We start from the raw sequence: 270118 nt of genomic DNA, 5'->3' as shown, positions 1-270118 counted from the left end.
CCTGGCTCTAATTTCTCTTCCACAACCGAATGAAGTCATTTGAAAACATGAGTTATATCTTCTTTTGTTAGTTTGAAAATTAATTGCATCAGGAGAATCGGTCGAGAAAAGCATGAGGAATGGTTCTAGCGGTGTTTGTAGCAAAGGAACTTGAATTTTACCATCATTACAGCACATTCTATTGGATTCGCCTTTCCATTTAAGATCTTTGCAGAAACTGCATTCAATAACCATTCAACCAATTAGAGGATCACATTAATAAGCAATATTGGAATTATATGCAAATGCAGAATTTTCTTTTTGTCTCCAGATTTTATTTCTTGTGTTTGACATCCTCATCGCGTTATTTAATTGCCTTAATTGGCGATGATCAATAAATAGTTCCCGATGCTCTTAAAGTGGACATTCTTAGCCTGTTAGATGCTTGTCTATTGCGTCTTTCCTCCTCCGTTTCCGATGCCCTTAAATTAGCCATCCTTTGTCTATTAGACATTTGTCGTTGTTGATGAAATTCTTGATTTTCGTTTTCCTGAGAAGTCGCAATTCTTTTCCTTTCTCGGTTTTGAATTGACCTTAAACATTTCTTTTTCCTTGAGGGGGACATACGTTTTATATAGAAAATATAAATTATTTTTTTCTTTAAAATCAGTACCAAATTTACGACATAGTTAAAGCTTTTAGGTTCAGTTAAAATTTGATTATCTGATTTGAAAAATCTTTTTGAGATTTATGTTCAATTCTTTTTCTCAAACTGTTTAACGGTACGTTGCCAAAATATTAAATATGTTTTTTAACGCAATAAAAAAAAGGGAAAAAATTATTCTAAGAATTTGTGTAAAGCAGGGGTTCTGTCTTAGAAACACCTTTTCCCTTTCCAGCTGTGTTGCCATGGAGACAGGCGCATGTGCAGTTTGTCTAGAATTTTGATGTGTTTCTTTTTTATGTTTAGATGTTTTTTAAAGCAAACGGAAAAGGGAAAAATTATTCTAAAAAATTGGGTAAAGCAGGTGTTCTGTCTTAGAAACACCTTTTCCCTTTCCAGCTCTGTTGCCATGGAGACAGGCGCATGTGCAGTTTGTCTAGAATTTTGATGCGTTTCTTTTTTATGTTTAGATGTTTTTTAAAGCAAACGGAAAAGGAAAAAATTATTCTAAAAAATTGCGTAAAGCAGGTGTTCTTATTAAATATATATTTTTTAAATGAAGCGAAAAAGGGGAAAAGTTATTCTATAAAATCACGGCCACAGAAATTCTGGGAACAAGGAATCCTTCGGCTCGTTAATCAATAGGATCGTTGTGCTCAGGCATATGGTGTATACTTTGAATAAAGTCTTCATTTATACCCACAGTGTCGTTTCTTACCTTTTGATTTGAACAACCAATGATTTTTGGCTAAACGATTAGTTTCTGTCGTAGTAATACCAGATAAAAAAAACCCAATTGTCCCTGTTAACACAATATAACCAACAATATTTTTACGAAGTTGTCCGGCATTCAAATTATGGAACATCATCGTGGAGATATCACATAGTAATTTGTGGTAATACGGGTTAATTGAAAAATAATTTTGAAAAAAAAATGAAATCTGAAATATTTACCATATTTTTATTAATTCCATGAAACACCATATTTTAATTACAAATCAGAAAGCATTCTGTCGTATCGTGAAATTTTAATGAAGGGTGAAGTCTTTATCGTTTTACTTGAAAGGAGCTATCGATTAAAATGGCTTGTTGGAGAAATTTCGGATATTTTGGGGCAGAGGGTTTCGAGTTCGAAACTTGTCTATCACAGGAGAAATATGTTTTAAATTAATCCTCGCATTACTTAAAAATGGAGTTTAAATATAAACAATCCAAGCAATTAAATGCTGTAACTTAACACTTAAATGAACCATTTGTTTGCACCTATAAAATCAAATAAAATAATCCTTTTCAACAGAATGATGGAATTTTTTATATATTTTAATTGACTTGATAAATATGAAATGCATTTCTAACGATACAATATATTGATAGAATAGCGATTTTTTTAAAAAAAATAACAATCCACTAATTCTAATCTTCTCTTATAGATGGCTTTGTAAAAATATTTTGTTAAGATAAAACGCGTGCGATATCTCCTGTCATCTGTCATTACACTTCTTACTTGCGTCCATTATGTTCATCATATTAAATTTTAAAACTTTATTACTTCGAATTTGTCGTCATAAACTAATAAATTAGACTTTCTAATACAATAGGCTACTAGTAGTTATTATTTAATGACCGCAGGTGTACTTTATAGCTTTATTCTTACTCGTGATTTCGAAGGATTATGAGATTCAAAATAAATAAGCAAAATCGTTTGTTACTTTACTCACTTAACATAATCGTGTCGCGCGTACTTCGTTGTATAAATTAGAAGAAAATTTTTGGGATGGAAAGAGGTCGCAGTAATGAAAGCAGAAATACAATCATGTGTTTCTGGGTTTCATTAATTATCATTGTACCATAACGTGTAATGCTTTTCAGTATTGATGAACCTCTTTTTTGTGCATATGCTCAGCTGAATATTGGCTATAGACAAGAGAGAAAAAGAGGGAAACTTGTTATTTATATTGCCTTGAATATTTGACTATTTTATTTGAATATTGATTTTGAATCATTGTATTTGTAATATACCGTGCACATTATGAATTAAGAAAAATGCTCAGTATTTCTGATTGTATATTCTGAGGTTTGAAAATACAATCTGAAATCTTCCAAAATTCAAACAAATCAAATATCCTGAAAGATGCAAGATTAAATTGAACATTTAAAATAATATTAGCAGATCCCAATGAAAGCTCGTTTTGAAAACAACGATATCTCTAATTCTAAATTCATGAAGATTCTATCATATGGATTTAATATTCTTTCAAGGTATGTTAATAATATTTTTAGAGTTTATTATCAAAGGATTAATAATATCACAGTTTTTGTTCTGTTTCTTAAATATGCAGAAATGGGAAAATAAAGAAAAATCGGTCCTTTGTTTGTCCCTATTTTTTGTCGAATCATTTATTAAACTAGCTCTATTTTCAGCTAGTCGCATTTTTCTGTAACATCAACATCATAAACAAGGGTTTAACACATTCTTATTTACACATTGCTTACAGTGCTCTGCGCAGTGAATTTGCTTCCAGGGCCAGCACATTTTTGAACATGCTTGGCAAGAAATAGGATGCGTATATGCACATTTTTAATTTGCATTTGGTATTGTATTTACATAAAGTATTCTTAAATATTACTATATATTTTATACATGTATTTATTATTTGAGTTTTTTTACATTTTAACGATTATTTATTTCATTAACTTGAATAATGCTTTAGAATGTGATATTTGATGAAGCATATTTACTTGTGCAATGGTGTTGACCACGATTTGCAGTATTATCTTGTTTTAAGACATTAAAGACCGCTCACGAATTTTCTGGTGTTTCGCGTCCCGTCTGTTACGGATTGCTCACTTGTTTAATCGTGTTGCGTGTCCCGTCTATCACTGCTTCATAAATAACAAAGTTATGATGATTTTAGAACGTATAAGTTTGCCCAAATACGTGTTGTCCCGGACGTATGTCTTAAAGATTAAAGGAAACTTAAAGCTTCACTAGAGCTGGGTGATAATATATTGTCTCGCTTTATCACGTCTTCTTTTATTTGTACAAATATTATCATCGGGTGTAGTTCATTAGGAGGTTCGTTTGAAATTCATTGCAAAATTTCACTCACATAAAACTAAAAAGCATAAAAAAAGTTTTGAAATAAATATATTACTATACCACTTTTTAAAAATGGACTAAAAGGTATAAAATAATTTTTCCAGGTTTCATACAGATTTTTAACCTTACACAAAATTGTGATTACAAATTTTTAAAATTCACAATCACAAATTTTCAGGACAACTTGTAGGACAAGAAAAATTGCTCTATAATTTTTAGGAATCTTCAAAAAACGTGGCATATTATAATCATTTTTATTTAAATATTTATTTGTAATAATCATCATTGATGGTATGCATATTTTTTTTCTCAATGTTATTGATTATTAATAATAATCGCAATTTTTATTAATAATAACAATATTTATATCAAATATTAAAATTTAACTTTCTTTATATTTTATCTTTTAAACAGATATGCAGTTTGTTTATTATAATCACCTAGGCTTTAAAATTCTAAAAATAGATCCTTTATTTCTTCAAGCAGCAAATTAAGAACGAAAATTGCAAATGACTGATTTGATGCCATTTTATTCGAATTATAGATTGTCCGGCTGTTCGAATATAATTTAGCGCAACTACAAAACTCAGAGAGCAGGAGAAATAAAATTCGTTACATAAATTTAACAATTATAATGTAGAAAGCTCTCAAATTTTGAGCTAAATCTATTTATGGTATGTACTTTTAGAAACATGCAAAAGCGATAGTTGAAAACTCAATGACTTAATTATATCAAATTTGATTTGGGATTTTGTACCTACAAATTTAGTTGTGTGTCAGATTTTTGTTTCAATGACTTTAGAAAAGCGTGTTTAAAACACGAATTCAATTTTTGGATACTATTAATGCATACCTAGGATTAATTGCCAAAACTCTTGCCAAAATCACACTATAGATTCAGTAAAAGTGATGAATTCACGCCAAAAGTTTATATTTCGTAACTATTGTACGCGAATACCATATAAGGCGTTCTCCGGCATGACAGGTTTAAAAGAGAATATGCGAGAAAGTTTTGGGGTGATCACTTCCGCTGATTCATTTAGAAAATGTGCTAATTTTATAACTGGAATATAAGAATACCTTAGCATTTAAATGTAGTGACAGCAATACACAGTAATACTTGTATTTTAAAATTCGAGGTCGTTTAGGATCTGCTTAGTGGTGCTACTCAAAGTTATTGAGCGTATCAAAATTCAGGATAATAATATTAATCATAATTTTTATAACATGATTATCCTGGATAAGTAATCCCCTCAGGGGCTCACCTTCTTTAGGTGAGTACGGGCTTCCCAATCCCGAGGTACCGAAGGATCTTTACGTCCCTTATGTTTATTCTCATCTACGCCTCCTGCTGTCTGCTTTTTTCTTCCATCCCTCGACGGCAAGCGAGGGAGCTCTCCATGAGAAGCTGTCGCCGATCTGTTTGCTTCCTGCTTCTCATGGACAGCCAAAAACCCCACGTGTTGGCCGTGCGTGGCGACCTATTAGATGGGTCGTGGATTTTAGTCTCCGGTGTATCAATCGGCCGGTATCTCAGGCACTTGACTGGGCTGCTCAAGGGAATCAAGCGAAGGGTTCACTCCTTGGGCTTGGCGTTAAGGATGGTCACTGTCCCCGGGGGTCACTCCCAGCGTATAGGTACCAGTTAGCATTATGGTAAGTGCTGAGGCTAGGAATATCTAGAGCCAGTTACTGCCATCCCTAATAGGGCTCCTTGATGGGCGATGCCGCTGGGCCTGAATCTTCATAAATATCATATGGGCCGCAAAAACCTTTCTCTCTTCAGTGGGCATCTCACATCACCGAAACAATTTGAAAAACCATTCGACACTTTTTTTTATTGTCAAGCGAGTTTCAACTGATAAAGAAACTTTCCATTCCTTTTCACCATTTTTGGTAGAAAAATCTTTAACTGGAAGCATTGGAGAAATTGCATCTTCGAAAGCTTCGATCGGGTGATTTACTCGTCGAAGTGTCATCGCGACAACAATCTAACAAAATTCTAAAATTAAAATCTTTTGTACCAATACCGGTTTCTGTTACCCCTCATAGCTCTATGAATTCCTCGAAAGGTGTTATTACCTTCGGGGAGTTATTTAATGTTCCTTTGGAGGAGATTACCGAGAAACTAAAATATCAGGCAGTGACACATGTCCGTCGCATAGCAATCCGGCGTGATGGACAGCTACTCAATACGAAGTACCTAATTCTAACGTTTAACTCGCAAAAATTGCCAGATTCAATAAAGGCCGGCTACATGAAATTGCCCGTAAGACCTTACATACCAAATCCATTAAGATGCTTCAAGCGTTTTTGCCACTCAAAAACTAACTGCCACGGGACTTGCGCCCGTTGCGCAGTAGCTGTCCACGAGAGCACTGATTGTAAATCAAAAGCAGCATGTGTGAATTGTAAAGGGGAACATACATCTTTCTCACGATCCTGTCCTAAATGGAAAGTTGAGAAAGAAATTATAACAGCTAAAGTGAAAAAAGATATAACGTATTAGGACAAATGCCTAAGGAAGGTTGAATGTATGCTTCTGTGACAAAGACATCCTTTGCAACTTCTTGTACACAAACAAAACGTGTTGTCATAGTCTCTACTGACTCTGATTCGGATCAACTCTCCAGTCCTCTAAAAGAAAATTCTGCCACAAAATTAAAGAAGAAAAAAAAAAGTATCCAAATCACAAAAAGCTTTAACTTTGAAGCTTTGTAAGGAAGGCAACCAGCTCGGGACATTAAAATCAAGGCGTTCTTTTGCTCTTGATCTAGGAAAAGCTGGTCTTGCTACCAAAGATTTACCCTCGTTGTTTGGAAATCCATCAACCTCCGAGCTTTTGAAAATTCACCCTTCTGATGATGATGAGGATTTCCGTATGAGTTGCGAATTATCAGCAACTTCCTCTAGTAGTGTTGACAAGACCCCCTCCTCCTTTTAATTAATGGTTTTTTTCGCTTCGTGGAATTGTCGCGGCATTAGGACAAATCTCTTTGATATCAAAGCTCTGATTAATAAATCAAATCTTGTTTGCGTTGCTCTTCAAGAGACATTTTTGAAACCAAATATTCACTTCAAGTTGCGTGGTTATAATTGTGTAAGGAAGGATAACGAAACTGGTGCATCATTCTCTGGTGGAGTGTGCATTTTAACCTCCAACCTTTATCCCAGTACTATCCTTAATCTACGCACTAATTTAGAAGCTGTGGCTGTGCAGATTCATGTCAAATCCTTAGTCACGGTATGTTGCCTTTACTTGCCTCCAAATGAAGTTATTTCGCAGGACGATTTGAATATTTTGGTTGATCAGCTTCCAACTCTTTTCATTTTGCTGGGTGATTTTAACGGACATAGTACTTTGGGGGTTCGGATAGTACTAATTCCCGTGGGCGACATATAGAACAATTCATTTCTGATAACTGTCTCTGTCTGCTCACTAATAACGAAAAGACATATTTGCATGAACCCACTGGTACTTTCCATTTCCTTGACCTCGCTATTTGCTCTCCGGTAATTCTCCCATTATTGAATTTGGCAGTTGAAAGTGATTTACATAATAGCGATAATTTTCCTCTTGTTATCTCTCATAATAGTAATTTGGTGCAAAGCCCACCTACATTCATTTTCCAAAAAGCATATTGGGCTACATTTACTAAGCGTGCATCGATTACACAGGCAATGATTACATCTGCCGATATTAGTGAGGATGTCCGAAATGTCACTGATTGTATTATTTAGGCCGCAGACGCTTCAATTCCAAAGAGTACCCCTCTTCCACGCAAATTTCGCAAACCATGGTGGAATGGTGCATGTCGTAATGCCTATAAAAAACAAAGAAAATGTTGGGGTATTTTCCGAAGGTATCCGAACACGGAAAATCTGATGGAATTTAAAAAAGGAAGAGCAAATGCTCATCGGATCCGACGCCGCAGTCAAAAAGAATCTTGGCAAAGTTTATATCCACCATAACTTCCAGTACATCTAGTGCACAGTTATGGAAGAAAGTTAAAGCGACAAACTGAATTTACAAAGAAATCGCTTTCCCTATCTTAAATACAGAAAAAACTTCATATTCCTCGCCACTTGATATTGCAAACATTATCGGCGAAACCTTCGCTGACGTTTCAAGCTCTGTTTCGAATAATCCGGTGTTTCGTGCGGTTAAGAGACAAGCTGAGCAAGTGCCATTGAAATTTCGAACCCGCAGGGTCCTATCTTATAACTGTACCTTTAAGATCTTAGAATTAAGGAAAGTTCTTTCTCAGACTCGAGATATTAGCCCAGATGTCGATGGGGTTACCTACAATATACTTCGCCATTTAGACGAAACATCTCTTTTGTACTTCCTGCACTTGTTTAACAGAATTTGGAGTGAGCAAACTTTTCCTGAACAATGGTATGAAGCCATTGTGATACCTAGGAAGGTTCCTACCAATCCCTCAAACTATAGGCCAATTGCTTTAACTATTTGTCTTTGGAAAACGCTTGAACGCATGGTAAATGCTCGTTTACTCCATGAACTGGAGAAAAACGGGTATATTTCACCCTTCCAAAGTGGTTTCCGTCGAGTACGTTCTACTAATGAGAAAGTTATGCTTGAATCTCAAATCCGCAATGTATTCATCCGGAGAAACCATCTAGTTTCTATATTCTTCGATATAGAAAAGGCGTACATCATACGTGGCGGTATGGTTTTTCTCCGTGCTTTAGGTGATTTTAGTTTTAAAGGTAACTTTCCAATTTTTATTCAAAATTTTTTAAAATTTCGTACCTTTCGAGTTCGTATTGGTAATACATTTTCTCACCATATTATTCAAAGTGAGGGTGTTCCTCAGGGAAGTGTTTTGAGTGTCACCCTTTTTATTCTCCATATAAGCCAAATTCTTCATGTGTTCCACAAACAGATGACGGTAAAACTATATGTGGATGATCTCCAAGTCTCCTGCCAGGGGTCTAATATGGTTTTAATAGAGTGACAACTTCAGAGGCCTGTTACAAACTTATCTCATGTGGTGATGAGAATGGACACACGCTCTAACCTGAAAAGAGCCGTTGTGTACACTTTTGTCGGAAACGGAGTCTCCACCCTGATGCTGTGATACGAATTCGAGGTGTTGATATTCCAGTCGTTGAGGAGGTACGTTTCCTAGGGGTCATATTTGACCGGAAACTCACTTTCCTTTCGCATGTTCTTCATCTGCGAAAGAAGTGTGAAAAATCCCTCAATATCCTAAAAGTCCTCTCGACTACAAGATGGGGGGAAGGGGCAGATCGAACATCGTTACTTCGTATCTATCAGTCTGTTATGCTGTCGAGAATTGATTATGGATGCGAAATATATGTACAGCTCGTTCTAGTGTTCTCCGAAATTTAGACACAGTACAGAACAGTGCCTTGCGTATATGTTCTGGAGCCTTTAGTACATCACCAGTTAATAGCTTGTGTGTGATTTGTCATCAACTTCCACTTTAACTGAGACGAAAAAAATTATCTGAACTATATATTTTTCCGTATTGAATCTTCTATCAATCACTCTGTTCGTAGAGTGATTTTACCCATTGGCCTGGGACGATTATATAATGCACGTTTTTCTAATATCCTACCTTTTCGTGAAAAGATAAAAATGACTTTTGATGAAGTAAGTATTTTAAGTCTGCAGATTCATAATACTACTGCTCTTACTTTGCCACCCTGGGATGTCCCAGAAATATATCTTAACCCTTTTCTCACCTATAACAAGTCTACCACTTCATCTATTGTGTTTCAATAACTTTTTCTATATCACCGCAATTAATAATCTACTCACATTCCTGTTTTTACGGATGGCCCAAAGACAGCTTATCATGTGGGTTGTGCTGTCGTCATTTCTCAGCACACAAGCAGCTTTCAGTTAAGTACTTTGTGCTCGGTTTAACTGCTGAACTAATGGCAAGTATGATTGCTCTTGAAAAAATTTCTAATCTTATTGACCATAAATTCTGCATTTATTCTGATAGTATGAATGCTCTGGAGGCCCTCAGACATCCTCATAATAAAACAATCCACTAGCTGTAGTTATTCTTTATCTTTGGAGAAATTTGCAAACTCGGAACTACCAAATTTTATTTTGTTGGTTACCTGGCCACGATGGCATTGTTGCCGCATTGAATCTGCCGAAGCTGCAGCAAAGGCAGCATCCACTTCTCTACAACGAGCTATTCCGCACACTGATTTCAAAAAATATATTTCGCAGCGTATTTTTTATTTATGGAAAGAATCATGAGATTTGCAGATTAGTAATAAACTGCATTCTCTTCATCCTGACTCTGTGGCCTGTTGTTCCACTGCGCGAGTTCGACGTCAAATTGACTCGGCTTCGCATTGGCCATACTCGTCTCACACATAAACATCTTCTGTTAAGTGAGCGATGCCCAGTCTGCATTGCATGCCATGTTAATTTGACTGTCATTCATACTTAATCTAAATGTTCAATTTTTAATCCCCATCTATTACATTTATTTGGTAAATCATCTTCAAACATTCGTGACTTGGTGGGAGAACATCCCCATCCAAATATTTTTACTTACTTGAAAGAAGTTGTTTTTTTCCATTTTATTTAGCTAGAAATAATTTTATCTCAACATTTCTAGGTTTTGCAAATTTTACTTTAACTTTTTAGAACTTCACTGTATATTTTTTATCTTCAAACATATGTTTGGCGCAGCATAGCCGGATATGGCTCTTGCGCCACAAAATCCGATATATTTAACTCTGGACAAGTAATATACTCGGTCTTGGAAGTTTCCACATTTATAGCGCGTATCAAATTCTTTTGAGATATGGTGTTTTTCTTTTCCATTTAGAATATGTACTAATTTTGTAAGTGGAATATGAGAATACCTTAACATTTAAAAGTAGTTGGCAGCAATATGCAATTATACTTGTATTTTAGAATTCGAGGTCGCTTGGGATCAACTGCGTGTTGTTATTGAAGCTCATTGAGCATGTTAGGATAATATTACTGATAGTTTTAATTATATGAATTTCATTTGCAAAAATATATTGTGTCATAAACATAAAATGATAATTCAAATATAATACAATAAGATTTAATCAACGAATATCTTTAAAAGATAATGAGTCGGAACTTTGATAAAAGAGATAACAAACAAAAGAAAAAAACTGAAACAAAAGAAATAGAAGCCTATTTCCTCGTTTTATATTAAAACTTTGACGTAGGTGACTGCTTTTGTTTAAAGCCTTTATTGTTGAATTCCACCGAAAAATTTCGTCCTCCAGACTATACAAAAACAGAAGCTTCATTTTTTTAAAAATTGATGAATTGAACAAAATGATTACATTGCCTCATCATGCTTTGTTTTTGAGCTTTACTTTTTCCAGACGCCCACGATAGGTATTCAAAAATTTAAACCATTTCGACTCGGTTTCTTTATAACAATTCATGCAATTTCATATTTCCTTTGAAATTAAATTATTATCTATATTACATTATATTAAACTGCATGAAATGGCGTAGTCAAAAGAAATGAAATGTCAACAAGGCCGTTTATTTTTTGATTAAAATAAGAGAATAGAAAATTTTAAAAAAAATTGGAAATATTTATTATCTAGAAATATAGATTACTACTAATTAAATTTCATTTTGTGAGGGGGGGAGGCTAAAGCGTGAATAACTAAAGATAAAACCAGATGTTTGAGCAATATAAAAATATGATAAATCAAATTTGGTTTTGACAACTTTTTATTACTAGGCTCCTGCAGAGTTAATTTTTTTAGAAATTGCTGTCAATATTTGAGTGCTGAAAGTGATAAAGTACAAACTAAAATTAAATTTAAAAAAAATTGTTCTCGGCAAAGCTGGAAGACAAAGGTAGATTCTTTCACGTCTAAGTTACTATCAGGCAACATAAATTGTTGCTGTTAGAAACAATCAAAATGAGGGCTTGAAAATCACTTTTCAGCCCCTGACTTCCAAGATATTGCAATCATAGGAATACTTTAGATGCAAAAGTAGTTCGTCTTAATGATGCGCTAATTGGATTTATTTTTCTATTTTAAATATAAAAAAAATTATAATGAAATGAAAATGTCTACTCCCTTCACCCCCCCCCCCTTTGAGCTAGGCGGACCATTTATGAAATCGTCCGAGATTTTTATATTTCTAATAACATATTTCAGGCCAGTTAAAATCCAAGCAAAATTATTGTGGTTATTCTGTTCATAAGATAACATGTGTAAAGGGTTATACGTATATATAAATTTAATATAAACTTTTGAACGAAGGGTGGTTTTGGGTTCTAAGTAGGGATTGCAATATCGGACCAAAAGTTCAATACCGGTATTCGGTATTTTTCAGATCTTAATACCGGGATACCGGTTTTAATACCGGTTGTAGAAATTTTAGAAAAAAAAAGAAAGAAAACACAGGTGTTTTTTGTTTTAATTGCCAGTTTTATTAGAGAGTGTAAGTCCTATATTCCCTTTTTTAATGAATATTTTTATTTAAATAGCGTCTATTTCTTACACTTCTCCATTCATCAAATATATAACTAAATTTTTCACCATTTACTTTTAACTGTATTAGCTCATGTTTCAAAGAATTGCGAAGTAGTTTATAACAGTTCTTCTTACAGTGTTAATCGATGTTGGTCGAATTTCTTAAAATCTCCAGAGGATAGCGATTTTCTTAATACAGTAGAAGTGCAAAACAATCGAAATGACAAACCATCTAATGCTGTCATTTTACTTATAATTTCATCCAAATTATCTTTTTTTTCTTCAAAATATTCTAAAATCCCTGATGGCTTGGGCTTAGAAACTGTGCTTAAATTTGTATCTTTATCGCAATTAGATTCTTTCCTCTTTAACAAATTTGAATCATGTTTCGTTTTCAAATGTGTATGGAGTCCACTTGTAGTTCCTCTGTTCACTTTAATAACTCTTGAACATTATATTTTTTTTACACTATGCCACCATATTGTTTTCATCATATGAATAATGAAACCAAACCGAAGTATTATCAACTGATTTTTTATGTTCTTTAAAGTTATTCTTATTCATTATTATGGGTTATTATTTATGAGTATATATATAATAAATCTGAAATATATTTTGAACCCTACAGTATGATATGTAAATACAACGTGAATAACAAACTCACCAATTTAAAAAGTATCGAAATATTACGCACTTTCTGCACTACTACAACCTTGTTTTCACAGATACGAATATCAGACTACGAATCCTGCACGTGTGCAGTATCGCTCGGAGCTGTAATAGGATAGTTTTGTCCCGCCTCCTTGGATGATTCACAACCAGTATTTTATCACTTCTCTTAATTGTACGATGCAACTTTGTATTCACAGCCTAATTAATTTCGCCTATTAGGGAAACATAAAAACAAAAACGTATACTATTTTGCTATGTTGGCGATCCCTGAACATATAGTAGACACAATTTAAAAAAATTCTAGTAAATACCGAAAAAACGGCATTTAGACTTCGAATACCGGTATTACAAAACTGTACAAATGGCTCAAAATACCGGTATTCGGTATCCCAGTACACCGGTATTGCTATCCCTAATTCTAAGTAATCATGATCGGTGAAGAACTGCAGAAATTTTCCGGGGGTCCTTGTCATGAAAACCATTGCAATAGGTAGTCTTCCTATAGGAATCTACCTAAAAAAATTACAATAAACTAATTTTAGTACTATGGCTGTATATCTATCTTCACCGTAAGTGCACATCTATCTTCCTGCACCATCTTAATTTCAGAAAGGTGATATCAAAAGTTAAGAAAGCTGTGTCCAGGTAAAGTGAAATGGTGTTTCGCCTCACCATAAGTTACTCACAGGGCTACTTAGTAACTTTCGGAATTTTTTTTGTCTTGACAGATTGCCCAACATCTGTATTAATTAGAACACATTAAAGAAAAATTTGGAATTTTTTTCTAATTCCAAAATTTTCAAGTCATGAAATGAGAAAAAGAAAGAGAATGTATTGAATTATTCTTTCTGGAAGTGCTTTGTATCAGCCAAAATCGACAACTTTCAAGGATCTATACTTCTAATGTGCAACGCTAAACAGGCTCTGTACATAATCTCTCAAAAAGTAGAAAAATGGAACCAAGCAGAAGCACTTGTCAGTAATTTTCCTTTTGACATTAATTTGCTTAAGATTCTTTTTTCATAGTAAATCAATGATGCTTTATAATAGTGTTCGCTATTTTTCTCGTATGATATGTATCCTTGAATTTTGGAGAGAGAGCGCCCAGATGCCCATCGTATAATGTTGATTTTACTGCCGCGCGTATTCTAGCTGAGTGTCCCAAGTTAAATTCTCCCAATCCCGAGGTACCCAGGGACCTTTACTCCCTTTAGGTTTACTCTCCTCTGCCCCTTCTGCTGTCGTCTTTTTTTTAATTTCCCTCGTGGGTAGGCGAGGGAGCTCTCCATGAGAAGCTGTCGCCGCTCTGTTTGCTTCCTGCTTCTCATGGACAGAAAATACCCCCTCGTGTTTGCCATGCGTGGCGACCCATTAGACGGGCGGTGCACTGTGGTCCCCGGTGTATCAATCGGCCGGTAGCTAGCAACCTGAGTTACTAGTCTGCTAGGGATCAAGCGAAGGGGTTACTCCTTGGGCTTGGCGTTAAGGGTGGTCACTGTCCCCGGGTGTAACTCCGAGCGTATAGGTACCGATTAGCGCTTGGGTAAGCGCCGAGGCTGGGAATGGCCAGAGCCGGTGGCTCCCTTCCCTTGTTGGGCTCCGTGGTGGGCGGTGCCGTCGGGACCCGTAACCATATTCATATCGCATGGGGCCTAAAAACTTTCAGCAACGAACGAAAATCAAAAAAACTAAACAAATCTATTTTGATCATTTTTTTGTCATCAAGCGTTTGTCTGACACAAAGGAAACATTTCATACGGTTTCGCCATTCCTTGTCGAGAAAGCTATTGTGAGCGTAATTGGAGAAGTACCATCCATCAGTAAACTTCGTTCAGGTGACCTACTTGTGGAAGTTGGTACTCAAAAACAATCCCATCAAATTTTAAAAATGAAAGCTTAGGATACAATTCCTATTGACGTGAGCACTCATTCTTCCCTTAATTCCTCAAAGGGTGTTATAACCTGTTTGGAGTTGTATCATTCTACGATTGAAGAAATTACGGAAGACCTGAAATCTGACGGAGTAACTCATGTGCGTCGTATCTTTATCCGACGAGATGGACAACTCCTCCCCACAAAACACCTTGTTCTCACTTTCCAATCTCCAACTTTGCCAGAAAAGGTTAAAGCAGGCTACATGAAATTGGCTGTGCGACCCTTTATTCCTAATCCTCTGCGATGTTATCAGTGCCAGCGATTTGGACATTCTAAAATTTCCTGCCGCGGGACACCCACTTGCGCCCGTTGTGCAGAGAAAGGACACGACAGCCAGCAGTGTACGGCTCAAGAAAAATGTGTTAACTGCAGCGGCGATCACACATCCTTTTCTAGATCTTGTCCGCGTTGGCAGTTGGAGAAAGATATCATTGCACTAAGGAACAAATATCATATGTAGAGGCAAAAAGAAAGATCATCGCTCAAACACCTAAGCCAGGTCTAAGTTATGCTACAGCTGCAAAAGTTCCAGTTCCGGGAATTTCTGTACAAACTGCTCCTGCATGAATTGTATTAAGTTTACCACTAAAACAAAAATTGTTGAAAAAACATCAGAATCAGAAACATCCATCCTCAAATAGTGTTCCAGACACAGATAAACCCACAAAACGCAAAACATCATCGGAATCGCAGAGATCACTTAAACTGAAACTTTCGAAATCTAACATTCCAGAAAAAATGATTTCAGAAAAATTAAAGGCAAAATTAAGAAAATCAAAAATTCTGTTGCTCTGGGGCTTGCAAATCAGGGTGTGGTCCATAGAGACCTTGCGTCTGTTTTTGGTGGCATGTCCAAGAGCCCCGACCTTATAACGCTACATCCGTCTGAGGAGAATGATGAAGAACTTCAAACTCACTCTCACGATGCCACTCACTCTCCAACTACCGTCTCAAATACCTCTCCCCAAAATAAACTTTCTTAATGGGTACTTTTCTTTCGTGGAATTGTCGCGGCATTCGTTCAAAACTTCACGATATCAAGTCCATGTTCAATCAGTTTCATCCTATTTGTTTCGGTGTTCAGGAAACTTTCTTGTCACCTAACATTCCCATCAAATTGCGCGGGTATAACTGCGGTCGGAAAGATGCAGACACTGGATCTCGCAGTTCTGGAGGAGTCTGTATCTTCACATCTAATATTTATCCGAGCACAACTGTCACATTACATACATCTCTGCAGGCTGTGGCTGTACAAATTCACATACGAACATTGGTCACAGTCTGTTGCATATATTTACCACCTCATGATGTCATTCTTCAACATGATCTGGACAGCCAACTTCCTCCGCCTTTTATTATGCTTGGTGACTTTAATGGGCATAGTACTTTGTGGGGTTCGGTGAATGCTAATTCTAGAGGAAGACAGATTGAACAGTTAATTTCAAATAACAATCTCTGTCTACTTAATAATGATGAAACAACATACTTCCACGAACCCACACGCACCTTCCATAGTCTCGATCTTGTTATATGTTCTCCAGAATTGTTGCCATTCTTAACCTTCGAAGTTTGCGAAGAATTATATGATAGTGATTATTTCTCAGTTATTGTTAACCATGCTGATAGAGGCGGTGTGGTTCATCAGCCTTCGCGTTTCTTATTTTAGCGGGCAAACTGGCATAATTTCTCGAAACTAGCAGTTATCACTCAGGAAATGGTTAGTTCCGAAGACATTTCGGAGGCCGTTTAACATGTAATTCATGTCATAATGAATGCCGCTAATAATAGTATCCCTAAGAGTTCATCACGTCCAAGAAAATTCCGAAGGCCATGGTGGAATGATGCTTGTCGAAATAGCTATAAAAACCAGAAAAAGCGATGGAATATTTTCAGGAGATATCCTACAACAGAAAACCTTGTAGCCTTTAAACGAGCGAAAGCCATAGCCCGTCGCATGCGGCGTAATAGTCAAAGGGAATGTTGGATAAAATTTGTATCGTCTATTACATCCTCTACTTGCAGTAAACATCTATGGAAGAAGGTGAAGGCCGTAAATGGGATTTATACTGAATTTTCTATTCCTGTTTTGAAATCGGGAAATATGATGCATAGTGCCCCATTAGACGTAGCCAGTATACTCGGACAAACGTTCGCACGAGTTTCCGCAGTTGATTCTTACAGCTCTGATTTTCTAGCAATTAAGAATCGTGCGGAACAGTTGCCGTTAATTTTCAATGACCAAAGTACCTCTCCATACAATTGCGAGTTTAGGATGTTTGAATTGGAAAGGGCCTTATCTCAAACTCACGATACCAGTCCCGGCCCAGATGGAATCACGTACAGCATGCTTCACCATTTGAATAAAACTCCACTTTCCAATCTACTGTTGTTATTCAACAGAATCTGGATAGAGCTGAAGTACCCAATATAATGGCGCGAAGCTATTGTGATTCCGATCTTAAAACCGGATAAAGACTCATTCAACCCTCTTAACTATCGGCCAATAGCTTTGACGAGTTGCCTCTGTAAGACTTTAGAACGTATGGTCAATGCTCGCTTTATATATGAATTAGAGAAACAAGGATGCATCTCTCCGCTGCAGAGTGGTTTCCGTAGATGTCGGTCAACGTTTGACAATCTCATACTTCTCGAAACCCAAATCCGCAACGCATTTGTTAGGAGAAACCACCTTGTTTCTATATTTTTTGACATAGAAAAAGCTTACGACCGCACATGGCGTTACGGCATACTTTCAACACTTTTCAATCTTGGTTTTAGGGGAAATTTACCTATGTTTTTAAAAAACTTTTTATCTTGTCGAACATTTAAAGTTCGCATAGGAAACGTTTATTCTAATAATTTTATCCAAGCTGAGGGTGTTTCACAGGGAAGTATCCTTAGTGTTACCCTTTTTATTCTACATTTTAGTCAGATACTAAACGTATTATCTCCACCCATTCAAGGCACTTTATATGTAGACGATCTTTAAATATCTTACCAAGGGAGCAATATGCACTTGATTGAGCGGGAATTGCAAGTTACTGTTAATAAACTCGTAGATTGGTGCAATGAGAACGGACATACGATTTCCCCAGAGAAAAGTCACTGCGTTCACTTTTGTAGAAAGTGGGGTATTCATTTGGATCCTATAATCCGTATTCGAAACGCTCAAACTAAATTTCAGGGTATAATATTCGACCATAAGCTCACTTTCCTTCCACACGTTTTACATCTGCGGAAGAAGTGTGACAGGTCATTAAATATCCTCAAGGTACTTTCTAGAACCACCTGGGGAGCAGATTGTACTTCCATGCTCCGAATTTATAAAGCAGTTGTTTTATCTCGTATTGATTACGGATGTATGGTGTATGGCACTGCGCATTCTACCATCTTACGCAGACTTGACACTATACACCATTCTGCTTTGAGAATTTGTTCAGGAGCATTTCGCACCTCACCAGTGAATAGTTTGTATGTTCTCTGTCACCAATTACCACAGCAGTTTTTTATGCTCTTAGAGGATTTCACTCTCTCCTGAGCGTAAATTCTGCATTTATACTGACAGCATGAGTTCATTGAAAATGATTTCTAATCTCCAAAATCAGGTTCATCCAGTTGCCTTGGAAATCCTGAGACTCTTAAGGACTCTATAAGACAGGGATTTTCAAATACTTTTTTGCTGGATTCCTAGGCATGTTGGAATAATAGGTAATGAGATGGCGGATAGTGCAGCAAAAAATGCGTCTTTGGTTTTGCAGCAAGATATTCCGTACAACGATGCAAAAAATGCCTTTACGCGTCGTGTATACTCATTATGGAAAGAGTCATGGAATAATCAGACGAATAATAAACTCCATTCTGTAAAACCGATTATTTCTTCCTGGCCTTGTTTACCAGTGCGAGAGTTAGATGTCAAATTGGCTAGACTCCGCATTGGCCACACACGTTTCAGCCACAAACATCTTTTATTCGGCGAACGGGCTCCTTTCTGCTCGAAATGCCAAGTGTTTTTAACAGTTTTTCATCTTTTAATTGAATGTCCTAATTTTAATCATCATCGTTTGAGATTTTTTAATGCTTCATCTGTGGATATGCAAATGCTTGTGGGGGAACATCAACACAAAAACCTTTTTAAATTTTTAAAAGCAACTGGATTTTACCATACTATTTAACATTTAACTTTGTTCTTACTTTGTTTACAATTTTAAGACGTACTGCTTTGAAATTTTATCAGTGTTCTATCCAGTTTTTACAATTATTTAAATAAAGGCAAAGACTACCTTTTTACCATGTGTCTGGCGCAGTATAGTCAGATATGGCTTTTGCGCCAATAAACGCCAAATTCTACTCCACTCCACTCCACTCCCAAGTTAAATTCTCATCGCATGACATATTTTAACTCATCTCCACTTAACATACTGAAATTAGTGGGAGAACCTCCCCATCAGTATATTTTTAACTTTTTAAATGCTATTGGGTGTATATCATTTTATATATAGATTTTTTTCGACAATTCACTTGTTTATCTAACTTACCTTTCAAGGTTTCATCACTGCTGTTTTAGCGAACTATTTTTTAATATACTTTATCTAGTTAAACTTTTAACTCCTCACGTGTTATCATCTCAAACGATATGATTGGCGCTGTATAACCTATTTTTGACTCTAGTGCCAAACCAACCAAATAACCTTGAATTTTTGCTACTAGTTGACTTAATAAGCAGTCTTATCGCATAGAATAAAGCCCTTTTATGACTGTATCCAATGCATTTAGACTATAGAAGGCACTTTGAATTTATTATTTAATATAGAAATTAAAAATTTTGACTTTTGAAGATTTTGAATATTTTTTCCCCTTTAGGATATTGATTAGTGAATAATCGATATTGTATAATTTGTTTTTAGCGTTTGAACATTAGGAGTTATAAAATGCAATTTAAAATAAAAAAAAATTTCATATTAATTTATAAGAAAACAATTATTTGCATCACATAAATGTTTGTAGATTTTGGAGAAGGAATATCGGTTCAAGTGTTGTCCTATATTATTTGATTAATGCTCAAATTTAAGACGTTCCTCTTCAAATAGAGCTAGTGCTGCTTCTCAATAAATAAAATAAATTTATAAAGATATGTGAAACTTTTTTAAGTTGATAGAAAGTAGCCATTCAGCCCTTGTCGGACACATTCACTCAGAAAATATATATAAAAAAATTATTACACCCTGCAAATCAAAAATGTATATTAATACATGTCAATTTTAATTCATATAATATTTAAATTAAATCGAGTTTTTCAACTGCATGGGAAAAGTAACCATTCTCAAATTAATATACAAAATTGGTATCAATACCTTGCTGAAGTACATAATTCATTTGCACAAAAATTTTAACCAAAGGAAAGTATTTGCAGTTAATTAAATAAAATTTTAAATTAAAAATGATTTAAATTGTAAAATAATATTGTAGTTTTATCAAGACAATATTTTCCGTATAATTTCTATGATTCAAACAAAAATTTGACATTAAAAATTACATATATTGCAATAATAAACTTCTCTGCTATTAAAGAAAACGTTCAATTTTTGATTAAATTTTAATCGATTAATTAATCAATGATTTTTTCATGAAAATTCTAATTTAAAATTGAAAACCTTTTCTTACTAATGCACTTATTGCAAGTAACTAAATCTTGAAGTCAAAAATTACTCATGTATTTCGTACATAAAAAGTATAATTTAATTAGTTAATTAATTAATTGCTTTATTAATTCGTACAGCAATCGAAATACATAATAGCGTAATATTTTTAAGAAAAAAACATGCATTTTTGATGAACCAAGTATTAATACTCGCTTCTGTTTTACGATTCTTTTTTCTAACTTGAAGCGAAATTATCAGTTTTAAATTTGCTTCAGTTTTTAATTATTTATGGAAAACATGGAATTTAAAGAGAAACTCTTAACTGTGAGAGAAGTACAGTTTAGTAAAAACAATTACTTAATTTAAAGAATATTTTCAACCAATTTATAGAAAATTTTTCTTTGCTTTTTGCAAACGAACATACATTTTTTTGAATACATTGTAAGACCATTTGCAATTATATATTTTTTCTACGTTGGCAAAAATAAATTTGGGAGTTCAATTTTTTTTAAATTTTCTTATGACCTAAAAATTAATTATATATACAAGGATTTAAATAGAGAATATATGAAAAATATGCATTTTCAATTTTTGTGCATAGAAGTTTTTCTGTGAACCTTTAATATAAAAATATTTTACATATTTTTCAAAAATGTCAGCCAAAGAAAAAATTAGAATTTTGAAATAGATTTCAACTTAATATGCCTTTCAATACGCCTTTTTTGCTTGTCGGGATAGCCTAGTTGGTAGGGCGTTGGATTCGCGTCCCTTGGATTGCGAGTTCGATCCCCGCCGGTCGAAGACTCTCCGTGTGTGTGTTGGCTGGCGCACATATAAATCTGTCGTGGTGACAAAGTCCTCCATGTCGAGAGCCATACCACTGGGGGTACTGGATCAGGAATTTTCAGATTCAGGTCTAAATACGATCTGTGGATGAATGAATGAAATGCATGAATCAAGTCCGCCCTGTAAAAAGGGTTGTGACGTATGTGTAGTTAAGTCGTTCTCTTGGCCCTATATGTCGCTACTGTAAAAACAAGAGACGCACCCTTGGCTTAAAATCACTGATTTCTAAAGTCATTTGACTTGTCTATTACAAGTGCCACTAGAAAAAACAGCAACGTCTTTTTTGCAAAATTACTTATTACTCTGTTTTTTCAACATATAAATTAAAATGTTAAGTAAATATAACTTACTTTTTTTCTATAAATGCATCGGGCAAATCTGATCTTCAATTATATTTTTTTCTCAAAATATCCAATCTTCTATCAAAAATCTCTAAAAGCTCTCTGAAACGCAATAAGATCAATAAATTCATTTCATAAGGTCCTAGAAATAGATAGCAGATATTCCAAAGGTGGCCAATACGATTATTTTTTTTTTTTGTAGAAAGGTCTCAAAAATACGAAATAATCGAAAGTTTCCTTCTTTGAAAAGTCTTCAAAGGAAAATTTTGAAACACGAAGAAAAATGTCAAAGATTATTTTTATTATTTTTATTTTTTATTTATTTATTGCTTCATGACCTGACAGTCGCTTAATACGTCATATGAAACGTAACCTTAAGAAATCACATTCAAAAATAAAATAATTTCTTAAAGTAAGAATCATTAAAGTGTTCTTTACATTTTACTTAAATTATGAATTTATGCATAATCATTTATTACTTTTCTGGCCAAAATAACTAATGTTACTCGGAATGAAACTATTTTCATGAAAATTTAAAATTTTTATTCATTTTAATTTAAAATTATGTTTATTTTAATTTTCATGAAATGGTAATTTTTTATTAGTTTTTATCTATCTCTTTAATTACAAAATTTTCACTAGAATCTTTCTTTAACAGCCTAATTTGAAGGGCGTACAATACAATAAATTTGTTGTTCTCGCATATAGAATTACATCTGATGTATATAATAAGAAATACATTTCACCAATTATTAACATTTTGTCTACTTCCACGTATATCAGATCTGTAACTCGAGAAAAAAATGAAATTTGGTATAAAATTTTGATGCAGAAGTTTTAAATTTGCGTGAAGTTTAGATTTCAAATGGAAAAAGGACAGAAGCTCAAAGTGAATCCCGGATTCCCTTTATTATTCGGTGTAGTGTAAATACTTCCACGAATCTGTAATATTGCTTTCTTGAGAGAAGAGTTTCACTGTAGTTTCTCTTAGATTGAGGCCAATGGCTAGCGACCATGGCAACAAACAAGTGACAAAGATGGAGATTCTCGAAAATACAAGAATTATGATGATAGCTTTATGTCACGGCACTTACAGAATTTTCTATATCTTATCAGATAACCCATATAAATTCGAACTGATGAATCGAGTCTGTTGAGTTGATTCTTGTTTTAGAGTGTTGATCGCAAAATTGTCTCGTATCCCTAATTGTTTGTGCTCAGCATTTTCTGTTCAATGATCAGTTATTTGCGCGTATGTTTTTGATTTCTACAAGTGTCTGGGCTCTTGGACTATGTTTTTCTACCCGTATTTTATTCTTGTATAAAGTGACGTTAATTGTCTTTTTTAGACTCCTTATCGTGCATTGGACGATTTCCTTAATAAGGCATAATGCACTATTTCCTAGAAAGGTGTGAAAAAATTGTAGGGAGAATACTTCCTCTGATTTTTTTTATGCTTTTACTCGACTTGTTCAATGTATGTTATAATAATTCTTATAAATATATTAAAATATTATTTAGACATTTTCGTTCAAGTTTTAAAAAAAAGTGTTGCATCTGTATACCATATGCAGCGATTCTGAAAACGTTAAGTAAAATAAGCTTTAGTTTGAGCATATTTGACTGAATAATAAAAATGCCAGCATTGTACTGTAAAAAAAATACAATTGAAACATTTGTACTGTGCATTAGTTGTCTATGTAGTTTCCTAACTTTTGAATTTATTTTCAAACTGAAACATTATACTCCATTTATTCAGTCTGACATGCGATGAGTTTTCTTTCCTGTGTCAACCGAAGTTAATACAAGATAGAAAACAAAATTAAGGAAATGTTTTCATGTTACAACAATTTAAACAACTGAAAAAGAAAAGGAAAGGAGTCTTGGATCCATGTTTTTGCTGGAAACAAAAAAGTATGCAGTTACAAACACAAAACAGTGATACTTAATATTAAGAAGTACATTAGCTAACGATACAGTCTCCTAAATTTTGATTTTGCTCCCGGATAGAAACAGTATACTCCATTTATTTAGTCTGAGTTACAAAGAGATCCGACGCGTTTTCTTTTTTTCTTAAATTGGTCGAAGTAATATAAGTTAGCAAATAAAATTAAGAAATTGTTTCCTGTATTATAGTTATTTAAACATTAGTAGGGAAAAAAAACTAAATCTTGAAATCTGCCTTTGTTGGCATGAAAAAAAAAAAATATAACTGCTTAAAATATAGTGTTTGTTAACATTCTCGACGTCTTTTATTTCCACTTTCTTTTATTTTCTAGCAGCAATTAGTTGATATTAGTTGAAAATAATGCCACTTACTTACTTATTTTTGATTTCAAAGAAAGTTTATGATGAACCATTTCTTAATGTAATAGCATATTTCACATAGTATATCTCTATTGCAGTAATTTTTAAGTTTAATCTTTTTACTAATTTAATTTTTTTTTCTATTTAAGCAAACATATGTAAAATGAGTATCAGTTTTACATTATATCTTTTCTCCATGCTCGACTTTGTTAAATTTTTATTGTTTTGATTTTGTTTAGCTTGACTTGTTTCAAATTGGTAATTATCTATATTGTGAAATTTTGTTTCTCTGAATTGATCGAAACTGAGTTTTGATTCCATATAAGAAGTTGGTAAGTTGGTTTTACCTTGTTGTATCTCATTTTTATATTCCTCTTTGTATTTCAAATGTTAAGGCTTTTTTAACAGTAACAAACTATAAACTGGACTCCATCACAGTCTGAGCCTTTCAAAGTATGCATATATTTTCATTTGCACATATATTTATGTATATATTTTCTCTTTGCTTTTAATTTTTTTAAGTTATTTTTCTATTTATTTTTCTTTAATTCAATTAGCTGCCTATCTGATAAATTTTATTATTCATTAATTACGTTTAAATGATACTGTTACTGTGCAATATTATGTAAGCTCTACTACTTGAGTCATTCAGACCTTCTTCATATTTTTCTTTTATGTATGCCCCTTTATTTTTTGTTTAATCTTTTTAATTGTCTTTGGCTTCCTTTGCACCTACTTCACATGCGTCTGAAAGTTTTTTTTTGATTGGCTACTCCTTTGACATCCATTTTTTTTTTTTTAAATTTTAATCATGAGCTCTTTACCAGAGTAACACTATTTTTGACACATACTTAATCGTCATTAGAATGCATCAGAATACCAAATAAAGAATTTGAAAAAAAGGATTAAAATATTATATATAATTCAAGATTAAAAGATTTTAAACACTAAAATGTAAAGAAGAAAAAAATAGAAGTTTTAAAATACTTCTTTATTGTTTTATTAAAAAGGAGAAAATAATTTTTTGATGAAAAGTTTGGGAGTAAGAAATAAATTGATAAAATTGTTCCAAAAATAATTTATTAAGAAAAGTAAGCTAAAATATTGCTATGAATTTGCGGTATTGCTTTCTTGTAGCTACTTGCATGGTAAGGATCATAGTTTTATAGATAGTTATAACGTATACTCAAGGAATGCAATAATAGTTACCCCCGACTTCGGCGACAAACTTGGAGATTTTGACGACAATAACGAAGGACCCAGAATATTCAAGAATTTTGGCGATAGCTCCATTAGATCTTGTTTCTGGTTGAGATATTTGAGTAGTTGAGCGAAGTCTTTCTTTGGAACATTGTTATCTGCCAAGTTCTCTTGAAGTGATTTGTACTATTGCAGTTGTTTATTATAGATTTCCAATGTTTATTACAAGTGCTGTTTTTTATCTAGGCTACATCTATGTTTAAAACTGAGTGTTTGTGGAATATTAAAGGGCCGTTGTCTGTTTTTGAGCCAGTTGGACTTTTCAATGCACATCACTTAACGGATTTTTTTTATGAAGATGCATGGTAACTTATTTCATTAAGATAGAAAATTTCTAAAATTTCATTAAAAGGTAAATGATTTTAAAAATATAATCGAAAATTATATTTATTTAGATTATTACAATCAGAGAAATACGAATTTATAATCTCACGGATTTTTGAGAAAAAAATCTTTCTACTTTTTTCACATTAATAAAAACTATATTTGAAACTTCTCATAGTCTTTATTTTTGTGGCATTAATTTATGGAAACAAAATTAAATGTGACCTTTTCTTATTTATTTTATAGTAAAATAAAAAAATGCGATGACGCATTTCATGATATAATGACATATTTAGTAATATATGTCTTTATCACCTTATCTTTTAAAGTTTAATCCATTTTACTCTGTGAACAGTTTCTAATTATCTTTGCTCTACGCTTATATGATTTTTAGTTAATTAACATCACTAATCGATCATTCTCTAATTAGTTACTCGTTTATTTTCAATTTTTTTTCGTAATAGTTAATTCTTGACTACCCAGTTTGCAAATAAAAATGACTTGATAGTTGTGAAAAATTGTTTCAAAGGGATTAAAATTTCGTAGTATGTAAAAATTGAAATTATACTGTTATATAAGAAAAGAATCAAAAGTGAATAAAAAGAATGAACTGATTAATTTTTCAGGGGAAAAAAGATATAAAAATTTTGAACTTGTCCGAAATATCGCTACATGATATCGTTACACTGCTTGATTTGTATATTTCTTATTTTTAAAATTAACGTTTAATTATACGACAATGATAATATTCGCAGAAAATGCATTTATTATTGTCGCAGTAAATCAAACAATGAAAAGTATTATTGTAAAATATATATTTACAATATGTATTATTTATTTACAATGTATATTTATGAATCCCATTTTTTAGTCCCTTTTTCAACATTAATTTTATCTTATTAAAAATCCAGAAATTTCAGGTCATTTAATGCAAACTAGTGGAAGTGGTATCCCTGATACTTTCTCACATAACTTTAATAAATGCATTGATGTATTATTAATCGCATCCATTGGCGAACAGTAGTTAGGAAACAGACTTAGAGTGCCATTTTTGGCGACTTTTTGGCTATTAATCGCAAGCATACGGTTAATACCCAAGTGTCGGAAAGCTGAATGCATGTTTTGAACTTATTTTTTTCTATCGATAAATTTAATATTTGACAAAGAATGATAATTATAATCACAAAATCATAGGCCAAATTTCATATTTTTACGTCTTTGCATTTTTGAGTTATCGTGTTTAAATTTTAACAAAAATTAAGAGCACGATTCTTTACGATTTTCTGGTTATCAGTCGCTGAAATATGTTTAATACCTTTGTGTATTAACTTGTTTATCGGTGAATGCACATAGGTATTAACCGTATGTATGACCTGTGTATGAAAACCGAATGCGTGTTTTGAATTTCTTTTTTCCCGATGAATTAAAACCAATATTTGCGAAATAATGATGACCAAAATCATATATCAAACTTCATATATTTTAGACTTAGTTTTTGAGTTGTGAAAATTCCAACCGAAAGACGTACAATCCTTTGACTGTTTTTATTTAAAATTTGATATATATATATATCTACACTTTAGACGTTAAATCTGTGTATCTAATTTTATACATCCATTACTTTTCGTTTTGCAATTATCGAGTTAATTTATATTCGGAGAGCTGGACAGGCAGATTTTATCTGAATGGATTCTATTGAAAACTTGATAGAAATATACTAATTTAGCGTTCAGTCCTTATATTATTTTCATTTGCTTAGTTCGAAGTACTTTTGTTTCATCTTGTTCACAGACATAATTTCAAAAATGTGTATCTTGGACTTGGGCATGTCTGTAATGTTAAGATATCATCAAAATCTCAACTTGCATTTTTTGATTATTTCATTCTTTTTATTTCTATATAAGAATGTAAAAATATAAAATATTCTTATTACAGAAAATTAACGGCTGTCTAATTATCAAAACATTTTTTTTGTTGAGAATATTTATAGGCTGGCATACTATATGTAAATTCTGGCATTCATGATGAAAAATATCATTCAAAATTTTTTATTATAAGCATTAGGTTACTAAATTTATTTATTTGCAATAGGTGCACAATAAAGAAAAGGTTTTCAAATTTAAATTAGAACTTTGATTAAAAATTATTGAAACTCTTAACGCCTTTCCTGAATAATATTGGAGGTTATTATTGCACAAAAATATCTTTGCATCTCCTTTATAATTAGACTATAAGCATTTTAATTATATTAATCTTATTTTCATACAATAAAGGAATGTTTTTCATAGTTTCATGTTTTACAGCAATAATTCTCACAGTTTTAGGGATTTAGTTTATATTCACATGCATTGCGATTGTGTTAAATGTTTTTTTATTTATGTGTGAACATATCTCCCGTTGTTACATAAGTCAGAGCATATTTTAAAGATCAAATAAATTTGAATGTGTTTAGAATAGTTTCAGGATCTAATATTCAATTATGAAGAATTTTTGCCATATCTTCAAGGTTATGTATTATATCTGAATAATTACTTTCTTAAAAATGGCTATTCATTAACGTTTATAAATATATGAGTGTTCTTTTTTTGAATTTTCATGGTGCTGCAGTTTTAAAAATGTCTACCAAATAAATGCACGTTTCATATTTTTATTCTAGTTATTAATTTAAATTAAGTATGTTCTTATTTAGTCAAAGATGCAATTCAACTTTGACTCGGATTTTTTAAAAATATATTGTCTTTTTTTCAGTATGAAAGTTAACTGAATCTTTGTTGCTAGGTCGTGAAGGAAATTATCTCATTGCGTAGCGAATAGTTTTCTTGACACCATCTTTATGACTCTAGCTGTCGTCGTTCTGAGATTAAGGATCTGGGAAAGGTTCAGTGGTTAAGTGAGTACTTTGTTTGAATTGTAATTATTATTCGGTTTTTTTTTTAGTCGCAGATAGTATTGCTAAGTCATTTGTTACTATAATTAATGTATAAAATGACTATAAATTTTATGAACTGTAAAATAACTGCATTAATAAGTAATAATAGGAATTTTTACTGTTAAATCTTTTGAATATTTGTTCTAAAATTTAGATATTCTCTTACAGAATTATTTGAAGAATTTATGATTTAAATTTTGTTGAACTTGCAATCAAATAAAGTAGAGTATTTTTTTATTTCATACGTAAAATTAAATGGATTTCAAAATTCTGTTTATTTTCAGAAGTCAAAATGAAGCAACGGAATAGTTAAATGAATGTTACATTTATATAAAAAATGCAATTTAGAATTTTTAAAAACGAAGCAAATAATAATAAATGCTTAGGCATAAACAAGGAAAGAGCACTTTTTAAAACTTGAACTTATATTATTGAAAATTATTGTCTTATATTTTTTAAATTAACGTTATGAAAATATATTTATTTTGTAAATTTTAAGCAACTACGCTCATAAATTTGTTTTTGAAATCATGAATACAATTGATAATTTGCTGGAAAAAAATCGCATTTATAAAAATGAACAATCGTTATGAAGAGCAATTTTAAGTAGAAACCGGGGAGAAATATTTTATAAAAAATAAGAATGATGGCGATGTACTATGGTTTATATAGACCGCTTAAACTCCACTTTTCTTAACCTCTAGACGTTAATATAACTGAAAAAGTAACTAGCATTTAAAATGCACGTCATTTATCATAATATTAATATATTTTAATTAAGATTTTTTTTAAATTTTTTCAAATAATTTATTCTAGTAATTTTGGTCTGTAAAAACTTAAGATATATTTAATGATTTAGTGTATATAATACGAATTTAAGCATATATTTAATTATTTTTGTTTTTCGCTTACATGATGTTCCTAATTTTTTTTAATTACTTGCGTTTATCTTTGTAATTGATTTCAATAAATGTATAACATGCCTATGAAGGAATATGTAGACTCATATTTTCAAATGAAGCAATATAATTTAGTTTTATATATATAATATTTTTTTTTCAATTTTGAACAATCTTTATCATTGACAGAAACTTTTATAGTAACATGTATACATATTAAAATCAATTAGATACCATATTAATTTTTTCAGTAATTTATCATTGCTTCACTGAATTCTCACTTATACTTTTTCTTCTGTATTAGATTATACTCTTGTGAGTTAAGTGAAAATTTTTAATTAATTCCCAAAATAATTTAAAAAAAAAAATAAATTCTTATCCTTTTAAAAATAATTAAATATACTACTTAAAAGAATAAATTACTGTGTCTATCGAATTCTGCATAGAGTCACTAAAACGATGATGCATTTTTAAAATGCCGAAATGGCAGCATTTAAAATTTTTTATGCGTATATTATATTACAATGTCATTTTGCGTTAAAAAGGTTTTATCTCACACTTAAATGAGTAAGAATAGCAGAGAGCAAGGATCCACGCCAAACGATTTTTTGAAATATGCTCTTTAATATTATCTTATATCTAATAGCAACAGTGTAATAAATATTTAATCTATTGAATTCGCATTATTGTAATAGAAATGTGAAATGTTAAAAAAAAATACATTATGGAGATTTTTTTACCATTTAATTACTTTATTTCTTTAAATTTGCTATTATTGCCATGAATATAATTTAATTTTCTTCTGATTTAAATTACTTTATATTTATTTTCGAAGATGATTGTCGTTTAAATGCACGGTTGTTTAATTTAACAATTCGTTACTAGTAATAATAGTAACTTATATAATCTTACGTTACATCAATTAATGAATTCTAACGTAGTGTTATTTGCTTTATATTGTTGAATCTTGTTTGTTTCTCTGATTTTTTATTTTTCGGTTAGTTCAATGTGTGAGAAATATTTTTGATTTAAATGATTATTTGATTTTTTTTGTTTATTATTCCTTAATTTGTGTTTCATTTTTGCATGTTGATTTGTTTTCTGGTACCTGTTTTAGATTTAATGCACGGTAAAACTAGAAAATAGAACTGTGTTTGTGCACAACTTGAAAACGGAAATAATATATATATATATTTCGCAATAATTATATTTCAAAAGTTGATTTAATGCCTTGGGAAATTGTTTTTATTTTGTTAAGATGAATGTTTTTTCAGACTTTAAGTTATTTCAAGATCTGTTCATTTCAAGAACGAAGATGAAATTTAGGATTTATAGAATTTATGTAACACAATAAATTTATATTCGATTATTGCAACTTTCGATTACAAATAAAAGATTTCATCATATTTCTGATTTTATTATCAAATATTCTTATAACCTTTACAAACCATGATAATGAGTTAATTAATTTGGATTTAAGAATCTATGGATAAATTTCAAGTTCGAACATATTAAAGATTATATATAAAATTAAGTAATTGATTAAAAACTGGTTAAACCTATCATTATTAATTTTCCCTTACACCAAGTTTTTGGATAATAGAATTTTTCTCTCTTTTTTGTCAACTTTGAATTAGCCAAGCTTCAATATAATATAAATAACAAACTTTTAAAGTAGTAAAATAGGTTTAATACCCGTTTAAAACTTATTAATAGCTTAAGGATATGCTGTGTTAAGTTTTAAAATTAAATTGAATCTTCCACTCATTTTTAAACGTTTGTTTGAAAAATTGTCTGTTATATAAAGCCCTGATTGCTTAAAAAAATAAAAGAATACGAATATTATTTAAATATATTATGTTAATTATACCGTTTTAATTTTTCATATCAATATTTTATACACTGTTTAGATTAAAGGTAGTAAAAATACATTAAAAAATAATAGCAGCAATGCTATATGTTAGACTGTATGATATATGTCTAATATACAATCTATTTGTTAGAAATCCAATATACCTATACTTTACTATATATCCAATTTACTAATAAAATTTACTCCTACTATTCAAATAAATCATCAATGAAATAATTCACTTGAAATCTGATCTAAGAATGCGTAAAAAAGTCTTTTCTTGGAGTGTAAATATGACATTAAAGAGTCAAATTAAGGCGAATTTTCAATCTTTGGAATAAATGGCGGAAAAATATTTCATCCTAATCAGTAGAAGATAAAACGATCAGTAAATAAATGGTTGAAGACACTGAATTAAGCAATATTTTATTCTATCAGGAATAAAATTAAAAGTCCTCGGATTCATTATTCATTTGAGAGATTTTGTAGACATTAATGATAGAGAAAAAATTGTAGAATCATTAGTTTTCCGTAACAAATGAAATATTTATCTTAATTTGTTAAAAGTTTTTCTTCCTTTTAATCTTTTTATTATAGAGTGAAATGTTATTGTTCTTTTCATTTGATCAGCCCTATTTTGTAAAGCTGGCAGGTAATTCTGCTCGTAATGTATTATTTACTTGTAAGAATTTTATTTTAGTTTTGGCTTCTCGTTTGTAGTAATGTTTAATTTAAAACCTTTGTTTCGGAAGAATTAGACTATGCAAATTTTCTTGAATGTATAAATATAACATTAATCTTATTTTATTGTTTGTATATTATTTTGATTAAGTTATACATATTAGAACAGAAATGTTATAACAGTATAAGATTTCAAAGTTTTTATTTAACGGAGAATACCTTTTAATATAGTAAATAAAAAAAAATCAGAAGCATTTATCTTGATCATCTTTCTGAATTCAGTATCCAGTGTTGTAGAATTTTCTGGAACTCTCGGGACTCCAATATGTCAATCTCTCTCTCTACAAAGTTTCAGATTCGAATTCTTCCCTCCTTCACTTTATGAACTTTAGAGATACCCTGGGGAACACAAATTCTCCGCTTACTTCACCAGTCAAGAATGTCGATCGTTGTTATTGATTGGAGGGTAAGGATTAGTGGGACGTAAGGGGATAAAAGAAGAACACATACGCACACCACACACACACACACACAATGATATTTTTAAATCTTCATTAATTTCTTTTATCTTAATTTACCCCTTATTAATTTTATTCTAAAATATGCTTTTATTTCCTGGTCCAATTTGCAATTTATTTCATTATTTCTATACGTGCACTTAAAACTGCTCACCTCAGCTGGTTCTCACGTTCCGAGTGAGGGAATATAAAACACTAATGCTTCCAACACTCTTCTAAAGGTACCTAAGATTCCGTTTCTTAAGTCTACACGCGTTATTATCAAAATCTCATTGTAAAATCACTGAAGGGAAAAATGTCTCTCTCTTTTGCTCTTGTGTCATGATGTAGACTGATGCATCTTTTATGATCATTTGTTTCTTGTACAAATTATGCTTTCAGGAGGAAATAAAGCGAAATTAAAATCTCAAAAATCTCTTCTATTTGGCCAAGCAACTGCTAAAACGTGTGTACATACACAGACTGATGTAATATAATAGGTATATGGAGAGGGAATGAGACAGAAGAAAAATTAGAATTTGATTGGTAAAGAAAAAGATGCTAGCGAATCTTCAGTTTCACTAGCATCGGGTAAAATTTTCGGGTAAATACAGTTTGGGGTAAAATATTTTAAATGGACAGATTACTTAGAAAAGAAATATACATGCAGGAAATGATATTGACTGTAAATTTGTTTCAGAGATGGTGATTAATTGAAATATTTAGTTGGTTTGTAAGAGATGGTGACTCCTGCTTCGTGTGAAGTTGGGTCTCCTGAGAGGCTCCTAAAGGAGTAACACTCGATTCTTCCAGTGGCGATGGACGAATGAGAGCTGACACTGTTTACGTGTGCTCCCTTGACGTACCCTTTTTAGGTTTGGCCATGTTTGGCACCCTTATCTCAGGTGAACCCTGCTCCTAATTCTGTAAATATTGAAATGCTTTTATTAAAAGCATCAAATTATGACAGAAATTAAAAGCCACGTTAATTTACAAATAAATACCTACTCTGTTAATTTTGTACATAAACCACTCTAGCAGAATTATTTTTAATGTTGTCATAGCAAATAAAAGCGTAACTGTCTGGTTATTATATCATCTAAATTTCGTGGGATTTCCTTTTCTTATTTGTCCTGTAAACTACTCGGATATTAAACAGAATCCGTCTTTTATCGATTTCAATAATTAAAGATAATCATGATCTTGAATATTTGATGAAACCGTGGAAACGGTTTCGATTACAGTGCAACATTGTGACTTATTGTTGAAAATGAAAAAAATTAATACTTTTTAAAAAATGTTGCAATTCGGGAAACATTTGCATAACTTTTAAATCTGTACCGTAAGAGTTTTTTTTTTTTTTTTTTTTTTTTTTTTTAAATTTTGAGAATGTAGAAATAATTTTTATGCTGATATGATTTTGGAAGTAATCGAACATTTCGCTTAAATATAAATTAATTATACTTTAAATTAAAACTAAAAAAAATCTCTAAGAAGGTGCAAACTTTCGTAAGTATATATGTACAAATGTTGGTGGTTGTTTGTTAAACAGTCTGGCTTGCAGAGCTCAACACATACGCATTCTCTTTTATTATTAGTAGAGATTTTGTTATTAACATTGCATATATATAATTTTATTAAAATAGTATGTTTTTGTTGGCATTTTTTATGAAACTTTACTGAAACTAAAACTTGTTCTTATAATATAAATAAATATTCAAAAGATGAAACTTGCGTTATGACAACAACTTTAATTAATTTAACTAATAATTAAAATTTTAAAATTATAGTTCCCTAGCACTTTGCATTAAACAAAAACAGCATATGATAATTCCAACCAAAGATTGTCCTTCCGCTGGTATGGTGTGGACGCTTGGAGAGGGGAACACAAGCTCAGGTGTCGTCTTCGTCATCTGACCGCGGTTCGAAATTATGAGGTCCGTCCCAAAATAGAACTAGTGTTGCTTTAAAACGCAATGTTAATAAAACTAAACTAAACTGCAGACAAAACCGGGAGTCTAACTTAAAGATTTTAATATATTTTTGAAAAAAAAACAAACTTAAGAGCTTTTAATGGTTTATTTGCTGTTTTCAATATTTCAGTTTGAAAAACGGAATGAGGAATATCAATTTATTTTCGTGCTTCAATATATTCTGGGTTTAAGAATTTTCTTCTACAAATCTGTAGAAAATTAGTTTGACATTGTGCTTCAATAATGAATTTTTAAAACCTCTTCATTACATTACAAAGAAATAAATTCTGTCTAGATTTCTTTTTCTTGTTTTTTGTTGTGCTTTTTGGCTTCGAATTTCCTTTAGGGAAAAGTATCCAGGATTTCTTGCTTTTAAAGCGCTTAAATTCTGCGCTGAAATGTACCTTTTCGAATACCATTGACTGAAAATTCTTCTGTAGAACTTTTTTTCCAAATGAAAGTAGATTTCATTTCAGCACATCCCAGCTTTATCCTTATTGAAAGAAACTTAAATTCTCTGAAAATTCCTTTGCATAAAATTTCTTCCAGTAAATCCAAGAACTGATACACTGAAAGTTAAAGATAAAGAAAAGTACGGTTCCTGCTTATTTCAGCTGTTTTAAAAATATTCCTCTAAAGTATAAAACTTAAGCAAGAAATGCATCTTATTATCATTTTAAAGAAAAAGATGTTACATAATAAAGAAATTGTCTTTTTTTTGTTTAAATTACTCTTAAGTTTGAATTTCTGATATGAAACAATTTGAAATACTATGACAAACTGAAATAAAAATTCGATATATAGATTGGGTTATTCGCCATTCAGATTGTAATTTTTTATTTTATAAATAAATAGGTTTATAAGGAAATATCTCACAGATTTGAAGATATATACATAGTTAAAATATGGATATTATTATGATCAGGAAATACTGTTTATAATGTAAATGATTATAGACTTTTCAAATATTTATATATTTATCAAATGAATATTTGTGGATAAATTTGAATTTCAACTCTCGAAAATAAAATACATTGCTATATTCGTTACCCTCAACTTACATCTTGTTTATTTGTTGGAATAAATAGAGCAGTTTTATGTCTTTTTGATAGTCAGTTGCTTAATGTAAATATTGATTTTCATATCCGCTCAATTTTGTAAAACACTTATACATTTGATAAAATTGAATTGTGAGCAAACAAATGAGTTGTAGATTTTTAGTTATTGTATCATATTTTAAACCTCAAGTGGATGCTTTAAAAATGGAATACACAAAAGCATTCCAATAATAATAAAAATTTGTAGTTTCAAAGAATTCTTTTCTTTATTCTTTCGCAAGCATTACTTCTGTAAAATAAATTATCGTTCTGTAAATATTCGATTCTTAATCGAAAAATACTCCACTTTATCTTTGATTTACATAAAACTTTTGTGATATAAACATCAGGTGATAAATTTGTTGAATTATTTTAATTTTTGGAACCTCTTTCCAATAATTATTTCCTCTTACGAAATACATATTTTTATTTTTGTCTGGTTTTACCAAATACTGCCTCTTTCAAAGTTTCGAATTGAGGTGTAAGCAAATAAATGGATTGCAAATATTTTTAATTATTAAGTCATTTTTCAAAGTTAAAGGGAATGAGAATTTCAAAAGCACTCCAAATACAAATAAACTTCTCTATTTAAAGAATTATTGTTTTTTTTCGTTATTTCAACTAAGCAAATATTTGTACCCAATTTATCCAATAATTTGTCAAGAACGGCCTTCTCTTCTATTAGTTTTTTTAAATCAAATTTCATGTTAAAAAACTATCAACAAATAACATTTGTTAAATAATTTGGCGCCATATTCAGAAAGAAACTCTTTTAGCAATGGATTTTGTGATAATATTTTCAAAGATTTTCTTTTTCACTTATATTAATCTGTAATTCTCTAATTATATAACGTATAACAGATGAGAAACAACAACAACAAAAAGCCTTTTTTTTGTGTTTAATACTGTCTCTTAGTGCATCCTTGAGACGACCCTTGCTTAATTACCTGTAAAAATTAATAGACTTAAATAAAAAAAAAAAAAACTATCCTTCTATAAATACCATATGCGATAGTTTCTTTCTTGTTATATATAATGTATTTTGTTACATATATGTAATGTTATACACAATAACATATTTAAGGCATAATTTTATCTCTCCTTTTTTTGTTGGCTATTTTGCTTCATTAGTTATTATACAAGAGACAAAAAAAATATGCCTTGCGTAACTCTGTCATCTGCTGTCACAATTTTTAAGACGAAGCTTCATCTACGTACTTTATTAAACTGAAATTGTAAATATCTCATAAAATTGACAAAATAGGCAAAAAAGGGAAAAAATTTGAATTTTAGCGCGCATATATAAATTAAAATTATTCAGAATATTTATACGAATTTGTAATATTGCATTCCTGCGCCGCGAGTCTCCTGATAAGGAAGATATATCTTAATATATATAAATTACGTGTCACGTTGTTTGTCCGCGATGTACTCCTAAACTACTTAACCGATTTTAATCAAATTTGCACACCGTATGCAGCTTGATCTAACTTAAAAGATAGGATAGCCCTTTTTTTTGAATTTTTAATTAAAATTTTAATTATTAATTAAAAACTAACTTTCCCGCCAAAAAAATCTTTTCATTTTCCCCACCGCCAAATGAGTATGGCTTCAATTTTTTTCCCCAACAGTCATGAGGCTAAGCTTAAGATTTTTCGGCTGATTATTTGAAACGATTCTATTTATTTTCTTAATGTTTGATGCATTTAAAATTAAACATTGATAATTTTTCGTTCTGGTCGTAATGAATCTGAGAATATTTTGTTGACAAATTCTTGAAATATTACATAAATTAGGAAAGATATTCTTTAGTGCTCATAAAGTTTAAATGCTCAGTGACTGTTTTCAGTAATCATATTACAAAAAAATACTCTTTTTCAGTAAAAAATATTATTATATTAATTGTAGATTAATCCTTTCCACTTTAATTTATAGTATAAATTCTACGGGAACTAACAGAAAATTAGAGAGATACATATTACGTTATGACTGAAGGCGTTTATATGACTTATTATGAGAGAATTATGTGACTATCAAAATTTGAAGTTTTAAAATATTTTGATGAAGAAGCTGTTAAATTAGGAATTGCATAAAATATTTAATTATTAAAATTTTAGCGAGCATTAAGATTGGCGAACCGGCTGGTCGCCAAAGACTTCTAGTTTACATATATAGTAACGGCTGTTGAATGGATGCCGAGCCAATTTATGGGCTAACGGCGTTGAATGGACTTCAATCTTAACACTTTACCGACCGGCCGTCGATTAATCGACGTTTTGTTCTCAGCGCTTACCAACCGGCCGTCGATTAATCGACGTTTTGTTCTCAGCGCTTACCAACCGGCCGTCGATTAATCGACGTTTTGTTCTCAGCGCTTACCAACCGGTCGTCGATTATTCGACGTTTGCTCCCCAGCGCTTACCGACCGGTCGTCGATTAATCGACTTTTGACCGATCTGTGGTGACTACGTTTTCCACCAATTCAGCATGCCCTGAAAAAAATTCAGCTGTCGTTTTCTCGAGTGCAGCTGGGTGCAGCTGAGCGGGCGGTGAAATGGCATAGTATGTTCGAACCGCTACCGGTCGGTAAAGTGTTAAGTCAATCCAAAATGAAGGATCCCGAATATTCGAGAAATTTGGCAATAACCCCATCAGTAAATGAGTATAGAGAAGTGATCAGTTGCGTTTAGCGAAGTCTAAGCAGTGTTGATCGCTTGCGAATTCTTTAAGCATTTTATGCACTTGCGATTATTTAATATCGATTATCTGCTTATGTGTTGCTGTTTATTGCAAGTGTTGTTCTGTGTACTCTGCTGTACTGTGTATTTCTACTCTGTATTCATGTTTCCTTAGAATAAAGCGTTGTTATCCCTTCCGGAAACTTTTGAATTTTTTCGCCGTATACTCTAAGGATAAAATTTTGATTTAAAAAAATCATTTTCTTAATTTTTAAAAATTAATTGCAAATTAAGAACAGCTGATTGAATAAAAAATTTTACCACCTACAGTAAAGATTCGAAGCAAGTTTCATAATTTTCATTTTTTTTTAAATTTTTTACTTCGATTGAAATATTACATTATATGCATAATTGATTCAATTTGCAATGCCGAGATATATCTTTCAACTGACTTCGTTAGTTTGCCAAAGCTGAGACAATAGAGACAATAATTCAGTAAATTTAAATTCGTAAGTGAGGGGAGAAAAATGAATCTTAGATTTGAATTCTGAATTTCTAATATTTCGGTGGCTTCTGTAGTATAATTGATTTGTTTCTTGTATTTTTTTATGTTTTTAATTTGAATAGTGGTGAGTGATAATTATATTGCAAAAATAATTCCCATCGGAAATTAAAAATATATGGTATGTTTTTTTCATATATTTTAATTATTTTTTTATGGTTTATTGCAATGCATTTAAAAAAATTTATACTTGTGCCTTAGCATTTTTTTTTTTTTTTTTTGTTTAGTAAAATCAGTTCAACATTTTCTAAATTCTGCTTTATTCTTTTATATAATTTATTCAAGTCATTTTTGTGCATTTTTCCAATATTTTTTTTAACTATTTCTGATTAAACGTTAAGCAATAAACATAGAAGTTAGAAGACACAAAGACTCTGATCCAAATTTCAGTTGAACGAAGAAAAAAAAATTGCATTGAAAAGCATTTTTGATTGGCAAATAAGTAACTTTCATTAAAAAAAAAGTTTTGGTTGAAATTGTAATTACATTCTACGGGATGGTTATAATTTAACTTCCCCTATAAACTGCATCCTACAACGCAAACGGATGAACGGATTGCAACGAAATTTGGTATATAAACTCTACACGAGATGTGCTCACGGAATTTCGGAAAAACATTTCAAAATATCCACCAGAGGGTGCCTTTTCCGCAAAAATATTCCATTTAACACAATATGGACCAAAGTGGAATACAGAAACAATATTAACATTTATTGAATAGTTTCTGGTCACTTTGTCATGGAATCACATTAAGGAAGGTAAGTAAAAGTAAGGGAAAAAAATTTGTGAGAGAAAAAAACAACTATAGTTCAGCTTGCAGAAACAAGAACAGACTATGCACATGAGGAGCAGCTGTTAATCGTGTCCAAGACGATGTAAGGAAAGTCATTTCACTGACTCTCCAACCCGCCCAAAGCCACATGGATAAAGAAAACTGAATGACCAGACCGCCACAACAGCAACACTGGCGGGAACTGTGGTTGAGTCCTAAGGGCCATCACCGGCCACGGTACAACACTTCCTGAAGGAAATACATTCCGTCATCGATGGGAGGAGCCAGCTCCCCCACCTTTTTTTGTACCCTTCAGGGTGGCGAGATCCAACCACCACACCGGAAGCATTTCATCCTCATTTCGAGGTGTCCACCCCCGGGGTTACGATGTAAGGAAAGGTTATCTATGTGACTGCCCTCATTTATCTGCAAAATTTCAAATCAATGGACTGTGTGGTCAGTTCAACAGCAGATCATAACTGATCAGTTTGGATGTTTCGCGCATGAAACGTTATGGAGTTATCAATTTTTCCCGGTTTTTCAGTTTATTGTTCATAATTCTTGTTCTGGATTGTTAATATTGTATCTGTATTCCATTATTGTGTTAAATGCAATGTTAAAAGCGCCCTCTGGTGGACATTTTTGAATTTTTTTTTTTTTCAAAATTTTGTGATCGCATCTAGTCTATACACCAATTTTCTTTGCAATTCGTTCATCCTTTTGCGTTGTAGGAAGCTGTTTATAGGGGAAGTTTAATTATAACCACCCTTTTTATATGCGAATGAATATGTAATTCACTATTATTTACCTAAGTAATTTTGCTAATAAAAATTTTAATTAGCTAAGAGTGAAATGCAAAACTTATAGATAACTAACAAGATTTTTTTTTTCCAAACATAGTCCATTATTGATTTTTAAAATGATGTATAATATCGTTTTCTAAAACTATTATAGAAATTATGTCATGAAAATTTAGATCAGTTATGTAAACAAACATTGCTAAAATAAACACATCTTTGACTAAAAAATGCTATAGTTTTTTTTAAAAAAAATATTCATTTAAATAATTTACATCTTTGTTATTACACGATATGTAGAACAGCTCTATAGAGCATTTACAAAAAATGAAAATTAAGCGAACCGATTAGAATTCAAAGACTTAGTTATTCCATCCTTATTTGATTAAACAAATAAATAATTCATATTTATTAGAAATAATTTCTTCTACAGCTCACCGCATGGATCTTTTTTAAATCAATTTTATCAAAGGTGTACATTTTTAATTTTCAATGAAAGACTTCAACAGAGCTGGTAATAAATAAAATAATAGGATTGGTTCTTGAATCTTTAGTCATTTATGAAAAATAAAAATGTGCTTTAGAAATTTGACATAAAAGCACTTCAATAACAAATCAATTCTTGTTTGTTATTGAATTCATAACAATTATTTGTAGAAATTGGATTATTGCTTTGGGCCTATCCCATTTTTAATCTTGAAAGGTTCTCTATTCTTCATTGAATAGAAATAAAAAGTGATAAAAATGTCATAAAAATTATGTTAATAAATTATTTGTCGCCACTTTCAGAAAAAAAAAAAGCATTTTTAGTGTTGGATTATATAATATTTATAGGGGCGTGTTTTATCTTTTTCGTATTTCAGTTGTTTCATTATTACTTAATATAAATCATATAAAGCGTATCCTTTTCATAACGAGGGGAATTATGACAAGGGAATATGAACTGTCGGAGAAGATTTTAAATTTTATCTTCTATGACCATGTTTTTATTCAAAAATAGTCAGAAACCTGAAAACTGACTTATATAAATTACTCTCTGCTCTTGGTCTAGTTTTCCTCGAATTGAAAGATGAATGTGGATCAGTTTCCCTTGAAAGTCCTGCTTGGAGTCAATTTTTCCACATTTATTTTAGAAAGACTTATACTTTGGTTTATATTTGGCGCTACAAAATCCTTTTGACAACTAGAGGATTTCATATTTTTTACTTTGACGACACATACCGTGTTTCCATACCCGAAATTCACAACATAATTTCGCATCAGTTTCTGAAGAACACTTGAGAAATTGAGAAATCTACGCTAGTGACGTCAGTCTCTCACTTATGAAAATATTATTTAAAGACTGAACTCTAAAAGTTGCCTGAATAAAATTAGAATCACCTCAACCATGAAATAAATATGAGACAATCGTCATCACAAAAAATGTAATGTTTATACGAAACGAATGAAAAGTAATTTTATGTAACAAGTTAATAATTTTAAAGCATTTATGAGATGCACTGCAAACTTAACAAATTCTGCCGAATTATTTGTCGCTATTCCGCAGATTTTTCTTTTTCTTCCAATTTTTGATTTCATTTTTAATCTGTTTGGAAAAACATTTTATTTTATTTTTCATTCGGTTTAATATTTCCTGTACCTTAATTTGAAGTTATTTGGGATAATTGGGAAACAACTTGCATCTTTGTTTGGAATAATACATAATCTATAAATTAATATTGTTTACACCAGTTGGGTAAATTAAATAGTCAAACAAATTTAAAATCATAAAATGAGATCATAGCTCTGTTTCCTGTGTAATTCTACCTGAAGTGTTTTCAAAAGTTTATTTTTTTAAAAATATTTAATTTTGTTTCTAATTTTTTTATGTGAGTTACTTACTTTATGTCGTTGAATAATAATTTGAACAGTTTTAAGAGAGATTTTTTTTGTGTGTAATTAATATTGCATATTCTTAATAGGCAGTTAAAGTAAAGATGTATTATGTTTAATTTGAGAGAATTTATTTATTATACTGTTAATGCAAACTCAATGAACAGTTAACCTGCAAACAATGGAACCTCCATATATCAAAATCTCGATATATCGAACTTATTTGTGAATCATGGATTTTCAGTAGATAGCACAACTTTTTTATATAGAATAGGATTTCCGTGTATAGAACAAACAAACAAACAAAAGATTAGTTTTAAAAACTTTAAAGAAACGTTTTTTCATCGATCCTGATTGCAACAGAAATCTTTTCAGATCAAAAATTATTCATACAAAAGCAATAAATGTACAATTGCTGGCAAGTGGCTTGAATTTCTTAGTTTCTGTTTTGCAAATCCCTTTTTTTTATTTGAAGTGTAATTTTTAATTTAGATTTCGGATTAGTTTTAGATGGTTTTTTTTTTTTTATTTTTTTATTGTGAGTATACTGACTAAAAGAAAAAAGTTTATACTCTCTATAAGTATAAACTTTTTAGGTATGAAAAAGGAATTCAGCTAATAACAGACAGAAAATGTCATGAAAAACGAAGCTGTAGAGGAAATAATTTTAAAATTTCGACTTCAACTCTTTCGAAAACTTTGCCGTTATTTCTATAATTTTTTAAAAATAATTTCCTTAATACTTTAAAAATGTTAAACTTTCTTGAATTCTAAAAAGTTAAACATGCATAGTTGTTTTAACATGAAAACGATGAAAAATTACCATAAGGATATTTCTGTTTACTGAAATTTCTATATATCAAGTTTTCACAAAGTATTTTCAAATTCGATATAAAGATGGTCACCCGCGTTAGTCTTTTGTAAGCATTCTTTTTTCTCACTTAACACTAAGCTTAAAGCAAGGAATGAGCAATCAATTTATTGGATTTTTCTTCGACTTATTGTCAACGCAATTTACGTGAAATGTTGACTAATATATGTGGCGCCATCTATCGACATATAATTGTATTACGTGGCTGACAGGTTTAATTTAGTAATATCGTATGAACTACTTCTATTAGCAACATATCTGCTGTTGAATTCATTGGAGGGAATGGAACAATATGGAACGTTTTGGACGGGTTTACAGGTGACGTTTTATCATTCTTTAAAGAAAGAATTGAATTAATGATGGGCTTCTATGTACTTTACTATGCTTTTAAGATAAATTATAAAATATCACTGCATGTTATCATAACAAAAGTAGTCAAGACTTAATTCAGTCAATTTTGGTTATTCAGAATAAAAGCATGATTATTTCAAGGTGCATTTCCTACTCAGTGCAATCTCATGCAAATTAAACTTTATCCCATTCAATTTTACTTTGCAATAAATAAATAAATAATTTTATGTAATGATGGATTTTTGCGAAGCTTTAGTATGACTCTTTCCTAGAAATAATGAAATTTATTTTAAAGTCTTGAGCTTTGTTTCACCAGCATTCTAAACTCATTGTCAGATAATCCTGATTTTGTGCGAATTCCTAATTCTTGATAATCCTGCTTCCTTGCGAATTTTATTTTAGAATTATAAAATAACATAACACTTGTAAATAGTAAATAATTAAGAATATTATATTAGAATAATGGTCTGAAATCAATCGAAATAATAATTTTTATTTTGATAAATTCGACAGTATGCTTTTATAATTAAATAAAAGCTCAAAATTAAATGACTTTCAAAATGGCGACAAATTCCTATTTTTAGACAATTGCACATTTTGCTTATTTAACAATCTGACTCTCATAAAGATAAAGCTATATCATATCATTTCTTGAAAGTAATTAGGTTTGTGTTTGAGGCTATTTCGGATCTTTAAGAATATGAAATTTATAAATTTCATATTAAATTAATTATCATTTACTGTGAATTTTCTATCAGGTGGTACACCTCGAGTTTTCCCTTTGAATTAATTCATTTCTTGTTTTCTGTCAGTCGTCATATCAAAGAACATTATATGGTATCAGAAAAGAATTTATGAGTGAGTAAAATGCAAGAAATATTAATATAGATATTTACTTTTATGGCTGATTAGCGTGAAACTTCCGTCAATAAATTTATTTCCATTAGTAGGTTGACTGTCATTTAATTGAGAAGCGCTATACAGGGTGGTTATAATTAAAGTTCCACTTTGAAATGGTCATAAAAGGAAAACTATTAGACCAAATGTTATCAAACTTGGCAATAGTTTAAAAGAGGTCATGAGAATTTCTTTTCAATTAAAAAAAAAAAAAAAGGGGTGTGGGCGTTCAAAAAACACCCCAGAAAGGGAAAAACAACGCTGTATGCAATATTGTTAAGCAAAATAGGACATGAAGACATCGGTTTAAAATTTGTTTAATCGTTTCTGCAATGTGTTACAAAGCATGTTCAATGTGGCTTCCACCATTCTCTGAAAGCAAGTTAAATCGCATTTCTGCACTTTCAACAGTAGCTCTTAGCATCTCAGGAGGAATATTACGCACATATCGGTGTATCGCATCTTTCATTTCCGCCGAATTGTTTAGATTATCACCATAAACAATGATTTTTGAGACAACACACATTGAGCATGCTTCGTAACACGTTTCAGAAACGATTAAATACATTTGAAACCGGTGTCTTCATGTCGTATTTTGCTTAACAATATTTTATGTACTGCAATTTTACTCCTGGTAGTGGGTTTTTGAACCTTTTTTGGCGAAAAAGAAATTCCCATGATCTCATTTAAACTGTTACCAAGTTTGATAACATTTGGTCCAGTAGTTTTCCTCTTATGACCATTGCAAAGTGGAACTTTAATTAAAACCACCCTGTATATCGGTTGAAATGGAAATTCATTTTCAACCAGTGATGTATACTGTGATGAATCACTGCCTTTTTTTTGCTTGCTTATTTCAGTAAATTAGATGTCAAATTAAGAAATTGGCAAATATCTTCTAATAATAAAGATGAATGTATGTGTATTGGTGTTCTATAGACCAGATTATATGACCTGGAGCTACCAAACTTGCCACATTTTTGAAAAGAGGGAATTTGCACTTTGGAATAATTTTTTGGGGAAATTTTAATTAATATAACTGAATTTTGACGTTTTCCGAGACAATTCTTGAAACTTGTATTTCACAATATCGATTTAACTTTAAAAATTTAAAAAAAAATCTTTAATTATATAAAATTTAATTGTCGCGCAAATTATTCTCGGATCTTGGCTTAAATATTTTTTACACAATTTTCTTCAACAGATTTCATTGTTGTTTTAATCCGATTCCTTGTTCCGTCAAATATTTAGTCGCTCTATTTTCTTTCATTGTTGAAATCTAATAAATAATTATGTTTAATTTATGTGTAATCAACTAATGAAAAAGCGAAATTGCAATACCGCTAAAGTTAAAAGATATCCAGACAATTACGTTTTTTATTAGCACCCTTATATTATAGGATTATACACTAATAGGATGTTTCATGTACACAATGAACAGGTTTAAGGTATTAAGAAAACATAGTTTTGATGTATATTACAATTTTATGCTTCAAAATATTTTCTTGGCTGAATCCTGAATTTTAATTTATGCTTAAGAGATTTAATTGGCAGAAAATTCCTCCTGCATTCCTGGCGAATTAGCTGGTCGACAACAGCGGCTAGTTGAAAATAATCATAGGAACATGAGAGTAAAACAAATCAGCTGAGGAAAAGTCAAAATATTTTTACCCCGAAGTCTCTGTATATTGACTTAATCGCTATCTATGTCCCTTTGAAATAATTTATTTTGTGTATATAGATAATGTTAAATGGCACTGATTTAAATATATACTAGTTTATAAATTTGGCACAACATAAAATTATTTAAATAATTTTTTATACACGTAAATAATCAAGTTAAATGTTAATTCGATGCTTTTGTCATTCACCTTCTCAATATATTGGTAATCAAAATTATCCCAGAATATTGATATTCCGAAATATTATGTTATTAAAACAGCCTTCATAGAATATAAAACTGATTAAAATTATCCATAATGCATTTTGCAAAAATGTCGTGCAAGACGCATTAATATCTTTTATTTATGCTAGTTGCAATTTGAATTAGAAATTGAGATTTTTTTCCCTTATCAGTGAAAGTCTAATTATATTACCGTTCTAAAATACATTTGGAAGTAAAATTGCGCAAAACGTAAGTCAACTTTACAATGAAAGAATTTGATTATGTTAAGACCGTCAGTTCTGAAAAGAGATATTTCAAGCAAGTTGCCACGAATATTAGCTGGCTTTCGAAACCTTTGTTTTTGTGACCCGACTGAGACACCACATTATATTCCATTTATTCAGTCTGGGAAGCAAAAAGTTGCGATAAGTTTTCTTCCTTTTGGAATCTATTTAAGATAAGATAGTAAATAGAATTAAGGAAATATTTTGTTTTCTGTTAATTCAAAATGTTGGTAAAGAAAAGAATGCTGTGAATCTTCGATCAAGTCATGTTTTCCTAAGTATAGCAAGATGAGTTGACCAGTAAGCCAAGACTTTTTTCTCTCCCTCTCTCTCGCTGTAATTTCTTGAAATGAAGAAACGTTTTTATTTATTTATTTTATTTCAGAATAAAAAGAGTGGAAATAATGAATTGTATCACTTAGTTTATTATAATTTTTTTGTCTGAATTTTAAACAGTTTTTTTTTTCAATTTTTACTATTGGTTCACATTCTCCCTGTATATATTTATATATCTTGTTCAAATTTTCAATCGTTAATAAAATACTTTTTATTCATCCACTGAAGTTCAAATACATTTTTTTAAACTTCTAGTGGATGACGCTTAATGTTAATACAATTTTTTCAAATATTAATTCATTAATTACTACATTTAATTAATTTTTAATATTTTAAATAGAATTTTAGCAGTTTGTAATGAAAATTGAAATCAACAGGCAGTAGCTCAATCGGTAAAATGCAAGTATTTCAGTATTTTTCACGTGAAGGTGAAGAATGTGAGTTCAATTTGTGCGAAAATAGGAATTGACTTTAATTTTTTTTTGTAATATTACTTGTTCTTTCGGTCGACTATAATATGCTGCTTTTCCATTTAAATAACTTTAAATAAGGTCTATATCTGAATAATTTTTAATTAAAAATCACAGTCTTAGCTATGAATCCGCTATATAGTGAAGTCTATGAATTTTTTTCATTGACATTCATAGGATAATTATAGGCTTTTCAATACTCATATACGCTACAAATTTTTTTACGAAGAAAGATTGTGCAAGTTCCTTCAAGAAAAGTAATTAATAAGAATTAATTATTTTAAATAAAATAATTCTCAGAATGGTCAATTGATATTTATTTCAAATGTTTTGATATTATATATATTTAATTGATGCTTTAATTCATTTCACTAATTAAAATAAATTATGTTTATTTTATAAAGTGTTTTTAGTTTCGCAAAATGAAATCTTAATTCATAGCTGTGGTTTTCTAGTTAATTAATTTACGCTTAGTTTTATTTTTCTTAAGATTGAGTATTTTTGATAACAAATGCTTCTTTCAATAATTTTACTATAATTCGTTGCTTAAGCAATGGCCAAATTCGATGACATTATTGCTAAATTCAAAATTTTCTAAAAATGCAAAATTGTATGTATTAAAAGAGATAAGAAAAAAAATAAGAATGTAAGCTATTATATTAATATACAAATATTGAAAGGAATTATAAATCATGTTATTAGCACAAAGCTATATGGTATTTGCATAAATCATGTGTAACTGTGTAATTAATTGGAAAATCAATATTTGTAATAATAGTCACATTCGTATATTAACTAAATCAATATATTATTATATTTTGAAATAAACATATTAACAATATGTTATTTCAAAATTCTAAAAAAGAATTTAAAAATTAAAAAAATTATAAAAATTATATATATATAATTATATATATTAAAAACGATAAAGAAATAAAAAAATAATAATAAAAATGCAAATTAATTTAAAAGTAATTTTGCAATAATTTAATAGTAATTTAATTAATTACTATCAAATTTTTGCAAAAATATTGAAAGGAATTATAAATTACATTGTTAACAAAGAGCTATATGTTATTTCCATAAGTCAAATGTAACTAGTAACTAATTGGGAAACAATATTTGCAGTAATAATCGCATTCATAATTAAGAAAAACAATGTCATGATATTTTCATGCATGATTTCTGTTCGAATTTAAGTATGCAATTTCTGTTGTGTTTACAAAATAGGTATTGCAGGAAAATAAAACTTTAAACAATTATTGAAAAACTAAGATTTAAAAACATTTTTAATTTCAGATTATTTATATTTTTACAATGGAATGATATTTTAAAGGTTTTTTTAAAAAAATAATTAAGTCCTGCACTTAAATCACGTTTTTCAATTTTACACTATTACATAAATATTTGTCGTAATAAGTAGATAACTCTTTGAGAGAATTGGTTTTTCGATTCAAAATGTTGCTAATTTTAATCAGTTTTATCAAAAGAGTATGCTTTTTACGTTATATAAAAAAAAAAATTCTAAAACTATAAAATTAAATAAATTGCAAACTCTTTTAAATATCATCTTATTTTTCAAGAGAAAAAATCGATGCTTGTGGGTTAAAAAAGAAACAAAGACAAGAAGTTTCAATTTTGAAAGGTCGCTTTGTTTTGTTTCAACATAAATATTACTTCGACAAAGCAAATCATTGTTTTCGGTCGAACCAACAGCAAAATAGAAAGAACTTATTTGTTTTTGCTTTAAATACAACTTCAAGTGATAAAAATAACAATCAAGAAACAACTTACAGTCAAGAAATAATAATTACTGAAATATTTGTCGCTGTTTGTAGAAAGAAGCTATTTCAATATTTGATTTTATTCTTTTTTTTAAAAAGAATTTTGGAGTACGAATAAAAACTTTTGTTTCCAATTGTTGAATTTGATTTTAAAAGTGCTTTGGAATTTCGATGTTAACTCAAAAGAAACTTTAATAATTTTCTGAGAAATGTTTTGACTTATTTGAATTAGTTTGTTGTTAGACAATTATAACAGACTCATAGTAATCCAGCAGATAAAAGAACAAAAGCGTTATTTAAAAATTATTAACGCATTTGGATTGCAAAATTTACTTTAATTGTAAAAAATTTGAAAAAATATTAAAAATTTACCATGTCTAGAGAATTTCTACCCTATATAAATCCAAACTACAAAATAGATTTAGTTCTAAGGTTTCTTTCAAATGTGAAAAAAACAATCAGATGATTTTGTGTTTTGTAGCATTTTATAAAATAAATTCTTTTGCATTAAAATTATGTTTTTAAATTGCCTTTATTAATATACGCGTTGGAAATCTAACGACCTTTGATATTAAATTGCCTTTTATTGAATTATTGTGGTGAGTATTTAAGAGTTTGTTCACAAATATTGGAAATATAAGCAATATTTTAATGAAATATATATGAGAATTAATTGCACCGATAATTTTCATTAGTAAAAAAACGTGAGAATTTTATTCTTAGCAACTCAAGATATTTAGCTTATGTATAATAAATATCACACAGTGTAATTCAAAATATAAACAGTATCCTAATAGTTATGGTGCCCCAAGGTCATTAGCATCGACATGCTGCACTGATTTCTCGCTAATGATCACTCTCGTTCTTTTTTTTTTACAAAGTCGGAATGCTAGAGTAGGTAGATTGTCGAAATAACAGATTACTGAGAATCAATATAATTCATTTTTATTTTCTACGTATAGAAAGTATACAAGGAGATAATATTGTAGTCATCAAAAAAAGATTCGAAGTCAAGATTTTGATGAATGTCCACATTTGAAACATCCGTGGATCCACAAAACAAATTTTTGGTGTTACCTGTGTCAGTGAACATAATTCAAACACATTTGTAACTGGTCTGTTGACAATTGATATATGAATTAATTACAAAATTTGTGTATTACTCTCAAATTTTGGTTTAAATCCATTCGGAAATATTCGGTCCATTCTCTTATCTAAACTAATTAATATGATAACACCAAATGAAAAGAGTTAGATGAATAAAATTTGATATATTTATTGATTTAGTATACAAGTGTGGTTGTGTATCAAAGTTTGAACCAACTCGATCAGAATGTTGACCGTCTGTCTGCTTGTGCTTTTGCATGCATGCACGCGTAATAACTCACTAATTCACTAAATGGATTTTGGTATGTAATCTTATGACTACAATTGTAGTTTTGTATCAGTCGTTAAAAAGACATTCAAAATATATATTTGGTTTTTGGTACTTGTGTGTTAATCGTTTCCGAGCGATTAATCGCCAATTAATAGGCTAGTCTAGTCTCTGGATCCTGAAATGAATAATACACAATTTATAGTAATTGTTTACATATATCTTATTCTTGTTAAAATTACCAAAAGCTTATCAAAGTCTTTTATCTTTTCCAGTAGGGGCAAAATGACTGTGGTAAGTTGAAGACTTTGTCATCTTGCTTAATGTGTAAATGTGTTTATAACTATTTTCGTGTGATTATCTTTGATCAGCATCATCTACATATTATTTCAAACCACAACTGTAAATCGTATAGACCTTCTGTTAATATATTAACAATATCACTTTCTGAAGATTCCAAAGGAAACACATAAGGAACATCAAGACCTACTGAAGCAATGCCAGTAAGAGGTTCGGGTTGTAAAAAAGTTATCGTAACTTAGAATGTTTCAAACTCAACTCGTGTGAAAAAATTCAAATATGTTTCTTCACATTCATGTTATTCGTTGAGACTTTGTAAGAAATTATAGTGCATTTATGAGTCCTATTTTGAGCCTTCACCAAGAAATTAGGATAGAATGTTGAAAAGACATTCTTTTGTACTTGATGGCACAAAGGATGCTTAAACTTATGAGGGAAATCTGTGTTCAATATTAGTCCTATTTTGAGCCTTCACCATGAAATTAGGATAGAATGTTGCAAAGACATTCTTTTGTACTTGATGGCACAAAGGATGCTTAAACTTATGAGGGAAATCTGTGTTCAATATTAGATTTATATTAAATTCTTGTTTTGAAAACAATAAACATTTGATTACACAATATACAAAAAGTACATAATACTGTTTAATTAATTTAGGAACTGTACTATATTTTCAATGAATGCATAAATATTCTATTATTGTCAGGATTGTCATTGATTCTTTGGTAAAAAGGTGAGATGATATTTTTGAATTATCTTTTTAAAATAATAAACTAGTGTTGATCATATTAAAATTAAAAAAAAAAAACTTATCCAACTAAGTACAAGTAAGTCAATCTAAAAATATATGCGCAGAAAAACGATTGATCATAAAAAGTGAATTTATTAAATATGGTCAATTGTTAACATCGTCATTTTGATTTGATCTCTCGTATATTGTAAAAAAAACTATTTAGAATATAATAAAGGTTTCGGTAATCACATATCAAATCAATGTTTGATAATTATATGTTTTAAATTAAAAATATAATTAACTATAGTAAGTTGGTTAATTGGCAGAGTACCAATGTGTACGTAAGCTAACATAATTCTTAAATCTTTATATAAAGTAGTTATGTAAAAAACACTCTTAGATAAAATATTGCATTGCAAAAAATAATCTTGCCATCTGCCATTTTTTTTTTTTTTTTTTTTGCTACGATAATACCAGCAGCGATTTTTAGATTCTCACAGAAATTGTAGTAAAACCAAACGATTTTGAAAAACCAAACAAATCTAATTGTTTGTAAAAGAAATTATAAATTTTAAGATATTAAGTTTGATTAAAAATTAAAGGTCGAAATAAAATGGTTTAAATAACTATAGCACTTTCATTCGATAGTGATATTAGTGCTAAAAATAAAATATTCTCGTCTGTATCTGAAAACATAATTTTTAATTAATAAAAAATTACTTATTTCAGTAATTAGCATTATACCTTCAATAACACCTTACTTATTCTTTACATTATGTATAAGTAAAATGTAGCGGATATCTATCGAGATTTTGCAGAATAAAAATTATTTATAAATTTTAACTTTCATTTATATAAATTTTTACTTTTGAATTCGTGAAATATTTTTGAAATAATTTTTAATTTGATATTTTTTTGAAATAACCTTATTTGCTAAGTAAAGCTTTGAAAAAGAATTATAACGAATTATTTTGGATTCAAATTCAATGAAATGTATTGATTAGAAGAAAATTCATGATATGGTTTAATTTAACTCCATCAATACTGAAAGGCCCCAACCACCCATTCAACAAAAGTGCGGCTGGATTCCGAGACGACTAGATGTCACAATGAAAATTTTACCCCAAAGTATTAAGTGTTATAAATATATTATAAATTTAATACCCGAAGCATGTGTTTCGTTCGTTAGGGACTCTCGCCCAGAAGGGTTTTCGGAAGAGGGAGGTTTTCTGAAGATTCTCCAAAGTTGCTCGAACAACATTTACAAATCTGTCATCGGCTGAATGAGGTCATCTTTTGTATTTTAACCCCTGAAAGCAAGTTCTATCATTGCAGTCTTTGTGGAAGGTCAGGGATTTTTTAAACTTTGAACAGTTACTCAGAAATTCCTGAAACTGAATGATCTCAGGAATAAGAGGGTTAAGAAAAATCAACCATTAAATCGGAAAAACTTGTAACTACTTTGTTAGTAATTAATAGTTAACAAAACTCATTTCCTTTCTTCCTTTCTTTTTGTATTAAGAAATTTCAATTGTTCCATGTTTTAAAAGAATTTATGATCTTTATATTTATATCTGTTTTTATTAAATATATTCAATACAAATTCTTTTATAAACTATTATCCTCTATGAACTTAAAAAAAAATTCTGCTTACACAATCCATTACACATAATCTAGATTACAACAGTAATTTTTTGACATAGAAAAATAGACGAAAAAAATTGAATAAAGTTTTATTTAAGAAAGGATAAAGACTAAATGACTGAAAGAAAACATATAAAAAATCTAATAAGATTGAATATAGAATATATTGGACAGTTGCCAGGGATGAATTGTAAAAATACATTATCAATAAAATTAAAAGTATAATATTCATTCTTTCTTATTCAGTCTGAAATTAATTATCAGAATATCCGTATTGTTATTATATTATCTTAATTTAATGTTTTTTCTTCGTTGTCAATACGTTTTAATTTAGATACATTATTACTTTAACCATTTGAAAGAATTTTTTAAAACTTTTGCTTAATTCATCAAAAATGTACCGATATAACAATAAATTAAGTATATAGTGATGAGTGAGTGGGTAGTTATTTAATCAAAATCCTTCAGGAATCCAAACAAAAGAATTAACTATTAATAAAAAAACTAATAATCATTACTTTGAAATGCTGTTTCTTTCATGGATTCCAAAGCAATAAACCCCCGTAAAAACCTTATTTCTAAAGAACTAATTTATTGTATTCATGCCATGTGTATTTTTGAAAGTTTCAATAAAGAGATTCTGCGAATTCAAATGCAATTAGGCTTTTCCTTTCACTTGAAGTAATCAAATATATGTGTATATTCTTATAAATTATATATCTCGTTCTTAAAGCTGTAATCCTTCTTCATTAGGAGAATCCAATTTTATTTTTTATATTGTAAATTTCTGTCCCGATTTTAATGGAAAGGGGCCGTTTCTATATTTACACATGTTGTTTTATGGGTATAATATTTGCTGTATAATATTTATGTTGAATTCAATAATCTTTTTCGATATTTTAAAATGTTTAATACTTTTTAATGGAACACATTATTTCAGAAAATAGATTTTATTTACTAGTTTTAATTTTGCATTTTTTGCAAGAAGAGTTGAAAAATTAACGTGTCTTTATTACAAAATCCACTCATAAAATTTGAAATTTATTAAGGAGGAGTATTTAGAAGTTCTCAATTTTATTGGCAATAATAATAATAAATGTGTATGTTATTTGTTAGTATTAATTATTTTGTATTCGCATAGCTTCAAAGAGCACTGCAATTTAATATTTTTTAACTGTAGCATTTACAGGTAAGTATATATCCAGATATGTTTGATATTCATGAAAGATATTTTCATTACAATAGTGATTCAGCATTATTTTGATATGATTGAGCGATATATATAATTTGGTATATATAATATAATTTGGAATGTATATATATAATTATATATAATATATAATATAATTTGGATAATATATAATAGATATAAAATATAATTTAATATATAATTTGGAATCAATTGTATTTCAAAAATGTATAAATTTTTAGGGAAAGAAAGATTTTCATTAAATAGCCAATCATTATCAATTCTTTATGTAAAGTTATGATGAGATATCGAATGTAAAAAAACGGTTACTTGTTTGGTCATGAGTTTTATGTTTGAGAGATTCTGTCCTTGTTTTACATCGGAATGCTATCTATAATAATTGTCTGAAAGTACTTTTAGCAAGGATAAATACAGCATAATAACAACTAAGAGCTTTGTTACTCATTTCAATATTCAACAACCTGATGATTTACTTTTTGGCTGAATTTCTTATCCTTTCCAAGATAAATGAGATAACTCATAATTTTGCCAATAGATGGCACGGTAAGTAGTCTCAAAACATAGCGCATGGCCATTTTACTGAATCTAATATGACTATAGTTATTTTGAAGCACTAAAAGTGATGAGAAATGATACTTAAGTGCATAGCGCGCTAAATATTAACCTTCCATTGGAGGAATTGGCATTCGATGCAATTTTGTAGAGACGTCTTGAGGAATATGCCAGATTTTGTTTGTATTTTCGGTTTCCAATTTCCATTTTTTTTTCCCTTTTGTGTTTTTATTAATGTTTTTAAGAATCATATCAGAAAGAAATTTAGAAAAATATAAATCTTATGAAAAGAAAGGGAAGAAATCATTTATTTAAAATATCTAGAAATGAAATGTCTAGAATTGGAAATTTACCTCTTAATTGTTAGTTTATTTTCCACACAAGAATCAAAGGACAAAGTTTGAATTTATATATGACTAATATTTTATGATAATTGAAAGTATTTTTATACCATTTACCTTTTTCAAATTGTTCATTGCTTTGTGTTCTGAAACTGTGCCCTGTCTTGCACAGTTAACTTTTTTGAAGCTAAATTCATGAAATAGAGCTCAAGGGATGTTCATTTTAATGTAGATAATCGTAGGGGTCTCAGAAAGATATATACAGAATACATTGCGTATTGTGTAAGTTAGGCTCTCCAGCTAAAGGTTAAGTTGGGAAATCAATTAATAATTTAGGTGAAGAAAATAATATATCGAAATGAATTGAATTTGGAAAGATTGTTGCAACTACGACTGCTATCAGATTAAAGATTTTTTGGATAAATAATAATCAATAATTTTTATTTTTCAGTAAAATAGTGTTTGCACTTTCACTTAGTTACTCATACGGAGCAAAAGCTAAAAATTATGAGACAAAATAAATTTATTAACATACATATAATAAATAATTCATATACCATTTTATGCCATTATTTACAAAACGCGATATCTCCATGATAAAAAAGCGAAAAAATATTATCCTTTTAATTTCCTTCTATATAAACTAATACATTTATATATGTAAATATTTCTATGTGTATATGTAAATATTTCTATGTGTATATGTAAATATTTCTTATATATGTAAATATTTCTATATTCTATATACATTTATATATGTATATATTTCTATATGTAAATGCGAATTTTAGCATCTTTGAGGTCGATTATGTAATAATTCTACTATAATTTTCATATATCAAGCACTTTTTCTGTAAATCTATTTATTTTATTTTTCATTGGGTCAAAATTATTTACTTCACAGTGTTCATATTAGGTACAATTCATTATTTTATGAAGTTCATTCTTTTTTTTTCTTCCTAGCGTATATGTCATGACTGAATATCGTGCATTTGGTCTTAATTATTAGGATACGGCAAACGGAATCATTTGTGAATTTTAAGTGTCTTCCCCCTGTTGGATTATGTTCAAAATTTGATATAGATTTACAATTTTGGAATAAAGACTATGAACTGAGTTGCATTTATATTTTTAGTTAACCCATATACACATATCGCAGATTAACCAGATGATTCTCCTTTGAAAATTTTATCCAAAATTTTATACATCTCTCCTAATATGATGATAAAATAATTTTCCCTTCTCACGTGTTCACCAGGTAGCATAGCTTCTGTACTTCATTGTACATTATTATGAGTTACTATATTTTTCAGGATTCAACAATATTTCACAATATTGTGAATATTGTTTAATACAATATTGTGCAATATATATGTACTACTAGGGTCGTATGCAACTAATAATCTTTGTGAAAATGATATTATTTTACCAAATTTTGGTGTCAATTGATGGTTTTGATTTTAAAAATAAATAACAAATTTCCAATGTCTAGTTTGGTGCATTTAAGTTATTATTTTGTAGGTCGGATGATATAATTGGAAGCAGAACTTTTTTGGATTTATGGGGTTCAAAACGTCGATTCATCGAAATGAAGAGATTGGATTTTTTGACAATTGCAGTCGCTTTGGGCAGAGAATATTTGAAAAGATTGGAACACTGGCATTTGATGAAATGCTATTGATAACTTTGATGGTTAGTTCAAAATACATAATTTCTCATTTTAAAAAGCAATTATTTTATCTTTTCAATAACAAAATTTTGTTTTTAATTAAATATATTTTTACATCATTTATTTAATATAACACAAATTTTAGAATACAAATATTTATTTTTATTATATTATGAATAATTCTAGAATAATGAATGAATAATTTTGAATAATTTTTTTTTCCGTCAAAACTTTCTTGTAATTGAAATTACTCTCAAGACTTATTATTCTCAATTTATTAGGAAATATTACGCCATTTTCTAATTTTATGGTTTATGTTTTTATATAATTAGTCACATTAAAAAAAGTTTTGCTGCTTTAAAATTTAAATTAAAATATATAAATTTTATTCCAATGCTTTACAACGGAAAAAAAAAACAAAATAACTGAAAGTTTTAAGTGAAGTATTAGATATGAGCTCAAGAACATAAAAATTTGCTGATGTTATAAAAACATTAGAATTTTAGGTATTAATTGCCGATTAATTTTCTATGCATGCTTCTTTGTTCATTAAAAACTTTGAGAAATTTATGCAGACGCAGCTTTCATTTTTTGAGAAAATTTTTCTAAGAACAGCATGTTCAGTATGTATTAGGTAATTTCAACTTAAAAATCTTTATTTTTGTTTATTTCTAAAAAAAACTGGACATTATCTTTTCAAAATATTACCTTACAGTTAAAATCATGGATCATATTAGAATCATACCATATTTATAGTTTTTATGCTTTCAGAAAATTCAAAAGATAACTTTCAATGTAGCATAAAAATTGTTCTTCGGTACCAAATGCTGTCTGCAAGTAGTGTATCAGTAGGGCTAATGAACAATAGAAATCATATGATTAATAAATGTTGGAATATCTTTTGTTTTTATTCTTTTATTTTATTTATTTAACTTGTATTACTTTATTTATTTTTATTTTATTCCTTTATGCCTTGTATTTCTTTTTTTAAGGAACAATCATTTGAATGTAACTACTTATTTCAACAAAATCATTAATCTTCTTTAAAGAATGAAATATTTTTCATTCTTTATTGAAGGAAAATTTACTGAATTAAGAAGTTAAGAATATTAATCGCTTAGATTAAATAACATTTTTACATTCATTTCATTCACATTTCATTTTTTACGTAATGTGTATATATTTCTTGCATAATATTATTTTAATGTGATTTTTAATTTTTTTGTAAATTTTTTAGCTACTGTTATTTCTAACTTAACATATTGCTCAAAAACAAATTTAATGCCTTGCAGGTGATTAATTAGTTCAATAAGAATGCAGAAATATATAAATTTCCCTGCTTTTGTAATGTTAAATCGTACTATAGGTTTTTAATGAAACTCACATTCCTTTATCCTAGTTTTCTAGACTTCTATTAGATAATTTTTAACATAATTCTTAGAAAAAATATAAGAATGGTTAATAACCAATTACTTCGGAAGGAAAAATGTTTTTGTCAACTGTACTAAAATATTTTCATTATCACTGATTATTTTATACAAATAAAAGAAAAATTCCTCTTTTGTTAAAAAATCATGTATTCAAATTTAAACAAAAAAAAAAAACTAATTTTATAAATTAGTAATATTTTAATTTTTTAATTCATAAAATTCTAAGTTGAAATTTTATAAGAAATTCAACTTAAAATTTAAAATTATAAAACTTTTCTATACATTTTGTTTATTTTGAATTAAATTTAATACAGTATAACTGAATTAATTTTAACTTGAGAATTTATTAATTTTGAATTTATCTAAATTTGTGGTAAGAATTAAACACATATGCGCAAAAATGGCTACTGGACATTTAAAAGTAATGAATAAATAAATATATGTATATATTTATGTATTTGAAGTACAATTGAAATTAAATATTCTTATCTAGTTTTAACTTAAAATACTGAAAATGTTGTGAGATAATGTACTAGATACAATCCTTTTGAAAAAAATTATAATCTAAGAATTACAGTAAATTTTATATATATATAATATTTGAAGTACAATAAAAATTATACGATATTATGCAGTGTTAACTTAAAATACCCAAAATATTGTAAGATAATTTATTGATAATAAACCAGACACAATCGCAATCCTTTTGAAAAAAATTGTAATCCAAAAATTAAGGTAAATATATATATAGATATATACATATGAAGTATAATAAAAATTAAATGGTTGTATGCAGTTTTAAATGCAATGCACAATACAATTAAATGTTGCAATATTATTGATAATAAAGTAGACACAACGTACTTATGCAGTTTTAACTTAGATTATCTTCCAACATGTTGAATATTTTATTAATAATAATAAACTAAACACAATCACAATCCTTTTGAGAAAAAAAAAGTAATTAAATGAAGATCATCATTTATTCTAATTTGCTGAAATTCTTTATTGAAATTAAGAAATATCTAAAACAATCTTTTATTGAAGCGCAAATATCATAGTTCAGCATCAGGTAACATCTAAAACAATTTTACCTTCAGAATAATTGAACCATAGACATCGTGGGCGGAAATAGACGAATTCATCAGTAAACAAGTGGGTGAAGATACTTAATTAAGAATCCCTTTTCTCTACCAGAAATAAAATTAACGATCGTAGAACTGCATCATTTGTATTGCAAATTTGTTAGGCCTTAAAGATAAAGAAAAACTATAGAATTATTTGTTTTCTTTAAAAAAGATACAATTTCATATTTTCTTTAAGAAATTGTATTTTTTAATTCCCCATAAAGGATGTAAAAAGTAATTATGTTTTAGGCATGATTAAATAGCTTCTCCTACATCGACGTTTAATTTGTGTCGAGCCATCTTTTTGTATTTTTATGGTGTGGGATTAATTTAGTTTTATTTTTAATTTTGTTTCACATTTATAATTAAAACTTATTTTGTACTTGTAAGACTGTCCCAAAACAAATTTGACATTTGAAGAAGTAATTCATATAATCGTTTCTTAATTATTTAACTTGCCAAAGCTGTTAAAATCAAAGTTTAAAGTACGAAAATTTCAAGCTAGAATATTTGAAATTTAAAATAAAGAAAGCATGTAATTTTGTTTTAATATTTAAATAAGATTTAGATATTCAAGAAGGCAACAATTAAATTATTTAATGTTTATTTGCATTAACTTTTCTCGCATTTATCAATATTTTTAATAGCGTTGTTTTTATGAGCGAATAAGTATTCGGATAATATTTAATCAAGATTATGAAAAAAATATGCGAAATATATTATAAAAATAAATATGCCCCAATGAAAATATTTTTTATTTTGCAACTTATTAAGAAATAAAATGAGTTAAAATTTTAAAAAATTGTAATGTTAACTAAAAAAATAAGAATTTCCATTTTAAGTTTTAAATAACTTTTATTACAGAATGTATTATATGATATTTACAATTGAAATCATGTTTTAAATATGTAATAACTATTGTTCATATTCAACTTTTACACTCTTTAACATTTATAATTTAACATTAATTCAAATCAAATTTCATTAATCCGTGTGAATTAATATTTAATTATTTTCGAATAATCAAAACTGTTATTTAAAATGAACTCTTTAAGGAGCGTAAATATCATTTTCTACTTCCTTACTATAAAGCTACTTACTTCAATAAATATTTATTTACTTACTTAATATAAAGCTACTTACATTTTGTTCATTTTTGCAATTTAAAGTAAAAAAAAATTGTCAGCTTTATATTATAAATGATGCACAATCGAAATGAATTTACTAAACTCATCAAACATAAAAAATTATTTTATATAAATTAAATAATTATCCCAAGTACTTTTGTGTTCTAGACGGTAATTTCTTAAAATTCTAAGTGCTTTGCAACAAAATTCTAATATGAATTAAAATGAAAAATTTTGAAACTTAGTTGCATACTCAAGAATCAATCAATATTTATAATCTGACATCAACAGAAAGAATTCTTTGAGTTTAGCATGATAATTTTATGCATTCCTTTCCCTGAATTCTTCGCATATTTACCCACAATATAATTATAGAGTCAGAAATAATTGCCAAAATATTAAAAGATATTTCAAATCTGGAAATTGAGGAATAAATGCAGTAAAATTTTATTTTGGAAACTGAAATAGATTTTAATTATATGATGAAAATTAACGAATATGATTAAAAGAAATCCTGTCTAAGCGTCCCAAAAATGTACTCGCAATATAACCTCAAAACTCTTGAAGAATTGTCGAAAAAATGAAAAATATTTCAAGCGCAATAATTTATGAACAACTTTATATGTTTTTATTTAGTTAATTAAGTCATGACTTTTAATTATATAAAGCGGTATAGAGAATATAGTTAAAGGAAATCTTAATAAGAATTGTTTCAAAAATTAACTAACAATATAATTGTAAATGATTTGAAGAATTTCTTAAAGTTTGAATATATTTCGAATGCAAGAATTTAAGAAGAAATTTTATATTTTTAATATGCAGGTTATGTCATAAATTTAAACGACATAAAGAAATTAACTAAATTAATTAAATGTAACACATACGAATAGTTTCAAAACTTATATTATCATCTTAATTAAGTAAATATTTTGTGGAACAGAAAAGAAATTAATCACTTTTCAAATACTTTAATATTTTTTTTATTGCAAAGAATTTGAAACAGAACTATATTAATTAAATATGAAATGATCTTATTATCCAATGAATGGAAGAATTTAAATGAAATTCTATTCAAATAATTTATTTTTGGAAAAACTTGAAATAATCGTCGTGAAAGAAACTTTTTCTGAATCGTGAATTATGCTAATTATATTATATAATGATATCAATTTAATTTGCAGAAGATACTCAAAATAATTTTTATAAAGAGTGAATTTCACTGTTCTCACCAATATTACATTTAAAATATTTTTAATTTAATGGGAATTGTAGGCGGAAAAGAAATGTTGCAAATAAGAGCAGATATTGAATAACAAAATATTTTTGGTATCAAATATAAGGTTAGAAATCCTAGAACGCTTATATTTGTCTTAGACACTTTATATATTTTAAAGATAAAATTTATAGAATCATGTTATTCTCTTAAAAAATAAGACATTTTTCATAGATTATTTAAAAAAAATCTTCCTTTTTCTAAAACTTATTTGATGACTTTGCGGATTAATTTTTTTTTTGCATTGATCCTCCTCTTTATTCATCAAAGATGATTAATTTTGTTTGATTTATTTCTGTAGTTTGGTTTGAATCTTTTTTAAATTCCTCAATTAATAGGCATACTTTGACAATGACAGACTTCACAAAGATTATCTGAAAACTCGAATAAGTAATTTTTTCTCACAATTCTTCTATTATATCTCTTAAAAGTAAATCTAAAATGTTGTGGATTTTGGAGTTTATTGAAATTAGGATATTTTCTAAAGAGAATGCATAGGTTCCAGAAATTTTTGACAGGTTTTAAAACATATTTTTTTTATATAGTTTGCTTGTTAAAGGTCATCTCAATAAATGCCAATATTTAAAATTTTCTGAAAGATAATATTATCATACTTAAATCAAAAAGAAGCGCGGTCTTTAGATAGCTTGATTATGAGAAAATAATTTTAGCTTTATTCTAAAACTAGATTGCTTTTTTTAATAAAATGCATGTGATACTTCATGATATAATATTGAGAATTGCGCATATGCACACACACACACGCGCGCGCGCGCACACACACACAAATTGCATATAAAATACATAAACTTGAAATATTTTCATAAATGTGTTCTTTTAAAGATATCTAATTACCTTCCATGAAAAACTGATGAATCGATGTAGGAAGTTTATCAAAAAGATAGATGCGATGTCTAAAACTATTTTCAGTGCTTAAATCAGAAAATAAGTTGAAGGAATAGAAACTACTTTTGAAACATTTTTTTTTTCAATATTTCTATCATTTTATGATAAACAGTATTGGGTATCAAGATCTAGTGTGATAAATAATATATATATTTATGGAAATCTTTTTGAATATTGAAATCAATTGAGGATAATATTTTTTTCGCTTATATGTTGTGATTTTTGAGCACTTTGAAAGGGCTTTGGATCTTAAGGTAAATTATTCAGTTTTTATAAATCTTTATCAAAAAATATTCTGTAGAATGTTTCGAAATAAAAGTAGATTTCAACTTGACACATACCGACTTTATCCTTGTTGGAAGAACTTTTTTCCATAAAATTCTTTTGCATAAAATATATTTCGTTCTTTTATCAAATCCACGTAACTGATACATTGCAGATTAAAATAAAAAAATAATGATTCGAACTGACTTAAAGTATTTTCAGAATATTCAGGAATAGTTTGCAACTTAAGCACGATCTGATTCACAAATACTATTTTTTATGTTGAAGAAATGTCTACTATTTGATAACAGTATCTAAGTTTTGTGTCTTTCAAAATTTTTAAAGCAATTTTTTTTTTATTGATATTCCAGAAAATTCTGAAAAAAAATTGTATTCATATTTCAACGCATATTTTCATATTCAATGCACAGTGATATCACGTTTTTCTATGTTTTTTTCATTTTCATAATTTTTTTCTACGAGATTTAAATATTTTAAAATAAAAAGACTTTTCGTTTTGAGTGAACAAAAAAACTTGCTGATAAATATTTCAACTGTCATCATAATAAGAAATTCAAAAAACAATTTAAATTTTTTCAAAATGTAACATTTGAATTTTAACGTAAATAAATTATTTGAAGCTGAAAATTATTGTGCTATTTGTACAATAAAACTGAGTCATGATCTTGCTTGTTATCTATAGATTATTGCAAATATTACGCGCTTAGTCCTGCTAATATGAGAGGTGAATGTATGTTTATATATATAGGGGAAAATGTAGAAGTGTGCACAAAGTAATTTTTTTCAAAAATTAATTAGTTTTAATTAATTAAAAACTTAATGAATTTTTGTCCTTTTTTAGTGATAACTTCCAAAAATATCACAAAAATAATTTCCATATTATCTTAAAATTTAAAAAAAAAGCATTTTTTTATGATACCAAATTTTTGGCTATAATTTTTTACCTACTTTTATCACATTAAAAAAATTCACGTGCATATTGTAGTATTAGATTTCATTGTTAAAGTGAAACTTGAAATGTATTTCATTACTGTTAATAATATTTCGTTTTGACTTTTTTCTTTGTTAAGGATGAACGTATGAAGATTCGGCATATATTTTTATTTTAAGGTATCAAACAATGTTTCGAATAAAATTTTGAAAAAAAAAAAGTTCTAAAATAGTTATATTTTTGAATTTTTGTATTAATAAGATTGAAAAAAAATCTATTAAGCCAGTTATCTGGGAAAAGTATTTTAAAAATTAGAAAAGAAAAGGATTGTTTTCAGCTAAAAAGAGTCTTGAAGCAGAAATATTCTAATTTGGACTATTATTAAATGATTTGTTTACAATTTTACTATCAACTTAAGAAATATTTTATTTAGTTCTTAAACTAAAAAATGAGTTCTATTTCAATCAATTCTTTAAATATTGATTTTCGAATGATAAATAACATGAACGTTTCTTTTTTTTTCACATTGTGAATTTTTAAAACAACTATGAAATATTTCTAAATGATTCTTATTCTTTAGCTAAGGAGCTTTAAAAAATATTGAGAAATTATTATACCAAATTTAAACAAAAATTTGTATTAGATTTTAATTCACGAGGTTTGTCGTAAAAAAATGGTTCTAAGGATTATAATTTGGTAAAACAGAATCGAACGATATAAAATAGCATTAAAACATATGTAAATCAATGTAATTTTCCAAAAATAGAAATAAAATTTTAACGATTTTATAAAGAAACCTAATGCAACTTTAAGAATATTAAATAAAAGGATTTTCATACTTTCGTAAAAAAAGGCATTCCAGTGTAATCACCTGAATTAAATAGTGTTTACTATAAGGATGTTTTTAATAACTTTTTTGAAATGTTATTGTATTTGCAAATAAAATGTAACTACAGAATCATACAGTTGTGAAAATTTTTAAAATTCCACCCAATTTTCAAATACTTCTGCTCTATTCTCGGATTTAATTGGATATATTAAGATATAAATTAGGAAAATGTATAACGCAATGAACAAAACAATGTAAGGTTTTTAAAATAGTATGAGTTATATGCCAGTAAAAATTTGAAGCCTAAAATTAATTTGTTCAAGGAGCAATTAAGATGCAATTATTAAAAATATTTTTAAAATTTGTTCAAGTAGTAATTATGTAAATTATGATACAATTATTAAAAGTATTTTGAAAATTGTTTCAAGTAGCAATTATGATACAATTATTAAAAATATTTTTAAAACTTGTTCACGTAGCAATTATGATACAATTATTAAAAATATTTAATTGAGAATTTTAGTAATCCTTAATTCAAACGAACCAACTGGTGACCAAAAGCGGCTAGTTACCAAATAAATAGAATAATAATCTAATTTGAAATATCTAATATTTTAAGATTGATTTAAAAATTGTAATTTAAATCTTAAACTGTAATTTTTTTTTTCAAAAAAGAATTTAAATATTTGAATTAAAAACCTCATATATATTTAAATATTAATTTCAACATAACATATTTCATTAATAATTTTTAACCATTTCAACTCAAATTTGTATTCAAGTTATAATTTCACTTAACTGTAAATGCCAATAAAATAGAAATATATTATATTCTACATACATTCAATAAAGGGAGCGCATTAATATAGTTTGTATTAAATATTACTTCAATTGTTTAGTTAATTTTTTTTTAAATTTTTAAGTTGTATGCCATTTAAAATAATTCTATTTCTAATTAAAATTAAATGAATGTAACAAAATCTTTATAATTTTTCAGCTTTTAAAAATTATTTTACTATCGTATTATAGTGCATTGTATTTTTAACCTTAAAACTTATTAAAGTTACATTTAATTTTTGTTTCTAAATTTTATTTAATGTTTTCTACGTACTGAAAGGGAATGAAATCCTTCATTTAGCAATTCCATAAATCAAAATAAAATAAAATCTCATGCGAAATTTCTTACATGTCCGAAATGCGTTTTAAATTAAACTAAACTTTGAAAAAAAATTAAATAACTAAAATCTAATGAAACAAATGATGATTCTTTTTGAAAATTTTCTAAATGATTAAAAAAAATCTAGTTTTATTTCAAAATGTAAAAATGCTATATACCGTATTAAAATTTAGGCAAATATGTCAGAATTTAATATCCATTTACTAAATAAATATATATACGTGTATGAAATATTGTAGAATTAGTTGTAATCTTAAAATAACATTTCTTGATTTTCATAACTCAATTTAAAGTATTTGAAAGGAAGGCTTCATCACAAATTTAAATGTTAAAAGGGTATTTCAGTGTACTTCCCAGTAGGACAAATATACAATATTGCAGTATATTAAACAATATTCACAATATTATTCAACACTGAATAATGTAATATTGCACAATATTATTCAACACTGAATAATGTAATATTGCACAATATTAAACAATATTCACAATATTATCCAACACTGAATAATGTAATATTGCACAATATTATTCAACACTGAATAATGTAATATTGCACAATATTAAACAATATTCACAATATTATTCAACACTGAGAAATGTAATATTGCACAATATTATACAATATTGTGTAAAGGGTTATCGTAATATTAGTCCATAACTTTTAATAAAATATAAATGTTTTTTTCGTTAGTTATAAAACATTTTTTTTAAAAAAATCTAATATAACCTTCAAATTGCGTCATCATTATTTAAATATAACCTTGAATTTAAACAAAAGTGAAAAGAGTAGCGAAGAGCCGGACAGACTAGATGAGCATTTAAAAAAAGGGATTTGATAACGTAAGGAAACGAAGTTTAAAACTTAATTTGGCAAGCTTCCCAAATTCCGATGTAGCTTCTAAGTTGATTGGCTTTGTAAACACTAAAAATATTTTAAAATCAGGAATTCCCTGAAAGTTATCTTGATCAAAAGAATTGCGTGAAAAAAATAAAGTGCAGCGAATTGCAAAATGTTTCAAATTGCTGAAAATATAAATTCTAAAAATATGTTTAAGGTGAAACGATTTAGATGAACTGGCAATGATCTCATGGTGGTACTAATATCTACTGCAATAATTTAATTTAAAAATATTTTGGTATGTAACTAAAACCCAAAAATGTACATTTGTGTGTTAAAAAATATATTCATATGCAAACAAGATTGTTTCGGAAACTAAATATATACCGATTTACTAAAACGGAATTATGAATCTTATCATTCAAGATTGCAAATTGGCCAAAATATTTGATCTTGAATGATGATAAATTTTAAGATATAGCTCTACTTAAGCATATCTATTCCCTGCTAGTGTAAAGATACCATTTTGAAGATTATCTTTGAAGTATGCGAACCATTTCCTACTACATCACCCACGCTATTAAGATAAGCTATTGCGGCGGCTCTGGACATGAAAATCCCTTAATAGATAACTCTCAGAACAAGGAAAGATGGCATAAATTCCGGATTTGGGGCTCCAGATTACCTTAGAGAAATCACCAGAAATCCCAAGAGAAAAGGTGGGAGGGAGAGAGTAATTAAAAAAGTAATTATCATTATACGGAGAAGGGATGAAAGTTCAGAAATTCTTCTAAAAAAACAAAGTGTGTATTTTCTTAGATTTGGATTTTCTTGTATTTCCCATAATGAGATATTTTATTGAATTATACAGAGTGTCCATTAATTATTGTTGGGGTTTCCGCACCTCATAACTTTCGAATAAAAAATATTACGCAAAAACCGATGACGTATTCGTAAATTACAACTCAAAGAATTTTATTAATGTTATTAAAGTGTGAAGCTTGCACAATTTGCACTTTGTATTCATTCAGCTGAAGGCGATTATGTATTCGTAAATTACAACTCAAAGAATTTTACTTGGCAACAATGCGATCTTAGCGCATTTGCTTTACACTTTAATATCATTAATAAAATTCTTTCAGTTGTAATTTATGAATACGTAATCGGTTTCTGCGTAATATGTTTTATTCGAAAGTTATGAGGTACGGAAACCCCAACAATAATTAATGAACACCCTGTATTTCAGGCTATACGATATTTCTAAGACTTTCTATACAGTATTTGTAATGTATCAAATTAATTATTAAAAGGAAAAAAATGAATGTATCATTTATCGTATTAACTCCCATAATTATGAATATAATTCCTTTACATAAATTACATATCTTATTTTACAATACAAAATTTGATAAATTAAACAGATTCCCTTTTCAAACATTTTAATATTTTCGTAGGTAAAGATAACTACTGAAAGAATAAATAATCATCTACTATTTAAAAAAATATATTTGTTGGTTTCTTTTATTTATAAAATTAAAATTTTTATCGCTATTATGTATTTTCAATTAGATAACAAATTTATAAAATAAATTATGTGTTAAAATTTGTATAACATTTTTTTGCCTTGAAATTGTCTGAAAACTTCAATGGAATAATATAAAAGATGAATATCGCGTGTATAGTTATTGTGAAGTCTTTGTTAGAATTCAAATCATCTTATGAGCTATATTACGATTATATTTAATGAAACAGCTTTTATAGGAATCCTAGTAAAATTTCGTAGCTAAATGGACGAAAATGTGAGGCAAGAAACATAAGCACTATTTGATAATATATATAAACGTTTTTATTTAAATCTTATATAGGTGAACTTTTCAAAATTGAAATTAGCTAAAAATTCAATTCATTAAATTTGAAGAAGTTTTATATTAGTGATAAATATTTTATCGAATTTTACAGAACATTTAAGCGTTTTCTAAGTTCTCAAGGGATAAAGATGGTATAAATGCTAATTCATTTAAACTTTATTTCAGTTTATCTAAGTTTACAAAGAAGTTGAATCATTTTATTTATAAATTTATTTAAGATTTATTATTTGTTCATAATTTTTTGCAGCTCTCTTTCTAGGAATTTATTTTCTTTGCCATTTTATGAGCGAAAATTCGTAGTAAAATTTCGTAATATAAAATAATTACATCAATTCCATTATAGTTTTTTTTAAATATATTGTGTGTGTGAGAGAGAGAGAGAGAACAAATTTTTATGAAACAAAATAAAATAGTCTTGTTCTGCTTACAAGTATTTTTTCTTGAATGCAAGGAGCCGTGAGTGTAAAAATAAGTTTGTATTTTTGAGGTTCAATAGATTGCTGTAATTTTAATACTAATAATTATTTTTTAGTTATTGTCTAACTATACATTTTAAATAAGAAACTTCAAAAATAATGACAAATAGATATTTTAAACTAAATTTATGTTACACAAATTTTTTCTCTTGTAATTTTACTCACAATTTAATAATTAAAATGAGTTTTAAATATAAAAATGTTTTAATGGTTTTTATTCTAATAAATTTTATAAATATTCATTTCTTTATAATTTTAAATTTAGCTTATATCGATTTGTTTTTCCGATGTTTTCTTATGATTATCAGATATTTGCAGAATTATGAGAAAATAACTTATTAGGAGTGCTAGTATTATTTAAGTATTCAAAAGGGGAAATTTTAATCTATCTATTAAAGTTAAAAATAAAATTCAAATTTAAATAATAATCATATTAAAATAATAATAATAATTAAAATATATAAAATGTTGCCTTCAAGCTATGACTAACTACATTTTATATTTTACATCTATAGCTTTAATTTTTTTTTTCCGATCTTGAAACTTATGATGAAAAATAATTCAACTTCTCTAAAGAAGTTTATTGTTTAATCATTTATTAAGTCGCCTTTATTGAGTTTTTTTATTTCCTTTCGAATATTTGAAGATATCTTAGTAAAGAAAATGGTACTTACTTACTTTGACCGACAGCTTCGAAGAACTGTATAATCAGCTGACACAGAAGAAGAAATGAAGAAAGATGAAACACATCCCCATCTTAAATATTTATTCTATACGAACAGTTAATATGAGCACATACCAACGCAGAAATATAACAGCTGAAGGTCTTGAACACTAATTTACATGTAAATACATTATACATCATTTGTAGTTTTTGAATTCGTTTTAACATAGAACTAATCCTTTTTGCACAATCATGGAAGATAAAGAATCACTTTTGGATCGAAAGAAACAGGGAAGAAATAAATCCAAATTATTCATAGTATAAATCCAAGAGTTCGGTAACGAAGTCTCAAGATCCTGAGTTCAAGCTTTCCATTACAGCCGGACTCATCTGCACAAGGACTATGATGTATGTGCACAAAGCACTCACCAGTGTTATGAGAATGCTCCTGGTTATATAAAAGAACTTGCCGACAGTGAACGTTACGGGGAACACAGTGACTCGATTGATAATAAGCTGCACTTCATTGTAGACACTCTGGCTGGGCATCTCTTTGGAACGAGCGAAATTCACGATGTAGGGAATAGTTTGTAACGCCACTTCGGCAACTCGACAGCCTCCGATCACGATATAAATCACGATCGCGATGGCGTACAGGAAATCTAGAACCATGATAACAGTTCCACCGCTGGAAATGAGACCCTTTTCTTGCCTGAGGAAGCTGTTCACCTCCACGCATATCACGAGGAGGACAAAAGCAAACCAGATGAAGACAGATGCATTGAACAACCTATCTGCTTCAAAGACCAGTTCGCACAGTTTGTTGTGATCAACTGCTATATCGTGGATGATAGTCGCTTCCACCACGTCTGCTTTTCCCTTCATCATGATGAGACTTTTGTTCAAGCACTCGAACTGGAATTGGCTGTTGCTGCAGATGAAGCAAAAGAACAATACGAGGAAGGCTTTCACACCCCAGATGAGCATTACGTGTGTACCCCACACCAAGAGTACCACATTATAAGCACATTGTTCCGACATACAAACTGGTTGAACATAGGGCAAGTGAGCTTCCAACATGTGGTGGATGTCCCAAGACTGGATTATGATGGACAGTGCCACTACATAGAACACCAAGAACAAAACTGTGACTACCACGGCCACCGTCTCCCATTTGTAACTCTTTGTTTCGGAGGCTGATTTTTCGAAATGCAAAGTTTGCAGTTGGCAAGTCAGGTTCCTCACTCGTTTGACCCTGAAGAGCAGTATATCCATAGGTATGACGGTGGTCACGGCATCAACGGATACCACGAGTGTAAACCACAAATGACCACTTCTGTTAGGTGAACCCAGAAGTATCACGTAGTGGATAGCAAAAGCATGCAAGATCAACAACACCAGGGTCTTGATAGCAGGACGGAGGAAACAGTTGGCTGCATCATTCCTGGGAGCATCTTCTAGAAGGTCTGTGAGACCTAGGGTCCATGACCACCAGTAAAAGAGTTTAGGCCCGTCGAATCGGGGCCTGTCATGGTGATGATGGTCATCTCTGTCTCCTCTTTGGTCACAAGAGAGTGGCAAGTTCGTAATTTCCATCGTGACGTGAGATTCACTGCTGGTGCAATGTCTCTTGACACACTCTAGATCCAACATTGTTGAGGGAGATATGAGCGGCGGCGGGCATGAGTTATAAGAATCCGCCGAACATCTTATAGGCGGTGACAGCTTAGTGATCTGCTTCACCGCGTCCAAATCTAGCTCCAAGGAATCAACCTTTTGCGGATATAAGCTCATATAGAACAGTTTGCTTTTTAGAAAATCCAAAAGCTCTGAAGATGATCTCCTCCTTAAAGCTTTCTGTTGCGTAGTTAAAACGCAGTCCTTCGAACTTTTAAAGTATGCTATAACGTTCTCCAGTATTGTAATATGTTATCACCAAGCTTAAAAATTGTTCGATATTGGATTTGATATTACAAGGGAAGAAATCCCTAAGATTTTGTTGTTGTTATTGAACTTACATGCATCATTTACTGCTCCAGGATATATGCAATTTTATGTGCGTTTAATCAGCCGATCTTCCAGTACTTTTTTTCGAACTTATCAAACAAGGCTGATCTAGATCTTTATAAATTACTCTTAATTAATGCTATATCTGACATAAATGAGTAATTATGCTACTATGCTTTATGATATTAATAATTACCGAAAAGTTTTATACGAGATTTTATTAAAAGTTTTTTTGATTTATATATATTTTTTAATTTTTATTCCTTCCAAGATCTTTAACTTAGTATTAGCGAAATGCAATTTTAAATGTGCTTTTCTCGCAATAGTTCACAATATTGGTCAGAAATAGCTTGTATAATGCTGCTGAAAGCAATACATCAGTTTTCAAAAATATGACGAATTGTTTACTTTTAAAAATATAAATTTAGATCTTAAAAGTTGGCGCCTTTTTATAAACGTTGCTTTTTGCAATACTGCATTGTTTTTAGTCTTTTTCTCTCTTTTGCGAATGGAAACTATCAATTTACGAAGTGCTGTGTTTAAATAAGTGCAAATTTTATTGTTTTCTACCGCCCATACAATTTAATTAAGTTATATGCAGCCTATATCATTTACGAATACCTAAATTTTAATGATATTTTCTGCTTTTACTAAATTCTCTTTTCGGTTTTCGAAACTATTTTTAAGATGATAATATTACGCACTAAGGCACAATTTCAAATTTTTCTCTATTAACTAATTTACTGTAATTATTTTGATGTTAATGAAATTGTCAGAGTTTAATTTATTCAAATTATTTGCATAATAGGATACTATTACCTGCATTATAAAATATATATTTACCTTTATGAGCACTGTCAGATACCTAAAATAATTTTTTCAGAGTATATTAACATTCAAAATATTTTCTAAGCTGTTAAAAAATTTAATAACCTCAAATGTATTTAATTTTTAATTCAGTTGTTGAATATGTTTAGTTCTATAAATTTTGCAAGTCGTTTACTAAACTCGTATTCTGTTTTAAAACTCGTTATTCAAGTCATTTTATATACTATTCCAGTGTGAAAAAAAGCTAACTCTTCTGTTTACAGACAGCTTTAAATAAAGATAGGATACTATAATGGTTGTTTTTTAATATTTTGAAAGAGAATTCTATTTTTTCTTCTTTTCTTTCTAATTCCATCTTTTAATTTTTTTTCGAATACTATTAAAAAAAATTGCCTTTCAAACGTCAAACAGATAGGATATTTTTCCTTATAAAAGTATTTATAAAATATCTGTTATTAAATTTGTTCTGAAGAAATTCTTAATTGGTAATTAGTTTTCTTCTTTAAATTTTAAAGTTTAAATATTGAGCTTATTTAGAGAATTTATCCATAATTCGCATTGAGGTTTAAAAATGTTTATTTCTTTAATACAAATTTAATAAACAATTTGATTACTGAGTGAAATAATATTATTATTACAAAAATATAAATTAATTATTGTTTGCTTTTTGTAATTAAGAAACTATGAAATCAACTCAATTTGAAAAACTAAATATCTCTAAATAATATATTTATATTACTCTTTTAATTAATTTTATTAATTTTTGCAATTAAATTAAAACTCCATCGGAATAAATAATTAGCTAATTATGCACTCGCACATTCAGTTTTTTTTTCAAATCTCAAAATTATACTAACATTAAATTAAATTGTTTTATATCTTTTTCATTTCTGCCAATAACTTTTAATAAAGTTTCAAAAGCTTTTAAAATTTACCAAGGGTGTCATAACCATTACAATAATGGGGAATTTTATATTACAAAAATTCCATCTAATTAATATTTTTTAAATAATCCTTTATATTCTTTTAATCTAAAATCATTCTTGCGATATTTTTTCCTCTAGAAAAAGTTTTTCAGTTCTACCAAGTTCCAAAAAATCTTCCAGAAACACCAAAACACAATTTTTTTTTGTTCTGAAGACAAAGCGAAATAATTGTACTCACTATTCTCCGCTGACAAATTCAAGGTTTCTTATGAATAATTTCCAACTTTAATCCATATGGAGCTTAAGCACAAATTTGTATCCAAAAATCTTTCAAAAGTTTGGATCTTATTTGAATCGAAAAGAAACGAAAGAGCTCGAATCAAAAAGTTGTAAAAAGTTTTACCAATCCATCACATCTCCGCCGCCACCGAATTTACTAACTATCCCAAGTAGAGATTATCGGATACTTTCGCACAGCAGTTCTGCCCGTTCATATTGGAGTCGGAGAACTGGCAAACGGGACTGGCCACAGTTCAGATCAGACAGTTAACTGGGCTTCCGTGGCGCCCCCACTCTTAACTCCGTGGGACGGATGCGATGGGGATCGGGGGAGTATTTCTTGCGTCGGTACTCATGCGCCAATGGATTAGTTAAGGAAAAACACTTTTTTTTTTCTTTCTGTTCAATGTCTGATTGTCTATGGTTAGATGATGGAACAAAAATATTTATACATAAAATTTATAGAATTTTAGTAAGCTAAAAGGGTTTTGCTACAGTAGAATAATAATAAAAGAAGTATTTAAATATAAATTGATTTTAATCTTATTTGTATTTGTAATTGTTCAAGATAAATAGATGCAAAAATTGAAAGTTGTTGGGTTTTGTTAAAACTTATTCCATTGTATGTTGTGGAATTTTGTTAATTATTCACTGTCATTTATATGCTAAGATATTAGTTCTTAATTATTATTATTATTATTATTTTACGTTTCTAATATAAAATTTTGCATTTTCTTTTTTGAACTACAACTTCAAAATTTCAGGTTCAAAATTCAAGTTCGGTTCAAAATTTCAAATCGTGAGTAGACTTTAAAATAAATTCACACTATTTAAGAATATTATATAAAAAATTATTGAAATATTATATATATATAATTAATATAAATTATATAAATTAATTATATATTATATAAATATACATTATTCTCTGTCTTCCCTTATAAAGCTTTAAAACATTTTCTTTATTTTTAATTTACCTTGAGAAGATATTATTATTATTTTCTTGCTTCAAAGTAAAAATACTTGGAAGTGAAATGGCACAGAAAAGCTTGGAAAAGAAATTAATACTTTGTTATTGCATATAATTTATTATTATTATTTTTTTCAAAATCTAAGTTTCAGCTTTAAATTCAAATAAATTTATTGATACACTTTTATTAAGAATTATAAAAAAATCTAAAATTAAAAATACAGTGTACAGTAGGAATAAAAATAACATACAGTATTTATTCAATTCAATGTGTTATTTTTATTCCCAAACAGTACTATAGGAATTCTTCCAGTTCACGGACATGCGCAGTTCTCCAGGAATCTCTTTCCCTGCTCAGTTAGGTTGCGGATGTGCAGTTTTGAAAAAGGACCGGACTTGCTTAGGAGAATTTCGCGTTTTGCGAGGGTGTAGGTGGGAGGAACCTAGAGAAAACGGGGGTGTGGGTGAGAGAAAGTTTTTCCCGGTAACCGTCACGTTTCGGTCGAAACTTCTAGCTCTTGAGTTCTCCTACACGTAGAGCTGTCTTTTCCAGCCTTTGGGGAGGACTTTTTTTCCCCCTCCTTCTTTCCTATTTTGCTCCCACTCCAGTTTCTTGGAAAAGTTGCCGTGATTGGCTGAGTGGTGCGATTTGATTGGATAAAGTCCTAAAAAAAGAACTTCCGAGAAACAGAGGCGATTTTGTTTTCTTATCTTATTATATTCATAATCTACTTACTGTGTAGTAATTTCTGAAGTTTGTAGAGGAAGAAGATTGGATATTAACTCCAAAATTCGATTCCAGAGTTCTTCTTGGTTAGAAATTGGATTATGGGTATTTAGGATTGTCCTACTATGTTTTTATTTTATACTTTAAGAGTACGTATAAGTAAGAATGTGGAACAAATTGTTTTATGTTGCGGTGAAAATCTTTGATAATCGTAGAATTCATTTCAAAATTATTAGCTTACTGGTTTATATCAGCATACCTGTCAACATATGAAAATGATCTTAACTCGATAATGATAAAGCTTCCTACATTTTTTTTTCTTACATCATTATTTCTTCTTTCATCGTTTCCCCCTCCCCCTAATTTGTGAATTACCTCGTCATCCATTCACTTATTTGTATTCAGATAAGAACTTAACAAAATGGAAATATATTTACTTTATTATTAAGAATTATTCTTGGTAGATTTTGAACTTTAAAAGTAAATCATTTTGCACATGATTGTTTGCATATTAAATAATAGTCGTCTTTGGTGACCTGCTGATTTGATGAGGATTTTGATGCTTAATTTTAGTTAAATCGTTTAGATATAGTTTTATGCTCGTAATTCCTTTAAATGATCACTGTGTTATTAACTTTTAGATGTGTGTTTTTTTTAATAGTCATACATTTGATATGTCTGTTGTGTTCATTAACTTCCCTAATGAAGACCAATCTCATGACATCGTAGCTCTATTAAAAACGCAGTTTTCCAGTTTTTGGTGAATTCAATTTTTTCATCATATTGTAAATTACATATGTATTAAAGATACCCTTTCTTTTTTATCATTTAACAACGGAAAAAAAATCCTTCGATTTGACGGAACAATGAAAACGGTTTGAATTTCGGGTCAAGAAAAAGAAGAAGAAGAAAAAAAAAAAAAAACCTGCCAAATTTAGGAAAAGAATTATGTAAATATTAATAAAAGATAATTTTAGATAAAAGTGAAAAGATAATTTTTTCAATTATAAGGGTGTAAAAACCATTTTTGAGCAACAGTATTTTTGGAAGTTATCATGGGAGAACTAAAAAATTAAGTTTAATTTTTAATTAATTAAAATTTGTACTTACAATTGCAAAAACGTTGCTCTGAGAAGCGCGTTACCGCTCTCTATCCCCCAAATTTGGCAATTATAGGTAAAACGGTTTTTGAGCGCCAACACACACACACACGCGCACGCACGCCCACACACACACACATCTTTATGATTGGTCGAGATATTACGAGACAAAATTTATAAGATTTGATGCTATAAGCAAAACAGTTTACTTTATACGCTTAGGTATGAAAAGACTGATGAAGGCTTTGTGCATGCTTTGTACAGGATACATAAATTCTTAGTTATCTTTACTTCTTTGGACAACCTTCATTTCACATTTTTCACGAATTCATAATTATTTTTGATATGTTCTTTCATGAATCAAAGCATGAAAAGAATCAAGATGTAATACTGGACGTGAATTAATAAGAAAATTCACGTCCAGTTCTACATCTTGTATGCCCCATTCAAAAATTAGCTTTCCAATTTGACCTGGCATGGGCTGCTTAAATGATAGCTTTGTATATCTTAGATTATTACACGCATTTGGTAATCTAGATTAGTTGAAATTACGACATATCTTCTTCAATATATAGTATAATATCACGAAATGGAAAATATAATTCGATATCTGGGGGTGATTTGGTCAGAGCTGCTATTATTGATATTTATCGCCTTGATTAAAAAAAATAAAGAATCTAATATCTCGAAAAGAAAGTTAAGAAGATGGTACAGCAGCATGCCCTCCTGAATTTATCTTGCAATATTTCCTGTAGACAAGAAAATCTGAGTTAGTTTTCTTTCCAGGATGTTAGTTACTGTTTCAATATCGAACGTATACTTTTTTCTCGTGTAGGTATTGAACAGGATGTTCTCAAAGTTGTTTCCTGTTTACAAAAAGATATTGTAAGGGAACTGTTATAATTTGGCATATGGCTACTTCGATACTTTGTAAAGACATTTATATGGTTTTTAATCAAACCACTTAGGTCTGTAAATTTCAAAATGAGCCGAATTTAAGAAGCCAAGATAACTTGAAGAACGTGAAGGCGGTGTTCCAACTCTCGTCATGTATTGCCGAGCATTTCGGCCATCATACTTGCTATATCATTTATGATTCTAATATGGAATATAATCTACTATGAGAGACTTTATCATAAGAGATTTCATAAACGTATTTATAAAGAATTGTTGATAATATGTCTGTAGTATTGGATTGATGCTATTCTTTCAAAATTCAAGAACTGCCTTTTTTTATTTTAATTTCATGAAATGTCGGTGATAATTTGTAACCATTTTATCATCTCAATCTTTAACGTAATTTTTCAATTTTTTGATAAATATACGTTTGAATTATTTCAATAAGTAGTAAATAAGATCTATTTATAAAAATAATGACTTCGTTTTTTTTATCATTATATCAATTTTTGTTTTATTGCTAGTAAAATTAAATAATAATTATACAAGGGCAAGTCAAAAATTATCTACACTTTTCATTCTACAGTTTATTTACATGAAGCTAGGGTTATACTAGGCACGCCGATTTTCTACGTAATCTCCCTCCTTTACAATGCACTTGGTCCAACGGTCAACGAACTTACGTATTCCTTCCAAATAAAAGGTTTTCGGTTGGTTGTGAAGCCAGTTTTGCACGTTTAAATCTGAGGCAAATCGGCGATCACGTAAAGCATTCTTGAGTGGACCAAACAAGTGAAAGTCAGATGGAACTAGGTCTGGGCTGTAGGAAGGGCGTTCCAATAACTCAAATTTCATCTTGTTGATGGTTTCAATAGTGTGATGAGCCGTGTGCGACTTATGAAAACAGAGCTCGTTGTGGATAATTTGACGGTCAGAGCCATGACTGATGTTCAAAGCAGATGCTACCTCATCGATAGTGATTCGCCTATTCGTCAGAACCATCTCTCGAGCTTGCTGAATGTTGTCATCTGTAGTGGAGGTTGATGGCCTGCTCAGTCTTCATGCGTTACACTTGAAATAAAGATAGCGATATATTTGCAACAGAAGGAAGGAAAATGGCGGAATTATGATCAAACCGTATAACAATAAAATATGCGCGGACAGAAGTCAGTGTGCACAGTTTAAGCAGAGTTATGTCAAAAGTGTAGATAATTTTTGACTTGCCCTTGTATAAATAAAATAGCAAAATGATCGAATTATCGTTATTGTCTATATTAACTTAAGGAAAAAGATGGGGGAGGATCTGTAAAATTTGATTATTGAAAGTGAAACTCAAAATTTAAAACAATGGATTTTTTTAGAACCTGGGCAGCACTATAATAAGAACTTTTGTTCAAAACTATTTTATCTTTAAATTGTCATGTGTGTTTATGTTTTAGATTTCCATGTATTAATATCTGTGTTTGTATTTTTTTTCTGATTGGATTAATGTTTTTGGATAAACATAATGCCTTTTTGTCAGTAAGTCTAGTAAAAGTGGTATGTCCTAAATTTTTTTTTTTGAATAAAAACTGATAAATGTATTAGTGTATTATTAATTGTATGCTGCTGGTGAACAATAGATACGAAAAAAAAAGCCCTACTGAAAAAAATAGTTAGAGAAAGCCTATATTATATTTGGAGATTGATCGCTAGGACGCGGTTAATAATACACAAATGCTGAAAAAACTGAATGTAGAACTAAATATTTCTGGGAAACATTATTTCGCATTTTCCCAACCTATTAAACCGAACTATTGCATAGACCTATAATTATAGTAAAAATATTACATATCAAATTTTTTGTGTATAAGTCATGTTTTTGCCTCTTTACGTAAACCGTTTACAAGTATCAGATCTATAGACCATGCATATATACTTTTGACTGACATACACACTGAAAGATTATCAAACCTTTTATGGATTTCGTTCAAAATTTAAAATACATTTTGCAGTGTTTGCACCATATTTTGCATGTTAAATCTGTGTATAAAATTTTATTCATCTAGTTCTCATCGGTGACTATATTTGGACAGGTAAATTGACAGGTTTCCTCCGAATGGATTTTGTTCAAACTTTTGCAGAAATCTACAAATTTGGCACAAAGAGCATACACCAATTTTCATCAATCTAATTCAAAGGGTTTGTGAGTTATCGCTATAACAGACAAATAATCAGACAGTATATTTCGAATTTAGAGAAGTCTGAAATTAGGACATTCTTAAAACACTCCTGTTCGAATTTTTTTCGAAATCAGGAAATGAACGCAGGGTGAGATGTTCTTTCTACTTTTTTCGAATACGCACTGTACAATATATATAAACTGTAAATAACTTGAACACCAGATTTCGGCGAATTTTTATGTTTCGAGCATATTGTGTCTGTTAGTTTGTAGAATAAAGCCACTTAGAACTAGATGAATGAAATTTGGTATATATACTTATCTCCAAATTTTTAGATTCTTATCAAATTTCGAACGTAATCCAATAACAGAAAGTCTATCTGTCCACTTGTTCCAATATAACTTGACAGATTATTGTAAGGATAAAACGAAAAAAGCCATATGGATGAAATTTTTCACACAAATTTAATATTTAAAGTGTAGATATGAATCAAATAAATAACTACATCTGTCAAAAAATGGACAGCCTGTCTGTCAGTCTGTACTTTTACAAACATATAAGCACAAAAACTCAAAAATATAATGACTTAAATATATAAAATTTGGTATGTAATTTTACGAATATAATTCTGTTTTAACGTAATTGATTAAATAACAATAAAAGATCGCAATCTAATAAGTTCTTTCTTAATTATTTGCAATGGCATACGACCATACACAAGTTAATTCTTAGTGAATATACGGTATGGATTCCTGGAGACCAGTCTGACTAGTTATCAAATAGTGCTCAAAATTGCGAGATACATCCTAAATATATTTTTATCTTTCTTGATAACTAGCTGTTCAACATAATTGTCATTTTAGAAACCTTTTTAATACATAATTGAAAATTTCTGTTTTATCATTTTTCACGAAATCATCTGCTTGTAAATTCTGTTCATTTTTATTTTCAAGAAAATGCTTTTGCCGAATTTTAGGAATTCGGTTATGCTAGCGTTCCATATGATTTTATGGAATCTGACTCTTGAAAACTATTTGTAGAAGGTGAAATGTGACTTTGGTAAAGAGGATGTCTAGATTTTTTAAACTCTTCATTGCATTTTTTAAATTTTAATTAAGTCCTAATCTCTTAGAAAGAATGAAGAGGGTGCAAACTTTAAAGGAGATTCGAAATTCTACTCTGGAACATAGAAGCTTGTTGATGTTTTAAGCTTGATTCGTTAATCTATATTTCTATCTTTAAAACTTACTCTTAATTAGTGCATGGTATCCTTAATGTACACACAAAAGTTTATTGCATCACAACATTATGATTATAAATTCAGTTACTAAAACACTAAAAAAATATTTTTGTAAAAAGTATTTGTAAGCATTTTTTGCAATTTATTATTATTTTAGAAGATATTGTACATAAATAAAGTAGTTAACACCGAAAAGCACTTTGGAATTTTTTTAATAAATACATTTTTATGCAGTAATATTCTCTGAATTTATTAAGGAATTGAACATTAAAAATTTGATTAAAATTTTAAAAATTATTTTTGTGTATTCAATTTTTTACTACACATTATTTACTCCTTATATATTATCTACTTTTGCTGTTTATCATCTACCTGTTATCTAAGAAATAATCATCTGCCTGATTGCGGTTTGCCTTATTAAACATTTCCATAGACTTTTTTTCCATCATTCATGTTACATGATGCAATTTCCTAATACACTGCCAGCATGTAAACATTATCAAATTTAAAAAAATAATCTAAGGATTGTGGTGAAAGCTTATAAGCCAGTTAACAACTACGTTACCCTAGCAATTGCTTTTGTATTGTGGTCATGTTACTGGGCTGCGAACCACAAGGTCCCAGGTTCTATCCTCGCTCATTACAAATTGCCACAGGTTAAATTTCGAAAATGCACTGTAAACCTAGAAATATAGTGTTGAAAATTTAATTTTTCATTTTTTGCACGAATATGCCTTTCTAAGTAACATTTATTTATTCAGTGAAATATTTATATTCTGACGTTATATCATTGTAAATAAAACTTACTCTGGAGATCAGAAAGTCTTTTTTTTAACAAGCTTTCTCTTAATCACAATCAGATAATTAATATTTTATATAGAAGAATTATGAACACAATTTTGTATTTTAAAAAAATATGCGATGTATAAGATTTAACACATGTTTAAATAATATAAAAAATAAATTCTTTCAAATTTCATTTACTTTTAATTAGCAAATATAATAGAAGGTATGATTAGTTTAAATTATTTTATCGTCAATTCCTTTCTCTTATTAAATATGGAACTTACTTCATTGAGTAGTTTAGATTTCTTTATAAATTTCAGGAAATATACATGGAGAAAAATTCAGCATATGCTTTTCAGTATTTCCAATCTTATAACTAATTATATTTTAAGCATTATAGTTAAATTTATTTTAATAAATAATTTCTAAAGTGAAAAAATAAAATATTAAGAAATAAAATATGCTTTATTTGAGATATTCCAATAGGTTAGTCATTACTATGACTTCTGCAATTTTTAGTTATGCAACAATTTCACATTGATGCTCAGAAATATGTTACAAACTGCGACTTGGAAATAAATAAATAATAATAAAAATAAAATATTATGAGAAATGCTATACATCTTTACTTTCCTTATATTTTGATTTGGTTCTTTTAAGAAAAATAGTTTTATATTTAAAATAATGATCTAAGCTATAGGAAAAGAATATTTATTTAAATCTTCGAAGTTTGTTGAGAAGAAAATGACTCCAGAAAGTATATCAATAGCTCTATGGGCAGTGTGATAAATTTTTAAATCCTGAAAGACCATTTGGAAGTGAATCATATATTATTTTTGATTCATTTTCATTGAATGCCAAATTTATTTTGATTTTTACTACCAAATCGTAAATATATAACATATACAGTTGAAAATATTCTTTATAAAATATATTTTTGCTTAAAATGTGAGATGTTAATCTATTAATAATCCTACAATGCATACTTTTTTTACACTTATAGATTGCTTTCCTTTGATAATTTTCTGAAAAGATATTAGGAATATCAACTATTAATAATTTTTATAAACAAAGATATGATGAAATTAAATAATACAGATATATTCAAAATTATTTCGTGGTTCGAATGGTAATATCTGTTATAATATTTTAATGTTATTTGATTTCGAAATATAATAAATAAGAATTTCATGTCATAATAATGTATAAATGTATTTAATAAATGTTTTGTATTTATAAGTTAAAATACGTTCTATTGACTAATTAACCCATGTTTCAAGACATCCATAAGTTAAAAAATCTTTGGTTGAACTATTGAATTAATGTTTATGGATTTATGCAAAATAATTAATAAAACTGAATATTCTGTAAATTTTTATTTTATACAAGATCACAAAGCAACAAAGTTATATAAACTCGCATGATTTTCATTTGAAAATTTAATTGAAAAGTTTTTCAATTATCTGATAATAGAATTTTTTAATTGGTAACTCAAAGAATATGGAAAATCCAAATTAACTTGTCCTAATCCATCTAAAAAAATGCTGATGAAAATGGCCTTCTCCTGCTGGATAGAGATTTAAAAGTCCTGTCAATAAGAAAAAGTTGTGAAGATACGTTTTCCTCTTTTGTCAATAAGCGATCTGGTAGGATATGATATGCTATAGTGCAGCAACATTTGCTCTGAATTGGTCAAGTTAGATGCTACTGGAATGAATAAAATTCCTATTACAACGTTACTGTAACCGATAGGATTCATTTTATTTTTTCGGGTTTATTAGTATGTTTCATTTCCTTCTTCGGGCCCGATCCAGTAGGCCATTTTGGGTGTGTCAAATGTCGTGTGTCAGTATTGATTCAATTAAATACAGATTGTTTCTTAAATATTTGAGTGAGAATTCAAATTAAGAGTTATCGAAGTTTTCTTTCAGTTTTGCTGTTATGCTTAAGATTTATTCATATTTATAGAACTTAATTTTGCGAAGAGTACCAAATATCACAAGAGATTCCATCGAACTGATTACCTCTGATATTTTGTTGGTGGAACCATCGAAAAACTGCAAAATTTCTATGTGGAATGGATCTGACAGTTTGGAACTGTGATCCAAAATTGAGGGAGGTTATAAGCATACTATCATTAAATGATATGGTCGAGAGTAGCCTTGACTTTATAAAAATGAAAGTTTCTTCTAATCTTACTTGGCATAGTAAATCTAGTAGTGCCCATGAATCAGTAACTGATTCAATTGAATCGAAATTTTCTTGCATATTTGCATGGGTGTCAAAATTAAGAGTTATTTAACTAAATCATGTCAGGTCTATTGTTATGTTTAGGATTTATTCTTATTTATAAAGCTACCTTTGAAAGAAATATCACAAGACCTTCCATAGAACTGATACATCTGGTGTTTTGTTAGTTGGGACATTGAAAAGCGACAAAAATTCTATTTGGGATAGATCTTATAATTTGGGACGGTGATCCAAAATTGATAGACATTGAAACTTGGAGGCATTCTATTTTCAAGTGATATGGTCGTGATTTGAATAGCCTTAGGAAATTGAAAGCTGTTTCGAACCCTTTTGTAGTTGGTGGTTCGGTGTAGTAAGTCTATCAAAGTCCTTGAGTCAAAAGCTTAAAATTGGAAGAAAATTATTGCATCTTCTGTTGATTAAAGTTATTTCCATCAGCTTAAGTTAAAGTCTGAGTTATCTTTACATAGGAATATGTTGTCTTCCTGAAGAATTTTAAATGGAAACCGACCTATAATATGCTTTAGTTATGTTATTCCTGAAGCAAATTCGCAGGTCATTGTGGCCTGGTGGTAAAGTCTCGGCTTCGGAATCTGAGGGTTTCATGTTCGAAACCCAGTTCCACCGAGGAACTGCCATATAAGGTGTACATATCTGGTGCACGTTAAATCCGTCGGGGCCAAATGCCCTCCCACTAGTATGGTGTGGAAGCTTGGAGAGAGGGTGCTAACTCAGGTGCTGTCCTCATCATCAGATCGCTGTTCAAAATGATGGGTCCATCCCTAAATAGTTCTAGTGTCGCTTTAAAACGGGATGTTAATACAATTAAAATAAACCAAAACTGGAGGCAAGCTAGGTGGTCCTGCAGCGTCCCTTCCAACTGTAATCGGCTTTTTTTTAAAGAGCATATTGATCTATCATTTCTTGAATAATACTGATTAAACAGACATCCAAAAGATAAGAACTATGATTTCTGCTAAATCCTGTTTCTTCAGTTATATTATTCTCAAGATTAGTCATTGAATGTTTAAGCAGGAATTAATATGCATCACGCTAACTTAGAGATGTATCATCAATGGAATCTATTGTTGATCTTATTTTCTTTCGATTGTAAGCAAACTCTAACCTGGCAAATAGTGAGGTAAATCCAGAAAGTGGTATCTGTAACCTTCCTGTGATTCAAGTTTCTTGGTTATCTTATTTATTTACTCAAACCCCCAGGGGGGCACCTCGAAATGAGGATGAGATGCTTCCGGCATGGTGGTTGGATCTCGCCACCCTCCATGGAACACTAATAGGTGGGGGATCTGACTCCTCCCATCGATGACGGGACGCACTTCCTTCGGGGAGGGTTGTACCGTGGCCGGTGATGGCCCTTAGGACTCAACCACAGTTCCCGCCAATGTTGCTGTTGCGGCGGTCCGGTCATTCAGTTTCTATGATTTAAATCCGTGTGCCTTCGTGGCGGGTCGGAGAGTTAGATGGCTGACTTGTGTATTTACCCAATAGCTTTCTTCTTCTTGCATAGAACTGAGAATTGACCACCCCGCCACCACTTAAGGTGTACGTACACACTTTAAGATATTTTTTTTTAATTTTAACTTTAAAAATCCATTTTTTTACAGTAGGTTATTAATATATGTTTAAACTCATTTCAGTGAGAAAAAACCGTATTACACTAATCATTAATTAATTAAATATTATTTAATGAGCTAATTAGCCTATTTTTTGAAATATGATATTTTAAATTCTAATTTGTACAGACACACAATTCTAGTTGGAAATGATGCCTAATATGAGTCTTCATGTTGTCTGCCTCAAACAAGTTATAAAAATCTATAGTTTTTTTAAAACAATTTTTTCATCAACGATGTATATAAAAAGCGAGATTTTTTCTGTCTTTTTAACTTTTAAACAGCTATTAAAAATTTATTTCTATAAGTATAACTTTGATTGAGGCACAAAACATCCGCTATTTCATACAGACTATTTTGATATATAAATAACTGTATTTTATTAATTTATTATTGAATTATGATTGTTTGAATGAAGCAGCATAGTGGATAAATATCATTCTTCATAAAATGCGTTTTATAAACACCGTAAGTAGAGTTTTTAATGAAAGCACCTCAAGAAAAATAATTATAACTCGAGAAATATTTCGAATATTGACAACATCCTGGTATCGTTTGAAAGCTAAAGGATCAGAGAACATTATTAAGCAATAAAAAAATATTCGATATTTTGAACCATTTTCGAAGTTTCAAGTGTGTACATACACCTTAAAGAAGTAGTGTTTATTTATTTTGAAATTTGATTCTTAAAAATAGTCGTGGAATAGAAGTATGATGTAGATTAATTTTTTTAAAAACTTAAAATGATTGCATATAGACATATTTATTTGCAGAAGTAATAAGCAAGTTTTTGTATTAAGTGAAAATTATGCATCGAATTACTTTTTCGATTGCAAAGGGTTAATATCTTCCAGTTTCAAACCCAAGACTCCCTTAAGGTTATCGTGGAGAGGGGGGTGCCAGCTCAGGTGTCGTCCTCGTTATCTGACCGCAGTTTTCAAAATTACGAGGTCCGTCCCAAAATAGACCTAGTGTTGCTTTACAACGGGACGTTAATATAACTAACTAACCTAAACCTAAACCTAACCCTTAAGGTTATCGGAACCTTATCTCATAGGAATTAAGAATAAAAATATGATTTCACAACAATAACAACAAATTTGCTTTAGTAAGGGAATTCATAGAATGCCATTTTCTTATTTCTGAAATGAAAACTTGAAACAGTTTATTATAACCACAGACTAAAAAAAATATTCGGAAAAAATGATCCCCTTTTCCCTTAGTACAGCATCGTCTCAAGATATATTTTATATGCAGAATATGTAATGCAGGAAGCTTACAAAAGAAATATCAATAAAAACATCAGAGAACAGAGGAGTTTTTAAAATATCTATCTACTATTCCCAACATGAAAAACTGAATAGCCTATTTACGCTTTTTCCAGCAGTTCCTCTATTTCCACGAATAAAATAGAGCTGTAAGGGAATTTTACAGCATATCAATTCAGAATTTTTTATTTATTAGATCTCTTTTCTTGGATGTAGAGCTTTTCCGAGGGGGTTATGCTTCGAAATTTTCTTTCAGTAAATGCGTGTTTTCAGTTGGGAAATTCCCAGTTTGCTGTTTGGCGCGTTTCTTTCAGTGTGAACGTCGGTGCTTTGGTTTCTTTCTTTCTTTTCTCTCTTTTCTTGAAGAGTGCTTTTATACAGATCGAAATAACATGTTGGAAAACACGTTTCTGTTGAATTAAAGGAGAGCTTTGTTTTTTTAAAAGTAAATAAATGATTTTGGGTTCTTTTTTTTTGGGGGGGGAGGATGCTTGAGTAACTATGTAACATCAGCATTTTAACTTGCGATTCGTTGCTTTTAAAGTATTTTTCAAATATACTTTTCACCAAAAATTCTTTTAATTAAAATAAATGTGTTTTTACTATTTTTAAGATACTATGAGATTCATAGAAATGCTCTAATTAGAAGCATCACCAAAAAGGCAATTCTAATACATTTTTTCGTTGAAAGTGTTCTGGATTTCATAATTAATAAAAATAAAGTCTGAAAGCAAATACATATATACCCCTTAACATATCAATCCAGAACTTTTTCTTAATAATTTCTAATATCATATGAGGTCACCAGGTAATAAATTTTAATATTGCTTAAAGAAAATATATGTATTTTGGAGGAAAGTAATGAATACTTTATTTAAAATATATCGCATCTCTACGTATATGTTTTGCCCAGTTATCTTTCAAAAAGTTAATACTTTCCTTGAAAAATTGTTCACATTTTAAGACGATTCAATCATCAAACCAATTTTGTTGCTGGGAACATTTGTCAGTCTTTGAGCAAGCAAAAGCAAGCAGTAATCTGAACAAGCCAAGTCTGTGGAGTACGATGGGTGGGCAACAACCCCTAGCCATATGCAGGCATGATATCTCTGACGTCTAACGCTTAGGTGGGATGATACATTGTCTTGTTGCAAAATCACTTTTCCGGGTCTTGAAACTGTTCGATGATCGATACGATTTGCGATTAATAAATGATTCCAACTGATTCAATTGCTGATGGAGTATTTATTGTTTCACTTGATTTTAGAAGCTCACGTACGTCACATTCTTCTGATCTCACTAAATGCAGAGGTGTGGAATTGTCCTATTTGTCTTGTATTAGGGCATTGTCAGCGTAAGTTTCCACAAATATGCGACAGCTTGTATTCGCGTTTTTTTTTTAAATTTCAACATAAAAAGCAATACTTGCTACACATGCTCTTTGTTTTGTTTGAGACATGTTAATTGCACAAACACAGTATCACTCTAACTTGAAAACAGTTGCTCATCATTGGCATTTTGACAGGTATTGTCCTAACAATAAACTGACAAACCAACCTTTGTTTCCACTTCCACTAAGCGAGGAAATTTGGAATTATTAACAGGCACACATCATATACTTGCCATTATAATCTGTTTTAACACATTGAATGCAACGCAATCTCGTAACATTTCTCGTAATTTTTACATTTTCTTTCTTTCATATGTACTCATCATATAAAACTTTTTTAATTCTTTGAATATAAGGTCTGGGACATAAAATACCAAATATTTGTTTAATTAATTAAAAATAATTTAGTAATAAACTTATTAGATAAAACTGTTAGATTTATGATACAGGTATGGCATAGAAATCAATGTACTAACCCAAATTGTATTCTGTGAATATCCCGTGTTTTATTCTAATATAATCCACAGCATCATTATTATAAAAACACTGCTTTTTAAATGGGATAGATGATATATTAAGTGTTACTACGAATTTAAAAAATACTTATTAATTGTCTGCACTTTGTGAAGAAATTCTTTTTCTTCTAACCATCAACAGCCTCCATTTTGTTATTAATGGATTTAAAACAACTTTTGGAAAGCTTAATGGCAATCATTACTTGATTCTGAAACTTGTGACGAAATTATTTTTCTCTCTTGATTAATATAGTAATGATTTAAAAACTCTTTCTAACGACGAATTCTTCTTTATTATTAGAAAATGTTAATGTAAATTCCTTCGACGATTATATCGAAAGAATTCGACATAATCATTAATGAGATTATTATCGAAAAGGAAGTTTGTAACATTAAAGATTACGAATCTTTTAACAAACAAAATTCAGTGATGGCTTTAAATGAAGTAATGGCTACTTTTGTGTAACCAGGAATGACTGGTCCTTAAGGATTTAAAATTTTGTATTTTATCTTATTAATACGTTCAGTAGAATCAATTATAATATCTAATTCGTGTCAATTCTAAATACAAAAACGTTTTAGGTAGGAAAAATTGCGAAAAAATTATCTTCTCATATGTTTCGATAATGTGATGTATGCATGTTGCTGATTTTTACAAGGACTGTCTTTGTATACTATGGTTGTGTTTGTCACCTGCTTAGCGTTTTCTTGAGGAATAAAATTTGGTTTTCCGTAACAGAGCTTTGTTGGACTTCTCATTGTATCGCTCAACTCCATTAATAATAATAGTTTTACTTTTTGACCCTTGCTAACCGTTTGCATTTTTATTTATATAAGGTTTAGGTCTTTGTAATTATTTATTCTTTGCTGTTACTTTTTATATGTGTTTTAATTTGCTTTTTAGTTAGTGTTCCTTGTATGTTTTTGATTAATGCACTCTGTAAATGGAGTTGGTCTTTATAGTGTGTTTATTTCAAATAAATAGATAGCAGATTTAAATTTTATTTATCTTTTTATCTCAAATTTCAAATTATCTTGTGAGAAAATTATTTTTTAAGTCACATGGTATCGATCTGACGGAAAAACATCGTGTTCTCATATGACTCATATTTCCCAAACACTGACATTTACAAAAGCGATGGTTTTGAACCATCTTAAAATGGATACAGTTTTAAATTATTTTTTCTTGAAGACAGAATTTTTTTCGTGAAAAAAACCCAGTTTAAACCAGTTTTAAACAATTACATGACTATCAGATTACGTAGGCATCAATATTTAGAAAACGATGCTTTTTTTTACCCCAAATCGTTCGAGCTCCAAAACTTTTTTCCAGTTAAAAAATTGAAAATTATATAAACTTTTGATTCCTGCCTCGTTGTTTCACGTTCATTCCCATTTTCTTCTCTGTGCTTCTTTTGGCGATACCATTTTACGACACTGCTTTTTATTGGGCAGACATGAGAAATGGGGGACATTAACGCCAATTTGTACCTTTTTGTTGGCAATAAATCACCAAATCTGACAAACTTTTTTTAAAAAAAAATCATTTTCTAATAATGCTAAAAGCGAAAAATGGATGCCTGAAAAGTGAGAAATTATCGATTTTTTTACCTGTGTAATTTCACCCGTGGGTTCGAAAACCTCAAACCAAAACAACATCATGTTCTCATATGATAATAAATAAATATTCTTCTTCCCTCTCATTAGCAAACCATATATTTATCGCCAATATGGAAATAGAATAAGAATGTGGATTAATCTACAGGATGATGAGAGTCCTAACAGTTTCCCTTTATGTGGGGCTGATACTCTAATCATTTATTTGTACTGCAGTTGTATCAGCTTGTACGTAGAGGAAAATAATCTGCTCATGCATCATCTCTTGTAAAATAAAGTTGAAAGGTGTTATATATAATATAAACTACAGTAAAAAACCCAAATGTCGAAAATCTTTATATACATATAAGGGAACAATTTAATATTTTCCATCGGGAAACAGCTCCGAATAAAATTTCTATCCATTGATGAAAATTTTTCACATGTAAGAGTTATATATAGCTATTACAGAAAAAGAGATCTTTAGTTTCATTTATTAGTAAAAAATGCAAATGGAGAACTAAAAGCAACAATTAAAATTTGTTTAACCAAATTATTACTGCAAATATGTTACTAACAGGTTCCATTCTTCCCTGATATATAGAGATATTTTTGTTTTAAATTCAGTTTAACTTTATATTTCTTATAGTGGCTATTATTTTTACATTAAACCTGCTGCCAACATCCTACTGAAAAACATAAAAAAGTGGGATGGAAATTTAAGAAGTGATAAAAAAAAATTATAAAATGTTGCCATATAAGGGTGAAAATCCTTTGTAATACGTTTTTTATATAACAAATTCATATATTTTATTCATATATATTCATATTCATAATTTTATATTCATAGTTAAATGATCTTGATACTTCGTTAATCTTAAAATGTAATTTATGCATAGTTCTTTTTGGCAAAAAAAAAAGGTAAAAATGAACCTCGAAATATTTGTATAATGTGTTTCGGTGTAATGAAATTTCCACAACAGAAATTTTTATGCATTGGAAATTTTTTCCAATACTTTTCAAGTTTAATACAGAAAGAAACGACTTTAGTTACTTCAGACTATGTCTGGAAGTTTAATAATGTTGACCCTTCAGTATACGTTTTCTGTCCTTGCATATTTCCGAATTTGTAAACTATAGACATTGTTTCTGCTTTATACTATTTATACTCCTCCCCCCCCCTTTTTGCATGTAATAAAATCTAATGCATCTATCTATACAATACAGAAACATGATTTGTTAAAAACTTATTCAGAAAGTAGAAAAATGAATAGAATCTGCTGTCTGTTCGACTCTGTCTGGAAAATATGCTAACTCTTCAGGATTTCAAAATATTCAGTCTGCAATACAAATTTAATAACTTTTCTTCTCAATAAGAATCAAACATTTGTGCAATAGCAAGTGGCTTAGAAAGGAACTATGAGGTTGCCTCTCTTACAAACGAGCTATTGAAGTTCTAAAACATGAAAGCCTAAAGAGCGTATATTGTTTTGGATCGCTAAACAATGATAAAATGTGACCATAAACTCTTTCTGTTTTGCTATGTTATTATTTAAATACTTAATTTTTTTTTAACGTTTTGTTAAGAAGAAATGAGAAAAAGTGTATGTCTGGAGAATAGAGAGTAGTATTTTTAATAACGAAAAAAGTTCAACGTTGAAAAATTAGGTTGATAAATGAAGATGAAAATTGGTTATATTGATGAACGAAGATGAAAATTTACTATGACATATAAAAATTGAGATAAGAATTTTCAATAACCAAGAAAGATTAATGTTTGAAATTAGGTTGATAAATGAAGATATATTTCGATATGAAATATACAGGATAATTTGAAAAAGAAAAAATAAACGATCCGAGACGCAACATGAGTTTTTAACCAATATAGATATTATTTGATTGAAATAAAATGGCTTGCAAATTAGTTTGAAATTTAATTTGACTTAACTGAATTTTTAACTAGTGTATGGGCCACGGTGGCCTGGTGGTGAGGTCTCGGCTTGTGAGTCGTAGGGTTTCAAGTTCGAGACCCGATTCCACCGAAGAACCGTCGTGTAAGGGCTGTTGCACGCTAAATCCGGCATGCTAAAAGTCCTCCCGCTGGTGTGCTGTGGAGAGGGGGGTGCCAGTTCAGGTGTCGTCCTCGTCATCTGACCGCGGTTCAAAATGACGAGGTCCGTCCCAAAATAGCCCTAGTGTTGCTATCCAACGGGACGTGAATATAACTAAACAAGCAAACAAACTAGTGTATATATATATATATATAATATAATATGGTTAAAATTAAATGATTTATTCGGAAGTTTCTCACAAAAAGTAGTGAAATATGAGCGTATTTAGGAAATTTAATATGCACATAGAAAACAATCATGTTTGAAAATTTAGATATTTATATTTAATAATACATTAAGCCAGTTATGTGTTTTTTATCTGTAAAAACACAGGAAAATACTAAAGGGAATTAACTGAAAATTTTATTACTCACAATGGATTTTTGTGCTTAATCTCCATTATGCCACATTCTGCTTTTTTGTTTCAACCACATTATTTTTAAAAGAAGATTCGATCTAATGTTCAGAATGCAGAATTATGCTGTTTAACCCTTGCCTAGAAGAAGAGATTGTTAGAATCGAAAAATTCGAATTCGATACTTGGATGAATTTTCGCATTTTATATCTCCCTATATCCCAAAAACACATCTCTGTAATTATGACCATCTGTCTGTAATAATAACTAATAAACGCTTTGGATGAAATTTAATAAATAATCTTTATTCCAAACTCGTAGAATTCTATCAAATCTTGAACGAAATCCAATCAGAAGAAACATATCTGTCCAATTGTCTGAATATGTATACAAACTCGGTAATTACAAAACGAAGAGATGTGGGTGAATACAATTTGGTACATAGATTTAAAATCTATATTGTTATGTCTCAAATTTGGAATCGTCAAATTGGAATTGTAATATATCAAACAAATCTGGAACATTTAAACATAATTTTAACTCACCGATAAATATATCTTCTTAAAGAATTTCAGCCAAAACTAATGCTAATATTGGAAATATTTATAATAATTTTGGGAAAATGAATTTACTCATGGTCTTCATGTACTCAAAGAATAATGGAGTTTTTATGAATGGCATGCACCATATCACCGGGTCACAACTGTTTATGATTACTTTGAAGATCATTCTACACAGTTCCAAACAATGATTTGACAATCTAGATCGACCGACATGAATCCCATTAAAAATGATGGGACATAATTCCTCCACAAAATAATCCACTGGCAACACTTTCGCAATTATGGGCGTCTATAGAAGCCGAATGGCTCAATTTCTGCAGAGGACTTCAAAGACTTGTTGAGTCGATGCCACATCTTGCTGCATTTCGCCGAGCATAAGATGGTCCGAAACGTTATTAGGTGGTATTCTATGACTTTCGTTTTGCCAGTATATAGTTCTAGTTAAAAATACTTTAAACGCTAGGATTAATTATATTTCATGTTGTTTGAGTCAATAAATATATATTTCAAATAATTATGAAATCTAACTTTTTAAATCATCCGGTTCTATCATCCTTATTTAGCAAATAATTCTTGACACTTTAACATGTTAAGGGGGGGGGGGGAACACACGTTGTTTTGTGACTAAAAACGGCCCTTGAAAAGTTGAAAATCACCATATAAAATGAATTTTACTAATGATTTCGGGACTTCGAGAGTGATTTTAAGGGTTCATTTGCAAATTTTAACTATGCACCGTTATGTTACATTTATGTTGCTATTGTTACGGATTTTACCGGGTTCGCCTATAGTGGGTGTATGGTGTGAAAATACCATCCTTATTTAGCAAATAATGGATGCCTTATTAGCAGGCTTAAGTAAAGAACAACGATGACATTTAACACAAAGAATACGAGAACACAGACGACAAATATTTACAGCCGAGGCGAACACAGGACAGCACACTACAGCAGACAGTAACCCACAAGAAGTAATCGACCACAGCACACGAAGCGGCCAGACAGAATCCAACAGGAGAGGGGATCCTCGGAGCTTCACTCTACGTTCTCTCCAAACGACTGAAGTTCTCACTCTCTCCATGCTTTAGCTGTATCCAATTGCGACTAAACAACTGGCTACTCCACACACGACACGACAACAGGACAGACACACAGCTCAGCACTAGCTTGGGCTCCACACAAAGCTGGCGCTTCGCTATCCTCTCGAAGACTCGATACCTGACTACGATTCCAACTACGACTATTCTTCAATTCAGCCTTTTATAGTTCCCGGGAGGTGGGCCTAGAAGGCTTTGGGCGTATCTCAGCTCCTACTAGTCGGATCATTAAAATTCTCGAAGTTTCCAGCATTATCCATTTTGTCGCCGAAGCCGCCAAAGTCGTCACCAAGTCGCTAAATAGTCGCCAGGTTTGTCGCCAAGCTCTGAGATCACTGACGCAGCACCCGATCAACACCCACAGGGCTGATCGTAAAACGGTCTTTCTTACGATTACACTATTCGTGATGGGAAACAAAATTACAAGTTTGTAACACTATTGTGTGTATTGTTTTTTTACTGTGTAAATTGTTTTTTACAATAAATTTATAAATAGCCCCATTTAGGTTAAATAGCTACAACTCGATGAATTCAGTCATAAAAGGATGGGACTTTTATAGCATATTTTAAAATATAAGCATTTTTTTCTTTATTAAAAATGAATGATAGGGCCGAGGGATCGTACAAAAAGTTAATTTCATAATATTATAAGAAATATATTTATTGCTTCAAAACTGTTAATGCTCATCATTAACAGTATATTTTCAACTGGAACTATTCATCTATCGCTAACCAAATATCTTCAAATTTAATTGAAAAAAAATAATTGTATAGTTTTATTAAATATATTTCACTTACAGACACGGTTTTATAAATATTAAGACGTTTTTCTTTAGATCCGCCTGTAATAATTCTTTTTTTAAGGAAAAGAACTCCATTTCTTTCATTTCCTTGAAACTGTATGTCAAATGAATACATAGATTTCTTTTTGCCTCATACTATTTGTGTTCCCAGTTCCTTTTGCATGGAATAAATTGGAACGTATCGAGATAGTCTGGAAATATATGTCAGAAATTGCATTTTTTTCTCGAGACAAAATTAGATAGAATGAAAATAAATAGGATTTCAGATGTATCTCTGCCATTTCTGAATATTCGAATTCTCCGTGATTTTAAAATATTCAGCGTGAAGTTCAAAGTAAATACATTTTTTTTTCAATGAGAATCTGGAAGTTTCTTAACAATAAGTCAGGAATGGATAAAAAAAGAGTAATTGTGTTTATTTTTCAAAATAATTGTAAAAGCCCAATTTTTTTTAAGCTGCGGAAGTTCTCATTATATTTGGATCGTTGAACAATGATAGAGACAGCAAATGCATTTTATATTCTTTGCGTTGTATTTTAAGACTATTATTCTTAGCTGTTGTTATTTAAATTTGTTTAGAAAAAAATTATAAAAGCTTAGTTAACTATCTCAGGCATTACCATTCAGAATCATGCCATGAATTGCTAAGAATGTGCAACAAAACATAAATTTACTCTGCGTTGCATTTTAGCTCTGTCATAAATTGCACTGAGATGTTTTTGTAGTTTTTTAATTCACTTGATATCACTAATCAGCCCAACTGTATAAAAAATTTCAGAATTTTAGAACATTAAAATATGAATGACAATTCCATCATAAAATTCAAATAAATTCAAAGTTCACATTATATTCGGATCGTTCAACAATGATAGAGACAACAAATACATTTTGTATTCCGTGCATTTTATTTTAAGACTATTATTCTTAACTGTTGTTATTTATATTTGGTTGGAAAAAATTATAAAAAGCTTTAACTCACTATTAGTCACTACCAATAACAATCAGGCCATGAGTTGCTAAAAATGTGCAACAAAACATGAATTTATTCTGAGTTGCATATTAGTTCTCTGATTAATGGCAATGGGATGTTTTTTGCAGTCTTTTGATTCACTTGACTTGTTTGAATTTTAAGATGGCAAATTCTTGTGATGGAGTTTCCACTCATTTTCTAATGTACTAAAATTTGGAAAATTTATACCGTTGGACTGATTTATGATGATGGGACAGCATTTTAATATATTTTTACATCATGTCAATTTTTAGCTTAAATGAAATCAAGTTATTATTTCATTTTCATTTTTGAATTCGTATTTTGAGTTCGTCTACATATAAATTTATTTTTTTATTCATGACAAATTTATTTAAATAATGCATGAGAGTTATTTATATGCAAAATAATTGAATGTCATTTTTGCTTTTCAAATTATTAATTCCAATTTTATTAATTATACTTTCAGACTTTATTAATTCTTTAATTTTAATATATAAAGTAAATTTGTTCGGAAAATTTAATATGATTATGAAGTTATGAAATGGAATGAGAATATCTTCATCATATGAAAATAATTGCAGTGGAATGTCCGTATATCGAACCTTTTTGTGGAATTTTAAATATCAAATAAATATACCAAACAAAAAATTTCGCTTTAAGGACTTATGTCTAATTTATGTACATAAAATTCGACCATTCCTTTTGTTTATGTGTAAAAATATTAATAAACATTTCACTGTATACTGTATTAAATTTGATACATAATTTAAATTTCCTGTTAATAATGAGTATAATTTTTTTTTCACTTGTACCCCCTGTATTATATTAGAAATATCATAAGAGATTGGATATTAGTAGTTTGATTTTTAATGGATGGATAAGAGCATGGATCTTGTTACTGAGAATGTAATAGTTAATCAATTCTTGATAAAGTTGTTACATTTACGAATTTTTTTAGCATTTAAAAAGATATTTTCTTCTTTGATGATTTCATCAATTGCTTTTATAAGTATTTACTATTTGATATAACTTTTAAAAATACTTTTTCATAGTATTACTAGAGCCACCCCACTCCCCGCTGGCTTTCGTTCGCTAATTCCAATATCGTTCTCTAAATATACAGGTCCTCAGGTCAGAGGATTTACTGAGTGAGGAGTTAATTTCCACTCTTCAGACAAAAAATAATAATAATAATGGAAACAAACCATTTTTAAAATGTCATAAACAAAAGAGCTCTGTTCCAATTTTTAAAAAAATAACAGTTTTAACATCAGTTAAAACTCAGAAGGAATTTCATCATGTTTTTAACTTTTTTCGACAGGAATAGAGAGTTAAAACATGAAACAAAATATTTTATACAAATTAAATGAAATATTTTTTAAAACAGTTAAAATATGCTTACTAAAATAAAATCTCATGTTGCTTAATTTTTAATAATTAAGAACATCTTTAAAAGTATTTCTTTTAGTCTGCCTACTTTAGCCTGGATTCTAATTCTTGCTCTAGATTTCTATCTGGACAATGTTACAGACAATTCACCATGTAATAAAAGCACTTTGATTATTAATGATCAATTAACAATTTATGAACCCAACAAATTTGATGCATTCGCTCAATTTAATTCAATACGTAATATTACATTTTATTTTTGCATATTTTTTTATCGCTTTATGCAAACATCCAATGTCAAAACCATTTTTTTTGAAATTTGAAAAACCGTTCAATGAAGAAACAAATAATCGTATATTTTTCTTAGAATCTGCTCTATAAATTCTTTTGTAAATTTGAATGACATTTTAGCTTTAAATTTAGTTTAGCTTTTTATTTATTTTAATAAGGATAGCCCCTAAAGCTTGAGGGACCTACATCTTCATAAAAATCGCAGTAAGTAAAATAAAAATTTAAAAGAGTTTGAAATTTTGTCAAATACATTATAAATAAATTTTAAAAAATCTTTATTGTTTGTATATTTTTTAATAATTCATTTGTTAATTTATTGTTTTACATTTTCTTTAGCCATAAAAAGTATGGCTAAATGGTTAGTTTTAGTAAAAAAATCGATTAAAACTGATATTTATGATAGTGAAAAAATTTCTTATATAGAAATTCTTTCACATGTTTTTTTCCAGAATCCATTTTTATTTAAAGGTTTGACATTTTATGGAAAAAAGTATACAGATATACAGTGGCTCAAAAAATTGAGTGTATACTTTACTTTTACTTCCTAAATCCGACTTTCAATATAAATAACACATTACCGGGAAGTGCAAACATGATTTCATTTTTACACATAACAAATGGTTTAATTTAGAGTAAAAATAAAGAAAAATCAACGAAAAATTTCTAAATTGAAAAATTTCAGAAGCATTTTAAATAAACATACGCAGAATTTTGCCTCAAAAAATTGAGAATACACCAATGAAATTTTTGCAATATCACGCATAGAAATAAAGTGTCACTATTAAATTGCATGTCTTTTGGCTCTTATAATGACCTCTAAACGTCATGGTACCGATTTGACCCATTTTTGGTGGTATTTGAAGATATTTTACCCCATTCTTCTTGCACCACTTGTTTTAAATGGGTTTTGTTTCTAATTTTGTGTTTTTGAACCCCTTTTTCGGGTATGGCAGACGAATATTCAATGGCATTGATGTCGGGGCACTGTGGTGGTGTATATAACTGCTATTTATAATGAAAAATACACCATATTTTGAAGTTACGTGTATTCTATTTGGGGTCGTTGTCTTTCTGGAAAATGAAATTTCCATCTAAACCCAAATTTTTAGCACTTTCCTTTAGATTGCTGCGAAGTATATCCAAGTAAACCGTATCATTTATAATGCCATCTATAAAAATTAAATTTCCTACCCCGGATGAAGCCATGTAACCTCAAATCATCACGGAGTCACCATCATGTTTAACTGTAGGACGTAAATTTTTTGGATACAAAGCAGTATTCTGCTTTCTTCGTACAGTAAGATGGTTGTCACTCCCAAAAATGTTGAGGTTTCTTTCATTACTAAATATAGATTTCTTCCAAAGGTTATTGGTCTTCAATTGATGAGTTTTTGCAAACTTCAAATGCTTTTTCTGAATTTGCAAGCTGGTGAACGGTTTCTCTCTAACAATGCTACTTTTATATCCAGCTTGTTTAATGGCATTTAGCACAGTTTCATCACTTATACTTCTGCCTATGATTTGAAAAGTTTCTGCAACAAGTTGGATGAACCATATGGTAGCAGCAATCTAAAAGAAAGTGTTAAACATTTGGGTTTAGATGGAAATTCCATTTTCCAGCAGGACAACGACCCCAAACAGAATGCACGTAACGTCAAAATATGTCTTTTTCATTGTAAACAAGAGTTACACATACCACCACAATACCCTGACATCAATGCCATTGAATATTCGTGGGGGATACTCGAAAAAGTTGTTCAAAAATACAAAAGTAGAAACAAAACCCATTTAAAACATGTGTTGCAAGAAGAATGGGGTAAAATATCTTCAAATACCACCAAAAATGGGTCAAATCGGTACCATGACGTTTAGAGGTCATTATAAGAGCCAAAAGACATGCAATTTAATAGTGACACTTTGTTTCTATGTGTGATATTGCAAAAATTTCATTGTGTATTCTCAATTTTTTGAGGCAAAATTCTGCGTATGTTTATTTAAAATGCTTCTGAAACTTTTCAATTTAGAAATTTTTCGTTGATTTTTCTTTATTTTTACTCTAAATTAAACCATTTGTTATGTATAAAAATAAAAACAAGTTTGCACTTCCCGGTAATGTGTTATTTATATTGAAAGTCGCATTTATCAAGTAAACGTAAGGTGTACTCTCAATTTTTTGAGCCACTGTACATACTTTTCAAATATATAGAGGATTATTCCATTCAAAGCAATAAAGATATCTAACTATTAGCGATGAAGATATATAAATAACAGTTTATTGTCAAACGTGTGCTGAATTATTTTTTATAATTTTGAATACATCATTTCTTTTACTTAAAATCTGGATGACTTTGTGCCACATATTTCACATTGACCACAAAAATATTTTGGTCATAAACTTGAAGTCTCTTTTTTTATTCAAATAAGAGAAAACGATTTTTCAAAAATTAAAATATGTGATTCCAATTTATTAAAATGAATGAAAAACGTTTTGTTTGATTTAATTTCTTCTAAATTATTTATAATAACTTTAGGAGACGATTTGAAATTTAAGACATGTATTAAAGATGATTTACTATACGCAATTTGAATTTTAAAGTATGTATTAAATGTGATTTATTAAACTCAGTTTTAATTTTAAGGTACGTATTTAAGAGAATTTATTACAGGCATATTGCATTTCAGGGTATGTATTAAAGACGATTTATTAAAGAAAGTTTGGATTTTAAGGTGTTTAGAAAAGGAGAATTGAAGAGAAATGCACTTATTTCGTTGGTTAAAATTTATAAATTTTCTTCTAGATTTTATAACACAAGTTTTATTTTTATTAATTTTTTTCCCTTTTAGTTTTCATTGTACATATTCTTGAGTATATATTTAAGAAATTTGCACCGTTTTTTATAAAGAAAATCGTTTTATATATATATATATAAATTATAAACACGAAATAAAAAAAAATTGGACTTTCTAGTTACTTTAACACATAACCTTAATTACTATTTATACATATTTAATATAAAAAATATTTTTTTTCATAAAAATATTTTAAACTTTTAAAAAGATATAAGTACATTATCTGTAAAACTTTCTTGAAACTGTAGATCCTTTTATTTTATCTCAAATATTGCTAGTATTTCTTTTGCCTCTTCATTATTATAACAGAGCAAGGGTGAGTAAGGTTACGGTTGTCAATTTTGAAGAGTCATTATATTGAAAAAAATAAAGACAGACATTTTTTATTGGATAAAAATTATTTTTCATAATAATAAGAATAAATAATTTGTAAACGTTATTCAAAATGAAGGTTTACAGAAACTTTCATTAAATATAAAATTTCGTCATATAAAAGTTCGTAGAACAGAGTGTCTGCTTTAACTTTAAAAGAATATGTCAGATTGAAGATTTAGAGACTTTTATTTTTCATTTGATTAAAATTAATAATTTATTAAGTCTAAAGTTGTTAAAACAAATTTGTATTTATTTATTCTTTTCTTAAAATAAATTTATTCTTTATAAAAATTCCAAAACTCTACATGTTCTCAATTTTTTAAATAAATATTCATTCAAATAATTTTAGTATAACAAATCGAGTTTTTAGGTGTTTACGCTTTTAGATTTCGAACCGGTAGATAAAAAAAATAAATACAATATTTTTTTGACTGAGGAATTTGCTTTATTCCACTAAATACTTTTACCAACAAATATTTTCTGTTGTAAATTCTTTCAATTTTTTTATGCAAAAGCGACGCATCACTGAATTATATCTTTGACTTTTGTTGCTAAGTGACTCGGGATCTATCGCATATTTTCTTCCGGAAGTAACAAAACGTTCGGAGCAGCTGTTGTATTATCATAAAAGAAGTATTGTATTTATTCATTCTTAAAAACCAGACATTCCACTTTTCTTAGCTTCCAAAAAAACTGTAGCTTTATCCTCATATTATTCTATTTAGTAGAAATTTATTTTCCCAAAAAATAGCTGTAATGTGTATTTACTCGAGCTATTGTTCATTCAAATAAAATGGAGTCATCTTTTTTTGCTCATATATTTAATTAAAATATGGGTAATTCTCAAAAAAATTGTTAAAGTATTTCTACGTTTAAAGAACTTCAAATAACGTCTTGTCAGACTTTTCTTTTTTACATGTCATTTTTGTCCATTTTCAGTTTTTCTTTTTTTGTATCCGTCGAAATATGAAATTTTTTTGCTAGAATTATGAATGCTGAAGACTGGTGGGTATATTTTTTATAGATAAAGTTTTGTGAGAAATGTAATTGAAAATTCTTAAAATATAAAACTTCTCCTAATCTTAATAGTAGATAAGAAAATTGTTTAAAGATAAATTCCTTGTTACACTTAAGAGATAAATTTCTTGTTACACTTAAGAGATAAATCCCTTGTTACATTTAAGAGATAAATTCCTTGTTATTTAAAGATAAATTCCTTGTTAAAGATAAAGATATTATTAATTGCTTGCTAAAGCTTGTTGAAGATAAATTCCTTGTTATTTAAATACAGGGTGATACAAAATAACACCTACAAACAGAAAGATCACATTCAATATGAGGAAGACATTATCAGGAACTTAAGACAGAAAATTTAAGTGAGCTATTTAAAGCCCCTAAAGAAAATTATGTCGTAAAAAAAAAAAAAAAAAAAACCGTGAAGAAGCATAGTCCTTTTTGCTCGAGCAGTTGATTCCCCACAATTCATGTTCTTAAGACTTGGTGAAGCCCCGGATTCAAACTTGTGTTGGTGAAATTTCAACTATTTTCGCCTTTCCATATCGCTTGGTTTGAAAAATCCTTTAGTATGAAAAACTGTTGCTATGAAATTTCAAGTATTTTCGCCTTTCCATACCGCTTGGTTTGAAAAATCCTTCAGTATGAAAAACTGTTGCTGTCATCGGTCTATTCATGAATCTTTGCTCCCATAGACGAGTCAAATCTTATTCACACGACTTGTAGAACTTAGAAAAACTACTCGTACTCGATCTAGTCTTGTCGTTCCACGCCACGTGGCTTGGCAAATCATATCATTCAATAAATTATGGTTATCATCCAGAATTTTTTAATGCCAAAGGTCAAGCTGTCGAAAGTCACCTTGAATAAAAATTAATATTACTGTTCCCAATCAAAAAGATATGACAATATTCATATTTCACTCATTCTATCGCATGTTGTAGGAATATGTGTTAATATGCTACCTTTCATGTATAACGAACTGCTGATGTGAAACGTACATACGGCGATTTAACAGGGAGAATAATGAGGCCAACAGACATTTCTGAGATTCATCTGAGAATTTTGAGAATTTACTTTTATCGATGCATCATGGATATTCATGTGTAATTATTGCCAACATGAAATACACATAATTCGTAATGATTGATTGTTGCTTGTTCCTTCATTATACATTGGTATAAAGAATGTATGACGCTTCCGAAAGATATTGGGAACCCTTATAATGCTATAATTTGAATGCACCATATCATATCAAGTCCCAGCCTCGTTTGAGGGGCCGTGGTGGCCTGATGGTAAGGACTCGGCTTCAGAACCGGAGGGTCTCAAGTTCGAAATCTAATTCCATAGAACCGTCGTGTAAGCAGGTCTGGTGCACACTAAATCCGCCGAGGCCAAAAGTCCTCTCGCTGGTGTAATGTGGAAGTTTGGAGATGAGGGTGCCAACTCAGGTGTCCTCCTCGTCATCTAACCGCTGTTCAAAATGACGAGGTCCGTCCCAAAAATAACTGTAGTGGTTCTTTAAAACAGGACTTTAATATAACTAAATTAAACTAAACAAATCCAGCCTTGTTTGAATTTTCGGCTAAACATACAATAGAACAGATCTTTATAATTTAAATCATTTTAATATATTTCTTTACAGTATGTATCATTAGGAGAAAATCTCTTGAAGTATTTTAAACGTAAAAGAATTTTTATATTATAATTTTATGGTGCACATTTTGTTTTTTCACCAAATTTTATTGTCTGGACTGGTATTTTCCTCATATATTGACCACCATTCTAAATTATGAAGTCTGTCAAAAATATCTTATAAACTTAAAATGATACGTACATATATTGTTGTTAATTAAATGTGGATTCAAGTTTCGAATCTATTCTTCACCAATCCTCAAATCAAAAAGTCTCAGTAAGACACTGCAGTCTCATATGTATTTCGTAGAAGTACGAATTAAAAATATTTGAAAGTATTTCTTGTAATTTTATTTTCTGTTTTAAAATATATTATCCTTTTTATTAAATAAATGTTTCCAGAAGTTTCTTTCTTCTTTATAGCGCAAGCGCATTTTTATTCAATCCAACTTGTGCCATGTTTATAAGTATGGGATTTTGTGCGTTTTTGTTTCTGGCTTTTTAATGTATCATTTTGTACATTTATGGGTTTTCATAGTATTGGGTTTTAGTATTTCTGGTAATGGATTTATTGACTTATTGAATAATTCATTCAGTTTTTATTCAATCTTACTGGTACTACCTGAAAATAAAAAATAAATAAATTGACTAAAACCTTCTATAATATTGCTAACGATGAATTATAAATTAAACATTAGACAGTCTCAACATATTTGCAGCCATGTTACTCATCTATGTACTATCTAATTGTACCGGACAACTTATCTGCTAAGGTGATATCTTCTCGAGTACAGTTAATAAAGAAGGGGTCATCTAATTAGATCCAAACAGATCCGAAACACTGGCGTAATCCATGATAGTGAACAAGTTAATCATTGTATAATAAAAAAAAAATCTTTTTTATACATTAATAAATAATAAATTTTTATAATTTTTTTCATTACCTTCTTTTGATAATGAGACTTACATTTATGGCGCATACTGGAACGGAAGGTGTATGATATAATGCTGCTATTATATGCAGAATTTATTTAATTATAAAATCGAAATATAGAATATTCCTTTTTTAGTGTAATTTTCAATAAGAAACTTGAATTATTATGGAAATTATTTTTGCGGAATAAAAATTCTAATTGACTGAAAAACATTTTAATTCGACTTTCTTTTTTAATCTGATTTGTATTGAATTATTTCGAAGTTTAAGGAATTGCTATAATTTCTTGAAAATTAGTCTTTTGGATACCAGCAGCGAAACCATTTCTTGCACAAGCATAATGATCCCGTGCAATATGAAAGGAGTGAAATCAGCCAGCAAAGAATAAGGTATGAATAGAAATAAATTCAATTTACTTTCGGGTTAGGCCATGACTGTACAAACATGCATTAAGAGATTTTTTTTGTACACACCAGCAATCATATATTTAGACACAAACTATTATCTAATGGTAGGTTTTTGCATCTCTTGAACTTGAAATATTTAAAAAAATATCTGTTATTTGATTCAAACCATGAAAAATAAGATGAATAAAATCGCGCGATCTCGTTTCTTCTGCAAAAAAATTCATAACCCTATTTATGGAAAAAAATCTAATAATATCAAGTGTATATATAAATATTGGAATAAACTGTAAAATAAATGATTTGTTAAAGAGATAGAAAAGGCAGATAAATATGTTTGTAAAGTTGCAATGAAATGTTTTGAAACAGAAAGGTTTTATTAAATCTTTTTTTACTTTTTCGTACACGAAGTATTATAACCATCAAATAAATTCATACTGATGAATCTTCAGAATTTAGATCTCCTTGAGTTAAAAAAAATACATTTTTGAGATTTTTCTAGGAATAATAACTCAAAAAGGCTTTCATTTGGACGGCTAAAATTTGGCCTATGGAATCGCAACCAAATTTATAGACATCTATCAAATTTCAAATGAAATTCATGCTCAGGAAATCTGTCAGTCTGACTGTTCGGATACAAGGGATCTTAATAATTCCAAAACATAAAGGGCTAGAAACTAAAATTTGGTACACAGGTTTAACATCTAGAATATAGAAACTTATCAAATTTTAAATTAAATCTCTCAAATGGTTCACTGTCTATCTGTCTCTACTTTCCCATGTACGTAAACACAATAACTTACTGTCAAAGAAATTCGGTATGTTATTTTATAACTATAACCATAGCGTCATGTTAAATTTTCTTTGTCAATCGGACGGCAAATTGGCGTCCAAAATACACATCTTTGCGATAAATGCAACACAATTGCTAGATTCATGCCAAATCCTATATTTCGTAGCTACTGTTCACAAAGTTTCGTTCTACTGTTCAAAAAGTTTCGGAGCTAGATTTTTTTAAAGTTATTGTAGCAATTGAATGACGCAGAAGTTCTCAGAATCTGTACACCTTCCGAGATTCTTTCAGGTTCGGACATATAACTTAAAAAAGTTTTGATCGAAATTTAATCCAACACATAAAAATTCGACTTTTTTCTCTCAAATAAATAATAATAAAACTTAATTTATAAGACTTTGATAAGTCTTATCAATTAATTCCATCTTTCTGTAAATTTAGTCATTAAAACATAAAAATTACGAAAAAGAGTCATTGAAACATTCGCCTTCTCCAGTAAAGATCCAGTACAGTTGCAGTGAGAGTAAAAATCTTTTTCACCCAGTCTTATCTACCTCAAGCTGGTAGAAGACAGATACTTCGATTTAGAGCACAGTTTGATAGATAGCTTTACAAAATAAAACCCCTTTATGCTATAAAAAGTTATTGTTTAACTATCTGAATATTTGATATTAAATTCTCTATTGACGTTTTATTGCCTTAAAAACAAATAATAATAATAATAATGTATATTTTTTTTACTCCGTTTATTTAAAAATATCTTTTTTTTTTTTAGTTGCACATATTTTACCCTTAAAAAAATAAGAAGAATATACTCGCATCTAATTATTTTTATTTACATTTTACAATTCCTTGGTAACTTATTTTTTAATCTCAAAATTGTAAATAACTTTTAGATACAAAAATCTGATTTCTTCAATATATTTGTTGAAATGTATACACTTAAAAAATTTTTTTTTTACGATTTAAATTATTTAAACCTCATTTCATTTTCTTTTCTAAAACAAAGCGAGATAAAGATGATTATTTTTTTCTTTCATATAAAGGTTTTTATTTCTTTCCTTTATTCTAGTTAATTAAGCTGTTAACTATTCTCTTTTGTTAACAATTTAAATCCTATTTCATCTCAACATCTCATTTTCAAAAAGTTTTTGCCTCTTTCCACAACACGCTAGTCCCCAGGTTATTTCGCTTTGTTAAATAACTATTTTTGGCCTTTTTCTTTCATTGTTCTTTTAATTTAGTGCAACTTTTCTTTCTTATTAAAAAAAAACAATCTTTTTTTTTATTATTAAGTAATCTAAATGATGAGAAACAGATTTTAAAGAAGCAAATTCGAATCCCTTATGATGCATAAGCATTTTACTGCATCTGTTTATTCATATATAAGCTAAATATGGTTTTGGCTCCTATTCTTTTTAGTTTAACTATGGGTCAAGCATCACAATAAGATAAATGTGTGATACTTCTTTGATGAAAGCACCCTTAGAACTCATAGAAAGCATCTGAATTAAAAGTCTGGCTCAAGTGTAGTATATGGATCTACGTTGCTTGCTTGGGGGAATTTCAAAGGAAACTGATCCACGTTTGCGTATTGTTTGGTAAAAAAACGTGGAGAAGCTCCAGCCGCCGGCAAGGCAACAGCAGATATCTCATTGCCAAAACGCATATTTGCATGCCAGTTAATGAAAGATGTTGGTTAAAAATGAACAAATCTAAAAATCCCCCCCCCCCGAATCATGTTCCTCATTCATATTTCATTAGTGAACGGTAAGTATTTTTATAAAGTATATTGCCACAGATTTGTAATATATCATCCCTGAGCAATGGGTTAAAAATTATCTCGCTATAAATATCATATACGATTGAATTTTGTTCTTCTTATTTATAATTTATATAATATATGTATTTATATTATATATATGTATTAATATATAATATATTTTAATAATATATTTATATAATAATGCATTTTGAAATATATATATGTGCTTTATATATATATATATATATAATTTACTGCACAATACCATGCTACTGGGATAATCTAATCTTTATTGCTAATTCACTGTTGCTTCATTATTTATAACATAAGAGACAAAAAAAAAACTTCCGTAACTTTGCTTGTTTGCGCAATTTCTGAGACAAACCTTCAGTAACCCATATATCTCATTAAACTTCAAATTGTAGATATCTTGTAAAATTGACAGAATAAGTCAAAATAAAAAATAATTCTGGTCGAAATTCGGATTTCATTGTCTGTATATAAATTAAAATTATTCAGAATATTAATACGAATTTGTAATATTGCTTCATTTCTCAATAAATCTAGTAATGACAATAGTTTTGTAGATTTAATAACTGCTGCTGAGTTGATACTTAGTCAATGACAACGGCTTTGGCAACAAAGTGAGGAATCCAAATTATTCGAGGATTTTGGCTATATACCCATTAGGACTTGGACTCTAGTTATAGAAGTTCCTTTGCCATGTCACAGTATCTATAAAAATTTGAAAGACAGAGCTAAAGTGATTTGGCACTCAATTAAGATCAAACGAATAGTTGAAAGAGATATTCGAGTCGAGAGAGAGTCTAGTTTGATCTTTTTCTGGGCACTTTGCGCTGTTTCAGTTGCATAATAATAATCAGTTTTTTGTGTGCTGCTATTTACTTGTAAGTGCTGGTCTCGTGTATAGTTAGTGTGTATTTTAGTGCTGTGTTCGTGCTTTTGTGTGAATTAAATTAGTCTTTAATTATCACAGAGTCTGTTGAACCTTTCATCTTACCACTTGTGGATGACCTTTTTTGGGATTTTCCTTTATAATATCATAATTTAAAATATAATAATGCCTTGTATATCATTATATTACTGATTGTATCAAATAGTGACTTGAAAGCGGAATGTTGACGATCAAAAAAGCTCTTTTTCCCCTTTTCTCTCTTTTCTTCCAAAGCTTACATTTCTTTATTAAAAATGGTATTGAGCAAAAAATTTGGTAAGTTATTCTAAATCAGAGGTTCCCAAACTTTTTTTTCTCGTGGACCACTTTCAAAGTTTTACTATTTTCGGTATTCCCCTTGCTGCTATATTTCTACTGTATTCCCAAAACTCCTAAAAAATATCACCCTAAATTGGGGCTGTTAAGAAGAAAAAAAAGTAGCACATTTTCTTGTGTCCTATTTACTAAAATAATACTTGTGGTTATACAAAATTATAAACATTTATCATTACAAACAATCAACAATTGACAAAAAAATCAACAATGAACTCTGAAATGTAAATCAACAATAAAAAAAAGTCCTACTTTTAATGAGACAGATGTACTTGATGAATTGACAGCAAATTATCAATATTTGGCTTCAGTTTTGTAAGAAGTAATCGCAAATCTCCCCATTCTGTGATGTTCAATCTGCTCCTTTTTTTTGTTAACAGGTTGGTAACGGCACAAAAACTTCTTTTGACAAGTTATGACGAGGGAAACGCTATCAAAAAATTTCTCGCAATTTCCCACTATTCCCCACTTGTACTATTATCTATTGTTCTATTCAATTCTGTGTTTGAACTGAGTCTCGAATATTTTTGAGTACCTACCTAATGAATGATGCTACCTGCCTACGTTGATGGGTAAATCCAAGCCAAAATTTTTGTTCTTTATTATGAAAACCAGCAAGTTTTTCGTCGACCCCCACTTACAACGTGTGAACATCTGTTTTCTTTTCACGTCTACGTGGACCCCCGTGTGGTCTCCTTTGGACCCCTGGGGGTCCACCTGGACCACTTTGGGAACCTATGTTCTATATGATTAGATATCGTTCAGATTAGCTACAGGAAAGAAACAATATTCTAAATGTCATTGGTTACTTTACTTACTCTTTTAAATATTTTGCGTCTCTGAGCAATGCATATTATAAGGCTGTTTTGAGAATTGTTCATTTAGTAGGAAATTTCGACACATTACTAGCTTAAGCAATATATTAAGGATTTATTTTATTACGTTTATTTTAAATCTGTGAAAATGTTTGTCTTATTATTTATTTTTATATATGATTTAAAATGAATTTATAATATATTTGAAAAATTAACCGCGCTTATTAATTAATGTTTTTGGGTAGGTACAAATTTTCTATTTTCATAAGAAGGTAATTATTTATATTTTAACTGCAGATTTTAATCATTCAAAACATGCATATATTGTAGTTGTAATATTTTATAATTCAAAAAGTTTGTATCTCTTACAAATTTATTTATTTGACAGTTAGGTTATTAATATTTTTGTATTTGAATTGCCAGTAGCCTTCTTTCGGGTTTTAGTAGCCTAAATTTTGGAAAGCATGGTTTTAAATCTGTCCCTATTTATCAAGTGAATTTTTAACCTCATTCTTATGATGTCCCTTCTGAGTCATAATACATTTGTTCTAAAGACTGGGAAAACAAAATCATATGTGGGGTCTTCATTTCCATTACAAAATTAAAAATGACTGGCTGTAAGCAATTTTATCTGTGACATTGCTGGTTGTATGACAATGTGCACACACGTGACGTATGTGCATATTGCTGGTTGTATGACGTACACAAATATGACTACAAATGCTGGCTAGAGGTTGTGGTGCTTTTATAAATAAATTAAGCTGCTTAAACAAACGAAGAGAAGTTCAAAGATCTATAAAAATAACAAACTTAATTGTTATTATAAACATAACACTTTCTAATGTTGACTTTTCATCTACGGAACGGAAGTTATTATTATTAACTTCAAACTTGCGCTGTTTTATAAACCATCGTATATTTTCATCAGTGTAGCTACTCCACACACCTTTTTATCTTATTTTATCTACACGCTTTAAACGTTACGAAGTACAGATGGCCTGTGTTTTCCTGAGTAAACTTTATTCTCGGATTACGAGCGCTCAGTTCGTTTCTGGGATTGAAGGCTTCCCTTTCCAACTAACTTCTCCTAGTTAAGTGATTCGGTTTTCAGCAAATAAAGCAGTTTTTGATCCTTCTTTTTTCATTCCGTCTTTTACCATAGATTGCTTTGTTAGAATCTTTTCTTCTGAGTCCAGGCCTGTTTCTTTGATTACCCAGAAGACTTTTCTTTTAAGTACTGTAATTCTCAAGACTTCTTTCGTATACTTATAAGATTTTTAAGAACTTTCGGATGTGATCGAAGATCCATTCAATTTTCCAGCTAGGTAGCGCAGAAACTCTCCAAATGAAATATCCTTTAAGTGAAACCAGGTTTTTCCACCAGTCAGGCATTTGCTGAGTTTATCATTTATTTTAATTTCTTTTTGTTAGGTGTGGGTTAAAGATTTCTTTTTTCGAATTTTTTCGAGGGTTTAAAAGAAATATCTATCTGAAATAAAGCAAGTACATTTTCAGTGCGTTATTTGATGAAAAAATCATTTCTTTGAATTTTTTAACTTGCGTCTTAAAATTTTTAGGCAAGCTTAAGTTAGGGTTTCTTCCATATTAACCCTTTCTGGGGTCGTGGGAAGTACGCTTCTCACCAAATTTATCAATCTTTGTATGAAACTATGTAGGTTGGCATAAGTTCCGACAATTTTTTTTAGAAAGACAGAAACTTAGATGCTTCAGTTCTTTATCTTACACAAAATGATGTGTCGTGATTTGTTGCTTATTAATTAACCAAATTAATTAATTAATCAAATTAAATTTATCTAATAAGCTAAATGAATCCCTTTTCTTATTCTAATTTCAAGCCTAAAAATATTTTAACATAATATGACTAGAAAAAAAATGACCCTTTAAAGGGTTAAAAAATCTTAATTAAGATCATAAAATATGTATTAAAACCAGAAAAAACATTTGCTGAATTTAGCGTATGTAATATTTTATTGGGTGGAATGTTGCAAAATTTTCTTTGGCAATTGAAAATACGATTTATCTAGGTAAATACGATTTAAAAATATATCAATTTGAGTTGAAACATTTAGTAAAATTAGTCAGATATTTGAAGAATAATAATTTTTATTTTTTATTTTATCTGCGTGGTAAAATTTGTTTAGGGAAATTAGGTTAGGATTTTTTAGAATATTTTAAACTGTGCAGCAAATATAACCAGTCGGATATATGATGCATAATCATTTATCTATATTGTTTCGCAAGTTCTAAGTTGTGTGGGCTCATATAAGTTTGTTTGGATATTTCGGATAAAATATTTGATAACAAATTTGTTTTCGAGATTCGTTTTTATTTGTTTTATTTGAGTTAGCGTAGGAATTGTATTTTTAAATAAAATGTCTACATGAAATTAATCTATTGTCGTCAGTAAAATATGTGCTGTTATGGATTTTTTTTTCACTTTTGTTTTTATTATATTTTTTCTCTGTTATGTACTACAGTGAAATTGGTTTGCAGTTTTAGGCCTGTTAAATTTTTGAAATATTATTAAAATATTTCTTAAATGGAATAGTTTAATAATATTTGAAATACCACGTAATATATTACATACATATTAAAATATTCTTTAAAAGGAATGTTTTTTAAAAATTGAAATAAATATTGTCGATAGTCTATCATTTCTGTCTAATAATTTATTTCAATTTGTTCTTAATTAATATTTTATGTTTTAAAAAGTTATTATATGTAATAAATATCTAATTTTATGACATTTATTTTTCTAATGATTTATATGTCTGCCTTTTTAAAGAAAATCTTAAAAATCGTTTGCCAAATTGGCATACATATATTAATGCTGAAATTATAGTAAAATTGAATCTTTTCATAATTTTAATTATTTGCTTACATCAGTAGTAAATATTTTTTCTCAACTGTAGTATATTTCTCATTATCAGCAGTAAAACATTGCAGAAATTTTATATTATATGTTTTTCTGTAAATGATGCTTTTCATTTTCTTGAAAAAAACTTAAATTGGAAAAAATCATGGATTTTGTTGTGATTAAAAATGGTTGATTTATAAAGTGCTACCAAAAATCAAGAAAATAGCCCAATATTTCGTAACTATATATTTGAGACAAATTACTATTCTTAAAAATATTCATTTGCCTTTTAGTTAGCAAAATATCATTCTATTTTTAATAAACTGCAAAATTAATCCGATGTTAAGCAAACTTATTGTATAAAACTGATAGAAGTGGAAAAAAAAATTTTTTTCTTCTGTTAGGTTTCTAATTACACATCGTATACAATTTATCAGATAAAAGTTTCTCACAAAGTTTCTATAAAGCACTTAAAACATCAAGTTCGTGCAAAACATGTTTTGAAGAAAACTATTGTTATTTATAACTAAACCTGACTGACGGCGAGAAAAATAGTTTTATAATAATATGAAGCAACTTAAATTTTTATATTGGTCAGAAACTGTTCGCACTGCATCTGATACAACTAGTCCCTCTTCTACAATATGTTATTTATTTTCTATGATGCATCTTCCGCAGCAAACAAAAAAAAATGAGAACTGCGTTTGAAATGAAATTTTATACGATATATTTGCGAACCTTCGCGTTCCACCATCTATCATCCGGAATTCCTGTGATAGAGGAGAAGAAGAAATTCCGGCGATCGAGGAGAAAAAGAAAATTTTCTGGTTATCGAAATTTTTTATTTAGCACTACGTGGAGGAGGATCGATAATTTAATTTGAATGTAGTTTTCAGGAAAACATGTCAAGGTTAGGATATAAGCAAACAGGATGGAGTGTGTACCAGTTGTTTGAAAAGTCGAGGGATATTTATTTGGGGCCTTATATTCTTGGAATTTTTTTTTTTATCTTTTAAATCCATTTCGGGAATGTAATTTTGGTGATGTTATTAAAGGGAAATAAACATTATAAATCTAAAATGTAATTATGGAAGTATTTACATTTTTGCAATTCAGAAAAATGAATAAATGAGAATGTATCTTTTTTTCATTAAAAAATTTTTGACTTGCATTTTTCTTTACATTTTTAAATAAAAGTTAAACTAACAGATTTTTTTTAAAAGAAAATGTTAAATTAATTTAAATATGAATACATTACTGTATATTTGAAAATATTTAAGACAAACCAAACTTTTGTAATCAATTAAACGTTTATATTATATTTAACCCTTTGCGCTCGGAAAAATAATTCGATGCATAATTATTTATTTAATACATGGACTTGTTTATAACTCGAAAAATAAATGGAATTGTTTTAAGTTGGGTTTTTCTGAAAAAAATTAATCTATATCTTTTTACTATTCTGTGAGCGTTTTTAACATTCAAAACTGAAAAATAAATAAATAAAACATCAAAATGATGTACCATCTTGAATGGTGAGTGAGTGATAGAAACGAGTGGAAAGATTTAATATATTAATAACACATAAAGTAGCGAGTTTAATTGTGTTTTCGATAGTTAATTTTTAAACTTTAATAAGATGTATACATTTCAAAATGAAAAACAAATTATACTAATTATACGAAGAATGATATTTTATGTTGTTTGATTTAATAAATAACTAGTGGAGAAATTTCAAAGTATAATTTATTATGCATCCACCCGGTCCTACTATAATATTTATTAAAATATTATTCTTAGTACTCTTGGCAACATTTTGAGCAAAAATGTTTCATTTTTCTGCCATCAAAATTTACCGAGTAAAGAAGCTTTCAATACCTATATTTTGGATGATTTTGATAATTTTAATGGTTGCTGTAGGAAGAACAACTTTTCATTGATAGTCGTTTCTTCGAAACTGTCAATACTCTGCCACATGCTAGAATACCAAGAATACTTTTCTAAATATGATTAGCAGGACAGGCGGTATAAAGATTATTCAAATACTTATCTAAATTGCTCATATATTATCTCAAATAAAGTATATTTCTCTATGCATTTTAAATTATTTTTACTTTCTCGTATGCGTAGTGTAGAGAAAATACAGTAATTGTCAAATATTGTGAGTAAAATTTGTTCAAAAGAAATTCGTCTGTCCGGATTTCCGAATATAAGTTAAAACGTTAACTACAAAACGAAGAGAGCTAGATAGATAAGATACGGTGCACAGATTTAACATCTGTAGTGTAGACTCCTGTCAAATTTTGTGCCAAATCTAACAAAGGGTTGACTGTTTGTCGGTCTGTGCTTTCAGAAACATATAAACATGATAATTCCAAAACGCAGTGACTTAAATATATGAAATTTAGTGGTGAACTTTGTGATACCAAGTGCAATGTGGTGTCAAATCTTTGTTTTATTCGGTTGAGAAAAACGTATCTGAAACCCGAATTTGATTTTTGGGTATTTTTGATCGCATGTCAGGGATTAATCGCCAAAATTCTCGCCAAAGATGAGTCGATATATTCAGTAAAAATGCTAAATTCACGCCAAAGATTAATATTTCGTAACTATTGTGTGAATAATAAATCTGTGTTTACCTGCCTTAAATTCTAATCTTATTGGTCTAATTGATACGGAGTATTTCAAATTTAACCAATATGTGATATACAGGGTGGTTATAATTAAAGTTCCATTTTGAAATGGTCATAAAAGGAAAACTACTAGACCAAATGTTGTCAAATTTGGTAATAGTTTAAAGAAGAACATACAAATTTCTTTTTCTCCAAAAAAAAAAAAAAAAAAAAAAAACACCAGGAGGAAATGGTGCTGTATGCAATATTGTTAAACAAAATAAGACATCGGTTTAAAATATGTTTAATCGTTTCTAAAACTAAACTGTTCGTGGGGTTATGCAAAACTGCAATGGCTGGTAATTGGCTTACGGCAGGAAGAAGTAAATAATTTATGCAGATGCGCTGTACACGTCATTTGGTTTTTCCAGATAAAAGTGAGCCTGTTTGTCAGAGTTCTCATTGCTACGAATCGACAATGTCTCTAACCGTGCAAGAAGTGCTTTTTTCGTTAAATGTTATAATGAATGTAATAGCAATGGACGGTGTGCTTCGTTTCCCTGTGCGAAACATTCCTCCGGATATGCTAACAGCTACTGTTGAGAATGCAGTAATGCGATTTCACTTGCTTTCAGTAAATAGTTTACAACACATTGAACATGTTTTTTTGTAATACGTTTCAGAGACGATTAAACACATTTTAAACCGATGCCTTCGTGTCTTATTTTGTTTGACAATATTGCATGCAGCGCCATTCCCCCCGCCCCCAATGATGAGTTTTTAAACTTTTTTTATTTTTTTAGTGGGAAAGAAATTCCCATGACCTCTTTTAAACCATTACCAAGTTTGATAACATTTGGTGCAGCAGTTTTCCTTTTATGACCTTTTTCAAAGTGGAGCTATAATTATAACCACCCTGTATATTAAATTGTGGAACAATACTAATTTATATTCTTCGTTACTGGCATGGAATACTTTATGATTGAGTGAAACTTAGAATTTCTACTAGTGGAGTATATGTATACCCAATAGAGTTAAGCAATATCCCAGTTTTTTTCACTGCATATTATTTAATTATTTTCATCACATAAATTTTAAATGAAATGTAAAAGCTCTGACACAATTTTCTTTCTAAAGTTTTCAGCCTAACACCATTAATTAAAATCATTCTTAAGAAATACTCGCAATGACTCCATTATTTTACATTTTTCCTTCTGCTTTCCAGTGCCAATGAAGTGCAAACAGTATATTGAATGAGAATATCTTGATAGGTGCGCGGTCTATCCTCCTAAATAGGTTTTATCAAGATTACCTCAGTTTACATATGTAAATCGTATGAAGTCTTTTGATTTCAATGGAGCCAATTGAATGGGATTATAGAAAAGAATATAAACAAAGCAACCTTATACGGGCTTAAATAGGCTAAAACAAAAAAGCAACCTTATACGGGCTTAAATAGGCTAAAATAAAAAAAGCAACCTTATACGGGCTTAAATAGGCTAAAATAAAAAAAGCAACCTTATACGGGCTTAAATAGGCTAAAAGAAAAAAAGCAACCTTATACGGGCTTAAATAGGCTAAAAGAAAAAAAGCAACCTTATACGGGCTTAAATAGGCTAAAACAAAAAAAGCAACCTTATACGGGCTTAAATAGGCTAAAATAAAAAAAGCAACCTTATACGGGCTTAAATAGGCTAAAACAAAAAAAAGCAACCTTATACGGGCTTAAATAGGCTAAACCAAAACAAGCAACCTTACGGGCTTAAATAGACTAAAACAAAAAAGCAAACTTATACGGGCCTTAAATAGGCTAAAACAAAAAAAAAGCCACCGTATACGGGCTTAAATAGGCTAAAAAAAAAAAATCTTAAATAGGCCAAAAAAGGCGTTTTATTTAAATAAACAAAATTCTATAATAAATCTTAATAAGGGAAAAGGGATTATTTATAAATACAAAAGCTTTCCCAATTTTTTATGAGCAATTATAATGTAGAAAGCGATGAATATTCATTATTCCATGAATGACAGGTGTTTTTAATCGAAAATTTAACAGGAATCGTGATAGGCTTCTCTTGAGATTTAAGAAGTGCATCATAGCATGAGCAATCTGGAAATATAACAATTTAGGATTTTTTGCCTTATGAATTTTTTAAGGTTAGTATTGATTTAATATGTATTCGTCTTTTATTTAAATTTGTCCCCTGCAATTTGTGTTCAATTACTTATTGATACATTTTTCACGTGGTATTATAATTTTCGAAATTTTTTATTATAAAATACATTTGCAAGATAATACAATACGATACAATACATATAATTTTTGATTTTAAAATACAATTGTTACCTTTAAATATAAGCTTCGTTTTTTCAAATTTGTGACTTTTATTTTCTTCAAAAATATATTTTATGTTTTATTTTTTACATAAATGATTTTGGCTTTTCTTGGCTTTAGTGCTTTAAATTATATTTTGGGAGGAGAAGATTTTGTATTATATACAATGATTATATGTTATTTGGTGCTAAACGTTGTAAATATGTTGCATTTAAAGATATTAAATTCTAATTAAAGTGTTAAGAAAATTTGAATCATTAATGAGAATTGGGAAAGAAGTTTAGAGAATTTATATATTTATTAGATTTCAAATGATCCTATACGATGGAAAATGGATCTGCAACTTATTTGAATGTATAATCAAGTTCTGGAGGACTCATGATACATTGTATTTTTCCCTTATTTATTAATTAAATAATCTTTCTCAATCATACCGAAAATCATAATTAACCCGGTATGCTCCCAATTACCTTCGGAGATTATATTTACTTAATATTTGTCAGAATATTGCATAGTAACTATCATAACCATTTGCGTGCAATTTGAAGTAATTTATAAACATTCTATCACCAATCTTGTCAGGAAATGGTAAGAAATGAACATTTATAAAAAAAGGACAAATATTTCCGAGACTGGAGAAAGTGATATCCAAGACTTAGAAATTCTCTTTAAAATGATAAAGGAGTAATAGTTCATTTAGCATTCAGCAAATGAATAATAGTTCAATTAGCAATAGTAATCCGATATTCTGCTTCAAGTAGAAGTTCAATCACCTATTCAGTTCGCATTATCTGACATTTATTATTCCTTACATTCCTTACCTGAGGAAGGTTAATTACGCAACATAATCTGGTAGAATAATTTTTATCTGAATCTCGAAAATCACAAACTATCAATAATCGCTAAAAAAAATTATTAGTTAGTCAAATTGATTAAATTTGTTGCCTTCAGTTAACACCATCAAATCTATAAATTCATCGGATTTACGTTTAACGAGTTTTCGTTCTGATATCTTCAATATAACCAATCTATGTAAGCATAATTGCTGAAAGATTGAATGATTCTAGATAATGATGATTTTAGCAATGAATGATTCTAGATAATGATGATTTTAGCAATGAATGATTCTAGATAATGATGATTTTAGCAATGAATGATTCTAGATAGTGATGATTTTAGTAATGAATGAGTCTAGATAATGATGATTTTAGCAAATAACGATCCTAGATAAATTACTTCTTCCACGACTATAACATCCGCAACTTATGAAAAAGATTAAAATCACCATCTTTAAATTCCTTCTTCGATAACGCGTTTTCATTTCATACTTGACGTCAGTTTCCATTTTCTCTTCTATACTTAACATCGAACAGCATCAAATCGATAGATTTTTTTATCGACCGATTATTAATGATGAAGTATCATTCGTGAAAAGCAGTATGTATTTAGAGATGTTCCTTCAAAATGGTAGACTCTATTGTTTATATGGCATAAAATAATATGAACCATTAGTGGGGTAGGAAGCTATCACGTTCCTAGATTTAATATCACTTCTAACATAAAAAATTGTTCAAAGTGCATGAAAAATAAACTTTATTACATTAAAAGTCCATTTATAATTGCCGCATGATGAAAATGCCATGGGGTATTGCAAGCACTATCCTTATTTTTAAATAGAAACAAAAAATGAAAATTAAATCTTAACCGTAAACATTATACTCCTCACTCCAGATCCAAGAAATATACAGGGTGGTTGTAAATAAACTACCCCTATAAACAGCATCCTACAACGCAAACGAGTGAATGGATTGCAACGAAATTTGGTATATAGACTATACACGAGATGCGCTCACGAAATTTCAAAAAAAAAGGGGGGGTTGCAAAATGTCTACCAGAGGGCGCCTTTTCCGGAAAAACATTAAATTTAACTCAATAAATGACCAAAGTGGGGTACAGAAATAATATTAACGATCCGGAAGAAGAATTGTGAGTCATAAAATGTAAAATCGCTAAAAGCTGTCAGTTCTAGGGGGGAAAAATGTCGAGATTTGCATGCTTGCGAAGAAGAGGAAGCTTATGCGAAACGGGTTAAGGTATGAAATGTTTGCAGAAGTTGTCATGTTTTTCGTTTCCGACTGTAATGATGACGGTATTTTTAGTTGTACGTGCGTTATTGATGAAGCTGTTTTACAAAAACAAGGGCAATGCTTCTGCTGCAGTTCGCGAATTTCGTCATGTAAAGAACCTACGGGGTGGAGTAATGTCTTCTAAAGGTATCTCGACCATGATTAAGAGATTTGAAGCGACAGGGGCATTAGGAGTTCAACCTGAAAGAGGCCGTAAACCTGTCATACCGATACTTGTTGATGCCGTCAAGACAGCTGTTGCTGCACAAATTTTGCAGGTGAATGAGGATGGTCACATAGAACACCTTTCCCAACATCGTCCAGGACACGATTTACAACTGCTTCTCTGTGTTATTTCGTCCTAATCTGTTCTTGTTTCTGCAACCTGAACTATTTTTTTTTCTCAAACAGCGTACTATTATTTTTTCTTACCTTTATTCAATGTGGTTTGATGACAAGGTGATGAAAAACAAGTCAATAAATGTTAATATTGTTTCTGTATTCCGTTTTGGTCGTTTATTGTGTTAAAATTAATGTTTTTCCGGGAAAATCAGCCTCTGGTGGACATTTTGCAACAAAATTTTTTTTCGAAATTCCGTGAGCGCATCTCGGGTATAGTTTATATACCAAATTTCGTTGCAATCCGTTCATCCGTTTGCGTTGTAGGATGCTGCTTATAAGGGAAGTTTAATTATAACCAACTTGTATATCTTAAATTTCCTAGGGAACAAACCCGAAGTAACGAGTGAATAATGACACTTTTTTTTTAATAAAGTTGCCACCAAAGTAGATAAGCTTTAGAAATGACACTACAAAAAAAGGTTTATCGTCTTTCTCTGGAGAGCTTTAAAGAAAGCTCATATTTTCCAACTACCTAAATCTTCAATGTTGCATTCTGTTTTTAGTATTCTGAGTTACTTCTTGTACCGAATTATTCTTCTTAGATAGTATATTTTAAAACATGAGCTTCTTCATCAAGGATTATGGATATTTTTTTCAGGTAATATAATACTAAATAAATAATCTTGAATAGGTTCTTATACAAACATAATGCAACGTCATAGAAAAATTTGATATTTATTTCAAAGATCTTACATTTTGATTTTTTTTTCTTTTTTAAAATTCATGGATCTGTGGTTTTATGAAATTCTGTATACACTTATTATACTTTCTGTATGTTTTGAGAGATATATAAATGTTCACTACATGTGAAAAATTTCGATGTTTCTTTGTAGTTTATTCAGAAATGGTAAACATCGGACAATAGTTTTGTATAGTTAAATAGCGTTTAAATATTTTTATTTCGAAATGCATGAAACATGCTTTCGTAGATGAATAATCAAATTTTATGATTGATCATCAGTCTGTAACCATCTTAATTTGTATAGATTATCGAATCCTAGATGCATTTTTCTATTATTATGAAAGTTCAAACTTATCTGCCATTATTTGAAATTTAAGCTTATTCTAAAATTACGGGTTGCTAAAACTGACATTGAAACAACCTTAAAATATACTTTATTGTTTAGAAAAAAAGAAATGATGGTTTATGTATTATGAAATATTTGATTGAAAATGATGTTGTATCTATTGGCGATAGGCGAGGACCGAACTTGCAGTTTGCGATCATAGCCGAATAACAAGACCACAAGACAAAAGTAGTTACTCATGTCCCGTAGCTGTTATCTGGCTTAAAAAGCATCAACGCAATGTTTTTGTTTAGTATATTTGTATTAAACGTTCGAATATTATGCTGTTTCGGAATAATGTTTCGAAATTAAGAATGTAGTGTTCAGTAAATTGCGAAGAATGGGCGAAGAGTGCTGCCAAACTTATAGACTATCATAAAATTTGTTGTTACGAAACAAATATCGTTAGTTTGATTATCAGCTTGCAACATTATTCTTAAGTATCAATCAGTTTTTTTAGATTTAAAATTCTAATAATTCAATTTGTACTATTTTGCGACATTTGATAATCCTCTTCATATTATTGTTTATAAAAAAACTAATTAGAAAGTTTTTATAAATCAAAGGAAAAAAGAAAGTGTTTTTATTTGATTCATTTCTGTTATTTCGTTTTAAATTTTAACCAAAGGTAATAACCAGCTACAATTTGTCGGCAGTCAGCAGCAAAATTTTGTCATTGAGTGACTTAATGGATGTTCTTATATGCCTAAGCGATCGACACAACATGATTAAATCAGAAAATTTCCGTTTTAAACCTAGTGTTTAAGTAAAAAAGAATATTGATAATCGATATTGAACATTAAATTCTTTTCGAATATATCGATTGCTTTAAATTGGACTAGGATCGAATGCATGGATATTTAAATAAAAGTAATGATACGTCTCTTAGATTTCTGTATTGACACCTTATATTGCCTTTTGCCAAACCCGATTTTAGGTTTCTAATTCTTTGTTGGTCTGTGAACCGTCTTGTCTCCAAAAATAGTATTTGAGAAACGATGATTTTTAACTTATAGACGTACAATATTCTTAACAATCGTGCACTTAATCACTTTGCTAGTATATAGATTATTTAAGAAATAATCGGTTATTTAAATAAATTGCTTTATTTGAAAATCCGTAAACGCTATAAAATACAAAGTACTATTTCTAAACGCATCATCCTTAGATTCAATTATCTCTTAAGCACCTAGTTTAAGTGCCTTCTTTACAAGTACTGTTAAACATAAAATTTCGGATTCGCTATTTAAAAATACCATGTTCTGCTCCAGTTAATAAAATAACGCCATATAATAAATTTAAGTGGATTGGAACCTCTTATCCGAAATATTGTAGCATGATAAAGTTTTAAGCTCGCTTAAGTGATCTTTTTTTATTTTTAAAATGTATTCTTAATTAAGTTATAAAACAAAGATAACATACAGGAAAAGAAAATTGTTGAGCGTAGTAGCTACCGTTTAAATCGCTTGTAATTCACTCTATATTTCAATTAAGAGGTATTAAAAAAAGGGGGATAATCTAACTAGATTGAAAAGATTACCCTTTTTTGTATAGATTAGAAATATAACTGAAATAATAAAAGTATTATTGAGAAATGTATTTAAAAATATTTTTACAAGCTTGTTTAAAGTAAATAAAAATGCTGTAAAGAAAGAAATATGATATAATCAAAACCTATATTTTTGGGATTTTAAAGTAATATAAAAATATTTTTTTAAAAATTATCGTGAGAAAACGTTAACATTTTAATTACTTTTTCAATTAAAAATCTAATTGAAATGAAAAAAAAAACACCTTTTGTGAGCATCAATTACTCAAGAAATAATAACTTGCTCACCTCTGCAGAGCATTTTGAACGATTTTTCTCACCACACGTCATATGACGCTTTTTAAAGATAGCATACCAGCATATAAAATATGTTAAAATATGAACTCTCCAGGTAACAAAGTACACAATATTCTATATTTGACATCATTAGTCATTTCATTAGTTGAATGTATTTACCACTGAAATCTGTAATTTATACTTAAAATAGTAATGCCTTGCAATATAAATTATTGCTACTCAGATTTCAATAACTTTGAAATAATTTCTGTGAAAAATTTAGATAGCAAAGTAATGCTACAAATATTAAGAAAACGTCAGTTTTGTCGGGGTAAACTGTTACGTTTTGAACTTGTTGAAACAAATCTTTATATTAGATGGTACATGCATTCCAAATTCGTAACTTTAGGTATTATATGGTTTCTTGTACAGCTTTCTACTTGTACTATGAACTTGGAAATAATAATACTATGCATTACTACTACGTAAAATACTATGAACTTGTAAGTTAATGTTGCTCTTGAAATTAGGAGATTTTATAAAGGAGATACTAATTAAAATCCATTTAGTTTTTAAAACTGATTAATAAGTAAAACAAATGTAGTTGTTTTGCAGTAATGACTGAACCATTTTTATAGAAAAGACTGTAATAACTAGACAGTAGATAATACAACTAATGACAGTTTATACATTCCGATTGCTGATCGTTATTGCAGAGTCTGGATATTTATAGCATACGGTAATTAATGTTTAGTTCTACAAGTTTAAAATGATTCACTAGTAGAAAATTTGGCTAAAAAGGTTACTAACCACTTCATTACATTGAAGGAAAAATCAATTATTTAGTCATAGATTATCTCTAAAGATTTTAAATCACAAGTAATAGCATATTTGAAATCGTACGTTTTCTGTGTTTCTAAAGTACGATGACTATTTCATTTCAGATGGGAATAAAATAAATCAATAGATGTTACTGAAATAAACTGTTGATGATCGGCTTTTAAACTTTTCTTTTACTATTCTTCCAGAATTCTGTTAATATGTCCTAGCAGTAGTTTTTTTTTTATATATATATATATTCGTTTTCCTCAACTGGGAAAAAAATATTGTTACATTTTGTAAATGGAATTAGTTTGAAAAATTTATTAAAATGAAAGATACAAAATGTACGGAAACAGAATCTATTTCATTTTGAAAGCTAATTTTTGAAGTTTTATATAGTTTCCCATAGATGTTTGTGAATTTATATTTTGAGAGATATCGCAAAAAAAACCGTCCTAATCTTGTTTAATTTTCAATTTATTAAAATATTATTGTAGAATATTTGAACGGCAGTAATTTGTTAATAGAAATAAATGAACACGAGAAATTATTTTTTAAAAAGCAATTAAAAACTTTGTCAAAAAAAAAGAATAATTATACGAAAGATAGAGTAATTCAGAGTCTCTTTCCCTAACAATGTATGCTTGTTTTATTTGATAAAATAATAATTTATGTTTTCAAAATTGCGTTTAAAATGAATTTTGAAGGTTTTGTTAGAATTATAGAAAACAAAATTACATATATAGAAACTATCATTAACAAAAGTTATTTTTCTTTACATTGATTGAAAATTTTATGCGATATATATCTCTGACGTTATTGGCTAAAAGCTGTGAAACTTTTCGCTATTAAATGAAGTATTGTATTAATTAATTAATTTTGAATAGAATATAAAATTAAAAATAGAACATAAACATAAAAAATAGAACAGAAACAGAATGAAACAGAATAGGTGACCTAAAAAATGTATCCCAGAATGCCATGAGCAAATTTCATGTCATTATCGTTTACCATTTAATATCTAATTCTTGCGACCTATAGTAGATAACACATGTATTATCTAGTTTATATTATATATACTGTATTACATAGTATTTTCAGTATCATGAATGTTATTCAATATCATACAATATTGTACATTATTGTCTGGACATACATTTATATCCCGTCTTTAAAATGAGCAATGATTTCCATTATTAAAATGTCATGCACATTTAATCTATATATGTAAATATGAGTCTATTACATTTCCGTGTTTTGGCATTTGTACCCAACCACAGGTTTGAGTGCTGAGACACTTGTGTTTTGAGACTCGTATTCAGTTTCATTGGTTCGACTTAAAGTTGGATGATTTCAATAGTGCAAATGAATAAATAAATAAACTACAGTATTTCTGCTGTATGTTTATGCTGTTTATTTCAGTTTACTTTTTTCTCGTAAAAAAGAATACAAAAAATAAAAAAGATTGTAATTTCAAAAAAAATGCGAGCTTTAGATGTTGACAAATATTCATGATTAAGTCCACCTAGAGACCAAAAATCACATTTTTTTGGAATTAAGTCTATCTGTCAACATAGTACTTCAAAAATACTTTGAGACAAAACGGATGAAATTTGGTACTTGGTCCCCCCCCCACACAAAATTCGTAGATTTCAGTTAAATTTTAAACCAAATGTACACACGTTAAATCTCTTTGTCTCTCTGTATTTATAAAAGTGAACACAAGATAATTGCAATATATAAGTACTATGATGACAGATCATTGCAGATTGCAAGATAATTGCAATATATAAGTACTATGATGACAGATCATTGCAGATTGCAAGATAATTGCAATATATAAGTACTATGATGACAGATCATTGCAGATTGCAAGATAATTGCAATATATAAGTACTATGATGACAGATCATTGCAGATTGCAAGATAATTGCAATATATAAGTACAATGATGACAGATCATTGCAGATTGCAAGATAATTGCAATATACACCTAAATGAATAATATTTAATATGAATTTAGTATCTTATGTGCAAATGTTTGAACAAAATCCGAGAAAGGGTATCGGTATGTACTTTTGCAGCATGCAACTCCAATAGCTCAAAAATGAATAATTTCGATAAATAAATTTGGTGCGGAGGTTCGGCATCTATAATTCAAACATATTTTAAACTAAATCTATAGTAAGGGGTTGGTCATTCTTTTGGTCTGTATTGAAATAATTCATCGACATGCCCTCTTGAATAAATGAAATGTGGTGCACAGTTTTAACATTTAAATTGCAGATCAGTAAATAAAAAAAAAACTTACAATTTTCATGCTAGATTTCCTTTTTATACAGGGTGCGGCAAAAACACTCGGGCAAAGTTATTGCATCATTGAATAGAAGTTAATTAATTTCTTTTTAATATATTACCATTTCTTTTTGTTTAACACTAATTGTAAAATATTTTATAACATCTCTTAATTTATGTATCGTCTGGAGAGTGGCCTCAATACTTACGGAATCGCAATCTAATGGGTTACAGTGTATGGTTCATTTTGGAGTCTAGGGCCTGCACTAAACCACACAAAAGTTTGGACTCTCTAAAGCAATTGCTTCTTCGAGGGTGGGATAGATTAAAGGCAGAAGACTTGCGGTCCATTGCTGAAAATTTCAATAAGTCGCTAAAATTTCAATAAGTTCTGAATCGCTGCAAGAAGCGTCCACTTAAAAATCAATTAAATTTATTTATTAGTAAAAGTCTGGTCTTATTATCATTTCTTATATTTTGTTAATTTACTTATTTCTTATAAAGTTATATTAAAAATTGTTTGTCCGGGATTTTCTTAAGCACTCTGTACTACGTAGCTGAAAACGTTCATGTGCGAACTATTAAAATGAAAACCAAAGACCGTTCAATTCTTTGAACAAGTTCCCAAATAAAATGTGGGGAAGATTACGCCTTTAGTATTGAACATGCCTGAAGATTCCGTGGTGACTACTCTTGCTAGTTCAGGTTTTTTTTTCAACATTTGAAGTTTTCAAATAAAATTAAACTTACAATATAGCTTCATTATTATGACAACACTGGCACTTCACTAGTATGGTCCTCGCTCTGTCGGGGACACACAGACGTTATCGCGGACGTTAATGCCAAATCATTTACAACCAAATAAGACAGCTTGGGAATGTCTTTTGAACTCTAAGGAACATAACACTTTGAGAATGATTGTACGGCCAAGAAGAAAATCTCCTCTGTAACAAGAAAAAAATAGTTTTCTCTTCATATCAACAGTTATTTTCTGCTTTCTTGTCATCTCAAATTTCTCAATCCAAAAAGAAAAGAAGAAGAAGAAATGCTGCACAGACTTAACACCTCTATCCCATTACACGAGTGAATCCTCAGTCGTTATTACACGTTTTAAAGTCTGATAAAACTTCTGCCGGAAAAAAATATACTACACCGACACTTTGTCGCCTTACGAAAAAGAAAACCCTACAGTTCGAAGTATCGCTATAAAAATAAATAACCAACATACATTTTGTTTATGTGAAAGGAAAACAGGAGTTTTGTTCCAATTCCCATTATTTGTACAAATCACCTACATGTAAGTGAAAAAGCTAATACAATAGCCAGAAAATAACTTCCATGGAGTATAAAAGTAAAATAAGAGATCCTTACAGCTTCTTATTTTGAGTTTTTTTATGTGATTTTTTTTTCGATCACTGAAATAAAATTGCGCTCTCAATATTGTTTTTACAGGAGGTTTTGAGCCTTCTTTATTTTATTTTTTATTATTTTACATCCTGGGACGTAAGAAGTCGCAATTCATCTCTAGTGGCGTTATGTTTCGTGCTTTGTTTGCGACATTTTTTCCTGTTTGATTGAGTGATGTGGAACGGTGTTTGAATAAGTAATTTAAATCCTGGGGATTTTTTTTTCTTGCACCAGTGATTTCACAATCTTTGGAAGCCAAAAGAATTTGTATTTTTTGGTGGCTTATTATATTTCATTCCTTTTTTTTATTCCCAAGTAAGTAAAATAAACTTTTTTCAGATATTTACTTCTTTTTTGTGAAATAAGTACCTCTGAGCTAAAAGAAAAATATTTGAATTTTTATTCACCCCAGAAGATTACTGAATTTAGAAGGTCTGAGTTATTTTTAGAAAAGGTGGAAGTAATGTATACTAGCCACCTTCTACGATAAGGCGTTCGCCCACCATATTGATAAGCATTAATTTAGCAATGTAGTACCAGTTTAATAAACTACATTCTTATTACACAAAATAAATGTTATTTTAATTAATTCTAACATTATAAACATATCATTTTGATCGAATGCATGATAAGTGGCAGCAGAATTGGCGAATTTCGAGATTATGGAATATGCCAAGGTTTTATCTTTTGTAATATCTTTGAAAAGAAATACTATTTTAAGTTATTCTAATACAATAAACATATGCCATTTTAATCGAATGCATGATAAGTGGCAAAAGAATTGGCGAATGTCAAGATTATGGAATATGCCAATGTTTTATTTTGCGATATCTCCGAAAATAAATATTATTTCAATTAATTTTAACACAATAAACATACATCACTTTGATCTAGTGCATGATATGTGGCGGAAGAATTGGCGAATTTCGAGATTGTGGAATATGCCAATGTTTTATTTTGCGATATCTCCGAAAATAAATATTATTTCAATTAATTTTAACACAATAAACATACATCACTTTGATCTAGTGCATGATATGTGGCGGAAGAATTGGCGAATTTCGAGATTGTGGAATATGCCAATGTTTTATTTTGCGATATCTCCGAAAATAAATATTATTTCAATTAATTTTAACACAATAAACATACATCACTTTGATCTAGTGCATGATATGTGGCGGAAGAATTGGCGAATTTCGAGATTGTGGAATATGCCAATGTTTTATTTTGCGATATCTCCGAAAATAAATATTATTTCAATTAATTTTAACACAATAAACATACATCACTTTGATCTAGTGCATGATATGTGGCGGAAGAATTGACGAATTTCGAGATTGCGGAATATGCCAAGGTTTTATTTTGCGATATCTTCAAAAATAAATACTATTTTAATTAACCCTAACACAATAAATGTATATCATATTGATCGAATGTGTGAAAAGTGGGGAAAGAACTGGCGAATTTCAGATTGTGGACTATCCAAAGTGTCATTTTTCAATGTCTTTGAAAATAAATATTATTTCAATTAATTCTAACAGAATAAACATATTCCATTTTGATTGAATGCATGATAGGTGGCGGAAGATTTGGCGAATTTCGAGATAGTCAAAACAGTGCTATGATTAAGGTTGGAGAATATGATCATGTTTTTTTTCTTCTCAAAGATAGTATGCGGTAAAATAGATTTTTCTAAATGTTAAATATCAGACGACCCCTGATGTCCGTATTGATAAACATTAAATTAGGAAAGCAATTCCAGTTTAATAAACTACATTCTTCTTATACAAAATAAATATTATTTTAATTAATATTTAACAGGCTGAATGGCGGAATTAATTGTAACTGGCTAGAGAACCGGCGAATTTTGAGATTGGTGACTACGTCAAAGATTTATTTTGCGATATCTTTCGAAAATGAAATGGGGAAGGAAGCTAAAGACAATTGATGACTTACCTAATGGTAATGGATTTTAATATGAAATAAAATTTGGCTAAAACAGTGCGGTGATTAAGGTTGGGAAATATTATCATGGTTTCTTTTCTCAAAGATAGGCGTAATGAAATAGTGTGTAGGATTGTCTTTCAATATTGCGTAGGCTGTTATATGAAGTAACCTGACGACACAATACATTTATCATTGAAGGGTTGTAAAATTCACTATAGTAAATAATGAAAAAAATATTTGAGTTCATTTATATTTGATAGAATTAGATTTTGACATTTTGGCATACGTTTTATATATAGATAAAAATCTGAAAAATTAAATGAAAATATAGGTACAGGAAAAATATAACACAGTTGGAAAGTTTACGTATTATTCAAGGAAAAATTACTTGCAATGGCTAAATCAATATATTTTTTTTTGCACTGTTTATATGAATGGGAAATATTTCAATAATGCCTCTTGAAGCAGAGATTTTGTTGACGGAACAGAAAATTTCTTTAAAGTAAGAAAGGTTGTGATTTTAGTTTTTGGCAATCGATTCAGTCATCATCACGAACCAATCTTCAGAATGATTAAAATTTTCAATAGAAAAGATCTGTACATTTAGTGAGAAAATTTTTAAGAGTAAATACTATACCATTTGTACTAGCCACTCTACAGAGCAACTACGGATCTGCCTGTACAGTATCTGCAATACCGTTAAGATAAATATTAGAGATATCTATTGTAAAAAAATGAAAAAAAGATAGAGAAAAGTCATTTTTAACAAAAGAAAACATTCATTATACTTTTGCAAATACGTATTATATTGAAAACAATTTATTACAAGAAAAAAATATATATCCAGGGTTATAAAGATTTTCTTAGCAAAATAAGAGGAAACTTTATATAAAAAAATCTTAAGCATCCTTTTTCTTTAATGGTGAAGTAAGAGGACTCTATTAAACACTTTTGAGAATTATTCAGTCGGGTTATGAATTTTTTTATGCATATATATTAAGCAATAAATACGTCAAAATTCTTAAAAATATTTTTAAACCAAATACATTATTTTAAAAAAATTTAAAGGATACATAATTTTTAAAAAATTAAAAGATACATAATTTTTAAAAATTTCAAAATGTTCCAGACGAGTTAATTTTAAATTTTTTCCATTATTTTTTTCCTTTTTCCGAATGTATATTTATTTGGAACAAAACTACGTGTGATTTTGTAATTCCAATTTGCTAACTTTTTAGAAATATTTTTATGCACAGACTGAATTTCATAGGAATTTTAGGTTTTTCCGAATTAAAATTGACTTTTAACGAGCTAAAAAAAAAAAAACTCGAAACATACCTCATTTTCTTTTAATGTTTGATCGAAATCTTTATTATCAATATCATTTGATTTCTTGAAAAATTTAGACACCTGGAGCATTTCAAAGATATTTAAATCTAATTACAATATCATTTTGAGAAAAGTCATTAAAATGTGCTTTTTTCCCCTCTTAACCCTTCAAATATTTATTTTATTGAACAATACATTTTATAATACTATTGTAGTTGAATATAAACATATATTTTGATGATGAAAAGATAAAAATAAAATTGCACGTTTTCGTCCATTTTTGCTTGTTTCAAAGTCCACTGTCCCCTTAGTATTTTCAATTTAGAGAAAATTTTATGCTTATCTTCTCCTAACTCTTATGTCACATTGAATAGTTGAAGTTCGAACCAATTAAATTTGATTTTCTAACCCTAATCTAAGAACATAATGTGCTAAACAATTATAATTTGTTTTACAAGCAATAATTTATATAATGGCTGTATATTCAGCTTATTACCAAGTACTTGGACAGATCTCAATTGTTAACTAGCAGCTGAGGCCCATTTCTGGTAATAAGTGAGAATCTGAAACTCGTTTCGTCTGAAAATAGCCGCAAGTCATTGCAGACCATTCAGCCTAACTAGGAAATGTGGTCGTCACCAAAAGGACAAATCCTACGTCATGTTTCAGGACACTAAGAAAATCGATAGAAACTTAGGACAACTGTCTAGCTCTCAGATGATGTTAGCACTATTCTAACACAGACAGGATATGCCATTATGGGATCTTTCATATCCGTGTACTTATCTTCTCAGTGATCATGTCTCGGGGTATATTCTGAAAGTTCAGCTTGAATTTCCAGAGTCAGGTAGTAATCAGAAAGGTATGATGATTATTATAATGTGGCATTATAATAATTATAAAATTTGTAACTAGTATTTAATATTTCCTTCTGAAGTTATATTTTCCTTTGATATTATAGTATTTAATTTCTTGTGCTTGAAGAGAAATGTTAAAGTCACCAAAAATAAATTATCAGGTTTATGCTTATGCTAGGATTACAATGTTTTTATATTCCATGAGTGTGATAACTGCATTTTTTATCACCTTGTTTTTGAAATATAAAAATTATTAGAAGCATCATGAGAATCAACGATGGAATTTAGATAGTTCTTCGGATTTTAGCTCTTTCTGAAGTAGAAAAAACAATTTTGTGCTTCATCTTTATTTTTGAAAAAATGATGATCTTCATTTGTTTTATGAAAAAAAAAATAAATAAATATGAATTGAGCTGATAAACACAATTTCAAAATGAAGTGAATTGCAATCTGAGTGAACAAGTTGGGTGCCAAAGACGGCTAGTTCATTATAAAATAAGTTTAATGCAAGGTGACATAAAATGAATTCCCTGATTTTATAACCTTTTTTTTAAACAAGTGTTATATTTATAGGGCCATTGGATAAACAGTCTATTTCATTAACGTATAACCTCTCCAGTATATTGACCACTCACTTGATGAAGGCAGAGAACTGTTATCCTGACAAAAACGATTTTCAGATCTCTAACCATGTGATTATTTTCAACTAATTTTGTAGATGTCGGTAAATACATGTTTCCCTGTCCAATGATTATCAGTTGTTTAAATGCAGATTTTTTTTTTCAAAGATAGTATTTCAGATTTGATACATACTGTATAAAAGGGGGGGGGGGATACTGAACATTTAGGATTCTACCCTCTAAGAAATTGCAATATCACACGCGTATATCGATATGTATGTATTTTAGAATTTATACGTATTTATTTGCAAAAACTACTCTGAAATTGTTTATTGCATTTGATCTTTTACTATGAATACTTTATTAGATGCATCCCCATGATTTGGCTTATAGGCCCTGTATATGTAGTTAGAATTCATCAATCTTTGTTTTTAACACCTAATTATATTTAGACAAGAATTTCATCAATATAAGCGTTCATTGAATTCATTTTAATTAAATGAATGAACTAAATTGAATTATTAGATTAATTTCATTCATATAGCAATTAATTTGAGTTATGGAATTTCGACATATTTATTAATTGTTTGAACCAATTTTTCAAACCCAGTTCGTTTGTTTGAAGGATTTTTTTTCTGTTTCAGCCTTGGTTTTAAGGCAAATCTTTAATTCTAAACAACGGTCAGAAGACGAGGCAAATGTTTGGAGGTAACCTATTCCGGTACTTTAATTCTAACTTTCACGCTATTCGAGCGGCATGCATACTTTGATATACTCGTAATTGCAATAATACGATAATAGTTATAAAATAATATCATATATATGTATATATAGTTTCAACAAAATAAAATATAATGCAATCATTTTATTTTACAATGTTTTAATAATTCTGAATATATCTTCTAAAAAATTTTATAATCCAGTTAGCACAAGGTATTGAAGGCTATCTTCGCATTGTTGTTCGATACTCACAATATCGTAAAGTTATCGTGAGGCATTTTCTGCTGGAGCTATTTCAGTTTCAACTATAATTCTATCGATAAATATAAAGAAGAAAAAGCGCCCTCCTTTATAAGATATAACTAAAATCAATTAGTGCATTAATTTAGACACTAAGTAGTATATTAAATTATATGATTTATGAGATTTTTGTGTATTTCATTGTTTAAATTTTGCTTTTAGCGAACTTTGTTTTGTAGAAATAATCAATACATAATTTTGGCATATTACCAATAAATACTTCAAAACAAAACATAAAATCATAATAATCTCTTTTAAAATATTTTTTAAAAATTTTGATATTTCATGAGAAAACTTGCAATTTCTAAATTTAAGACATAATTAAATCTGCACGAAATAAAAATGCACCGCAGAATATCTATCCGGTATGATTTCAAAAATGTTTCCTGGAAATAAAACAGCCTTGAGATTAATTTTTGCATATCATCAGATATGCAAAAATAATCTCAAGATTGTTTTATTTCCAGGAAACCAAACTTAAACCAATGAGATTGGCTTTCGCAAAATTATCTGACATACTCTCTAAGAAAGAAACTATCCCATTTCCTTCACATACAATTGCGGTTCTTGAGTAAAACCGCGAATGCCGTGAATATCACTGGCGAACAATAATAGATCTACAATTGCACCATCTAGTATCTCTAAAGAATTAATTTTGCGATATTTGGCGATTAAATCCTTCCATGCAGCTAATTCATAATTACACAAAAATCGAATATGCATTTAGGATGGCATTTTCCCGAACGATTGAAACCAAAATTTAGCATACAGTTGCAGTAACAAGATCACATATCAAATACAGATCTAGAATGACGTAAATCTAGCATTTCTAATGAATTTTTCGAGCAATCTTAATTAGTGATTGAATCTTTCCATGCAACTAATTCATAAGATCACATGTCAAATACAGATCTAGAATGACGTGAATCTAGCATTTTTAACGAATTTTTCGAGCAATCTTAATTAGTGATTGAATCTTTCCATGCAACTAATTCATAAGATCACATGTCAAATACAGATCTAGAATGACGTGAATCTAGCATTTTTAATGAATTTTTCGAGCAATCTTAATTAGTGATTGAATCTTTCAATGCAGCTAATTCATAATTACACAAAAATCGAATATGCATTTAGGATGGTATTTTCCCGAACAATTGAAACAAAAATTTAGCATACAATTGCAGTAACAAGATCACATATCAAATACAGATCTAGAATGACGTAAATCTAGTCTTTCTAATGAATTTTTCGAGCGATCTTAATTAGCGATTGAATCTTTCCATGTAGCTAAATCATAAGTACAGAAAAATCGAATATGTATTTTGGATGACTTTTTCCTGAAAGATTGAAACCAAAATTTGATAAATAAAATCACATAATTATAAAAAAAATAAAATCACATAAAATAAAAAATAAAATCACTTATAAAAATATAATCACATATAAAATTTCATTTCTTTAAATCACGGCGTTTTCGAATTATTGCATTTGCAAGCACGAGAAAAGTGTATACTAACAAATGGTTCTATACTTTGAGATTTTTTTATTCAAAATTTTATATAAACCTACATTTTAAATACTGCACTTGTGCACAAAGTTTAATCTATTTAGTTATCTACGTTTTGTATATATCGAGTTCAAGTAGTACCCTACAAACTTCTCTTGAACAGCTTGTCAGACAGACATGCTACTAGGGTCGAATTTCATTCAAAATTTTATAGAAATTTTCAAATTTGACTCTAAAATCCGTACACCAAATTTTATCTATTTTGCTCTCTACGTTTTGTAGATATCGAGCTCCAATACTACCCTGCAGACTTGTCTCGAACAGCGGGATAGACAGACATCCTTGGGACAAGTTTCATTGAAAATTTTATAGAAATCTGCAAATTTGATACAAAATTTTATTCTTTTAGCTCAAAGCGTTTTTAATTATCTTTTAATTATATTATATTTTAATTCACAAATAGACTTATATAATTCCAGTAATGTGCTTTTTGCACTCAGAGGGAACCGAATTGTTGAGATCAGTCAATATCTACAGATAGAATTTTTCTTATTATTACAATATTTACTCCTCGTATTCTATGTATAAAAGAAAGTAAAAAGAATCATGCTTCATTACAAACTTTGAATAAATCCTAAAGTTCCCACTACAAATCTTGCAATTGTATTTTAGAGATAAACCAATGTCTCGATTTAGAATTTTTTTGGTGGTTACAATATTTTCTCCTAGTATTCTACTTGTAGAAGAAAGCAAAAAAAAAATCATGCTTTATTATAAGCTTTGAATAAATCCTAAAGTTCCCACTACAAATCTTGCAACTGTATTTTAGAGATAAACCAATGTCACGATTTAGAATTTTTTTGGTGGTTACAATATTTTCTCCTACTATTCTACTTGTAGAAGAAAGCAAAAAAAAAAAAAAAATCAGGCTTCATTATAAGCTTTGAATAAATCCTAAAGTTCCCACTAGAAATATTGCGATTGAATTATAGAGATAAGTCAATGTCTCGAATTAGAATTTTTTTGATGGTTACAATATTTTCTTCTAGTACTCTAGTTGTAGAAGAAAGCAAAAATAAATCATGCTTCGTTGTGAGCTTTGAATAAATCCTAAAGCTCCCACTGGAAATATTGCAATTTCCTCATTTCACAGATAATTTCACCTCCACAAAATAAAAGAATGCCCGCAGAAAATCAGTCCGCTGCTACTTCAAAGACGTTAGCACTGCGGCAAAGCCGACTATCGATCTAGCAGCCGCAAGCCCTACCTAAAATTTTACCTGATAAGCATTCAGAGTAGCCGACATGAGTTAGTTTCTGCAATTAATTAAGTACAGAATGAGTTGTTCCAGCGGACGCCTTTTAATGATCTTTGCCCTGCAGACCCTATAAAACAAAGAAGAGACAACTTGTTCGAGAAGTCATTCGATAATTTGGATTAGAAAAAGCTCAAAAAGAGAAAATGGCATTTCATAAGTCAATTTCCAATCTGATTTCAGATTTATGAAGATGATGTTTTCGCTTTTATCTTTTTTTATAGCCAACATGTGGGAAATAGTGAAATAAAAATAGTTAAGCACCAAAGCACTTTTATTTGTAATTTAAAACTACATGTTTTTTAAAAATATGATAACGGTTTCAGGATGGCATAGTTTAGATACGTAAAACCCATATAATGTAACTTTTTATAAAACAGATATTTAAATGTAAGGAATTCATTTTAGCTCGAAGTTTCGCCTTGGGTAATAGTTATTATTAAATCAGAATGTCAAAAGATTTTATTTAAATATTTAATTATTTAAAAATTAATTCAAATTTTATCATTTTTTTGTCCACAATTGTTTTTATTCCGAGAAATTTATTTTGGATCTTGAGGCAGAAGTGCTTGTTTTGTCGTGAGGGATATCTGTTTAACTGCTCGAACAATAGGATAGACAGACTTTCGACGAATTCTTTTACATTTGTAATTAAATAAATGGCATTTCCTTTTTAAGAATTAGCTATAAAATTTCGGCACTAAACATTTATACAGAATTTCTTTCAACTCTTAAATAGATGGCATTTCTTCGATAAATATTAGCAATAAAATTTCGTACTAAAATTATTATATATATTGAATTTCTTTCAACTCTAAAATAAATGACATTTATTTGATAAATATTAGCAATAAAATTCTGGTATTAAACTTATTTGATATATGTAAAACTTATTTCAACTCTAAAATTTTAATTTTCAAAATTATAGGAAATAAATTATAATACATATACATAATACAGCCTTGTAACAGCCTAATAAATATACGGCCATGCGAAAAAGTTAATTTAGAGTTACAATGCTGCTGTAGCAATGCTGTCACGGTTTGTCCAGCTGATAATAATTATATATCCCGTATTAAATTTTTATATCTTTTTGAAACACATTCTTCGATTATTTCACGCTCCTTTACGGCGATAAAAAGAGATATTGTTATTGCAATCTCGGAGTTCAATTTATGTTGAATTTCATGTTTAAGCATTCTTTTATGCTTTAACAGATAATATTTTTATGTTTGAGTTCTGCTGCCATCTTTATATTTGATTATATGTTATGGGAAAAGTATTTGAATATTACATTATTAGTTTCACTTCAGGAGTATTATATTTCTGGAATCTTTCTGTTGCTATGTCTTTCTGTAAACATAATAATCCAGAAACGTGTTGAGCTAATTGAATAAAATTTGGTAAGTGGTTTTGCAGAAAATGTGTACTTTTCTATCAAATTTTGAGTGATTTCCATTTAAAGAAAATTTATTAATATCTTCGTTAGAGTGAAAGTAAACACAACACTAGAAAATGCATTGAATTGAATAAATTAAATTTGATACAATGTTTTTGCCACTTAATTTGTATATCTATAACAAATTTTGAACCAAATCTCTCAAAGGGCTGATTCGTCTATACATTCGTCTGTGCGTCTATACGTTCGTACTCTTCGTTCTATTCGTCTATACGTTCGCGAGAATATAAATGAGATAATTGAAAAATGAAAAAAACTTACATAGATGAAATTTAATATAACATCTTGCATTTAATATAACATCTTTAACATTGCATCTTGCTTGCTTTAATATAACATCTTGCATCAAATGTTGGTTCCAATAGGTCGATAGCAAGGCGTCTAAAATACATATTTTGTTTCTAAATTATACTACAAAGTTCAAAAAGCTCATGTGCATTAATATTCTGATGGTTTAATTTTTTTTTTGTGAATGATAACATTATTTATTGTTTTATGTATATCTGAATCTGAGCAATGCATTGACTTTTTGACAAATGATGTAAATTTTGCTTTTACGTTATTTTTATTTTCCCATCTTACTTTAGATGTATTCTCAAAAATTCGAATCTTTTTTAATGAATATTTAGAATTTTACTTTCAGTTAAGCAAGCATTTTTACGTGTTCCTTTTTAATTTTTAGCAATTATATTCTGCATTTATATATAATAATTTCATGGCTTTAAGGTAACCGACTACGTTCGAAGCAATATTTTTGAAAAATTGGATTTTTTAAAAACTAATTATGGTTTTTAGATGTATTGTCACTGTATACAGATGTATAAACACTATATATACAAAAAAATTATTTGGAAATATAACATATTTTGAGAAATAGGAAAATGTGTAGTAAATTTTAATGAAATTTAACCTAAACGGTTAACATTCTACACAAAATTGTAATGCAGCAATCCTATTTTTCTTTGTACACAAGTTATAGAATATAATGATGAATGAAATGAACCAAAATCTAAGAAACATTTTGAGATGCAAAGAAATTATGGGTAAAAATATACGTATATATACATATATATACATTTTTTCCATAAATTTACAACTTAATTTTTCTAAAAACACCTATAAATGAAAAAGTATTTCATCAACAATAAAACTTCTGGTTCATTTCATTGTCCACAGTATTTAAAACACACACTGAAATTTTTATGTAAATACCTCTATTAGTTTTTGAGATATTTTAACGGTGGACAATTTTTATAAAAAGTAAAGTTTGAGAAAATTGAAGTCAAAGAAAAATTTTAGATAAAAAAAATTGCTTCAAATTCTCCTGGATGATAGGTCAGGCCTCCCTTTTCCTAGAAAATACTATTTTGGAAAGAGGAAAGCCTGAACTACAAGAAATAATGATACAAAAAGAATTCGCCAATGTGGTCGATAACCAGTGTTTTTAACGTAGTCGTATACCTTAAGTTGATTTAGAATTTCCAAAACAAGAGCATTTTTTGTCAGGAAAAGCGAAGAAAAAAGTTTTATATATTGTAAATTTATTAAGCTAATTATTTTGTTATTTAATAAATTACAATAAAATTAGACTATAATGTAAATTTGGAGAAAATGTTCAGTTGAAATAGGCTTTTTTTCCCATTTTTGCTCCTTAATAACATAAAAATTAAACATTTATGGAAAATGTTTATCATGATTTATTAAATAAATGTGTTTTATTCATTAAAAACTATATATCATATATAGAAAATATTTTTTTTCCATGAGTATTGGCATTCTGCTTAAATGATAATTTATAGATGCTTTATTTCACTTATTTGCCACCCAGTGGCCATTGACTATATTTTATTAAATTTTATGTCATTCCTTAAAATTCTGAATATTTTTTTTAAATATTCTTTTCCCAATTTTCAAAAGTCGTTTGGCACAGTCTGTAAATTTCTGAGAATTCAGTTTCGAGACTGATGTTTTCATTATAGTTAAAAATAAGAGTTCAGACACATTAAATTTATTTATATTATAATAGTCCATAAAAATGTTATTTGCATTAAAATGTCACAATTTAAATTTCATTTATTTAGATGAACAGTAGTATTTTAACTGGTGCTAATACTAAAACAATATTATAAAAAATTAAAAATTATAATGAGATAAACGTTATAAATAATAATAAAAAAAATGTTTCAGTTTTACCTTTTAACATATGAGTTACCCAGTATGAAAAACTGATTTGATTTGTGATATTTTTTTTTAATATATGAAGAAATCTAAATTTTTCTCACAGATATTGAATATATTTAAAATTTCAGTAAAGATATATTGACAATTATTAAAATAATAGATTTTTTACAAAAACAAAAAAGTTAACAAATGTGAAGATAGTTGCATCTTATTAAATATCAATCAAATAATGTTAAAAAAAATATTGATAAATCAATTATACTAACAATTGTTTATATTTCCATAGAAATCTCTTCAAAACGACTTCTGTACAGATATTCGATCCAATTAAAGGAACTCGAATGTTTAATCTAAACAGTTTATATATCTGATGATGGCCTGGTTTTGCTCTCTGGCTGTATTTCCAGATATTTATAATATATGACTTTCCGTGTTATAATTGGCATTTTCGCAGCTGATGATAAATTGAATTTAATTTAACTAATTTTAAAGGTAAAGCAAGCAGCTGCTGGCTGTAACGCGTCGATCAAAGCCATAATAATTTGTTCCTCTCTTTAAGGTGAGAATTAACCATAGATTTATCTCATATTTTAAATGCACGGTAAAATATGAGATAAATCAAAACTCACTGATTTTAAAGAATGGTAGTAAACTGTAATACATTTATATACAATTTCTCTCATTTGTCAATTTTTAGAGAATAAATAAAATATGAATTGAACGCAGAGATGGAGTAGATATTCAACCGCAAAAACAAAATTTTGAAATGTAGCAGATTTTGGAGAAAAAAAAGTAAAAAAGTGGGCATTGATTGAGATAAAAATACTTTCAAATCTAAAATTTATAATATTAAAAATCTTTTTTGATATAAAATTTTATATTGTACAAATTTCTCTTATCTACTGAGCTACGTTTTAATTAAAAAGATAATATCAAATGAACCAAGCACAAAGACTAATATTTTAAAAATTTAAAGGATAATTTACTCCACAATTTATCAATATAAAATTTAATTGATCATTATTAGTGGTAACTCTTTTACAAATGAATAAAATGGCGGAAAGCTTCTACTATATTTTCATTCAGCAGAAACAGTGACTTTAAATATAAATTGTTCTTTTTTCCATTCATGGCAATATAGATTTTAATCAATAAAAATGAAAAAAATAATTACATGTCGCGAAACATCTTTTGACTATATTTTTAGAGCACAAAATATTTGATTTTTCATTTTTATATTTTCGGCCATTCCTCGCTATGTCAATAACAGAAGTTGTTAATGAGATTTGTATTTTTATGAATCGAGGTGCTATTCTTTTCTTTTTGATATATATGTGCCTAATCGGCAAACCCCTGTTCATGTTCTTTGTTTATCTTTTCCATTCGGCACTCAATGACCTTGAGTTATCTCACATATTGATACAAATTGAGTTATATCCCATATTGATATATTTAAAAGTTTTAAAATTGGAGAATGTACATCATATTAAATAAACAGAAAAAGTATTTTTATTTTTGTGCTTTATAGTGCTGTATAAATAATTTCCATACTAAAATTATTTCAGAAATTGTAAATAAAAATATGAGCAGAGGCACCAAAATCTGATTTCATTTTTGATATATAATTGAATAGTCAAAGAAATAATTAAATTTGAAAATAATAAAACTGAATTAGAAATCAACATCGGAATGGCATGTAGAATTTTATATTGGAACTATTCATCGTTTTGGAGGAGTTCTTGTGAAAAACAGACAAAAATATATGTTTTACTTTGTCACATTTTGTCTATCTCCCTCGGTGTTTATTTATCATGGTTTAAAGAATAAATTAAACTTGACGTTGAGAGTATAAATTATGTGGAATATCAGCTCCTAAACAATATTTTGAAAAGTTGTTGGCTTGGGAAAACATTGCAGTAAAAAATTATAATACTGAACATTTCCAAAGCTAATTTTTACACTCTGTCAGGTCTGTTGTGTAAAGAATTGGATAAAACGTTGCCATTTTGCATAAACGAGTTTAGTTGTGTTGTCAAAAGTTTTTACGATATTGAAATTGTTCGTCTAAATATTTCATCAATCACAAAGTTTTCCATTATTATAGTTTATGTAAATATGTAACGAGTAAATTTAAATTAATTTTTCGCTAAGAAAATTCGAAAATACCTTTCTACTTTCTCATATTAAAAAATAGAAGTCAAAATTTGACGAATCCTCGTTTTGGAACTCCCGAAGGCCGAAAAATAAAGTTTTGAAATTATGTCTCCCTGTGGCTGTGTTTGTCCGTTTCAAACAAGAACACAACTCAAAAAAATTTCGAGCTACATGAATAAAAGTTAACATGTCGCGTTTAACCAGATTTGTAAATTGTAAGCAAAATTCATTTGCCGGTAGCCTGTTTTTTATTTTTCATACGTGATAACAAGAAAACGTATAACGCTTGAAATGTAGAATTCGGTGCACAGATTTAACATCTAAAATGTATATACTTTTCAAAATTTGAAATAAGTTTGTCAAAAAATTAACTGTCATTTGATCAGCTTATACCTGCATACGTTAAATCGATAACTCAAAAATGCAGTGATTTAGATAAATGGAATTTGATTGTGATCTTGTTATTAAAATTGTATTTCTGTGTCAAATTTTGATTTCATTTAGATTATAAAAAGTGAAGCCTTCAAAATATAGACTCAGCTTCTCTTCCTATAATATACAGCATAAAGTACTCATATATTTGAAAATAAAATAAAAGCCTGAGTTCTGGTAATGTTTATGGCCTTGAGAGATGTCATAATTTTGTGGTGGGGGGTGCTATGCAGTATTTTAGTTATGCAGTATTCTAGAAAGTTTGGGGACTTAATGGCAGTGGGATATATTTTATTGCTGTTACGTTTGTTACAACAGTGTATTTATTATTGCTATTGTTTTTTTGTCGCTACATATTCATTGAAGTGTATACTGTTACTAAAATTGAAAATATCATTATTTAATGATTTGCTATATAATAGAAACCCCTCTTTGCTTTCAATGAAAACACATTTCATAAATTTTAGAATCTTAAAATATGACGATTTATCATAAGCGCAAGTAAGTTTTATATCTTAACGGATTTCTTGATAAATTGTATTCATTTAAAATTCATGTTCTTCGACCTAAAATTCAAACTCCATGATTTGTTAAATCAAAAAAATGGTAAGTATTTTTTTAATATAAAACGAATTTAGCAACTTAAAAGTAATCGGATACTTACACTGCATTAATTGTATGCATGAAATTATTTTTCGAAAACAATTTGACTTTTATTCATATTAAAAATTATTGAAGAAAATTTAGAATTTAGTATAAGATTTAATGGATAGAAAAGAGATGAGAAAATAATTGAAAAATATTTAAAAAAAACAAATTTAAAAAAGCTAATTATTTGAATAAAATTAATGAAATATTTATTTCTTGAATTTAAATATTGCTACATGGTGATAGTTATAGACTGGCATTTAATTTGTAAACTGTGTCACGCGAAAATGTCACAAAAAATAGCTGAAAGCACGTTATATGATAGAGGGTTTGATCTATAATCATGAAATGAGACATGTGCTTACTTCTTAGAACATTGAATAGGAAGACATTTCTCTTTAAATTTGAATTAATTGTTTATTAAAAAATCAGGAAATATAGTTTTAAATTCATGGATTAGTCTTTTAAGTGATATAAATTTTATTTCTAATTTTTTTCTAATTAATAAATTTCTAGAAATATTTTTATAACAATACTTTTTATTGCTTTGATCTCTGAATTTATACTTAAAATGAAATTAATATCAATGATGATGATGATGATGTCGTGTTCGCGTTACCACGGAAAGGGGGTGCAGTAGCTTCTGAGGGTAAAGACCCCTGAGCACCCGAGAGCAGAAATTTGACTTCTAGCTCATATGAAGATGACACACACACATTCGCTTGCACAACCCCTTTTTACTGGGGGGCACATTCACACACCTCACAGATAGAACACAGATGAAGAACAACCATGCCCGAACCGGGATTCGAACCCGGGACGCTAGATCACGGGGCAAATTAATATCAATAAATCAAGCCTTTAAAATTTTTTTGTAAAAAAAAATGAGACATAACAAAATGTATATGAATTTTGGCTCCAGACATGAAGACTTTTGAAATTTTTTCTGTATCTTGAACTAACATATAATATTGTTTTATTTTACATTCTGAGACTTTTTTTTACCAATTAATTTTTCACTAACTGAATAGCTTTTCGAGCGTCGTGGTTTTAAAATCCGTATCGTTGGGAAACTTTTAGTTCGTATAAAAATCAACGGGAGTGGCCTCTTCAAAACGTTTTCGCATACCACCGAATAAATGTGTCATCCCAGATAATGCCTTGCATTGGCGTACAATAGTTATGAAATATTAACCGTTGGCTGGAATTTGGCATTTTTGCTAAATCTATCGTGCAATCCTTGGCGATAATGCCCGATATGCGGTAAATAATATCCAATTTTTGTTTAGAAGCGCTATTTTTTCCAGTCAATTAAAACTGAAATTTGGTACAAGACTACATTTTTAGTTAAAAATATCCCGTTCCAAATTTGATGTATTCAAGTCATTAAGTTTTTGAGCTATCGCGTATACATGTCTCTGTACAGACAGACAGACTCTCAACCCATTATTACATTTAGCTCAGTATTTTGTAGGTAAGTATAAGAGTTAAATCTGTGTACCGACTTTTATCCATCTATCTTTTTTCGTTTTGTAATTATTGAGCCAACTTATATTACAGATCGTACAGATACACATTCTGTAAATGGATTTTGCTCAAAATTTCATAGAAGTATACAAATTTGGTATATAAAAAGACCTACTTCAACCGTCTAGCTGGAAGTACTTTTGAGTCATCTTTGTCACTGACAGACAGACAGGCTGATATTTTTTAAAAAATGTGTTTTTCGAACTCAGGTATGTCTAAAATGTGGAGATTCGTCAAAACCTCGGTTTCAAATTTTTTAATGATTGCTATATTTTTTTTCTATACTACGTATACAAAAAAGTAAAAAATAAAATCCAAGACTTTTTCATTTTTTGACATTTATTCGCATTAAAATGTTTTTGACTTTGACATATAATCTTTCAGTATAATCTACATTTCTAAAAAAAAAATTCCGTCTTGTGAATTATGGAGATTTTAATTGAAGATGTAATTTTAAATTTGTAAGAATATTTGAATGTACACCGATCACATTTACAATACTTTGTGATTTCATGTAATAATAGTATTATTTTCACATTTTGAAAATAACACTATTCTCCTCTTCCCGATACATTTTTGCAATTATAAAGAACATTATCCAGCCGAAAATAATAATAATCTTTCTCTCCCAATCAATAATTTCTTGATTGTCTTTCAGATTATGCTCTAGAAATTATTTTATTGATTTAGAAAGAAGAATGTACCTGACGTCATGCTGAAATTTAATCAGCGGGATTCGCTACATTTTGACGTCAGTATCAGCGTGTTTTAGTGCGTTATAATCACAGTTGATTCAATTGTTAGTGAATTATTTATAAAGATTTTTAACATATATTAATTCAAAATGTTAGATACCTTACTTTTTCGGTATTGTGTCTCTATGATTTGATTTCTTTTTTTATATGAATGAATATTAATAGCTTAATGGAATATCTTATATACATAGTTAATTAAATTATTTTTAACTTAATTCAGCTGATTGTTTTCATTAGTAAGTTTTTTCTCATAAAATTGTTCCTCAAACCTAGCTGCATTGAAAGATTTTGTACATTGAAAATGATTATCCCTTCATATATAATCGTAATTTAAGTAAATTAAAAGATTAATACTAATTAAATATTAAAATTGTTATAATATATTATTAATATTAAATTGTTGATAGTACATTAATATACGGGATTACAAAAGCACCATCTACCTTTCACAACGGGTTTGTTCCCACATTTTATTGACTTATTGTGATGTCAAATCATTAATATTGAATATATATTTTATAAAATTAATAAATATCATCTAATAAAACTGTGGAAAATGAATTTAACTGAAATAGTCTATTAGAAATTATTGCTCGTGCAAATTAAAAATAAATATATATAATACAAAATTAAAAATACGTATATATACTACAAAATAAAAGTGCAAATGATTATCCTACAGGCATTGAGCTGATGTCCGACGAAAGCAATATTTTCTGATATTGATTTCAACACGGGCAAAGGCTTGCTATTGAATATTTTGATATATGCGTTTGAATTTCATCAAAACAATAAAACAGATATTACAGATTTTACATCGAATTAACTTAAATTTTTTTGACAGTAATATATAAGTAATTATTGTATGCAATAATTACTTATGTATTACTGAAATTGATATATTTATAGATATATTTTTGTGTTTTTAAGATAATGCAAAGTGATTTTTGTGAAATAATAGTTTTGGAATATATGAACATCAGTATCCATTGACAGGTCATAGCGATTACCTATCTGGTGACAGTAAACTCTCCCACTGACATGACTTACGTTTGATATTCAGACTATCTATCTAAATAGATGACCTCCTTCTCTGAGAAGAGGTCATGTAATTAAATAGATGGTTCTGTTTAATTAGATAGCAAATGTGAACCACTGATGAATCTGATTTGATTTGATTGAGTAGAGTTTAATGGCGTAAAAACAATTATTGATCACGCTACGTCAAATGTATGGTATGAATTAAAATTTTGTTTTATAAATCTTTAAATAAAATCATATCAAATGGCATGACTTGGCTACTTGTATTGTAAAAAAAAAGTAAAAGTGGTTGCAGCTGTAGCGGTAAAAAGTAGCTGTAAAAATACTTAATATTTTTAAATAAAAATATCAAATAATGAAAAACAATAACTTTTAAGAAAGTAAAAAGATATGAATTGCGAACTTTATGAAGAATATCTGTTAAAATCAAACAGGAAGACTGGAGGCGTTGTAAACTAAAATTTGATCAATCTATTAGATGGTGTCGGACTGATATTGAGCATTGTCATAATGTTCATTGAGGAGCGGGTTCTCCCAATAACAAATGCTAATACCTGAATCGAACGTGGTCTATTCTTAAAAGAGTAAAATACTTTTCATACTTTCTGTTGGAAAATGTGTGTAATGTCAATGAGAAAATTGAATGAAGCTTATTTGTATTTCCAGATACCATTCAATTTGTTTGCATTTAACATATTTTTTATATCATTGACAAGAAAGGAATTTTGAAAGAGTAATGTCAAATTTTGCAAAATTGTCAGCCAGTGAACTAAAAGTGAATCTGCTGCTATCAAAGAGTTGAACCTATTTTCGCGGTCGATTAAAACTTCTGTTTAGTGCCTATTTCTATCATTTTCATTTCTCTTCTGCATTTTCTAGTCGAATAAAGTTTTAGACGAGTTCTTCCCCAATTATGTCTTGTGCCACCGTAATTCACAAATCTCAAAAAACTTTTTCTCCTATTTGTAATGAAGTAATTTTCATTTTTATGCATTCTAAACATGACAACGAACAATTAAAAAAACTTTTCATCATCAGACACGAATGCTATTTTCGTTCTAAATAATCGAAAACTGCTCACCGAAAATCACAAAACTCGATTCTTTTTTTTTCCTCTCATAAAGAAGCCATTTTCATCATTATGCATTCTAAAAAATGACTCCCAACCATTTAATAAAACTCATAATACTTTTCATCATCAGATACAAGCCATTTTTGTTCTAAATATAATATAGGAGCTGACTACCAATAAATATAACAACCTTCACATAAACAAGTCATTTCTCTTCTAAATATAATCTAAAACTGACCACCGACAATTCAAAAGATACACAACCCTCTTCATCATCATATATTAAAGCCATTTCTAATCCTTCGAAGAAGTTCTAATAACATTCCTTTCCGGTACGTAACTGCCATGTTTACCCTGAAAATTCTCCCAATAAATGCCACCGGAGGCCCTTTATCGTATTTTACTTTAAGCTCAAAGCGAATAACCTATTCTTCCAGCGGAAGCTTTTTTGAAAAGAAATGAAATACTCGATCTTAATGTTTTTTCTATGAGGCTTAAAACATTAGAAAAAAGTTTTTAGAGAAACTTTGAATAAAAATGAATAAATTTAAATTATTTTTTTTAATTTTGCCGAATGAAATGTTTACAGAAACTTAACACACTTTAAAAGAATAAAGTGAAAAATAATGTAAGTTATATTTCTTGTTCTATATCTATTCTCATAGTAAAGTCAATCAGTGATGAAAAAATTTAAAAAAAAATAATTTTTAATTATTTTTAAAATTATAATAATTTTTCACTCTTTGCCACCGCACAGTTAAAAACAATTATATAATATAAAATAAAACTCTTTATTCAATAAAAATTTATAAGTAAATCTATGAAAAATGAATACAGAAATAATTCATAATAAATTCGGAAATAATTCATAATAATATATTCAAATAAATAATAAATTCGGAATAAATATATTTGAAAAAATAATTCTTCATATTAGGTGATGTTGATGTTTTGTATAAAAATCTAAAGAAATTTTGATTTTATGTATTTTAATACAGTTTTAAATTAAAGATCTGAGTAAGCAACCGATTTTCTATGATTTATAAAATTATGGATAAACTTATGCAAAGGTCAGAATTTAACTATTCATTTGTTTTAGAGCCTAACTAACTACGATTTAATGCTTATCTTCTGTCACTTGTATAAATCAGTTAAATATTTCATTTATACTCATCAAAAATATTCCTGCCTCGAAACTGACTCAGTTGTGAAGTTAATGCTGCTCCGTTATTGTTAAGAATGCAATTTGCATAGAGACCGCAGTAGCCTGGTCGGATCTGGAGAGTTTCAGGTTCGAGACCAAATTCCACCGAAAAACGGCAGTGTGAGCGAGCCTGGTGCATGTGAATACATCGGGGCAAAAGTCCTCCCACTGGCGTGGTATGGAAATTTGGAGAGAGGGATGTCAGCTCTGGTGTCATCCTCGTCATATGACCGGTCTCAAAATTACGAGGTCCATCCTAAAATAGCCATTGTGTTGCTTTGAAAAGGGCAGTTAATACAGTTGAATCCAATTGCCAATTCCATACCGGCTATTTGATTAATGTCAAAGTATATCTATTTATGCAGAGAAGAAGGAATATTCTTTTGATATATTATGCATATTATTAAGGAAAAATGTTCGTCGAGTATAAAGTGAGAGTTCAATTTTTGGATAATGAAGAAGTATGGTTTATTTCACTGAAATTGCAGAGTACAAATGACAAGAACACAAATGAGACGAATGCGAAAAATAATACTTGTAAATACCAATAGCAAATGCAGCCATCAAATCTTCAAACAGAATATCATAATAACAATTAGAGAGTTCGTTCTTTGAGCACCATTCCGATGAGAGAATTACTTTCTTATGAACACTTTGCCTTTTATAGCTTCCGAAAAGGGTACTGAAATTTCTTGACGAATGTGGAAATTTTGGTTCTTAATAAAAGTAGCGTTATAATTCTCTCATTTTCTAGGATTTTGTTTTTGACTCCAAAACCTTTACTAAATGATCCTAAGCTCAGGCATTATTGACCTGACATCCACAGAAGGATCTTTGCCGTTTATAGTGTCAGTAAATTTTTCTAATCTGCAATGAGTCTAACATTACAGAAAAGCAATATTACAAATCGCAACAATATTTTTCATTTATAGATATTTTTTCGCATAATTTATATTTTGAATCTATTGCTAGACTAATGTTATAAAAATAATGATATTTTGAATCTACTGCTAGACTAATGTTATAAAAATAATGATATTTTGAAACTACTGCTAGACTAATGTTATAAAAATAATGATATTTTGAAACTACTGCTAGACTAATGTTATAAAAATAATGATGTTTTGAATCTAATACTTGGATAATTTTGCTAAAAAATGATATTTTGAATCGAATGCTTGGATAATTTTGCTAAAAAATGATATTTTGAATCAAATGCTAGACTAATTTTTATAAAATAACGATATTTTGAATCTAATGCTTGCACAATTTTACTAAACAGTGATGTATTGAATCAAATGCTAGGCAAATTTTATTAAACAATGCTATTTTGAGTCTAATACTTGGTTGATTTTATTAAACAATGATGTATTCAACCCTGTGAAGAATCCCTTATTAAAGTCAAGGAAGACGTTCTTTTACAGTTTGAGAAAAGATTGAGAAAATAGTAACACATATTTTTGATAAATAATTTTAAACGCCTTTTTAGTAGAAATTTAAAAATTCTAGTAAACGCCTTTCCGGAACTTAAATTCTTCACCTAAACACATGCAAATCATTACAATGATAATGATATTGCTTATCTAATTCAATCCGAGACATTTTGTAATTTCTTCCCCCCCCCCACCTTCCATTTTTATCACAAATCGCTCTAGCCCTCCTATCTAAAAATTAAGAAGTTACCACGAACTCCACAGAAAAAAAAAAGAATAAATACAGCCTCTACAGCATTCATATTCGCTTTCCATTAATTATTTTTTTACTGGATTTACATTACGAATTTCATATTAACTTGATTGAGTATTTATAGACTAATAAATAATGAAACATCTAGATTATTGAAAAAATTCTTTATTTGCAGTATAAAATGAAAGAAGATGCTTCCGGTTTGCATCTGAAAAGCGATTTAGAAACTAATTAGCATACTTTGTCATGGGATAAGGTACCTGCCAAGCGAGTTCCGAGAAGCACGATATAAACCCACGCAGTTCATTGTGATGTTACGCGAAATTGTTTGTGATTCACCCCGAGACATTCTGGAAATCCCCCGCATTTGTTACGGTTTCTAAATATAGAAGTATTCCGTAGTAGACTTTCCTGGAAAATGAATATATATATATGCGCATTAGAGACAAAAAATGCAAAGAACAAAGGAGAGAGCTCCAATGTAAATCCAAAGAATGGGGTCGATTTTTATTTGTTATCTGGAAATTCATCCGTCCGTGGCTTATTCTAGTTAAGCTAAGCAAAAAAATAAAATAAAAAATAATTTTGCTCGTATGATGGGTTTTTGGACCAGAAAGAAATAGTTAAAAGAAAGCTGAATCAACGTTATGGTCTATAAATATCTTAAAGATTTATTATTATTTTACGGTTTTTTATGAACACTTTCGGTTTTTTTTTTTATTCTGCAATAAATATTTTAATCTATCAATTTTAATCTTTTATTTCTTTTGTAGGAGAAAAAATAATTTACATTTTAATCGATATTTCGTGAAATATTTTGATCAAAGAATTTCAGAATAATTTAATGGTTCATGAGAATAGTTTAATGGTTCTTTAAATATGCAACATAAAAAAATGGAATTGGTATATTGTGGTTGTAAGACGCATATATTGTTGTTAATGAATAATTCATAGAAAGTGTGATTTTAAATTTGTCCAGTATATTAATGACATTGATTTCGCGATGTAAGTTGATTTAATGAACTACTTCTTATTACAGCAAATGAAAATATTATTTTAAATTATTATTGCACAATAAATATTGAGCGCTGTAACTGGTTCAATATACTCTCATAGAACTTAAATTGATCGATGGTTAAAATTGGCGAAATCTATCCAGTTGATTAAGTTGGTAGCTATGTCGAAGTTTTATACTACGATATCTTTTAAAAATGAAGGATTGCATAAGACAAACGGTCATTGAAGAAGCGAGAAGTCATAGGCTTTCAAATGAAATAAAAGTTGGCGAAATCGCTTTAGTGGTTGAGGCTATGAAGCTCTGCTGTTTATTTTTTTTATCTAGAGAATGAATAATGAAAAAAAGTTTTCTGAAGTTTTTCTTAAAAAAGGAAATTCAAAGCAGCCATATAATGAAACATCTAGCCATGACTTTTCATATGAAATAGAAATTGGCGATATTTGTAAACTGGCTGTTTCTGAGGTAAAAGGACTGGTTTATTGGAGTTTATTTCTGAGGGGACTGGACTTTTTTGGTTTATTTTTATATGTTTTTTTTTAATATATCGATGCCAAAACATTTGCTCATTTTTTAGTTCAAAAAAATAATATACATTAAAAATCAATATATTTAATTAATTAACGATAAATTTATTATATTTACAATTTCTTTTTTTGAAACCATAAAATAATTATTATGTATATAATATGCTAATTTTCAAAAATAAAAAAAATAATAAATAAAATGGATATTTTTAATTGCTGATTTGCATATGCAAATAAAACCTTCAAACCTTGTAACCTTCAAAAAATTCTTTCTTGAATAAAATCTCCAAATAATCTAGATCCTTTACGCCGAGAATATTTTTGTTAATATCCTATTTATGGTAATATATTTCACAGTAATTAAGGAATATTGTTTTGCCAATGCTTGCGTGTATGTGAGAGAGAGAGAGTGAGTGAATGAATGTGTTGATTTTTTTTAATCACTGTGCTCATAATTATCGAAACAGACTTCTCATTTAGATAATCCTTACAAAATTCATCAAATATACGATTGCCATGTAAGGATCATATGCCAGAAATCTCTTATTAGATTAATTGATTTAGACTTCAGTGATAGAATTCCAATGATAATTTTATTTTATTATCATGGACGTTCAGATTTTCGTTGTTCATTAAAATCTTGATTTGGAAATTTTCCTGATTGCGATTCTTGTATTTTGCAGCTATATTATGAGAGGAAACAAAAATCAAATTTTAAAAAACAATATATTTTTATAATTAGAAAAGAAATTTTTCTTTTTGATAAATATTTTATTTTTCTTAGAAGCATAAAGAAAAAAAAATTAAACCGGTAAGAGTAATGTCCCCAAACATTTCTCGCTTAGGTTTTAACAAATTTAATAGCGTATTTTTATTGATATGACATTGGGGTAAAGTAGTTATAAAAAATTCTTTAGGAGGCTATCAATGGCTATTAATCGCTGGGAAGCTGCTAATTAAACAGGCACTAGAAAATAAAATGTGCCTCTTTTGTGACCAATTTTAACCAAAATTTACACAGAATTTGAATTGTAGTCTTTAGAGCACATACTTAGTTTCACATGTTTAAGTAACTGTGTTTTTGAGTTATCAGTTATGCATACTTGTAAAAGTACATTTCAACCAACGGTCAACCTCTCGTTTATAAATTCATATTTATCTTTTTTTTACAGATCGAACTCTCTTTGTTTTGAGTTAGCGTGTTAACTTGTATTCGGAACAAACTGAAAGAAAGATTTCATCTGAATGGGTTTCATTCAAAATTTGACAGAAATCTATAAATTTAAACTAGAGACTGTATACCAAAAGTCATCCATCTAACTCACAGTGTTTTAGGGTTATCGTGTTTACGGAGAGACAAATAGAATTCCAAAAATGTGTGTTTCGGATTCATGGAGAACTGAAACGCAGAGATTCATCAAAAGCTCTTATTCCAATTTTTGACGATTATAGTATTTTCTCTGTGTGTATTTAACACACACGCGCACACACACACACACGCACGCACACACACACGCACGCACACACACACACACACACACACACACACACACACACACACACACACACACACACACACACACACACACACAAAAGTAAGTTACCAGTCCATAAAATATTTCGATATAAAATCTTTTAAAGGATAAAAGTTAAAGGAAACAGTTGTGGAAATTTTACATTTCAAAATATCCGAAAGGAAATTTCGACTTAACGCATTTCCTTACAATTTCTTTTACTAACGAATCCTACAAAATTTAAGCGCAACATCGCATTCCTTCAGGGCTCCAGCCACTTTTCTCCATTCACATATTCAGATGGAAAACAAGTGCGTCCCGTAACAAAAGGAAGCCTCAGATGAAATATATTCCGGGTAAAGAGGGTTGCATCTTCAATGCTTTTCTCTCTCAAGCGTTACTAATCCTACTCCATTACATTTCAAAGTCAAGTTAAGTGCAAACGAATGCTAAGTTATTTATCACGGACTAGGAAACGATCTGCTGCATTTTATCATTGCCTTCACCGGCCTCTGTTTACGAATATAACGAAGTTGTTGCTCTTTGGATCTCTGGTGAATTGAGTTTTGCTGAATTTTTATAAATATTTCCGAATGTTAGCATTCATTTGGATCGGAATTCTTGAAGAAGATATATTTATCGGTGAGTGTTCTAGTTATGTTAAAATGCTGCTAGAGTAAGCGAGAGAAAGAGAGAGAGTTGAAATGATTTATTTGCAAATATGAACTATGAAAAACGATTTTAACGCTGGCAGCTAATGCATGAAATAAAATCCACGGTAATTATTTTCAGCAAAATGACGTTAGGGAGGATTGTCAGAAAATTAATAATTTTTTAGTAGATGTAAAGACAGAGTAGAGATATTATAAATATTAAAAATATGATAATGTCAGTTTGGCACAAATACTCAAATTTGTGTACTTTCTGGTTTATGAAGTAAGGAATTCGAACTTGTGATTTTGATGAATCTATACGTTACAGATCTTTCTGAGATCGGAAAAAAAAAACAGTTTTGGCATTATTTCTCTCAGTTTGTCTTTGCATCTGTCTGTCTATCTATTTGATAGTGAACACGATAATTCAAAAATATTTTGATCTAGGCAGATTAAATGTGGTATACAGATATCTGACTCAAAATATAGTTCTTTTTAACATATTTTCGACGATTGCCATGCAAAGATAGCTTGCCTGTCTCGCTGTTCATATACAATTAAACGAAATGTGCCAGATAAGTACAATTTTGTACACAGATTTAACATATAATATACAAATTCTTATCGGATTTCCAATGCAATCTGTCAGAGAGTTGACATGCCTTGATCTGTATTTTCGAATGCATGCACTAACTCATAAAAGCAATGACTTAAATCAATATAATTCGGAATTTGAATTTGAGACTACAACTGTAGTCACAAGCTCTGCAATAGTAGTTGCATCTTCAAGATTGATTTCAATCGGTTGAAAAAAAGGATCTAAAATACATATTCGCTCTATAGATTCAATGAAAATCTAGATTCACTCCAAATATCTATATTTTGTAATTACTCTGCGCCAATATCCGACAAAGTTTACGTGATTATTCTCAATATCCAAAATTTTATGCGTTAAGACCTTTTTTGGAGAGTATGTGAAAATGTTTCGACGAGATTACTTTCTCCAGTTTTTAACCCTTTAATAGGCCATTGTTTTCTAGTCATTGTATATTTAAATATTTTTGGGATTGAGATTGGCTTAGGAAGGTTAATTTATTTAGCTTATTAGATCTATTTAATTTGATTAATTAACTAATTTTGTTAATTAATATCTAAGTAACAAATCAAAGCACACCATTTCGAATGAGACAATGAACTGAAGCATCTATGGAATTGAAACTGAAGTTTCTGTCTTATGTTTTATGAAAAAAATTGTCAGAACTTATGTCAGTCTACGTAACTTTATACAAGGATTGATTAATTTGGTGGTAAGTATATTTCACATGCTATCAGACGAGCGGCCATACAGATTTGCCTATGGCTATTTACCTCCTGACACTAATCCACGCTCACTACTTGTTAAGGAAATGCAAAAGAGAATAGGCGGGTAACAGAAAAGAAGGTACTTGATTATCTAAGAATATATGAATTTTGATACTCAGACAGATTTTGTGTTGCACTGCGCTGTTTATCTCCTGACACTATTCCCTCTCACTATTTGTTAAGGAAATGTAAAAGAAAATAGGCGGGTAACAGAAAAGAAGGTATTTGATTTTCTAAGTATATATGAAGTTTGAAAAAGAATCCTCAGACAGATTTTGTGTTGTACTACTTTTTTACCATTTAAATAATTATAGAAATATTAATACTTATTTAAGTGATGAAGGCAATGGTAACAAAACCACCTGGTTTAACATTCCTAAACTGGTTTATGAATAACAGATTCCTTAAAAAGTAGACTTGTGGTGTTTTTAGTTCAAAATGATCTTACAGAACTTGAGCTAAAAGTCTAATTCAGCTTCAATATATAGAGGCAATCTGCCTGACTGACTGTTTTGGGTTTTTTACTATATATGACTAAGTGGATTCGAGAACTATATAAAAATTAAGATTCCCTGATATTTTTCATACAAAAACATAACTTATAATTATTTGCACCGTTTGGATTATTCTTTCCTATTGAAAATTAACTACCTCTATCAATTTAAGAATTTGATTATAAGACGATGATTCTCATGGACAAAAATGGAAATAAAATATGCTTGATTATATGAATTAGAAACAATTAAGTGTTAATTTGTTCCTGCTTAAATGTATCAAACTTTTTTGTTATGCATTATATTTTTCCATTAGTAATATAAATAAAGTTACTCTTACTCTTTATTTCTAATTTTGAATTTAATTAATTCGTAGTATTTAATTAGTTATTATTAAAATTTCAATTAAACTTTTCTATTGTCTACACATTTGTAAAAGCATCGATTTTTCATTGAAGCATCCTGTAATGTAAGAGTCAAATTGTGTGTGTGTGTGTTTTCAAAAACAGTTAATTATTAATGTTTTTTTAAAAATTCTCTTTACACATTTCCAAAATCCATATGAAAAAGATTAAACTTATTCATTTTGATATCTTAAAGAGTTTTTTTTTTTTTTAATTTTCTTAAATTCAGTTGCAATTACTTCGATGAAATAATTGCTTAATTTAAATAAAATCCCACGCAATAAGTTTGGTACTCTAATTACAAAATAAATGAAAACGTTTTTCCAATTATCCAATGCTTATTCATATAGCTATTTTTAAAACCTAGTAAATATCCAAATCATCAAGCCATTCATTTAAATAATTCATTTCATTGTCGAGTATTAATTATGTTCCAAAAATGGAACTACTCGATTTGGATCATTTTATCTTTTAGCTGATTCGGAATTGCGATGTTTAAATTATAGAATGAATTGATGAAATGTCTTCAGAATAGTTATTTCAAGAAGTCTCTAGAGATCTAGATAATTCCAATTACTATGATATAAATAGCAATTGTTTTGGAAAATGAAATCCCTGATAGAAAGCAACAGTTTTGAAATGGTATTTCATTTTTTTCTTTTCATTTTAACACATGTATATATTAGAAATTTTCAGTTGACTTTTTAGCTTTAGTTCAGTCATTTGAAAAAATATTTATTTAAACTGCTTATCAAATATCAAATCATGTCTTCCCCGTGATCTCGCGTTCCGAGTTCGAGTCTTGGTTCGGTTATGGTTCTTCTTTACCCTGTGTTGTATCTGTCGGGTGTGTGAAAGAGATCCCTGTAAAAAGGAGTTGTGCAAACGCAGTATGAGTGTCATCTTCATATGAGCTAAAGTCAGACTTCTGGCCCCGGGTGCTCAGGGTTCTTTATCCTCAGTGGCTAACACACCCTTCTTTCCCCGATCTCTTGGACTTGGTTTGAATTGGTATTCAATCCGAGGGAGATAAGCAACAACTACAAAAGCAGGAGTCATTAAAAAATTTTAAACTCGCATTTCGCATTATTTTTTATTATCATGAGAGAATGTGTATTTTTGTAGAGAGTATTGTAATTTAGCCCATTAGAAGTCAGACCAGTTGACGCAGAGATTCGAATTATGTTACTAGTATACAAAGAATTTGACATTCTTTGCTAAATTACAATATTGTATAAAAGAATACTTTAGAAATAAATACATTTCTTCAATTCTGCACATTACTAATATGGCTCATATAAGAAATAATTATTAAACAATTCTATTTCTTAGCTTCCGATAGATGGCACTATATATGACTTGATGAAGATTTAATAAGAAAATCTCCAGCTCTAGTAATATCATGCGATTTACAAAGTTAAATTTCTTAATTTAAAAAAATTCATATGGCATTATGCAAATATTGCTGTTTTCAGATGCATTATAGTAATTGGCACAGTTTAAAGCAATATTCCACAGCTTCTGTTCAATCTATTATTCCTTAAGAGATCGCAAATGCAGAGCATAAATTTGAGTATAATTGGAACGTGCTATACGCAATTCAAAGAATTCACAAAGAGATTTATAAGCTAAGACTTATAAACTAATCAGTTAAATGTTTTTAATTCTATAAGTAATTAAAGTAATTATTTTATATAATTTTACAATATGTCCAATATTTCAGATATACAATAATTTAGAAAATAGAAATGTGCATTTGGAAGTGATTTTATTTCAAAATTTTAAATAGACTATAATTAAATATTAAGACGTTATTTGGTGATAACTTTCGAAAATATTATCACACAAATATTTTTAATTCACTTTCAAATAAAGCACATCGCATTTTCAGTATTATCATAATTGAAAATGAAATTTAGCTATCATTATTTTTGTATCGAAACTTTACACGTGTTAAAAAATTCATTTACGAATATCTACAACAATAGTTTCCATTGTTGCAATTTATTCAAACATTTTCATTGTTAATGTAAATATTTCATTATTTTTTTTTCTTCTATTAAACATACGAAATCAAGAGCCTATTCTTTGGTAAAAACATAATTCTTCTTAGAGTCATTTTTTATTTCATTAAATGTTTTTCTGGAATTTGTTTATAAATATCTCTGATATATTTTGATATTGTGTACAGAACTGAGTGATAATAACCGCTATTTTTATGTTTTATTGGGCTTAACCGTAATAGAATATCATGGGTTTAGATAACAAGGGCAGTTTCATTTGATTGCAAATGTGATGCAAATCTGATTCCATAAGAAAAGTTAACACCTTAAACAGAGAATTGCAATGTTCACTGAAATAGTGTGGTTTAAATATCTATAGCAATTTAATATTTAAAAATACTTCGTTGTTTGAATTATGAATATTAGATAGCACAGAAGATAAGCTGAACAAAGCCACCCGGCTAGTAGGCAATTAAGTATTTGGACTGATCTCAGAATTTGAATTATTTTCCATCTACTATATATCTACTATACGTCTATCTATATATTTTCCCTTTACTATTAAAGTACGTAAAATATCATGTTTAATTTTGATAAATACATAAATCACTATAATCATGAAAATTGTTTAGTTGACTTCCCTAAACTGAAATGAACACACATTTTCTATTATCGTTGTTTTTGCTACTGATTTCTCTGAAGAACGCCAGATCCTGTCCAGCGTTGCAATGCTGAAATTTTCTCTAATCCTGCAATTTCTCACAAAATAAATCTATGCCTTACATAAAAGTTTCTAATTAAATTCATAAATGGTTATCTACTGGATATGTCTGTAATTCTTTATTGTCTATCCCATTAATGCCGCGTTTCTAACACTTGGAAATCCCTACTTCTGCCATATCAATCCTAAACACATTTCTTTCACACAAGACTTGGATGCACCTTAGGAAGACGTGAAGCATTCTACGGTGTCAACGAAGTGTCAAGTCATCATTCTGATCTTTATTGACTTTTTCATTGTAAAGAGTCAAGATCTTCTGTAGCGAAAGCTTTCAAACAATAAACTGATAAAAGCTCCCTTTCTAACAAAAGAGTTTCTGCATTTGTTGGTGTGTGAAAAAAATGTTTCAGAAGCAGAACTGATCTAGTTAAATCTCTTTCAGTTAAACATTTCTATCTGAAATGCTTTCAGGTGTTTGAATAAATCTAGAACATTCTTCTTAACTAACTCCTAATTGACACTCAAAATTAGGTTCAAAGGACATCAAAGGTTATCATTAAAAAATATTGACAAGAAATGTGTTCTACAAGTGCTGAATATACAATTGAAGTTTCTCTAAAAATAAGCATTTTCTTTAAACTTTCAGAGAAAATAAGTATCTCATTCCACGTTCAAGTATTATGCACCAAGTGCGTTTTACTTTCCCATACTCGAAGCATGCCAAGAGTCGAAAACAAAATTGACTTTAATATTTTGAAAAATCAATAAATCTCAGATTTAAATCATATGATCAAAGCCTGTGAATTATGGAGAGAACACAGACTCAGATGACCAAGAAATTGGATGTCTCTTGAAATCGAAGGACTCTTAAAAATTCCTGTCATTAAATCTTTTATTAAGGACATTTTGTCAAAGTTCTTTCTTTTAGTTCTCTATTAATGTAAAGAGTTAACGTACATTTAATGTATTTAATGCATTTTCAATGTTTCGCAGTGTTTAATATTAAAAATTAAAGTTTTTTAATGCTACATGTGTAATATAAAATGTATTGTTTTTTTCTGGACCAATATGCGTTCTCTCAAGAGGGTCTTGCAAGTGTCCAATATAATAAAGTGTCGTTTGTTTCTTCGTACTAAATGTGGCTCCATCAAGTTTCCGGTTTGGTGTATTATTTGCTTATTATTCGAGTATGAAAATCATATTTTTAAAATTATGTCTGTCTGTGATTACATTAACTCAATAATGTTTTAAGCGAAACGGAAGAAATTTGATATGTGTAATTTCATAAAGATTTCTAAATATCTGTAAAATATTGAACAAATTCCCCTCTCTAGAACTCTAACTGTTTAGCTGTCCGAGTCAAGTAAACATGATACTACAAACGTAAGGAGCTAGATATATAAGATTTATTACTCAGATTCATTATTTTATGTGTAGATCCGTTTTAAACTTTGAATTCCCGTCAAGGGGTTGGCCATTTATTAGTCTATACTTCGGTATGCATATAAATGCAATAACTGAAAAACGTAATGATTTAGTAATTGAAATTTAGTATGTGATATTGAGAATAAAATTCCAATTCTCTATGAAATTTTGCTTTAACACTAGAATATCCGTTGGTGTCGATTGGACATCGGAGACTGTTTAGTTTGTTGTCCTTTCCGAATTTTAGTAGGGAATTCGGAAATTTTTCATGACTTTTAATAATTTTCCATTGGGATTACACAGAAACACTTTTGTGATTTTAAGTTAATTAAGAGAGATTTTACAACTAAATATACCTAGAACGTCGCTGGTGTCGTTTCGACACCAAGACAATTTATCATTATACGAGGGTAAGTCAAAAATTATCTACACTTTTGACATAACTCTGCTTAAACTGTGCACACTGACTTCTGTCTGCGCTTATTTTATTGTTATACTGTTGTGGTAATGCTATGAACGTTTGTTCATAATTCCGCCATTTTCCTTCTTTCTGTTGAAGATATATTATGTCTGCTCCATTAGAAGTCGGCACCAAAAAAGAACAACGAGTAGTGCTTCGATTCCTCTGGTCGGAGGGTGTCAAAGGGTCAGACATTCATCGCAATATGAGGGAAGTGCACTATCACGTAAAACTGTGTTTTTGTGGCTCGAGTTTAAAAGTAGTCTAACAAGTGTAATGCATGAAGAGGGAGCAGGACGGCCATCGACAGATGACAACATTCAGCAAGCTTGAGAGATGGTTCTAGCGAATAGCGAACTGCTATCGATGAGGTGGCATCTGCTTTGAACATCAGTCATGACTCTGCCGCCGATTTGCCTCAGATTTAAACGTGCACAAAAGTGGCTTCACGACCAACCGAAAGCCTTTTATTTAGAAGGAATACGTAAGCTCGTTGACCGATGGACCAAATGCATTGAAAAGGAGGTAGAGTACGTAGAAAAATGATGTCCCTAGTATAACTCCAGCTTCATATTAATAAACTGTAGAATGAAAAGTGCAGATAATTTTTGATTTGCCTACGTAAATAGCAGTCGTTCAACAAACGAGTTCACTAAGTAAAGCAAACTTCCCAAAGTACTATCGCACATTTGTTTGGCCTTGAATGCAATGTTATTGTGTTCACAGCGGAAATGAATCAATTATTCTAAAATTGTTGTGTCTAAAGTTTTATTACACAATATTTGCTTATCTGCTCACACATACACAAAAAAATCATTCGATTTTCGAACCTTATGCAGATCAGACACCCTAAAACGGTGGTTCGTAGAAAAACCGTGATGAAATTGCTAATTTGTTGCGAGAGCTTCCTGAAAATGAATCGGATGGTGGTGAACTGTCTTGTTCTAATTTCGATTCCCATGAAGACATAAGATTGCGTGAAAGTGAGTAATTTGCTTTGTTATAGTTTTTTATTATATAAAAGGTCATAATATATGATATTTACATGAAATAATATTAAAAAGTCTTAAAACTAAACACGACTGAACTGTAGTCCGGCTGTTATTTAGTTATTGCAATTATTTTATATATTTTATATCGCGGTGTAGAAACACACCGACGGAAATTTAGGGATAATCGAAATCCCGGACTTCTAGTGTTAAATAAAACCTGAAAAACATATTCAGTTTTCTTTATTATACTGATTATTCTTTATTTTATTATTATTAATTCTGTATTATGCTATTATCTGAGTCTCAAAACTCTCATTACGGTAAAAAAAAATATGAGGACCCATAATTTTTTGGCAGGGAATAAGAAACAGCAGTTTATTAAAGGATATATTTGAAAAAAATTTATAAAGTTATAAATATTTTTTTTTGACGTTGAGACAAATAGAAAAATAAACTATATTTTGGGAATAACTGTGATAAATGTAAAATGAATTAAAAATTTAAATAAATATTTCGGTGTTGCAATCTAAAATTTTTTATTTATTTTTTGGCAGTTGTTACACAATTTCAATATGCAAAAGTGATTTTATTATATGCTTTATTATTTTTCTACGAAAAAGAGTTATTTATATTGAAATAACAAATTATACGAAAAAAAAGCACCATTTAAAATACTTTATTCATTTATGAAAAAGTAGAATTTTTATTTTATTTTTTTCTAATCTTTAATAATTAATTCTTTATAATAAATATTATGTTTTTTTTAATTCGATATTTTCCTCAAGTTCATTAAAAATAAGGATGCCAATTATAGGAAATCAAACTTTAAATAAGCCAATCGATATTAATTATTTAGTTCAATTATTAATTTTATTATTTAGGAAATTTAGTTCTAAAAATAAGTAAATAGCGAATTGTTACTAAAAAACATAACTGGCAAAGTTTTGAAATTTTGTAAATTTAAGGAAGCCTGTGTACAATCGATTTACGAGCCTGAAACAAATTAAATAACAGCATTTTAGAGACGAGTTTCTGAATAATAATCAATAAATGCTTTCAAATATTTAGTTTGTATATATTGAATAATTAATATTTAAATATTTATAATACAATAATATAAACTAATATTTTTAAGGATAAAAAATTGAAAATTGGTACGTAAAAAGATTACTTTGAAGGATTAATTTCTTTGTGAATTTAACTGATAGAAAACAACTCTTATAAAGATATACCAAATTTCAATATTCATTCTGTCTTCCAGTATAAAAAGTTATTTTTATCGGAAATTATTCTAAATAGAAAACAATTATTTATTTATTCCTAAAAATTCTAATTTGAATCATTCTATTTTCTAATTTCAAATACCTCTAAAAAATATGAATTTTTAGTATTATGAAAAATATACTGTATTTATTCCTATTATTATTTAAGCATTGAAAACTAGAAACTCTTTAAAAATTAAAAAAAAAAATAATAAAAATCAGCAATGCAACTGTTAAACACATTTTATTAAAAGATTTCATTAATTTCTGTTTCAAAAAATGCTATAATTAAAAATATTTTGAAAACTGGCGAAATAAATTGCAGTTGCAAAAAACAGTTCTAAAATTTTTAGCAGAAATGAGTCTTATTTCTAAGATGAATGGGTGGCACAGGTGCAAACCGACGATTTCCAATTTCTTCTGAAAACTTATCTGAAAAATTGAAGCAATTATTCTTTCACTTTCTTTTGGTAAATTTTCCAGAATCATCTGTAATGTTTAAGCTTCACAACATAGCTCTTAAAAATTTAAATTCCGAACTCAGTAAGTGATGAGGAAATAACTTTTAAAAATAATTTGTAAATTTTAACAATTAAATACTTAAATTATTCTAACGTATTTAAGTTATATTTATATTTAAATGTAAGTTTAATATTAATGTACTTATTTATATTGTTTTAAAAAATTTATTCACTTTAGCAGACTATTTATAAAATGTAGTAAAAATGATATTTTTTGCTTACATATTGAAATTTAAAATATGGAAGCACATCATGTGCTTGTGAGAAAAATGGGGCATATAACCGTTACTCTAGATTAAGATGCCATTCTAGCACATGAAGAAAGGGAAATACTTAAAATTATTTAAATTAATAAAGTAAATTGAGTTGAGATGGAGAAATTTGAAGGAAATAGAAGCAGAAAATGTTCAGTTATTAAATATTTTTTATTTATTTATGATTACGATAATAGCATAAGATTTAACAATTCAGTCAATCGATCTACAATACCTTAAAGAAATATTTTTTCATTTAATGAAATATAATATTAAAGAGAACATTTCTTTTTAATTTGGTCTGACGAAATAACTAGAAACACAAAGAGATTCATAGCATTGAAGGAAACATTCTTCATAAGAACAACTTAGAAATTAAGATAATTCTCTAAAAATTACGAGAATGAAAATTTCTTGTAGGAAAAAAAAAAAATAATTAAAAAAAGATCACCTATTAATGATATTTCATATTGATGCAAAAGGAAGTATGATTTGATGTATTTATTTATATTTTCATATACAGGGTGTCCCAAAAAATGTATACACACTTTAAATAATTGTAAATTTGGGGTTTATTATAATTCAAATAATTTTCAACATGTAAAACATTCTACAAATATCATTCTATTGTCTTGTTATCGCATGTTCTCAAACTGATGTACGTTCTGCTCCAGACACTGCTGACAACGCGAAGCGATGGAATAGCACACATGATGGAACAATTCCCTTGGGATATTCGTATATTCATGTTCAATGGTGCCCTCAATTGAACAACTGTTGCAGGTTTATGGACGTCCTGAACAGTTCTATCAGCTTCAAACTTATCTCTAATTCGAGTGATGGTAACTCGTGTAGGTGGTTTTTTGTTAAACTCCCTCTTTAATTGTCTTTGCACTTCTACTGCATTTTCATACTTGAAGTAGCATTTTAGAATAAATTTCCTTTCTTCAAATTCAAGTCTTTCTGCCATCACTCGGTTCAATGGGTTCAGGCCGTAAAGAAAGAAGAAATAACTTAGTTAACAGCTGCTAAAATGTGTATACATTTTTTTGGGACACCCTGTATATGCATAAAAAATTTCATAACCTTAAGTGAATAGTTCGCGAAAATGCCTATTAGAGTCCACCGTCCCTGTGAGATGCGGTGACTGGTCATAAGGTCTCGGTTTCGGAACCGGAGGGTTTCAGGTTTGAGACCCGATTCCACCGAAGAATCGTCGTGTAAGCTGGTCTGGTGCACATTAAATATGTCGGGGCAAAACTTCCTCCCACTGGTGTGGTGTGGAAGTTTGGTGAGGGGTGGTGCTAGCTCAGGTGCCGTCTTCCTCATCTGACCGAGGTTCAAAATTACGATGTCCTTACCAAAATAGCCCTAGTGTTGCTTTAAAACAAACTAAACTAAAACCACTGTCCCCGTAGCATAAGAAGTGAAAAAGTAACTATAAATGTTCATCAATATTTTTCATATTTTAGTCCAAATCCAAATGTCCATGTGTCATAGAAATTGATTACTAAAAATAGACAGTAAAACTTGTATGAAATGTCCTTCATATATCTCTCCTTGATGATCTCTGATTCATATAGTTAATTTCTTTTCTTATGAGCCATTTGAACATTTCACCGCGACAGACAATGACCAAAGAAAATCCAAGTGTGAAATGACAACGAATTTCTTGCGAACAAATCCCTTAACACGATTTCGACAAGAAGGCACCGTAGGCATTACTTCTTATGTGTTCCATTATCCGATAAAAAGTGGGCCGGGGAACTTTTGTTTTCGCCTTCTGATACTGAATAAACCTTTTGAAATTAATGGACCTCAGTGACAGAAACGACAGCGATCTTTCGGCGGGCATTTTTCAACTAAGAAACCAATACTTTGGCTCAAACAAGTTTATTTTTTGGTCGAAAATTTCACTGCTCTTCCGAAACACATTGGGACTAAAAATAGACCGTGACATATATTTTGGAATTTCGCGAAATGAGGAGTTGTGGTAAATTTGGGTTTTGAGTTGATGGTGTGTATTGTCCGATACCTTCAGAATTTCTTTTCTTTTGGTTTAGTCTTTTATTTTTTTATTTTTTGATAATTTTTCTTGGAATAATCAGTAATAAAATTTTGGAAACATGGAAAAGGAAAGTTTAAAAATGTATTTAATTGTATATTTTCTTGTATCAGAAAAAAGGAATAGCTTATATTTAAAATTCCAGAAATATTTATAAAATAAAAATTGCATCTTAATATTTTAAAGCCTTATTTATAATATTTTACAGCCATGGATATATTAATAGTTCTGTTTTAATGTTTTACAGCCCTGGTTATATTAATAGTTCTGTTTTAATATTTTACAGACCCGAATATATTAATAGTTCTGTTTTAATGTTTTACAGCCCTGAATATATTAATAGTTCTCTTTTAATGTTTTACAGCCCTGAATATATTAATAGTCCTATTTTAACATTTTACAGACCCGGTTATATTAATAGTTCTGTTTTATTTTACAGACCGGAATATATTAATAGTTCTGTTTTAATGTTTTACAGCCCTGAATATATTAATAGTTCTCTTTTAATGTATTACAGCCCTGAATATATTAATAGTTCTATTTTAATATTTTACAGACCGGAATATATTAATAGTTCTGTTTTAATGTTTTACAGCCCTGAATATATTAATAGTTCTCTTTTAATATTTTACAGCCCTGAATATATTAATAGTTCTATTTTAATATTTTACAGTCCTGAATATATTAATAGTCCTATTTTAACATTTTACAGACCTGGTTATATTAATAGTTCTATTTTAATATTTTACAGACCGGAATATATTAATAGCTCTTTTTTAATATTTTAGAGACTTTATATTAATAGTTCTGTTTTAATATTATACAGCCCTGAATATATTAATAGTTCTGTTTTAATGTTTTACAGCCCTGGTTATATTAATAGTTCTGTTTTAATGTTTTACAGCCATGAATATATTAATAGTTCTGTTTTAATGTTTTACAGCCCTGAATATATTAATAGTTCTGTTTTAACATTTTACAGACCGGAATATATTAATAGTCCTGTTTTAATATTTTACAATCCTGTATATATTAATAGTCCTGTTTTAATATTTTACAACCCTGGATATATTAATAGTTCTGTTTTAATATTTTACAGTCTTGAATATATTAATAGTTCTATTTTGATACTTTACAACCTTGAACTTTACCTATTCCTACCGTAACTAAGCAGACTGAAGGTTATTCAAAATTCTTCATTTGATATTATTTCATAATTATTTAGTATTTAAATAAATACAAAAACGTATTGTTCATATAAAAATATTTTTAATGTCTTATTATTTATGCATTCTTTCCATGTCTAATGATAATATTTCAATGCATCATAATGGTACAAGTTCTATGTTTACTACAATTACCAATTTGATGCATTGAAATTTCGCACAGGACTGTTTTAATTCTACGAATAACGCAGCTTTCATCTTTTTTTTATCTTGATATATTATGATACTTTGTTTATCCGAATGGAATAGAATATTCTATCTTATGATGTTTTAATTTTTGGAATCTGTTTTAAATATAAATAATTACACCATTTCCCATATGATCGATTAAGTAAAACAAGTTCCGTAAGTTTCATATAAGTATATCTCATGCGTCTAGTGGTGACTCAAAACTCCTGTAGTCTGGAAGATCATACCATAGATACTCCATGACAATCAGGCACCGTTAAAAAAGACACCCCTGGTGTCAAATTACTTACCAAAATGTTACATTACAGTTCTTTTCGAACAATCTCATGCTTCTGATATCGTCCTATATCACTTTTTCTATGAATGAAGAATTTGCTGTGTCAACCATTCTGAAGTTCTGGAGAAGTGCAACGGCGAAAGTGTTGAACTTTATAGATAAAGACGGCTTGTATTTCTTAGCACGAATGATGGCATAATTCCATATTGACACAGAGGAATTACTCAGAAGGAAACACCGAATAAAGAGATTCTATAAGTATTCCTCCTTCCGTATTAAAATATATTATGGAACATTTAAAATGTGTAAGATTACATTTTAAATGTCAAGAATTAGATTAATTGTACGATGTAGATAGATTAATTATGATATTGTTACACAAAAACATTCCGTGAGTGTGCTATGAAAAGTCCAACAAGCTAGGTAATGGATAACGGCGTTATATTTCACAAGAAAATTCGAAACACAGACAGGAAAATGCAATCAAAATGTATGCAGACGAATTCGGTTCTTTAGAAAACAATAACGCTTGCAAACAATAAATTGTTAACTGACCAGTAGATCAAAACCACAGCTCTCGAGACAAAACAACTGGAGATCTCAATTCGAAATCAATGCTCTAAATAGTGTTTATTCGATCGTTTTACCTCGCCTACCTTTCTTTTTAAGTAAGTTTGCGAAAAGGCTATCAGAAAATCCAGAAGGATTGCCAAATCGTCTTAGTAATGATATCGCCTTAATTAGTTTCTAGAACCTTCATTTTGTTTCCGAATTTTTTCCATATGGTTGCCAAATTTGTCGCCTAAGGCCAGAAGTCATTGATCTAGTCACTCATCTAGCATATCTGTTAAAATTATATTTATTTATGCTGTAATATATTCATATATCATTATATTAATTAATCGTACTGACGAAGTTTGATACTATTTTTAATATCCTGTGCAGAATTTCAAAATGAGTCTCCTGAAAGAAGAAGAAAAAAAAATGGATTTTATATCAACTAAGCTTTAGCAAAAATTCTAAACAAAATAATTGAAATATTCGGGTTTTATAGCTTTAGATTAAAATTAATAAGCTATTAAAACATATTAGACATTATTAAGAAAGTTCACTCTGTGTTTTCAGTACAGTTTAATTATATACTGTAATTAAACATAATTCTTAGATTTTCGAATACATGTTGGAAATCCAATTGAAAAAAAAAATGCATTTTAAAATTACCCAATACAGTTCCGGAAATTTTAACTCCAAAATCAAGGTTCTATGATATGAGTGTATAGTGAGGAGATCCAATATTTTGCAACTAATGGCGATCGTTAATTCTACACGAAAACACAAATACATAGACAATAAAAAACAAACAAAATGCACGTAAGGACAGCATTAGCAATAAACGTACACAACGACGAAATGGTAGTAAACAACCGTAACAGTACAAAGCTCTCAGAGAGAACTCGTAGGACAGAGACTTCACACAACAATTCACGTCTCCCGATCGTCTGTTAGTTTCATTTGACTACTCATTTGGTCTGAACTCAACTGCCGATTCACTACCCGATTCAATATTGTTCTGATTTCGATTCTGCCTGCCGATATTTTATAATTTCCGTGACAGAGCAAGGAATAATCGTCATAATTTGTGTCCTAATGGAATTATCGCTAATATTCTTTCTGTTTCTGGTTTCTTTGATTTTGTCGCCAAATTAGACAAATTCTGCCCCAAGTCTCGAAATGTGTCGGAAATACAGGTGTATTGACTCGGCATCCACAAGAGCTATCTGTTGAATGTCTTCATTGCCCTGGAGATTTACTACGCTGGAAAGTTACATTGCATATTCATTGCAATACTTTCATATATATTTAATGCCGTCTATTTTTATGCATTTCCAAAGTTGCACATAATTCGATAATAATGTTGCGTAATATTGTACAATATTGTGCGACATTATATATTATTAGATATACAACAACATTATACAATATTACGAATATTGTTTCAAATCATGTAATATTGTACAATATTGTGCGACATTATATATTATTAGATATACAAAAACATTATACAATATTACGAATATTGTTTCGAGTCGTGTAATATTGTACAATATTGTGCGACATTATATATTTTTTAGATATACAACAACATTATACAATATTGCGAATATTGTTTCAAATCGTGTAATATTGCACAATATAAATGCGCTACTAGATTACTAAAGTTCTTTATTGCATTTTGCCATTTTCTTTCAATTTAAACAGAAATAACTTTTTGCAAAGAAATAATAATGGAATTTTGACACATCCAAAAAAAAAAAAAAAAAAACTGACAGACAATCGAATTGAAGTAAAGAGAATTCCAAACGTTTTCTCACAGATTGATAAATATCACTTTTGAAGAAAAGTCTTACTACTTTAACAAAGGAAGCTTTTGAAATGAAAATTCTAGAAAATAAAAACTTTCGTCTTAACTATAATACGTAATGTGCTGCTTTATGTATATTTTTTTATTAACTCTGCATTTAAACTGCACTTCGCTTTATAAGAATTTCGCAAAGTATTGGAAATACGAATCTTTCTTTTGTAAAGGCGGAAAAAAAGTTTTAATAGAAGCGAAACAAGAAATAACTATGCAGATAAAGTTTGCGCTAAAAGGATTTCCTTTTTCAAGTCTTGATGCATCTGTATTTATGCAAGGTTATGGTTCGGACAAAGTTGAATGAAGTATTTTCTTTGCAGGATGTCTTGCAATTCCCTACTTAATCATAAAATGCTTTCAGCATTTCTTTGAAATATTACAATTAAGTTTTTAAATAAAATTCAGATTAGTTTCAGGAATTCATCCTTATAATATGTTGATTCAGGAAAAAAAATCAATCCAAATATGAATATATAGCTTATTTTGTAATTGTAATTTTGCTCCTTTACTTATTCATTCAGTAATGTATATATAATTTCGAAAATTATGAGCTGTCATAAAATAAATTCCTAAAACACTATCTATATTCTCTCGTTTAAAGCTTTTGCTGTTTACCATATAAAATTCTGTGAATAGCTAACTGCTCATGTAAATATCAAAAGACGGTTAATTTAAGAATTTGTATTGTTATAATATTATTTTAGTTATATAGCACTTGAGAGATTTTTGAAAAGTTATGATTTGAATTCGTGTTAAAACAAGTTTGATGTTAAATTCCGATTAATTAATTATTCAATAACAAACAAAAACCATTATTCATATTATTTTTTATATTAACAAAAGTTTTATTTGAAGATTTGTATTCATTTTGATTATTATATATTATTTTAATAACATAGCACTTTAGAGCGTTATGAGATAAATTCCTGAAAATCAAATACGACATTGAAACAATCGCATTTTTTTAAAATTCTGTCTTTAGCTTCCTGGCCGTACAATCAAATAAAAAAAAATTCCAGCAAACACAAACGAATCCTACAAACCAGCGTAAGTAGTCTCCTCAAAACTTTCTCGCATACTCTCTGATAAATTTGTCATGCCAGAAAAAGTATTGTCACTGGTGTACAATAGTTACAAAATGTTAACTTTTGGCGGGAATTTAGCATATTTCCCGACTCTTTCGCGCCATTTTTGGCGATTAAGTCTCGGCATATGATTAACAGCATCCGAGAATCAAATTTGGGCTTTAGACATGTTTTTTCTTTCTTAATCGAATGTAACAAAAACAGGCAGACAGACAATCAAACATAGTTGGATTTGGCTCAAAGGTTTTCACATGTCTACACTATAGATGTTAAATCGGCGTACTGATTTAACTCTCTTCATATTGCAGTCTTGGATTAACGAGTTAATCCAAATTAATATTAATTCCAAAATTAATTAACTTTAAATTAAATTCAAAAATTAATTAACGTGTTAGTCGAAATTAACGTGTTAGTCAAAATTAACGTGTTAATTTACATTCGAATAACCGTACAGTCGAACTTCCTCTGAACGGACTTTATTCAAAATTTGACAGAAATCTGGAAATTTGGAGTAAAAACCGTATACCAAATTTCACCTGTCTAGCTCAAATCGTTTTTGAGTTACCTTTATCATAGTGAGATTAATAGACAGACGGACATTTTCCAAAAATGTGTTTTATGATCTCTGGGACGTCTTAAACGTGGGATTCGAATTTTATTTGACGATTACTGTCCTTCCTCTACACTATATATACGAGAAAGTAAAAATGCAAGAATAGAGGGCTAATACCGGTTAACATAAAATGTTTTCATGAAGTGATCATTTAAAATTTTGCTGTTTATCCATATGTAATTCTATTGCTAGCAAATTATTCAACCTATGAATTATAAAACCTTTCCGAAAATTATGAGAGCGCATTATATTACATAAAACAGTTGTACAGCATTATTATACACTTTAATTAGAAATGACAGAGAACTAACGACATAAGATTTTTTAAGCATTAGTTGCTGTTTGATGACGATTAAGGGTCACATGATTTTCCCAGTTAAATACAATAAACTGTCAGTTGGATATCGTAAACAGGTGTTCAGGCACAGAGACTTATGGATCATTTAATTTTGATTCAAGATTTTTGTATTTTTCTTTTGTTGGCTTACGTGTTAAATTCTTTCATGAGTCACTTTGTTATGTGTTGGATTCTAAAGTTGAGGATCTTAGAAAATTTTAAGATATAATTAAATATACAGGCTACTGTAGAGTTTATTATTCTGATTTGAATGTGACTTATGCAATGAACTTCATAGATTCTATTCGGATCATGGAAAGACACTAGGAGAGGATTTTATTTCTGTACTAGCCGCCTTAATGCTCGTTCAGATTTCAATTCAATATTTTATGTTTATCTTCTTCAGCAAAATAGTTTTAAACTTCAACTTTTGATAGTCATGTAACTCATATTAACTATTATGGAAGCTTTATTTTGATGAATAATAATGAATATGAATAATAATGATGAATGAATGAGTAATAAATTGATTAATAATGCTCAAGACACAAATAGAGGATTTTATTTCTGTATTAACCGCCTTAAGGCTTGTTCAAATTTTTAATTCAAAATTTTATGTTTATCTTCTTCAGCAAAATAGTTTTAAACTTCAACTTTTGATAGTCATGTAACCCATATTAACTATTATGGAAATCTTATTTTGAATAATAATGAATATGAATAATAATGATGAATGAATGAGTAATAAATTGATTAATAATGTTCAAGACACAAATAGAGGATTTTATTTCTGTACTAGACGCCTTAAGGCTTGTTCAAATTTTTAATTCAAAATTTTATGTTTATCTTCTTCAGCAAAATAGTTTTAAACTTCAACTTTTGATAGTCATGTAACCCATATTAACTATTATGGAAATCTTATTTTGAATAATAATGAATATGAATAATAATGATGAATGAATGAGTAATAAATTGATTAATAATGTTCAAGACACAAATAGAGGATTTTATTTCTGTACTAGACGCCTTAAGGCTTGTTCAAATTTTTAATTCAAAATTTTATGTTTATCTTCTTCAGCAAAATAGTTTTAAACTTCAACTTTTGATAGTCATGTAACTCATATTAACTATTATGGAAGCTTTATTTTGATGAATAATAATGAATATGAATAATAATGATGAATGAATGAGTAATAAATTGATTAATAATGCTCAAGACACAAATAGAGGATTTTATTTCTGTATTAACCGCCTTAAGGCTTGTTCAAATTTTTAATTCAAAATTTTATGTTTATCTTCTTCAGCAAAATAGTTTTAAGCTTCAACTTTTGATAGTCATGTAACCCATATTAACTATTATGGAAATCTTATTTTGAATAATAATGAATATGAATAATAATGATGAATGAATGAGTAATAAATTGATTAATAATGCTCAAGACACAAATAGAGGATTTTATTTCTGTACTAGACGCCTTAAGGCTTGTTCAAATTTTTAATTCAAAATTTTATGTTTATCTTCTTCAGCAAAATAGTTTTAAGCTTCAACTTTTGATAGTCATGTAACCCATATTAACTATTATGGAAATCTTATTTTGAATAATAATGAATATGAATAATAATGATGAATGAATGAGTAATAAATTGATTAATAATGTTCAAGACACAAATAGAGGATTTTATTTCTGTACTAGACGCCTTAATGCACGTTCAAATTTTTAATTCAATATTTTGTTTATCTTCTTCAGCAAAATAGTTTTAAGCTTCAACTTTTGATAGTCATGTAACTCATATTAACTATTATGGAAGCCTTATTTTGATGAATAATAATGAATATGAATAATAATAATGATGAATGAATGAGTTATAAATTGATTTATAATGCTCAAGACACAAGTAGAGGATTTTATTTCTGTACTAGCCGTCTTTAACGACCCATTTGTTCGCATTGAGTAATGCTCATTAATGTCTTTAATTCAATGTTTTATGTTTATCATCTTTAGCAAAATTGTCTTAAGCTTCAAATTTTGGCAGTCATGTAACTTATATTAACTATTATGGGAGCCTTACTTTGAAATAATATCAATAAATATGAATAATAATGATGAATGAATGAGTTATAAATTGATTAATAATGCTCAAGACACAAGTAGAGGATTTTATTTCTATATTAGCCGCCTTAATGTGTTCAAATTTTTAATGCAATATTTTATGTTTATCTTCTTCAGCAAAATAGTTTTGATACAACTTTTGATAGTCATGTAACTCATATTAACTAATATGGAAGCCTTATTTTTATGAATAATAATGAATATGAATAATAATGATGAATGAATGAGTAATAAATGGATTAATAATGCTCAAGTAGAGCATTTTATTTCTGTATTAGCCGCCTTTAGCGACCCATTTGTTCGCATTGAGTAATGCTCATTAATGCCTTTAATTCAATGGTTATCATTTTTAGCAAAATTGTCCTAAGCTTCAAATGTTGGCAGTCATGTAACTCATATTAACTATTATGGGAGCCTTAAATAATATCAATATCTTTACTTATTTATAAAATATTTTAATAATGTATGAATTGCAAGGTTTAGGCCATAAAGAAATCATCATATCTAAAATTTTATTGGCAAATTAACTAAACATTATTACTAACTAAATATATGTTAATATTTTCATTGTTAAAAAATATCAATTATCATCAATTATTTTTCCCATATGGTCCTGATGTCCATCATTTTAATAATAGCAATTATTTTGAGTAGCTCATAAATTTACCGGGGACAAGGTTTTATTAGTGATAATGAAGATGATATAACATTATCTGAAAACTGTTCCAACGATCATCGATTTCATCTGTTAAATGAAATCTATTTATACCATGGTAATTGGAAATATCTGGGACCTCTAGAGGATTGCTGGATATATCTATTTTGAATACTTTTAGGAATATTATGTTTAGATATCTCATTTCTGAATCAGCCGGAGAGATAAAATAACTGTAATCGCGGAAGTTCCATTTTTAGAATATAATCAATTCTCGGCAAAAGAATGAATAATTTAATTCTGGGTGGTAATATTTTATCTATTTATTGGATTCGAAAATATCTCACCTGAAAAAAAATTCAGTTCCTTTAGTAATTAGAAAAACATTTTTATTCATTTAATAATTGAAATTTAAATTTTCTGAACGATATTTATTTTATTCAAATTGAAAATTAAGTTTTAAAGAATTGATTATATTAATTTAGAATTGAATTAATATTTCAATTTAAGAATTTTTAAATTGAAAAATGAAAAAAAAAAATATTGCCATGGGAAATTTATATATAGAACAGAAAAATTCACATAAAAATTAAAATAAAATAGTGGTGTTATTAAATTGAATTCAATAAACGTTTTTTTGGTCGTGTGACTATTTTAAGCCACATTTTTGCGCAGTAGCTTCTGAAGGTAAAGACCCCTGAGCAGCACCTCACAGAGAGAACACAAGGAAGAGAACAACCATGCCCGATCCAGGACTCGAACCCGGAACGCTTAGATCACGGGGAAGACGCGCTACCCCTAGGCCACTATTTAATGAACGTAACAGCTTTAATACTGTGTGCACTATTATATCCTTTTCTTCTTGTATTTCATACAGTGTGTACAAACTTACTGACTTTTAATAATTATTCACACATGGAATTTATTTAAAGTAAACAAATAAAAACGCTATATTATCCTCGTATAACGGATGATTATTTTTCATATTTGGCACATTTGCATCGTTTTATTTGTAAAATACCATCGTTTTATTTTTTAAATATCATCGTTTTAGTTGCCAGCTCAAGTGCTATCCTCGTTCATCTGACTTGAAATGAAAATTATAAAGTTTATCCCAAAACAGTTCTTTTATTGCTTCAAAATTGGGTGTAAGCATAATTGAACTAAATTAGAATACATTTCCTTTTATCAATTCAACACTTCTTGGAGGAGCATCATGATTATGTGGGTAGGAAATCACCATATAAGTAAGTAGGTTCTCCCATAATCTGAGAAATTGCTCCACCTTCTCGACAACGGGAGCTACCTCTTATTGAAGCTGTTATTGTATGAAACTATGACACTCTTATGCAACTGAATACACTCTACTTCTTAATATTGCATAATCAGATCGTTTAAGTTCAGGGCGAATATTTATCTTTTTTGGATGCATTATTTCAATTTGTTCAGACATGCTACACAATGACTTGTGTGGCATGTCTTAAGAAAATTAACTGTCTGAACAATTGAATTACTTCTGTTTCTAACAATATTGTCAACTGTATTATGATAAGATGCATTGGCTCCTAACTAAGCCTACTTTCCATGGCCTGTTACCTTTACGGATATGGTCCCAAATCTGCCGCCTAACCCATTGTAGGACCACTCTCGCCTGTGGACATCGGTCAGGAGCTCTACCGCAAATTGTCGGTATATTGAACAGACATCAAACAGCCCCAAATAACTGCAATTGAGGGAAAAGACGGCAAAATGCGCCGGATTCAAGGCGCACAGGGGTCATGGGAACGGGACTTTAGGCAGACTTCAATAGATCGCTTCATAGGCAATCGGAAGAATGTAAACATATTTTTTTCTACATTTTTTGAAAAGGCATTCGAAAGTATTTTATTTTTACACTCGTTGTACAACTACGTGATCGTGGTCTTCCCAAAACTTTCTTGAATATTCCCTAATAAAGGTGCTCTTCTGTTTCTTCTCATAAAATTGTAGACCTTCAACAAGGTCCTGAATGCCGTCGGTGTTCAGATTTTTCATTTTTTATTTTCCACACATGAATATTTTATACTTTGGACTACTATAGTAAGGAAAACTGGTACTTGTGTATTGATTGGAAAACATTGGCTAACAATATTTCAGAAATACCGAACTTTGGCGATAATCTAGTATTTTATAGAATCTGGCATGCTAACTTTGGCGATAAATTGTAAGTATGCGGTTAGTACAAGAACCTGACCTTTGAATATACAATTTAAAGGCATGTTTTAAGGCCGATCAAAGCCAAAATTTGGTACAGAACTATAATTACAGCCACAAGATCACATGACAAATTTCCTTTATTTAAATCATTTCGTTTTTTAATTATTGTGTTCACGTGAATGCGAAAGTATAGATCCATAGACGATAAAAAAGATATTGTCTCTAATTCTGATAAGAATCTAAATTTTAGATGCTAAGCCTGTGTACCAAATTTCATCTATCTAGATCTTTAAGTTCCGTAATTATCATGTTCATTACTATATGGCAAATCAGGCAACCAAGAGACAAGTTAATGTGTATGGAATTTGTTCACAATTTGATAGAATGCTACAAATTTGGTGTAACGTTCATATATCAAATTTCATCAGTAACTCAAATAATTTTTGATTTATTGTATTCACAGACAAACAACCAAACATAATAACAAAAAATATGTTTTTTAGACTCGTTGAGGTCTGAAATGTGCAGATCAGTCAATATTTCGACTCTGAAAGGTTTAACGATTACAATAATATCTCTTTGGTTAAGAGAAAATAGAAAAGGCATTGCTATAATCTTATTTGATAAGCATGATTTATCATGTATTAGCTTTTTTACTCTACAAACAAGTCCTTTTTTTTTTACCTGTCGTGTAATACAGAAACTTCAGTATCATGTTTTGCAAAAAAAAATAAATTAAATTATAATGAAATCTACGATTGCAAATTTCAAATTATCATGTGAAAACATTATTATTTTTAAGTCATTATTTGTATTAATTAATTTAAGTCATTAACCAGTTTAAACCGGTTTGAAATTATCACGAGACTTCTCTGACGGTCTCTATCCCTGTCTATATATAATGATATTTTTTTTAAAACTTTCATTTTCAATTTTTCTAGCTGGCAAACAAAGTTTTGGAGCTCGACCGGTGTTGAGATGAAATAGCAGCTATGATGTCATAGTTCTACGTCAACCTTTTAAAAACGCATCTACTGTCAAAGAAGCATACGTAATAATAATGAAATACTGGTAAAAGCAGGTCAACCTTTTAAAAAGGCATCTGCTTTCAGAAAAGCATACATAATAATAATGCAATACTGGCAAAAGCAGATAAGAAATTTATGCCATTAAAAGATGATGATGAAAGTTGTCATTTATTCTTTGAATAAGCGATTTCGCTTTTCAATATTCATTGCCTACGCGATTTCGAGCTTCAAACCCCCCTAACCAAAACAACATCATGTTCTCACATGATAAAAATAAATTGTAATGACACACTATCTGCGCGTTCTGGATTTGCAATAATTTATTATTTTCATTTTCTGTAAGGTTTATTGAAAATTATTATTAATTTCTGATAATTTTAAAATACTGACAGATTTTTTTAAAGTGACTCGAAAATCAATCCTATCCTGTTGAAAATTAAAATTCAATTTACTGTCTCATCTGATCTGCCTTAAATAGATAATATAATAATTTTATCATAGCTATCTTGTTATATTCATGAGTTAAATATAATGGGATAGCCCTATACCGTAATCTACTTTTGCTTCGTATTTCAAGATGTTAGGGAAAAACTAAAGCCATCACGATATTGCTAATGGCATGTTACCTAATTGAATATCGATTAAGTTATATGCAATAAATTTTCATTAAATCGAAGTTATGGGGCCCACAGAGCTCCGAATAGTTGCAGTTAATTCAATTAATTACGGTAATCCCTCTTTCAGGGAAAAAAAATCGTAATCGCAGTTGCAACGCAGTTATTTGCATAATAAATTCCATTTATTCAAGATTATTTATTTAATCTGTTTATTCAGATTAACGTATTACTAAATTAAGACGCAGTTATTTTGGAAGTTGGGTTAGCTATCGAAACTCTAAAGAAGCAAACGATTTTTTTTCTTCAGAATTTAGATTTTTGAAAAAATAGAATAGATGACAAATAGAATTTATTGACAAAGTACGAATTTTGAGCAACATCCGTCTGTCTGTCCGGATATTCGAATATAAATTAACACAGAATTTCACATGGAGAAATGGAAACCTCATTTTCACTATCGTGGCGTTTTGTTAATACGTTCAGTGCTTTAGGGATTACCAGTAACCGGCGTTACGGTGGTGGCCATAAGTCCCCATAGTATATATAATTATCCGCTGAAATCTGTAAAAAATATATATACACTGAGTTTTCATGATTAACGATTAAGACAAGTAATTTTGTATATGTTAATAAAATTATGCATAAATAATAACTAGTTATGGGATCTTAAACTTTTTTTTTATATTTTTTATACTGGATTTCAGCAAAAGTCAATGAATTAAGGTATTCAGTTTTCGTTATATTCTCATCACAAAGCAGTGGGAAATATTTTTTTCTTTTCTTACATTCAGTATTTTCTAAAAATTTTTATTTTGCGAAGCACTTTTTTTCCTGTTCTTAGATTACTATTTATTTCAATTCAATTTTAATGATTAGTTTGAATTTGAGTGTTCTTCAACATCGTGTACAGAGAAGATTCCACTGCAAATAAACAAAAGGAGAGACGAGAGAATTGCGGGGCAAAGCTAAAAGAAATTAAACAGGATTCTTTCCGAAGATAATGCATAAATTTTATATTAAAAAATCCACACAACTGTTATTTTGCAAAGAATGCCATTTATAATGAGTTTTCAATTTATAGAACTCCAGATTATTAATGTAAATTTTCAATATATCTATATATTTACAACTAAATTGCATTACAAATAGTATATATATATAAATATATATAATTATTGAATCAAAATGCAGTTTCGAAGACAGTGAAGTGACTTTCGATTTTTTGACGTCGTTTTATTTCATTCCGAGGAGGCACGCATTATGTACAAGCAGAAGCGACGAGCAAACTCACAACAAGAACGATACAGAGCGAAATGAGGAAAAGCTGATGAAAATTTTATTCCTGTGAATATATACTGTGAGATTTTAATAGGGATTTCCGTCACATGTCAATCACAAGTCAGGGAAACACAGGGATCTTTTAAAAAAGAATTTGTTTAGATCAGCAATTTTTATCCTTTCACTCGGAGCGTGGGAACTGCTGATTAAAGCATTTTGCAAAGCTTCTCTTGAATTAATTAAAATAGAAAAAATGGAATTGGGTCAGGAAATATGAGTATATTTTAGAAGGACTTTGATATGGGCTAAATTACGATCAGACTTTGGGAATTAATTTGGAATTAAAATTAGAGTTAATTATCATTATATTATTTCTTAAGCATTCTGCAAATGTGCATGAGATTTTCTACTGCGGCTTTCGCTAATTAATCAGAGATATCGTTAACAGGATAAAAACCCGTCTAGACGGATACGTCTACTATTAGGAAATAAAAAGTTCAGTGTTAATGTCTGCTAAACATCGACCCATCTCAATTAGGATATAATTTAAGAAGAAGGTAATAATGGATATCGAATGCAATCGCAGTGAAGCTAATAAGTAAAATATATATGAATGGCTTGAATGGTCAAAATATAGAAATGGCCAAAGCCACTTCTCCAATTCAAAGATTATTTCTGTCTATATTCAGAGCAGAATAGACCACATAAATACTGCAAGTCACAAAAATCTTTTGTGACCCATAATTGATGAGTAACTTTCGATATAAAGAAGGAAGCAGAAATACCATAAAATGATGTGAAGTGATTTGAACGCTTTGGTGAGTATTTGTTAAGCAAAATGCAATGCGATTAAAAGTGGAATATTTGACTTCTGTTTCTGTTGGTAATAAAAAGAATGTACTTATATAGTGTTTGCGTTTCGAGAACAATAATTATATGAATTAAATGCTTAAATTCAAATGCAACAACAAACATCAAATTCTTTACTTAAATATTTCAATGTTCACTATTAATTCAACCTCCTTTGCCGATCAACCAAGTTGTGTTTTGTGTTTTACCTGATTATTTTTTAATTTTAATTAAACTTCTTTTTAAAAATCTGATATTCATTTTTTCCCCTTACAAATTATTCCAAAACATCCAATTGTGACGTAATTAAAGTAGCGTTAATTGAATTACTTCAAATCTAGTTTTTAAAGTCGATATGAGCCAAATATTAGACAGTGTTATTTTAATAATAACTCTACCTTTAATAGGTTCACACCTATTTTCTTAATATGTAGATGAATATTCGTAATGGAGTTGACTCCATTACGAATTACCCCATAATATCATAGGGTCATTAAGAAATATCTGAGTAATCTATTTGAATTTCTGCATTTTTTGTGACAATCTAATGTCCTTTCTTGATTTCTCATGCCAATTGATCTTTCAAAAAATTATACACATAGCTAAAGCTAAAGATTTGATAAGATAAAGATCGTATTGCTAAAGATTTGATGAAATAATGGAAAAGGTTTGATTTGATCTGCAAAAAAATGAAGCCAATTTTAGAAAATTGTATTAAAAAAATATTTTTGAGACATTGTCGAAAGTTTGGTAAAATGTGATTGATAACTAAATTCATATCATCAAAACTACATTTTTTAAAAATTTAAAATTGGTCTTAAAAGTGATTTTTTACGATAATATTTTCCTGTAACATCACGAAAAAAGCTAGAGTATCCTTTTTTATTTTTAATTAGTATTATAATTAAGATTTAAAAATGCAACATTCCAACCTTATAAAGTATATTTGTGCAGAATTTGGTGTTTCTAGGGCAAACGGTCTGTTTCGTAGAGGGCCAACACGCATATACATATATTTTTCTTTATAAAACTTATATACTTCCTTTATAAGTAGAGATTTTTAAAAAAATGTTGTTTTAGTCAAGCTGGCTTATTGTCAGATGCTTGCAGCACATGGCATTTTCCATCACATTTATCAATTTACCACCATTCATTTATCTCGAATGTAATATATTTATTCTTTCAAAGTTCTAGTATCAAAAGCAACTTTCTTGTGCCTTAACAATTTCATAACAGAACTTCTAACCATCTTTAAGTTATTGTGACTCATATCCGGCATTGTCTGGATGTTTTTTTAAATGTATTTTAAATATAAATGAAAAGAGTAAACATTATTTTTTAATATTCATACAATGAAATATAAGATATAGAAGAAAAATAATAATCCGTGTTTGGAAAGGCATAATGCCTCTGCTCAATATTCATATTGCCTCAGTTCATTAATTCCAATAAAATGAAGCTACAAAACTTCAAGTCATTTACCCAAATAAAGCACTCTCACTTATAATGAAGGCTATGGATATGTAATGCTACAAATGATGAAAAATCTCTTTGTCTTTGGAGCTATGTTCCTGATTTTCTTGTCCAATCGCAAATTGCAAGATCCTTTGAAAATCGCCAAACTTTTATCAGGAAGTGATTTCTTACCCTTTGGAATTTTAATTTGAAATAAAATTCCTTATTTTACAGAATAAATGTCTATCACGTTTTGAACATTTACTCGCCAAATTTAATGTTAAAGATATTATTTCTTCAGATTATCTTATATTTTATTTCATCAGTAATTCAGAAAATCATTCTTATCGCAATGTTTTATTAAATGGTTCAAATTTCATTAATCAATTGTTTGGTGGCCTATTTTATTTATCAACTTACGGAGATGATAGGGACAACGAAAAATTTACTCGTCCAATCATTGCCTTCGAAGGACAATATTTAAGAAACAAAGTGTTACAATATTTTATAAAAGAATAAAATTTGAAATATTCCTTCTTTACTTCTTTTCGTTTACGCAGTTAAACTCACAACTCTCCTTGCATAAAACATTACAGGGAAGAAATGGCAAAATGTTCCATGGACAAGGAAAAGAATCGACATAAAATTCAGTTCTTAATGTTTACTCTTTTGTTCGCAATCCAATACTTAATCATTCACGGTATTCAAAGTGACATGTAAGACAGGAACATAAGAATGTAAAAATCATGGCATAAAACATTTTCCGAGGTAAAATAAACATCAGTTTGTTTTTGCTCTTATTCGACTTATTTCCAGTCGGCTGTGTTAAAAATCAAAAACAAACTCTCGAGATTTTTCAGAGAAGGATTTGACATGTCGTTTGTGATGCAAATTAGTGCCGGTATGACGTTTAGGGGAACATTTTAAGTTTTTTGAAAGAAAATGGATTTTTTTCTGAGTAAAAATAGCCGCTGTAAATTTCTTTTTACTGGCGATATGTTAAAATAAAGGTTGAGGGAAAATATTGCTTTTAAAGTTCCGCCTACGTGTCAAAATTTCGAAAATAAATGCTTTTTTATGCCTTGTTTTTGACAACAATTTTTTAAAGAGTTATGTAACCGTAATTGTTATTTTACTGTTGGGAATTAAAAAATGAATCCCCAACGAATAATTAAGGTTTAAAATGAATAGCGATAAAATGCAACTTCGTATGCATATGCTTGCTTAATTTGAAATGAGAATTTTTTTAATATTATTATAGTATTAATTTTGCTCAAATTTTGATACATTTTAATTGAATATTATTAGTTTAATGTTACATAATATTTTCAAAAGTATGTTTAAATTTAATACAGAAATAATAAAAAAAAAATTACTGCTATTTGTTCTTGGGTTTTCATCCTTTATCATTTCTTATAAATTTTTACGAATCTTTTTGTAATGTAAATATAATAAAATACAGATATAATAGATAAAAATAACAATATATAATAATATAAAATGTACTAATATAAAAGATGCAAATAAAATAATAACTATCTATTAATTTGCTTTTGCAGTATGCTTTTACTTGTAAAGTAAATAAATTTAAATAAAAAATTAGGAGGAAAAAAAAGTAAATAAAAGAATTTGTACTGACACATATTTGGGTATGCCATACAGATATAGCGCTACCCCAATATTTACCTATTTTATATCTCATAGCAGTATGCACATTTATTGTTGTGATGAAAACAATTGTGTTTTATATAAAGCACCATCTTCACTTAAGCTTACTCTTTATTGGTTATGCTATCAATATTGGAATAGCTTCTTTGAATTCGCTACAGTTGTTGCCCCAGTAGAATAGTTGTTTCTTTGTGTTCGGACATGCTTAAATGATGTATTTTAAAACAAATAGCATGCCACTTTTATACGATGCTATCTGTCAGTCCTCTAATTTCTCAAATCATAGTTAAGCTTCTATGCCCTATTTTACCATTATAGTTATAAATGCTATATTAATGGGTAATAAAGAGGGAATATGAAGGGAAAACACTAAAGAAGGTAAAAAAATACGAATGCATCTTCTCTTCCAATGACTGCAGAAGAGGGAAAATTCTTTCTTGTAACTCTGTCCTATTCCTTACTTATATCTTCTTAGTGTACCCGCTGTGACCTGGTGTAGAGTATTCGGCTTAGAGCTGAAGGTTTTCCCAAGTCCGAAATCCGATTCTACAAATAAATAGCTATGTAAGCGGATTAGATGAAAGTAAACTCCATATGGGCCAAATAATCTTTTGCTGGTGTGGCATGAAAATTCGGGAAGGAAAATGCATGTTTATATATCTTTCTGAAGGTCTCAACATGGTATAGAATCAAAGGTTCATTCAGAGGTTCGGAATAACAAGTGCTGATTGGAAAAATTTTAATGTAAATGTAATTAAAAAAATCCCTATTTTTTAAAATTTATTCTACAATAACATAAGAAAATAATTATAAAACTTGCTACATTTATAGCCTAAATGTAAATTTAAAAACAAGTCTATTATTCTAGAGATTACTTTAAAAGTTATTACAGTCAATTTATGTTAAAACGATTATCTTAAAGTTGTATGTAAAAATTCATTTATTGTTGAGTTAAGAAAAAAAAATCTATGTTATTTAAAATTGTGTGTGTAATTGGGAAAAGTAATTTTAAAATATCTTTCACTCTAAAATATATTTGCACAACAATGTTTTAAATTTCTTAACTTCTTCTATTAAATAAATTCATCTGAGACAGTAAAAAATAATTTTCTATGTATTAAATTCAACTTCATCTCTTGAAAAACTATTATTTTTCCATTAATGAATTTATTGAGAATTCTTGACCGAAAGAAAATGTCAATTTAACTAAAGTTTTACCATGGTAAATGTATTATTCTTTATAAAGTACGATGTCCTTGAAAAATTAATTGGATGTATCAATGTTTGAATTTAATGAACTTCTGATTTTAAACTTACCATTGCTCTAAGAATATGTCAGAGAATAAAATGTAAGCTAGTTAAAAATATAACTGATGGAGAATATTTAATACCTCAGAATTATTTTGTAAAATTTTAGAATATCTATTGCATAATGAAAGGAGAAAAAAAAACAGAATGTAAAAAATAAAAATATCAATATACTTATTATAATATTTTTTTAAAAACAAAAAAATGAGTAATAATTAAAAATGATAATTTAAAAAATGAAATTTTCCCAGTTCTTATATTTCTTTTATAAAAAAATATATAATTCACGAAATATCATCTTCAGTTTTTTCTTTCTTTCCGTTCAGCTGTTTTACAGCTATGGAAAATTAAATTTTACATATTTTATTTTTGTGAAATCTTTTTAATTATAAGTTATTTTGATTAGCTTCTTATTAACTCAAAATTATATTTCTGAATTAATTTTGCAAAAAAAAATATAATGTTATTATGGAGAGTTCCGCTTTTTTACAGTAGCATAGAACGTTTAATGTAGATTTCCTATTATGATATTGAACCAAAAGAAAAAGAATTGCAATATACAAGGTTTTTCTTGTTTTAGATGTTAGAATCCGGATAAATAAAATATGCAAAATTTTTCTCAAATTTCATCAACTTTTTAATTTCTAAATTCAATTATAAATAAGATAAAAAATTATGCTAATGCTTTATGCAAATAATCATCACGATGCTGAAATATGAAGAATATTAGTTTAATACTTAAACTCTTGTTAGAATATCAACTTAATTTTATCGCAAGGTAAGATTCGTCATTTTGAATTTAAACAAAAATATAATAAAAGTATTATTTTACACTTCTTTTTTTAAAACAATGAATTTATGTAAGAATTGATTATTGTATTATTACTCATTTCTTGGATGATAAGACATAAGTTTCTATTACAGATTTTTTTAATAAACTTTTGAGACTTTTTTGAGCAAATTGGATGTTTCACATATAATGAAACCTATAAATACATGCTCTTTTGACTTATAAGAAATTCTAATTAGGTCAGCCATTACTAGAATAATAAACAGTTTAAACTTATTAGATTTTGAAAGTATTGGCATAAAAGAAACGCCTATTTTTTTTATAAATTTAGGAATTCATTTAGAAATTAATTCACAGAAATTCCGTTTGAATTTTTTTTTCTTCTTTTCAAAAATTCATTGAATTAAATTATTTTATCTTAATAGTTTAATTTCTTCTATAAGTTAGCATATTTCCTTTATGCAAGTCATTTAAATATAGACACATGACTCAATCTGACCTTCCATAGAGGTAAATTCTATAATACAGTTTTTTCATGAATGAAAGATGATGGGATAATAGATAGATTTATCTTGGAAGAGAAGCAAGTGGTACACAATAAAAAATTCTATAATGCATTTCTATCAAATTCTATAATACAGTTTTTTCATAATTTAAGACGATGGGATAATAGTAAATAATTTATGACATGAAAAATTCGAATGCTAAAATATTTCGATTTATTTCCAACAAAAAATAAAATCACTTTATGTTTTAAAAAAAAGAATGCATTTCAATTTTGAAAGCAATGTAAAAATCTTTTATGAAAACTAAAGCGATTTTCAAAAATAATGTATATTGCTCTGCGTATTTATTGCTTTATGTTGATATTACTGAATACGTTCATGTTGTTGATTTTGAATATCCATCTATAATATAACACACATAATACAAAGCATTTTCTTTTAGCTAAAGTTTTATCTTTTTTCAATTTTTAGAGTCAATTTTTTATATCTAGATAGAGGAAATCATAAACTTTTACTATACAAAAATCACATAATAAAATTCGAATGTTAACATATTTCGATTTCTTTCCATCAAATTATGAAATCGTTTGGTGCATAAAGAAAAATTTTATGTCATAAAAAAAGAATGCAAAGCATTTTTGAAAAACAGTATTGAATTCAATATAAAACTCTTTTATGAAAATTAAACCAATTCTCAAAAAGTATATGTATTAGAGCTTCATAATATAGCTTTATATTGATAGAATTGAATATGCTTATGTTGTGGATTTTGAATATATTTCTATGATATATCACACATAATATTAAGTTGGCTTAACTTATAGCAAAGAAATTTATCCTCTCCAATTTTTAGAGTCATTTTTTTTATATCTAAATAGAGGAAATCATAATCTTTTATTACAAAAAATAAACTTGTGTTCAGTCTCTTCTGACAGCTCAAATGCTCAAGAAAACTTGATTCAATGCAGACTTTTATTCCAAAACTCTTTCAAATTCCGAGAAATCGCTATCCATCGGAATTTCGAAAATATATATACAGCTGGTATTGAATAGATTCCACTTTTTCTTGAAACAGAAGGCGACTCGATCTATCACTTGAAATAGAATATTCAGGGTTATTCAGAATTCAGAAAACAAATCTTATGATGACCGGTATAAGTTGACATTTACTTTTCTCTTCTTTTTACCGTTTTCAGTTTCAGTTTTCGATCTATTTTGTGGAAAAGCAAGTTTAAAGAAAAACTATATGAATTCATGAAAAATATTTTAAAGGAAACTTTTTAAATATATTTTTTTTAAATGTAAAATTTACTTTTCTATAATAATTTACAAAATATAATAATTTGTATAATTATAATAATTTCTTATGTAATAATTTACAAAAAGACTTTGTAATGCTGTTGCAATCAGTAAAAACTTGTATAAAATGCGTTGAAATCTTTTTATGTAATATTAATTGCTTATTTTGCAGTAGATAAACCTTAGGCCCTAAGGCATATATAGTAATATTTTTCATGCGATTTTCGTGTTGAAAAATATAGATATCATTTCAATGAATAAAGAATTATTGAGATGCGGATAGTACTATTATTTGTACTTTATATATTTATTAAAACAACATTCAAATTATTAATGGCAAAAAACTTTTTAAGATTAGATTTCGCTTCTTGTTATATTAAATAATATTATCTATAATATTTTCATATAAAGGGTGTCCCAAAATTGAATTGATATGTGAACTTTCCACTATTTGTTTTGCATAGAGCTAGCATACCTATTAAAAACCGTTTTACAGCTGATAGTTTAGGGTTAATAAAAATGGAACGTTACGTAATAGAACGTGTTTTCTTTGCTAAACAGTATTTAAAAATTAATGAAAGCCTGGTTGTCACAGTTCCAACATTTGAGAATTGGCCCCATAGATTGTATGAAACCACTGGATTTAACACCACTAGATTTCTTTTTATGGGGCTATTTGAATTCAAAGTTCTATGCCAACAACCACACAAACACGTGTGCATTGAAGGAGGGAATTCAACGTTACATAGACGAAATTGAGCCACATTTATGGAAAATGATCATAGAAAATTTCGACAAAAGAATGCTTACTTGCCAGTAAAACTGTTCAGGCAATATTTCCTATGTGTTATTCCATGCATACATCTATCCTGTGCACTTTCCGATTCAATAAAAATATAATAATTTAAAGAAAAAAATAGTTTTTTTTATTTATTTAATACAAATCTTGCGTCAACACATTGTTTCATTGTGTAACGCTCCATTTTTACCAACCCTAAACTATAAGCTGTAAAATGACTCTTTTAATAGGATTGCTAACCCTTTACTGCGCGAATGGTGGCAAATCCAAATCTTGCGTTCATTTTGGGATACCCTTTATTTATTAATCTCAAAAAAAATATTTTTCTTTCTTTCTCATATATGAACTAAGTAAAGAAAAATCATTACAATCATCCAAAAAATTTGACCGCAAGATTTGGACGAAAATAATTTTCTTTATATTTATGGCTGCCTTAAGTTAGAAATTTTCATATTTAGGATTCTGTTTATATGTGAGAATTCTCAGACGATAATTTAAAAAATGAATTAAAAAAAAGATTAGTTTTTTTTAATATAGTCTTTACCTTAGTTTAGTAGATGTGAGTCAAATTTTGAATGAAATTCTTTCTCAGAATTATGTCTGTCTTTCTGTCCGGCTGCAAAAAACGCGATAACTAAAAACAAAGAACTAAATAAGCAAAATCTTTTACTCAGTTTTAATATCTGAAATTGTAGCTCCTCATTCGTATGCGTGTAAGATCATTAATGCAACAATTTAGATAAATGAAATTTCGAATGTTATCTTGCTACTAAAATTGTAGTTTTATGTCAAATTTGTTTTCAATCTTTTGAAAGAAAAAAGAAAAGACGTCCAAAATACATATTTTTCAATACTACAAAGTACAAAGCTCTCATGTGGGAGACTAAATAAAAATGTGAGACTCTTGGTTTTTACAGATTTCTCAAAGGATAATAAACCGTAACACCATTATTTGGCTTCATACAAGAACGTTTTTAAGAAGATAATTTCTATTGGTTAATGATTATTACATCATTATTTCAGTTTCCTAATAGCTTAAATTAAATATCCTATAACTTTGAACGAGCAGTTTTTGTATATACATACATATATATATATAAACTTATTTCGTATATCTCGGAAATAGCTCTAATGATTTGGATCGAATTTTATATTTGGATAAGGGTTTTTTTTTTCTTTTTAAGTGTATTTATACAAGTGTCGTTACTGAAAAAAAAACGCGATTTTACACGAAAAATATTTTTTTATAACTAACTATTAGAGCCTTTTTCTGTCTGCTCTCATGTTGACAATGTCATATAGCGCCAGCTCATAAATTTTTGTGGTACATACATTGTTGCCGTAGGATGATTACCTGCTGGTGCTTCTAAATTTTGTGACAGAGTGCTATATGACATTATCCGAATGCGAATACGTTCGGATCATATCCAATAGCAACAATTGAATCCTTGTATTAACCATTTCGAATATCATGTTAAACTATGGGCATTCATGATTTTTTTTTATTTAAATGACCAGCTCATATGTAGAATAGACTTAAAATTATTTATATGTAACCAGTATGTGTTTCTTATCGAAATATTTCCCCCCCCCAAAAACACCATTTTACATTTTAAAGAAATGTATACTGAATATTGATTTTCCAGGTACTAAGATTTTAATATTTCCGAAAGATAGATCTCTTAGGCAATTTATGTTTTTAACTACAAAAATTTACTTGAACAGGTTTCAAAAAAAGATGTAAACAAGATGTGGTATTTAGTAAAATTTCTTATTAGTACTTAATAAAGTCATAATTACTATTTCAAGCACTAATTATAACTTTAGGGCTTACAATATTAATAAAATGAGCTAAGCCCCAAACGAAATCTGGTTATGAAACGACATATTCATTATATTTATATCAAAATTAAAACTTAAACTTAACGAAAACTCATTATAAAATATCATAGAAGACATAAGATTTGTGAATCGTTTTATCTTATTTCCATATGCAAAAGTACTTAATTGATCTTATTAAAAATAACTTTTCTAATTTCAAAAATCTTTTACTTATCATGTTATTTTTCACCTACTTCACACCATTTTAGTCAAGATAATTTTATTCCAAAATTTATCAATTACCTACTTAACCATTAATCTAAACGATCCCAACTATATCCCATTCTGCTAATTTATCTTATTCTAGGTTAGTTTCCTGTCAGCTTTAACTATTATTTCACTGCTCCCATAGAAACTACGCTTTTAACTATCAGTGGTTATTCTGAAATTTTGGGAATATATTCATGGATCTTCCAAAACTTGTATCACTTGATGCTGTCAAGATTTCTATTAACATTTTTTATCCAGACTGCGAAGCGTTATAAATGATTAGCAATTAAAATCGTTTCAAATAATAAAGACTAATATTTGAGACATTTTTTCAAGATGATTCTGCCTTTATAAGAATGAAATAAATTTACGCATCTTTAATATTGTAAATTTAAATGTTGTGTAAATTATTTCTTGAAAAAATAACGAAATTAAAAAAAAATCTATATTCTTCTATTAGTGTTTTCTTTATACCATTTTACTTTAATTTACAGATTTACAACAATAAATTAATATATACATATGCTAATTTTAAATTTGAAAACGTGACTAAAATTGGATTGGATTGCTATTAACACACTCAATGAGAATATATCTAGATCAATTATTGATTTTTCCATGTCATATTCTTGACTCAATTATTACAATTATCTTGGTTAATGATCAATAGTTTGAAATATCTTATCTATAATCCTCATTTTCGTCTTTACATAATTTTTAAAGGATTGTGATTTCTCAATTACATTCTTGCCGTTTCAAGATATGCTGTACCCTTATTCAGATTGCCTTCACTGGAATTCCATGTTCTTCAATTTTTTTTTCTAGAAATGTGTTTGGTTTTAACTTTGTAAAACGTTTTCTATTAGTGTTCAATTATATAATTATATTAGTATGTTATTATGGTTTCTTAAAGTAACTCAAACGAATTCACGTTTTTCTTTTTTTTTTTTTTGGATGTAGGATTTATTTTCTCTTGTGTCTTCTAATTTGTACAGTTTGCTTTTCCTCTATACTCTATTGCCTTTATTATTGCACATTATTATATCGAATTCTCTATGTAAGAATATTCAATGACATTAAGGCTGTTCTTTCTAATATTATTTTTGCATGCTTAAATTTGAACAATGTTTTATTTTTGCATGCTTAAATTTGAACAATGTTTCATTTTCTCTATTTTGTAAATTTGAACAATGTTTCATTTTCTCTATTTTGTAAATTTACTATTAACTTTATTGCATCATCTTTCTTACGTGTATAAAAATGAGATAACTTTGTAAATATTTTCCTATTAGTATTTAATTATATAATCACATTGATATTTTATTATGTTTTCTTTAAGTAACCCCAACGAATCCACGATTTTTTTCGGATAATTATTTATTTACGTATCTTCTAACCGGTACAGTATGCTTTCCCTCCATACATTATTGCTTTGAATTCTAGATGTAGGAGCATTTTGTTTAATAATAATTTTATTTGGCAATAAAACTGTTCTTTCCAAAATTATTCTTACAGGCTTGAATTAATGATATATCATTTTCCCTATTTTTTTTAAATTCTACTTATTATCTTTTAAGAGTATTTACATTTTCATTATTTATTACATTATACTATTACTACTATTATGTACTATTTTATGTATTTTTTCATGTCCATCTATTTATTCCTAATAACATACAATTATATGAATGCATTATGTACTATACTTGCTTAAATTTGTTACATTTTCTGAATTCTATTATATTCTTAGATTTCACACTTGTTATATTCATATGTAGTGTATTCAAATTCGTTTTTTTTAATTTCTTGATATTGTTGGAAATTGTTAGAGTCGGCGAGTCTGAAATCCTCTTATGTGTGTATTTGTTTTATTTTGTCTAAGGATTTCGCTCGATTGTTTGTAAATTGCATGCATATTTGCTGTGGAATTTCGGGTTTCCTATTCATGAATAAATCAGAGCAACATAAATTTATAGACCAAATTTTCTGAGCTTAAAGGATAATCAGTATAGTAAATTAACGCATCCTTGTATCCTTTGTCTTATTGATGACGATACTTATATCAAAATTGTAGCAATAAACAAGATGAAAATGGTAAGATCCGGACGACACTGAAAGCCTGTGCTGTATATGTGTGTTTTATTTTGTCTAGGAGGACTTTCGCTAAATTGTTTATAAATTACTTCCATATCTTCTGTGGAATGGTTAAAATGTTCTTCGTGAATATATCAGGCCAACGGATAGAAGTCGCTGAGGTTAAAGGATAATCAGTATAGTGAACTAGAGTATTTGTATCTCCTCAAATTTACTGATTACGATGCTTATTCAAACTTAGAGACAGGACAAAAAAGTGGCATCTCCTGTGATGAATTATCTACTGATTGATGTTTCAATCAAAAAGATCCTTAATCAAAATGAAAAAAAAAAGTAAGAGTCTAAATGGATAATTCAACTCTGTGTTTTCAAAATGTTTCGCCTATTTTGTTAAATCTAATTGGAATATTTTTTGAGAGTTTGATATAGGGATGAGTTAGAATAAGAAATATGGTATGTGGAAAAATTTCAAGTTTCTTGTCTTTTTTCTTGGTTTATTGTACATTACATACACATACACCTGGGTGATACGGATGCTAATAATGCCTTCTACACTTCCCAAATGTGTCATCTCTGGTGTAAGAAACGCTGAAATGATTCATTTCTCTGATTCACATTCTTATGTAAATTATGCTCAGTATGAAATAATGCATCCGTGTTTAGCCTTATTTACATATTACAAGTCAGAACTCATATTTGCAGCAATAGATAAGAAACCAAGGATAGGAAATGATTTTCAGTGTGATTCATTTCTGATCAATGCCTGAACTGAGTGACCCTCTTTCAGAAATGGAAAGGAAATGAGTCCAATTGAAAAGTTCAACATTATGTTTTCATAATGTTTCACCTGTGTTGTTAAATCAAAAGGAACCATGCATTATCTAGAGAATAAGAAACTGTGAATTTATTCCTTTGTTTATTCATGAAATTATGCAAATAGATTCTGGCATATATAGTCATGTAACATACATAATGCTTTTTACTTTCTCGTGTACGTACTATAGGGAAAGTATGGTAATCGGAAAAAAATTCGAACTCGAGATTTTGATGAATATCGACTCTTTAGACCACCCTTGACTCGGAAAAACACATTTTTGGAAAATACCCATCTCATTGTCTGTGACAAAGATAACTCAAAACGCTTTGAGCAAAGCGGTTGCAATTTAGTATACAGTCTCTACATAAAATTTTCAGGTTTCTGTCGTCAGATTTTGAGCAAAATTTGATTGGAGCAAGTTCCTATGTCTGTCAATTAGAATATAAATTAACATGATTTTAAAATGAAGAGATCCAGATGGATAAGAATCGGTACACAGATTTAGCATCTTTAGTATCGATACTTGTCACAGTTTGAAACAAAACCAATAACCGGTTAATTATCTATGATTCATTCATTTTAATAGAAGAATCGATACAATACAAAGCATTGAAAAATATTCATATATATTTTATTTTTTAAACTTTCGTAAAAATGTGTTGTTTTTTATGAAACTTGCCATACACAAGCCCGCTGTTACGAAGGCAGCGATTTTAATCCGGTACGGGAGCGTCTCTTTTTTTTTTTTTAGCAGCGCCAACTAGGGCCAAGAGTACGTCTTAGCTACTCGCGCATCACATTTGCTTACACAACCCCTTTTTACAGGAGGGCACATTCATACATCTCACAGATAGAACAACGGAAGAACAACCATGCCCGATCCGGGATTCGAACCCAGGACGCCCAGATCACGGGGAAGACGCACTACCTCTATGCCAGGACGCCGATTGTCGTAAAAAGTTATTGATACTATCGAGTTATGAAACATTCGTTGTATAAACCTTTCAAATGAATAAAATTCAGTAAAAGATTCATAATTGTATTGAACTAACCTTAAGAGTTGAAAGGCTTGCAGGGTATAGAGGGCTGATGTGTTTTCTCTTCTAGTTCCTCTTCATAGGCATTGTTCTCATAGTGTATTATGCCGTCCTCTCTTCGTTTCATCCCTACATGATGTTCTTTTCCTTCTGTAGTTGTTACCCAATTTAAACTCTTGTCATAAATTAAGGGTAATTCAGAATTATGCGGAAATCCAATTTTGCAATGCATTATGAAATGTGAACATCATCATAGTGGGTTTGTGTGATGTTTTCCGACGAGTCCAGGTTTGGCTTGCAGTTTGATTCGCGTCGGACTTTCATATGGAGAATGCCAGGTACCCGTTACCGGCAAGAGAACATCATTGAACGATACCGTTATGGTGGTGAAGGATTGCTAATTTGGAGTGGATTTATACTGAGCTGCAGAAGAGATCCGCATGTTGAAATAGATACCATGACAGGCCAAATTTACCGAGACATCATTCTGGAGCAACATATAAGTTTATTTTGCGGTTCCTTGGTCGTTTATGGATGAGATTTATCTATGGGCGTTTATGGATGATAACGCCCGTCCTGACCTTGCAAATATCGTAAATGAATACTTTTAATCTGAGGATATCACCCATACGAAATGGGAAGCATTCTCACCTGATTTGAATTCGATAAAGCATGTGTGGGATATGCTTGGCCGATGAGTTATAGTTCATTAACTATCTCCTACATGAGTGCCGGAACTTCAGAAAGCATTGCTTGCTGAGGGGAGTTAGCTCGATAGTTTGATACTCAGATGTCTAGACGTTGTACGGACTATATTTCATCGTCTGGGAGACATACAATGTATTAGCCATCATACTAACTATGTAATTTGTTTTGTAAGGGAGATATTTTCATAATTGCTCTAGGAGGAAACTTCGTAGTTTTTATGAATACTATCAAAATACAACATCTTTTTTTGTTCGTTATCTTTTATTTAACAAATGATTTTATGAATAAGTGACTTTTATTTTGTTTCTGAACTTTTATTTGCCGAAGCTGGTGTTATCTTTAATTTATGATCATGAGTGTACATCAAAGTTGAGTCAATTCTTACATACTTCTACAGAAATCCACTTTTTAATGAACAATATCATTGATTCTTTTTAATAAAAATTTCATGCTGAACGACCATCGAATTTGATTAATACACATTAAATGCTTTTTATTAGAATCGTTAGAACTTCTATGTATTTTTGTACTTCTCGCTATTTTGACCAGGAAAAAGTATTGATCATTACATCCGTGATCACAACAAGTGATGTCTACTGCATAATTGAAATTAAAAATTAAATTCCAAAGAATAAATATATAAACCCTACTCCGCCGAAAAACTGCAACGACAGTTATTATGCTTTAAGGATCGATATACTAGAAATGGTTTCGTTTAGCCTTTAATTATCAGGGGAATTGTTACAAGGAAGTGGGTTCGGCGAAAAGACGAACCCCAAATTCTGCAGGCTAAATTATGTTAACGAACAAAGCGAGCTCCTTGGATATTTAATGAATCAAACTTATTAAAGAGGGATTGGAAGTTTTAGAGGGATTTTTGGACATTTCGGGAATTTTAGAGTTGAAAAAGTTAATGGATTAGATCTATTTAAATGACAAGATTATATTCACTTGTTTTAAATAATTGTAAATGTTTACCTTGATATTAAATATTTCATTGATTGTATATATGCGTATAATTTTATCGGTTTTTCAACACAAATATTTTTTGTTAATTTTCCATATTCTTTTCTTTCATTAAATAAATTTATTATATATTAACTGCCCTTAGTGAACTAGCAATGTCATCAATATTTGTGCTTGCTAAAACCTTGGATTAAATATTATGCGTAATTTGGTCTTAAAGGCATCTCTAAAAAAGTATTTTTAAATTCCAGATTTTGATAGGCATTCATGTCGTTCTATATCAAAAAGGCTTAAAATCTTTTATTTATTATGTTAATAATAAATGAAAGATAAAGTATTTTCTTTAATTGCCTGCCATTTCACCCAAAATTTTAACCTTAAATTGGAATGAATCTTTAACTACTTCTGCGGCTAAATTTTATGTGCAAGTACAAAACAATTAAAAAAATTATTAAAAACTATTTAATATAAAGAAAATAAACCATGGCTTCATATCTTGATCATCAACAATGGAAAAATGCCAGCATGAAATATTAGTAATAAAAATAAAAACGATTAACTCACTTGAAATAATTTTTTTTTTAAATACGAAAAAATATTATTTTAGTGTATTAAAAACAGAAAAGCTTTGTATGATGAAAAATTCGTATCATTGAAAATATCGTTTTTGAATTTTAATATGGTGCTAGAAATATTTTGTGCCGTAATAAATTCAGTTGTTATGATAAAAATTTGTTAATTTTTACATTAATTTTTTTATTAGTTAAAACTATAAAAATTCGCTGCAAGCTGTCCCGACTTCCCTGCCCTCGGTCAAACAGTTTTCCCTTAAAAGTATCAGCATACACATATTAATTTTTATTATTAGTATATTATCATTTTTATTATAGATATTAATTTTTATTATTAGTATAGATAGAAAATAATTTTTATTATTAATACAGATAGAATTTTTGAAGAAAAACCATTTCTTCAAAAATACATTTATCAAAAGTCTATTATATTAAGAGGAGAATTAAAATAATAATTTCCAATATATAGTACACTAATTTTAGTAGAACGTATAAAACTTAAAAACAAAACATATTTAATACATTTGAAATCTGATAAGTCTTGAAGGTTAGAGATCTGATAAAAAAGAATGGAAAAAATTAGATGATGTTCAACAATTTTCAAATTCGTGGCTTCTCCCAGACCTATCAATAGTCGACAACACTTTACATGTCGAATTCCTTTGCTTGAAGTCGACAAATATTTGAACATTCGATAAGCTGAAGGAACACTACGCCGAATTCTAAAAAACAATCCTGCCTGATGGATTTTCCATTTTTTTTTTTAATCCGAGACTGCCAGGAATATTGTTTTTAAAGTCAGCTTTTTCTGCTGCAAGAAATAATCTAGTATTAAAATTCTAGCAGGCAATATATCACTAATCTTCGCCTGTTTTATTGCTTTAACTTCTCAAAATAAAAAAAATGTATTCTTGAGCTTGAAGTTATGTATATTTTATTACATAAATCAGTATATTAACGATTTCGATGTATTTTAATGATAATAAAAAGTGCTTCCAACATAATTATTTATCATTCTCTGGTAAATTATAATTAATCTGGTTCGTAAAATTATAATTATTAAATTGAGTCTTCAGGGATATGATATTTTGTGAATTTAAAATGGTAATTTGAAATAAAAATCATGTCACTGAATTTCTTAGTGGTGCAAACTCTTAATGGAGTCTAAAGAACCATTTTATTATTCGAATTTTGTAGCATTGCAACGACAACAGTTTACCGAAAATTATATTCAGCATATTTGTTGCATGCTTGTTATATATATATATATATATATATATATATATATATATATATATATATATTCAATGTTATTCTGTCAATTTTGAAGTGAAACCGTTTTTGCAAGGATGTAAGTCTCTTTATTATTTTTAAAAATATGCTCTATGATTAAAGGAAATTTTAAACTTAGGTTTATTAGAATCCCACTGAAACATTAAAGACAATATTGAGCAGATAGGTTTATAGTTTAGCCGATCGATGAAAGCATTTTCGATGTTCCATCCGATTCCAAATAGGTCTGTAGATTAAAGTGGTCTTTTGTTAATAATGCTCGTTCCCGCAAGTTATGGTTCCATCCGGTACTTAAAATATTTGCTATTAAATCCACAGAAATAAAAAATACTCTTATCCCCTAGCATGGCGTGATTTCAAATAAAACAATGAAAATGCCGATTGAGTTATTGCCAACGCCATCGGGTTATTTATCACGCCACCAACCCGTACGTAACTCTTCCGAGGCCAAGGCCAAAAAGAGAGGAAGAGAGAGTCGCAGTGATTATTTATCCGGCCACATCCAAAAATAGAGGCAGCGAGTCACAGTGGTTATTTATCAGGCCACCAATCCCTCCGTAACTCTTTCGAGGCTAAGGCCAAAAATAGAGAAAAACGTCCTAGTGGTTATTTATCTAACCACCATCTACCTAACTCTTCCGAGGCCCCTGCCAAAAGGGGAAGAGAGAGTCACAGTAGTTATTTATTAGGCCGCCAACCCCTTCGTAAATCTTCCAGGGCCTTGGCCAAAAGGAGAGGAAGAGGGAGTCACAATGATTATTTATCAAGCCCCACAAAAAAGAGAGGGAGCGAGTCACAGTGGTTATTTATCCGGCCACCAATCTCTACCTAATTTTTTCGTGGTCACGGCCATTCACAGTAGTTATTTATCAGGCCACCAATCCCTTCATAAATCTTCCAGGGCCACGGCTAAAAGGAGAAAAAGAGAGAGCCGCAATGGTTATTTATCAGGCCACATCAAAAAGATAGAGAGCGAGTCACATTGGTTATTTATCTGGCCACCAATCTCTACCTAACTTTTTCGCGGTCACGGCTAAAGAGAGAGAAAGAGAGAGAGAGTCACAGTAGTTATTTATCAAACCACCAATCCCTTCGTAACTCACGGCCACGGCCAAAAATAGAGGAAAAGAGTCGCAGTAGTTATTTGTCAGGCCATCAAATTCTACGTAACTCTTCCGAGGCCACGGCCAAAAAAAGAGGAAAAGAGAGTCACAGTTGTTATATTTATCGGGCCAACAATCTCTAATTAACTTTTCCGAGGTCAAGGCCTTAAAAAGAGGGAGAAAAAATCATGGAAGATGAATGGAAGATGCCTGTGAATGTGTTTTGATAAAGAGCTCCAAAATGAATCTCCTATGTATAAATTTTAATTGTAAATATGTAATTGCAACAATTTTAATTGTATGGATTTAATTGGTTATTTATTCGAGATAATGCAGGAAATTTTTTGTTACCAAATAAAGTGTAATCACTTGTGTCGAGGCCCATGGCATTAGCCTTTTCCGATAACCCTCTATCCAAAATAGTTCCAGAATAATATCGAAACTGGACTTAAATTCAGCTATCGAATGATACAAACCGTGGTAAAGTAAACGAGTGCTGCTATTGTGACAATTTGGGAATTATTCGTTAGTGTTTTCAGTGGTAATAAGCACAAGTACTTCAGAAAACCTTCTATAAAATATTTGTTAAAATGTTCTTACTAACATCTTATTTTATGCAATTATTTGGTGAATTGTTGGTCTAGTTTGTTTGTTTCTAGATATATTCGAATGTTCCTATTCACATCTTATTTTATGCCATTGTTTGGTGAATTTTTGGTCTAGTTTGTTTATTTCTAGATATATTCGAATGTTCCTATTTACATCTTATTTTATGTCATTATTTGTTGCATTGTTGGTCTAGTTTGTTTGTTTCTTGAGATATTCGAATGTTCCTATTAACATCTTATTTTATGCCATTATTTGGTGAATTGTTGGCCTAATTTGTTTGTTTCTAGATATATTAGATGTTTGTATTACTTTATTCCATTATTTGGTAAATTCTTGGACTAATTTATTTATTTCTAGATATATTGGAATGCTCCAATTAACATCTTATTTTATACCATTATTTGAAGAATTTTTAACCTAATTTTTTGTTTCTAGATATATTCGAATACTCCTATTAATATCATATTTTATGCCATTGTTGGCCTAATTTGTTTGTTTCTAGATATATTCGAGGAAACGAAGGAAAAAAATCGCTGCTTCAAATGAACTGTGGATTTTTTTCGTTCTATAAACAGTCGCGAATGGTAATGATTTTAAATATAGAACACAATATTTTCTAACAGAAGAAAATTCGAAACGCATATTCTCAATTTACATAATTAAATTAACAGCCTTTTCTGCATGGAATATTTTATCTAAAACGATGAAATACTTCCAAACTAGTGAAAAGAATCGATATAAAATTCAATTCTTAGTGTTTATTTTTATATTCACACACTACTACTTCATCATTTTCTTTATTCCAAGTGATATGTAAGGACGAATAGCAGCATGCAAAAATCATCGTATAAAATATCCTCCGAGGCAAAATAAACATAAATTTGTTTTTACTGTTCCGCAACTTATTTCCAGTCAATACAGCAAAAAAGAAGTTTTTGAAATTTTCAGCGCAACATTTGACACGTCGTTTGTGATGCAAATTAGCGCCCGTATGACGTTTAAAAGAACATTTTAAATCCTTGAAAGAAAAGGACTTCTTTCTTGCATAAAAAGAGTCGCTAAAAATTTCTTTTTATATAAAAATATATAAAAAGAGCACATATGCGATATTTCTTTGGGCGTTCTATCCGTCAAAAGACATGTAAAAAATCACATTTTTTTTCTTAGCGTTTTACAGTGCACAATTGTTTTTCAACAATGCTGTAATGATCTGCGAAATTTCCTCTTTGACAAACAATATATTCAGAATAAAGTAATTAAATCTTGAAATGCATTGACACAAATTTTGATTTTTAACAAGCGTATATTACAGCTCTTAATTTGAATAGACAGATTATTGCATTTTAAATATGTTGATTCCTGCTTCTTGTACTGCAATTTATAAAAGAGTAGCAAAAAATTCATTCTTTATATAAGAATGAAGTTACTCTTGGATTGAAATCAGTGTTTTTCAATTCTTGAATATTTAATTTTCACATCCTTTATGTAGATGTGTTTAAAATTTGTGAACAGAGAATTAGGGAAATAAATAACACTGAATTTATATGAACTTCATTAATGACTAGCCACCTTTAGCGACCAGTTGGTTCAACGGTTATATTGGTTCAGTTTACTTTCATTTAAATCTTTTATGTATAATTTAATGTTCATGATTCTTATAAGAATGTATTTTTAAATATCAAATTATGACAGATATCAAATTTTATAGTCTTTCTCTATTCAGTGTGTATATTAACCATCCTAATAGAATACACGATATCGTAGTTCTTGGATAATATGTCTGCTGATTTTCGCGGTATTGTAGCTTCACTATTCGCCTTTGGCGACCATTTGATTCATCGGAGAGATTCGTTATATTTAATTGACTTAAATTATTAAGTTTTAACTTCATGATAATGATCCCTTCAAATTGTTAGGCTTTAAAGCCGTGTTATTTTAATTTTTTTGCATATAATCCGTTTATTGTACGCATGGAGCATTCTAATGAAAACCAGTCTCATGAGATCATTGAGCTATTAAAAGCGAAAACTTTCGATTCATTTATCTCTTAAATTTAACGATAACGTGACATCGCTTATTTATTTGTCTTGTAAACTACACAAGTATTAAAACAATATCTTTCTTTTTTAACTTTCAAAAATAAAAGAAAATCACATGATTAAATATTTAATGAAACAGTGAAAAGGGCCCAAGTTTTACGACAATAATGAGAAATCTACTTTTCGAAATTAAGCAAAACAAAAATTGCCAAATTCAAGAAAAAGTAGCATTTTTCATCAACATATTTAATCTAGTATTTTAAGGATATTTAGGATTTTAGTTTTAAAATGTATTCAAATTTTATAGTTGTAGTGATTGTATGAATTTCAGCTATCGTATTCATGTATATGGATGGAATTCCAATTTATTTATTTTCTACTGAAAGATGTGAATTCATAGCTATTTTAACTAATTTCTTATTTTGACGCTTTTGCTATTATAACTAATTTCTAATTTCATACAGAAATGAGTTAAAATAGCAAAAGGCAAATGTCTTTATCTAAATATCACGATCTGATATAAAAATATGAAAAAAGGCAGAAATATAATATATTATATGCATATGGAAAAAACTTTAAGATTAGAAATACTGATATTAGAAAAATTCCAATATCAATTTTTTCAATTAACTATTTACTAACAGTACACAGAATATTTTGTTCTGAACTTTAGAATAATCAGTAATATTTAAACGTATACTTTTCAATGTAAATTTTTTTAATATTAAAATGGGTGAAAAATTTAGTATATTTAATATCTTTGGTAGAAATAAGCAAAAGTGGAAAATATTTAATAAAATGCTTTATTATTTGAAATGCAATGTATAAAATACAGTTAAATGAAAAATATATGATGAAAAAAGTGTTAAATGTTATCGAATATATATGCATAAAAATTATGGAATATTGACTAATTTTTTGTAAGAATTGCATATTTCACCTTCACTAGAGTAAATTGAGCATTTGGTGTTAGTCGTTCCTCACGCTAAATCCGCTTTCAAATCTGGTGTCTCCAAGACAGTTTCTGTTATCAAATGCTTGTCAGAATCTATGTCTTTATTTACAAGATGTTTATTGCATCAGATATATCTATCTTGAGTACTGCAAAATAGCTGATAATCTTTGATCGAATTTTCTTGATACTATTTATTCATGATTTTTTTTTCTTATGTTTGTTTTAAGAGTTCAGAACATTGTTTGTAGATAATTTTGCAACGATAACAAATATGGAATACTATTTCATGTTTGCTAGTAACTCCACCAAATACTTCATATATGTTTACGATATTCAAATATGAAAAACTGTCTTATTAGGTTGATTATTCTTGTTATTATATTCAATTGAAACGAAAGCATATTTATTATAATTCACACACATTTATTATATAATTTAATTATATAATAATAAAAATAATTATATTATATAAATTATATAATAATAATTATATGCTGTAATTTATTATTATGTAATTTAAGCACATTTTTTATATAAACGCTTAAGCACATATATTATAATTAAGGTAATGGCTTTTAAATGCTTTAGATTTGTAATGTAAATTAAATAAGATTATATATCACTAACAAAGTCAAATTTATCAGCTAATTTTTTTAATATGAATGAATTCAACAATTCTTAAATGATCATAAAGACAATTTTAAACTTTTAGACATTTATTTTTTTTATCCTAAATATGTATCATGCAGTTTGACATAATAATTATTATAACTGACATGATATTTAATAATATCATATCATCATTAATTTAAATTTATTAAAAATAATTGGCAAAATAATTAAAAATATATTGAAATGAAATCTATAGTATAACTATTGACTTAAAGCCATAAAATGCAAGCAAATTATATTAGAACAAAATGAGTAAGAGAAATCTGGGAGAAAGAAAGAATAAACTAGTTAAAGAAATAAAATATTAATAATACTTGTGTTTCAAAATTAATTAACAAGCCTTTGTTAATTTCATAATAACTTGGGAGAAGAATTTTGCAACATTCTTAAACTTCAAATTTAATTGCACAAAATTACGAAACATTCCAACAACGAATTTCGAATTCTTTTATTAAAACAGATTTTCTAGGCGCAAACGTCATTAAAAGTCATGTTCTTTAACTCCGGGGAGAGCGTGTTTTGGAAAAACCGATTCTTTACACTAATGTAATTACTGAGAGTTGCTTTCAAAAAGGTGGAAAGGTAAGTTTAGTGGTACTTTGTCATAAGCGCTCGGTCACAGAAAATGCTACATGTTTGATAAAATATTGGGAAAGATTTGTTGTGTGTAACATAAATTGTCAGTTCCTTTTAAGGTAAGAATTATGGAATGTATGGTACTGAAAGTACAGTTATTTTTGAAGTTTAATGTAAAAATATTTTTTTTCTCGCTGTAAATATAAGATTTTAAGTTTACTTTATTTGCGAAGGTAGCGTTTTTCACCTTTGATAAAAATATTAAAGGATAGAAAAATGAGAATATAAAGTAATGAATATAAGAGAATAAATATGATTCAGAAATAAAATAATAGATAAATATTTTTAAAAATGATAGTTCAAAAATAAATTTCTCGTGAATTTTAATGATTTAAAGAAATTAGCTCATAGAAACTATAAATGGTTTTTCTGTTACATAAATCGTATCACCAGATATTTTATGCAATTTTTAAAATTATTATGCGAATACTCTGGAATAATATAGTCTGTATATACATAAAATAAAATGTTTATGTACAGATAAATATAATTTGAAGTACTTTTATTCCCGTTATATTACCAGTTATTTGAAATATAAGATTATTTTTTAGTTTAATATTTTTCTATGGTTCAAAACTATAGTTCAAAAATAAATTCCTCTTAAATTTTAATAGTTTGAAGAAATTAGCTCATAGAAACTATAAATCGTTTTTCTGTTACATAAATCGTATCATCAGATATTTTATGCAATTTTTAAAATTATTATGCGAATATTTTGGAATAATATAGTGTGTATATACAAAAAATAAAATGTTTATATACAGATAAATATAATTTGAAGTACTTTTATTCCCGTTATATTACCAGTTATTTGAAATATAAGATTAGTTTTTAGTTTAATATTTTTCTATGGTTCAAAACTATAGTTCAAAAATAAATTCCTCTTAAATTTTAATAGTTTGAAGAAATTAGCTCATAGAAACTATAAATCGTTTTTCTGTTACATAAATCGTATCATCAGATATTTTATGCAATTTTTAAAATTATTATGTGAATATACAGGAATAATAGAATATGTATATACATAAAATAGAATGTGTATATACGGGTACACAAAATGTAAAATACTTTTATTCCTGTTAAGTTAATAATTATTTGAAATATATAATTATTTTTAGTTTAATATTTTTCGTCTTGAAATTTTATATGATAGTTATCTATTTTTAGAACTTAACGTCATATTTTTATGACACAGTATTATATTATTTCTTAAAAATATTCCTTTAAATTTTATATTATGTAAAAACAGGTACACAAACCAGTGAATTAAATTTAATTTGGTATTAAATTCACAAAAGTAAATATGAAACATATTTTTATTTAAGAAATTAGAAAATTTATTTTATAACATCACAAAATTTGTATAAAAGTTGTTTTCTTAATACTTTATCTTGATATAAAAATGAAAATTTTCTCTTTTTGAGCACGATATCATCAGTCCTTGATGCTGTTATTTTAGTAAAACTTTTTTATTATTTAAAAATATTTTCTCTGGAAATCGGAGATTTATATACAATTCCCAAATTGTTTGAAAATATTAAAAACTTTTATAAAGTTTTAATTAATACTATCATTTTTGCAATTAAATGAAAGCCTAAATATATTTTACTCTGAAAAATTATTAACTATTATTTCTTATGTGATTGCAATAGTTTTTATTCTCAGCATGCCTATTGACTCTAAATCATACATATAACAGTGCAATTGAATTAAAAAATTAAGATAGAAATCATTTAAAATGCATATAATTAAATATATACTCCTAAAAGATCAAAATGTAATTAATTTTTGTACCCTTACAAATAAATAATTACATTGTTATATTTCCCTTCATCCAAAATATCCTTTTATCAATTTACACATAATTTTATTCAATATTCATCATTTATCTCCTTAACCATTAATCTAATTTATCTTGTGACAATTTCTCGTTTTGCTAACTAATCTTGTTCAAGTTTAGTTGCCTGTCAGTTTTCACTATCAATAAATGGTTCTTTCTGAAATTACGCGTTTAACTATACTCGATTATATCGAGAAATGTTAGTGATACGTTTCTAAACTAATATCATTAAATAGCTGTTGAGTTTTCTATTTGAAATAGCGGCACTTCAAATAGATAGTGTTTAAGAATTCTAATGAAGTAAATAAAGATGACAATTGAAGAACAATATTCTACAATATTTCTTAACAATTATACATGAGGAAAACGATTTTTCAGTATTGTTATCATTATAATAACATTCACATTCTACTAAACAGCTTAAAATCTTTTAAGAACTTAAAATGTATTTGATGTGTTTTTCACTGCATGTGTGTTAGTTACTAAATGTAGAAATGTATTGATTTTTTTTTAATTTAATTTTTACCTCTGATGTTAAATTTCTCGATCTGGAATACCAGACAGATGAAAATTTGAATATAAACAAGAGTTTCCTATTTCTAATACGAAGCATTTATCTTGTTTAAGCTTGAATTTTGACTAGATTATTTTAATGTTTAGATTACAATGAGCAAAATCTCTGTTTGGTGTTAAATTGAATAATGTTTAATAACAGGAAAGCATTTTCCATCTTTTCAAGCCAATATAGTTCTTATTCGATATATAATTTATAAAGGGAACACAAGAAAGTAAAAAAAAAAAAACAAAAAAAAAACAAGAAAAGTCTTGTAGGAACTTTTTAATTTATTACGTAATTAGAATTCTAAAAATGTATCAAAATTAGACAAAATCTGACTACGGGTTGAATGTTTCAGGATTTATCTACTTGTGTTTATGTGAACGAAATAAATTGCAAATGCGACAAGTTAAATGATTACATATTAGTATATTATCTTTACGAAATATATATATATATATATATATAGTTGAGTGCTTGTTTATTTTTATGCCTAAATGATAAACCGCGAAAAAAAATACAAACCGTCGCCAACCATCTTGGCATTTTGTGTATATGGGAGAATGGCGGTTTTGGCGTAATCTGAAACCTGCCAAGTGAACTCGGAAATGCAACTATATTTGAGACAATTTGCTTTATATGTACAATAAATCTTGGTAATCTTAAAATCGACAAATTAACCCGGGAACCAAAAACCAAACTAACACTTGTGCTTATATTTATACTAAAAGTTAGTATGACTGTCTGTTTGAACCATAGGTTTATTTTGTAAGTAAAAGTGTATGAGGCATGATAATTCAAATGCACAAAGAAGTAGATGAGTGTAATTTAATAAACATTTTTCATCTCAAAGTTATAAATATGCATCAAATTTTGCTCCTCTTGTTAACGATTTAAAATGACTATTCGATTATCATAACTGCGCTTTAAACAATATAAACCAATGGGAATGATGTCCTCAAAATTTCTCGCATATTCTCTAATAAAGGTTTTATCCCAGAGAATGTCATACATGGCATTGATGCCCAATAATAAAGAAATTTTAACCTTTGGTCTGAATTTAAAATTTTTACTGAATCTATCGTACCGTCCTTGGCGACATTTTGTGTATTAATAGAATCCAAAAATAGAATTGTATTTTAGAGGCGTTTCTACCTATTTAAACCAAATTTATTTGTCAATCAAAAATTTGTCAAAAGTCACAAATTTCCATACCAAATTTTATATATGTAAGTCACTGCGTTTTTAGGTTAAAGCATTTGCATGTTTCTGAAAATACAGACCGACATACAGTAAATCCGTGGTTGGATAATATAGATGTTAAATCTCTGTACCAAATTTTATCTATTTAGATCTTTTTGTTTTCTAATTATCGTGCTAACTTAAATTCGAACAGACGAACTCCTCTGAACAGATTTTGCTTAAAATTTGATAGAAATCTACAAATATGGATATAAATAACGGTATACCAAATATCAACCATCTAGCTCAAAGCATCTTTGAATTAAGTTTTTCATAGAGATACTTTTTCCAAATATATATTGTTACAAAAAATTTTCTACTACAAATACCGCCAATAAATCGTAATGACTCCGACTCCTCTCACACACCACTTCTGACGATATACACAACTTCTGACAATACACACAACATCACTGCAGCTTCAGAATGCCCGTCTTTTATTCAGAGTGCCCGGCAGGCGGGGCTAGAATCTTCAGAACAATCAGAGCGTATCAGAGTGTATCTTGGTTCCTACTGGATAGATCGTGAAACTTCTCGAACTTTCCAGTATGATCCATTTTATCGCCAAAGTCGCCAAATTCATCGCCAAGCCGCTAAATGCTCGCCAAGTTTGTCGCCAAGCTCTGAGGTCATTGACGCAGCACCCGCTCAGCATGTACAGGACAGATCTTACAACTTTCTTCCCACGATGACACTATTCATGCCGGGTAGCAAAATTACAGATTTGTAACAATATTTATATATTTAATTCAGTGAGGTCTAAAACGTGGAGATTAGTCAAAACCTACAGTTTGAACTTTTCAACGATTGCTATACTTTCTTTATACTGCGTATACAAGAAAGTAAAAAAACGTGATATATCATGTATGAAATGTCAAGAGAAAAATATTCCAAGAGATTATATACGAGTGTACGAGAAATTCCACTGTGAAAATATTTTTATTATATTATCATTTCTGCAATATTCCCAAGAATCTCCTAATTGCAAATTTATTTTTCGTAGCTCAACCCTATTTAGCTCATTATTTCAAGTGTCTTGTTGTACTCTAAATTTTCTAAAAATAGAATACAATGCTTATCATGCTAAGCCTACTTCAGATAAGATCTCGAAACAAGTACGAATAATTGAATTTCCCTTTACATATTCATATCATCTCTGACGACGCTGTTTCGTAAAAGGAATAATTAACAGCTGAATAAAAGTCACTCGCAGATGCATAATATTTTCAACACGTATTAAAACTTTGTGCATTTTCTTAATGAGAGGTTTTTGAATAATTAATGAGATCGATCCGCCTTTCTCTTTGAGGAGAATTTTGATTTGGTGGTGATTTTTAACAATGTGTTTAAAATCAAGACAATCTTTTGTAAATAATAGATCCACTGTTATAATTGGAGTTAAGTTAGAAGTATGCGATATGATTATATTACGTAATATTATGTGTAAAGATGAATTTTAAACAGAATAATGGCTATTCTGTCAGTTTTAGTTAAATCAACGTCCCGTTTTAAAGCAACCCTAGGGCTATTTTGGAACGAACCTCTTCATTTTGAACCGCAGTCAGATGACGAGGACGATATTCGAGTTGGCACCCACTCTTTAAGTTTCAAACACCACATCAGCGGGAGGACGTTTGGTTCTGACAGATTTAACGTACTCATACCCGTTTATACAACGGTTCTTCGGTGGAATCAGGTCTCAAACCTGAAACCCTCCAGTTTCAAAGCCGAGACCTTACCACGAGGCCTCCACGGCCCTACTCTTTTAAATATATACCCAGATGCTTACTTTTGAAGAAAATTTCTATACTAAAATAGCGATTGACTTATCTTATCAATGAATCGATTATTATTTTTGGAGATAAAATACAGAAATATAATGAAATTATAGACTTCACTAGCCGCTTTTGGCGATCAGTTGATTCGTTGAGATAAATGTTTGCTTAAAATTTCTATTAAATATTGGCTAATTTTATGGCTGGTTTATACTATTGTGCCATTTTGTTCATTGTGTTCTCCATATCTATAATTTTCTGTCTTTATAACTTTATACATTTAATTGTATCATTATGAAAAGCAGCAGTTTTTTAAAAATGAAAGCATTTTAAAAAATTGCCTCATTACTTGGTTTCTGAAGTAAAACTTTAAATGCAAAACCAACAAGATTTCAAAGATTTAACTAAACTTTTTAATGATACTGAATAAAATACCTTATAATGAAATATAATTAATATGAAAAAAACTTAATCTTGATATTTTGATTAGAAATGGGGGAAAAAGCTAAAATGATACGTTAGTGGCAATATTGAAACAGATTTGAAATTAACTTCAACAATGAAATTTATTGTTGTAATTTACTCTTAAAATATTTTTAAAAAAAAAACCTGAAAAAATATATGGCTAAAATATTGATATCAGTGAGAAAAAAAAAATTTTTAATATAAAAATTTCCTTCAATTTTTATGAATTAAAATGTTAATGCAATATTTAAAAATCTCCCGACCGTGCAAAGCATTTAAGCACCAAGTGTAGGAAATCTAGGTTAAATATACGCGCATGCGCACACACTCTCAAGCTCAAAAATAATTTACCATTGTTGTTTTTTTATTGTATTTCTAATTATGGCTTTCTAAAATATCGAAAAACTATCTTTTTAATCTCTCAAAATTTAAAGGTATCAAATACAACTAATCAACACAGATTTGATTAAAGTTCTGTATTTTCTTTGATATCCACAATAATTCAATAATGTTTATTTATCATTTTCAAGCTTCAGATATTCTTACAATCTAATTATTTCATTTAATATTTTCAATGGAATACGTAGTAACAATAAAGCGTATATACTAAAAAAATGTATGTTACAATTTTTTAAAATGTTAGTTGCAAAAAGCTAGACAAGCAACAATTGATTAAAATTTTTTAAGTTATCGTTTGAGTATGAAATCCGTTATTTCATTCATCAAGATAATTAATTTCTTGCAATAACAAAGGATTTAAAAAAAAAATTAAAATTCTGTTCATATGTTTCCATTAAATGTGGATTACACCATCATTTTAAAGACATTAAAAATAAAGCCTTTTTCGTGTAGTTCCTTTGTTCAGTGGGAAAAAAATGAATATGCATTAAAAAACAATACATCTTGCAATGATGGACTCATTTGAAACTTAACTGAAATACGATTATGATTGAAGGACAGCATGCCAAATTTTACCTATCTTGATACTTGTGTCTTTTATTACAACCATTCTATTATTTATTTCGTCTTTTCTGACTGTTTGTGGCTCAGTTACAAAATTTGCAATAGATTTTAAACTAACTTTCCCATGAACTAGAGGCTAGAAAATGTAAGAATATCTCAGAACTTTATGACAATTCAATATTGATTCGATTTCTTGTCTATCTGTTCGGCATAAATTTTGCAATCTATTAAACTTTCATTACCGACACATGTCACGATACCAATTCATTAGCTCATCGGGAAGAAAGTTTAAAATCGATTACAAAACTTTTCACACATAAAAATAGAAAACGGAAAATTATAATGTAAATTTAAGAAAAACTTCATATACCTCAGTACACCACTTAATTTTTTTTTTAATAAAAAAGTATAAAATAATTTCTAGTAACCCTATACGGCTTCCTCTGATTTTTTTAAAAAAATTCACAATCCCAAATTTTCAAAAAATCTGCATGGGTTTATAAATCTATGTGGAGCCAGAAGAAATTATTTTGTACTTTTCACTAGTTTTAGAAACGTGGAAACATAGACAAGCCCACTGACTTTAGAAATGTGTAAACTTAGCTATACACATGTCACAATCCTTTTTACTGGTGGATTTCATTCATGTATTTCGTTCACTCATTCACAGATCGTAATTTAGACCTGAATCAGAGAACGAGCACTCCTGATCCAGTACCCCCAGTGGTATTACTCTCGACATGGAGGACCTTGTGATCACTACAGATTTATACGTGCGCTAGCCACTACACACACGGGGAGTCTCAGTCCGGCGGGGTTCGAACTCGCACCCCAAGGGACGCGAATCCAGTGCCCTACCAACCAGGCTATCCCGTCCCATTTAAATTTTAAATATGCATAATTACAATTTTTAGGACAATCTGTATGGAGTTATAAATTTGTAATTTTATTATTTTACTTTTTTATTCCGTTTTAATAACGTTGTCTATTAATTTGTTTATTTTCTCGTATATATAGTACAGAGAAAGTATAGTAATCGTCAAAAAATTCCTACTTGATATTTTGACGAATCTCCGCGTTTTAGAAAACCGAGATCAAAAACCACATTTTTAGAAAATGTTCATCTGCTTGTGACAAAGATATACGTTCTTTACACCAGATTTGCAGATTTCTATCAAATTTTGAGTAAGTTCGTCTGTCCATCTGTTCGAATAAAAGATAACACGATAATTACAAAATCAAGAGAGATAGAAAGATAAAATTCAGTGTACAGATTTAACATCTATAGTGTGGATAGCTATTAAATTTTGAGCCTAATCCATAAGAGAATTGATCGTCTGTCGGTCTGTACGTTCAGAAATATGTCAACGCGACTACTTAAAAATTCATTGTCTTAAACATATGAAATTTGGTATGTAATTTTGTGAATACAAGTACAATACTGTGTCAAATTATTGTTTCAATATATTGACAGAGTTACGAGAGAAAAAATAGTGGAGTCTTGGAATCAAGAATATCTCCTTTCAAATAAAGGGAACTTAACAAAGAAATTTTTTCCATCCATTAATAAGAGACTGTCATGCCATCATTTTTATACTAATTACAAAATAACCCAATTTCTAACTGGTCATGGTAACTTTAAAAGTTATTTGTACAAATTTAATTTGTTTCCGTCATCTTCCTGCGATTGTAATATTCGTGGGGAGGAAAATGTTGAACATGTGCTCTTTCTATGTTCCAAGTTTGTCAAAGAAAGACAGATCCTAAGATTGGCTCTCAAGGACATGAATTTAAATTGGCCTCCAGAGTGTCACCGACTTATTTCCACTAGAAGTGCTTTTGAAAATTTCTGTAAATTTATTGTTGACATCTGTAATCCTTCCTGATTGTTAAATTTTCTTCTTTTTCTTTTTGTAATGTGTTACATACTTACTTCTGTAAGCCCCGTGTGATACTTTGTGGTGCACGGGGGATTTATAAATATTCAATAAAATAAAAATAGATTGGGAGAAGCCCCTCTAAAATACAATTCAATTTTCGGATACTATTAACCGCATATCAGGGGATTAATCGCCAAAACACTCGCTAAGAAGGACACGAAAGATTCAGTCAAGATGCTAAATTCACGCCAACAGTTAATATTTCGTAACTATTGTTCATCAATGCTATGTTAGGTGCTCCGAGGAATGACACTTTTTATGAGGAAATATGTGAGAATGTTTTAAGGCGACAACTCAACTGTCATTTTGAGGCAGGTTTTATCTCAAAATGACGTTTCTTAGACTTCTTAATGAGATAAAATATGCCAAAATCATCTAAAATATTGAGAGCGAGTTTTTATATACTTATTTCATTATTATTTATTTATAATTATTCAGTATTCATTGTTAATTAAATATTATTATATTAATTTCCTAAAGAAGTTTCGAGTTGATACTTCATCATTTTCTAAGTCAATACCAAGCATTATTCAACCCTTTTTTTTTTCTTTTTAATCTTTACCAGTTATACGACTTCTGTTTATCTGGCTCACCTACTTATGATGATGATGATTTCCCACACGTGTCGTGTATAAGTGTTATCAACAGAGGTAAGAACTTTCTGCATAAGACTTCTTTTAAGATACTCTCTATCGCAAAATAGTTTCTGTTGTTAGCCTTCGAGGGTCATTAACGCTCTTTTACCGGCAGTTAAAGAACAGAAATAAATGTGGGACACTTAAACCCTGTTCCTACAGCTAATGGGCTGCTTACGAATTGGAAGTTATTTCATTATTTTATAAATAAATTATTTTTGTTTTGTATGTCCTTTAGGTAAATATGTTTCCATTTATTTCGATCAATCTGCTGTAAATGTTTCAATGCTTCTTAAAAACAACTTTGACTTCTTTTCTATTATGTAAACAACATGTTTTCCATTTAACTCTTTCTAGGGCCGTAGGAAGTATACTTCCCACCAAATTCATCAATTTTTGCATGAAATTATGTAAGTTGGCAGACGTTCTGACAAATTTTTCAATAAGATTGAAACTTAGATCCTTCAGTTCCTTATCTCACACAAAATGGTGTGTCTTGATTTGTTATTTAATTATTAATTAACCAAATTAATTAATTAATCAAAATAAATTTATCTAATAAGCAAAATGAGTCACTTTTCTTAAGCCAATCTCAATCCTAAAAATATTTTGATTTAACACGACTAGAAAAAAATGGCCTTTTAAAGGGTTAATACAATATACAATCTGGCCTTTATGATTTAAAAAATTGCCAAAAGCAAATGGCAAAATTTTTGAATATTTAAGAGAATCAAATTAGAAGGAATATTGGGAGAACTGAATGATTTAGATGAACTAGCTGGAGTTGTCTCCACAAAACTTTCTCGCATATTCTTGCATGGAAATGGCGTACAATAGTTACAATATATATATATACTTTATAATATTATTATTATAACGCCAATATAATGTTATAATTATATATATTATAATATTATATTGGCGTGAATGTAACATTTTTATTGAATCTATCGTGTCATCCTTGGCGAGTTTTTTTTTTGGCTATTAATTTTTAGTATGCGGTTGATAGTATCCGATGATAGAATGTGTGTTTTCGTATTCATGAAAAAAGATCTTATGCCCAATTCCATGCTTCTTTTCTGACCGATTGAAACACAAATTTAACATAAAACTACACTTGCAATCACAAATTTAAGTATCGAATTTGATACATTTGTCAGTGTGTTTTTAAATCACCGCTTTTACATGCTTCTGTAAGTAAAGACGAACAGACGTCAACTATTGTGGCACGATTTAACTCAAAATGTTACAGGTATCTACACTATTTATGTTAAACAGTGAACAGAATTTCATCTATTTAGTTCTCTTTGTTATGCAGTTACCGTATTAACTTATATTCGAACAACCGGTTAGATAGACTTCCTCTGAATGGATTTTACTCAAAATTTAATAGAAATCTTCAAATTTGTTGTAAAGATAAGTTTGAACTAAATTTCAGTCGACTACCTCAAAGCGTTTTTGAATTTTCTTTGTGTCACAGATAGACAAATGGATTAGATACGTCAAAATCTGGAGTTCGAATTTTTTTTGAAGATTATTATATTTTCTCTATACTACGTTTACGAGAAAGTAAAAAGGTAAGACAAAATTGGTTCTAAGATAGCAACTGAAAGATCTTGATCTACTAATTCAAAATTTTAGGATTTAAGAACTGAATTAAGAATGTTATCATTAAATGGTAAAAGTGAATTTTAGTGTGCACCCAGCTGCGCCAATAATGCCAAGTCGCCAATAAAGATGGCGGACAAAATAAACAAATACTTTCGCGGAACAGTTACGGTTACCATTTCCCGCCATCTAATTAGAACTTTTTACTGTTAAGTATTTTTTTTTCTTTCATGCTGCCCGGTGCCTTCTACAGATGCCTAGGCATCTGTAGAAGGCACCGGGCAGCATTTTTTAACTTAAAAAAAAACATCCTACGGCTTCGCTAGCAGCGGGAGCGGGAACCTAGTAACTTCGCTAGCACATTGAACATAAAGACTGTGTGGATAATATAAACAGTACATAACCAAAAGAGAAGAAAAAACGGAGAAATAAGCAATCGGAACATTCTCCATGCAAAATTTCAAACAAACATATTTTTCCCAACTTCATCAACTCGTAAAAGAATATATTCCACTCACCCTTCATCCTTTCTACAGGTTCGAAATACTATCGACATAACAAATTATGAAGGGAACCAACCGTTTTAACACCAAAAGAATTACGAGAACTGCGAAGAATTCCATTGCAGCTGTCTTTTAAAGTGAGAATGCAGACGATTTTTTAAAGCGCATATTGACAATTAAAAACTGCAAAAGAATAAATATTTTCTGTTCGTATTCACATTAAAAAAAAGAAACAAGAAAATAACTTTTAATTATAAGCTTAACTTTCTTTATTTAATAAATTTTAATTATAATAAAGAACAAAATTAAAATCTTTAATCGATATTTTTTTTAATATTTTTAATTTAACATTTTTCATAATGTAATTGTAGTTTATGTACAACTCAACCATTGGAAAAAGTAGTAAACAAAACAGAGTACGGTTGCTATAAGAGGGATCCGATGGGTTGCAATATTGGCGACAAACAGCTGGTGCACACTAATCTTCACTTAGGCCCATTAAATTATTTCCCAAGGAAATGACTTGATCCCTATTTTATTTAATTTCTAAATTAAAGGATTTATATTTCAAATGATAGTTTTAATAAGGAAACTTAAAGAAAGAGACTTGTTAGCATTGTTGGTAGAGATTTGGCTGGGATAGTATATTTCTGTGGTTCTTGGTATGGTGGCAGGACTGTTACGTATGACTGTTGGACATGTGCGCATTTTCTTTTTGGATTTTGAGGTGAAAGAGATGGATGGCAGTACAGCTTGATGTGGCCTTCGTCTCGAGAGGGATGTGATTATGTTGTGCGGCCTTTTTAGATGCTTCTGTACGGCATTTGGCTAGAACGGAATTAGAAATACTATACTGGTTTAAAGCTTGTGACGGAATCATTTAAATGAAAGTCATCATTTTTAATCATAAAAACCGTATTGCAATTTAGTTAAAAATGGAATCATTTAATTGCAAATCATCCTTCCAAAGATCCTGAAGCCTGTATTTCAATTCAATTTAAATCTCAAATTACTACGGAATCACTTAATAGCAAATCATTATTCTAAAGATCCTAATTTATGCATTTCAAATCAGTTTAAATCTGAAGTCAGTACGAAACCGTTTAATTTTAAATCCCCGTTGTCAATGACCACAAATCTGCATTTCAATTATTTCTTGGAATCGAAGGAAAACACGTCAGTCTAGAATTCCAAGAAAAATAAATCTTCGAAGTTTCTCAGTATAAAATGCGGATTAGGAAACCTTTTTCGTCCGATGGAGGATCAAGAAAGTTAAAAGTTTGAGAATCCCTGCAGTAACAGATCATTTTCTCCCTCTTTGCAGTAAAAGAGGGAGCAGGAAATCAGGAGAGCATCGGCATCAGGTTGCAATTCCCTAACTCTACACTCCAGGGAAAAGGAATCGAGGCATCTTAGTTTATAAAGGCAGCTCTAGCTTTCGTCATTAAAGAAATACTTTACCCGAAATACACAGATCTTATTTAATCATGGGATTTTCGAAGGCTAGTGAATACTCTGTTGCTGTGAATAAGTGATCTGTAGTCTAGACAGAGATTTATTGCAGTCAATATGTAGTTTCTTTATCTAAACGAAGACTGTGTATTTTTTTGAATCAGTGAAAAACAGAGGATATATATATATATATATATATATATATATATATATATATATATATATATATATATATATATATATATATATCCGCTTTTAAAATGTCTGTAATTGTTGCACGGATTTTATTATCGTGTAAGAAGATAATGCGGTTTTATATTGAGATTTTTGAAGCCACAAAATGCACGGGCAGAAAATTGGTGATTTATCACTTTTGAAGCATCAATTTTTTACTTTTAGGGTTATTAGAAAATGATAAGAGCAAAAAGCTACAACTTGGGGGCGAATGTCCGTTATGTACCCGATTCTCCTGTCTAGCCAAATTATCTCCCGAAGAATCACAAAGAAGAAAACGGTAATTAACACAAAACAGCGAGGAGGTGTATCAAAAGGTATGTGTGTTTGTGTGTGTGAATTCATTTTTTAAAATCTAATTCAAATCCCAATTAATTTCTAAAGTTTTGTCTTAATTTAACCCATATTAACTTAAATCTAAAATGTTCTTTTATTTCCTGATCCAGTTCCACCTTTTTTTTATTTAATTAATGTCACAAGAGTTCTGTAAAATTGCTTTAATAGGCACTTTCACACGCGCTAAGTGGAGGGATAAAAATCTGTCATTCTATAAAAATTCTTTTAAAAGATGCCTAAATTCCCTTACTTAAATCGACACGTGTAAAGAATCTCTACAAAATCAAATTGTGAAAATTACCGAAGTTAAAATTGGTGTCTCTGCTGCTCTTTTATCACTTTTGAAAGGATGTCAGTTTTGTCCTGTATTCTGGTACATAAATTATGCCACCCGGCATGGAATAAAATTTTCAAATTTTCAAGAGTCTTCTGCCTCCTCGGTCACGAAACTGCTTAAAAATATGTGTTTTGACATTATATATATATATATATATATATATATATATATATATAATGATCATTATAAATGAATTTTTTATGGAGTTCGAAAAATTCTGCGATAAAAAAACCGTAGCTTTTCTACAAATTAACGATTGCACAATGCAATAATTACGTGGTCATTCCAAACCAGTTTAAACCGAATTTTTGCATCGAAAAAAAGCTTTCAAGTAAAAGTTTTACATCTCGACCAATTTTGAGGTGGGCATCGTTTTTTAGAATATCGACGGAATAGTCACATGAGTGCTTCAAACTGGTTTAAACAGGTTTTTCTCGCGAAGAAAATTTTAGATCTCGATTGATTTTGAGATGGCAAAAAAAAAAAAAAAAAAATCGCTTTTCAAAATGTGGTAATTGCTAAATATGACTCATGTGAGAACACGATGTTGTTTTCCTGCCTGATTGATACCACGTGACTTAACGAAATAATATTGTTTGCACTTGATAACTTGAAATTTGCGATGGCAAATTTAAATTTTTAATATTTTAATTAATTTGATTTATATTAAATTTTTATCTAATATTTCTATTCATTGCCCCACACAGAAATAATGTATTTATTTAAAATTAAATAAATATTGTCGAATCAAATCTGAGGAAGTACAAAACTACAATTTTTACGAGTTGTGATTTGAATCTTTCTTATTTTTTCATGAATAATATGAACACTTTGTATTAATTGCAATCAAAATATAAAATTTTTTTAAGTCAAAATGTTATAATACTACGCCAGATGAGAAAAGAACACTTCACTTCCTAAGTAGTTCCTAATGATTCTGTATCAAATCCATTCCATTTTTCTGTATATTTCAAAGATAACATCATTTTGAATATTCATATAATGTTTTCCTAGAATCATCCATTCCAAGCAGTTTTTCCTAAAATTCGTTTTAGAAAAAAAAAAAAATCATAATTTCTATGGAATCGTAATATAATGAATGGTTTTGACCTTAATGATTACTGCAGTAAATGCGTGGGAGAGACTGATGTAATCAAGTATTGGGTTTTGTGCGCACCGTCTGAGTTTCTACAGAAGAAAAAAGAAAAAAAGCGATGTCGTTGAGAAAAAACTAATATTTGGAGCAGTGCTGGTAAAAGCTAATTTCTTATTGATCCGCTCACAAATGCTACGGAAGGAAGAAAAATATCAGTGTAATTTGGAAACGCGAGTTGAACCATTCAAATTGTGTATCTAATGGGGGTGGGGTGGGGGGTATTTGTTTATATTTGGATGGCAAATGATACGGATCGTAAAATAAATATAGCATGCTGCTTCATAGATTTGCGTGCCATAAATTGTTTAATGTTTTTTGATAAAATATGTCAGACGAAGAAGAATCCTCCGAATTTATAGAAACGTAAATAGACTTTTTCAGAAAGCAATCACTATAAAATTTAAGATACAATCCGGTCTTAACGGTGACCAAAAAGCGCCAAGAAAAAATTTCCCCAATTTGACGATATTATTATAATTTAGTATATTTTTATAATATTTATATTAAGCACTTGAATATATTTATCATATATTTGAATAAAATTTTTCTTGGAGCTTTTTGGTCGCCTTTAAAACAGGATTGTACCAAATTTTATCTTTTCGTTTTTTTTTTGGAAGGGGGTTACTCAGGTACTGTGTGGTTTAACTCAAGTACACAGTACCGTTGCGTAGAATGTTTCTGTGAGATAAGTTGTCAAATATGGTAGAGGCGTTTTTTTTTATTCTAAAATTATTGGCGAGTTTTTAATGTATTATTGGGGAGTTTTTAATGTTTACGCGATTAGATCATCATTAGCGAAACACTTGTAGAGTATACATTAGTTTTATCAATTCATTTTAGCTCATTTAATGGCGCGAAATTCAAAAGTTTAAAAATTGCATTACTGTTTTATTTGAGTTTTCGCTAGTATGTGTAACCTAAAGAAAAGAAGTGGAACTGCTGTTTAATAATTTTTGGTACTCATTAATTAACGGTGAAAGAGTGGCGAAAACGAACAACAAACAAGTGACCAAATAAATATGACTTTTTTTCCTGTAAACTCTGTAGAAACAGAGTAAATAAATGCTTGCTTTCTTCTCGTAAGTTAAGAAGCGCGTTCATAGGGTTGTTATGCCTATTTAGTTTTCATGCTACATTTGGCAAGTATTGGCTATTTCTCTATTAATTAAGGAATACTTTTTTTTCTCTTTTGATGAATAATCAATTTGCTAAATTGGCGGCTTGGAAATATTGGCATCTTTGTTGATATTAAGATGCATGTTTAATTAGATTTCCGCAATGGACTTAGTGGCTGTTTTTTGAAATATTGGCACTATTTTATCATGTTTGGCGAGAATCATGTTAATCTCAAGTCTTACCAAATCTTTGATGACGAATGATTTTTATTTCAAGTTTTTATAAAATTCTATATTTAAATATATTCAGAAAGAAAGTAGATTCAACATTCAAAATTTATAATAAATGAATAATTTCATGAAAAATTCATTGGATAATACGACTACACATAATTTTGGTATTTGTGCATCAAACGCATACTATTGGCGAAATTTGGTTTCTATCGAGCCATTTTACGTGTCATCATTGGCGAGTTTTTGGTAATTAATCGCTGGCATGTGTTTAATACATAAATGCCAAAAGTTTTAATGATGGACATTGGGAATTTTTCATTCAATAGTTATTTTAATCTTTCTTTATCAACCAAAATAATATTATATTTCTGTAAAAATTTATTGTGATAAAAACAAATTCAATCCGACTAATACTTTTATTTTGACAGATATAGACGGGATTTCATAAATTTCCTTTTGGCGATTTTTTTTTTGATTAATAACATTGAAAAGTTTGCCAAAATAATACTTGAAAAGCACCGTGGTAAATTACCAAAAGGTCATCAAAAATGAATTGCTACAATATATCTATCTAGTGGAACGCTTTAAGTCTTTTGAGATCCATTTTTTAGCTTTATGTCCTTTTTATTAATGGCTTCTAGAAAGTAAAAGTTTTTAAGAATTTCTTATTGAGAATGCTGTCACATTCCCTTTTCATCTTTGTTGCTTAAACTACATTTAATAGAATGCCAGTAAAACGTTTAATTTATAATTTTTATACGAAGTAGAAATAAGAAGCACCGTACTATTCTATCAAGCCTCGTTTAATCTTTAGTACTGTTCGTTTCAGTGTTCTGAGATGACCACTTTTCGACGATTCTATTTCATTAAGGGGAGGGACGTGGAAGGATGAACACATTTCCGGAATACTTCGTCATTCTTTGACCTTGATTTTCGATCTATTAGATACTGTTTTGTTCATTTTTTTCACCTGTATGTGAGTATAGTGCCGTTTCTGACCTATTATTTTCATTTAGTCCGCGAGTAGTCCGAGTTTATTTTATTGTTTAATGAAAGCATTTCCTACTTTCATATTTTCTTTTACCCCTATTTTGACGAATTAAACTCATCTTAACGCATGCGCAAAAACGCGGAGGGTTTTAAAATCCTTTGTCAAACAATAGTCCGTAATGATAAATATGTTTACAAGCAAATAGTAACTCAAACTTTGATATTCATATAAATATTGCTATTCCATTAGTAAACTAATTACTGTGCTAAGAAATTCAGTACAAAAAAAAACTCTTAAAAACTATTGCAACTACATATAATCGAACGACTCTGACATCTAAGGAAAAACAATTTAAATTATTCTAAGGTATTAAATTATTGAAATCATTTTATTTCCCTGGAAGTTAAATAACGTTAAAGATAGTTTTTGTGCTAAAACAAGTTTTTAATGATAGTTCAAATTTTTCTTTTAAATATATTTGAAGCAATTGAAAATTTTGTGAAGAATTTTCACCAGAGACACACAAAAGTTTTATTTTAAAAGACAATTTACAAGAGTTGTTCAAATTAAATGGTACGAAGAGACACCGTGGGTATAAATGAAGACTTGATTCAAAGTATACACCATAGGCCTGAGTACAACGATCCCAATGATTAAAAAGACGAAGGATTCCTTGTTACCAGAATTCCTGCGGCCATGACGCGACCCAGTCCTTCATAGCGTTCTTGAGTTCGCCGTCCAAGATTGTCCTACTTGTTGAATTACTCGAGTACAAAAGAACCATTAACTCTGATGTGTACTGTGAGACACTCCGAACGAAGATTACACAGGTCCATCAAGAAGAAAAGACCGGCGCTACTCAAGGAGGGTGTGGTTCTGCTCCATGATAACGCGCGTTCACACATCTCCAGGTTCACACACGCGGAATTGGCCAAGTTCAAGTGGGAGCAGCTCGACCGTCCACAATACAGCCCGAACATGCCACCCTGCGATTTTCATGTGTTAGAAATAACATCTGAAAGGGAAGCGCTTCAACTTAGGACGGCGAACTCAAGGACAGAATCATTTGAATTCTAATGAGCTAAAATTCTCACAGAATGTATGATTTCCTTAATTCTAAAAACTCAAATTAAAAATGAAATCAACACTTTTATGTTAATTCAATGGATAGATGGTATTATTTGTATTGGTGCTTTCTAATATAGGTGCTACAGTAATAAGTTTATTGATGAAGCTTTGAAATTTTCAAAGCTAGTACTTTGCAGATTTTATTAACTGAATATTCAGAAGTTTTATTATATCTGTGGTTTTTGTGGATCGTAGTGACATGAAAGGCATGAATGTTTCTTCTTTGAGGTCAAAGGGCCGTGGTTCTCAGAATTGAATTTACACAAAAACATCCATAAACTTTATGAAAAAAGAATATGTTCTGGTAAATCCATCATCCTCCCAAAAATCTGATCCTCAGAAGCTACTTCATCGCTCTTTTCGTTGTAACGTTGTTCGTCTGATAGTGGCATTTAAAGAATGGAAGAAAAAAAACACTTCATGTGTCATTTGCAATGTCCCATGAAATTGACCTCAAAATAATTCAAGATGAGTCTTCCCCGTGATCTGGGAGTCCCGGGTTCGAGTCCTGGTTCGGGCATGGTTTTTCTTTACTCTTGTTCTATTACTATGTTACTATGTTCTATCTGTGAGGTGTGTGAAAGAGCCCCCTCCCCTTGTTAAAATGGGCTGTGCAAGCGAGTGTGTGAGTATGATCTTCATATGTATTAGAAGTCATACTTTTGCCCTCGAGTGCTTAAGGATCTTTGCACTCAGAAGCTACTTCATCCCTCTTTTCGTTGTAACGTTGTTCGTCTGATAGTGGCATTTAAAGAATGGAAAAAAACACTTCATGTGTCATTTGCAATGTCCCATGAAATTGACCTCAAAATAATTCAAGATGAGTCTTCCCCGTGATCTGGGTGTCCCGGGTTCGAGTCCTGATTCGGGCATGGTTTTTCTTTACTCTATGTTCTATCTGTGAGGTGTGTGAAAGAGCCCCCCCCCCTTGTTAAAATGGGCTGTGCAAGCGAGTGTGTGAGTATGATCTTCATATGTATTAGAAGTCATACTTTTGCCCTCGAGTGCTTAAGGATCTTTGCACTCAGAAGCTACTTCATCCCTCTTTTCGTTGTAACGTTGTTCGTCTGATAGTGGCATTTAAAGAATGGAAAAAAACACTTCATGTGTCATTTGCAATGTCCCATGAAATTGACCTCAAAATAATTCAAGATGAGTCTTCCCCGTGATCTGGGTGTCCCGGGTTCGAGTCCTGGTTCGGGCATGGTTTTTCTTTACTCTATGTTCTATCTGTGAGGTGTGTGAAAGAGCCCCCTCCCCTTGTTAAAATGGGCTGTGCAAGCGAGTGTGTGAGTATGATCTTCATATGTATTAGAAGTCATATTTTTGCCCTCGAGTACTTAAGGATCTTTACACTCAGACGCTACTTCATCCCTCTTTTCGTTGTAACGTTGTTCGTCTGATAGTGGCATTTAAAGAATGGAAAAAAACACTTCATGTGTCATTTGCAATGTCCCATGAAATTGACCTCAAAATAATTCAAGAGGAGTCTTCCCCGTGATCTGGGTGTCCCGGGTTCGAGTCCTGGTTCGGGCAGGGTTTTTCTTTACTCTATGTTCTATCTGTGAGGTGTGTGAAAGAGCCCCCTCCCCTTGTTAAAATCGGCTGTGCAAGCGAGTGTGTGAGTATGATCTTCATATGTATTAGAAGTCATACTTTTGCCCTCGAGTGCTTAAGGATCTTTACACTCAGAAGCTACTTCATTCCTCTTTTCGTTGTAACGTTGTTCGTCTGATAGTGGCATTTAAAGAATGGAAAAAAACACTTCATGTGTCATTTGCAATGTCCCATGAAATTGACCTCAAAATAATTCAAGATGAGTCTTCCCCGTGATCTGGGTGTCCCGGGTTCGAGTCCTGGTTCGGGCATGGTTTTTCTTTACTCTATGTTCTATCTGTGAGGTGTGTGAAAGAGCCCCCTACCCTTGTTAAAATGGGCTGTGCAAGCGAGTGTGTGAGTATGATCTTCATATGTATTAGAAGTCATATTTTTGCCCTCGAGTACTTAAGGATCTTTACACTCAGAAGCTACTTCATCCCTCTTTTCGTTGTAACGTTGTTCGTCTTATAGTGGCATTTAAAGAATGGAAAAAACACTTCATGTGTCATTTGCAATGTCCCATGAAATTGACCTCAAAATAATTCAAGAGGAGTCTTCCCCGTGATCTGGGTGTCCCGGGTTCGAGTCTTGGTTCGGGCATGGTTTTTCTTTACTCTATGTTCTATCTGTGAGGTGTGTGAAAGAGCCCCCTCCCCTTGTTAAAATCGGCTGTGCAAGCGAGTGTGTGAGTATGATCTTCATATGTATTAGAAGTCATACTTTTGCCCTCGAGTGCTTAAGGATCTTTACACTCAGAAGCTACTTCATTCCTCTTTTCGTTGTAACGTTGTTCGTCTGATAGTGGCATTTAAAGAATGGAAAAAAACACTTCATGTGTCATTTGCAATGTCCCATGAAATTGACCTCAAAATAATTCAAGAGGAGTCTTCCCCGTGATCTGGGTGTCCCGGGTTCGAGTCCTGGTTCGGGCATGGTTTTTCTTTACTCTATGTTCTATCTGTGAGGTGTGTGAAAGAGCCCCCTCCCCTTGTTAAAATCGGCTGTGCAAGCGAGTGTGTGAGTATAATCTTCATATGTATTAGAAGTCATACTTTTGCCCTCGAGTGCTTAAGGATCTTTACACTCAGAAGCTACTTCATTCCTCTTTTCGTTGTAACGTTGTTCGTCTGATAGTGGCATTTAAAGAATGGAAAAAAACACTTCATGTGTCATTTGCAATGTCCCATGAAATTGACCTCAAAATAATTCAAGATCAGTCTTCCCCGTGATCTGGGTGTCCCGGGTTCGAGTCCTGGTACGGGCATGGTTTTTCTTTACTCTATGTTCTATCTGTGAGGTGTGTGAAGGAGCCCCCTCCCCTTGTTAAAATGGGCTGTGCAAGCGAGTGTGTGAGTATGATCTTCATATGTATTAGAAGTCATACTTTTGCCCTCGAGTGCTTAAGGGTCTTTACCCTCAGAAGCTACTTCATCCCTCTTTTCATTTTAACGCAGGACACGACAGCATCATCATCATAATATATGTATGTGTGTATAATATTCAGTCCGAATTTTACTTTTGTTTTATTTCCCTAAAAATTTACCTCGAAGTTATGACAAATCGCCTCGTTTTAAACATTCCTAACATATTTTTCGAATTATGTCTGTTTATGGATTCAACATAACGGTATCTGAAAAACGTAAAGAGCTCTAGAGATGAAATTTCACATACAGTTCTTAACACTAAATTTGTAGATTATTATCAACTCAGGGATAAAATTCTGAAAGTCTGTCTTCCCGTATCCATGTGAATGTGATAGGTGAAAACACCAAGAGTTACATAAATGAAATCCTCCTTACAGATTTATCATGATGATAAAAATATTTCCAGAATTGTAAAATTAAATTTTGATCTAATATGTCGAAGGACAGATAATTTATTTACCAGTATATTTTTTTTTCTGTATAAGAATACTTTAACTCAACAACACAACAATAACAACTTAGATAAATAAAATTAGATTTACCGTTTTCTATTCGAAATTGTAGATCTAATGTGATTTTTAATCCATCGTTGAAAAGGAAAGTACCAAAAAATGTGTAATTTTTATACATTTTTCTGAAATGCCAAACATACCATGCTGTCCCACTATGCATTCAAGGAATCCAGAGCAAGATATTGCCATTCGAAAACAGAAGATATACTGTCAAAAAATACAGTTAAGTCGAGGAGAGAATAGTCCAACTGGTGTTCTCTACAAATCGCATTATTTTAACTTCGGTTACTTGGTAATTACTGATTTTTAAAATTCTTTCAGATTTCTGAGTCACCATTTATAATGACTCATAATGCAATACTTTTTTTACCATCTATAATTATATAACCGGCAATGTTACGTCTTTACACGTGGATAATAAAGTCAGCCACTATAAATCTAGAAAATCCAAAACATCTAAATATTTCAGATGTACAGGATGCACCATCAATACAAAAGATCAAATAGAAGAGCCCATTAGTTACTTGGATGATGCAACAGCATAATTTCAAGCCTCCTTGACAAGGAGACAAAATCCAATCATTGTCATACTTCCAATCTTGTTAATTCTGATAGAAGGATTCCGCTATTTGTCCCACAAAGTGCACTTGAGGGAATGTTCTTTCCATTTTGCTACTTCGCCAAATCATCTCTTCATTAGATCACTCATTCGTGCCGGATTACTTCATTGCTTTCGAAAGAACTGACTTCAGTCATCGAAAAAATTATTTGCGAAATGTATAGTCATGGGTTTCATTTCTTTTGTTACATTGTTACGCATTTCAGTTTGTAAAATCTGTAATTTTTTAATTCGAAAATTCTTTGGATATTAATATAATTTCTATGGTTATATATTTGATTATTCAAATATTTTTCTTTACAATATTCTCAATTATATATAGTTTACGCTTTAAAAATATATGGAATATATTGAATTATTTTGCGTTCGTTCTTCATAGAAAAAGGATGTGCTTTGTTCCACTTTTGATATCTTTGTTTTGGACAAATTTGTTTTTAATTATTTATGATGTTATGTTTATAACTTGGCAAATATAAAATTTAGGTTAGAAATTATTTTTTTTTATACAATTATGAAACTTTATAAAAAACGAGCAATTTATACTTATTTTTTTTTAAATTTTCATTTTATAAAACTGATTACAGAAATATAATTTTGAAAAACTCAAAAGTCATAATTAATATTGAAAAAGTAGTTAATTAGCTCCTAGGATTAAAAGGCACAATATTTATGCCCTTTTCTCAAAATAGTTTAAAAAATTCCTTTATACATAGATAGAATTATTTTTTATTTCAACTCTTGGAAAATTTATTCTAGAGCATTTGCAAATATTATATTTCTGTTAAAACGTTATTTTTGCAGAATAGTAACTTTGAAGGGGCTATTTATAATGAAATGCAAAATACGATTTTCATGTTATAGAATTATATCGCATTTTATATTTTTTAAATTTTAATTTATGATATATTAAAATAAAAATGTGCTTACACTAATTATTGAGCTTGTTCTTACATATTATGCTAATTTTTGAGTGCTTTCACCCAGGATTTATTTTTAATGATCGTACCGATGTATAGTTGTGAACTTGAAGATCATTGTATCACAACATATATTTCATTTGCTATTAGAGAAAAAAATTATTTCTCTCTGTCTTAATTTTTTTTCATTTCATATAATATTTATTTACAAAAGCAATCCTCTTTATTTATTGATTAAATTCTGAACACTATCGTTGAGATGGATTGTCTCAATCTTTGAATACAACAGATCAGAAAATGAAATGTAATTTATATTATTTATAGATGACATATTTTGGTACAAAAAATACCTCTTCAATAAATATTTCTCGCGTAGAAAGTATAGAAAAAGGAAATACTGAAATTTATAAAAGAAACTGATCTCAATGTTTTTATAAAATTTTACGTTTCATTTAGAACTTATTGAATCCTAAAACTCTTTTTCAAATCATGTTTTACTACGAATACCATGAATCTAAAATGGGAATAACTGTATGAAAGAAATAAGGCTCATGATCTGTATGTGAAAATTGTAGATTTTGGTCAAATTTTACATTATATGCATCAAAGCTAAGTATCTTTGTCGATCCACCTATGTATATAAAGATCATGATAACATAGAAATTTCTATTTTTAGATTTATGAAATTTTAAAGTATTGTTTTATGTTCGAAATTGTATATTGGCTTCAAATTTTGGTTAAAAACTTTCAATTGTTTGTCTATCTTTCTATGAGTATATTTGTGGACGCGGTATTTAAAAAAAAGCAATAAATTAGAATTATGAATTTTTGTATGGATTTCTATATCTAAATTGAATAACTATATCTATAATCCCGATATAATAAAGCGAAATTACCAAAAATAAAAGTTCTTCGATTCCCTTTACTCAAACATGAAGCTAATAATAAATTGTGTCATACTGTGGAAGTAATTATGTAAAAAAGTCTGCAGGTTAAAACTTTTTATTTTTTTAACTAAACAGTAATCAATAAATTCGTAATACACCATTTACCCCACATTATTTAAGTACCGGCATAAATTAACCTATTTATACCTAAAGTCAAATTTCGAGTGTTTTGTCCTGGGTGCCAAGAAACGAGATATCTTATTACAGTGTAACGTAAAGTTGTGATATCTCGTTGCTGACATTATTGGAACTTACACCTTGACAGTCTCGAAGTTAGTTGTGAAAGGTTAAGAGGTAACCATCGCAGTAAATAATACAGGAACTCCGGGTTGAGTTTTAATTTCCAACAGCGGTCAAGACTTAATTCATTAGGCAGGTAATATATACGCCATCTTGATGAATTTTTCCCTAAAACTATTAGTATAATTCTGGAGAATTTAGAATCTGCGTACTGTCGTTTTCATGGTGTTTTCTTCAAGCGAGATATTTTTTTAAATTATGACTCAAAGAATTGTGAAAATTAAATTTTAAAACCATTTGCAAATAAATGCAGTTTTGATTCCACACTTGTATTTCAGACGTCTGTAGATCTATTTATGTATTGATATCCTATATGGATTTTCCTGTTATAACTTTCAGTACTACTGAAGTTGGAGATTCAGAGACCAACATCACAGAAGAAATAACAACTGATGACACTAGAACTGGTTCAGCGGCTGACACATTTGACACTACAACTTATGACACCGAAACTGGTTCAACAGTTGATACGTTTGGAACGACAACCGGTTCTGAGTATGCAACAACAGATGACAGTTCAAAATCTGAATACTCAAAGGAAGACAGTGAAGTGTCTCAAGATAGGGAATCTTTTGATTCAGAATGGAATGAACTAAACTTTCTTCTTCCCCAAGATATCTGCAATCTTGATTCTCGCCGAATAAGAGCTGAAGATCCACATTGGGCTCTATCACCTGTTCCAGAACTTGCCACCCTCATCATCAGGGCAACCAAATTTATTCAAGGTCAGTATAATAAATATTGTCAGATGCTCTAATTTGAAAACAAGTACATTAAAACTTACAGCTACTTTGTATAATGTGAGGATATTGCTGATTCTGATTAGTATTTGGGCACTGCTATAATTTTATAGTATCAGTATATTGATTTAACTAGTGTCAAGATGTTGTTTGAAAAATGACAAGAAATTGCTATAATTTGATTATAATTAGGATACTGGTACGAATAGTGTAGTGTCAGGATATTGCTATGATTTGAGTATTGTTAGGCATTACTATACTGATATTTGAATAACATCTGGATATTGTTATAATTCGTATTGTATCAGGATATTGATATAAATAATTTGCATAGCTCCAGAATATTGCTATAAATAAATTGAATAATGCCAAGATATTGCTGTGATTTATATAGTGTCCGGATATTGCTATGATTGTATAGTGTTAGTGTCAGATATAATGCATATTTATGAAAGAAAGAGTATAGGTTTCTTCATGTGATAGTGCATACCCCTATGTTCCTATCAATTTATAATGCTTACAACCAACAAAAATTTGGTAGACAAATAATTGTAATGATGACATAATTCACTTCGATATCCACATTTCTGATATTATTTTTTAAAATATGTGTTCTTAATTACAGCCATGATAATGCACATCAAAAATATATTTAATAATAGCGCATTTTATGAATACAATACCTAAATCAATGAAAAATATTGTAAAATATAGCCTTTTTTTAACTAGTAATATTTTTTAATTAGAGATTAATTGTACGAAACTAAAATTGTTATCACTAAGAAAAACAAAGTGCTTAATCGTTAAAGTTTTGCAAAAATTTTATTTTCTTGCAATAATTTGTTATGAAGTTACTGTGGGGAAATAATAACATTTCATAATAAATTTTTAATTGAATGTCAACCTCTTTAACATCTTACTAAATAAGCACTTAATATCTATACTAAAAAGTAATTGCCTAAGAAATTATGGTACGAAGTAGTAATAGTAATTAATAACCTAAGTTAATAATAGTAATTACCTAAGTAATATTATGTACATATGTAATCATATAGTAGTGTTTTGAAGGATTTTTAAATCATGATGTCACAATTTACAGATATTATCCAGCCTATAATATTGTGTCAAAAAATAGCATTTAATGTGACAGATAGTAACGCTTAATAGAAGTCATATAATCGCGCCTAACCAAAAATTAGTACTGACTAATGGTTAAAAAAAGGACTTTCAACTTAATAACTAATTAAAAGTTAACAAGTTCAAATGCTCAGAGAAGAAAAAGGAATTCAATTTATTTTTATTGCTTCATTTTTAAGGTCCTGGTCTTCCACTTTTGAAGGAGAACGCTGAAACTGAACAATGGAAACAAATTTTGGAAGTTTTGCCTCTAACCCTACCTTTCCCATACACACTGTCAGTTATTGAAGATGGAGTCTACTGGATGAGGCAATGCCTCGAACGTTGGCCTGCCAGCGAAGTTTGGAAGTTTGGCGATAGTTGGAAAATGATGCTAGTTGAGAGAATAGTTCAGGATGAAATCGAGAACTTCAAGCCTGAAGAATCTGAAATCAAAGAATTAGAAAAGTTCCTACATACATTCAAAAATTATGATTTCAGGCTGCAGATTCAGAAGTTAGTTAGAATTGAAAAGAAACCTTTTGTTGTCGACTTAGAATTGGAAGATTTCGACGATTTTCTGGATGAATTCATTAACGAGCCAGAAGTGCACACGTCATTTCTTAACCTGGAAACTGTTCTTAGTTGTCTAATCAATCTTAAAGAATTTAGTTTCATTTTGGCGCCGAGTTCCTTGGATCCTGAAACGCATCAACTTTCAGTTACAGATTTCAACTCCCTTTTTAGAGGTGTGAAAAAGCTTGGGAAACTAGAAAAGTTCAGGTGCTCCAATGGAGTAACTACGAATTTGCAGTTGAATATTTTGGCAAGACATTTCGTTCAACATAGACGCCTGACAGAATTGAACATGTCCTTCAACTTCATTGATGATGACTATTGTGATGTTTTTGGCCAACTTTTGATATCTCCATGTCCTCTAAAAGTTCTCGTCTTGAAGTACAACAGAATATCTGATCGCGGTGCAATTACAATTGCCACTGCATTAACCGTAAATAAGAAATTACGAAAACTTGACATATCTTTAAACTGGATTGGGAATAAGGGTGGATCTTTTCTTGCTAAAGTCATTTCGTCAAATCTGCATCTAGAAGATTTAGACATATCAAACAATAAGTTAGGTCATCAAGCTGGTTTATCGTTTGCCGAAGTATTAAAAATTTCAAAACAGCTTCGAAGTTTGAATTTGTCTGATAATAATATTGGCGAAGTAAGATATTTTTATAACTTCTTGAAGAATAATTTATTAGATTTTTTAAATAAAAATTATTATAATTTTCTTTAAAAAATAGAATAAACCTATTAGAAATTATAAAATAAGAATAAATGATATCAGTGATTTAGTTTTCAGTTAAAAATTCATCAGAGCATATTTCAAGCACATCAGTATATTTTTTTAAAATTCAGGATAACTACTAAAGGATTTGTGACCTTACCACCAAGATGGCCTGGTGGTAAGGTCTCGATTTCGGGACCGAAGTATTCAAGATCCGAGAAGCGATTCACCAAAGAACTGCCACTTAAGTAGGGTTAATGTGTTTTGAATCCGTTGTGGCCAGATGTCGTCACGCTGGTGTGGCGTGGTAATTCATAGAGAAAGATACCAAATTATGGCGTTCTCTTTATCTGACCGTGGCTTAAAATTACAAGGTGTGCTCCAAAGTGTTACTTTAAAACGGATATTAATGTAACTAAAATTAAGCTGTATATCTGAAAGATCGTAAAAAAATAACTTTCACAAATACATTTAAAAATAATATTTAATTCGTAGACTTAATTTATGTTTTTTATATGCGGTGTGGAGAACAATGATGGGTGAAACTACTACCGCCATCTTCCTCGAGTTTCAGTAACTAATCTTTCACTGGAGTAGAAAATTTCAATGAGTTTTACATGTTATTAAGCATTATATGTAGCCATTTTAATTTCCAAGAAATAATCTGTATCTACCAAAAAAAAACAATGAAAAAACGATAATAATTGAATAAATCAAGACTTTTTTCAGACGCTTCATTTTTTCAGTGGTAACCTAATAGTCATATACCCATTTTTAATACCTTTCTATTTTCTCTTTGCCTATTTTCTATACCATTTTATATTTTCATGAAATAAAATCATTAGTCATTTCTTGTTTGCACGGTATTAGTTTTCGCCAAATTAAAATGATACGCCAAGCTAAATTATTGTCGCGTATGATTAGTAGTCAATATAATGGCATCTGACTTTGATACATTAGAAGTTTTTCAAATCAAGCAGAGCGATCATTGCCAAGCTGTTGTTGATAGTTGTCAGCAATACTTTGTCGTCACTTATTGGTGGCACCATAGTATTATAATAGAAAGTAGCCAAACGTAGTAGCTAAATATTGGCGTACGACCTTGGAACGTCAATACCGGTACCGGAAAATATCAACTTTTCTGTTTCATGTAATTCTTGAGCGTAGATTTAGAACAAACAAGCTCCATCCCTTATTTTCTTTTACATATTTTAATCAGAAAATATGTATACGTGTAGATCAACTATTAATGCAATCATGATATTTTCACTTAACATGTTTTATTTATTCATTTCTTAACCAGTTAACTATTTCGACCTCTTCGGAAAATGCGTATCTAAATTGTGCCCTTGTTTAACTTATTAGTTTAAGTAAGTAATACGTAAGATAAATCAGAGGTAGGGATTGCAATATCGGAATAAAATTTCAATACCGGTATTCGGTATTTTTTAGATCTTAATACCGGGATACCGGTTTTAATACCGGTGTTAGAAATTTTAGAAACATAAAGAAAACACAGGTGTTTCTTTGTTTTATTTGCCAGTTTTATTAGAGTGTAAATATCACAAAAAAAATTGTAACTTATAAATTATAACAGTATATAAAGAATCACAAAAAAGTAAATTAACATCTTATTTATTTAAATCACAAAAAAAAATGTAAACATCACTACTATTACAAATTTTTGAAATGTGTTTTTAAAATACATAATGCATTAATTGTACTGTCACTAAACCTGGAACGTAATTTTGTGTAAAAATTACCATCTGTCGAAAACGCTCTTTCGGCATCTACTCTAATTGGTGGTACTGTTAGCAATGCGCGATATATTTTTTTCAAGTATTTACCTCTAAATCTCTCATCTTCAAATAAATCGATTTCTCGCCGGATGGTTTTGGATATAGCTGATTTCCGTATTGTATTTTGGTTCGTTGACATTTTTTTTTTATTTATCGCTAATAGTAATTTTTGTTCAAGAGACAATTCCTTTTCACTATCGACATTAGTGTCATAATAATCTTCGATAACTAAACCGAATTCTTCTGAATGTGGATAGGATTGTGAGTAAAAAATTTTAAGAAAATTAACTATAAACTTAATCAGATTTGAATTGGCTATTTTTTTTTTCTTATTTCCCATTTTCATTTTTAAAATCATTATAATTATGTAAATACCATAAAACATTTTCTATTTCGGTATGCGTTTCTTCGGTGCGATTTTTCAATGTAATATATAATTCTTCAGATAGTGATGTGTGCTGTTCTTTCAGTGACTGCAACATGAAATTTATTGTTGCATTAGCTGTTAATAAATTAGAATCTCTACGACATGATACCTCAATAGTCAGTTTTATTGGAAGTAGAGCTGATACAGTTTTGGATATTAAGTGGAATTCACTATCTGAAAAATTAATTTACAGGTTTAAGTCGATTATTGGTTGGATTAGATTTCTCAGTTTCAAAAATCGTTCCATCATTAGGAGTAAACTATTCCAACGTGTTTTAGAATCTAATATTAATATATATTCTGCTTTATTTTCAGTTAGTATATATTTTAGTAATATGTTGAATTCCTTGAGCATAACACAATTGCTGATTTGCACCAATCAACTTTCCAACTTTTTTCATAATTGTTGCTCCATCAGTCGTTATGGATACAATATCTTCTTTCAGGGATAATTCATGTTTCGCTAATTCAGATTCAAGCAATTAAGTAAGCCATTAATTAGCTAATTAATTTCGCCCGTTGGGGAGACCTAAAAACAAAAATGTATACTATTTTGCTATGTTGGCGATCCCTGAACATATAGTGGAGACAATTAAAAAAATTTCTTGTAAATACCGAAAAATCGGTATTTAAACTTGTGAATACAGGTATTACAAAGTTGTACAAATGGCTCAAAATACCGGTATTCGGTATCCCGGTATTGCATTCCCTAGTCAGGTGTAATAAATAGTGACAAACAGCAAATTGTCACTAATTATTGCTCCTGACGATTAAACTAGACATAAAGCAAAATGTTGTATTTTTTCTATGACGAGTATACTTGTCAAAAATAGATTACTGGTTAAATGTAGATTGAGAATTTGTAGCTTTATTTTCTCTTGAAATAGAAATCAAAACTCATACTTTGGAGATGGTTCCCGATTACATAACTGTTTTTCTTTATAAATCATATATAAAAAAATTTTAAATACTAAAAAAAATTTACATATTAAAATATTTTATAATCTGTATTTTATTTCAGGATGCTGGCAGCGAACTGTTAAAGGCCATGGAGGAAAACTCTACAATCTTGGATTTGGGAATCAAATTTTGTAATATTTCTCTACCGGATGAAGATGCCATTTACAGAGCCATAATTCGGAATCGCGCCTCTACGTACGCAGCAGATGAGGACGACTCTTTAAAACGCTTGAAGTTTTAAATTATTCTTACTATATTAACCAACAGTGGATTTTTTTATGTAAACATTGTTTTTGCAAAGAATTGAGTTGTGCATATTAATAAAGTACTTTTCTCAGGAGCATTTATGTGTTTCTAATAAAATTTAATGCACATACTCAATATTCTTCATATTCCCATAATGTGCATTTATGTTTTTTTTAATCGGTGGGATTATATAGAAATCTCATGACTAAGATAATATTTTTATTATTATTGTATTTTAAGACATTCAAATAATATGATATGGCATGCCAGGCCATAATAAATGAATTACGTAACAAGAATTTTCTGGAAGGCAACAGTAAAAAAAATAGTTTAGATTTATTTCTCTCTATCTGACCACAATGAAGTACATCTTCGTATAGATATTAAATAAAATCATGGCAGGTACGACTCAAACAAAGAGGTTAAATAGGTTAATCTAAATAATTTCAAGTGCATATGACATGCTAAGTCAATGGTGATAAAATATTCTGTAGGAATTTTCTAGAAGGTAACATTGCAGAAATTAATTTAAATTTCTTTCTCAATGACCACAGTAAAATCTATGAGATCCATCAAATAGTTTTTCTGTAGACCCTAAATAAAGTCATGGCAAGCTCAACACAAATTAAGACGTTAATTCAGATAATTTCGGGTGGATATGACTTGCCTAGCGAATGGTGAAAAAGAATTCTTCAGAAATATTTATGAAAGTAAACTATGAGATCCATCATCAAATAGTTTTCCTATAGATTCTGAATAAAGTCATGACAGGTTCAACTCAAACTAAGATGTTAATTCGGATAATTTCAGGTGGATATGACATTCCAAGCCAATGGTAAAAAAGAATCCTGCAGAAATATTCTAGAAAGTAATATTGCAGAAATTAATTTAAAATTCTGTCATTCACTCTGACACAGTAAAATCTATGAGATCCATCATCAAATAGTTTTCCTGTAGATCCTAAATAAGTCATCGCAGGCTCAACTCAAATTAAGATGTTAATTCAGATAATTTCAGGTGTATATGACATGCTAGGCCAATGGTGAAAAAGAATTCTTCAGAAATATTCTAAAAGGTAACATTGCAGAAATTTAGATTTTTTTTCTTTCTCTATGACCACAGTAAAATCTATGAGAACCATCATCAAATAGTTTTCCTATAGATCCCGAATAAAGTCATGGCAGGCTCAACTCAAACTAAGATGTTAATTTAAATAATTTCAGATGGATACGACATGCCAGGCCAATGGTGAAAAAGAATTCTGCAGAAATATTCTAGAAGGTAATATTGCAGAAATTAATTTAAATTTCTTTCATTCTCTCTGACCACAGTAAAATTTATGAGATCCATCATTAAATAGTTTTCCTGTAGATCCTAAATAAAGTCATGGCAGGTTCAACTCAAATTAAGATTTAATTCAGATGATTTCAGGTGGATAAACATGTCAAGCCAATGGTGAAAAAGAATTCTGCAGAAATATTCTAGAAGGTAACATTGCAGAAATTAATTTAAATTTCTTTCTTTCTCAATGACCACAGTAAAATCTATGAGATCCATCAAATAGTTTTTCTGTAGACCCTAAATAAAGTCATGGCAAGCTCAACACAAATTAAGATGTTAATTCAGATAATTTCGGGTGGATATGATTTGCCTAGCGAATGGTGAAAAAGAATTCTTCAGAAATATTTATGAAAGTAAACTATGAGATCCATCATCAAATAGTTTTCCTATAGATCCTAAATAAAGTCATGGCAGGCTCAACTCAAATGAAGGTGTTAATTCAGATAATTTCAGGTGGATATGACATGTCAAGCCAATGGTGAAAAAGAATTCTTCAGAAATATTCTAGAAGGTAACATTGCAGAAATTAATTTAAATTTCTTTCATTCTCTCTGACCACAGTAAGATCTATGAGATCCATCATCAAATAGTTTTCCTGTAGATCCTAAATAAAGTCATGGCAGGCTCAACTCAAATTAAGATCTAATTCAGATAATTTCAGGTGGATATGACATGCCAATGCAAGGGTGAAAAAGAATTCTGCAGAAATATTCGTGAAGGTAACATTGCAGAAATTAATTTAAATTTCTTTCTTTCTCTCTGACACAGTAAAGTCTATGAGATCCATCATCAAATAGTTTTCCTATAGATCCTGAATAAAGTCATGACAGGTTCAACTCAAACTAAGATGTTAATTTAAATAATTTCAGGTGGATATGACATGTCAAGCCAATGGTGAAAAAGAATTCTGTAGAAATATTCTAGAAGGTAATATTGCAGAAATTAATTTAAATTTCTTTCATTCTGTCTGACCGCATTAAAATCTATGAGATCCATCATCAAATAGTTTTTCTTTATATCCTAAATAAGTCATCGTAGGCTCAACTCAAATTAAGATGTTAATTCAGATAATTTCAGGTGGATATGACATGTCAAGCCAATGGTGAAAAAGAATTCTTCAGAAATATTCTAAAAGGTAACATTGCAGAAATTTAGATTTTTTTTTCTTTCTCTATGACCACAGTAAAATCTATGAGAACCATCATCAAATAGTTTTCCTATAGATCCCGAATAAAGTCATGGCAGGCTCAACTCAAACTAACATGTTAATTTAAATAATTTCAGATGGATACGACATGCCAGGCCAATGGTGAAAAAGAATTCTGCAGAAATATTCTAGAAGGTAATATTGCAGAAATTAATTTAAAATTTCTTTCATTCTCTCTGACCGCATTAAAATCTATGAGATCCATCATCAAATAGTTTTTCTTTATATCCTAAATAAGTCATCGTAGGCTCAACTCAAATTAAGATGTTAATTCAGATAATTTCAGGTGGATATGACATGTCAAGCCAATGGTGAAAAAGAATTCTTCAGAAATATTCTAAAAGGTAACATTGCAGAAATTTAGATTTTTTTTCTTTCTCTATGACCACATTAAAATCTATGAGAACCATCATCAAATAGTTTTCCTGTAGATCCTAAATAAAGTCATGGCAGGCTCAACTCAAATTAAGATTTTAATTCAGATAATTTCAGGTGGATATGACATGACAGGCCAATGGTGAAAAAGAATTCTGTAGAAATATTCTAGAAAGTAATATTGCAGAAATTAATTTAAATTTCTTTCATTCTGTCTGACACAGTAAAAGCTATGAGATCCATCATCAAATAGTTTTCCTGTAGATCCTAAATAAAGTCATGGCAGGTTCAACTCAAATTAAGATTTAATTCAGATAATTTCAGGTGGATATGACATTCCAAGCCAGTGGTGGAAAAGAATTCTTCAGAAATATTCTAGAAGGTAACATTGCAGAAATTAATTTAAATTTCTTTCATTCTCTCTGACCACATTAAAGTCTATGAGATTAATCATCAAATAGTTTTCCTGTAGATTCCAAATAAAGTCATGGCAGGTTCAACTCAAATTAAGATGTTAATTCAGATAATTTCAGGTGGATATGACATGTCAAGCCAATGGTGAAAAAGAATTCTGCAGAAATATTCTAGAAGGTAATATTGCAGAAATTAATTTAAATTTCTTTCATTCTCTCTGATCACAGTAAAATCTATGAGATCCATCATCAAATAATTTTTCTGTACATCCTAAATAATGTCATGGCAGGTTCAACTCAAATTAAGATATTAATTCAGATAATTTCAGGTGGATACGACATTCCAAGCCAGTGGTTGAAAAGAATTCTGCAGAAATATTCTAGTAGGTAACATTGCACAAAGTAATTTAAATTTCTTTCATTCTCTCTGACCACAGTAAAATTTATGAGATCCATCATTAAATAGTTTTCCTGTAGATCCTAAATAAAGTCATGGCAGGTTCAACTCAAATTAAGATTTAATTCAGATGATTTCAGGTGGATAAACATGTCAAGCCAATGGTGAAAAAGAATTCTGCAGAAATATTCTAGAAGGTAACATTGCAGAAATTAATTTAAATTTCTTTCTTTCTCAATGACCACAGTAAAATCTATGAGATCCATCAAATAGTTTTTCTGTAGACCCTAAATAAAGTCATGGCAAGCTCAACACAAATTAAGATGTTAATTCAGATAATTTCGGGTGGATATGACTTGCCTAGCGAATGGTGAAAAAGAATTCTTCAGAAATATTTATGAAAGTATACTATGAGATCCATCATCAAATAGTTTTCCTATAGATCCTAAATAAAGTCATGGCACGCTCAACTCAAATGAAGGTGTTAATTCAGATAATTTCAGGTGGATATGACATGTCAAGCCAATGGTGAAAAAGAATTCTTCAGAAATATTCTAGAAGGTAACATTGCAGAAATTAATTTAAATTTCTTTCATTCTCTCTGACCACAGTAAGATCTATGAGATCCATCATCAAATAGTTTTCCTGTAGATCCTAAATAAAGTCATGGCAGGCTCAACTCAAATTAAGATCTAATTCAGATAATTTCAGGTGGATATGACATGCCAATGCAAGGGTGAAAAAGAATTCTGCAGAAATATTCGTGAAGGTAACATTGCAGAAATTAATTTAAATTTCTTTCTTTCTCTCTGACACAGTAAAGTCTATGAGATCCATGATCAAATAGTTTTCCTATAGATCCTGAATAAAGTCATGACAGGTTCAACTCAAACTAAGATGTTAATTTAAATAATTTCAGGTGGATATGACATGTCAAGCCAATGGTGAAAAAGAATTCTGTAGAAATATTCTAGAAGGTAATATTGCAGAAATTAATTTAAATTTCTTTCATTCTGTCTGACCGCATTAAAATCTATGAGATCCATCATCAAATAGTTTTTCTTTATATCCTAAATAAGTCATCGTAGGCTCAACTCAAATTAAGATGTTAATTCAGATAATTTCAGGTGGATATGACATGTCAAGCCAATGGTGAAAAAGAATTCTTCAGAAATATTCTAAAAGGTAACATTGCAGAAATTTAGATTTTTTTTTCTTTCTCTATGACCACAGTAAAATCTATGAGAACCATCATCAAATAGTTTTCCTATAGATCCCGAATAAAGTCATGGCAGGCTCAACTCAAACTAACATGTTAATTTAAATAATTTCAGATGGATACGACATGCCAGGCCAATGGTGAAAAAGAATTCTGTAGAAATATTCTAGAAGGTAATATTGCAGAAATTAATTTAAATTTCTTTCATTCTGTCTGACCGCATTAAAATCTATGAGATCCATCATCAAATAGTTTTTCTTTATATCCTAAATAAGTCATCGTAGGCTCAACTCAAATTAAGATGTGAATTCAGATAATTTCAGGTGGATATGACATGTCAAGCCAATGGTGAAAAAGAATTCTTCAGAAATATTCTAAAAGGTAACATTGCAGAAATTTAGATTTTTTTTCTTTCTCTATGACCACAGTAAAATCTATGAGAACCATCATCAAATAGTTTTCCTATAGATCCCGAATAAAGTCATGGCAGGCTCAACTCAAACTAACATGTTAATTTAAATAATTTCAGATGGATACGACATGCCAGGCCAATGGTGAAAAAGAATTCTGCAGAAATATTCTAGAAGGTAATATTGCAGAAATTAATTTAAAATTTCTTTCATTCTCTCTGACCGCATTAAAATCTATGAGATCCATCATCAAATAGTTTTTCTTTATATCCTAAATAAGTCATCGTAGGCTCAACTCAAATTAAGATGTTAATTCAGATAATTTCAGGTGGATATGACATGTCAAGCCAATGGTGAAAAAGAATTCTTCAGAAATATTCTAATAGGTAACATTGCAGAAATTTAGATTTTTTTTCTTTCTCTATGACCACAGTAAAATCTATGAGAACCATCATCAAATAGTTTTCCTGTAGATCCTAAATAAAGTCATGGCAGGCTCAACTCAAATTAAGATTTTAATTCAGATAATTTCAGGTGGATATGACATGACAGGCCAATGGTGAAAAAGAATTCTGTAGAAATATTCTAGAAAGTAATATTGCAGAAATTAATTTAAATTTCTTTCATTCTGTCTGACACAGTAAAAGCTATGAGATCCATCATCAAATAGTTTTCCTGTAGATCCTAAATAAAGTCATGGCAGGTTCAACTCAAATTAAGATTTAATTCAGATAATTTCAGGTGGATATGACATTCCAAGCCAGTGGTGGAAAAGAATTCTTCAGAAATATTCTAGAAGGTAACATTGCAGAAATTAATTTAAATTTCTTTCATTCTCTCTGACCACAGTAAAGTCTATGAGATTAATCATCAAATAGTTTTCCTGTAGATTCCAAATAAAGTCATGGCAGGTTCAACTCAAATTAAGATGTTAATTCAGATAATTTCAGGTGGATATGACATGTCAAGCCAATGGTGAAAAAGAATTCTTCAGAAATATTCTAGAAGGTAACATTGCAGAAATTTAAATTTCTTTCATTCTCTCTGACCACAGTAAAATCTATGAGATCCATCATCAAATAGTTTTCCTGTAGATCCTGAATAAAGTCATGACAGGTTCAACTCAAACTAAGATGTCATATCCACCTGAAATTATTTAAATTAACATGTCATGCCAATCGTGAAAAAGAATTCTGGAGAAATATTCTAGAAAGTAATATTGCAGAAATTAATTTAAAATTCTGTCATTCACTCTGACACAGTCAAATCTATGACATCCATCATCAAATAGTTTCCCTGTAGATCCTAAATAAAGTCATGGTAGGCTCAACTCAAACAAAAAAGTTAAATCACGTATTTCAGAAAATAATTTCTTTTTCGGTTAGACATTATTAAAATACCATGCAAAAAATAAAATCCCAGGGGAGAAAAAGAAAGCGCCGGCTTAAAATTCTTGGTTACAAACTATTCAAATATATTCCTTTTATTATAATCTTATTTCAGCTCGGCAGAATATTTTACCTTAATATATACTTTAAGCACGAAAGCAATCTTATAATCTCTTGTGAATAAATATAAGGAAGCAAACTCTTTATTAGAAATTTTGTATTTGAGATATTTTAAAACTTTTATCCGGCAAGAAATAATTTATTCTCCGGGGAAAGATACTTTTATAAAACGGCACGATTTCAAAAGAAGGGATTTAATATCCGTGCAATTGATAAATTGTTTTCAGTAGATTTCAAACAATCTGGAATTGTTTCCAGAAAGAAAATTGAACGATCTTTAAACCAAAACTGGATAGAATTTATCCCTCCTCAAATTAAAACTGTAACATCCAAGTCCCCTACAATATCGATTCAGGTTTAATTTAATGATGCCCCAAAGCTCAAACACTCTAAATATAAGAACTGCAAAAGGATCCAAATAGTCCAGTTTTCTTGAAATAATTACGACAAAATATTTTTAAATATCGTGACATACTTTTTACATCGATACTGAGCTATTGTATCATTTATAATAATATATTTTTTAATACTATTCCTTGGATTCTTATTTTTAACCGTCCACATAGACAATTTGTATGAATTTTTGTGAAAATTTAAATAAAAAAAGATTGATTTAACCTTTTTTAAAATATAATCAGTTCGTTACATTTTGTAGCGTGCTAAATAAATATAACGAGGTAAAAAAAGACAACACCGAAGAAAAAAAATTCCGAGATTCTTGATGTAAACTCAAATTGATTAAATACTGTTAGGTTAGAGTCATATGGTTAAATGCCGTTTTGTATAAAAATGATCGCATTTTTTTTATAACGCATGCTTTTAGGAAATCATATCAGAATAAAGAAGTAAGAAAAGTTGAAGATAATTAAATATTTTTTTTGAAGTGCAATGCACATAATTAAAATAATATGCATCAGAGGCAAGGAGAAATTAATTTTATGGAAAATAAATTTTATTTTAAACTCTGTAAACAGCATAATTTAAATTAAGCTTATTTCTTCCTACACTTATATAGTAAAGCATACAGACATAAATTATTTTAGAGATGTATCTTGCTCCTTACATCTTCGTAATAGTCTCGCATTGTAAGTTAGATTACAAATTAATTATGTATATACTCATCCATTCCTTTGCTTCCTTGCATCGTAGAATAGAAACTCTTCTTATTGGAATATAATTCCATTTAATTATATGAATTTGATTCGATATAGTAATATCAGTTAAAATTTAGTAATATCAAGATGGCAGATTTGGTTGATTTGTGCCTTTCATTCTGCTTCAAACGGACAGTTCTACAAAAATTGACAAAATCTCAATACCTCATTTTCACACTCAATGGAAAGAGTTAGTCAGATAGTTATACCAACTTCCCGTTTTGAAACAACATATGGCTCTTCTTCTTGCGTACAGCCGACCACCCCGCCACCACTGAACGTAGCAGTATCGACAGGATTTGTAAAGCAACACAGGGCTATTTGGGGACATGCCTCGTAGTTTTGAACTAAGGTCCGACGACGAGGAGGATGAAACCTGAGCTAGCATCATCTCTCTAAATTTCCTTACCGCACACCAGTGAACTTACGGCAGGAAAATCAGATGAAATTAAGCTTACCCACTAAAATCACACTTGGGAAAGCCCGCTTTTATTAGAATTGGTATTTTGTGGCTTTTCATCATCAAACAGTCACAGTTGGCTTAAATTTTCTTTGAGATCACAAAATTTTTCAATATATGCAAATTACCCTAGCAGTCGATTGTTTGATCCATGACTAATTTAAGATATCATAAATAAATACATGGTGACTAAGAACACGAAATCACCACATTCCGTTGCTGAGACTACAGTCAAGACATGACAGTCTTTACCAATGTTATACAACAAGTTTATGAACAATTTATGTTATTACAAGTTTATGATCTACGCAATATTTCTATATATAGAACATTTAATCTTAAATCATAGTTAAAAGATGATAATACTTTCATCCACGACAACTTAATAAACTTATCCATCGTAAAACCAATGAAGATGTATAATAATTGTTTTTATAGCCATATGAGTGGTAGATACTTTGGGAAATCAGACATTCGAAATGGCATTTTTGATGCTAAGAATTAACTATAGCTGATATGATCTATTGTGTCAGAAGAGAAAAAGCTAGTTCAATAAGATTTTGTTCTGATATTTTAATCTCCTATCAGTCCATATCTTCTTTAGAAATATCTGTAATAATGCCCGTTTTTCAAATGTCTGAGGGCTTCAGAATTTTGAATCTTATTCAGCTGCGGAACTTCGGTAGAATCCAGATCTAAAACATGGATCTTTTATACATAATCATTATGCCATAATGGTAACCCTCTTCCATTCTATTTCAGACGGGTCCGTATACCAATTTTACTTAAAAAGGGTTTCCGATAATCATTAATTTCTGCAGAATAATGCTGATATGGATTAGCATAATTTATTAAAAGATGTCTTCAAAGAGTCACCACACTTAAAACTACTATGGGACATGATTGTAATGCGGAAAAGCATATAAGGACTTGACAGAAATCTTCAATTAGAGACTATAAAGTAGGAAAAGTAGGTTTAACTAAATGATGATTGCGAAATACTTATATATAATGTATTCAAAAATATTTTGAAAAAAAAAACTACTTCAAAAAATATCACTACCCACTATGACAAGTAATCGGCAAACGTAATATTTTTTAAACTCAATTTACACAGATTGCTCAACTTAAGAATCTGGAAGCATTGGCATCATGTTATTTTAATACTTCTAAAACAAAAAGTTTTTGCAGAGTAGTGAAATTTAGGTTAATCTGAGGAACCACTTGAGACGTGAAATTATTTATTGATTTTTACTTAGTGTATTAAAGTACGACATCAGGTAAGTACAGTTTTTCGTAATATATATATATATATATATATATATATATATATATATATATATATATATATGAACTCGCTGCTTTAAAGTTTAATTTGGAAATTCAATTTTAAGGGGACACAGTACCCTGAGAATTTTGAAAAATCCACGAATATATCGATTTTTCCAATTTTGAGTGAAAAATTATCTTTGAACCTTTGATCTATTAATCTGAAAATCTCAAAACAATTGGAAAAGTATTTAGTGCGATACGACATTATTTTATCTAACTCGATATCGGGTGCCATTCCCATCTCCCGTGTTTACATCAAATATATCTCGTGCAATTAATCAAGAAGCTTGATATTTTCTATGAAATAAAAAGCAGGCTAGTTATTTGATACTATAACGGTTAAATCTTTGCTTATAGTTTTATTGCTTTCGCTTTTCTTTTCGTTAGAATTTCAATGAAATGATCTAGAATTTTAGCTGTGTATTAATAGCTGTGCGATAAGCAGAAATTCAGAGCACCTAGTAAATATTTTGATGAAAAAATATTTTTGTCGGACAAAGAAAGTGTAAACTTTCTATTTTTTTAAATAATCCCCATATATGATAATATATATTAATAAAATTGATATGTTTGGACTTAAAAATTCCACATTATTGCTATGAGAAAAGACCAGCTTGATTTGAGCTTTTTTATAATACTTTTTTTGTTAAAAACTATAAAGCTATTTACCTCTCTTTGATTTTTCCCAAACTTCTGTTTGTTGCAAAATGTTAAGTCAATCGCATTTTGTTGTCATTGCATGAAATTCTTCCAGATCACTCTTAAAGGCATGAGTAATACAATTAGGGATGGATTTGTAAAAATTTTGATTGAATATTTTTAGAAAATTCTAAAGAGAAAAAAATCGCATAATTTCTAAAAAAAAAATCACAAAATTTAGATCAACTTTTTTTCTCAAAAACTAATATAGATATCAAAACTTCGTATCACTAATTCTGTTAGTGTGAGGTTCCTTTAAAAAATTTGCGGAAAAAATGCTGAAAATTGTACGAAAAGCATTTTTTTAAATTGATAATATTTTTAAAAAAAATTAAAGTATTTAAACTCGTTCACCCTCGGCCGTCACACATTTGTGCCAGTGTCCTGGGATATTTGAAAAACAAAGCTATAACTTTTGGCACAAGATGGCATTATATGTCCATTTGGTTTCGAATACATGTAGATTTGACCTTCTACTCAAAACGAGAGTAGCATGACTCACATGTACGTGGTTTTTTATTGTATAAACATAAGGGGGAAAGGAATGTTTCCGAATGGCATGCTTTGTGATGGCTCTTTAAATTCGCACTTGGTATTTGTTTATAGTAAGCAGGGGAATTTTATTTTGCTGTAGCGTTGGTATTTCGATTTGCAGTCCAATTTTTAGTGGATAATAAGTTCTTGTAGATGAAATTTGTTCTCTTTTTACCGTTAGAATATCGAAAATGTTTAATTGAGGTTGAGATAGCAGAAATGACTCAAAATATTTCGGATATTGATTCTAAAACAAATTCGGATAGTGATAGTGACTTTTTTTTTTCATTTCGCTAGTTGTATTTTTGAATTATCGTTTCCATAATTACTGATGGAGAAACAACTTCCCGTAGACGGATTTCATTCAAAATATGAATGTTTTTTTTTACAACTGTATGACAACTTATTCAAAATATTTCATATATCTAGCTATATCTGTATTACGAAATGAGAAAAGTTATTCCCAAAATGATTTTTTAAACTCATAGAATTCTGAAATGTGGAGGATTAACCAAATATTGAGCTTGGGATTTTGGTTGAAGTGTAGTTTAGTGTATCCGGAGTTTATCGCCAATATGGTAACCTAACGAAACGATCTTATAACAACACAAATAATGTTTTGTTTACTACTTTTTAAAGTAGTTGAGTTGTACATGAACAGCAACCATTTTATGAAAAATGTTAAATTAAAAATAGAAAATATCTTTAAAAGACTTTAATTTAGCTTTGTAGTATAATTTTAAAAAATTTATTGCTATTAAGACCCTATAATGTTATTTTTAATGTGAATACGAATAGAAATTATTTATTCTTTTGAAAAACTTAGATGCGTTTTAGGAATCGCTTGAATTATAAAAGAAATCGTCTGCAGTGGAATTCCTTGTACTTTTCGTAATTCTCTTTCTGATCTGATGGTTTTCTTCATGATTCGTTATGTTGTTAATTGTTCAAGAACAGATGTGTGATGAACGGCAGGAAACCCTGCAAAATGGATGAAGGGCGAGTGGAATATATATTACGAGCTGATAAAGTAGGGAAAAGGATGCTTTTTTTGAAATTTTGTATGGGTAATGGTTTAATTGCTTCTTTCTCTTTTGATCATGTACTATTTCTGTTATCCACACAGTCCTTATGCTCAATGAGTTAGTGAAGCTACTAGGGTCTCGCAACCACTGCTAGCAAAGCCGTAGGATGTTTTTTAAGTTAAAAAAATTCTGCCCGGTGCCTTCTTCAAATGCCGTAGACATCGCATACTCTAAATTTAACTCTTTACACAATAGATCGGCGCAGCCGTTTAAAAAACTTTTAAAATAAACAGCTATAGTGATTCCAAAGGTTAAAAAATCTCGGATAAAACAATATTTATCAGTAAAGATCATAATTTTAATACAGAAAGTAGTAACTGATTTGCAGAAGTGTTTATTTTGTCGACCATCTGTATTGGCGACTTGGCATTCTTGGCGTAGTAATGAGCACACTTAACTATACATTTACCGGGATTTTTGATTTTAATATTTTGTCTCTACATTCAGTAGACTCTGAACAATCTGACAGGTATCCGATCAGAGAATTGGTGAATCAATAAAGTTAATTAAAAATAACTTTAATAATAAAATCTATATTATGTGAAGCAATTATGGAGTGACAAAGAATATAGGAAAAAATTTCTATATGGAATGAATACTAAATTTTACATACAATTAATGTCGAACCAAAATCTTCGAAATCTACATGCAATGATTTTTCTTTCTTTTAACGTTTCCTATTAACCCTTATTCAAATGTTGGACTATAAGAGGAGCCAAATTGCTACAAATATACTAATTAAAATACAAAATAATCTCCATTTCTCCAAGTTTAAATATAGTTATGACCTTCAGATCTAAAATTTTGGCGACTATGAGAATTCGTAAACTAACTTAAAACAGTGACCGTCATTAATTTTAATAATTGTCTAAAAGTATAATAGCTCTTTAAAATGTAATCTTAACGATGATACAGAGTGAGAAGCCTTTCAATGTATAATGGATGTAGATAGCAACAGACATAACAAATGGTTACTACAGACTAATTAAACTCTGTAGTTTATTTTGACGTAACTCGTATAATTTACTCATATTTTGTATTCCATTCTTTAAGATATCTATAATATTTCACTTAATGAAAAATTTTCTGAAAGCATTTCCCTACAATTTCAGCAGACAGCTGCAAATTTGAAACTTTTCCAACATGCTACCCAACTCATCATTTAGACCACATCAAAAGATTTTTAAATATAAACTTTCCTGTTACGAAGTTGTAGATATACTAGGCTAATAATAGCTACTAAAACTTCTCAAACAAAGAGGAGGAAACTGCGGGAGATAAAGTCGGATTTCTTTTGGAGACTATAAACATAAAACTGATTTCGAAAGATTCGATTCCATTTGTCAGAAACAAACAACTGCAGTAATCATCTCCCGAAAATTGGAAGAGATCCAAGAAATGCTATCCGTCGTGCTGCCTAATAAGATGCAAAAGGAAAACTATTGAAAATATCATCTTGTTCTTTTTTATTGTATGTGCTTTGTCTACACAATAAGGCTTTATTCATTTTTCTTGAAAGCGAAATTAAGAGTAACTTTTAAGTTTAATAGCCGCTTTTAGTGACCAGCTGTCCGCCTACCATATTAGTAACATTAATCAAATACTGTCACCCAACTTTAATGCATGGCATTTTATCAAATGAAAATGTTTGAAATTATCCATACACCAAAAAATGTACGGCATCTTGATTGGCTAAATGTGATGGAGAATTAACAAAATTAATTGAATAAAAAATAGACGAAATCTTTCCAGTTGTAAAGGCTGGAACTTCTGTAAAGTGTGTTTTTTTCGAAAATGGACAAGCGAACATCGATGAAAAAATGTTGAGTCCTAACTTTCTTTATGAAATAAAAATTAGCGGACACAAGTTCTTGACGAATTGATTCTTTGGCTTTCCTAATTATTTTAAATATATAAATGATCTTTCACTTGATAAAACACTAAACAATTATAACTCTTCGTATATAAAGAGGAAGTACTTCAATCACCAAAAAAATTCGACCTTCAGATTTTGTTTCAGTCTCCAGAATTTAAATCTGCCTGAAACTGAAAAATATCATTTTGAACCGGATGTACAAAAATTAAACGTTAACACTATTTGTTTTATTGGAGAATTTGCTTTGAGTTTATTTAAGAGAAATATGGTTTTTTTAATATCGTTATAATACGGTTATAGAAAAAAAAAACTATCATTTATGTTTATTTAGCCATCCAAGTACATCAACCACTATGCAATCAGTGCGACCATCTGTAAGTGCAAACGATATATTTAGACATTTAAAGAAGTTTTTGTTGTATTAATCATAAAATTAATTTTGGAGAGAATTTTCTCTTTTATAATTTATATATTTTTTCTGTAATAATAAAGGTTCAAATAGTTTTTTTGTAATTTTGCTATTGGTAAATGTTTTATATCATCTTTATTAAAACAAAAATGATTTTTTCTCTGTCGGTTGCAGCCTGCGGAATGTTTTTCACTATTCAAAATGGAATTTTGAATGGTAATCGAGTTTTATCTCATGTCTGTTTTTTAATTGAAATTATTATTAAAAATAGTTAATTTAAATTATGATAGTTTTAATGCTTAGATTGTAATATTTCTCAGGACATTAAGAACTTTGACGTCAAACAAGCCAACTACCAATGTAATATATTAAGACTATTACAAAAATAAACCCGGATTATAAATTGTGCATTATAATGCAAGTTATAATCATCAAAGCTGTAATTGGAATAAATTAAATTATGCTTGCCTATTATTTAAATAAGCTTTAAGATAATCTTCATGAGTGTATTTATATATTTTTTTAACATATACCATTATCTCTTGCCTAAATAAATGGAATTGAAAACTAAAAATATATAATGGATTGTAATTTCAAGTTTATTTTTGTAATGAGTAGTTTGTTGAAACATCTGCCAGTCAATTTTCTAAAAACAAACATTACTTTTAGGCCTACTTTTCAAATAAGTAATCATTGAAAAGTGTTGAAATTCTAAAATAATTATTCTTGCATCAACAACCGATTTATTTTAATCCTTCAGAAAGGGCCAGGCAAATCATTTTCTACAAACAAATCATCTTCTAGTCACAACTTTATCTGCTCTCTGACGAGTTTAAATAAAGAAACCATACTTCAAAATCCCACGTGCAAAAGAACTCATCTACGAACTTCGTTTCCATCAGTCATTTCTGCGCTTTCTTCACTTTGTTTAAAAATATTTACTTCTAAGTTGTTAAAGAGCTTTGGAAACGACGTATGTCTTCATTTAAAAAGAAATTGATGAGTTGTTTTAAGTGCTTAGATTCGCTCTAAGCATTACCTAATTTCTGAAGTAGTTTTTAGAAAAGTGTTGCGCTAAAATGTTGTTTACTTTGATTGCGCAGCTTTTCCTGGAGTTTTATAACTCTCAGTGTTGGAATTAAAAAAATGAAGCCTAATTTGTCTTCTACCGATAAAACGTTTTTTGAGAATTAATCCTTCTTGGATAATAAGCGTTATCTTTTCGGAAAACTGACATTAGAAATCTTACAAAAGATAATCGGTTTCATTTGTTTTATGATTACGCTTTTTTCATTTGTTCTTAAAAGTTCCATACTAGTACTTTTTTATAATTTAAAATAAAAACATAGTGTTTAGCAAATTAATATTATTCGTTAAATTTCCTGTGAAATTTTACGGAAATTTGGCGACACTTGTATGAAACATGGCGTTTCACTTTTACTGAGATTAGTTAATCATTAAGGTTTTAATATACTTTACGAGCACAAAAACTAAACAAGAAATAAATTTATTCGAATAATTTTTGTAGTAATATTTTCCTTTAAAGCGTATCCCGTAAAATAATTAAAACTAGCCGCTTTTGGCGACCAGTTCGTTCGCCTAGTTTATCGACTTTTTGAATTGTTAAATGATTAATTTGTTATCTGATACGAATGAAAAATATGAATTCAATCAGTAAACTGGAAATTAATAAAAGTATATGTATTAAGAAATAAAGTGGAAGTGAAAACCATGCTACTGAGTTATTGATTTGTAAAAACACGCGATCGAATGTTTTGATGAATAGTTTGAATTCTTTCATAGCATTTTTTTCTGATAATATATCAAATGGAATTAAAAATATTATTTCTTTTAAAGATGAATTGTGCAGATATTATAAAAAACACATTTTATTTTGTCTTAAGGTAACACAGAGATCATTCTTTGTAAGGCAATTATTTTAGAAAATATATCAATTTGCATTGGCAAGTTATACCGATAAGGCTGGACTCAATATTAATGAACAGTCGCCAAAATTGAAATATAGAGTAGATTTGTCGCCACTTTTTTTGAAATCTCTAAAAGCCATTTGTTATCATTTTTGGTAACCACCCAGAATAGCAGTTTTTTTGTTCTAATGTAGTTTTGGGTGCCCCTTCGATTGGAGACAAATTTCAGCGATGAAGTGCTACTTCTGGTTTCCATAATGTTTTGTTTTCATTGACATTAGTGTTGAGTTAATTATCTTGGCGTCAAAAAATCAGAGGGCACTCAATTGTAAGCTTTTACTCAGTTTTTAGACGAGTTTTTGGACATTTGGCACAATTTTAATGTGCTTGTCGAGAAACCTTTAATTTATCTGAAACTTTACCACGATTACTTATCTTGAGATGGTTACGCCTATTTTTGTGCTCGTTTAAGCATTTTATTTGAAGTCAATTTCTCTATTTTATTTATATCTTTCCTCATTTTTATCTTCTTTCATTTTGGTGAGATGGCAAAACATCTAGAGAATATTTTTAATAATATTTTGCAGCTACATTAATTGGCAGAGCGAAGGATTTAATACCTGTAAAAAATATTTAATGAATGAAGCAGTCTGAAATTCGTATAATGTTTGTTGATATTTGAATGTTGTCATTCTGCAGTGATTAATAAGTGCGATTTATATGCCACTTACTTTACCGTTTTATATTATAGTGATTTTACAAAATAAAATAAGTAATAAATACTCGTAAAAACCATCATCAATTGTAACATAATCTTTCACATATTGTAACATAATCATTCATAATGTGTTTATACAGGGTGGCCATAATTAAACTGACAGTGCTCACAGTGTTCTGTAGCGCGATCTATTTGCGAGAATGACGCCACATTTAGTACGAAGATTAAACAAGACAGGGGACGAAGGATTCCGCGGAAAAAAAATTAGTTCCAAAAGTCACCGCTGGGGGAATATGTGGCGCTGTGTAATAGAAAATAGTGTTAACAAATGCAAATCAATACAGAAATAAAATTATCTTTTATTTTGCACATTTGCTGATTTAGTTCAAGTGCAATGTGGCAGCACTTTTAAAAAAGAGAAAAATTTACATAAACACCACCGATAAAGTCTCTTTATCTGCAATTTCACTTACTGGGTAACAGAGAACGCCGAGCGGAAGAAGTTTTTTATTCAAATTTCACGTTACATCCATTGGCACAGTGCCAGCTGCTTGGGCTTTAAAAGGCAATGTGTTACTTTTCGAAACAATTGGATTGAAAGTTTATGTGCAATGTCCCTTTCTTTAGTCGAGCGTGCGTTACTGGTCAAATTCTTTTACCTCAACCAGTGCAACGCGTCAGCCACTCTCCGTGCTTTTAGAAAGCACAAAAAAAATGTGTAAAGGTAATGGTCCTTTGTCAGTTAATGGGCTAAAAGCAATGGTTGCGAAGTTTGAGAAAACAGGTTCTCTGAAGGTTCAGTCAGGCAGAGGACGAAAACCTGTACCACAGGATACAATCGAAGCAGTTGCCACGGCGATTGTCGACAGAGGACAAGACAATATTGCTGCCACTTGTAGAGCTCGTGGAGTAGCTCGGAATACGGATATGCCTTACAGTACAGAATGGCAAATCTTACGAAAGATTATCCACTTCTATCCGTACAAGATCAGCCGTGTACAAGAGTTACGTCACACCGACCACGATAAGCGACTGACTTTTGCTCTCACTTTTCTTGCCAGAATGGAGGTGGATGATGCTTGGCCGTGGAAACTCTTATGGGGGAAAGAGGCCCACTTTTACCTAAATGGAACTGTGAATACCCAGAACTACCAAATTTGGGATGACACATCTCCACATGCAGTCACAGCAATTCCCTTACATTCACCTAAGGTAACTGTTTGGTGTGGGTTCACAGCGGAATTTATCATAGGTCCATTCTTCCATGAGAACATTACCCCGACAGGACTGGTAACCTGTTCTGTTACCGGAGAGAAATATCGCCACATGTTGAACAGCTTTGTCATTCCGGCACTTCAGCAAAGACAATGAATGGGGGAAATCATTTTCATACAAGATGGAGTACCTCCATACGTTGCTTTACAGGTACAACATCTGCTACGACAGAAATTCACAACAGAAAGAGTCATTAGCCGCTGCTTTCCAACTGCATGGACACCTCGGTCCCCTGATCTTACTCCATGGGACTTCTAGCTATGGGGTTACCTTAAGTCCAAGGTCTATCAAGGAGTTGTCCAGGACCTGGCTAAGTTGAAGGATAACATATCGCGGACTGTACGGGAGATTCCTGCAGACATGTTGCTTTCTTCTGTTGTGAATACTGTGCACAGAATGCAATATGTGGTCCACAAACACGGCAGCCACATTGAACATGATTTTAATGTGCAAAATAAAAGGTAATTTTATTTCCGTATTGATTTGCATTTGTTAGCACGCTGTTTTCTATTTCACAGCGCCACATATTCCCCCAGCGGTGACTTTTGGAACTAATTTTTTTTTTCGCGGAATCCTTTCTCCCCCGTCTTGTTTAATCTTTCTACAAAATGTGGCGTCATTCTCGCAAATAGATCGCGCTACAGAACACTGAGTACTGTCAGTTTAATTATGGCCACCCTGTACTTTTCATTTGAAGAATTGACATGTGATAAATCTTTTTTTTCATCCCTGGAGTCAAATTGATATCTGTTTTCAGAAAGATAACTGCTGAATATGAGACAACAGAATGTGTTTAGACAATGGTTTTTAAATATTTCAGATATTGTAAGTAGCATAAGTAGAACTATTATTCCCCCCCCCTTTTCCACCAGTGGTGGAATCGGAACTAAAATGGAAGGTGGCTCACCATGATACCTCGTACTTTAGTTAGGTTATCTATAATCTCAAGCATTTAACCCGCGAAGACGCGCGCTTCTGTTGTGACTCGAAGACGCGCATCGGGCTTCGCAGGCCCGGAAACGTTTTTCGGGAGAAAAACGCAAATAAAATTACATTTACGTTACCGAAAATCTAAGTTTCACAAAAGCATACTACTGAAAATATAAAATAATGTTTTTCAGATAAATGCGACTTTCAAATTACACAATTACAACTAGTTTAAGAACAAAATATTTAAAATAGTTTAAAGGTTCTTTTCCCTTTAAAACTGAAAATTACAGAACATACATGAGACATAAATTATTACTAGTATTTATTAATAAAAATTATTTCTACATTAGAAAATTAAATCTTACATTTTAGAGACATTTCCAGCAAACAACGCTGCTATGTTCCCCGCACACATTTTTTTTACACGAGGAACAACACAGTTGGGATTTTCTGTCCTTTGTACTGGGACATACATGGCATCTTTTTCTAGAAATTTTTTGGTTTTTTTTTGCGGGGGAGTATCACGGGGTTAAATTCAATTGGGCACGCAAATGACGGGGAAGAGTAGCCTGCATACTTCTTTCTTGAAGGTGGTCCTTCAATAATTCTAAAGAAAGATCTTGTATGAATAAACTTCTTTACTTATACTGAACGGGTGGCGTATTTGATGACAGTAAGATGATACGAGAATTTACAGTAACAATATTCAGCATACTAAAAAATATGATCATAGGCCATCTTTTACTTATCCTGGCAGTAGAATATGTAGCTGACATTTCATCCACTACATCAACTGCGCCCTTCGTAAGGTTATAAAACGTTATAATCCCTGGTTTCTTTGCTTCTCCTGTAGAAGCGTCAATTGCACCATCATCATGCATTGAGGATAAAAGAACAACACATTTGTTTTTTTTTCGGTACGTAAGAAACCAGTGTCAAATTTTTTTGGAATCCAAATAATGTTGAATATTGTTCTCATTTTTTTTCCAGAAATTAATTCCTTTGGAAGCTCTCTTTTATTTTTTCGGACTGTTCCCACAAGTGTAATTTTTTTCTTCAAGAGGTCTTTTACTAAATCATAACTTGTGTACCAATTGTCAACAGTTAGGTTGCGTCCTGAATTGAAAATAGGTTCTAGTAATCTCTTTACAATTTTGTCTGGGCCATTTTCAACGTTATATGGTCCTGCTGGTTGAGTTCCTGCATAAATCTCTAGGTTCCATGTATAAAATGTTCTCGCATCTACCAAGGCAAAAATTTTTATTCCATACTTGGCTGGTTTATTTGGCATGTACTGTCAAAATGAACATCTTCCTCTGAACGGTTCTAATTTTCCGTCAATTGTCACATATTCTCCAAGAGTTTGAACTTTTTGACAATTTGCGACGAATATTTCAAAAATATTTCTGATGGGAGCAAGTTTATCCACTTGTCTTCTAGAAGAACGATCTCTTATATTATCAAATCTGACACACCTCATCAGAAATAAAAAACGTTCATATGTGCGGTGTAGGTACGGTGGAATATGTCAATTCTTGTTCCATCAGTAGTCCAGAGGTCCTTTACATTTACATGGGAAGATTTGTGCAGTCCATCAAAATAGAGAAGTCCTATAAATGCCTTTATTTCAGAAATTTTTGTAGGAGGAGCGCCTCTTTCTCTTCCAAATTTACATGCAATTGATCGAATATAAATATTCGTGCACTCGACAATAATTGATATCATACTTTCATCAATCAGAAATGTCCAAGAATTTATTGGCGAGGATACATTTTTTGTTTCGCCAATATTTCCAGGCAGTTTTGAAATGATATTGTGAGCAGGAGTTCTCACATTTTTCCTTGGCTCCTTTTTATGCCATATCGTTTTACCGTCTTTCCCAACGTAATCATCGGTGGATTCACAAACGTACACTTCACTGTCTGAATCTAGCTCCTCTTCTGAATTCGATTGATGATCACTAATTAATTCTTCATCAACAATTTTTCATCTTCCTCATTAAGAGATTCTTCATCTGTTGAAACTTCCGCTAATAATTTTTGCAATCTTTCGCATTCCTCTTTATAACTCAAGTATCGAGACATTATTGCGACCGTCTCCACTGTTTACAAAAATAGCTATGCGAACGCGCGCATCGGGCTTTCGAGGCCCGCGCAGCTGTTTCGGACAGCAGGTGTTCCATTTTCCAAGAAACGAGAGGGGTGAAATTCCTAGAATGACTGGGGTCAGGTGGCAAATGACCTTGGACGCAGCTACTAGAGAACTTGAGTTTCTACGCTGAAAAACCGATTTTCTGCAAAATTTTTTTCAAACGCTCGGGCCTCTGAGGCCCGACGCGCGCGCTCGCGGGTTAAGAATTGACACCTGTCCATGTAGATTCTGCTGTCTCCACTTTCATTTCAAATAAAAGCAGAACTATATTTTTAAATGCTGGGAGTGTAAGGTATTCGAGGCCATAAAAGAGGTAAGAAATTGCTACTGTAAGCATTAAGAGGGCTATAGCTAAGAAAAAAGCTAAAAAATAATAAAACTAAACATTGAAATTGAAGCGAACTAATTGCAATGGCTTTCTACTAACAACAATATATCAAACCCATTTGCTTGTACATTACTAATCTGATCTCACACCGTGCGATTTCTGGATTTTAAAAAATGTCGAATTTGTATAATACAAAATACAAAATTATTTTCAAATGCTTTAGAGTCATAGAATGCTCTTGAAATTGTAATTTAGGGAATTAAAATAAATTAGGGAAATACAGTTTTAACAAATGTTTCTAGTCCAAGCCATTCACCTAAAATAAGATTCCTTTTTCATTGCATTATGTATTATATTTATCAACTATCTTTAATCTTTAAATAGATAAAATACCATTGCTAAGTGATCGAGATGATTTAACAAAATCTGTAATATATTAATTCAACATAATGATCCCTTCTTTGCCCCCAAAATCTTTTAGAAAAGTTGCTGTCAAACATGTTTAATTTCACATTCTTCCTAGTTTACCAGTTAAGTAAAATCCTTGTAGGAATAAATCGATTTTCGCAAAACTAAATGATAGGCTGGATGTTATTTTGATGCCAATCCTCCAAACTCGGATTACGTCTTTTTAACTGCATAATTCAAGTGCTTTTATGCATTTCACTTTTATTCTTTATACTGCACTTGTGAATTTCATTCTGGCCATAATTTTTAAACCGTACCTAATGTCCTGCCTCCAACACAGTGCCTCCGCGTCATTAATGACAAAATGCTAGCTGGTCGTATCTGCCGATAATGATGACGGCTCTCGTGATAATGATGAGGCAACGATACTTTAATGGATGTCGAAAATGATCACGGCAGCCTGGACCTTTTATTTTCTCTCCGAGGCGTTATTTCTGTCGGAGTTGCGTCGATATATCTTTGGTGCAATTTGTCGATCGTAAAACTTACCCGAAATAGTGTGATATCTGCTTGTGAAAATAAATTGTGTCGAAATTATTCTGAAAAACAGGGAGTTACGATGCTAAAAAGAGATGCTAGTATAATGCTTCATAAGAGGAAATAAATTGTTAGCATATTGTGAGCCTTAGTAACTGGACTCAAATTATTATATAGAATCTGAAAAATTAATTATGTGAAGGGACGCAACGAATATTTATTATATGAACATTTTGTAATAAAGTATATTGAATAGAAAGAGTGTATGATTATGGAAATAAAGGGTATCCCAAAACTAACGAAAGATTTGAATTTGCCACCATTCGTACAGTAAACCTTACAGTGACAACCTTATTAAAACATTATATAATTGATAATTTAGGGTTGGTAAAAAGGGTGCGTTACATCATAGAACAACATGTTTTCCTTGTTCAACAGATTTCAAAAATAAAGAAAATCTGGTGGCAACAGTTCGAAAATTTGAGAATCCTCCCCCCCCCCCAAGATGGTGCGATTTAACACCATGGGCTTTCTTCTTATGGGGTTATTTGAAATCAAAGATCTCTCCAAATAAGTCCACAAGTACGCGTCCATTGAAGGCTGATATTGAGCCACATTTATGTAAAATGGTGATGGAAAATTGCGACAAAAGAGTGTGTATATGCCAGGAAAGCTATGGAGGTCATTTACCCTATGTGTTACTCCATACATAAACCTCCGATTCAAGAAAAATATAGCAATTTATAGAAAAAAAAATGTTTTTATTGAATTCAAATCTTGCTTTAACGCGTTATTCTGTCGTATAACGCTCCATCTTCACTAACCCTAAATGATCAGCTATCAAATGTGTGTTTTATTAGGGTTGCCAACATTTTACTGCACGAATGGTGGCAAATTAAAATCTTGCGTTAATTTTGGGATACCCTTTAAAATGTTTTGTGAAAAGAATAGGCAAGGGAGCATAAAATGACATAACGTTATACTAATAAAGATGTTTACTTTTTTTTCAAAAGATAAAAAAAAATTATAGAGGGAGAGCTACATCCATAATTATTTTATGTTGTGCCTTATCATATGAACAAATTATTCGATTTTACTTTAAATTTCTTTCCTTCTAAGAATTATGACCAGACGTTAGTGAGAATCGCCATTTTTGAGTATTAATATCTCATAACCAATTCCATTATTTTGCGAATTGCATGTTACTTTTTTGTACAAGTAATATAGAGAAAATATAGTAATCGTCAAAAAAAAAAAAAAATTCTAACTCGTGAATTTGATGGTATCTCCTCGTTTTAGACCTTCCCAAGTTCGAAAAACACATCTTTGGAAAATGCCCGTCCGTCTGTCTGTTTGCTTGTGACAAAGATAACTAAAAAAACGCTTTGATTTAAATGGGCGAGATTTGGAATACGATGTACCAAATGTGTGTATTTTTATTAAATTTTGAACAATATCCATTAAGAGGAAGTCTGTCTGTCCGGCTGTTCGAATACAGTTTAACACGTGAACTGAAAAACGAAGAGAGCTATTTAGATAAAATTCTATACACATAATTAATATTTATAGTCTAGAAACCTATCAAATTTTGGGCCGAATCTAACTAGGGATTGGCCGTGTATTGCTCTGTATTTTTAGAAACATGTAAATTCCATAACTCAAAGACACAATGACTTAAATATATCAAATTTAGATATCATTTTGTTACTACAAGTATCAATTTTGTATCAAATTTTTATTTCAATCCATTGGGAAAAAAGTAATCTAAAACACAAATTCGATTTTCTGATATTATTAACCAAATTACTCGCCAAGGAAGACCTGATAAATTCAGTAAAAATGTTAAATTCAAGCCAAAGATTAACATATAACTATTGCACGCCAATGCTATGCAAGGTTTCTCTGGGATATCTGTATTAGAGCATATGCGAGAAAGTTTGGTGAAAACCCTCCACTGGTTGAGTTATAGCATTTACACGACCGCGAATAGATAGACCAGTCAAATCTTTTAATGGATTTGGTTTCCGTTCTGAGACATATCTGGATTTTGGGTGATAATTCAGTTAACTACATTCTTCAAGGTTTTTGCATATTCACTGTGTTCTCATAGACTCTCGTAGATTTCTTTCTATGGGTTTAGACCGAAATTTAATTTTTTAATTTTGTTGGAAAGGCACATGCCATATTTTATTCACTTAGATATTTTCTTTTTTACCTGCCTTATTCATACTGAAACTGACTGACAAGATTTTTTTTACCTGTATTGTTCATACTGAAACTGACTGACAAGATTTTTTTTAACTATCTTGTTCATACTGAAACTGACTGACAAGATTTTTTTTAACTATCTTGTTCATACTGAAACTGACTGACAAGATTTTTTTTAACTATCTTGTTCATACTGAAACTGACTGACAAGATTTTTTTTTAACTATCTTATTCGTAATCAAACTGATTGACAGATATTTTCTAGAAATTAGCAAACAAATTCATCAAACTCTTAGAATTTAATTTCGTAGAACGATAAAATTAAAAATTATTTCGATCGCTTTTCCATGCCATTTTAGAATTTTCTTTGCTGTATATACAGGCCGTTAATATTACTTTAACATACAATGTTATTTTACTGTTTCTTGCCTCATATATTTGAATAAGCTATTTATTGTTTTAATCTAAGGAATGATTATTTTTAAATATTCCACTGGATATAAATGCCACCATTGATCAATTCTGTATTGCAATCCTATTAGATTAAGATAAATGTTACCAAGGGAATAAAAGAAAATCAAGTCTGTACCAGATAATTAGAAAATATGAGAAAATAAGGGAAAATATAGGAAGGAAAATAACTAAAATATGCGATTCATTCCTCTTCTATTAACTTAGGAGCAGTGTACTTTAAAAATGACTATAGCGCTGTAAAAAAGGGAAATATTTTTCATCCTAAATCTAAATGAACAATCTTTATTTTCATAATAAATATAAATTTCATTTTTAAAGGAAGTTCTCAAAAAAATAAGTTTGTTTCTTTTCATGTGCATTAAATTTGGATACATTTTGCTTTGAATGCAACAACACATATTTGTCGAGATGTAGTAAAATCTGAAATGATAAACTTGGAGTTTTGAAATTAGATGATGTAATTATGCAACTCGGTATGCACGGATAAACAACTAAAAAGTCACTTTAATGCAAACCCAAATGGAATATCGTTGTTATATTAATTACTTGTTTTAACCAACGGGAGTTGACACCCCCCCCCAAAAAAAATAGTCTCGCATACTCTATAATAAAGGTATTATCCCAGAGAATGCCTTACATGGCTTTGAAGTACAATAGCTGCGAAATATTAATCTTTGGCGTGAATTTAATTTTTACTGAATTTGTCGTGTGATCCTTGGCGAATATTTTGGCGAGTAACTCCTGGCATGCGATTAATAATATCTGAAAATCGATTTGTATTTTACACGTTTTTCGCAAACGACTGAATCAAATATTTGATAAAAAGTTGCATTTGCAATCGTAAAATCCCATACCGAATTAGATATACTTAAGTAATTGCATTTTTGAGTCGTCGCTTTTATGTTTCTGAAAGCATAGACCGACAGACGGTCAACCACTTGTTGGATTTGGCTCAAAATAAGATAGTCCTCCGCACTACAGGTATAAAATCTGTATATCTCTTGCTCTTTTAGTTTAATTACCATGTTAACTTCCGTCTGTCCATCCGGCAGCCGGATGGACAGATTTCCAGAACAGTTTGCTTAAAATTCGACAGGAATCTACAAATTTGGTATAAATACCATATATCAAATTTCATTCGTCCAACTCAAAGGTTTTGAGTTATCTTTGTCACAGACAGACAGACGGACATTTTCCAAACACGTGTTTTTCGAACTCAAGGGGGTCTAATACCTGGAGATTCTTCAAAATTTCGAATTCAAATTTTTTGACGATTACAATGCTTTCTTTATACTACGTATGCGAGAATTTTAAAATTAAATTTTCAATATTTTTACATTTAAAAAAAATTACATATTTTATAGGAAATGAACAATATAAAATAAAATGCTTTCTGTCGTTTGTCTTAGATTTCTATATATTCAGGGAATAATTATAGTTGCGATTAAACAAATTCATTTTCCCAAGAACCAAAATTTAATTTCACGCAAAAAAAGTTTGTATTTTTAGAGTCTAAATTGAAATCATTAATATAACTTTCAATTCAGAAAAAAAAATTGCATGGAGTGCATAGAGATCTTTTAAGCCATATAAACTCTTGTTTGGTGAAAACTTTTGAGTTAAATAGTTTCTTAAACAAAAGTTACGAGATGACAAATATCACTTTAATTTATGTAATTAGAACGAACGCAAATTTGATATAATTATGCAGTTCGAATCAGTTACAACTAGGGATTGCAATACCGGTATACCGGGATACCGAATACCGGTATTTTGAGCCATTTGTGCAATTTTGTAATACCGGTATTCACAAGTTTAAATACCGTTTTTTCGGTATTTACTAGAAATTTTTAAAATTGTCTCCACTATATGTTCAAGGATCGCCAACATAGCAAACTAGTATACGCTTTTGTTTTTATGTCTCCCTAACGGGCGAAATTAATTAACTAATTAATGGCTTAATGAATTGCTTAAATCTAAATTAGCGAAACATGGATTATCCCTGAAAGAAGATATTGTATCCATAACGACCGATGGAGCAACAGTTATGAAAAAAGTTAGAAAGTGGATTGGTGCAAATCAGCAATTGTGCTATGCTCAAGGAATTCAATGAGGATTAATATATGTATTATATCAAAAATATAAAGAACAGAAGAATCCAAATACTGTGGATATAGAAACTTCGGATTCCTACTTTGAAGAGAGTAAGAGTGTGAGTGATATTGACAATGAAGATAATGACAATGTAATTGTTGAAGAAGATATTGCTAATGAGGATGAAATATTAGCCCATCAAGAATTGTTTCCTATGATTTACAAAGTTCGAAAAATTGTTAAGATATTTAAACTTTCCCCTATAAAAAAATAACATATTACTAAAATATATACTAACTGAAATTAAAACACAATATATGTTAATATTGGATTCTAAAACGCGTTGGAACAGTTTACTCCTAATGATGGAACGATTTTTGAAACTGAGAAATCCAATCCAAAAAGCAATAATCGACTTACACCTGTAAATTAATTTTTCAGATGGTGAATTCGACTGAATATCCAGAACTATATCAGCTCTACTTCCAATAAAACTGACAGTTGATGCATTATGTCGTTGAGATTCAAATTCATTAACAGCTAATGCAACAATAAATTTCATGTTGCAGTCACTGAAAGAACAGCACACATCAGTATCTGAAGAATTATATATTACATTGAAAAATCACACAGAAGAAAGACATACCGAAATAGAAAATGTCTTATGGTATTAAAACCGGTATCCCGGTATTAAGATCTAAAAAATACCGAATACCAGTATTGAAATTTTGGTCCGATATTGCAATTCCTAATTACAACTTTTAGTGTTTAGTTTCACTATTTTAATGTATACCAGAACGCGGTTTAGCAGAGAATAATTAGTAATAACACCGTTACTAATTACGCTACCAGTTTCATGAAGGTTTTATGAACATTTGAACTAACCTCATGATTTTTGAATAAAAGAATTCTTAAAAATTTAGTCATTTGAGATGATGGTGTTTTATAGAAAATTCTTCATCCTGCTGTTCTATTAAAATAATTCTAGAATTCTTTAAAATATTATTCCATTAATTCAGTTTTTGTTTTATTAATATTTATGCCAGAATAAGGTTTTAATTATGGACTGTTTAGAGTTCATTTTTCTTTCAACTTCAAAAATGAAATTTTAATGTTCCAGCCTACTTTCAAGCAATTTTATTACCTTTTTCATTTATTGTTAGTTTCTTCTCCGGATATTGTTCAATGAAAATAAAATGGTAGTAACAAAAATAGATATGACTAACAAGCTAAAGTAAGAACGTGGAGTTAATTGTACTCACTTTTTTACTTTCTCTTATACGTAGTATTACAGAAATTATAATAATCGTCGAACAACTGGAATTCGAGATTTTGATAAATTCCCACGTTTTAGACCAGCCCTAGTTCGAAACATCAATTTTTGGAAACCAATTTCTGTCTGTCTGTGACTTAGATAACTCAAAAACGTTTAGAGCTAAAGGTTGAAATTTGGCTTACGGTCTTTACACCACATTTTCAGATTTATATGAAATTTTGATTTAATGTTCAGTGGAAGTCATCTGCCTGGCTGTTCGAATACAATTTAACACGATAATTACAAAATGAAGAAAGCTAGATAGATAAAATTAGGTATTCAGAATTAACATTTATAATGTGTACACATGTTAAATCATGAGCCACATCCAATTACAGGTTTGCAGTCTGTCTGTCTGTATTTTCAAAAAAATGCAAATGCAATCATTCAAAAACGCAGTGACTTAAATATATCAGATTTGGTATGGCATTTTGTGCCCGTAAGTGCCGTTTTGTGTCCAGTATTTGTTTCAAATGATTGAGAAAAGCTTGTCTAATGCACATATTCGATTTTCAGGTACTATTAATCGTATGCAAGTGATTAATCGCCAAGAAGACACAACAGATTCAGTAAAAATGGTAAACTCAGGCTAAAAGATAATATTTCGTAATTATCGTATCCAATTCATGTTAGGGGTTATCTGGCATGACAAGTTTATTAGGGAATATGCGAGAAAGTTTTAGAGACCACAGCCGCTGGTTTTGTACAGCAATTATACTGAGAATCTATGTAACCACTTGTTATCGACGCTAATAGCTTACATTAAATATCCTGTTTAAGTAGACTAAAGGTCGTCTATGCAATTGCCGGTTCAGTACATGGGTTGTAACTTGTAATACTAATCGCTGGTGGCTAATAGGCTCAGGAGATGGATGATCCGCGATCCGACAATACGATCAGGACAACCATTACAACTGATATACTGCGTACGGTATAAGCTACCGAAAAGTATAAATTGCGAAATAGACTATTTATATCGCCATAATTAATTATGATATAATATGATATTTGAATGTTTCAGCAATGTTTGTTGAAATTAATTGTAAATAAAAGTGTGATTATTGGAATTGGTTCCTGATTATATTATTGGTCTCTGATTTCGGTTGAGATTCAAGGGACTAATAACAAATTTCATTGAAGTATCTGTAATTGAGATCTGATAATTAAATGCTGAATATTAATAATTCAATTAATAATAAAAAATCTTTATTTTTCCCCGATAAAGACCTACTAATTGAGTGATTTGAACAGACGAGTTGAAATCTTGTAGTAACTTCTAAGCATATCTAATAAGTATATGCGAAGGAATGAAATCACTCATATTAATTCCTTCGCATGTACTTATACGTCTCATTTGTATATTAGAAACATCATTAATTAGGCTAAAATGGTAATCGATTAAAAAGATAAAAATTCACTTACTCACGTTTAAAAATATCGAATTCTTTTATGCTTTTAAATAAATAAATGACACAAAAAAAAATCCTAAAAAAATGTCATTTAATTTAAATGTTAAATTAGTTAATTGATTAATACCCTTTTGAAGATTGTTATTTATATTGCGATCTTTTAGTTTGTGAGCTGTAAAGAGGTAATGGGAACGATAGCTAAATCTACATTTATTTATATTCTTAAACTTTATCAGAATTAGAATACTTGATTTACGAGAAATATAGATCTCGTCTTATGAGTAGGTTGCAAGTTCAGGACCCGATTCCACCGAAGAACCGTAATGTACGCGGGTCTGATGCAAGTTAAATCCATCGGGGCTAAATGTCCTCCTGCTGGTGAAGTATGGAAGTGTGGGGAGAGGGATGGGGGTGGCAGCTCAGGTGTCGTCCTCGACATCTGACCGTAGTTCAAAATTATGAGGTCCTTTCTAAAATAGCCCTAGTGTAGCTTTAAGAAAACGGGATATTAATATAATTAAACTAAATATTACGAGAAATATATCACTCACAAGGTGGATCCTTCGAGGGAAGGAATCTCGACCACATGACCCTTTTAATCCGAAGTCGAGATTCTGCTAGGATGCCATTAAGAATTAAATACATTTTTGTCGGATAACATTTTAAACATTTACATGATAGTATCATTCCCATTTATGTAATCAAGGGTTGCTTTCTCTTAATGCCTAAAATGTACATGTATTTGGAACATTGAAGCAGAAATTATGAAACGAAAAACGAACATTTAATATATTCAATGGAAAGATTCAAAAGAATCGAGATAGTTCTTGGAGTATAGGAAGGAATTTTCGAAAAATTCAGAAATAAACAATCTTTCATTCATGGAGATTTTAATGCAAAAAACATTGCTTGGGAACCACATGAAATTGAAGAAAAAGGATATCAACTTATTAATTTCATACATCATTAGGATTTAGACATACCCAATGTTGCTTGCCTTGACACAAGTGATGACCTATTTCTTTGGCGAAGCAAGATTATTATACCTTATGAATTAAAAAACTATTTATGTATATGCAGTTAAATTCGGATTTAAACACATTTCTGAATTATCACCATAGCTCCTACTGACACACACACTTTTACCGGTATCAGCCACACTATCCAGTGCAACTTTTGCTCTCTTTTCACTTCATCTTCTTTTAGTCATGGGGTTGGAACACCTAAGTAGAGAGTAGAGATGTGACATTTAATAATTTCAATCCTCACTAAATATTTGAAAATGATGGAAGATACATTTGGTCTGATATCTCAATCTCCAAAAAGATTCAACACTTCAAAATTTTATAACGGTTAAGCCAAGAGACCACAATCTTATAATATATGGTGAAAATTTTGATAAAATAGTTTAAAAACTTCTCAAGTGAATTGGAATCTTTATAGTTTAAACTTGCAAGATTGGTGAAATTACTAATAAAACTAATAGAAGAATCGAATATTTCCAAATTCTATGCCACCATAATAGATTTCACCATCACAAATGTTACCAAAAACATAATAAAGCTTGCAGCCATCGTAAAAAGAAAATATTCCAATTGGAAATCCCAAATGCTCTCTGGTGAACTCCGCCATTAGAATCAAATCATAGTAAAATATGGGCTCTTCGCAGATATCAAAAGGGACAATATCCAGAAAAAAAAAGATTCATAATAAGACTGTTTTACAAGAATGAATATGTCATTTATAAAGTAAAAATAAAGGACGCGAAGAATAATAGCCTCAAAGAATCTCTATCGTGTTTAAGAACGAAATTGGCGTTTCTTAATATGTATTTAAAGACAAAGCGGATGAAATTGAGACAAGATAAAATCAGATGATAGTAAACTCGCAGAATAGTATACGGAATCTTAAATATATCCTTAAATCCCCTTTCTTTAAAATAGAGGATGTATGAATTAAAGGTTTAAATGATTTCTTTAAAACAAACACTTTTAACCTTTTACCGTAGCATCTCTTATTACCGGGGCCGCGGTGGCCTGGTGGTAAGGTCTCGGCTTCGGAACCGGAGGGTTGCATGTTTGAGACCCGATTCCACCGAAGAACCGTCGTGTAAGGGGGTCTGTTGCATGTTAAATCCGTCCTGACCAAACGTCCTCCCACTGGTGTGGTGTGGAGTGGAGAGGGGGTGCCAGCTCAGGTGTCGTCCTCGTCATCTGACCACGATTCAAAATGACGAGGTCCGTCCCAAAATAGCCCTAGTGTTGCTTCAAATGGGACGTTAATATAACTAAACTAAAAAAAAATCTCTTATTACCACCTGTAAAAGCAAGCTTAATGGAAAAATGATGCAGGACTAATTGTTAATTAATCTCTTTAATTATACATGTTATATAATAACATTTGATACATTAAAAGATGGTAGAACATACATAGCTAAGCCTAAATCGCCATGCAATGCATGCGTGACTCAAATGATGAAAACCTAGAGCGAGCATTCCACTGAATTTAATCAGGAAACTTCGAACTGATCAGTCGTATAATTATTTCTGAGTAAGAATTTTCAGAAAAAAAAATCAGTAGGTTATAATGAAAATTGATTCTCAATTTTTAGTATTAATTTAAATGTCCCTTTCATTAAGAGCGGCACTTTCATATTGCTTACTAATTAAACGTTCGTGAAGGATTCATGTAACAGCTTATCCCTTAATACAAAATTACCTTCTACAGTCCCCCCCCCTTTTTTTTTTCTTTATCTTAAACTAAATTCCAATATACAAGAAAGGAAAAAGGTAATTTAAAAAAGCCTTAAAAAAGTAAAGGCCGTTACATACTGAAACGAGCTCATAAAATTTATTAATCACTACGGCGATTTATTGGAGGATCTTGGAATCGCCTGCTGCTTGTGGAAAATCCTGTTAAGAAGAAATCTATTATGTACTTGTAAAAACTTTAATTCAGGCTGCCAACTATTTGTGAAACATTAAATAAAGGTTCGATATTTGATAAATAAATTTATGCATAAAGATAAATATTTGTTTTAGTCATTTGTCACCAATTTTAACTTTTTGCCCATTTGTATTTTGTCTCCAGTTTCTTTTGTGCGATTTTGAAAAATTCTTGCAAATTTTGGCATGCGTTCGTTACCAGAAACAGGAAAGTCCTTGACAACTGCTAAAAATCCAAAAGTTAATAAAATAAGCAAGTTTTTAATCCTATTCAGCTGTACACTCCGAAAATATTATGTTATAACATTTTTTACTTAAACTTTTCTTATTTTCTTTGATGTACAACGAAACACAGAACACTTATCTGTGGGTTTCTGAAAATAAAATTGTGCGCACTTGTGGTGTTCACGGTACAACTTAATATCCACAATTTTTTATGATGGGAAAGATGGGGAAACACCTTTGTTAGATAATATGCAAGAAAGTTGTGGGGAGACTTCTCAGGCTAATTTGAATTGATGAAAGCAGAAGATTCTATTATTCAAAACACCGAAATGACCAGTGAAGAGCAAAATATTAGGCGGGTATTTTCCAGTTATTGTATCTAATAATATTCTTCCATAAACATCCATTATTATAATAATACCATATAATATTTTACTGTATATAACAGAGTAACATAATATCCTTCAGTATATAACTATAGAATTATAATAAAATGCCTGTTCATTTATTTTGTATTAAGAACTATCTTGTATAGTTGAAAGTATCATATGCTATTAATATTCATGACAAGTTTTATAAATTGTCCCAACAAAAGCAATTATTTTTCCACCAAGATTTATCTGCACCTATCAGTAAAACAGCGTCACATATTTTCTTTATTAAAATATATCGTCTGATAATCCTTGCTCTTTAAAAGTGTCCATTTTTCTTTCATATTGATAAGAGTGCTGAAATTGTTGATGTATATTATCAAGTATTTCCGTCATTTAGATTAATATGATAAACCTGTAAGTTCAGCTTAATTCGTTATTTTAGTCTCTTTAATAACAATATGTCAGATAAAATGAATTTACGTTTATGAGCGGATTCAAATTTATTGAAAAGCAAACAAAGGTCATTAAATTCGAAACTATCTTTAGAAGTAATCAAGTTAAACTTAACTAATTTCGAATCCATATGATAAACTGCAAAAAATATTTCACAGAAATCTATCGATTA

At 29.6% G+C, this 270118-nt stretch overlaps 2 protein-coding genes across 2 annotated transcripts; one reads left to right on the top strand and one right to left on the bottom strand.

Annotated features, from left to right (window-relative positions):
• Window positions 1–69904: 69904 nt before the first annotated feature.
• LOC129988519 (uncharacterized) lies at window positions 69905–72984 on the bottom strand. Its single transcript, XM_056096765.1, has one exon. It carries the CDS (start codon window positions 71603–71605, stop codon window positions 70160–70162), a length of 1446 nt encoding a protein of 481 aa, XP_055952740.1. The 5' UTR covers window positions 71606–72984; the 3' UTR covers window positions 69905–70159.
• Window positions 72985–75143: 2159 nt separating this feature from the next.
• On the top strand, window positions 75144–235762 carry LOC129987577 (uncharacterized). Its single transcript, XM_056095541.1, has 6 exons — window positions 75144–75305; window positions 75640–75653; window positions 229513–229898; window positions 231230–231497; window positions 231531–232257; window positions 235571–235762. The coding sequence occupies exons 1-6, from the start codon at window positions 75144–75146 to the stop codon at window positions 235748–235750; spliced, it is 1737 nt and encodes a 578-aa protein (XP_055951516.1). The 3' UTR covers window positions 235751–235762.
• Window positions 235763–270118: the final 34356 nt, after the last annotated feature.

The sequence above is a fragment of the Argiope bruennichi genome, chromosome 10, assembly GCF_947563725.1.
Source record: "Argiope bruennichi chromosome 10, qqArgBrue1.1, whole genome shotgun sequence".
NCBI classification, from domain to species: Eukaryota; Metazoa; Arthropoda; class Arachnida; order Araneae; family Araneidae; genus Argiope; species Argiope bruennichi.
This window is presented reverse-complemented; position numbering and strand designations above follow the sequence as displayed.

Excerpts from the sequence above, each read along its gene's own strand:
- LOC129988519 (XM_056096765.1), bottom strand. The coding sequence starts at position 71,605 with ATGAGCTTATATCCGCAAAAGGTTGATTCCTTGGAGCTAGATTTGGAC.
- LOC129987577 (XM_056095541.1), top strand. The coding sequence starts at position 75,144 with ATGCGCAGTTCTCCAGGAATCTCTTTCCCTGCTCAGTTAGGTTGCGGA. Across the intron at positions 229,899-231,229 it reads GGCAACCAAATTTATTCAAG|GTCCTGGTCTTCCACTTTTG; the intron begins GTCAGTATAATA and ends TTCATTTTTAAG. Across the intron at positions 231,498-231,530 it reads GAAATCAAAGAATTAGAAAA|GCTGCAGATTCAGAAGTTAG; the intron begins GTTCCTACATAC and ends TTATGATTTCAG.